This window comes from Miniopterus natalensis, chromosome 11 (assembly GCF_054644295.1).
Source record: "Miniopterus natalensis isolate mMinNat1 chromosome 11, mMinNat1.hap1, whole genome shotgun sequence".
NCBI classification, from domain to species: Eukaryota; Metazoa; Chordata; class Mammalia; order Chiroptera; family Miniopteridae; genus Miniopterus; species Miniopterus natalensis.
Genome location: NC_142091.1, coordinates 58,532,141 through 58,820,498, shown reverse-complemented (window position 1 = coordinate 58,820,498; position 288,358 = coordinate 58,532,141). Strand labels below are relative to the sequence as shown.

Below are 288,358 nucleotides of genomic sequence, written 5' to 3'. Positions count from 1 at the left end.
CTGATGTGCAAAATGGGCTTATACTACATGCCTGGCAAGGAGTGTTAAGGGAGCTCATGCAAGAGAAGAGCCAGGATTATATTAAGACTTCACTTGTTGGAGAACACACTGGTCCCCAGGTCTGAGGCACCCAGCTAGGGGGCCTGCCAGAGTCCACCAGGGCACCAAGCACCCATACATGTCTGAATAGTCTTCAAATGTATACACATGCTGTTGTAATAAATGGAATACAAATTATCCCCCCAAAAAAGAAAAAAAAAAAAACTACTAAGCATTGTTGGACAATGGACAATTGAAGACAATGTAATTAGAATGCTTTGGAGTTTTGCAGGGGTGGGGGGCACAACACTGTGAAAGAAACATGAGAACACTAATAAAGAGCTTTCCCTCCAAAAGTTTTGTAGTGGCAAATGTTTTACAGAAAATCTTAGTATGAAAAGTTCCTTTGATAGTGTATATTTTTTGCTTCATTAGTAGCATAAGTGTTATGCTCTCAAAGAATTTAAAATTTGGTAACATACACGTCACACAGTATACAATGCAACATTTGGCCACTGTATGACTCTAAGTAGAGCCCAAATTGATAAAAAAAAAAACTAAAAAAACTAGTACATTTATATATTTTTATGTTTACATGAATTAGTTATAGAATATGTACTTTAATTTCACATTTGGATAAGTTCCTTCATTATACCATTTAAAGCCATACATAGGACAACTTCAAATGTTCTTCAAACTAAAAGACTAACATAAACTGAAATATATATATATGAAGATTAACAGCCATAAAAGATCAGAGCAAAAAGGTTTTCTTTGGGACAAGATTAGGCTAAATGTTTAATTGTACAGTTTGTGCTACATATAAAACATATATCCACCACGGACTTTTTAATCCATTCTGAACATTTAAATTACACTTTCCTACTACTTACTTCCCTACTTTCCCTTACATGCAAAAATAAACATTTAACTGCCAAAGCACCATCCTGTGTATATTTAAGATGGTATATAAGCACATAACAGACTCCAGTGTCTAGTCTTAAGTGGGTACTATCGAAAGGTAGTTGCCTTTCTTTCCTTAACCCATTTCTTACAGGAAGGACTTAAATTTATCTAAACTTTCCTGGGTCTACGTTCATGTCTGCTCAAATTAGGAATTTATACGAAGCTTCGAGGCTTTATGTAAAGGAATACTTAGAGACTTAAAGATACTTTGTGAATGTTAGTCACAGTGGGATATTAACAGATCAAGGATACCTAGCTCAGGGGTCTGGCCCAGAGAGGTACTCAGTGAGAGCTACCTTTACCACTCTGGTTATTATTTTCTTATTGGAACAAATCACTGAAAATATATTGTTGCTTTATAACAGATGATTACTGTAGCAGTAAACGACTATGCTAAGGAGGTAATTTTCTGTTAGAATGACACAAGCTACTGTTTCTGATAATTCAGAAAATGCCACTCAAATTTAAAAAATCTCATGTACATTAAAATTCTAATGTTTAGGAATTTCAACATTACTTAAAACAACACAAAATAGGGACATTTCAATGACTTTTATCATCCAAATTAATATCCCACCAGGACTTCTCTTACAAAAATGCAATTTTGTTTTTTCTCTCTATTATGTAAATTGACTAGACTCAAATTAGGTTTGGCTCTAGTAAAGGTTGGTCATTTTGAAGGTTGGTCATGGGGAATACGATGAATCTACCTTATTAATTACTTTTAAATCAAATTTTTATTCTAAGCATGTGAGGTAAAATGATTTAACACATACATATATACCCACATAGCAGTAAAGTTTCTCTAGTCTTCCAAATTTGATTTTAGTGTGACAAGACCTCATATTTCCCCTAAGGTATTGTGATATACCTCACTTGATATGCTGACGTTACTAGAGTAAGTTTGTAGTCATGTTCCTACCAAAAATTTAACACCTTAAACAACCAATTGCAACAGGATATTCTGACAATATATTCAACCAAAGCTAGCTTTTAATATATCTTTAAAATCAGAGACCCCTAAAATGTTTGATAGGTAAGTATGATGTAAGTAAGCAAGCATATTATTTTTATGATTAGATGTACAATGAAGTAAAATGGTTTTTACCACCTCCTCTCCTCTTTAATCGTATCTTACAGAAATCAAGACACTCTCCATGTCTCTAAGTAAATAAACACCTGGTTTTACGTCTAGACCCTCTTAAGATGTATATTTATCTCCAGCTTACTAAAAATACAGGCAGTAAAATATTATGCCCCATGTAAGATTACATGAGTTTAAAAGCTTGAAGATTTGCAAGTTTGATATTCTAAAGTATTAACTTCATCACAATTTTACATTTAAAAATGACACAGCATTGTGTCCGAAAACTAGAAAAAAAATCTAATGCTTTAGAAAACACTATGAGAAAATGTAAGATCTTGTGATTAAGTGCCAATATCTTCCTATTTCATGACTTTTAAAATATGAGGAAAAGTCTTTTTAAAAAATCTGTGTGAAGTTAGAAAATTATATAAATATTATTTTAAAGGAAGAATATTCAATTCCCACACTTCCCAAAAACAAATCTCTAATTAAGCTATAAATTTTGGGTAAATAAGGTCAAAAAGTCTATTTTTTCTCCTCTCTGTAGGAGTATAAAATATAAAACATCCTGACAACTCTTGATTATAACAATTATTGGCTGGGCAAATATATAAGAATCAAAACAGAAAAACCTATGAACAGTGACAATGGTTATGTAGATTAAATCACATGAAACAATTTTACATAATACAAAGGAAAAAGTTGCTAAAATATCATAACCAGGATTATTTTATTGAGTCCAAGCTCAATGCACATCTCCCACACTCTAGATTAAGATATAGTGGAGCAAAGGAAATAAGCCCACCAATATTTATTTTTTGACATCAGTGTTGAAAATGGTAGCTACATCAAACTTCTTTGGAACTCTTCCTGGACTATTATTTAACCCAAATCCCTATCTGCCATACACTTGACAATCAAAATTTAATAAGTTCTGAACAGCAAAGAAGTTAACCCAGTCAAGCCTGAAGTCACCTTTCCTTCAGATATCTTTTTGAAGGATGAGGCTGGGGAATAATTCCCACAGGTTAGACAATATGGTCCTAAAGTAGACTATACCTTATATGCTAGGATAAAAGAAATCCTGCTAGAATCTTTTACCCACTATAATCTCTCTTTAGAAAAACTTGTAAAAGAAAAATGGAATATTTATGTATAGTGTCATCAAATAACAACATACATCTCCTGGAAGGGCAGGGTTGAGAACCCGGATTAGGAAATCTCAGAATCTAAAAATTTTAAATGTAGCCTACTTGGGAAATGTTTATCAATATATAACAATAAAATTAAGTTGCTAGGACAGAGATATTTAATATGATTAGATCATGTCTAAAAGATGCAGATATAGGGAATTCTCAAATTTATAAAACACTTTGCTTTTGGAGTAAGCAATGGAAATATGAAAATAACATTAAATGACTAACATTTGATTAGCCTGTATGATGTCTTTTAAGTGTACTTTGCACCTATGTTTAAAATTACAATGATGTCACAGTGGCAGGTGTAAAATGTCACTGCACTGCATGGCAGTAACAACACAGTATTTGTTACACAGTAATCACTGAATATATTTAGGCATCAATCACAATGTCACAGTATAGTTTCATCATCCTGATATCATAACATCCCTATCAATACGTCATATTAAGCTTGTCACAATCCCAGTCCAATAACATTTGAGTAACAACATAATCTGAATTGCTTATACCTATATATATACATACACATGAGCAGTCAAATGTTTCACTTTCAAATAATGTTTTAATGCAAAACAAATGTAAAGGGTTTGCTCCAAAGGGCCATACAAAATAGAACATCAAAATACAAAAATGCCATTAAGAGGTTAACAACTAAAATACTTCTGCACATATTTATTATTCCAAATGTAGTAGCTCCTATTATAACTTCCACTTCTTTGCACTTTAAGAATTAACTATATACAAGTAAAAATATTTCAAAATACCCAAAAACTGATGTTTATTTCAATCACCTTAATGAACACTAATATTTAGCAGAAGCTTGTTACAGTCAAATACTAGAGTCCTCACCCCCAAGCAAACCTGGAAATTTTTGAAATTACAGTTCAAGTTTATATCACTGTAGAAACACATGAGGAAGTTGCTTTGGGTTACCTTTTGATGGGTGCTTCAAGGGACTACAGTTAAATCATTAGTTTCAGGTCCAATAAATGGTTAAAACCACTTGAAAACAGTTCTCAAAAACTTGAAATAGCTGTAGCATTTGCAGAGCACTAAATCTGGAGCCCCAAAGATCAGCCCAGGCTGTCACTGGTTTTGTCACTCTGTTCATGTCACTTATTCTCTGAGTCACTTAGAGCTTCGGCCTAGATGTTTAATAAATTCTTCGTCCAGGCATTTTTTTCCTACATTATTATTTTTTCAACCAAGAACTTACTGAGAATCTACTAAGTGACAGGCATTGTGCTAGGCACCTTTTATTTTTCTAATGAGGAACTGAAGGTGTAAGTCAGAAATGTGACCTTTTTGTTTGGAGCGTTTCAGGATCAAGCGAGTGAAATTACATATTCTCATTGAATTAATATATATTCTCTATAATCACATAAATATAACCACATATATATATTATATATATAATCACACTTGGGTGTGATCCTATATTTGAACTTAAATTTGAGCACAGCTTCCAAGTTTTAAGTTCAAATATAGGATCACACCCAAGGTTGCAAGGGTAAAAAAAAAAAAAAAAGGTGAGAAATATTTGCTAACTAGATATTCCGAATCATTTTTGTTGATAGTACCATGCAATTTAGGAAGGCAACAGACCTGAAACAATTAAGTAAAAATACTTAGATTTATGTAGAAATAACCAGGATCCAGTTAAGGACATGAAATAACAGGGGGAAGAAACCATCTTCTTTCTCACAGGTTGCTTGCTTTGTCACCTTCCTTTGCACTAAACCTTGCAGGGTGGGCTTGGGGCAGTGGGGGGTGGGGTTGGAGGAATTACAGAGAGAAAATGTCAAGAGAAATATAAGAACAAGCAACGGCATTTCTAATATTTCATGAAAGTGTACAAGATTTAACTGACACATATCACATACTATTAAAAAGTTATGAAATACAAACAGACCATTTTTAATGAAGCAGCATTCAGATAGGAATTCGCTAGTTTACAATCTTTATTAACAGTGCAACTCCTACCAATCTAATCCGGTCAATCCTTTCAATGTGACGGTTATAAAACAAGCACATTCAGAGCAGGCTTGTCGTGAAAGATTCCAGACACTACATAGGAAAGCTTAAGAACCGCACTTGTTTTTCTCCTTAAAATGTGAACTACCCTGGAACATACCGTTTGGAACATAAATACGGGAAGCAAAGTATACAGAAAAAAAAATCTAACAAAAACATATATAAGTGTATTTAAGGCCGATCCGAGTATGACTGTCAATGTCAACGACAGGCTGTAACTACTTGGGATCCACATAAACCTTTAATCCATCCCCTTAAAGCCAGTGTGTTTTGTTTAAAAATTCAGAACCCGGAGATAAGCAGCCTGGCGTGAAAGACGGAAAGCTACTTTTTCCAGCAATTTCTAACGAAGCCCATGTCTCACAATGATGCAAACTTTTGCAGGTTAATCCAAACCATGAGCTACCTGGAGTAAGCAGAGACCTGGAGGGGACTCTAGAGAGATGAAGGCCAAACCGTCTCCACACATTAATAATTCCCCTTGAACAAGGTAAAAGCACGCAGGGATCCCGCCGTAACCTAGAAAAACGCTGGTGGGCAGGAACCAGAGTAAAAGGGGGGGCGGAGGGGGCACCAGACCAGGTCTAGTGAAGTCTCCCTGCAACCACGCCTCCCCTCCATCTCTGTCAGACCAGGCTATCCTCTCCACGTCCGAAGGCGGAGGGGCCACCGAAAGATGTGGGGTCAGGGTGGCTCCCCCGGCAAGTCCCCTCCCTACGTCTTCCCTCTGCTGAGCCTACATCTCAGTTCTGAAACCGACCTAAGAGCTGGTCCAGGGCTGGGAGCCCGGTTGATACCAGCAGCTGTCCGTTCCGCACCGATGGTCGTGTGCCTGCGATGGACACCAGTCGAGAGCCGCCGCTGTCGGTACCGCCGGCTCTGGGACCCCTCCTCTGGAAACTCGTGACGTTGTTCTTGCTGGCCGCCGCCGCCGCCATAGACCCAGCACTCCCGCGGCCGGTACCACCGGCCCCCACTGCCGCCATCTTGGCGTTTCCCGCGTAGACCCAATAGGAACTCTGGGAACTCAAGCAGCGGGCCAATCAGAACCAGCCCCAAACTCCCGCCTCCTTGCAGCTCTTGTAACCAATAGGACTGAGATTTCCGTCTCGAGTCAACCAATCGCAAGGGGTATTGCTGAATAGTGCGCTCTAGGAGCGGATGGGGAACTTCTGCGGGACCCAGGTGAGAAAGGGCCACCCGAGTGCTGGGTGAGAGCCTTCCGGGGTTCTTTGGGGCTAGAGGTGGGTAATATTCAACAGCGCTCTCTTTTGGATTGTCTTCATTCACGTTGAGTTAAAGAAACGGTTGGTGGAGCGATATATCCAGCAGCTACCAATGGGACGTTGCACCCAGGCTTGTCTGTGAAGATGAAAGATGCATTTCCCCGCCCCTTTCTCTTCTGATATCTGATTGAATATTCATTCTGTCTTCCACATGAAGTCTTTTTTGTGTTTTTTTTTGGAATGGTTGTGTTACATTGAAGGAATCGGCACCCACCTTAATGAGTTGCTTGCTGAGCATCTGAGCCCAGTTTGTCAGTGGCAGGTGGGTTGAATTTAGCCCTTCGAGTGAAACTCTTGAGCTTTGGGGAGATTTGGTTTTCCTCTGATTCAAAGAGCAAATGACAAAATGTACTTCTCTGACAAGTCCCCGTGAGAAGCTTTCTTTAACTTTAATTAGTGCTTCTGTAAGACTTGGAAACCCTTTCCATAAGTGGTGTGAATGAGTAGTGTTACTCTGACAACCTTGTTCACACATTTAATTGTCGTTTGCTGTTAAGGCACCTTCAAATAACAAAATACTTGAGGTTTCTTTCCAAAACCCCCCTGAATTCTGAAATGAGAGCTTTCTTATTAGAATAGAAATTTTATGTGTGGGGGAAAAAATGTAATTTAGAGCTGCGTCTTTGGATTTAAAATTTTTCTTAAAACAGCGGGCGCGCGCGCGTGTGTGGTGGATAAGTGATTTTTTGAAAGCATTAATGATTGACAAGTTTAAAGTAAAAAAGACTCCCAAATCATGCCTGTACTACAAAGTTATGACTGGTTTTGACAGTGATGTATGATACTTTTAAAATACATCCAAACCTCATTGCAATTCTTGCCATTGAATGGTTTTAAATCTCGGTGACCCATTAAAACTCTTTGGCAGATTCTGTTTGATAAATCAAAGTTAGTATTGCTAAATAGTGACTGGAGTTTTTCATTTGGGGAGGTCTTTTGTTTTTATGGATATTTTATTTGTTTTGTTAAAAAATGTTCAGCAAAAAACAAAACAAAAACAAACTCATGCTGTTTGTATCAACTGGAAAGCTTGATGAGGTTTAGATATTTTCATTTTGAATCTTTTGCCAGCATAAATCTAAATCATGCAGTAAATAGCTGTTGAGTGCTTACTGTCTGTTTAGACCTACTCTTGTTATTTTAGACCTACAGAAGTAAAAATTTCTAATTTGGGGAGATAAAATTAACATATTAGAAAACAATAGCACTTAAACACATTGAACAATATGTACTAATTTTATCTTGTAGTGAGTAAGTACTAAAAAGAGCGAAACAAAAACTGACAAAGCAGTTCGATATCAAATAGAAACATCTTGGGTATTTTTGTTGCTGTTAAGCACTGAATTTGTATAGGTTGTTTTTACTTTGTATTTCCTTGTCTCCTATTGTATTTACTTTACCCTTTAGTTTTCTAAAGGTCATGGTGTGTTGCTTTGTTTGCCTTATTAATAGAACTGAAGAATTGTTTTTCAACTTCATCTTTAATTTGGGAAGCATGACATATATGCATACCAAGGAATTCCTGAAATTAAGGTATATCTTTGGTATGGTATAACATTATCAAAGAATAAATTAATTTAATCTATCTTAATTTTGTTTTGTTTTTTACAAAGACAAAACCTTTGCTCTCAAAGCAAGTAATCCCAAATACTTGAATTTACCAGTATGTAGAGTTAAATATAAGGCAATGGAATAAATGAAGTATTTTTAGAAAGGAAGAGTTAAAAAGGTGTATGTTTAGGTGTGGCGTTAATGATTAATAACAATTAGTTAATCCTCAGGGGATGTGCTAAGTGCTCAGGTTATAGGAGAAAGAATACTTAGTCTGCCTTCCTTGCGTGCACAGTTGGGGAGATAGGTGGGTAAGCAGAATAATCAAGTACACCATATAAGTACTGTGGAGGACAAATGTAGGATACCTAACTTGGACTGGGGGGAGCCTTGGAAAGTTTCCCCTGAGGAGGAAGCTTAACCTGAGTTCCAAGGATGTGCAGGTGATAGAAGCATTACAGAGAATGGAAACCATTACAGAGGATGGGAAGACTGCTCCTTCAGGAAACCTGCTCTCATTGCTTCTGTGCAAGTAGTTCTCATGATTTATACATAGTCCTAAGAGAAGGGGAGACTAGAGAAGGTCTAATTGACTTTCTTAAGGTTGTGGATTTTTTTCCTTTAGGGATAATAGGAAATGGGAAATCACTGAAACATTTTTAGTAAAGGAATTACAATGATCGTATTTAATCATTATGTTTTGGCTAACCATATGCTGGAAGAAAATGGATTGTCTAAAAGTGTGGCTGGGATAAAGAGAATGAAATGAATTCAGAGGTTTTACTATACGGGGTAGAATTATATGATCAAGGAAGGTTGACAGGAGGAATCAAAGATGATGAACAGGTTTCTGCCTTGAACAGCTTTATGGGTGGCAGACGATAAAAGAATAAAGGAAGAAGAGCAGGATTTTGTAGTTATGTTGGTTGTTTAGGGAAAGGGCGATCATAAAATGAGTATTTTAAATGTGTGTAATTGAAGGAACCCATGGAGGTCTAAGTGGAAATATCCAGTACACAGTGGGCTATGTGAAAGAGGGATCTCTGGAGTAAACATAGATTTGAAATTAATTAGCCTGTGGTGAAGTTTGCCCCAGGGAATGGGTAAACTCACCAAGGAAATGTATACTTTAGAATGAGAAGAAAAAAGAACTGAGAATAAACTTTGGGGAACATAAACATTTAAAAACTGGGGAGAGGAACAGAAAATAAAATAAGAATTGCAAAGTGATTCTTTGATTTAGTAATAATGGTTTATTTTGGCTTTATTAAACTGAAAAGTCAAATTATTGTATTTAGAATTGAATAGCAAGTGAAGTTGAATATTCCATAAAAGTAGACCATTTAAAAATTTAGAAAACTTTGCTGTGGAGTTGGAGGGGGGGCAGGGTAGGATAGCTGGAGATGACAAAAATTCAAGGGAAAAGTTTGGTTGTATGAGACAGACAGAAAATAAAGGTGCTGTAAAACAACTCTAGACAATTGATTAAAGGACCTGAATGAGGTCAAAGGAATGGAATCTGGAGCACAGGAGAGGGATTAGTATTTGAAAGGAGGAACAATTCAATGGCTAGAGGGTGTAAAAGAAAGTAAGGCTCTTGCTTTCTGTCATTAAGTCTTGGAGTCCTTAAGAACATTTTCTCTTTTTGCCATGTTCTTACCTTCATCCACTCCGAGGACCTCAGTTACAATTTATATACCATTGTCTAACATTTATAGTCCAGATTGCTTCCCTGACCTCCAGAATTACACATTTAGATACTTAACCTGTTTCTTAAAAGTCTTAGTGGAACCTTAAACTGACAGTGCCCCAGGCTGAGCTTCCTCTAGTGTTTTGTATCTCATTAAATGATAGGACGATTTGTAGAGTTAGTTGCTTAAGCTGTGGGACTTAACTGCACTCAATTCCTTTTTCAAGCTGCACTTTGCAATATCTGGAGTTTACCTCTTAATAACTCTCTGATCCATTTTAGGGCATTTAGCCCTCATTTTTGATTCTCTTGTAGTACATTCTCCATTCAAGAGCTATCTTGATCTTTTCAAAATAGAAGTATGATAATATAATATAAAAACAAAACTTCTTAAGGACCTGAATGTAGTTCCCTCTACCTACTACTGTAGGCACATCACTATAAATTCCCTTACTCTCTGCACTCTGGTACTCACTCACTCTCCTGTACTCACCATGTCCCATTCTTCCAAAAGGCTACTAGTTAACTTCTACATAACATTCAGATCTCATTTCAGCCTACATATCACAGTAAAGCCGTCTCACCATCCTATCAAAATGAAATCAGCTCCAATATACCAGCAATGAACAAGTGGAATTGGAAATTTTAAAAAATACGATTTACATTAGTATCTAAAAAAACTGAAATGCTTAGGCATAAATCTAAAAAAAGGACAACGTCTACGTGAGGAAAACTACAAAACTCTGATGAACAAAATCAAAGAAGAACTAAGTAAATGGGAAACATTCCATTTTCATGGATAGGAGATTCAATATTGTCAGAATATCAATTCTTTCCAACATAATCTATAGATTCAGTGCAGTCCCAATCAAATTCCAGCAAGTTACTTTATAGATATCTTTATAAGCTGATCCTAAAGTTTATATGGAGAGGCAGAATACCCAGAATAGCTAACAATATTGAAGAAGAACAAGGTTGAAGGACTAATGCTACCAAACTCTGAGACGTGCTATAAAGCTACAGCAATCAAAACAATGTGGTATGGGCAAGAGTACAAACAGATTGGTGGAACACAATGGAGAACCCAGAAATACACTCATCTATAGTCTACTGACCTTTGACAAATGAGTGAAGGCAGGACAGTGGACCAAAGATAGCATTTTCAACAAATCGTGCTGGAACACCTAGACATACACGTGCAGAAAAATAAACAAAAAAGAACTAGTCACAGATTTTACTACACCTTTCACCAAAATGAACTCAAAGTGGATCGCATATTTAAATGTAAAACGCAAAACTATAAAACTCCTGGAAGATTACATAAGAGAAAACTTAGCGAAACGTCAGCAATAGTAATGCTTTTTAAAAATACACCACCAAAGACATGATCTGTAGAAGAAAGAATTAAAAACTTCTCTGTGAAAGACTATGTCAAGAGAATGAGAAGAAATGCCATAGACTGGGAGAAAATATTTGCAAAAGATACATCTGATAAAGCTCTGTTATCCAAAATATACAAAGAACTCTTAATACTTAGTAAACGACCTGATTTTAAAAGGGACCAAAAACCTTAACAGTTACCTGATCAAAGAGGATACAGGTGGCAAATAAGCATATGAAAAGATGCTCCACATCATATGTCATCAGGGAAATGCAAATTAAAACAACATTGAGATACCAGTGCACACCTATTGTAATGGCCAAAATCCAGAACACTGACAAGTCAAATGCTGGCTAGGATATGGAGTAACAGAAACTCTTATGCATTGTTGAGGGGAATGCAAAACGGTATAGGCATTTTGGAAGACGGCTTGGAGATTTCTTATAAAACTAAACATACTCTTAGCATGTGATCCAACAATTGTGCTCCTTGGTGTTTACCCAAAAGAGTAGAAAACATATCCACATAAAAACGTACACATGGATGTTTATAGCAGCTTTATTTGTAATTGCCCAAACTTGGTAGCAACCAGGATGTCCTTCAGTAGGTGAATGGATAAGTGAAGTGTGTTACATCCAGAGAATGGAATATTATTCAGTGCTAAAAGCAAATGAGCTATTGGAACCAGGTCTTTGAGCTACCTGTGACTCTGGGCATGGCACCTTCTTAATAAGTCCTTCCTTTCTTGGCTGCAAGAAACCAAAAACAAAAAGCACAAATGAGCTCTCAAGCCATGAAAAGACATGGAGGACCCATAAATGCAAATTACTAAGTGTAAGAAGCCAATCTGTAAAAGCTACATACTGATTCCAACTATATGGTGTTCTGGAAAAGGCAAACTATGGAGACAATAAAAAGAAGATTGCTGGTTGCCAGAGGTAGTTGTGGGGAGAGATGAAAAGGCAGAGCACAGAAGGTTTTTAGAGCAGCGAAAATATTTTGTATGCTGTTACAATGATGGATATATGTAATTTACTTTGTTCCAAACCCATTGAATGTACAGCATCAACAGTGAACCCTACAGTAAACTACGAACTTTGGGTGATTATGTTGTGTCTGTCAGTGTCAGTTCATCCTTGGTAAAAAATGTACCATTCTGGTGAGTGATGTTGATAATGGGGGAAGCTATGTATGTGTAGGGTCAGGAGTATATATGGGAAATTTCTGTACCTTACTCTCAATTTTTTGTAACCCTAAAATTCTAAAATAATAAAGGCTCTAAAAAAATAAACATGTTCCCCCCAAAATAAAATCAGCTATATAAAATCTCAGTCTTAGGGTTCCATAAGCAACATGTATATTGCCCTTGTGACCACACAGTTATAGTGGGACCATTTTTCTTCAGGGATACCAATGATTTGATATCCTGAGGGGTCTTCAGGGGCAATAGGAAGACTGTAGTGACCTGTTTAAGGTACACCAGGAAGTAATGGTCATGGTGAGCAACTAGTACCCCATGGCAGAAATTGGTACTTCTTGGTTGACCCAGTTCAGTGGCTTTTCTGAGATGTAGGGTTCATATTCCCATTGTGTCATTGTAGGTAAAGCATGTAACAGATACTGTTGAGGCTTACACAGGTTTCTCATGGTATTTTGGCAGCAGGATTGAATGAATGAGTGCCAAGGTCGTGCCTGCACAGAGGGAATTCTTGGACACCACATAATCCCCTTTTGCTTCCTATCAGTATACTCACAAAGGGAAACCTCAGTCCTGACTTCCAGCATCATATATTTGTTTTACCTGTTTTCATACTTTATATAAATGAAGCCATATACTATTTACTCTTGTATTTGACTTCTTTTGCTCAACATTGTATTTGTGAAATGATTGTTATTAATGTGTACAATTCCGGATTATTTATTACTGTATGGTATTGTGTAAATATGTCACAGTTCATTATCCATTCTAATGGTTGAAAAAGTTTTGGCTAGTTTGCCACTTGTGGCCAACATTTTTCTTTGGGATCAACATTACAAACTACTTCTCTGCTGCCTTTTCATGCTTAAAATTAACTTTAGATATTCATGCTGACATGTAGAAATGAAATTGATATATAACAACTGTATGTGGTTGGTGTATCAACTTCTTTAAGTCCTTGAACACAGTTCTCTCTAGGTTGATTGATACATTATGTCACCCCCTTATTTTCTTATTCTACTTTAAATTACCTCACAGATAAAGACATGGAGGACCCATAAATGCAAATTACTAAGTACAAGAAGCCATGTGTTTTTGTAAATCATGTTATCCAACGTGTCACTGAATATCTGAATTCAAAATCTCATTGACCTGCTAAAGAGGAAGATGCATCTTACCAACTGAGAGACATTTAGTCATATTATATATTAATTCAACTCAACATGGCTGAGAGGAATCTTCACCTAATATAATTTTGATTTTCTGCTTTAGGACTCCTGAAACCATGGATCACCCATATATGCTTTGAAACATATGTTAGGTGCTTATTTTCTGGAAGCCCTGCAACTACCCTAAAAACTGAATGTATTGTAGAACAGACCTATGGTAAGTGGGCTTTTTTCCTCCTTTTTCTTCTGTCTGGTTCAGGTTCAAGTTAAGTCTTAGGAATGACCTAATGCTGCTCCCTGCTGGACACTGTAATTTTTGAAAGTTGGCACTTAATAGATGGGCAAATAACCGGTTAGCTGGACCCGCTAAGGAGGGGAATCCTTGGCTGCATTCACAAAGTATATGACAGAAGCAACTCTGTTATCATGATGAGTGATACCTTTGTATTGATATCTGGAGCATGATGAAAGTGTTGATAGTCTTGCTTCTAACTTTCATTGTCTGCTTCCTGTTTAGTGGCATCTAAAAGTTATAGCAAACATACATTGAAGGATGCTTGTAGGCAGTGGACCTTTTAGGATTTCCTAAATTGTATATGTGTCTCTGTATATGTTTGTAATTTAAATTAGTTGCTATCTCTTTTGTAATAAATTGAACTCCCTGTATTATTGTTTTTCCAAAGGAAGTGTTTATAACAGCTCCAGTATAATTTAAATTAGGCATTGTTGGGTCTATTTTGAATGAGTCACCCTACGTTGAGTTTAGGTGTAACTTGTTTTGTATATCCACTCTATAATCCAGCAATCATGTTTTCTGGTACATGCAGTGAACCATATTTACACAGAATGACATTGGGTTGGACCTCAGGTGTTGTGTCTGTCCATCATATCATGAACCCTCACATTGTATGCATACACAGGTGCTCTCCAAATTGTTTTAAAATGTGTGTGAGTTACAAGTGTTTTTTCCCTACTTTTGAGCTTAAGTATTATATATTTTTTGGAGTGCCAACTGAATTAAAATTATTGGCTGAATGTAATGAAGATTTTTTTGAAAGTAATCATACATTTCTTTGAAAAGAAGGAAAAGTGACAGAAACAACATTGAACTAAGCAAAGATTTAACAGGATAAGTGATCTTTAACAGACTGGTACTTTTTTGACAGCCATTGGGGAAAAAGCCTGTGAAATCTACTTTTAATTAGGATTGTGGAGAATTAGGTATACTGATTTTTTTCTTTATTATTAAAATATTGCAATAACATTTTGAAATTTAGATCAAGAAAATAGAATTGTTAGCAAAAAAGAAAACCCCTTCTCTGTAAGATTATTTCAGAAAATATATCATTTAAAACTTTTTTATTGTAAAATATAACATCATATGGAAACACAAATATATAGTAAAATGAATAAGTATAAAGCAGACACCCATGTTGCCATAAATCATTATTGGCACCTCAGACACCCTTGATATAATCTTCCTTTTCTTTAGAAGTAACCAGTGCCACTGCTCAGCCCAGTCCATTGCATGATGAAGGGTGGAGGAAATTCCCAGTGATATATGGCCCAGGCCATGCAGCAGCCTGAAGGTCCAACTGAAGGAGCTCCTTGAGTACTTTTTTGGTTCCAAGTCCTTAAAAATCACAACTCCTGAGTACAGCCGTAGAATGTGGCTTTAATATTCAGGCTGCCAAAGAAGTCTGGAGGGTTTTGTTCATATGTATGATGAGGGAGGTGTAATGAGGGAGATGTCTTTGCTGTGCTTGGGCTTCTCTCAGCCCAGGCCATATGACAACACCCACTCTCACTAGCTGTGCCCCAACTCCAGCACCATCAGGCATGTGTCACCTTCCAACAGCTGTAAGAAAGGAAGTCCTTGTTCTCCATGGAGGTCCCATCCCCTTTAGCACCAGTGGTTAGCATTCCACTTAGCAACAGGGCTCTCTTGCTTTATCAAGCAGTTCCTGGGGAGTGGCAGCTGCTCTCACACAGAAAGGTGGCTGGGGTGGTGGAGTTGAGGTCCAGATCCTAAGGCTAAACTCATAGAACATGTTGGGTACTGACCTGAGCCTGGAGACTGTGACTGACCTTCATGCTTCCTTCGGGCTGGTGCTACCCATGATGCTGCCGCAGCTCTAGGGTGCTGGCTGGGGTGTCAGGTGGCATGGGATATGGGTGGGCTGGCTGCTAAGCACCATTGTGTGGAATCATATGTATTCTTTCTTCTTTTAATCAGCATTATGTTTCGAAGACCATTTATGTAGTTACATGTAGTTGTTTTTTTTAAAAAATATATCTTTATTGATTTCAGAGAGAGGAAGGGAGAGGGAGAGGGAGAGATAGAAACATCAATGACGAGAGAGTCATTGATCGCCTGCAGCCCACAACCTGGGAATGTGCCCTGACCGGGAATCGAACCCTGATCGCCTGGATCCTAGGTCGACGCTCAACCGCTGAGCCACGCCCGGCCGGGCACATGTAGTTTTACTTCATTTATTTTCATTCTTAGTATATTATTCCTTTGGAATGAATATGACAATTCATTTATTCTATTGTAGGTGGATGTTTGGGTTATTTCTACTGTTTGTCTATTATAAATGACATTGTCGTGAGTGCTGTTTTATATTTCATGTGTTGTTTTTATATGTGTCATGAGGAAAAAGTCATATTTTCAGGTTAAAGAGAATTGATTATAGTGTTATTTTAAGTTAATTTAAGTGAGTACATGAGAAATTTGTTATATCATGAGAGTAATGCATTAAATATTGGGAAAGATTCTGAAGGGATAATTTATTTTACTGTAGGCCTTAAATATATGGTAACGTGGCCTGTAGTTTGTGATAGTTTAAACAAATAGTATACATATAGATATATAGGTATGATATAGACATAGATATAGGTGCTAATGTAATTTTTGTTTTACTTTATTAGCACATTTGTTGTTTACTGTCACGTCATTTTTTAATTCCACTTATTGGGGTGACATTGATTAATAAAATTATACAGGTTTCAGGTGTACAGTTCTACAACACGTCATCTGTACGTTGTATTGTGTGTTCACCACTCCAATTCAAGTCTCTTTCCATCACCATTTATTCCCCCTGTACCTTCTGTTACCTCCCCACCCCACCCCCTTTCCTTTGTATCATGTCTTGTTTTCTGTAACAGCTTTACTGATAAAGAAACTGAGAAAGGCTAGAGAAATTGAGTCACTCGAACAAGGTCATTTAGCAAGTTGGAGCTATCAACCAGACCAACCTATCTACTTGGCAGTTGCAACTTAAAGAAAACAAAATGAAAAGTGAAGTCAGGATATTTTCTTGAGTGTGTCCAACCATTTAAGTGGAAAATTTTGCCCTCACCAGTTTTCAGATATTATCAGATATTCTTTTGACTAATAACCAAGAACTGGCTTAGCATAGGGAATGATATACTTAAAGCCCCCAAAATGCTATTGCACTTTATCACAGTTCCTCTTTCAAATGGCAGCCTAGTACATTCAAACTTTGAGTAATCCCCATCCTCTGGGCTGTTGTTAATGCATGGCATATTCCTCATCTGTTAATTTTGTGGGTGAGTGAATCTTACCCTTTAATATGCCAAAATTTATTGAGTAAGAATATTTTTCTAAAATGCTTCTAAAATCTAAAATTTACCTTTCTGTTTTCCTAAATAAGACAAACTGAGTATAATTTTAAGTTTTTGTTTTGTTCTATTTTGGTGGCTCAAAGTTGACATTGTGAACATCAGTCATTTCACAGAATTTGTATGATTTCCTTAGAGACCGTCATGCCGTGTGTAGTACAATGAGAACCATGTAGTTCTCAGTGTGCTAGACTAATGAGCTTTTGTGTTTGGGGCTAATTGTGATTGTTTGTTTTTTGTTTTGTTTTGTTTTACCTTTGTTAGCTAATTCTAATTTTTTGCTGTCAATGCATTATATTGGCTCTCAAAATCAGCATTTGTCTAATATACATTTGATTGCTAGGTGAGAGCTTAAATATGGTTCTTCCCCATTTACTGACTAAAGACATAGAATGGGTAGCAGCTTTTTCACACTTACTTTGGGGTCAGCAACTAGGCTAGCCAGTTTGTTTCAGAGGACAGCTTACGTTACAACTGATATCTGAATGATTGCAATGAAACATAGATTTCACATACTGATATATTCTTATTTGGGGAATAAAAGTTATCATGTACATGTTTTCTTACAAAACAATGATACTGAAACTGGATTTATTTAAGGATTCCTTCACATAGGAAGTCCAGTGGTCTTAAGTGGTGGTTTTCTAATGATAAAATATTTGATAGGATGAGTAGTGAAATATAAACAGTGTATTAGGTGACACTACCTATTGAAAATGGCAGTCATGAAGATTAAACCACCTTTGAAATGATAGCTTAAGTGCAGGAATAATACAGATTTGGTTTCATGAAAACATTTAAATGCTTCAGGTAAATATTCATTTAAAAGTGAAATGCATTTGACTGCTCACCCAATTCTATTGTGTCAACTTTTTGTCTTGAGATTTGTCTACATTGTTGTATGTAGTCATACTTTGTTCAGTTTCATTGATGCACTTCATTATATGACTGTATCACAACTATATGTTATTCATTCTTTTAATGGACATTTGGGTGGTTTCCATATAATGCTACTATAAACACTCTAACACCCATCTCTTGATTAATATATTTACATGTTTCTTTTGAGGATATATCTAGGAGCAAAATTTTTGGATCATAAGTATATATATGTCCAACTTTAATCAATGTTGCCGAACAGTTTTCTAAAATGGTTGTACTAGTTTACATTCATATGAGAGTTCTAGTTGCTCCATGTCTTTGCCAACACTCAATTCGTCTCTCCACCTCCTTTATTTTTCAGATTCTGGTATGTACAAATAGTAACCCATTATTGTTTTACTTTCTGGTTCCCTCATGATTAATGAAGTTGAGCACCTTTTCATAGGTATATTGCCTTTTTCATTATTCTCTTTTGTGAAGTATCTGCTCATTTCTTTAGCCCACTTTTCTGCTGGGCTGTCTTTTTCTTTGATTTGTAGATGTTCTTTGTATATTTGGAATATGAGTCCTTCATTGAATACAGTTACTGCAAACATTTCTCCTACTCTGAGGTTTGCCCTTTTAATCTATTAATAGTGCGTTTGATGAACAGGTGATTATGACTTTAAAGTTGTCTAGTTTGTCATTTATATTTAGTGCTTTCTGCATCTTGTTTAAGAAATATCTGCCTATTCCAAGGATGTTCTGTGTTCTGTGTGTTTCTCTAAAAGCGTTATAGTTTTACCTTTTAGATCTTTAATTTCAGACTGTATTTTCATGTTAAGCAATTTTGCCCTGCTTTTTAGACTCAAGAATTTATATCTTTAGACGGAAAAGGAAGGTGGATTTAGGTTAATGACCATAATTATGTGCTTTTTACAAAATGCCCCCTTAAGAAAACAGTGTATTTATCTATGTTTGCCTCAACTTTAGCTTTAAGGTACTGCTGTTTATGTTGTTTGCCTTTAAGAAGAGTCTACTAGATTATTCAGGAAAGAATTTCTGGGGTGGGAAAATAAATGTTACTATTTTTAATATTTTTAATAATGCTAGTGTTCATAAAATTTTTTATCCATGGAATATAAAATTTGATGACTTAAAGACACAACCCCAGTTACCTCATTTAGGTATAGTTCACTCTGTTAAAGATTAGAATATTTAATTGAAGGAAAAATTAGGTTTTAGTTTTTGTCACCAAAGGAATATAAAATGCTGGCTATAATATTTAAGAATTATTTTATAAGCTGCTTTGTATTTTTATTTTAAGTAGGTTTTCTTGTGAGCATTCATTTGTGTACAAGTTATGAACATTCATAAGACAGTCAGTGATACTTTTTATTATTCAGAAATATTTGAGACATGTTATGGTTATGTGCTATTATTTGTATCAGAAAAGTGTTTTTATATACTTTGGTATTTTAGTTTTAGTCTTGTCAATAATGTATATTATTAACTTATTATATTACTTAATTTTACATTTATATTTCTTAATGAGAGTAGTTGCCTATTTAAAAATGTATTTTGTCTCTGATCACAGTGCTGAAATTACAGAAAGGTGATAGTTCTTGACTCTTAACTAAGCACTTAGATATCTTTCACTTGTCATCTATATTTCTTAGTTTAAAAGCATCACATTAAATAATATTTTATCTTGGCTTTTATTTTAATTCATGCATTTAAAAACTGAAATTCAGATAAAAGATAGTTTCAAAATAAGTTCAGTATATTATTTATGAGTGGAGCAACACATTAGCATTGGGTTCACAATAGATCATATCGCTTTTATTCCATCTTACAAGCTTAGCAGCACAAACAGAATAATCAACATATTATTTGGCTGTCATCTGCTGAACAGAAACCAGAGATCACAAGGAGGTTTTCCCTAGCTGTGGTGATGGCCTTTTTGTTCCAAGCCCCCATCTGGGAGGGCCATGGTGTGTTATCATATGGAACGCGGGGTTTTCTGTAATCTGCTTAGCTGCACTGCAGTTTGAATCTTCATTCCATGTTTGTGTAATTTATAATTTTAATGAGACCATGGCTCTTGTGGGCTTTGAAATATATTAAAAGCTCTTTTGTGCATATGCTTTTGTTCTTGCTTAATAGGCTCAGTGTATTTAAAACTGATGAATTTTTATTCATGAATTTGGATGTCTGGGGATTAACTTGGACTGAATATCATTGCTCTCATATAGCAATGGTTAGAAAGTTTTTTTATTATTTTGTTTTAATGTGTGTCTGGGTCTGTGTGTATATGTGATACTTGTAACCAGAAAAGGAAAGAAATACATAATTTTAAAAGGGTAGGAAAAAGTGGCATGGCTAGGCTATAAAGCACTAATTTAGATATTATCCATCTTATTTATTGATACTCATACTTCATCTTGTCTTAGTATTTTAGATGAATATTATAAAGGAAAGATTATGAAAAAGCAAATTTTAAATGAGTTAATACTTTACGTGCTGTTGTTTATATTGAAATACTCCAATGTGTCAAAAATAGACTTTGTATTTTAATTGTATAATATCAATTTTCTGTGGTTATACTAAATCTACCATTAACTTTCTTGAATTAAATTAGGTGTATATTTTATATTTTAACTATTTGTAGCTTTCCTTGTTTCTGTAAAACTCCTTTTGTTAATGAATTTTTTTAAACCTACACTGATAGATAATGAGATTAATGGAAAAGCAGCTTTCTAATAATTTATCAAATTGACCTTTTGCATTTTGCTCAAGTTCTGGAATATACTAAATGCTTCAAAGCTCTGTAGTTATTAGTTATGATGTATTTTTAAAATTTGATATAATTAATTATATAGCATGTTAGAAAAAAGTCATGGCCCTTGCTAGATCCAGACATGTTTTTTGAAGTTGCTGTCTATTGGACTTAATGAAAAGTAAGTAGACCTTGTAGTATTTTGTGAAGTTGCCAAAGATGTACATTTTCTAAAAGTCTATGCTTACTGGACTAAAGCATTTTTGTAACTACAAAACATTATTCTTTTTTGGTACATAATGGTCAGTAATTTGGCTAGTACCTTCTTCATCCTTACCCTGCAGCTGGAAGTATGAATGAAACAGACTCTAAAATGACTGCATCCCGTCCTTTCTTTACTAAGCTTATTTCTCAGATTTGACATTGGAATGTTTGTTCTTCTATAATAACCCTCTGCTTTAGTATTTTATTAGTTGTACAATTTCAGTTAGTTTAAGAATATATTATTGAAAATGTGTAATCTGCTAAAGTAGTAAATACTGTCCAATAGAAATATGAGTCATATATGTATTTTATTTAACCCACTATATCTAAATTGTTATCTTTTCAACATGTAATCAATATAAAATATTTTACTTTTTTTTTTTTGTACCAAGTCTTCGAAGTCCAATTTATATTTTATTCTTATAATACCTCTCAGTTTGGACTAGTCACATTTCAAGTGCTCAATAGCCATATGTAGCTAGTAGCTACTTTATTGAACAGTACGGCTCTAAAGTATTACATGTAAATAGAACAAATGTGTATTTTTTTGCATTCCTTATTATTTTTCTAGTAATATCCTAATCAAGGAAATCAAAGAGTACTCATGCTCTATGTAGTTGAAGTTACACACAGTGTTTTCTGTAGGTCTACCACCTATACTATTGGTATATACCTGCTTAATGTGCAAAATCAGAATTATGTCAGCTGACTACTGAGTACTTAACAGATATTATATAGATATGCTTAAAGATACTAGAATGAAGAGAAAGTGGCCAATATAAGGGATGTGGTATGTTTCTCAGCAACTGTCAAATAAGCCGTATTTCAAGTATACCAATGAGCTTAGTTTTACAAGAATCCCATGACGAATCTTAATACTTTTTTTAAAATATAAAGTTGAGAATTCCTCTTCACACTCTTAGAATTTTTCTGTAAAGGTGTTTGTATGAATGATATGAACCTTTCTTTTTATATGTTTACTCAGAGCTGATATAGCTTTCAACTTCTTAGAAGAAAAAAGCTGAACTTAAAATATTGTTTTCTAACTATCTCTAAGATTCTATACATTTTAAATGCTCTGTATATGTTCCAGTATATGAAGTTATTTCACTAAATACTTTAAAAACATATAGTTAAGAATTCTAAAACCTTGAATTATAACTGATTTGAATGGACTCAGGTATCGTAAAGTGTAAAATGATCAAGGTGCTTTGTATAAAATACTGCTTCTGTACTTTATAAAAATAGAGAACTTCTTATGTGTAATTGATCTTCTTGCTCAAGTATGGGTTAGGAGAAAATGTTATGTTCATGAGATCTCTGAATTTTTCATATTTTCTGAATTTTGAGGGAATTGAGCTAATTCATATGTAATCTAGTTTATATACATATTGGCTGATGCACGTTGTATCCTTTTACTCACTTAAATTTTTATTGACTTCTTTCTGTGACTTCTACATTTAAAGTCTTGGCACAAAATGTTAAGCTATTCTTTAAACAATACCTCTAGTTTCTTGGAGCTGATAAATCCATCCATTGATTTCCTAATTTTATTATGTACACAGTGAATTGTAATCCAAGATTACAGCAAACAAGATGTTAATTTTGAGCCATAATCTATGTACATTTCAATTACAGAGCATGATTGTTATAGAAGCACAGAATAAAAAGGAATAACATTTGTGCTATCCTCACAGGAGCTGTCAATAAAAGATGTAATAGGGGATTTAGGAATCTGGAAATGGCCAACTAATTTATGTGAATCTATTTTATTTCAGCTAGAAAGACCAAGCTCTTTTTCGTCTGTACTGCATATTGCAGAGCACAGGCTGTCTATAGAAAACCAGGCGGCTGCATATGGATAGTCCCTTGATATCATTCACTTGCTGTGTAATCTTATTATGCAAAGTTCTAATCTTCACCTAGAATGAATGCCTCTGGGTCAGAATATAGTCATATCAGGGTTTTTGAGGTCGTGTTTTGTGATCCTTAGCTTATTCTTCTAAGTAGGGCTGGGATTTAAAGGGTATTCCCCAGACGCTGGCAAAGATAGACAGCAGAACCTGCTGCCTTTTTGGAAGACGAGACCAACATGAGGTCCCTGGTAGGATTAAACTTGATTTGTAGCTGTAGGATTTTTTAACAGATGTATTATTGGACAGGGAATAGGGGGCCACCAGCACAGCAAAATTGAATCACGACTGGCATTCTCAGGGAGTTTGCTGCCTGCTAAAACAGCAGCTGCATGTGGATTTGACTTCTTTCAGGTGAAGCGACTTCCAGTCATTTGGAAAGGATGGGATGAAAAGGAACCTTGGTGATAATTTTGATGTCTGCAAGATTTAGTACCAGTGTAATGGGATTATCGGTAACACCTTCACTGCAGAAAAAGCCACCTGGCGCTATAACTGGCAGCAACTGAGAACTAATCCTTTCCCATCTCTTGGATGTCATTCATGAAGCTGAAAGCGATTTCTATCCTGCTAACTGTGATTAATTTTTATAAACAACAACAAAAAATCAGGTGATCAAGGCAAAGAATATGCTTTTTATTTAATGCTTTAAAATATGGAGCCTTAGCTATTTGACTTATAAATTATGCAAGACATATATAAACTATAAACTATGCATGACTTAAAATTTAAATGTTCAAGTAGAAATGATGATTAATAATGTCTTTTATACTTTTTCCAGTTGAGTGATGTATATTTGCTATTGGTGAAGATTAATATTTGAGATTAAGTATTAATTTAAATACGTTAGTGTTCTTTATCTATTGATAAAGCCGTTATCAATAAATTAAGTAAAACATCTATAGGTGTAAGGAATTGGAATAATTTGTTTTGTCATACATTTTACCTGTTTATGACTGCTTCAGTTCCTGTTGATTAAATGTTTTTAGTGAATAACACATTTAATGATATAAAAATATATAGACATGTTTTTTGATAATTACGGTAATGCTAGTTTATACTGCTGATGAGAAGCGCTGTTTGTGAAAGTGTATGGTCTTAATGTGTAAAAGTCCTAAAATAGTTAATATTAATACTGAATAGTCTTATTTTTCTAAAATCAGAAATTCTTAGTCAAAGTTTTCTTTTAGCAGATGGGGATTTAGTTATTTGCTCTTGAATAATGTCTTGAGGTTTATTTTTTTAAGCATTTTATTTCAGCAAAAAACTTTATCAAGTACTTTGTTTAGAGGTGTTAATTATTTTAATATTCTTCTCTTACACGGTCCAGAATAAACTGAGAGAAAATGAAGTGAAATTATCCCATCAGTCACCCAAACAGTATGCAACATAACTGCCAAGACTAGAAAAGATAATTAGTGTTGTCAGTGTTATGATCCTAGAGTACTTACTTTTAAAATATTCATAGAACTTGATTTTTATCTTACTGTGTTTTTGATTTAGTAGCTTTGTCTTTCAAAAAACAGATTAGAAAACCTTAATCATGTTTTAAAATTTTAAAATCTTAACTAAATGTGACTAAAATATTTTTTGAAATGATAATAACTAAAATATAATCATCCATTATGAACGATATATTGATTTACCTATAGCCTCTGTTTACATATAGTACATTTTATTTAATGCAGTGTAATAAATTTATATTGAGATCTTTGGTCAAACCTTCCTAGCAAATTGTCATTCTTCATGGATTTTGTTTTAACTGGATCCAAGCAACTGTATTGCAAAATGCGTTTCTTCATTTGTTGTCACACTTAACGTGAATGAATGAGAAAGCTTAATATTTTTAATGAACTGCATTGTGTCAGTTTATAAAGGACTTTTTTAGTATTCTCTTTGTGTTTTTACTGTTGGAAAAGCTGTTTATTTAAAATTCTATCTTAATGAAAAGATTTATGTATGAAATAAGTGATCTCAAATCTTTCTCTTATTCTTATAATTTTATTTTAAATATAAAATATTTGATTTATATGTAATTTCACATTATTTTGCTAGGTAGTATATTTTCTCAGGATAATGTTCTAGGGTATTTAATAGTAGTATATAATAATTTTTTTAAGTAGCTTTCCTTTCAAAACAAAATTTGTCTCAAAGCTTTTGTTAACATGGTCGCTGTTTACCTTTCTGCGTTTTATTTACTTGGTTACTAAGTGGCTCTTGAGAGTTACTGTTTTTTCTTTCTCCATCCTGGGCATTATTCTTATTTGATTAGAGATGGTCATTTCATTTGGAAAGTCCCAAATAAACTCATCTTCATTAAATTCACTATAAACATATAAGGTCTTCTCAATGATATGCATTCTTTTCAGATGGATATAGGTTACTTGAATTTAATACCTTATTGGTAACTTATAAGAAATTTGACTTATCTTTAAAAGCTACTAATATTAATTTATTCCGTGACTCAATGGTATCAGTAGGAGTTAAGGGGGGTATTTTTGAAGATAAGAGAAAGAGATACAGAGTGAGAGAAATTGGAAGAAACATTTTTTTTAAAAAGGAATGTCAGGTGTAACAAAAGAGCAGGATGTGACTCATAGGAATTCTTGGTTATTTAAGAGATGACAAACTCTTTTTTTCTCTTTTGGTAATTTATCAGATCCAAGGGGCATACATGAACTGTAGTCAGTGATAATGCTGAATGATAATTCTTCCATTTGAATGCATATCCTTCAACTATTGCTTGTACAACTTGTATCTTGTCCTGAGATACATGAATTATATAGCTTTGGGAGATTATTAGTGTATGAATGAGATGGTTTGGAAGCTGGTACTTGATTATATTAAAAGTGTCAATTGTTTATGCTTTATAAATGTAAAATGAGTTTTGATTTTGGATATATATATAAAGTGAACTGTAGAAAATAACATTGAATTTTTAAAATCACTGAAATATTAGCATTATAAAGTTTGATGAAAATTTATAGAATTATGTCAACGTTAATGTTCAGTTTGATATAATGGTTAAATTGTGTCCAGTTTCTGAAGTGTTTACTATGTCTCAGTGGCCTCAAATGCCAGCACAAAGCCCTTTACTGGCTTTCATTTCTGGGAGCTTATTAAAACTACAGATCCTGCAGCCTTGTTCCCACAGATTGTCATTTTTTAGCCTATTATGGGAACCTGGGAATTTGGATTTTGAATTTGGTTCTCAGGTTATTTTGATGCTGCAGTGAGATTTAAAACAGTATTTACTGCTTTAAACCTTAAAGGAATGGCAATTATTTCCTCTGGCAATGAATCAAAATAAATAGGTTTAAGTAAAATCTTCATAGATTACGGGGATCAGAGGTCCTTGAATTTGCAGTTCTAGAAAATCAAAAAATACTCTCTGCACAAGCCTTACAGTAGATTTAACATTATAGATTTGAACAGTTCATGAGCAACCCTGAAGGTGATTTTGAAATGGCAGCAATTTGAATTACTTTGGTAGAAGCTGCTGTGTGAGTGAATTATTTAGCTATTGAGCAGAGCACATCACTCAGCATCCATGTCTTAATGAGTCTTTGTTCTCTCCTACTCACAATAACTTCCATTCGAGATCTGAAATGGACATATATCTTTCAGTTACTTTATATATGTCGTCATATGGGAAAGTGTGCTTTGTGTAGTTATTCGTGAATTTGAGAACTCCACAGAAGTCTCAGAAGTGTCATAAGTCTGCTGTTATTTTCTTGTCCTGATGAAGGTATATGTAGCAAAACTATCATGTTGGGGTTTGTCTTCTGCTGCACATCCACTTCTTCTCCTCACCTTTTCTTAATGTGAACATTTCTTTAAATGTTAATATATTCACTAACTGTTCCTCTTACTAAAACAAAAAATATATTAATCACTTTGGCTCCTTATAATTTAAGATGAATACATTTCTGTAAACTGGTTTTCTCAATTAACATTGGCACTTTGCTTCCCCCTCCCCTATTTCTGAAACAAAATGCTTTCTCTTCTTTTAAAAGGAATTCAGACATGAACAGTCAGGTGGATGTTTTCTTTGTGGCTTAGTATATTTTGCAGTCGCTTCACCAATACTAGAAAATGGATAGATCTAAATCAACGTCTAGGCTTATACCCTGTTCTAGAAACGTCTAGGAAGGGAGGAATGCCTCGTTTCTTTTCAGCTTCTAGAGTTCACTCTGCTCCATCTTTTTAGCTAGTTTTAACATCTGTCCAACCTCTCTTTTTCCCATGCCTATTTTCTAGTTTCCAACTGTGTGATTTTGAACAGCTCGCTAACCTCTTTGTCCCTCATTTTCTTTATCTGTAAACGAGATACTTAAGTTATCATAGGGTTATGGTTATTATAAGAATTAAATAAGTTAATGTAATTAGAGCAGTGTCTGACACATAGCAAGAACTACTAACTAAGTAATTGCTGTATTGTTGCTGTTATTTTGTTTGGTATTTGATGTTTTTTTTATGTCTGTTGAAAGAAGCAGTTATTACCTACATCTCAAATAGTGTTTTCTAACTTCATGTAAGAGGAGGAAATCTTTTTACTTATAATGTTAATAACCTTTGAAAATAGGTATCAGTCTTGTTCCCTTGTGCCAGCATTAAATAGAGTTTCCCTATATTTCAAAGAGCCTCTTAAAAGTTTCTGTGAGGATTACTGCCACTTCTTTTCCTATGTTATGTGACAGTCACGATTTTTAAGTTTCTTTTCATTCCCCTTCCCAGCTTTTCTATTAATCATATGCTGGAGTACACAGGCTTGCCTTTATGGGATTAGTTCTCTACATTGATGGCTCAGTGTTAAACTGTGTGATAGGGGATAAAAAGCAGCAAATTCTGTTTGCCCGGTAGAGTAAGGATTCATTGGCATTGGGTGGTTTACAGTTTTGGCATATTATGAAGATAGCTGCTATGAACATTCTTAAATCTTTTGGGAGCGTAAACATTTGTTTCTGTGGCATATGCACTGGAGTAGTTGCTGAATGATAGGGTATTGTGTGAGCTTAGCAGATACCGCCAAACATTCTTTAAAAGTGGTTGTGGAAATTTATCCTTTCACCAGTAATGAATGAGAGTTCCAGTGGCTCCACATCTTTCTAATTTTAGTCACTGGTGGCTTTGCCCTAGTATCTCTTTGAGGTTTTAATTTGCAATTCCATGACGACAAATGAGGATGAGCTTTTCTAGTCCCATCAGCCATTTGGATATCCTCCTTGGTGAAATCTTCAAGGCGTTTTGCTTAATTTTTGTTAGATTGTCTTTCCTTAATGACTTGATAGAATTCTCTATCTATTCTGGATGTCTCCATTAGTCTTTGAGCATGCACTTGATTTCTGGCCTAAGATTGTTCTGCCCTATGCTGTTGCTCCTAGCGGGGAATGATACTTGGAGACCAAACATCTGCCTGCTAAGTGTGCCCTTTCCATGGTCTTTTCAGTGGACAGAGCTAGGCTGGTATAGGCAGGCAGACAGACACACACATATGTTTTTATTTAAATTTGTTTTGATACCTCCAACTCATCCCTAACCTCTCATTCTATATTTGTAGCTTCTTTCTCTGACATTGAGAATCCTGATACTTAGTCATTTGTATGCTCTGAAATATACAACCAACAATAAACCTACCGAAAACTGTCCAGGATCCTGAAATGAGACTTAAGTAATCCGTGCTTGATATAAAAGAGAGCTGTTGAGATTATGGGCACAGGGGAGTAATATGGGAGTCAGTGTAACAGTGATTAAGTTCTTGACTCCATTTTCCAGTTTTGTGATGTTGAGCATGTAAGTTTACTACTCTTAGGCTCATTTTTCTGTCTATAAAATAAGGATGTAATAATGTCTACCTTACAGAGGTTAATTTGTAAAGCTAACATATAGCAAGAAATGCTAATTATTATCATTATTATATTATTATTATTGTTTTAGTAACTTTAATCTGAGAACAGTGCATAGTAGCCCAGGCATAAACCTTGGGCCATTATTTGAGAAATACCTGAAACATAGTTGTAACAGGTAAATAGAAAGGAGAGGACAGATACTAGGAATATTTTAGATAAATATTATTATTTTTATTTTATATAGCTTTTAAAATATTTGATATGGTTCTTCTTGCTGTTTCATAGTATTCATGTGTTCATTATTATATCAGTAGTTAAGGTGACAGCTGAATGTAACTTTATAATTTAGAAAGCACTTTCACATTGTTACCGAGTTTGATTCTCAGATCCATTCTGTGAGGTATTTTCATTTTATGAAGGCCCAGAGAGGTTAAGTAATTCATTGACAATCACACAAGTTAATAAAAAAAACCAATTTAATGCTAGAGTTTCCATATACCTATTCTAGTGCTTTCTTTGGTATATCATATTATGACAAGAACTGATGTAGGACAGCAGGGAACAGTGTGAAAAACTATTATTAATACTTTGAAAGAGTTAATATCTTTCCATAGGGGTCTGCCTTAAGACCAAGAAATAACCAGGGCGTGAAAGGGGACAGACAAGGTCAGAGTACAGTAGTTAATTCATATATAAACCCAGTGATATTTGAATATAATCTCTGTTCAGTAGGTCAAAATACTAAGTATCTATAATTTGTCATTTAAAATATCTTTAGCAGAAATGAAAATAAGGTGTTGCTTTTCTGTATCAAATTACAGTTAGTACATTCTGGGCAATTATAAAATATTTTATAATAGAGCTATTTCTTAAAAGTTTTAAAATAGTATTGTTCATGGAACTTTTTGAAATTTACCATCAGGCCAGTGGTGACAGAGCCTACATAGAACTATGCTTCGTGGTGTCCTGGGAAAAACTTTTCGACTTGTTGGCTATACTATTCAGTATGGATGTATAGCTCATTGTGCTTTTGAATACGTTGGTGGTGTTGTCATGGTAAGTTTTTACATTCAAGAAAATAATCATTTTAAATATATACTTTTTTAAATGGAAGGAAAATGTGTTTTTCCCTCTATTACAATTGAAGTTATTAATTTAATGAGTAAAGTTTGACTTAAAATCTTTCTAAATTTTGGGATATAAGAGAATGTGTCTGTATTGGCACTGATAGAGAATGTAAGAACTATTATTTTAAATGTGGTTCTGTATTCTGTTTCTGACAGGGCACAAAAGGCCCTATTAATCCTCTAAGAATAATAGGTGTTGTTTTTTTTTACCGTTTATTGAATGCTAAAATGTTCCAGGATGTGTTTGATGTTTTACATTTATTAACACATTTAATCTTTACACTCTGTGAGATGCTTATTAGAAATTCACTGTACATATGATGAAACTGAGGCTCAGAAACCTTAAGTAACTTGCTCCAGGTCCACAGTTAATAAGTAGACTTGGAATTTCAACACAGACTTTACAGTTTCTAAAACTCCTACTCTTAATCATTGTGTTTAACTGTCATTAAAACAAATGATTATTCTGCCTTATGTTAATATTAAAATGTTAAGGACGCCCCCCCACCAATGATATTTTTAAATATTGCATTATGAATCTATCAACCATGACTGTACTAACCTTTTGTCATACAAATGAAATAATTGATTGAATGGGTTTTGTTGTTGGTGTTGCTGTTTTTATCAGGTTTACCCAAACACATGCAAATAAATATATTTAACTGAAACTCTCCTCTTGGATTTTTTCAATTTCCAATGGGCTACCAAGGTAGCAAACATAAACTTTCATTGTGTTATTATTTTCTGCCTGGGTAGGAAGATTCGAGTAAAAATTATTTACAAATAAGTGGAGTAATGGGAACTGTTTCATTTTGACTTTTTAGGTAGCAATGATCACTTATTACAATTTTGAGATATATATGAAGATTATTGTTTTAAGACATACTAATATGAAGTCTTAAAGTGCATCTTATTATGTCAGTATTTTTCAGTATAAAATGTAAGTTGCAGCCCCATCAATGAGTAAGTTATTCTCTTGGAAGAGAAGGCATTCAACTCATTGAGAATTATATGATACCATTTAATAAATCACTATCATGGGCACTGGATATTTGACAATAATAAGAAAATAAATCATTCACTTATTCATTCAACATGTTTTTTGAGGAGCAGCTTTATGCCAAGCACTGGCAACACAAGAGACAAGGTCCTTGGCCTCAAGGAGCTTTCTAGAGGATGGCCGAAATTTGGAAACACAGTGTTATTTTATTCATGTATTATAGTGTGATATCAATAAACCATTTTTAATACATTTTCTTGTGTTTCCAGACTTGGTGGCCTCTCTGTAGAGTTGAACTTATCCGGGAGCTGCCAGCTTATTATGAGTCATCCTCTAAGCTTGAAGAACATTTGCTTGATTTCTTTCTTTTAAGCCTGCTCAGATGATTTATGTTATATTTAAAAAGCTTTTCAACTCAAATTACAAAATTATCTCTTTTCAGTGTTCTGGACCATCAATGGAGCCTACAATTCAAAATTCAGATATTGTCTTTGCAGAAAATCTTAGTCGACATCTTTATGGTATCCAAAGGTATATTTGTCATAGATATATTAAACTTATGGTGAAAACACACACACATTGTGTCTTTTGTGCAGTTTCTTTGTCTTTAAAAACAGGTAGATAAAGTTTTGAGTCAAGTATTTTCTGTCAGTTTGAGAAATTTTCATAGTTTCTCTAACATGCATAGTTTCTTGGGCCATGTATTGTCCAAAATAGATAGCAGGCACTTCTATTATGTACAGTCAAGCCTACCTTACTCTTTTTTTGGGGGGGTGGGGTGGCTAGAATGATTTGAGTCAAGAATTAGGAACTTAGGAACTACATTACATACATGTACAGACCATTGATTTGGTTTTTAAATGTTTAAAATGATCCTATTTCTATTGATAACTGTGTTATTCCATATATAGCCTGTGGTGAGCACTTGATGATTTTTAGACTATAGAACTGTATATAGCTGGGAGTGAGGAATCTTATTTATTATGAGTCTCCTGATTAAGTTGAAAAACTCACTGGCAATATTTGCTTGCCACTAAATTGTTTAAAATCCTATTTTAAATGGTGTTTCCAATCCTCTGATACTGTTTTTTCTAGTTAACTACGTATTATTCCTTCTGAATGCATGTCAAGTATTTAGTAATTTAATATATTTCCTAAAGGGCACCTGAGTCCCTAAAATTTTAGGTCCATTAGTTTTTCAGAATTCTGAAAAAATAAATTTATACCAGCTTTCATCTCCATTAACTACAAATTTGACTCCCTTGAGCTGACATTTAGCTTACGGCATAAGTAGGTTTAAGCACCCCTCTTTCATTACTGATCTTCTCTAGTCATTTTCACATTACTGAAAAATCGAGAATGGGGTGAAACTGTTCTTTGCATTTACTGATCTTACCATCCTAGATTCTATAGATAGATACTATCTCTTGGTAAAGCCCTTTGGTCTAACATGGTTCCTAGGTAATTCTTCTTAGATCTTTTACCCATAATAACTTCAATGTATCTACTTAATAGATATGGGGGTTATAAAATAAAACTTATATAATAGGCTGTGTTCTAGCTTCTTTTCTTTTTAACTTATATATCAAAATAACATAATACAGTGTTGAGATTAATTGGAAATCTAGTCTCATGGTAGCAGGAAGACAAGCTTCTGCTTTCCATGCTAATAACCTGATTTTACTCTCATAGTTCTTGAACATCCTCAACAAGGAGCTGAGTTTGTTGGCTATGTAGTTTTTGAATGAATAGCTCAATATTGTCTCCTTTTTTTATTAGATACTCTTTGCATTCAGATGGGTAATACAAATAACTACATTCAGTAAATTAAGATTCTTTGAAGGTTTCATTTCGTATTCTATTCATTCAGAGGCCCATTAGGTTGAAAGACAGCTCCAGCTCTGACGTTTTCATGAGACATACCAAAGTAACTTTTAAAACCAAGGTAGTCAGTTGGTAGCTTCTACTTTTAAAGTATTACTATCCTGAGTATTCCTTTTCTTTTATCTGTAGCTCAGATTTCAGATACTCTTGCTGCCTATTTCTAAAGCTAGAATAGCCATCTATTTTTGGCAAAACGAAAATCTGCATATTTGGCATCTAAAGCACATGGATCTCTTTTCAGTCCAATGCACAGAACACTTACACTTGAGACAGTGACAGTCTCACTACTACTTACTCTCTCAACAAATAATTATTGAGCACCTAATTTACAAAGTGTGCTGTACATTAGAGAGAATGTTAAATGAAGAAGATATTGACCCTTTCGGGAAAAGGCTTATAGTAACATCAAATTATTTCACGAACTAGATACAGATAATAAGTAAAAATATTAAATCCTTTCAAATATGTGTGTTACTCAACAGAATTCACTTATTGTTCATTTTAGCAGAAAGAGCATTTTGTTCTGGTTGAAGCATTAACTACATTCTTGCCTCCTTTTCATTTTTAAAGATGTTTCTTATTTTTCTAATACATGTAGATTGTTGCTTCTTTCATGAATATCACGCCAACTTATTTTTTATAGTATGTTTGGGCAGCTTTTAGCATGTTATTTGGCTGTGTTTTCTAATATTTTTCCTAAAATATAAGTCTTTTTTACTATACCCTGAATTATCTGGATTATATAATTTATATGCTGTAATTCCTTGATACTTTGAGCTCTAGGGAAGCATAGGTGATGTTTCTATCTTTTTATGTGCTCTAAAGTCCATCAATACTCCTGGCTGAGAGTAAAATGTACTTAGTTAATGTGGTGGTATTTGCATGAAATTGTTTTCCCATAGTTTTGTTTCTGAAAATTTGGACACAGAAGTATCAGTGGATGCAGTGAAAGAAGATAACTCTTATGGAATTCTTAGAAATTTTAGAATCTGCTAATAGTTTTCCAGCACCCTCCCTGTTGGGTTCTAACACGTAAGTCAGCCAAAAGGTTCTCAGAGTTGGTAAGTGTGCGGGAGGGTCAGACAGGATGAAGGCTGCGGCTGTTTGAGCTGCTACAGCAGTGCTATGCATGTGTGCTTAATAAGTAACGCTGTGTCTCTGACTTTTTCCCTCAGAGGTGACATTGTGATTGCAAAAAGCCCAAGTGATCCAAAGTCGAATATTTGTAAAAGAGTAGTTGGTTTGGAAGGAGACAAAATGCTCACCGATAGTCCATCAAGTTTCTTTAAAAGCCATAGTTATGTAAGTAACAATTTCAATTACGTTATTCATTGGTTTAATATTTTATTAACATTAGTTGAAAACATAAAAGAAAATGACATCTATTTTGAATATAAGTTAAAATGCTGCAGTCAGTGGAATTTAAGTATGTTTGTATCAACAACCATTTGGCCATTAGACTTTGTTTCAGTTCCTTTTAAAATCCTTTATCAACATCTCAGTAATAACTGTTGCAGGCAAGATTCACCAATAGATGTCAAAAAGTTGGGCAAAGGTTCAAGGGAAAATAGTATATTTGCTTAGTCTCAAAGTATCTCTCCCAAGATATTTATTACAAAGGAAAAACTAGTAACTTCATAGAGGAGAAACCTGGCAGTCACCTTTTCTGAGTGATCAAGGTTAACTTCACCAATTACAAGACAAATCAACATAGTGCAGCCCTGAATTGAAGAACTGAGAAGGGCACATCACTTTTGTGATCTTTTGCAAAAGAGGATATGACCTCAGTCTAATCATGAGAAAACATCAGACAAACCCTAATCGAGGGTCATTCTGCAACATAACTCACAAATACTCTTCAAAAATGTCATGGTCATGAAAAACAGGGAAAGACAGGAATTGTGATAGATTGGAGAAGACAAAGGAGACCTGACAACTACATGCAGTTTGGGTTCCTGGCTCAGAAAATTTTACAAGTAACTTATTAAAGGAAAATCAGGTAAAATCAAATAAAGCCTGTAGTTTAGTTTTTAAAAATCCTATTTAAATTTTTAGAATAGTTTTGGCCGGTGTGGCTCAGCTGTTAGAGCGTCAGTCCACTCACCAAAGGGTTGTGGGTTCGATTCCCTGTCAAGGGCACATACCTGGGTTGCAGGTTCAATCTCTGGCTCCAGTCCGGTCATGTGGGAGGCAACCAGTTGATGTGTCTCTCACTCATAGATGTTTCTTTCCCTCTCCCTCCCTCCTTTCCACTCTCTGAAAAGCAATGGAAAAAATATCCTCGGGTGAGGATTAGCCAAAAAAAATTTAGAATAGGCACTGTATATACTTTTGGTGTGGTCAGTTTACTTCTCCAGTTAGGGAGAGAGCATGGGCAGTAGAATGGAAGAATGGGGAGCAGATGGAATGTGTCACCTCTTTCACCAGTCACACGGCTGCGCTGACAGTGTATGGCAGAGGAGGGTGGCCTTACTTTACTCAGCATATAATTTTACCTGAACAACTATAACTTAATTTTCTACTTTAGTTAAAGTTTCTGTGTCACTATCAAATAACTATTATAGCTGTTACATCTATTAACAACTTTATACCTCTATCTTCATCCCCAGTGTAAACATAAAAATAAGAGTTAAATTGTCTTCATTGTAAATTTGTTTTGAACTATAATAGCCTCTGATTGCTCTATGAGTAAGTTTGATCAATTGACTATTACATAATCAGTGAATTTATTTACCATCCATAATAGACTATGGTTCAGCTGTTCAAATGTTTTTGATGTTCATTGCTATGTTAAACATACTCGTGGTTGTTAGCTGACGATGATAGTCATGTTGAAGATGACAGTATAGGATAAGGTAACCTGTTTTTCTTTGGACTTCATCAGGGACACTGGACACAGTAGCCTTTTATTCTTCAAAAATGTCAGATTTTTACATAATGGTTGCACCTTCATATGACTGTTATCATTTCATGAGGGATTCTAGTCACTTTTGAATAGCTTTAGCAACATTTTCTTGAAACCAGAAGTAGTTTACAGACAGAACAATAACACATATAAATGACAGCATCCAGGATCTGGGTACTTAAACACCTCCTCGTTGTTGTTTTCTTTTTGAGTTATCAGAGGAGGGATATCAGGACAAAAGGATTTAGGTAAAATCTCTGGTAAGTAATCAGAAAAGACAAGCAGAGGACTGCAAGATGTAGATTATTTTTGAATATTCTATTTAAAGAAAACTTCATCGAATTTTTATGTTTGATGAATGGATAAATTAGAGAACACTGACATTTAGTTCCTGGTGTATTCCATTCACTTTGCTTTGTATGTTTATAAGTGTATAAACATGGCTGTAATACTATTGGCCAACACTTATGTATTTAATCTGTACCAGACATTATTGAAACTCTTTACAAGGGTTAATTTATTTAATCATCAAAACAGCAATCCAATCAGGTAGTAGTAGTATTTGACAGATGAAAGAACTAAAAAACACGGAGGTTAAATTGCCCAGTTTTAAAGATAGTGAAACAGTTGGAATTCAAACACAAGTAGCCTGGCTCTACCCAGAATCTGTACGCCTTCCGTGCCACAACTTCTCCTCCCCAATATCCTCTACTAGATTTATTTCTACTCCCATCTCATCAAATTGTACTTTCCTTAAAATGTATTTGTCTTTATTATTTTTAAAAAGAAAGGAAACTGTTTCTGATCAGGCAGTATTTGTTCTGAAAGAAGCCAGTAATTTTTTTAAAGGTTTTCTCACCCCCCACCACTTTTTCTAGGCTGTATTTTTGAAGCTGTAATAATTGTGTAGCTATTACAGAACCACTTTAGCAAATGTGTTCCATTAATCAAGGTGATTTATAACAAAAAATCATCCAGGTCTGGAACACTCTAAAGAGATATCCAAACTGTTTGCAGGGTCTGCCCCTTTAGAGTGTTCCCTTTTTTAGCTATCTCCAAAGCACACTGGTGCTGTATTGTGTGAAATGGGTTTCTTCCCCTTACCTACGCATCCTCTTAGAAAAATTACTGTTTATTAGATGAAGACATTACTATTCAGATCTTGATTGGACTGCATAGTAAAGATGATGAATATTAAATGTGTTTTGAATTCCAGGCAAAAAACATTTATTCTCTAAGTATATGCTTCAGAGAGCAAAACACCAAAACTGTTATTTGGAACCTAGAACATAGAGTTTAGCATATGAAAGAAACAGCATTGTCCCTAAGTTGGCGTAAAAGAATATAAACAGATCATTGGTTACGTGAAGTGGAGCCATTGTGTTCACCCCAGAGTTCTAAAAGTCCATGTGGCAAGCAACATGCAGGAGCTATGATTTATTTTTTACATTAAGCATTTGGAAACTAAGCAGTCCCTATCAAGGGTCTATTGCAGTAGGCTTTGCTTATTTTATTTCGATGGCATTGAGGCCAGTAATTCTTTCCTTGAATTATGGGCTGAGCATTGGCTAGTAGGACATAAGCTTAATTTGTGACTCTCAAAAGAAACAAATTGTACTCAGCTGCAACATCTAGAATAGTGCCTTCCTGTCCTATAGCAATTCCTCAGCTTACTGCCAGAGCCTCTAGTTTGCCAAAAAGAATTAGTTGGAAGTAGAAACATTAAGCAAATAGGAAATACATAAAATGAACTGGCATTCTCCTATCGATCTGCACAGTAGGCAAAGAAAGAGCCTATTGAATGTAGGGGATTTGGGCCAGAACTCAGAAAATGTAGTAAAATTTTGTTATAAAGCTAATGAAGAGACAAAGAAAAACACTTTATTGTCTTTCTGAGGATAACACTGAACTCATTACAGTTAGGCTTTGTTTCCCACCACTTCATTGAAACAGTTCTTGTCAAGGTTCTCCAGTGATTTCTCTGTTGTCAATCCAGTGGTCAACTTTGAGTCCTCATTTTACTTAACCAATCGTTAATATTTGAAAGAGCTGTTCTCAAAACCTGCTTCCCCTAGTTTGGGGGGGGCACCACTCTAGGTTCTTCACATCTTTTTGCTTCTTCTAAGTTTGTTGGTTCTTCCAACAAAGGTTCATATTTTAAAATTCTTCCCTTGTTTATATACACTCACAGTTTAGTGACCTCATCCTGTCTCATGGTTTAAATACTAACTTAACTCCCAAATTTATGTCAACAACTTCTTTGCTGAACTCCAGAATCCTGTATCTAAAATCTGCCTAATATATCCACTTTCATATATAAAGGTCACCTCAAACTTAGCATTTCCAAAACTAGACTCCAGATTTTCCTTCCCAATCTGGCTCCTCCCACAGTTTCTCATCACAGTAAAGGCAAGTCCTTCTTTTGCTTGCTCAGGTCATAAACCTTAGAGTCATCCATCACTCTTCTTTCACCCCACATCCAGTTCATTAGCAAATCATGACAACTCTACCTTCTAAATGTAATCAGAATTTGACACTTCTTGCCACTATCACTGCGACCATCCTGGCGCAAGACAGATTCATCTCATCTTGCATTAACTTAACTGCTCTCTCTGCTTATACCTTTCCCATCTTCTTGCCTCCCTACTCCTCCACTGACTACTCTACATAGTAGCTGAAACGATCCTGGAGTATCATTCTTCTGCTCTAAGACCCCAGTGGCTCCCATCTCAGTCCTAATAGAAGCCACAGGCCTTAGGATGGCCTACAAGACCCTACATGACCATCCTTCATGCTGCCTGTTCTTGTAATTTTATTGGAACACAAGCATGCTCATTCATTTCCATATTGTCTGTTCACTACTTTCGCTAAAACAGAGTTGAATAGTTGTAACAGAGACTATATGGCTTGCAATTTTAGGCTATTTACTATCTGGACCTTCACAGAAAAAGTTAGCCTACCCATGCTCTAAAATAGAAGGTTCTTGACGGCAGGGACTTGTTTTGATCACAGCTGATTCTTCAGCACCTAAACTTTGATTTGGCATCCAGTAGGTACTTAAAAAGTACGTGAAGGGTAATAAATGTATATATGAATAGAGTCTGACCATGACTTCTTCTAGTTTCTATTCCACTTCTACTAAGTTTCTTCTACTAGTTCCTACTGCAAACTTGCTCCCAAGTTAAGTACATGATGTTACTATTTCTCAGTAAGATAGGTGTTCCTGTAGCTCACCACACTGTAGGCTCATGCTGAATTGGCCAATCTGTGGTTATTCTCGTCTTAAACTAAGCTAGTTCCATGGTAGGGGCTACCTGACCACCTTCCATAATCGCAGGTAAAAGTTGCAGAAAATATTGGAATGTCCCTGTTACTTTTTACTGGGACAGCAGAGTGCTGACTAATGTTTCTTTTCCCAAATGACTTCTGTTTGAAGTGAATATTTTTCAGCCCTTTTTATTAAGCAGACAAAAATTCACCTGGCTTTGAACTGACCTACCAGTTTAGAATACTCAGAACTAAATCTTTTAAAGGGACAGTAGAGGTGAGGAACCCTGGACCTACCTTGCTCTTATTTTAAGGGAAGGTTTGGTTCTCCATAAATGCTATGGTGGCTTTGTTACGATCATGGCTAAGTTGCCCTTTCAACACGCAGTGCCTACTAAATACATTGCGAGGTAATTAGAGTTTTCTACATTTCAGCAGAAATGCATGTGCCTTTTGGACATTTACTATACAAGTATTTGTTCTTCTGATCCTTTATTAGTTGGCAGATTAACAATGGGTAAAGTTGTTCCTTGTAGTTGGTAAACTGCTTCTTTAAGTGTTAATGTCTTCTTTCCAGTGGTCGTTCATTGCAAAATGAATAATCAATTTTTAAATCTTCCATAATTAAAATTTTATTGAATTTCAGTTTCTCAACCATAGCAGCCACTCTGTATTGAAAATGGACATATTAATAGAAATATGATTATGAAGATTTCATTATGTTCCTCTAGTTAGATCATAGCAGTCTTTTGCGATTATAAAAGGAAACATATTTATAGTTATTAGAGTATATATTTTTACTTTTATTATTCCACCTATCAAAATATCAGGCTATTTAAAGCCTTTTAGTTCTTGATACCATAGATTCCAGTGTAATACAAAAAGGTGAAATATTATTTACAAAGTGATCGTCTGTTACCACAGACTGATGGTACATTAATAAGGAATGTAGTATTTCTTACTTTTTTTTTGTATTATAGAGTGTGTTAATAACTTCATTGTTGTTATTGGTAGAAATGTAAGAAATAGAGACAGTTTTACATTTCAGGAAGAACTGATTAAATGTTCCCAGGATGCACAGGTAGTATAGTGTTCTGAAAAGGAGAACTTGGAAATGGGACAATATGCCAGTAATAAAGCTGTTTGATAGTGTATTAGAAAATATTTAAATAAAACTGATTAACAAACTGAAAAACAATCTAACTAATTTGACAGCATTAGAAAATGATCACTGAGGAGATACATGGTAATGGAAGGAGACTTGACTCGGGGTGGTGAACACACAATACAGTGTACAAATGATGTGTCATACAATTGTGCACCTGAAACCTATATAATTGCATTAACCAATGTCACCCAGTAAATTCAATTAAAAAAAGAACAAGAAAAGAAAAAGGTCACTTGATCCAGTTAACACTGATAGCCCCTTCATGTGCACTGCATATTCAGGTTATAGTTCAAAGCCTGGAGTATCCTAATGCTGTTTTTCTGTTTGTTTAAATGTCATTTACTTCTGCTAAAAGTCACAACCATATGGTCTTCTATTACCACTTGAATTATAAACAGAAAAAGTACTTCTTTGTAGGAAGAGGAATCATGAAATTGAAAGAGTTTGTTTATTATAAGCTGCTGATACACTAAATCCTTATGTCGTTTAAATAGAAGAACTACCTAATAATGTCACTTATTACAACAAGGATATCTAAACAAGGGACTTGTTTTTTGCAGACTATAGTGATAAAAACCTGTGCTGCACATCCATTTCTCAGCAACGGCGCCCGGGTTAATCAATCATGGCATACTGCTAATGTCTTGATTGCAGCTGATGTGGAGGAAATATGTTTACTCTTTTGCTAAAGTGAAGTTCACTGCGGAGATGACGTGACTTTTTCATCCTATAGTTAACACAATTCGGAAGATAAATTTGACTTCTTGTTTACAATTCTGAGGTGTTTTTCTTCTGATGTTAACACTAAAGTATATTCTCTGCAGCCCCTACAACTTAAGCATTTTCTGATGTGTTCTCTGAACATTTCCAGAATGATCTGATATTAAATATGCAGTTTATAGTTTTATAGAAATTTTATATGTTTGAGTATATATGTATGTGTATGTATATATGAAGATCAATGTTTCTACTGAAAGATTGCAAGTCTTCCTGAAACTAATGTGTTTTGCTTATCTAAAAATATTTTAACCACTCAAAGTTGGTTTGAGTTTCCAGTTCAGAGTTGGAAAGTCACTGCCACTGGTGTGAGTCTAGGGAGGCAGCTGAGCAATTCAGTAAAATGCAAACATTATATGTACTTTTATCTGTAGGGTATAAGAAACCTCTGTATTTTAAGGTTCCCTATAAAAGTAACTGGGAGACTGAAGTTGTAACGTTGCTGTTCAATGTTAGCATCTGAAGCCGACTCCAACTCTCATAGCAGTAAAGAGAATATATTCCAAGTGTTGTGGCTTCCTGATGCGATACAGTGGTCTGCTGGGGAGCTGCTGCTGAGTAGGTGTAATAGGTTCCAGTGTCTTGAAATAAGCAACTAAATGAAGTTCTGTTACGACTTTGGGTAATTAAAGTTCTACAGGTTTCTGTGACCCATTTAATCTCCATCCACAAAGGCATTCTCATTCTACTAAACTATTCTCTACCTAAAGTAAGAATAGGGGGGAGGAATAGCACATACAAGCAGGTGTGCATGTTACAAAGCAGCAAGAAAACACCGGCATTATAAGCCACGGTGCTGCTAACCTAGATATGTGAGACTTTCCACTGGTATGAGAATTTTCACAACTTTTAATTTTTGATAAATTTTAAGGAATCATTTAGTTTGGTAGAGCTCGTGCTTCTGTGCCCACTAAACACACAAGCAGAGCCAACAGGAAAGAAGACAAAGTACTTAAAACTATAGGCTGAGTAATTGAACATTCTTAGGTCAACTGAAGATTCTGATCTGCTTGCTCCTGCTGCTTACCTGAAGGATGGTAACATAAAAACGATTATTTGGGTATTATTGTTAGATTAAAATGACATGTTGTGAATGTATTCATTATATGGACTTTTTTCCTGGGCAGGGAAATTATCCTGTTTGTCTTTGCCAAAAAGAAACAGGGTTTCTGATAGCTTTCGTAAAATGTGTGCGCCTTTCCTTTTCCTGTGTAATTGAGGAAAAGGAAAATGTCATGTCCAAAAAAAAAAAATATGCCCCTCTCCATGCCTTTATTTTTCTTTAATGACTATTAAAGTCATTTTGTTTGTTTCTTTAAAAAAAAACTGTTGCCCTGCCTGGTGTGGCTCAGCAGTTGAGCATCAAGCTAGGATTCAGGAGATCGCAGTTCAATTTGCAGTCAGGGCACATACCCGGGTTGTGGGCTTGATCCCCAGTCGAGGGCATGCAGAAGGCAGCTGATCAAGGACTCTCTCATCATTGATGTTTCCCTCTCTCCCCCTCTCCTTTCCTCTCTCTGAAATCAATAGATACATTTAAAAAATAAACTGTTGTTTCCCTTTCACTCAGCCATTTTAGAAGAACCATTAAAGAGGCATAAGCAATAGTAGGGCCAGTGCCCACCCTTACCTTTGCTGGTTGTAAATTATAAAACATCTGGCAAACAAAGGGTTAATTAAAAATCAAATCTGTTATTAGGCTTTTCTGTTTTTTGAAAGGTCAGAAATACAAATGTCTTACTCTGCAGTCAGAAATTTTACTTAATTAGATATTCTTTGCTTAATCAAATAAATGAGTTTGATTATAGTTTAGTAAATGTGTTATTTGATATTGTGGACTCTTTCATCAGATTTCACTTGAATCAAGAAAGGTAACACCTGTGGGTTGGTTCACAAAAGCCTCTTTTGTTAAATGGACACCCGCAGGCCATGAGGCAATTACATTTGTTGCCTGTACTGAAAGAGGCACTTAACTAGGCCTCCATAAGTATAGCTGAGAACTGGAGGCTTGATTCTTTTGTCCAGCCCTGAGATTAGGGTTTATCACAACTAAGGAAGTAAACCTCTGACGTAGAAAGGAAAAACAAGAATGATTTAAGGGTTCTTTTAATGCTTTAAAATTTAGCCTGAAAGTTACCTATATCTAAGACCCTGGAAAAATGCAGATTTGAGCAAAAGTAAAATGTTCTATGTGGCATTCATTGTAAAAATATATCTACATATTCTTACTCAGGCTCATACATTCATTCAAGTTATCATGGCAGATTTACAAAAGTATAAAAAGGAAAAGCATCTAACTACTAAAATTTTTGGTTTTAAGAAGTAATGAACAAAACATGGAGCTGGGGATTTCCATTTTTGGCCATTTGCAAAATATTTATTACAAATGCATTTATTGAAGTCCTGTTCTACTTTAGTTGAAAAGTTGTAATAGCTTTTAAAAAATACATTTTAAAATATATTTTAATCTACTTTTTTATCTGTTGCTATTTTGTTATAATAATATTGCTCCAGTATTTGTTTTATCTGGCTTGAATTTTCAATTTAGTGATAGCAACTTGGTTAATCTAACAAAGTTAGGATATTTGTGTTGTGTTCCTTGCCTCACTCCATACCAGAAAGGCCAAGTTTTAAGTTTCAGACCCCTACCCAAATTGTGTTGTACTCTGCTTGTTTAAATAAATGAGTTCTTAGCTAAACTAATATTTTAGTTACCTAGTGATCTGGTGACAATACTGCTAATTGCAGTCACTTATTGTACTATACAAAAAAGCTTAGCCTGCTATCTGGATTGGAACTTAGGCCCCTCTCTTTCCATACTACCAAAGACAAAAAAATATTTTTAATTCCACAAACCTCTTCCTAACAATGTTCCCTTTATAAAAAGTACAAGACGTGTGTGTGTGTGTGTGTGTGTGTGTGTGTGTGATTGTCTAATATATACTGGTTACAAAAATGTAAATTTTGAAACAAAGTTTTGACGGTGTTCTTTGAACATTTATGCACATTACCCTGTAAACTTACTTTTTTCAAAGACTATATTCATGTAAATCTGTTAGTTTTTTTTTAAACCAGCTATTATAGAAATAAACTATTTTATTTAACCTCTGCCTACTGAGGAATATTTACATCGTTGCCAGTTTTGAGACACAGGTAACAGCACGGTGAACTTCCTCGTTTCTGCGTAACCGCAGGCAGGCCGAGTCTGGCAAACCTTTCCCGAAGATTCTGATGGGAAAGGGTGAGACGGAGTCACCTAGGGGATGGCCCTGAAGGGGGCAAGGTGGATATGCCAAAGGCACACCTTACTTCCATCAAAACTTTCAGCTTTCACCAGAAAGGGTTCTCTTCATGTTAGTATGCTGAAAGTAATTAAAGATTTTACAATTAGGTCATTTAAACCTTTCTGGCAGCGGCCCTTCGCAGGAAGAACGAGTAGAGGCCGCCGTGTGCGAAGCCGCGGCTGACAGCCCGGCCGGCGGCCCAGGCCCTCAGGGGCGGCCTCTGCCCCAAGGCAGCTTCCCCGAGCCGGGGAGACTTCAGGCAGCACGGGGGCTTGCTCAGCCGGCAGCCGAGGCGGGGGAGAGGGGGGTTTATGCGGGTGGAACTTACGGACCACCCGTCAGCGAGAGCGGAGATACAGAACCATGTCTAGACACCTGCCCGAGACATTGTCTTGGCTTTGGGGCTGAGTGCTTACTAGATTGTGCCTTTATGGTGACTAGGTGACACGTTGACCATGGTAAAGAACAGCTAGTGGGCAGCCGAGCAGCTCACCCGGCTGAGGGTCTGAACTCTGACAGCCAGAGCATAGGGGAGAACCCAGAACATCAAGCCTTCGTGGCGGGTACCTGAGTGCCAGCTCTGCTTTAGAGCTTCTGAAGTTCTTAGTGTTGCCTATTAGCCTGTAGAAGTTTTTCTTTTGCTTTTACTGGTGTCCCCAACTTTATGATTTTATTTAACTATTCATATATATTACCCATTTTTAAAACTTAGGAACACATATTAAGGAGAAACTATGGAAATCTGAAAGCAAAAGATGTTCACAATGGGGCTTCTCCTAAGGCAGTACTTCAGAACGTTAATGACACGTGGCTTTTCAGATACTCTGTTCTTCATTTATGAACTGATATGTACCCATTTGTCCACCTGAGCAATCTTATGCTTCACTGCACATGAATGCACTTACATAGGGAGGAACTAGCCTCACTCTTGGCCTTAGAACCTACAACTAGTAATGCTAATAAAAGAGTGATCTTATAGTATCTTATAGTATCTCATATTATTTTAAGAAACTTAAGTCCTTTCTCTACAAATAGAGAAATTTAAGTATATCTAAATGAAAATAATTAACTTGATTCATTTTTTTGGCAGATATTTCTGCATGTTATATCATTCCAACATCAGGTAATCTCTGATGTAAAGTGAAGTTAAAGTTGTACATACTTGTATAAATTTATTTTTCCAAAAGGTAATGGCAAGGGGAGAAATAAATAGCTCCCGGACGATTTTTAGGGCAGTGAAAACACTCTGTATGATACCATGATGATGGATACATGTCATACATTTGCCCAAACCCATAGAAAGTACAAGACCCGGAGTGAACGCTAATGTAAAAAGTTTGGACTTTGCTGATTAGTGTAGGTTCACCAAGTACAACAAATACACCACTGTGGTGGGGAACATCAATAACGGGAGGCTATGTATGGCGGGGAGCAGGGGGTAGATGGGAAACCTCTGTACCTTCCTCTTAATTGTGCTGTGAACCTAAAACTGCTCTAAAAAATGAAGTCTTAGAAAAGTAATTTGTGACATTTAAAAAAAATCACAGTCATTTCTTATTAAACCCAACAGGAATACTTTTATTTACATAAGGGTCTCAAGTAATAGCCAGTCAAAAGAACAGTGAAAATAAATTCCTTCCCAGCAGATCATTTTGGACTGGTCAATAATTCAACTTTCTTGGGTAACAAAAACTCTAAAAGATTGTTGCTGAAGAGTAATTTTTTTTAAAATTTGTGTTGAACAATATATTAATGGGCAAATGTCTCATATCAAAGGGCTTTTTTTTAAAAAAAGCATGTTCTGTTCGAAATATACTTATTGTCATTGAGTAAAAATGTAAACTTACATTATTTACCTGTTAATAAACAAGACATATAGGAACTAGGATCTTTTCATTTAGTAGAAGGTCACCGTCATTAATTTTACAACTGATGGTTTCGTAATAGGTCCTCCTAGTTCTTGATGGTCATTATTGAAGTATAATGCATTGAAGATATGGCCTGTACAATGGCAGAACAGGGATCTTAATTAGAATTCTGACAAGCCCACTCCAATAAAATGATGAGATTATTTGTAATTGATGTCACAATCAATTACCATTTAGTTCTTCATGAGCATTCTAATAGGTCTGGCCTTGCTATTGGCCCCAGGACGTTGCTGAATGAGTGGCTACCCTGCTTATGCTGTTATTGAGACAGGAGGGCACATTTTTAGTCAGCATCCTAACGGCCTCTTTTGAAGTCTATAAAATTAATGACCCTGTCACACTGTTTTGATCTCTCATAACCTCAGTTTGGGGTTTGTGTCACAAATTAATTTTGGGGAACCATGTGGCAAGCATGTATTTTAAAGAAGGTAGTATTTTAAAAAATTGAAACCTTAATGTTACTTACCAATATTTAGTAAGTTATTTTATTGTGCATAAATAAAAGCAAAAATGAAATCATAGGGTTTGTATGTATTTTATAAAAGAGAACTTTGGGATGTTTTCCCTACTTGCACAAGGCGTATTTTTTATTTATAGTACCCAAATTTGTTTTTTCTTTTTTAAAGGGGCTGCTTTCTTCTCTAATTCCAGGTGCCAATGGGACATGTTTGGTTAGAAGGTGATAATCTACAAAACTCTACAGATTCCAGATACTATGGACCTATTCCATATGGACTAATAAGAGGACGTATCTTCTTTAAGGTACTGCTTTCTACTTAAAATGTAGGCTTTCTTCTCTGAGCTGGGGGAAAAGACAAAAAAAAGTTTCTTTCAAAATGAACTTTGAACTCTCCAGGCTGTTAGTGGGCTTACCTGTTGTAATAACAGTTATGAAATGTTGGCCTTCATAGCTATGAACATCACCCCTTCCTCCCATTGAAACAGGTAATTGAAAATATTTTTTGTTTGAATAATAAAGTTCTAAGTACCTTAGTTGTAGCGTAACACACCTTTAATTTGAATCTCCAAAAATTTCTCTCTCATACAACTTTTAGAACTGTTCATATCCTTGGAATATATTAATATGCATTTGTGGAAGAGCAGTCTAGAGTCAAACTATCTGCAATGCAGGGATATCCCAGTTAAGTATAGTGAGGAGTGGATTTATGGTTGTAAATTTATGATTCTTAGGAAAGATTATTGTTTTCACTGGCTCCTTTTTGTCATATCAGTAAGGAGAAAAACAGACATGAACACTTGAGGATAATTTGCAGGATTCTTTACACTTAAGCATATATTCGAGTACTTAGGTTTACATTTAACTTTGAGGGTAGTAAGAGAAAACACACACACACACGCTCTCACATATATACAGTTGACCCTTAAACAACACAGGGGTAGAGGCACTGACCCCCCCCATGCAGTTGTAAGTCTACATATAAATTTTAACTCCCGCAAACTTATCTATAGTATCCAGTATTTTTGTTCCAGGAACCCCCGCCCCCCACCCAGATACCAAAATCTGTGGATGCTCAAGTCCCTTAAACCCCACAGAACAATGCATAGAGTTGGCGCTCTGCTTCCACAGGTTCCCAAACATGGAGAGAAAATACTAAATCTGTGGATGTGAAACCAGGGCATATGGAGGGCCAACTGTACATTTATTGAAAAAAACCTGTATATAAGTAGACCCATGCAGTTGAAACCCATGTTAGGGTTTAAATACATAGTCACATGTAAATTCACTTTCTAGTCATCTTGTAGGAAGTCTGTTCTTGAACGAAGAGTAAGGAGAAAGTGGTTAGTTGTACAGCACAGAGAAAGGGGTGACAGAAGTAAAAGGTGTGTGGTGAGGGTATGATGTCACTTTCATTAATTGTCTTCAATCAATGTTGATTTTACAGATTTGGCCTCTGAGTGACTTTGGATTTCTCCGTGATAGCCCTAATGGCCACAGATTTTCTGATGATTAGCCAGCATTTATTCTTTTGATTTGATTACTGTCTCCTGTTCAACTAAAGTTATTGCCACTGAAACCATGCACTTACTAATAAACTATTTGCTATTCAGTTTGTTATTTTTAATTGTTAAGTTAAAGAATAAGTAACACAACTTGCAAACTTCATTAAGTCAGAATATATGGATAAAAGTAATGCAAAATAATATAAATTTTATGAAAAATTTTATTTTTTACTTATATTATGCAAAATAATATAAATTTTGTGAAAAATATTTTAAGGGGAAAACCTGGATGAGAACCTCACTTTTGAATTTTTAGTTTTACAGGTATAATGAAAAAAATCTCACAAATATGTTCATACTTTAGCTGCATTTACAAAGTCAGAGTAGAAACTAGTGTTGTAAGTCCAAACCAAGAAGAAATACAGAGTTCAACCTAAGAGAAAGCTGCTAAGTCACAAGCGTGGCTCACTCATTTGAAGTTAAGAAAGTTTCAGTGATCCAATCCATAAAGGATTCCTTTTCAAATCAATTTTTTAAATGATTTCTGACATACTATATATAGAATATTAAATATATAGAAAAAGAAAATCTTTACAATCTACTATAATCAATAATCATACATTGTTATAAAAGTCCATTTCACCACACCAGCAGTACAATGGTTCCTTACTCCTAAGTACAGACATTAATGCTGTATCTCAGTAGTCTGAGATAAAAAGGAAAGTAAGGCCCCTGTTTCAAACCATGTGTTTCTAGAGCTACCATTTCCTAAGTTATACTTCAAGTTGAAGATGGCCACGTTCAAGGAACTTGCAAGCTTTGATACAACCACGTGAAGGGCTGGAATACAGCGCCAGGACTGAAGGCCAGCGTGACGGCTCCGGCTCCAAAGCTATCCTTCCTACACTCTCCTGACTCTCAGCTAACCATGAATCTCCATATTCGGCCTTCATGATGAGAGAGCTGGGCTCTCATCTAGTCACAAAGATCCTAATTTAACTCCAGTGACCTGAGATTTTGAGACAGTTTTACAATAGGCCTGTATCTTTGACAGCTCGAAATATCATCTATTACCTCAGAAACTTAGGAACTGTAAAGAAATATGATATTGTGACATACTAAAAGATGCTTATTTGAAGAAACAAATCAATTAAAGTTCTCAAATAGGAATTTGCTAAATATAAGTCATAATTGAAGTCCCTTTTTATGGCAATCTAAGTTATAAACATGTATAAAGAGCTAAATTAATTTTCTATTAATCCAGGATAGACTTTTCTTGACAAGCTTGTATTTTCTTTGCAAATAGTAGAGCTGACAAAAAAAAGAATCCTACCTCTTTTTTAAATTTTTTTTATCAGCTTTATACAGTTGCTTGAATTGACAAAGTTGGAATGGACTCTCTTCAATATGTCTACAGTTAACGGATCCCACTTAGTGAACAATTTCAGCTGCAGTGAAGGAGTTCTATAATTAGTGAGCATGTGTCACAAGAAATCAGGGTAACTTCTTTTGCTTCATCCTCAGAAACACTGTATTTCCCACCACAACGGCAACTCAGAGAGAAAGAGTGATCATCTGCAGAGAAAACAAAAAAAATGCTTCAGACGCTTACAAGTAACTACACTGATAATACCACACATACACACAATGCAGTTTATTCAACAGAAATTGCAAAACAAAAGCGCCTCAGTAAATAAAAAATGTTCTAAATGAGAACTTGAAAATATTTCTTATATAGGGGCAGCGTTTCTAAAAATTATCAAAGAATCTTTATCTGTAGAGGAGATGGACAAGCTATAAATCAATCCAAAGATCTTGGGTGGACAGCAGATGGTCAGAAGCAACCCAGGAAATTTATTTGAAGTCTTCTGTTTTCTTAAGATTCACATAAATTTCACATTCTTCTCAGTGTGTTTGTCCAAACTATTTCTGTAAAGGAAGAAAACAACCCTCCCTTTCTTGAATCTCTTCTGGTATCACTATTTCAAGAATCCTGACTCAGGTATATAAACACATTTGGTGCTTTTTCCTGTGTGTCTGCCTGTTTGGTGTTTACAAATGATCTGTGAACCAAAGGGCAGTCACTGAAGTGAGATGCCCAAAGGAGCCAACATACATATGTAATGGAGCATGCTTTCATGTGACGTTTAGCCTAATGGTGGAAATCTTATCAAGCCTGTCATTTTCCTGAGAAGTTGAAATGCTTGTGTCCTTGTACTAAAAGAATTCCTAATTTACTGGTCATTCAATTTTACTGTCCCTAAGAAGTGACTGTCAAACATAATTATTGATCACATTGTTTTACTATTGTCATAATTTGTTATATAGATAAATGAACTAAGCCTCAAGATACGATTTTTTACAATCAGGTATCTTCATTCAGTTCTCAAATTTCATTCTTTAGCAGTTAGATAAAGAAAAGGAAAGAAAAATCTAGCTGCCTTGTTTTTGTTCTCTAATCAAGTTTGGCCTTAGAAAACTAGCAATCAAATGAACCAATTTTATGTATTTATTTTATCATTAAGGAAAACATGGCTTCATTCACCCAATCCTGCTTTTTATTTTTTACCACAATGCCTTATTCCTCCATAAGGAAATTATAATTTAATCTTGAATTGAAAAATGCGAACATCTCCCCTGTCTGAGCCAACATACATATGTAATGGAGCATGCTTTCATAGTGAATTGTTTTATTACTAAATTGTGTAAAAATGTACATATTCTAGCCATTGGTTTTCTTAAGCTACATTTCCTTCTTGTTTTTTTACCACCTCAGTGAACAATGAGAAACAATTTGAGGTGACATGTGCTCAGTAAATCATGTGAAGGCCACCATGGGCTACTGTGGGGTTTTGTCATAGATGATTCCAAATGTTAATGCTCACAAAAAACTCACATCTTGTCAGATTTCTTCTTATACTATTCTTTTATCACTTAACAAAGTGATATCGCCACAGAGACCATCATTTTAAATATAACAAATGAAGACAAAATGACAAGTTGTATATGAGATTAACCAGGAGGGGAAAGGTTAACATGTTAGTCTCTCAGTTCTTCAGGTGTGCCTGCTGAGCATGATAAATAAAGTGCCTCATTTCAGACTCCTTGGATCAAGCGGCTCATTTGGCATGTATATCATGCAGTGTTTCATCCACTCTTCTGTGTTAAATCTTCACCTTCCAAGGCTATTCTGAAAGTGACTATGACAAAATCTTCACTTTTTTACTTGCCCAGTTGATCCCCAATTTACTTAACTTCATCTGCCAAGAATGCTTTTTTCAACTGCAAAAAACCCCTCAAAATTGCAAAACTCACATGGCTAGTTTTTAAATATTCCTGCAAAAATAAAGGCTTCATGCAGCTGTTGCTGTTATTTTCTCTCCCAAAGGGTAAGAACTATTTCAATCTTTGCAATTATTTAAAAACCCTTCATTTAAATAAGCACCTAAGGACATCCTATAGTTTTCAGATTAATGGTAGTGGCTTATGGCCGATTCGGTGGCTGTGGCTGGGACTCCTCTGTATCTTCACTGTCAGGTTTACTTTAGGAAGTCTCAAGGATAGTAACACATTTCCGGTCCCGCTTGATGATTTCACATTGTACACTTCCTTCCATTTCTTAGCATTTTCACTTGTATCAGAAAGCTCATGTATTTTTTGACTAAGATGCTTGAATACCCAATCCATAGTCTTAATTTTAAAAAATCTTAATTATTAATTACATATTTTAAATGTTACTGAAGAAGGAAAAACTACAAAACCCAGTTTTCACTATTTTCACATTATCAGGAACTGTAAACAAAATACACTAATCACATCAAGTACAGCAAGAACTAATTTGTCTAATAGGAGATTAAACACACATACATACACACACACACTGATGGATAAGGTAGCAATACTATATTTTCAAGAGATTCATTTAGCTGGCCAGGTCTCCCTGATCAGTGGCATGCTCCGGTCTGCCCCTCATGATCTCGCAGTGCAAACCTAGGTCACTAGTGTATTCTGTTTTCACACCAGTAGCTCTCCCAGTTTATGTGATGAAACTATGTCAACCCTGGGAGCCCCAGTAACACAAAACCTCATCTTCCAATCATTCACTGCAAATAAGAATTTCTACTCCAGGATTTTACTTGGCACTTTAGGAAAAGAGTGGCCCATAGGCAGAAAATGATCCCCCGTCTAAGTCAACATAGCTTGTGACCCAATTTCCTAAGTGCACTAAGTGAAGAATTTGCTGTTAAAAAATATTTCATTAAACTTGGTTTCTGGAAGGATGGGCTGTTGATCTATGTATTCACACTCACTAGTAAATTTTTATAAAGTCCTAGGGAATCTGTACCCCAGGCTGAACAATAAAGTAATAGGGTTAAAAGTATATAAAAATTCTAGAAATAGTAAGATTTTATTCATTTGACCAGAGAAACATGGAAGTGTGGTATTCAAGGCTTCCATTTAGAAAAGGAACTTAGCACATCTCACCCGAGCAATTCACACAACTATTAAGAGTGGAGAAATTAGATTTAGGTGTTAAAATTCTAGTAATAGGAAAGTTGAAAAGACATGACTTCATGGTGAGTAAAAGGGAGTGACAGATTTTTATTTTTCACCTAAGACACAATCTAGAAGTGAGTGTAAAACTAGCTCCAAGTAGGAGAATATAGCATTGAAAGGACTGCCCTAACAGTTTATGCTTCCACATAAACAAACATCCTAATGGGAATTCATCTTGAATGTCAATATAGGAAGGATGGGAAAAATTATCTTTAAATTTATTTTCCCTATTACTCAGATGGAGAGTAAACCAAAAACCAAAGTAGTTTAAAAAAAGAAAACCTTATGAAATCCTATGTACCTAACATCTAATTAAAACAAAAAAATAATCAGAAATGAGTCATATAGTGGGACATCCATAATTGAAGTTTAGAATGGAATAAAAATATTCCAGACAAAAACACCCACATATATATCAAAAGCCAAGCTATTGTTTCTTTTTAAGATTCCAAATATCCTAGGATAGTTTTTTTTTCTTACAGAAAATCCCTAATCTTTTCCTTTGTTGTCAAGAGAAAAAAAAAAATCCAACCTTTGTTCCAAGACATTTCTTCAAGATATACTTGAGCATCTACTGGTCCCATATTTCTTAGATCATCTTCTGTAAAATATAAAATGAGACAATTAATTTTGATACTTTAATCATAACCATGAAGAGTGCTGAAAAGACAACTCCAGCCAGGTTGGTATAATTCTTACTAACTTACCATTTTAAAACTTAGCTTACTACTTTTGATAGCAGTTTTAAAGCTATCTGACTTCAGATGACTAAAAATTCCAAAGTCTACCTCTTACAAACCAAAATCCATCCCACTTTTTACAAATATGCAACATGCAAAAACCATGAAGATGATTTTGATGATTCCTTGTAGTCAATTAGTGACTTCTGTTTTGTGAGAGATGGGGTAATTTTTGTGTGTCAGATAAACCATAGGAACTAAGGAAGGCAGCGTGCAGCTGAGTAAAAAGTACTGTATTTGATTCTTAGTTCTAGTATTTTAGTAGCTTTCTACCTTGGGTATATCGAGTTATCTCTATCCTATCTACTTCAGAAGTTGGGTTCCTATGGACTGAATTATGACAACCCCCCAAATTCATATGCTGAAGCCCTAACCCCAATGTGACTATAGAGATAAGGATTTTAGGAGTTGAATAAGGTAGCCTTATAGGAGGAAGAGAGGTTTCTCTCCATGTGCATGCACAGAAGAAAGTATCATAGGACACAGCTAGCAGTAGGCTGGCTGCAAGCCAGGACAAGACCTGATCAGGGATCCTGTCAACTCGCACCTTGATCTTGGACTTCCTAGCCTCCAGAGCTGTGAGAAACAAATTTCTGTTGCTTAAGCCATCTACTCAATGGAATTTAGTTATGGAACATGGGACAGACTAACACAAGGGTGTTTTACCAATAAAATCAGATCCAACTAAAAGCACTTTAAAGAATAAAGCTCTACCAGCATCTAAGGGGCTATTAGTCACCTGATTTTTATTTGTTTGCAACAGAGTAATTAACAGGCAATTTATAGGGAGGATTTCTTTAAAGTATTTCAATAACCATAAAACACAACTGTATTGTGTTGAAGTTCTATTGCCGTTTCCTGGGCCAAAGTTTTCCCTATAGGTGGAAGAACCCTGGAATTCCAACTAAATTTAGTAAGAGTATGGTCAGGTAGTAAAAGCATGTACTCTTGCTTACAGTAAGTATATTTTTGGGCAAAGAAAGCAACTAAAGATGAGAAGCACTTGTCTTTGTTTTTAAAAGCATGTCATATAGTTCCTGTATGCTAGTATCATCCTAAAAGTAAATGCTTAAAATAAATGACTAAAATCCACCCCCACCCCAATGAAATTTTCTTTAGCTGTCTCCCTAGTCTCTTGTTCACTTGCTGAAAATGCTTCCCTTTGTTCTGTTGTGTGAATGCCTGCGATTTAATTATATTTAATAACTGCCTGTTCAAAATTTATTGGTGAGTTATACAATTTAAAAATGGATAAAAAGATTATACAATATTTTGAACTCACTGTGGTTTTCTATTAGGTTTGTCAAATATTGTATCACTTTGTATTTATTAGGTACCAACACTATTAAACTATCCCTAAAAGACATAGACTTTGCCTAGTGGTCAGGGGTACTTCCTCCATCTCTGTGTGCCCACTGAATAGCTTATGCAGAGTGTATCAATATGCTAAGTAACTTCTGAACAAAAGCTGGCCACTCAGCCTGTTTGTTCTGGAGTCCCTTGGGAGGGACACTGGTCCAGGCCAAGGTCAGATGCTGCCTGTGACTAGCCCTGGGCAACCTGTTTGGAACTACAAAGCAATCCATAGCTTGGACCTGCTGGTGTTTGCACGAAGAACCAAGCTGAGCACCAAGACCAGCTTTTACCAGCACCGGGCCTGGGGACAGCTCAGCTAAAGTCCCAAGGCACCCCGAAATCCGCCTCCGCCTGCCTCTGCCTGCTGCAGGCTGCCTGTTAGGCTCTGTCACTGAAGGAGCCTTTGGTGGTACTTGAGTTGCATGAAGTAGGTTTCTCAGTGAGTGACCAGGTAGCGGAGAGTGGTGTTTACCAGACTGATACAGGCTCAACCTCGTTGCCAGTAATGAGTCTGAGGCGACTCAGCAAATGTCACAAGGTATGCCCAGTCTAGCTGCCACCCGCTGGGTGCTCACACACCTCTGTGGTGAGGCGGGGACTCAGGGAGTCATCAGGGTGAAGCCAGCAGTTTATCAGGCCCAAACAGACCAAGATTTGGCTGAATGAAGAAGGTAGGGCTCTGTACTGGTCAGGTGTGCAAGAGAAAAATGGCCCTCATCCTAGAGCCACATAACTCAGACTCAAATTCTACCAGGAGCCCAATTCCAGCTGGACAGGGCCGCGAGGAGTTGGAAGAATGGGGCTAGTGGATCTCCAGTGAGGGGGAGATGCCAGTCAGGCTTGGGGGAAGGTGGAGGTATTGGCCCTTTCCCCAGAGCCACAAAATTGAGTCCATACTGAATTCTGCCCAGACCTAGGCAGGGCAGAGCCACCAGAAGTTGGGAGGGTGGGGCCACAGGAAGCCTGGAGAGTGGGGTTGACGGATCTCCTGTGAGGGGGAGGCACTAGTGAGGGGGAGGCATCAGTCAGGTTAGGGGGAAAGAAGAAGGAATGGCCCCCACCCCAAAGCCACACCACTCAGTCATAGACAACCCCCTAGTCTGCCCAGACCTCTACACCCCAGCCCAGGCAGCTGATTCCTCAGCAGGGCACAAGCTCCACAGGGTGGGGTGACAGGGAGTCAAGCAGGTGGGGCTATGCATTCCCCTAGTCTGATGCCATATGGAGCGTGCTACACCCAGGAAAGATGGCATCTGCAGTGTGAGAAAAGAACTCAGCTCAGGGATCCTGGCGGCTGTCCCTTCTACTCCCTCCCCAGGGCCACAAACCCCTCTCTCCTCATGCAACTCTAGTCCACTCCACCCTCTCTCCGAGGAGCCCAGGGTGAGTGGTTGCAAATGAGATTTTGCGTGTTGGCCCTCCAAGAGAGCGCCTGTGTTTCTAGCAGACTCCTGTCTCTCCCTGGTAGACAGAATCCTCACCAATTTTCAAAGCCAAGTATTACATGGGTGTCTCTTCTCCACTCTGGTGCTCTGAGCTGGGGAGCCTGGCTTGGAGTTGAGACCCCAGTCTCCTCAGGGGGAGCATTTGCAGCTAAGACATCCCTCTGGAATCTCAGCTGCCACCCCTGGGAGCGGGGCCAGTCCTTTTGCTCAACCTTCCTATCAGTCTCAATGTGGCTTCTTCTGTAAATCTTTGGTTATAAGATTTCTGTTTAGTCTTCAGTTGGTTATTCAGGTTGATTGCGCGCTCTCTCTCTCTCTCTCTCTCTCTCTGTCTATATATATATTTTAAATATATCTTTATTGATTTCAGAGAGAGGAAAGGGGAGGGAGAGAGAGAGATGGAAACATCAACGATGAGAGAGTCATCGATCAAGCCCGCAACCCAGGCATGTGCCCTGACCGGGAATCGAACCCCGATCGCCTGGATCCTAGGTTGACGCTCAACCGCTGAGCCACGCCCGGCCCGGCATTGCTCTATATTTTAATTGTAATTCCTGTTTAGTCCTGGGAGGAAGTGAGTGTAGCTTCTACTTACTCTGCTGCCATCTTGGATACCCATTTTTTTTTTTCCTTTTTAAACAATGATCTCTGCTTGTCCACCACTGGAGTTATAATTAGAAAATTTAACTTATCCTTAGCCCTTAACTCACAGAAACCCTGTAATTAGCTTTGATAACTCTGTCATGCAAAGCATCTGCAATACAGATAAATTTGTTTTCTTTTGACTGTTACATATTATAAAAATTTTTCCTTGTTACAATGAAATATTTTAAATCTGAAAATATAAATCCTATCTCAAAGTTCTCCTGTTAACATGACACTACTAAAAATGTTAAGAAAACATAAACTGACTTAGAAAGTGACTTAAAGGAACAGAGGTTAGATTTAAATCTGGAATCTTAGCTACAGAGTGGTAATAAAACACACACACACACACACACACCACAAAACAAAAAACACACACCAGCCATTGAAAAGAAAATGCACTGTCTGGCATTTGGCATACTCTATCTTGAGACCAACGACATCATATGATTCCTAATTCTTCTGAAGTGAACAGATTCAGCTTTTTCTAAGGTATCTAGGAACATTAAAGGTCTGTTCACACCCTGTGCAATGCTGACATGCTTAACCAAACATGGGGGGGAAATTTCCAAATTTATTTACATATAGGAAGCAATGCACTATAGTTAAAGAGAGATTCCTGAGAAATATGATGATTAAAATCAAATAATGTATGTGGTTACTTGAGAAAGAATCTTTAAACCTTCAGAAGTATAGGCCCTTCTGACCCTGCGTTCTATTGGATTTGTCTAACAACAAGAGGTGAAAGAATTCTGTGGCTCCATTGTCTCTACAGTGGGATCTAAGAAAACACTGGCAGGACTCATCAGAGAGGTTTATGAGCCTGCAATTCAAAGAGATTAAAAGGAAAATCTACGGAGATTCTTTCACACTGAAGAATAACATTAAATAACTATTAGCAGCTTGGTTCAGTAAAGCTTACTAGAGCTCTCGCTGGGTCATTCACAACTTTCTAAAAGAGGAAAGGCTTTTTTTCAGCTCCATTTGGGAATCAATAAATATTTCTTACTTCTTACGAGACAATGGGATTCCAGTCTTTTTAAACTTCCTCCTAATGATACTAAAATTTCTAAAACAACTCTTTGTTTGCTGCCTAAATAATTACACTTCCTAATCCCAGGAAACTTTTTCTAACTGTAGCTACGATTACTTTAAGTAAATACGTATATAAATAAATAGCAGTAACAAAAAGCTACAAAGGAGAGGAATTTAACTCATTCATTATGGCTGACGTATCTAAAAGTCTCAATCAACCCAATATTGGCCAAAAGATGGAGTCCATCTGCAGCTCTGTCCCAACTATTCATGTGTAGCAATGTTGTGTTACTCAAGTGAGCAAGTCCCCAGAATGCTCTCAATTAGCAAGTAGTCCACTGTATTTATCTCTATGCAATTTAAAATATTTAAAGTTCATTTGAAGCTTAAAGACATCATCTAGGTATGTTAAAAGCAAATAGCAATGTTTTCCTTTAGGTGTTAGTAGCTTGCTGTTTTAAAACATGCAATTTAATTCTAAACAATCACTTTATTCTTAAAAGTCATTTCACTATAAAGTTTTCATATAGGAAATGACTTGAAGGAAAACAGTTTCCTTGTCCTTAACAGTCTCTGTTCTTGGAATAGCCTCTACCTTGACAAGAGATTCAGAATCAGCCAATGTTTAACTTGAAACCTGCTCATTAAATTACAAAGCTCTACAGTCCTTTCCCAGATGGAATTAAAGAATCACAATTGCAAGTCTTCCTATATCAAAGAAATATTACAAATTTGGAGTTTAATTATGGACTTAAAGAACTGCAGAGCTTAGTCTTAAACTAAGACTAAAGCCAGTGCTCGGAAAGGTACCAAATAAAATCCAGAAACTGAATTTCAAGTTTCACTACAGAACAGGTAGGACAGCAGCAGACATAGGCTTGGCCTCTTGTTCTGACCCTCAAATATGCCTCATTCTTGACTATTTGGAACAAAAAATAGTAGGTGGTACACACCTATTCAAAACTTGGCAGCCCAGCACAATGATTAAGAGTCACAGAATGGCTCCGAATTCCTCCTTTATCGATTACTAGCTATGTTGTAACCTTAGTCAAATTAGTTCCTCTGAGCCTGACTCCCTGGAAAATTCTGTTTCTTCCTTACAAGGCTGTTAAACAATGATTAAATAACAATTACCATAGTTCTAGTGCTTAGTAAATGGCAGCTATTTTAACTCCTATTATTTCATAATGTTTGTGTTGACCTGTCTATACCAGACCATAACAAAATGACGAAACACCCACCATTATTAGGGAGGCTGGGGGGAGCCTTGGTGTGGGAAGGCAGCAGCTGTTGACTTTGGATTTGTGCTGTTAAGAAGTTCGCTGTACTTTGCTACTGTTGGTGCCATTAAATCTGACCCACTAATATCAATGCCATACCCTGTGACTGTTTAGTCCTTCTGAAATATCAAACAGAATTGACACGCGGGAAACCGAAAAAAATCAGTAATTATTCTGTGGACTGAATTCAGAGGTTAGAAGTGATGGTGGATTAGAATGTCAGAGAAGCTATTTTTGGTGGGGTGGGGAGGGAGACAGGAGGACCTGAGTTGGAACCTGAATAAAGAACAATGAAGAATCAGAATGGGAGGGTGCTCTGAGTAACGAGGAACAGCAAAGCAGATGTGTGGGAGCCTCTAAGTGGCCCAGGGGAGAAGACTTGCATTGGGTTTGTGATTGGTGATAAGGTTAATGTAATCAGGGACAAATTCAAAATCTTCTGTCCCATTTAAATTGCAGGTGAATGGGTAAATGATTTGTTGGGGATTGGGTGGTTATAAAAGTTCTTGGAAGAGTAAGAATAAAGAAAGCTAGGCCAATCAAAACGTAAAGCACTGTGGGAGGAGGCCACTTAGCAGCTTCGGAAATAATCTGGATGCGCGTTATAACCTGGGTATGGACGACTGTGGGAGCTGTGAGAGTAAGATTACATAGAAGACAACTAAAACTCGCATTTCTAATGCACTGGCTGTGTAGTGAGTAAAGTAGAAGTAATCAGAGTGTAATGAGCCAGTTTCAAGTCTGGGGAGAAAACAGGCAATGAGAAATGACCTAGTCTTGGTTTTGGACCCACTGACTTCACCTGGGTCAAGTAGCCAAGTAGAAATCGGGAGGGAGGTTAAAGCTGGAGACAACCTTCCTAAAATCCTTTTTTTTCAATTATTAAATCAGAACCCCCAATTATGTCCAAGTATACCAGAATTATGACTATAATTTTGCCCATAGGTTTCTAGAGCATTATTTGACACTAGCCAAATTTTACTCAAAATACATTTTCATTGCAAAAAGTTATTTGCATTTAAGTAAAAAATAATGTAAGTAGTCACCTTCTTGTGACACACAAAATGGAGCTGGAGGACCCTCATAGAAAGTTTTATCTGTACTCTCTTCTCTCTCTGAAGAAAATGCCAATCCCTAACTGTCTGGATGGATTTTCTGCATCATTTCACATACTTACTTTTCCCAGAAACAGTCCCACACACAACAGACCATGTCCCTTGATGCTTATCTTCAAGTTTTACCTCAAGCACATTTTTATACTCAGTTTTCAAATTCCTAAAATCGAATGGAAATACTAAAATGACTATAAATGGAAACCCTAATCTAACTACGAGTATTCTGAAGGGTCAGTTTTAGCATATCATTTACACAAAAATCATTCCTAACAGTTAACCCAAATTCGTATTATCTACAATTACAAGTAGTATTTTCCTTCTTACAGAGTTAATCAGTCTTTAGCATTAACTTGCTTTTCAGGAAGGATTCTTATTTTGAACTTAAGAAATCAGATATTGATTCAGTTATCTGACATAAATGTTGCTGAGGTTTTAAGATATGTTCCTTATTTGACCCATTCTCAAATATGTAACTTATTGCAGATATGGCGTGAATTGTACAATACAACACCAGAAATGACTTTTTATATATCTAGCTAGGGGGAGCAGCTGGTTAGCTCTGAGTAAAAGACACACTAACTTTACAACGTGTAGACCAATCTTCTGAGCCAGGCTATTTTGGGCATCCAAGTACTTGGCCAATTGTGTAGCGTGAAGGCTCCACATTACCAAAATAATTCACTAACAGAAAACCAAGATACATCTTAACACAGAACAATATAACACCAAGGATTCCAAACACAGTTCCCTTAGTTTTTCAAAACATTATTTAATTTGATTGACTTCATGCGAAGGTTTGTTCCTCTTCAGGTCACACAGAAGTAACCTAACTCGTAAGCTGTGTCACTCTACTGAGCCACTGAGATGACAGAGATCTGTGTGACTGTCACATTACAAAGCTATTGAATTACGATCCCTATTATTTTCCCATGATATACTTCTGATGTGTTTTAACGTGCTTAATATATGAGAAAACTCCCCATAAGATTTATAAAGGCACCAAAATCTATTCAACAGTTATTATTCATGTGAACATTTTATAAATCTTGAGAGGTTTTCCAAAAGTGTTCATCTGGTTGTCTAAAATGCAAAGCCCAATCTTGAATAACTACATGCCTTTCAAGGGCACACGGAAAGCAGCCTTTGGAAGCCTCCTTAGAAACAATAAGGTAAATATGCCAACTGGAACTAATTGATTAAATTCACTAGTTAACATTGCTTTCGAAATGTATACTGTCTGGGAACTGAGTATTACTCATCCTTTTTTGGATTTGCTACTCTTCAGCCTGGCCAACACTGCCCTGAAATGTCAAGTAAGAACACAGAAGTGGAAATGAGGGAGAAAAAAATGTATGTACTCTAGTTCAGGTTACCTACCCTGGACTTTTCTTTATTAGAACTCATTTGATAATTTCTTTTGTGAAGCAAAGAAATATGAATGTCAAGGGGTCCTTTACATGATCTTGTAGAGAAATAAATGATTGTGGGCAATATTGATGAGGCTTTCATTCCAACAGAGCACCATGAGCTGTGAAATATGAGAATGCATTCAACATCAGCCAATAAAACATCCCCTGCCTCCTTCCCAAGTATTACTGAGCTCAAATTTATTTTATACTCCCAGTTAATGAGGGCAGGAAACAAACATATTTAAAGCACCCCCTAAGAAAAGAAAGTTCTACAAAGAACTATCACCACATGCAAAAAGAGTTCTGTATAACAAAGCTATTTCCAAGTCCCCAGGGGGTGACCCAGAAAAAAAAAGGAGTGCTTTGACCTGGTTATAACAAATTCTCTCTCTCTCTGTAACCTATCCTGGTCCTTAACAAATTATCACTCTCAAAGGTTTTCCTTCTATCGAATCTAAATCCTCACTGTTAGAAGTTCAAGTTCATTTCCTTGAGGAGCCATTTATTGAAAGTGGTTCAGGAAGGAAAAATTAATGTTAAAAGAAATGACAATGCAAAACTAGGTTTATTATGAGATTTTAAAAAATAGCTCTAATATGAAACTTAAAAACAGCACGTTATATTTGGGGACTTCCATTTCATATCAAAACAGCACACCAATCTCAATTAAAAACTGAAACAAAGCATTCTCACTACTTGGAGCCTCTAGCAACAAAGAAAATATTTAGTACTTAAATCTGAGGTATTTCTACTATTCTTCTAGAACAGCTCAATTCAACCTGCCTCAAAAACTTGCAAAGCAAACTGACACAATATAAATTCCAAGCCCAAGAGCTGACTATTTATCGGATTCATGAATCATGCCCAACTCTCACTGTATTTGATTTGTGTAAACTTCATTGTGACATTATTGATGACCTTGTCCCCTATGATACAGCTGGCCACAGTTGCTCCCATTCAAAACTTTAAACCAAGGACTCAAAGCTCAAAAGAAATCCACATTTGCAAGGACTTCTCAAAGTCAATGAGAAAGGCTTGAAGATGCTGATTTATTCTTCCAACATCTCTTTAAACCTTCCTTCATGCAATTCTATTACCCACTTTAAACTGTTCCCGATTTCTCTCCATTTCTTGTCTATCTCACCCTATATCATAGCAAGAGAGAGTATTTTTTGATTTTCCATCTCTCCCTACCTCTTTTCTCCTAAGAGAGCAAGCGTTTGTTTCACTCATAGGTTCTTAATAGAACACAGGCTGTGGAGAGGTAAAAATGCAGAGCAACTGTGCCAGTACACACCCTACACTCCTTAAGGGACAGTTTTGTGAAATACCCTCCTCTTAAGCAAATCAGCACCCCACAGAGTAAAGACTACTAAAGATGTGCCAAAGCACCACGAGAGAACACTCACCTCCAGACAGCCTGGTCCCGGTAGGAACATGGGTACCTTCTCACATACAACACATTTATGACTTAAGACTTAGCTTTAAGACTTTCATAGAGATTGTGTCATGTGAACCAAGGTTACGAAGATACATGTGTGGATAGAATTCATCCTCAAATGGAAGCACCTCTGCATTCTTTTGCCAGAAGGGTTACCAGTATTGCGGTTCTTGGGTTTCTAGCGGCCCGATATTTTCTATTCCCAGGCCCAAGCCCTTGTGCTGTCTCAGCAGTACAAACACATTTACAAAAGAAATATAGCCTTTGAAAGCTGCTCATATATGCACCAAATAGAAGCAGGACAACATATCCAAGCCATATTTGAAAATTAATCCTAATTCATTGCAAAGATACACTCATCAATTTCTTAACATTAAAAAAAAAAAGCTGATTAGTCTTAAAAAAAAGTAGAAGGGCCTTAGAGCTGATTAGTGTTATGAAAGTCCCTATTAAAAGCAAACACTCCAGTACATAAATAGCTCATGGAGACTTTACACACAAAGGTCTCACACACTGTAAGAAATACTTAATTTACTGGTACAGCTCCCTCTGAAAATATCCATATTTATTTTATACTGGTTTTATTCTATAATGGTGTTTTAGAAATAAAGTCTTCATTTTCGGATCAAATTTCCAAAACCACAGTTGTATAAAAAATCATCGTGTTAGGTCTAATGGTGTGCCAGTGTAGGGCACAGAAGGGGTTCAATAATCAACTACAGAGACAGGGAGCTTTTATCAACACATACGAGTCAATGCTGAGCCTGGTGCGCAACTGCAGAGTGCAATTGAGTGTTTTCCCACAGGCTGTAACTGATTATTGACTCCCCCCCATTAACATGTAGGGTGCATATTGAAGGTTCAAACAGAAGGCTGAGGGACTCCTGTCCCAAGGCCAGTGCTGAAAGACAGCCTATCACTTTGTGTAACCACAGTCCATGTGTGACAAACCTGACCTACATTTCCCCCTTTCTTTCTCACAAGAGCCTGTCACTGTTTTAAGAAGCTATTTTCTAAAATGCATCAAAGAAATGACTTTTAAAACTGCTTGGGAAATGTTCATTCCTAAAATATCATTTATAGCAATCTTATAAGGAATAGTTTATCCCAGAGATAACTATGAAACCCAGCCTAAAACCAGCTCAGAGCAGGCAGGGTGCTTGATGTTACCCCATATAGTATCTTCCTTTAGATTGTCTTTTACACAGTATATGGTCTAAAAGTACTATAATGAAAACTTTCATCAGTACAGAATTAAATTTAATAAAAATAAGTTTTTAAATATATAAAACATTAATTAGGAATGTGAAATTAAACATTTGCATTAGTTATAAAAAGTAGCTTTCACAGAGTCACAAGAAGCCACATCTTAGTTTTGTTAACTTCTTAATGGATGCACAACAGTCACTACTAAGAATGGGCATAATTACAAACAGTGATGGGGCAGAAAAGAAGGCAATGACAAAGGGTTAATGGGGGAAAATGGGGACATCTGTAATATTTTCAACAATAAAGATAAATTAAAAAAAAAGCATGAGGTAAAAAAAGAAGGCAATGATAACTCGGTGCACGTGCTGGAAAACGCTCCCAGGAATGGCTGCAGCCTGTGTTTCAGAGAGGCGCCAGTGTGCCACGGCTCCTCACCGCCAGTACCTACCATGCCGCTGCAGGTCATACTCTTTCTTTGTTTCTTCATTCCCTAGAATTTTCCACGCCTGATCAATTTCGATGAACTTCTGTATGCATTCCTCCACAGTTCCTGCTGGCACATCTGCACTTTGTTTATCCGGATGATACTGCCAATCAAAAATAAGGAGGGTGGTGAACAGAGAGGGTTAAGTAGGGGTAAGTTTAAAAAAATTGTAAATCCAAGCTTTAGTTAAGGTAATGAGAAGGCAAAACTAAGATGCCAAGGCAACGAGACAACAGTGTTGGTTGGGCACAGGAGACAACTTGCCAGGGTAATTAGACCACTGGAGTAGCTATAAATCCATCAGTGACATGATCTGTCACAACGTGCACACAGCATTTTCTGGATAATTTGCTGATGGATGGAATCACTGGTCTCATGGACAATTTACCTAGAGAGGATGACTAACACAAACAGAAATAGGTACCGGCGGACGAGCAGGACAACAAGGGAGGGACACAGACTACGTGGAGAATGAAGCCTCCTGTATAATGTGCAGGGCTATGGACACCACTACAATGGCGGATCAGCTTTTCCTCATGAAATCAGATTATACATCCATACTGTAAAGTAAAACACTTTCCATCTTCTAGCTCAGCTCTGAAGAATTCAGTTGTAAACACCTACATGTCAATTTTTATTGAAAAATGGTTATTCTAGGGCAGATTTCTAAGAAAAGAACTTTGAAGAAGTCAATGAAACATTTCAATACGAATTAATTCATTAGTAAGACTCACATATGTTTTCTAAAAAAGTTTTAAGAATGTTTTCAATATGCAGTAATTTCTTTATTTGGTCAGAAACAGAAAGTTCTGTGTCAATTCCATTCTCAAATGATACTGCAGATGTGGCTTTACTGTGCCTCACTACATTGTCCCCCTTTCCCTTTTTTCTATGTCCTCTGTGGTTACTCCTTCTCTTTATCTCTCAGTTCTTCTGAAAGAATAAATATGTCATGTGCTTTTCAGTAGTCTCTCGACAAACAGGGAAGGAAACATTATCTAAATTTAGAGACATTTCACTTAAATAATCTGGGAGTAACAGTAGCAGACATTGAGATAAGTAATTTTTCACTCTCAAGTAAATAAGGAACTACTTGATAGTATTTGTTCAGAATTTTCAACCAGCAATTATTCTAAATGTTTTATCAAATATATTACAGAACAAATTTTAATTTTAAAAATTATCTTAGGAATTTCCTTTGAACTAGCAGAAGTTTTTTCCCTTTAACTCTTACTCTTTCTTAAATGTTTTTATAATAAAACAGGCAAATGGACATATTCACATTTCATGACACTAATTTGGTTAGTTCATGTACTCATCAATTAATGATACAATCAATTAAATTCTTTCATTGACTGCTTTACAGACATTCGAAGAACATGAAAAACTTACAAGTATCATGTAAGTACCATTTATTATCCACGTTGCTAAAGCTAAAACCACTCAGTGAGCTGTGGCGAGTAGCATGAAGTCAAACGACTTCAACTCTCAATGAAGAATTCTGAAGGTATGGAAGTTTTTAATCATAATGTCAACTACTGGCTTTGACGATAAATTTGTCTTCATGCTGATTCTTCCCAATGCTGATATCCTCAACTAGCAGAGCAAAAGCAACTGTGATATTTGGTTGCACAGAACAACTAATAACATCATGCATGCTGGGAGAAAGATTACAGGACAAAGAGAATTAGGCTTACATTTTCCCTTTGGCAAATTATTTCTCTTCCTATGCCAAATCTATCAGTTATCAACATTTAAATATTTAAGCTAATTAATATAATGACTGAAGAAAAGGAAACTACAGCTTTATTGTTTAATCCCTTTTTGGCCATGATGTATCAAATAACGTTCATAAAAGTTACTCCCATACTGAGGTTTAGGCAGGCCCTAGAGCTAGGATATTCAAGTAATATTCCAAAAACAAAGTAGAGTTGGCTACATTAAAGTTCTCTACCTGACCCATTCCTTTAACACTATGTGAAGATATGTGTAGCATGCTTGATATAATTCAATATTATTACGTGCAACTTCTCAAATATGCCACTAATACACATTAAGATACGCTGACATGTGAAAACTCAAACTCGATATGTAAGAAGCATTAATTACAGCCCCAGAGGAACCACTCTAAACTAGTAGCTATACAGTAAAAGTACAGACTAAAAGATAGGCAATTTCTAATAGGCCACTGCAGAAGGTCTACTTGATATGATGAAAGAACAGATTGAACCTGATCAGGCACCAACCTGACCAAGCAAGCCCTACAAAAACCAAGGCTGCCCCAAACTAAAAGCTATCATTAAATTTTATTCAGTCATATATAAGTTCCATGAGAGTCAAAGTACAATGCAATCCATCTCTTCCACCAATTTCGTATTTTCCTACTATTTTAATTAAGTAACTCACCATCTTAGGCTTTTAGGTTTATTCTGTTGTGCTATTTGAATGCAATACATTTTATTCCATGATACACGGTTCAATTAAAAAATGGTAGTTATAGCAAGAAAATAAGTATGTCATTTGGGGTGATAAAAGCCTCAGTCCAATCTGTTCCTACAGCAAGTTCCAGAACAAAATGAAGGTCTAAAAAACAAACAAACAAATACATTCTGTGGTAGGCTGATAATGGCCCCTCAAAATATTAGGTTCTAATTCCTGGTTCCTGTATTTGACAAAAAAGGTCTCTGTGGATATGATTAAGTTAAATATCTTGAAATAGGAAAATTATCCAGGTGGGATAAATGCAAAGTATTCTTATTCGAAAGAGGCAGAGGGAGACTTGGCACACAGAGAAGAAGGTGGTGTGAAGACTGTGCAGAGAGAGATTGGAAATACTGGCTTTGAAGACTTGAGTGATCAGGCCACAAGCCAAGGAACACTGGCAGCTACCAGAAGCTGGAAGAGACAAAAAATGGACTCTCTCCCTAGAGCTTGAGAGGAAGTGTGGCAGGGCCAACACCTTGATTTCAGCCCAGTTATACTCATTTTGAACTTCTAGCCTCCAGAATTGTGAAAGAATAATTTTCTGTTGCTTTAAGCCACTCAGTTAGTGGTAATTTATTTCAGCAGCCACAAGAAATAATACACAGTCTAGAGATGTCTATAGTTTAAAACTGCAATCAATACAAGGGACACCACATTTTTTAAAGATGTTTCATTTACAAGGTTTATTAATAAAATGATATCAGTATTATACATATTCTTAACTTTAAAATCTGTGGTGATTCTTTATTGGACATGAGAAAATAAACCCCTAATACTAGGTTTCAAGATTTTCTAATTCCAAAGTGAATGTTAATTTCGTTCCTGCTGTTTCCATATCGGAGCTCTCCAATGGGAAGCAGGCTCAAGCATTCACTATTACTCTCAGAGACCAAAGTCACTTTCCTCTGATGTCAAGGCTTACTTTATTCTTTGCCTTTCTTTTTCTCTGACCCCCACTAACCAAACCTTCCCACCACTGAGAGCTCAAAGCCATTCCTACTTCATTCATTCCTGGATCAAATGAAAGATAAAATCTAACATATCCTGTGTTCTAGAAACAGCCACAAGATAGCATGGACTTCCTTATATTAGGAAAATGCTGGCAAAATCATACAAACAACAGAGAGTTCTGAGAAAATCACTCACCAATCAAACAGAGAAAATACTGAAAGTCTTAACAGAATAGGTATGTACTAAAATCACTGTTGCAAAGTTCATTTATTTTAACTAACTTCTGTTTGTTTTCAGTACTAAATTGGAATGAATTTGCCTAGAATTGAAAGAATTTAGTCATCTGGAAGCAAAGAACTCAAAATTAAGAAATCAGCAAATCTAGCAACAAATAATTGAAAAATTAAAGTTCAAGAATTTACCAATGACAATAGCCTTAAGAAAAAAAAAATACTTTGAAATAAGCCAAATGGTGGTATAGTATCTATTTATCTATTTTCCACTGACTAATTATCTAATTGATAACTAATGTTTTAAATATGGACTCTTAATTCTGAGATTTTTATGGCAATGGGTTGTCCAATACTTTTAATTTCATTTTGATTTTAGATTTTCTCCATATAATAAATCCAAGTGTTTTCTAAATTACTAATTCTGGAGTGACTATCACAATGTGTAAGTCCAGTGCAACTCAAAATATGGTCCTCAGATATGTAGAATCAGCATTATCTGAGAGCTCATTAAAAGTTGGCCCCATCCCTTCAGAGGCAAACCCCAGAATCTGTGTTTCACCAAACTTTCCAGGCAATTTTCATGCCTGCTGAAATCTGAGAAGCATACTGTTAGCCTCTAATGCTTAAAACATGGAATTAGCCGCAAATCAGAAAATTAGTTCTTCATAAAAATTTCCCTTTGATAGATGCATTCCTCCATTTATCAAAAAAACAAAACAAAACAAAAAACCTCACCAAAATGCTGAGTTACAAGCCTCCATTTTTAACCTACGACACCACAATGAAAATTCCATTTAGGGTTCCAGGTCAGAAATTTTTTGATATCTGATACCTTTTGTTCCCTAATCATAAATGCCAATTTCTTTATTTCATTGTTTGCACAACTGCCAACTTAATTCAGTAATAAAAAAGCTAATGAAATCTTAACAATATGCCAGTGGTATTTTAACCTGTTAATTTTTTTAAGAGGAGGGGTTATAATTTGTATCAGGTGTCTGCTGAACACTATGATAGTTTCCATCAATAGGTTTAACAGAGAAAAGTGTTTTTCCACTAGAAGAGAGGGGGAAAAAATAAAGTATGTGTAAGTTGTGAAAAGAGCATAATATATAATATACTGTAAAAATTCTAAAAGTTTTTAGTGAAAATTTATACATTCATTAGTTCTAAATGACCCTTTGTATTGGCTCAGCAACATATAAAATTGAAATGAAATGGTATTTCCTTAAAGTAAATGCATGAGACAGTTTTATGGTAAACTGCCTTTTTTACCTGCCTTTTTAATAAGGAAATATTGTTTTATTTACTAGTAGCTTGCTACTTAAATCTTAAATAGAATAAAAAACTAGGAAGGTCACACATTCATCCTTTCCTACACATCTATGATTATGCTATTCTGACTTATAAAATATTGACTGCAGCCCGGCCGGGCGTGGCTCAGCGGTTGAGAGTCGACCTAAGATCCAGGCGATAGGGGTTTGATTCCCAGTCAGGGCACATGCCCGGGTTGCGGGCTCGATCAATGACTTTCTCATCGTTGATGTTTCTGTCTCTCTCTCTCTCCCTCTCCTTTCCTCTCTCTGAAATCAATAATGATATATTAAAAAAATAAAAATAAAAAAAAAATTGACTGCAAATAGGAAGTAATAATCAACTATGAAAAGGACTTTGGGCAAATTTGATTAAATAAAAATTCCTAAATTGTTATGCTGATATTATTTTATACACCAGTGTGGCTCCTGAGGATATACAGCACTTCCGTTACGTATTAATAGATGAGTTTAGTACCATGAATAGGACACTAGCTATCTCTAGCATCAAACTTTCCTGAATTCTAAAATTGAATTCAAAATACCTTCTAAAAGCTATCCCATCAGCGCAAGTTCAACATGCCCCAAATCAATTTATCATCCAGACTCTAAAATTAGTTCTTCCTCGCGTTGAATTCCTTGTTCTGTGAAAATCACCACCTTGCTCAGTAAATGCTGAATGAATGAGAGAAAAAGAAACACATTTTTAATAATCCAGGCTACAATATCAGGGTAACCTCCCTTTCGCATTCCACCCATCACCAAATTCTGTAGATTCTACTACAGCATATCCTTTCTATTCCCAGTGCCACGCCTAGTTCCAACCTAACGGAGCTGTTACCGAGCCTCCGCATTCCCAGGCCTTCCACCTGCTCCCAAATTCGCCTGGTTTAACTTACAACTCCCGCTCAAACAATTTAATTGGCAACCTAATGCATAATAATTGGCAGCCATATTCCAAGGAGAAGGGGTAAAAGAGGAGAAGGGAAAGAAAGAAGAGGAAGGAGGAAAAGGGAAATGGAAGGCTGGGGAAGACAGAGCCAAGGGGCGCAGGGGTCATAGAGAAAACGGAGCCAGGAGAATGAAGAGAAACGGGAGGAGCAGGAAGAATAAAGGGCACAGAAAAGTGAGGGGAGAGGCTAAGAACACCAAAGGCAGCAAAGCCGTGCAACATTGACGGTAGGGATTGATCTCGTTCAAATAAATAAGAGTATATTTTAGACTGGACTCACAGAAATGAAGACGTGAAAGAAGTAAAATGGTATGTGGCTGAGTAACCCAATCCAGGGCAAAACCTTTTCAAAACCAAGGCCGACCTCTGTAATACACTTTGAAGTGTGAGATTTACTAACTCTAAAATATAATCTTGCACCAATTCCTTTTGCTAGTCACATGCCTTTTCTTTGTGGTTGACTATATGCAGGTGTAACACAACCTCTGCTTCTTTGATTGTACATAAAATATGAAAAAATGAAACCTTAAGCAATGGGTTACCTTTTATCCAATTTAAAGGTGTTTAGACTCCTCCTCCATCCCCAAATCATATCAAACAAGTCCCTGAAGACACACCCACACGAATTACACGGAGAATTCCAAGACTGACATTCTGCCTCCGCTATCCACCGAGGATAATCAGCGGCAGTGCACTGGCCAGCTTCTCATCCTCTCTGGGTCTGGGGAAGACATGGTTTTGTATAATTAAAGACTTAAGACACTGGTGGCAAACTGAAGCTATCCCTGCTGAACAAGGGTGGTGATGTACATCTACAAATCCTGCAGGGCTGCTCTCCTGCAGCAACTCTGAGCTCTGCTCTTGGCCATCAAGGCCGTCAGGTACTAATTAGGCAGTGTGTTCTGTCAACGCCTTCATGCTCTTCCTTTATTAACTGATCATTCTGCCACGTTAATGATACTAGTACGCTGGCTTTGAATTCCCTCAAGTGCTTTATACCTGAGATAGAAAGGGAGAAAAATACGAGAAAGAGAATGTCCCAGATGTACTTTACCTATCTTGTATTTGAATCAACGATAAGACTGCTTCATCTAAAAGTTATTTCTTTTACTTGCAGAAATGACCCTGGGATCTAAAATGTACACATATTCCTTAAATAAAATGTATCTACTGTCGAATTAACTGTATAGGCTATAGAAAACTACAATGGGAATGAAATCTATACTAAGAGCATTGGAATTTTCATATATAAGTGTTCAAAGATTAATGGTGGGATTAAATGCATAAGGCTGGAGAGGTGGTGGCAATTTTTCTTAATTCCAACTAACTAATGATGAGGGAAACTCACCTACAATGAAACTCAATAAACCAGAGAAGCGACCCAAGTACTGACAGAAACTGAGTGAAATATAAAGCATTTAATAACTGTAGTTAAAATCAATGAACTTAGTATACTATTTTTGAGATAAAGGCCTAATAAGCTTCTTCGGATGCTATGAAAACACATATCCTCTGCGGTAATTTTTGGTTTTCCTTATTTCAAATCACTGTGGTTATGAAGCAGCCATTAAACAGTTGTGAGGAGGTGCTGTGAAGATGGTGCAGTAGTCATTCTCTAATGACTCTGAACACAACTTAGGTAGACAAGGGAGGGATCCACAGTGACTGACATGGCTGTTTTGTTGTTTCATTTTCTGTAAAATGCCTACTAGCTTAAACAACATCATGTTACAAAAAGTTAGGTGTAAAAGACTAGAACTGTGTCCTTTACACTTTGATACCACATTAAGATTATGAAAGCTGAAAAAAAAAATTACAAAGGTAAAGTCAAGTACAACACACTACTGCCACCTAATGCTTAGGAAAATATTGCCTAACGTAGAAGTCAACAACCCATGTATCGTTTTATGCAACAGCTAACAGATGAAACATGACTTAAAAAATATGTTTGAACATTTTTAAGGTTTTCTAATTCATACAGTGATTTGGTGACAAGTGAAGAAAGACAAAGATAAATCTCTGAAGGACAGTAACATTTATATCAGAAAAGATGCTAGAAAAGAAAATAGGGCAGTGAGCAACAAGATAATCAGGAAACGGGATCCACAGACGATGGCCAAGGAAGAAAGGGTTTCAAGGCAGAAGGATCTGTGACAGTAGCAAATGTCACATTAAATACACTGAATGTGGCAAGTAGGAGACATTGGCCACTTTGGTAGGCACTATTTAGAAGAATGGCAGTGCGAACAAGAGTGGGCTGAGAAGCAAATGGATGGTAAGCAAGTGATGTTTGCCAAGGAAAAAGAGAGGAGTTACAGCCGCCATACCCAAGGCCAAAGGAAAATGATTCTGAAAGACATTTTACTGGGTGAGGGGGGTAAGCTAATGGAAACGGAAAATTCAAGATGGAAGAGAGAACTGGAGCAGCTAGACTGACCATAAAATATGAAAAAATTCCTTTTTTATTCTGGCTTGGTTATGATTAGTTATGTGACCCTAGAAAAGTTATTAAACTGTACAACATTTCCTCACCTGAAACACAGAAAAAATGATAGCTAAACTGCAAATTACTCATGAAAGTAAGGACCTTTATCTATCAGATTGTTACTAACTACATCCGAAGCACTAGCATAATGCTGGCACATACAAGACAGTGCATTCTTAATTAATGGACACATCATCTGTCTATAAAGCTCAGTGTTTTATAAAAATCAAAGGATATAATATGAATAAGCATATTTTGATACAATTTAAATTTTTTTTAAATGGAGTGTGGTAGGAAAGGCGGGCCATAGCAAGCACTCTAATATAAATATGGTATAAATACAATAATTCTCTTTATTCACATATTTTTTATTTGAAAATTCACCTGCTTGCTAAAGTTTATTTGCAACGTCGAGTCAACACTTGTGATACCATTGCAGTCATTCACAGACATTCACAGAGTGGTAAAAAACTGAGTCACTCCACATGTATGTTCCCAGATGAGGTCAAAGGTGGCCTTCATGCTTTAGCTTTCTACTGTGTAAGTGTCCTTTTCGCAGTCTATTTAATGTCATGTTTTCCTCATTTTGTGCTTTTGTTGTATTTTGCTGTTTGAAAAGTTCCCCACACATAGTGCACTGAATGCAGTATAAGTGTTCCTAAGCAAGCTTCTTCCTTCAGGCATGAGTTACAGTGCTACTGACCCCGAGTTCAATATTAATAAACCAAAAATACATATTGAAGTGCCATTTTTAAAAAAAATCCTCACTCGAGGTATTTTTTCCATTGATTTTTTTTTGAGAGAGTAGAAGGGATGGAGATAGTAGAGAGAGAGAGAGAGAAACATCAACGTGAGAGACACACATGGATTGCCTCCTGCATGAGCCCCAATCACAGCCGGGGATCAAACCTGCAACCCAGGTAGGTGTCCTTGACTGGGAATTGAACCTGGAAACCTATCGAACTTGCAAACCTTAGGTCCACAGGCCAGTGTTCTAACCACTAAGCCAAACCAGCCAGGGCATATAGTAAAGTGCCTTTAAACAGAACATAAAAAACAAGGTTATGTGCTGATCACTTAATGAAAATGTTGTGACCAGAGGCTCATAGGAACCTAACCCTCTATTTCCTGCAGGATCAATGGTTCAGAATTTGCTAATTCAATGTTTGTGGCAAGTTTATAGGAGATAACTATGGCAAATAGTAAGAATCGACTGTATGTTCGCACACTTACTGGCCCTTGTCCTTTATAGCAACCTGGGAGGGGATTTCTCTTCCACAAACTACAAGCAAAATTTGCTGTGCAACCTAGCCCTTCCATTCCTGCAATCCAGTAATAGCAGTAATTTCCCAATATAACACTAGTATCCCTAGGTGAACACTTACAGAGGAGGATGAGTTTTCCTAGATGTCAAGGTCCAAAGGCAATGTGAAAATGCCATTGAATGAAAACTACTCTTGAAAATCATTGTTTTATTAAGTACAGTACTTGAAGTTTCACGAATACAACTCTATACATTAATATGTATATGTGTATAACATATACAGCAACGAATACCTGATACATCTACAATATAATTTTACCATTTTTAACTTTTTTTTTTGCTCAACTTATAATTTTGCATATCATTATGTACATTTTTATATGGCCCTTGGCCCTGCACAGTTCTAACTGCATCTTATGCATAACTTCTATTGATGGTAATAAATTGTAATAAGGCACCACAAGCAAGACACTGGCTAAATTCTTTACAATCATTATTTCATTTAATCTTTATGAAAAAAGAATTAAAAACATCTTTAAGGAAACAGAGGCACAAAGAGGTTAAGTCGCTCTTGTTGGGTCACAGAGATCATAAATGACGCAGGTGAGATTCAAAACAAGGGCAAAGTGATACAAAGTCAGGACTGTCAGTCACTATGCTATACATAAGCTTCCCTATGACACCACATTTTACAATTTATTTGATGTATGCACTAGCATTTATTACACTAGATACTAGAATTTAAACATCTGTGTCTTCCTCCTAACAATAAACTGTTATATCCATAGAATCTAGAATAGTGTCCAGAAATATAGTAGGTACTAACCCTAACAGATAGATGTTGAGTGAATGGATGAATGGATAACTGAAGACAAACTCATATTGTTTTCTCATAAACAGATCTGAATCCATACATTTGACTAATTTAAAGAGTATAATTCTCAAACAGAACGTTTTGGATTACCTTCAGCGACGGTAAGAATTGCATTTTATATTTTTAAATGTTTTGAGATAGCTAAAAGGTAATGGCTAATTTAAGTTGCTTCAGGAAAAGAGACATGTCTTTTCCGAGCTATCTCATCCCACACACTACACCAGGGATAATGCTCATCTTACAGTCAGTATTACAAAAAGTCTAACAGAATGAGAAGGGGTTTTATTTTTCATTACTGAGTGTAAGAATCGATTTGATCTTTAATTAGTAGATAACATGGGCACAACAGCATTAATTTTATTTGTGACACAGAAAGTAATTCAAGGATACATACCTGTAATATAAAGTATTCCAATTAAGAATAAATTAACTTGAAAATAAAGAAAAAATAAGTCAAAACACAAATAACCTTAACAAGTAAAATGTAATTAACGAGCAAAAATCTATGACTTACTTGAAGGCAAATTTTAAAGTTGCTTTATATTTCAGATGGCACAGTTATATGAATACTTTGCAAGCTGACAGTATTTTTAAGTCATGTAAAACTATGCAATTCATTTATAACATACCCAAAATGTGCTAACTAGACATTTTATATAACATTTATGTTGAAAGCATATTAGGTAATATGCTATACAAGGTTTACTCTTCAGGAATAGATAACGGGATAAACTCATCTCTCTTTAAAAATCATAACTAATTCATTAAAAACCACATAAAACATCAAGAAATTTTTAGAGCTTAAAACAATGACTAAAGAAATTCACAGTGACAGCGAAAGCAGATCCACGGTTGCCTAGGGAAGAAGGCAGGGCCTGTGTCTTGAAATGGTGGTGATTACACAGGTATATTCAATCAAAACTTGTCAAAATGACTAAAATTAGTGCATTTTATTGTATATAAATTAAATATCAATACGGTTAACTTTAAAAAAATACCTCGAAGAGATATATCCTAAGAAACATAATAAAGTTCTAGCTATTTTATATGGATTAAAAAAAAAAGTGGAACAATACTCTAGTGAATTCCAACACTTTAACAAAAGTGTGACATTAATTCCTTTGGGAAGCACTGGGCAAAATGTCTTTTTTGTTGTTTTTTTTGTATCTTGCTTGGCATACTGAAAATAATGTACACTAAATCATAAGAAAATTCTAAATGTAAATGTATCTTAAAATAAAATATTCATTTTCCCATTTCAATTATTGTTTAGCATTATTATTTTACACAAGATTTTTTGTTTTAAAAAATTTTATTTTTTTAATTTAATTTACTGGGGTGACATTGGCTAATAAGATTATATAGGTTTCAAGTGTACATTTCTGTGACACATGATCTGTATATTGCATTGTGTGCACACCACTCAAAGTCAAATCATCTTCCGTCACCACAGACAAGTTTTAAAAATTATTTCTTGTCTATAACTTCATTATATTATTTGATTTTGAATATTTAGTGTGTATCTTTGTTCCACTTGTCTGTGTTCAATAATTTCACTATCTCATCTAACAGTCTTCTGCAATAAAGGTCCTTTATGTTCTGCCATTCTATAATTCTTTTAGTTGGAGGCTCTGAAATTCTGATTCTTTTAAGCCAGACTATGAGATAAATGTAACAATGCCCTAGATCACCCCTTTATAGATTTTCTATCAGTTTAGACAAGTCAAATCATAATTAGAAATCCATTTTGAGATTTATTTATTTCACATCCTGCAAAAGCAAACTGTGAAGCATTTATATCCAGATGAAACTGTAAAAGAATAGAATTTTAGGCAAACCTGTGAAGGAAATGTTTTTCATCTTAAAAGTGGCAAACTGCAGAGAGATTGCCATAGCAATCTCAATTAACGCTATTTGCTCTGTCTACAGTGCATGCACTGAGTCAACCAAATAATCTTGGATCACCAAAAGAAAGTTACTTCTAGTATATAGTAAACTAGAAAAAAAATTTCAGACTAGGGGAGTCAACTAGATGATATTTGAAGACATAAATAAGAGGGGAAAAATAGAAGAAACAAATTCTACACCTGGCTTTAGAAAGTAACACAGTATAAGCATCTGATTTTTACAGATGAAACTCAGGCCTATGGAGTTTATGTGACTTAAGACATATCACAGTTGGCCCAGCAAAACTTTAGTAGAAATGAGGAGGGTAAGAGATGAACATCTTTTTCTCACAGTTTTACTGAGATATAAATGACATATGACATTGCATACATTTAAGGTGTACATGATTTATGTATATATTGTGAAATGATTACCACAATATGAATAGTTAACACTTCCATCACTTCACATAGTTACCTTTTTTGTGTGTATATGGTAAGAACTGTTATGATCTACTCTGTTAGGGATCTTCAAGTGTACAACACACTGTTGTTAACTATCACCATGCATTACATCCCTAGAACTTACTCGTCTTAGAACTGTGTTTGTACCCTCTGACAACTTCACCAGTTTCACAACCCCTCCCCTCACCTCTGGCAACCACCAATCTACTGTTTCTATGACTACGAGTTTTGTTTTTTCGGTATGCTTTTTTAGATTCCACAACAAACTTCTTAAATATCTTATATTTACATTACTTGAGAACTGGGTAAGTATATGTCATTTATTAATAATAAGGCAGGGTAAGAACCCTCATTTCCACAATGCCACAGTGCCATCTTTTACACCTTCCACCAAGTTTCTGTTGTAATTTTCACTCACTTCTACTACTCATATTACTCAGTCAGATTATTTATTCTTCTAAATAATGGAGTTAATTCACCCAATTTTCAGTTTTTAAGACATTTAGCCAAGGCTGTTAATCAAATCAGATTCCAAGGGCTATAGGCTTTCCATCCAATTTCTGTGTTGCTTAGCTCTCCAGGGTTGCAAATGTTTTCATTTACTGAATCCAATGGCCTCTGTTTTAGTCAGCAGCCTTTGTGCTCCCTTTAATAATATGTGCAATTGCTGGCCACACCGTCTCCTTCCCTTGACTTCAGTGACACCCCAGTCTCCTGGTTAGACTCCTATTATCGCTGGCCATTTCAGTTTCTTAGTGAAGAGCCATTCTCCAAGGTTCTGTCCTACCTCCCCACTTCCTCGGCCCCAGGAATCTTATGGAGGCAATGCCTAATGTATGGCTTTTAGCCCCGACCTCTCGAGCTCCAGCTGCACTCCCATCTGCCAACTGGAACTCTTCACATGGCTCTTCCATACACACATCACACTCAACCTGCTCTTTAATGAACCAAACATCATTCCCAGAAAATTTCCTACTTCTCTGTTCCTCATCTTAGTTAAGAACATAACCTGCCTCCTGTACCTTAAGCTCAAGATCATAATTCATTTTCAACTCCCCACTTCCTGGAGACGTATTCAGTCCATCATTGTATCCACCTCCTTATTATCTTTCATTCCCCTCTTCCAGTTTACTCCCAGTACTAATGCAATAGTTCAAGTCCTCAATAATAGGACAAGTAAGGAGATACTCAGCATAGGAACATAAACCTTACAAACCTCATCAGTCCACAGTGAAGGAATGACAAGAGTGTGAAACCGTGATGCATTTAGTCAACAATCTAAGCAAGCTAACTGCCCCTTGAGATTAGTTTCCCCCCAATTTAGAATAATGGGTTTTCCAAATGGAGCCCTATTACATGATGGGTAACAATATCTCCAGAGATGAAAACTAATTCTCTGTGCTAAATTTTTTATTTCACTTGTTCAAATAATTTTTTCCTGAAATATGACACAGACCCATCTTCTTAAAGAAAATATATACATAACACAATTATATCCATTCACGACAAACCAGTGCAGTACTCAGTACTACTCCCACACTGTGTGAGATGTATCATTAGACCTGTGACAGAGGCCTTGTTACCATCTACAAATGGAGGAAAGTTTAAAACTGTGCTAACCTCAAAGCACAAATATGGATGTGTCCTGAGAGCAGACCTGTGTCTCAGTTTTCTTAGTATTTTTCAGTTAAAGAACAAAAATGTTAGGCATTGCTCTGCCTGAATGTGACTCCTAATATAGAGTAAGGATTCCCAAACTTCAATTGTCCTACATCTTTAAGATTTATACTATATTCTCATAGTATTAATACTCTTATTTTTTTTTTGGTAACTGGATATTAAATTACCTCATTTTATTACTTAGCCTCATCCTAAAACCAAGTATCTCTTGTGAATATATGTATGTATATATTACTTTATAGACATATAACTGTTTATGTAAAAATTGTTCACCTGTTTACTAATATTATTTTTGCATTGTTTTAAATGCTTTATAAGCATAACTCATTTAAGTCCTTAAAATGACCCTATGAAATAGATATTTAGTTACTAAATGCCTAGAGTAGGGCTGGCACATAGTAGGTATTCAATAAATATTTGCTATGAATAAATGATGATTCACATCTGTTTTGCAGATAAGGAAAAAGGCCTCAAGTTACAGAGCTGGCTCAGGGTCTTAGAACTAACACATGGCAGAGTCAGAAATCAAACCCAGGAAACAACTCCAGAAACCCACATTTTTAATCCTTCACTCTTCACCTTTAACATAAATGCTTCCTTTCTTCTAAAGGTATAATCTATTATTGCTGTGTGTATGCAGCGGGGAAGAAAAAAGACAACTACTGAAAAGGCAACTCCTCTTTTTTATTTACCCAGTTTTCAAAATATATGTAGAGTGTATCATAATTTCTTGCCACTAACCAGAGTGTTACTTAATTTCTGAGCCTCAGTTTCCTCCTCTATATGTTAGGGATCATAATCACATCTCACCTCACAGGGCTAAATGAGTAAATACACAGTGGTTAAAACAGTGCCTGATACACAGTGCTATGTTGTTAGCTTAAATTATTACCTCAATGTTCGCTTACAGTATCTTACTCCTGCCACTTCTATGATGGAAAATAACAGTTTATAATAATGTCTCCATGAAACACCTAAGTAATTTATTGTTAAATATCTTGCATCCTATATGACACCTAGATGACAGCTAAACTTTACCATACCAACAAAAATTATACTGTTCATTACAGGACAAGTTATATCCTTCTGGTTTTTACTTATAATGCTCCCAGATTTTTTTACAGAGTTCCCAATGCCTAAATTTCTTTCCTATAATCAAGATCACTTTGCTTTGTAATGCAGTCAAAAGACCTGTTTAAAGAATTGCTTTAGCTCCCTTTTCTCATGTGGTAATTTTCCTCCAGCTATAGCACAGGTATCCTTTCTACTTTCTTTTTCAAGATTCTAAAATATATTACATAACTGGCTTAATCCTAATCTATATATAACCATTTGTAATCAAAACAGAACCTCTGAATACCTACATAAGTATTAAGTGGCATTTTATACCTCAAATCACATGGATTTTAAGATTATGGAACATATTGTAACAGCAGCATATAATTTTCCAACACAACAATTCTTTTCCAGTTGAAAGGTATCCTGTAATATTATCAGCACCAACAGGAAAAGACCCCCAATTTTCAACTTAACAAAGCTTTTGGGGGGAAGCTTTATTCTCAGTAAATAGCAATTTTTATATGCATAACTGCAGAAAACATGGGAATAATTAACTAGTCATTCTTGACCTTAGGCCATTTCAAAGCAATGGATTATTATTCAACTTATGTTAGTAGAAAACTAGAGAAATATTTTAAAAGTTGATTTGTAAGGAGAAAAGAGCAATGTATTTTTATTAATAAGTAAAGTCCCTATTAATAAAATGCTGCTAGGAAATGCTGAGTCAATTATTTTATTTTTATATAGAAAATTATCAGGCAACAGACAATGGTATGTGAAATGTCTTTCAGGCTAATTCTGCACTTTACATTTATATGTATCTCTAAGCAATTCTAAAATACCTCAGTCAATAAAAAGTTTTTCAGAATCGGGACCTTGAATAAGCACTACATTTACAAAAACTGAAATAAGGAAATAGTATTTACTAAATCAACATGTATCATAAACTTAGCAGCCTACGATTTAGGAATATTTTATCTCAACAACTAATTATGTAGGAGGTGTTAAATTCAAAGTCTTCTGAACTTGGAAAAGTACACAAAATAAATGTGGCTTTTTATAAAATTAGATAAAGAATGGTATCTGTCAAATGTAATTTTATTCTCCAACTGTTTTGAGACATTGTTGAAAATCAGACAGAAAATATGGTAATTCAAATTGGAAAGCAAGAATATAAACTAAAAGTCTGTTTTTGAAAAAGAACCTAATAAACAAAATAAGCAGTATGGTTTTTCCCTTATAATTTTCTGCTTCATAACTCTATTAGAAACTCTAAACTTATACAAAAAAAAAAGAAAATAAGTTTCACTCCATAATCTAGATTCCTTCCAAATTAAAATAGAGGGTAGTAATTATGCCTGACCTTCTATAATACTTCATTAACTGTACGTGAATGAGGTGTTCCACAGAAATCCAGAAAACTGAAAATTATGCCTTTAAACAACTGTAAACCCTTTTGGATGGCAATTATAAAAAGTCTGATATAATGGGAGAGAGTCTAGGGGCACAGAATATGTGATAAAGCCTAGATTTTACCCCTTAGTAATTATGTATTTTAGACAAAGCAGTTAATTGTAACTAAGCCTTTGTTTTCTCAATTGTGAACATGGGAATAATATTACCTGCCTTACAGGACTGCTGAGATTATAAAACTAGATAAGAAGTGAAAGCATTTGTAAACTGTAAAGAACTGTAAAGTATAATACACATGCTACTAATTATATACTTACTACTGCGTCCTTCCTTAGCTTCTTAAACAGAATAAGCTGAATATAATTTATCCCTTGGCCGTAATTACGAATGTAAGTTCTTTTGCTAAGCTGTAATACAGGGACCAAAGACACTGCACCCCAGGCAAAAAGAGGCCAAGGTGTTAAGCTGGTTGTTGTGGTGGCCCTTTATAGCTCTGGTTGCCTTCTGTACAATTAGTTCTTAGCTGAGACTTCTTGCTGCTATAAGTATACATATCTGCCTATAGGAAGTCTTTACAGAATAATGCTCGTTAAAATTCTCTCTCCTATCATTTGTTGTTCTACTCCCTCTCCCCTCTTCTCTCAACAGATAACTCTGTCTTCTTTTTCACGGGGGAAAAAAAGCCACCAAATGAGAGCTCATCAACTTCCTGCCACCAAAATGACAAATGAACCAGCTCTTGCATCCATCCTTTCTTCCTTCTCTCCCGTAAAAACAGAGACAGGTCCCTTCTTTCTCTTTCTGTCCTGCCTATGCTTCAGATCCCATCCCCTTCTGCCTTCTGTCACTGAGTCTCTCTCCTCTATAACTTCAATCCCATACTTTCTCTTAGCTACTTCTCATAAAACTTAAGCATGCTCAAGTCCCTATCTTCTAAAAGGAAAAGCACAAAAAACCTTTTAGCACACTCCAGCTACCCTCATTCTCCTTACCTGCCAGCTACACCTCTCCTGTCCTAGAGAAATAAAACTAAATGCACTTCTACTGGGGGAGGGTACCCATCAGGAAGGGGGACACGGCAGGGATCAGGGGAGGCAGAGGTTATAACTAAGATAATTTTGAAACAATCAGTAAGAGTTAATCAGGTGAGGTAGGGGAATGGGGCACAGTGCATCAGGCAGAGATAGCAAATGCAAAGGTCTATGGTTAAGGAAGGGTATCTGGCTGCTAAAGGGAAATGAGAATAGTTTAGGGCTTCTATTAAGTAGCAAATTCATATGCACAATTATTCCTGTTCCCTCCCAAAACTCCACTAAAATAGCAAAAGAATAATAATTTTTAAAGGCAAAGGCATAAATGCATAAGAACAAATTTAACAGGAGATTGAAAAAGCAGATGAGAGACACCAAAATCTGAGAAGATAGAAAATGGATCGATAAATGATAACCAATTCAGTCTACCTGAGAAAACTGAAACCTAAGCCTGAAACAACAAACAAGAGGTGAGCTCATTCATGCAGAGGCCAGAAAAACCGAGGAACAGAGGCATTAAGTATCTTTGAAGGTTTGGTTGAGGGGCATGACTGAACAGCAGAAGAGTGGTTTAGACTTTAGAAGAAATAATTAGATCTCCAGCTCTCCTCATCATAAAGCCAAACATCTACTCTCTCCTGCCGTAGCAGAAAAGCAGAAGTTTATTGTGTGAAGAGATGGACCAGAGAAGATTCTGAATCAGGGAACATCAGGTTGAGGGGTAGGATGCAATTTTGCACTGAAAACCAAAGGAAAAAGTTGACACAGGAAGTAGTACAAGTCCAAGTTCCCATCTTCTCAGGTGGACAATTTGAGAATTCCCCTTTTGGATATGGATTCAGGTGCTGCACATGTGGGGTCATCCTACAAAATGATTGACTCTGTCTAATGAAAGCCCCTAGTTATGCATAGAAACCTCCAAATAAGCTTGTAACATTTCATTCTTAAATACATAACCTACAGTAATCAAGAAAGAGGTATTTGGAAAAGGACAAATAGATCAACTAGATTCGAGTCCAGAAATAGACCCACAGTGCCAAGACAATCCAATAAAGAGAGTAAAATCTTTTCATGCACTTTTTATTTATTTATTTTAGAGAAAGGATGGGAGAGCTAGGGAGAGAAACATCAATGTGAGAAATGTCAAATGTTGGGGAGATGTAGAGCAACTAAAACCCTTTGATACAATGCTATGAGGTATTCAAAATGGTTCATTCAAAGACATAGAAAATAGTGTGGAGAAGGCCTGGGAGTGGGGTGGATGTGGGGTAGAGGGGATCAGTGGGGGGAAAAAGGGAAACACCTGTAACACTTTCAACAACACAGCTAAACAACAACAACAACAAAAACCAAAGTGGTTCATTCACTTTAGTGTTTAATAGATGTTATCCTATTAAGTGCAAATGGTTTCTCATGGCCAAATTAAAAGCCAATATGGTCTGCAAAGCCCTCCATGACCTAGACCCAGTCTACTCTGGCCTCATCTCCCACTTAACTGAGGTACAAGGATGATTTGGTATTAATAAATTTTTCAGTTAAGTCTACCTAATGTTACTCTCAGATATATTAAAAATTCTGAGACACACACAAAAAAATCCTTAACATAATTTAGTTTTACTTATTACCTAAACAAGGGATAGTAATACATTCCTGACAGTGAAATACTTACTGTTTCTCACAATAAATACTAATAGTTATAGCAAAATCCCATAGATCTTTTTGATAAAAACTAGAGAAACAAGTGATGCTATGTAAGTAACGGTTGTTTACCTTTTTTTAAACTGAGTTAAACAGAGACCATTACAGAGTTACTCACACTGGCTAAAGAAACAATTAGATGAAAAGAAATTAATATAACAGTTCAGAAAGATACTATATATTTATAAATACCATACATAACTCATTTCACAAAAGAATTGAGTCAGGTGAAAAATAGTGTATAAATAGCCTAAATCAACACTATACAATAGAAATAATAATGCAAACCATAAATGCAAGCCACATACACAATGTTAAAAAAGTTAAAAGAGGAAATCAATTTTGATAATATTCTTCCTTATATATGCAAATATATTCACACATATTGTGTATAGAATATGCAAAACAGACAATATATCCAAAATATCATTTCAATATGTGATCAACAAAAAAAGTTTAGATTGTTTTGTATTATTTTTTTGTACTAAGTCTTTGAAATCCAATTTGTATTTTATATTTAATTCAGCATATCTGAACTTGGACTAAGCTACCTTTTAAGTGCTCAAAAGACATATGTAGCCAGTGGCTGCTGGATGCTAATGCTGCTTACTACATGACACACTTCTAAACATTTTACATGGATTAATTCATTGTATCTCACAGAGACACATACAGGGGAAAGTAACTTGTCCAACTTCTCAGTTAGTGATAGAATCAGGATTGTAACTCAATCAGCATGACTCAAATCTGCTCCAAACCACAGTGCTATCCACCTCAAATCAACATTTTTTTTTTGTACAATATGATTGAAACTTTCAAGTAACTAAATTAATACCATGATTCCTGATTGAATATCATATATTTACTTTATGGAAACAAATTTCTGGTCACATAAACAAACTGATTTTTTCCCCATGACTTAAAATCTGAAAAAGAACAGACTTACTTACCATTAATATGAGTTTTTGATACTTTTGTTTTAGGTCTGCCATACTTTCAGAGGGGCTGGCCCCCAGAATGCTGTACCAATCCTTTTTTGGTATCCGCTCAAACGCCATCATCCATTGAACAAGTGGGCCTTCTCAGATCAGCTGAATAAAAATATTAATGACAAATTCATTACAGTTTATGTATGTAAGAAACAAGCAAGTACCGCTTTTCTAAGTTGAACATTTAGATATTTAGTTGAGTAAATCATGATTATAATGCAAATCTGATGAAGCATATATTTTTGTTTAAAACACCCCTAGAGCCCTGGCCTAGTGGCTCAGTTGGTTAGACCCTCGTCAGATAAGCCAAGGTTGTGGGTTCAATACCCAGTCAGGGCACATCCAAGTCCATGAATGCACACATAAGTGGAGCAACAAAGTGACATCCGTCTCTCTCTCCCCTTTCTCTCTTTCTAACATCAATTAAAAAATTTTAAAAACACCCCAAGAATTTCATGTATATGAGCATCTAGACAAGTATGGAAAACTTGCTAGCTATGTCGTCTTATATGCTTAGGTCTTAAATTACAACAGCATTTAAAAAGATGAATTCCATAACGAGCAGAGGGATGTATGACCCTCTAAGAAGGTATTTCTGCTGGTCTTACCGCAAACACAGTAAGTAGTCACTAAATAGACTAACGGAGCTTAATAACTGTTTTCAAAACGAATGATTTTTTTTTTTTTAAGCAAAGCAAAAGACCAAAGAATTAAGATGAATTTGGGAGCATTCCCTCTTAAGTGTCCCAGTTCGCTTTTCTTCCAAATTGCCTTTTAAGAATAATGTGAGAAACAGCCAGTCACTCACACTCGAGGTAGCAAGAATCCCTCCGCGACTGGAGAGGCCCCCAGACTTCGCAAAAAGCCCCCCAACTGTGCACCCGAGGGTGCTGTCTGCAGTCTCCAGGCTACAGAAGCGCCCACACCAGGAGCCCCCGGAGGCAGGCGCGCTCCGCCCACAGCTGTGAACTAACCGAGGCAGCCAGGACCCTCAAAACTAGGACCTGGGGACCCGCCGGGTTCACAGGCGGCCCCATGTCACCGCAGGCGAGTACCCGCCCCTGGCTTCACTCGATCGCACTCACCAAACTTCACAGAGGCGCGGGAAGGCACTCTAGCGGCCGGGCGGCCGCCCCTCGGAACCGGCGGCTTCTTCCGCCGGAAGTGACTGCTCCGACGTCACCACGTTCCTGGTGGAGGCGTGGTGGCCGAGACACCAGTCGGAAGCGTCGCTCCGCCCTCCGGGAGGCGGTCGCTATGGTAACCAGTCGACGCTTCCAAGGAGGTGACTAGCAGCAGTTAAGTGCTCGAGCGGCGTGTGGAAAAGGCGCCCTTCCCTCCCGCTAAACGCGCCCTAGTCCCCGCTCGGTCTACGGCGCTTCTCCCCTGCGCCTCAGCAAGCGCCCCGCCCCCGCCCCGGCTGCCCCGGCTCCCCCAAACCTTCCTCTGCTGGCCCTTCGCAGCGCTGCCCCCCGTTTTGTGGTTGGTGAATGCACCCAGAGGTACTGCGTGTGTGTTTGGGGGGGAGGGGGTTGAAGAATGAGAACTGATTCCTCTCTGGTCCCTATGCTTCCCTTAGATTAGAATGTTCTCATTCGAAAACTAAGAGACCTGAAACCTATGCCGAATGGTCTGTGTGGTGTTTTTTTTCTTCAGTTAAAATTTTTTTTTTTTCTGGGAAAGGTGTTCAACCAAATTGTTTCTTTTAGATCTTAGCAACCGGCTTAAAAGATAAAAAAAAAAAAAATTCCAAGTCCTTTCACATTTACTGTCTCGCTTCACTTTCACTTCAACCCAGTGAAGCAAGTCAGGCAGATGTTGTTTTTTTACTTTGTAGTTGAGGAAACAAACCAAGGATCAAGTCCAAATAGCTAATTATGAGGGCAGCAGAACAGGGCTCTTAGCAAGTCTGCAGATCCCCAGGGCAGCCATTCTATCTTTGAAGCTTACAGAAAAAGCAGAATAAACTGCTCCACTTCGAGGTAGTTAGTTGCTGGGCACTCCAAATGGACATGGTTAACTTTTTGGTTAGTTTTTTCCCTCTTCCCTCTCCCCTTTTTCCCTTCTGCTTTTCCTTTTATCTTCTCTGTGCTGCTTACCTTATATTGACCTTTCTTCCTTGCATTGTACCCAGAGGTACTGCATCTTACCCAGAAAACTGCATCTTATTTCTTGGCAGCGTGATTTAATTTCACTTGGAGATGTTAAGGTTGTTACTGCTTAGATTTGCTTGCCTTCTTTTTTATCTTTCTTCTACCAAATCTCACTTTGAGGAGCAGAGGGGATAAACCTAAGCACATTCAATAAAATATTTTAACATGGACAATTAATGATGGTATGAACTATAAAGAATAACTGAGTGACACAGGAAAGTAAAAAATCTCAAGCTATAAGGATAGATTAGGTTCTCCATAGGAGACGCAAAAAAGCATAATGCTGAGTCAAAGGATCTTTCTTAATCCTGGTTCCAACATGCCTTCTGTGTGACCCTAAGGAAATGAATTTTAATATATTTAATTTAACCCAATATATCCACAGTATGGTCAGTTCAAAATGTAATCAATATAAAAAATATTGAGATATGATACATTCTTTTTTCATACTAAGTCTTCAAAGTTGGTATGTATTTTAACTGTACAGTGCATCTCAATTTGGACTAGCCACATTCAAGCACTCAATAGTCACATCTAACTAGTGACTACTGTATTGAACAGGGCAGGTAATCAAGAGGGTAAAGTCCTAACTCCTTAACCTGGCATTCAGTTACTTCCCCAATATGGTCCTTAGTTTTCCAGCCTCATCACTTATTACCTACACCTATACATACATGAAACATATAAACAATTGGATATTTTCTTGGTACTTCATCCATAATTTTGTTCAGATGGTTTCCTTTGCTTATAATACCCTAGGTCCTTTTTTCCTCCTATGAGTTTCATCCCTTCTTTACGACTTCTCTCTTTTATCGAACCTTTTATGATGGCCCAGTCCTTGGAAATTACTTTCTTCCTCTCAACTTTCCTAGCAAGCCCGGTGTGTACTGTTCACTTACACTCACCCTATCCCACAGGGTATTGTTATATATTTCAAATGTATGTTCTGATTCTCTAATTGGATTGTAAGATCTCTGTGGGTAGGAACACCTCTCAGAGAAACTAAGCCCCAGCTATTTTGCCACATTTTCTAGTGTTCTAATGATGGGTATCTATAATAGGTTTGCTTCTTACTATTTTATTTCAAGAAAGTAATTTATCCATTTTATGTAAAATCAATATTGCAGAAATATAAACTGTTAGCATAGTGGTTAAGAGCATAAACTCTGGAATCATACTGAATAGGTTTGAATCTAGACTCTTCCTCTTACTGGTTTTGTGAACAGTTTGAATTAATATCTGTGCCTTGGTTCCTTCCTCTGTTTTCAAGTTTTTCAAGTATATACCCAGGAGAGGGATTGCTGGGTCATATGGTAACTCTATTCTTAATTTTTTGAGGAATCACCAGACTGTTTACAATAGTGACTGTACCAGTCTACATTCCCACCAGCAGTGAATGAAGGTTCCTTTTTCTCTACAACCTAACACTTGTTATTGTCTTGTTGATAATAGCCAGTCTAACAGGTGCGAAGTGGTATCTCATTGTAATTTTGATTTGCGTTTCCCTAATTGCTAGTGAGGTTGAACATCTTTTCATATATCTATTGACCATTTGTATGTTTTCTTGGGCGAGGTGTCTGTTCATGCCCTCTACCCATTTTTTAATTGGGTTGTTTGTTTATTTCACTAACTCTTTTTTAATTTCCTTCTTATTTATCTCTGAATTTTTAGGATTTTCATATTAGTGACCTAAGCTATATTTAAGTACCACAGAATATTATGGTTATGTTCTAAGATTAAATTATTGCCCCTAGAACAATATAGAATCTACTGGGAAGATGGAAAAACCACCAAGAATTAGCTAATGATGAGATAAACCCCCCCCCCACACACACACACAATGATATAGTACATGTATAGCTTTCATTCACTTATACATTAAATCAACAAATATTTATTGGGTGTTTACTATGTGCCCCACACTCTGTTACAAAAGACATAAGAGAGTTGGCTGTACCCCTCTCAAAATCTTAGAGTTTATCTGGCTAGACAACTAAATAAGCAACTGAACTATCTGTGAGAGGTACTGTGCCTGAAGAAATAACAGGGATTGTGACAGTTAATAACTTACAGGAATAGAATAAAGCAGATTGATTGAATGATTGAAATCCTTGAATAAAATCAGGCTAACCCAGGAAGATATGTGGAAGTGTTAAGTTTAAATAACGCTTTGACTGAAGGGAGAGGTGAGTGGCTAGAATAAGAGAAACTTTTTTTTTTCTTGTTTTTTGGCAGATTATCATAAAACTTTAGACAGTATTGAGAACCAGCTGTAATGAACATTCCTGCCTCATCTTTTAGAAATGATTTTTCACCCTAGCCAGTTTGGCTCAGCGCTTAGAACACCAGCCTGCAGACTGAAGTGTCCCTGATTTGATTCCCACCAAGGGCATGTACCTGAGTTGCAAATTCCAGCCCTGGCCCTGGCCCTGGCCCTGGCCCTGGCCCTGGCCCTGGCGGGGGCGCTGGAGGCAACCAATTGATGTCTCTCTCACATTGATGTTTCTCTCTCTCTCTCTCTCTCATTCTCTCCTACTCTCTGAAAAGCAATGGAAAAAATACCCTCGGGTGAGGATTAAAAAAATGATAATAAAATAAAAATAGAAATGGTTTTTCATTTTTGCCTTTTTGCCCCTTGCTGGTTGTCTTCCTTTGACCTGGTCTCTCGTTTGCCTTCCTAGCCGTAATCATCACTGAACATTATTGAGTTTGAGTAAGGCCATGCACTAAGCAAGAGAGTCAAAGAGGTGACTAGGTTTCGCTGTCACAACTGTTGCCATGTCTCTCTTGTTTGTTTGGCTTCGGTTGTGCCTGTGTTCTTTCGAGCTTGTTTCTGACTTCTCTTCTCTGAGAGGATTTTATTCCCATTTTCCTAACTTCTTCACGTCTGATGTTTTAATCTTTCCATGAAACTGTTAAAGATACTGTATAAAATCCATTTTCTGTTTCTTTTTAATAATACCAACTTATTATTTATAAATACCAACTTATTATTTCCCCTTTACAGTTTTTTACCCTTTTTACTTTGTTCTTATAACCACTGTGGCTTTTCTGTGAGCTTTCGGGTTACCTCGAAATTTGAAACCTTGCAATGGTTTCTTCCAGCCATGTGGTGATATGCATTTATATGCTGTATATATATTTTAAAAAGTATTCTCCCTTCTCCATTTCAGTTTTTAAACCTGAATATTTTTTAAAGGTTTATTTTATTTTTTGTCATGTAGTTGACTCACAGAAGAAAGGTTAATCTGAATGTTCAAAGGGTGTTAATTTGTGGGTTAGAATGTGTTAAATAGTTGATATGAAGTCTGTTTAAGTCAATTAGAGAGCATAATGAATGTGCTTCCAGAGTGTTATGGAACCTTTTGAAGTTAGCTTGGAATTCACTGGTGTATATCATGGCACCAGGCTAAACATGCCATTGCATTTCCGTTTATAAATTTGTGTGTATTCCAATAGATATGAATAGGTCTACACGTTTAAAAGAAGTCTGACTTTATTACTGAGATTATTATGTTTTGTTATAGGAAATAAATACATGATTTAATTCATCATTAGCAAAATGAAAAACGTACACTGTTATCATTGTTACTGTCATAATTTTTCTAAAATAAAATGCAACTAGACTGTATAACAAAACATTTCTGGATTAATTGTTTGTTTATATGCCTGTTTGTTTTTAAAACTAGATTAGTGTCATCATAGATTTTTTAAAACACAGTACTAAGTACCTCATGTAGAACAGTAGCATTGATAAGAGATAAAATTTGGTGTAGATATTTACAGAAATAATTTGTCTTCCTCTTTTAAATTGTTTGAAGTAATATTATGAAACATTTTAATGTTGGTTAATACCTGCGAAAATTTCAAAATAGTTAATGTTATTATGCAGAGTTGAATGTTATGCTCAATTTCAGTAGTTGAATGTAATATTTGTATAGTGATAGCATTATTTAAGATGAATGAAGCATTGCAACTTCAACAGTTCAAAAGCACAGAGATATGAGGGTAAATTTAAAAACATATTCTTCATTTAGCATCAGTGTTACTATAGCACTATTTTTTATTACTTGAGTCAGTTTACTGGTAATAAACACATTTAGCATTTCAGCTTCTCCTTGCAACCTTTCGATTTAATTATTTAGAGACTGATGAAAAACAAGTCTTATATGCTAAAGGGATTTTTGCAATGATGGATTAGATGCCAAAATAATGAGAACACACAGCTTAAAAAATATACTGAGGAATAGATCTTCTCTGATGAATTTCCACAAAAATATTATTTTAAAAATATTTTAAGCAATTCATAGTATTACTTTTTAATCTACTCTAGAAGCACCATGAGTATAGTCTTTCATAGCTCATTAGCAATTTCTTTAATGAGTTTTTTGTGTGTGATAGATAGTTAAAGTAACAGACAAATGACAGATTGTTTGCCTTTAATGATTTCCCTGTTTCAAGCCCATTACAAAGCAATTAGAAATCTGACAGCATTTTCACTCTGCATTACTGATCATCTAAAGTGATGAGGAATGAGAGGTGATGAATATTAATTGTATATTTTCATATGATTATCATAAATTATTACCTTGTCTGATGTGCTGCAGGTGAAGCAGGAGCATTAGAGAAAGACAGTAAGATATATTAATTTGAAAGACTACATGATTTTTTATTTTTGTAGTATAAATCCTATTCTGCAATGCTAGTCTCTATGAATATTAAATTAATGTTATTTAGTTCCTACCTTTGTCTGAGGTAACTTTAATACATTTTCTTATTTCAGTACAAGAAAATGACAAATTATTCCATAGTACAATGTAAATATATGTATTTAAGTTCAGAATTTTAAAAATTATTTAGAAAATGAGATGGTGAATTTATTTATATATATGTATATTACTCAGATATATGAATATAGAGAAAGATATAAATAGATCTCACATCTTAGGTTAAAGTAAGGTAATCCTGCAAAAGAAGTAAGACAAGAAAGTTTAACCAGATGTAAAAGGAGATCTTTCTGGGTCCTTTGTAACAGTTCTTTTGGTCTTAGTCCACAGTATACCTGTTTCCCAGTTTCTTTCTTTAGGTAGATGAGGCTAAGCCTGTTGTCATCAGGGCTCAAGTTCTATTCTTACTTGGTTCCTAGCCTTGGAATTAGAGCGAACGTTGGTCCAGAAACTTGGCAATAGTTTTCAGTACAGGGAGAATTGGCAAACTTAAAGAATTTGAAAAGATTGGAAACATAGTTGGTAAATTAACTTATATTTTGATATTTCTCAGTTATAGGTGTTAGTTAGAGATCAATACATAATGAATTGAATTGAATTTCATTGCACTAATGAGACTGTGTCTTGCTTCAGGCCCGTCTATTGGACCTTTTTGCTATGGTTTGCTCTGTGGTACACCCTCTCCTACAGAGGCATGCCATCCTGCATCCAACTATATTTTTGAAGGTCATAATCTATATGATAGTTTGGTTATAAATCAATAAAAATGGATTGTTTGCATGCATCTTAGAATAATTTTCCTTATTTTATATTCAGCTATATACAGGGTGTCCCCCCAAAATGTATACACACTTTAACAGCTGATAGCTCAAATTTGAAAATGAAATGTATTTTAATAAACACTGCATTTATAATTATTCAAAGTGTCTGCGTACATTTTTTTGGGACATCCTATATATTAAAAGTAAAATTGGCAGGTCTTCAAGACAAGTGACCTTTTTGTGTTCTGGAAAGCCGAGGAGAGCCATCTAAAATTCTTCACATACTTAGGGCAAACTCAGATATCATAATGATAAAAGCAAATTATCAGTAAAAAGGGTCAAGACCCTAGCAATTAGTAGTCCAATTTAATTATATTTTAACGGCTAAGCTTTCTGAATATATTATTATTCTTTATGTCTCATGACTAACTAAGATTTTGTTTCACAGGGACTTCATCTATAGAACAGTTTCAACTCACACGCCTTACAGAACCAGAATGGTGAGTCCCCATGCTCTCAACTCCTTTCCTGCCCTTTCTCCTTCTTTTTCCACTTTTAACATACCACCAACTAACATAGCTACTTGACTTTTGGACAAAGTCCCCACTTGTTCCTTGAGAGAGATTGATTTAAAAATCTTACATATTTTTCCTATGTCTGAGAATTGCTACCCATTCCTGAGTTCATGGGAACCTGGGCTGTCTGACCATAGCAGTGTTAAAAAGCAGTCCTTGTTTCTCTCTCAAAATTTCTACCTAAAATGGGTTTACATCTTGTCCCAGCATAGCACCACTTAATTGAAGCAGCAAGTCCTTTAAGATCCCTAGGGGAAAGAAAGGTCAACAAGTTGGACAGAAAACTAAGGAAATAGTTTTTTTTAATTTCAGAGATCTCAGGGATATGATGTGATGGAGCTAAAATATAAAGGAGGCCAAGTTTCCCGACTAGTTATCAGTAAAGATATTGACTCAGTTCTGAAACAGGTCCTCAAGAGAGAGATGTGTCAACAAACATTGGTTAGCGTTGTAAAGCCAATTTCTAAATACTTTTCTTCCCAAACCATTTTTTTTTTTTTTTTTCTATCCTGGATTGGGGAATAGAATAAAAATGTTAACAACACTGAAATAGTTTATATTGTTCACTTTTTACTTGATAATGTAACCTGTCATTCTATCAGAAAAAGATACTCAATTCACCTGACATATTTGGCTTTTCAAATACTATGTTGGTTGTTTTCCAGTATTTTGTGAGCTTCTCGGTGTTACTAATTGATTGTTTAATTTGTTATTGTATGTTCCCAGGTTAAACTAAGCTGTCTAATTACCAAAATCATTCCCCCCTTGTTTTAAAGATGGGTATGTTTTTTCCCTTTTGCAGTCTTTAGGGACATTGTTCCATTACTTTAAGGTGGTGAAAGCAGAAGGAAATAGTTCAAAGGTTTGGGAGGGACCAGGAATAAAGATACTTTTTTTCTTTTGTAGTAGTCACATCATTCATGTGACTTATTCTGTTCTATTTTGATGCTCATTAATATTTGACTAATACTTTAGTTCATTTTTTGGAGTTCTTATGATTTAAATTTACTATCTCCCCCAGGGGGGAAAAATCACCTGATTTCTCTTCAGTGAAAGCATAGGATCGTGCACATGCTTGATGAGGCCGTTCCCACTGCAGGCTAGTTCAGTCAGTCATTAGCCATTACAGTGCATGGTTTCTTAATCAAGGTGTGAACCCAAGGTGAGCTCTAGAGCACAGTTTTGTCACCTCATATTTGGCACCCTGCCTAGATGGTGATTTTTTAATTTTTTTAAATTTTTTTATTGATTTGAGAGAGAGAAACATCCATATGCTATTCCATTTATTCATGCATTCATTGGTTGATTCTTGTATGTGCCCTGACCGGGGATAGAACCCGCAACCTTGGTGTATTGGCATGATGCTCCAGCCAGCTGAGCTACCCAGCCAGGGCTAGATGGTGGTCTTTTTAAAGTTTTAAACTCTCATTCCAGGAGAACAGTACCAAATTGTTGTTACTGAAACAAATTGGAAGTCCGAATTTATCTAATCAGATTGGAAGGTTTTGTTTCCCAGTAATAGTTGAGCCACTTTCCTGTTTTGGTTGGGTTATCAATACCTTTCAGTAGATTTCAAACTTCACACCATGGCTTATAGCACTGCCTCCCTCTCCAGCCGCATAAAATATGTGCTAAGCCCTCCTAAACTGTACGGATGGAATTCAGATCGCTTGGTCAGTGTACATCCCGTGCCTTCTAGGGTACCTGGGAACAGGGAGGTTGTGTTTTAATGAAGGGAGGGGAGAAAGGAAAGAGCTCTCGGCGCTCCACATTTAGCACGTTGGTATAATGACTTTTTGAATCATTTATTCAAGTAGTAGCTCATGGGTAGCATTAAATTTCTTAGGCTTCTTTGTGATCAAAAGGGCTTTCAGCTTTCCAAGGCCAAGCGCTGCATTCAATGCATGTGAAGAATAAACTTATGCAAAATAAAAGGGAAGTTAGTGCTTGGAGGTGGGGGGAGTTTATGCATTTTTACCCTTACTAAAGAACTTACCAGTAAAGTAATATAGAATGAAAGCTTTCTTTTTTTCCTGTCTTCATTTTGGAAAATTGACGTAAAAATCTTAAGAGCTTTCATAGAGCATTTGAAAACTCTTTTGAGCCGGCTCCATTTCTATGTGATAATTGTTTCCTTTTTCCTAATCCTCACCTGAAGATATGTTTTTATTGTTTTTAGAGAGAGGGGAAGGGAGAAGGAGAGTGAAAGAGAAACATCTATCAGTTGCCTCCCGAACATGCCCTGACTGGAATCGAACCCACAACCTGGGTATGTGCCCTGACTGGGAATCAAACCCGTCACTCTTGCATGGGATGACACTCCAGCCAGCACTGGCCAGGTGATAATATTTAATTTCTAAAGAATTAGGTGTTTTTCTCCCTCTAAAAGGGGAGCTAAAGCAAGGCTTGCTATATTTTACCTATAAAATATGCATATTTATGAAGAAAATGTATACACTTGAAAAATTACATGTATTTTTATGCTATTTACCTGTTTCTATGGCAACCACCACACTGCCTAGTATTTATGTTGTCTAAGATTCAGAACACCTTTTCAAAAAAATAAATATACCAGAACTATGTATTACATATACTTTGGTGTTTAGAAAAATATTTATTCTAATGCATATTTTTGAAGAAAAATAGCAATAAATAATGTAAACTTCAGCTTGGCTTAAATGGTATCTTTTCCTGTAGTATGTTTTTAAAATCAAAATAATTACATAATTACATTTTTTCTTTGTTTTAAAAATCAGAATAAAGCCTAGAAATAATGAATTTTTAAAACATGAGTCAGTCTTGAGAGGTATCTCTTGATTTTTCTTATTTTAATGACAATATTTTGATTCTTAACAAATTTCTGAAAATATAAAACAAACTTAGGCAAAATACTTAGTGCTAGCTACGTAAATCAGAAAAATGTAAATAGTTTGCATTTGTTTACAGATGATTCTTTAATGTCTATGAACAAAAGACTTATATTCACATTTAAAATGAAAGGCATGGTCACTATTATTTTTCTTACTTTAATTATTTAAATTGTTTTCTGACGTGTGATACATAAATATAATTTCTTAATGTTAAACATTAGAATGGAGATCATGAAGCATAAAATCAGACATGTTTCATGTCACGTATTACCTGTTAAGAGAAACTGCAATGCAACATTTAAATACAGCAGAATAGTGAGCATATTGTCTCTGATACTTGTAAACAAGATAGATCTACAGTTTCACAGTTTATGTTGACAGTATCTTTGTGGGAAATGTAATTATCAAATAAATTATAACATGTCCTAGTATTAAGATTATTAATAGTAATTTTAATTGCCTTTTTCAAGATAATTGGATATCTTTTCATAAGTATATGGGAAAGGTGGCATTGGGCTAATTAGATATTTTGAACTCGATTATGTTTAAAATCTCTAGAAGTTCAACATATGTATTCTATATTGTAGGAATTTCTTTTTTTGATTAAATGATTTTATGTTAAATTAAAATAACTTATAGTCCATAAAAATCTCACCAATTATCCCTTGATATTTCTCCTTGAGTACTGATATGATGAAAAAGTTAAATAATGGTAATTTGAAAAATTAAATTTTTACTACCAGTTAGAAAATTATTCTAAAATTAGTAAGGTTAAGAATAATATTTTATTTTAGTAATGGGTACTGTTAGATGAGATTTCATATACTGTTTCTGGTAGTTTTAGAAATAAGTACATTTCTAAAAACTATTTAATTTTGGAATACACATCAGCCTTAAAATCAAAGTATTCATATACTTTGATCTAAGAATTGAACTCCTACAACTTTTTTAAGAGCTATTCAATGGTTTGTCAAAGTTGTGTACAAGAACTGCTACTGGTGGAATTATAGCCCTTTCACGGAGTCGCAAAAAAGCATTGTGGAGACTCATGCATGGGAGGGTGAGTGTCTTAGTAAGATTTAATGGAGCTGGAGCAAACACAGTGGACTGTCTGCAGGTTCCTGGTGTGTCATTCAGACCTGGTGGCTTAGCTCCATCTGCTGTGGAATAAGTCCTGGCCTGGTGAGCGTGAACACCCATCAGGAGAGTCAGGATCCAGAACTGTAAGAGCTCTGGTAGTTCAGCAGAGTCTCTGCTGCCGGCCATACCCAGGCCTGAGGTGTCCCACTTGGACCCGCAAGGCTGCCAGGCCCTCAGAGCTGCTACGGAGAGAAAGTGGGAACTAACTGGCAACCTAGGGGGTGAACTAACAATTGCACAGACAGGCCTTTGTTAAGCGTTGACTATATTACCTCTGGCTTGGGAAGGAGTAAACTTTCTTTCAAACTAACCAATCTCTTGGTTCTTGGTGGGCTTGTCCTGAGCCCTCCTCCTGTCCAGTCCAACCCTTTTCCCAGTTTGGATTCCTCTCCTTTATGGTCACCTGCTATGCAAGTGCTTAGCAAAGGAATTTCCCTTATCCCTCCTAATGGATGGTTGTCTCCCAGGAGATTGGAAAGCTGATCATCTGGAGATTAAGTCCCCTTTGGTAGGGGATGTAGCTTTCCTTTAGGGTGTCTGAAAGCTGTAACTTCCAGACTCAGCCAGTCTAGCTCCCTTCCCTTTTGTTAACTCCTAGCTGCTTTGCTGCACTTACAGTAGCCCGGCTTTATTTACATTTGGAAGCATTTGGAACACCTAGCTAGGATATTAAAAACAAATAAAAAATATGTTCTCAACAAATATTTAATAACATAAGAATATTATCATTAAGTGAACACTACTGTATATTAACTGAATATTTAATATGGTCACACTTTTATTTAAAGAAATAGCTCTATCAGTTCATAGATGGAAGTCTGAAACAAATGTTCAGAAATTATAATAGTGGCTACCTCCAAAGATAGGAGATTATAAGCATTTTTTATACTTTTTCCCCCCTAATCTTAATATGGGCATTTCTATAATAACTCCAGTTATTATCATTCAAATTGTTTTTAATAAGACAAATTAATTAAACTTGTTTTTACATTGATTATATTGAAAATTCAACTAGTGGAGGAACCATATTGGCTTGTTCAACATTGACTCCATTGTCTTTTTTAAAGCCTGGAAATCAGTGTTAATAAATATTTGATGAATGGATGGATGATAGGATCAGGATTAGCAAAGCACTTTTAGGGATAACAAATTTGGAGGGCCACAAAGGAGGGCCTTGTTTATGTGTAAGTAAACCTGATTTATTTATCTCAACAGTGGGTGACAGGATCACAAAGTGATAAGGATCCTTAGGCACTGCTCTGCTAGCCATAGCTCTGGTAGCACAGAATAAGGCAAAGGGTAGATCGCTGGATTTATCCTGGTACATTTAGTTTGTATAGTTGTATAATTGTAACTATTAAAACAAAATAAGCAAAAATCTTTATCATTGAAATTTCAACAGGGAAAAAGCCACATTAGCAAGTTCTTCAATATTTGGAAATTTCACTTTTTCTTATATTTCTACTTCATTTCTTCCATTGAAATTGTTTTTTTTTTTGTTTTTTTTTTGCTTGAAAGTCTTTGGTAGGCCATTCTATCATACAGTAACTGCAAATTTTTAAATGTCCTGTGACCATAAGGTGGTTAAGTATTGAAAAATTTCTCCAGGGTTGAATTTTTATTATTATTTTAGTACATGGTTATTCAAAGCAGCATGAATATATTATCATTTTCCTATATTTATTAAATATGTACAGAGTAAAATTTGTTGGAAATGTATATATTAATGGTATAGATTGATGGGGACACTTACAATTTCTTAATTAAAGGAAGAGTGGAGTTGTCCCTTGGTTTGAGACCCTGGAATGGGCATAAAAGGAACACCTCTCTGTAACTGAATGACAGAACAGAGACTTTCCAAGGTCAAACTCTAACTGGGACAGGCAGCTTCTTGGACGGAGGCATTTTAGGAGAGCATATACATATGGAAGGCAAGGATCTGAAAATTGACTTGCTTAAAACTGTCCACATTTGCATGCCCCTTGGAAAGTCTCCAGGTACAAGTTGTTATTGGTATTTAGTGCCCCAACTTGAAGACTCAAGCCTCTCCTCTTCAGTAGCCGACACATGGTACCTACTGTGTGTGTGCTTAGCATGTTAACTTTATGGAGGAGCTACTATTCTTAACCTATGGAGGGGCCACTGTTATACAGATGAAGAAACTAAAGCACAAAGAGAGTATGTGACTGGTCCAAGTGTTACAGCTAGGAAGTGGGCAGTGGGGATATAAACCCAGGCACGGTGGCTCCAGAGTCCAGGCTCCTAACTGCTATGTACTTGAAAGTCTTTTTTAAAAAAGGGTGAAAAAGCAGATCTAGGCATGGGCATGAGTGGAGAGCTTATATTCATGTAAAATTAAGAGATGCGAAGTAAAGAAAAAATGTGCTTTTCCAATGTGGTAGTGAATAGACTCTGCATGAGTTAATAAAATGTAAGGCAGTGCCTTTTTCTGCACTCTACTAGAGTATCATAGTATTTAGTGTCAGTCAAGTTAAAATTAACACTTTTTATTTCTTTAATTTATATTTAACAATAGTTCTCATTTAATTAGTAATGTGCAGGAATATTATCTTAAAACCTATTGTATTCTGCATATTCTGCTTAACCTGTTAATATGTTCTACTTTTAGTGAGGACGACACTGGTTTTATAATAACATTATAGAAGAAATATTGCATTTAATTATGGTAATGATTTCACACTTACGTAGCTTGTTCCACCTAAAAGCATCCTGAAACTATTTTACATGGCAAAAAACAAAACTATACCCATCACTAAAATGATAACCTCCTTCAGTGAAGATTAGGATTGCAATCATGCATAAGTAAAAATTAAAACTGTTGCTATATATCAAGAGCTATTTTCGAATAGTTCGGAGCAGATTTTAGTTTTGGATTTTAAATAATTGGATTATACAATAAACTCACCAGGACAATCAAGGGATTTTGTTCTTCAAGGTGATTTACTCTCTAATCATATCATTTTGCCTGGCTATACACAGCTGGATTTTTCACTTATAAGCATTCCCCAATTAGGAAGGACTTGACCTATGAAAGAATTGAACAGGCAGTGGTTGTTATGGAAGCCTGAGAAGAGAACCTCAGACCTCCTGTTGTGAGAAGCTTGGAGGGGGAGGGAGAGTGTGAAGGCCAACAGCCCTTTGGTCTCCAGTTGGAATACCAGAGGAGTGCTGGGCAGGAAAAAGTGCTTTCTCTTGTTAAACTGTGTAGAGAGAAATACCTTTTCTTGTTTTGATGTAGATTCAGATTCATCTAACATTTTTTGAATACCTACCATGTGCCGAGCACTGTGCCAAATGCTGTCACGTTCACCATTTTATTTAATCCCCATGACCATGTGGATAACCCAGTTTTGTAAATGAAAGAACGGAAGTTCATAAAGATTGTAATACCCAAGGTTAAATAGCGAGTAAGTGGCAGCGAATAATTTTTTCCCCCATATGTGTTCTGGGTGTATATTTCTCCATTATACTTGTGAGTATAAATTATAGTTCTTTAGCAACAAGCCTAGCATCATACTCTTCGAGCTTCCCGTGTCTTGTAGATTATCCAGGAACCTTCGGAGTTAATCACAGTTCAGAAGGGAAACCCTCCCAGGTGAGGAAGAGCCCTGGCAGTGGTCGGTTCATCTGTTGGTGCTGCTGGTGTTAGTGTTGCTGGAGTTGCTATGGCTTCTTGCTGACCCACATCACCACTGATGATCCCATTGCATCCAACATCTGACTGGCTCTACTGGTCCGTGCTTAAGGAAAGTCTTTCTGGCTCAGGTTCTTAAGTGCGCCTTGCAGGCTGACATGATCTTTGTAAGAGGATTATTGGGGTTCTACAGAGAAACAGAACCAGCAGAATATAACAGAACACACACACACACACAGACTGATTCACTTTAAGGGACTGGCTCGTGATCGTGGAAGCTTGGTGAGTCCAAAAGGCCCAAAGCACAGTTAAATTTATATTCCTAGCCAACCTAGTGTTCATCCCATTTCGTTGCTCTAATCCAATAGCATATATTTTAGATTCTTTAGAGCAACTCAGTTCAATTTAGGAGTTTCCGGATTAGTTTTGACTGCACACGACAAGGAACCAAATTAACGTTATTTTTGAACAAGCCACACGTTTATTTCTCATGTAAAAGCCTGAAGGCAGGTAGCCCGGGGTTCATGTGGTGCTCTGTGTTGTCAGAGATTCAGACTCCTCCTGTCCTCCTTGGGGCATGGCTCTCATTCCTAGCATCAAATCAAAGTTAAAGGTGACCCATCTCATGCCAGCCTGCATGTCTTCATTCTAGGTAGCAGAACGGAGGAAAAAGAAAAGCAAATTCATTTGCATGGGTCCTGTCTGCTAATATTTCATTGGCCAGACTAGTTTATATGGCCCTACCTAGCTGTAAGGAAGAACAGTAAATAGTCTTTATTTCAGACAGCCATATGCCTCAGTTAAAAATCAGGGATTCCAGGATCATAGTAGAAGGAAGGAATGGATATTGGCAGACAGTTAGCAGTCTCTACCACAAAGAATTTATACAAGTATTAGAAGATATTAATATGTGGACAAATCAGGGCATTTAAATGTAGTTATTTTGAAGTGTTTGATGTATACTTAAGAAGCAGCCAAAATTACCGTTTAAAAAAATGTATACTACTCCTCTGCTCCAAACCCTCATGGGCTCTCTAATTCACTGAAAGCCCCCATAGCATCCTGCAAGGCCTGGTATTATGTCTACCCGCTCCGTTGCCTTTCTTTCCTCATCCCAACGACATTCCCTGCTGCTCATCTATTCACCTGGTCTTGCTCTTCTCACACCTGCAGGGGATACCCCACCCTAGGACCTTCTCGCTCCTGGATATTGTATGGCTGGCTCCCTTGCCTCTTCTATGTCTTTGCACAGATATTACCACCTCAATGAGGCCTATGCTGACAAACATATTTAAAATTGTAGTTCTCTTCATCTGCATACTCCTAGTCCACCCTCCTTGATCAATTTTTTCCATAGCATTTATCACCTAATATCTTAACAATGTACTTGTTTCTTTATTATTTATCATATGCCCAACCCCCTAGAATATAAATTCCAAAAGGGCATAATTTTTTTTTGTGTGTGCTCTGTTCACTAAAAAATTGTAAGTGCATGAACAATGCCAAATACATTGTAGGTGCTCAATAAATTATCTGGGTGAATGAATGCTTTTATTTCAGAATAGCGGTAAAAAGGTAGAAGTATTTTTATTTTTTTTACTACCTTACAAGTTTTATCCTTCCCTTAGTAGTGATATGTCATGTTACCTTGGGACTCCAGAGATGAGACTTTGTAGCCATTTTTTATCAGCATTGTGAGTAGGTGATTATACCCTGAAAAGGAACCTATAACATTCTTTAGTAGTATTTCTTGTGGGCATATTGTTTTGGTCTTAAGAAATTTTTGGTTGTCTGTGATGTGTGTTACTCAAGATTTCTAGGTTGTGCCCTGCCAGGCGTGGCTGAGCGGTTGAGCATGGACCTAGGATCCAGGCGATCGGGATTCCATTCCCGGTCAGGGCACATGCCCGGGTTGCGGGCTCCGTCCCGTCGGGCGCTTGCAGGAGGCAGCCGATCAATGACTCTCTTATCATTGATGTTTCTCTCTCTCTCACTCTCTCCTTTACTCTCTCTGAAATCAATAAAGATATATTAAAAAATTTTTTTTCTAGGTTGCAAATAAGAGAATCCCAGCCTGTAGCTTAAGCGGGAAAAAAAAAAAAGGACTGTTGGCTCACCTACCCAGTAAACTCCAGAGATGTGGTTGTTTTTAATAGCTGGTTTCAGGGATTCAAATGTTGTCATCAGGAATCTCTCTCATTTTTTAATGTCTCTCTATCTCTCACTTTGCCTTTCATCTGTTTTGGTTTCATAAATTGTTCTTAAAATTAGCAATCCCAGAGAACCGAGCGCTACTTTGTTTTCTTCATGGGGACCCTGATGTAGCAACTGCTGTGTCTGGGGAAGGAAGGCACTTTGGCTAGCCTTGGACACGCTTCTCCGCTTGGGAAACAAGGCCACATACTTTACAGCCCCATTAGAATCAGGAGGAAGGGAGCTTCCAAAAAGGAAAGGGTGAAGGCAGACCGAATAAAAAAGCATTGTGCTGCGCTTTTCAATAACAAATTCCTCATGCCAAGTTTGTTTGCATAATTGACTTTCTAGCGAGCAACAAAAATTAAAATACTTGGCAACCAATTATCTTTTTTTTTTCTTAAGTAGGATTATACCAATGACTTAGATCTAGAATTTTGTCTTCCTTTGGGCTCTCCTCTCTGTTCATTTCTAATGAGATTTCACATGTAGCAACTGCTGCACAGTCTAGAACGTGATGAGAAGGAAATTGTGATGAACACCCAGCCTCAGTGTGTAACCCCGGAGGGTTTTACATTTTAAATTGAGTAACATCCTTACTCCTAGCTGAAGGCGGCAAAAACGGGAACAGGTCGCAGAGCAGCACTTTCGCAGCCTTCACCCTCGACTAAGGCCGCGAAGGCATCACAGCAAAGCAGCTCCGAAGGCACCTTCAGTGGGGACACCATTCACTCAATTTACAAATGTATTTCAAATGATTTACCAAGGTAAGAATGTTATTTCTGCAGCTTAACCTGAATTCTGAAGGGGAGAAAAGTGCTTCCAGAAACTTGTCTTTGTAAATGCTCAAGATCTGGTGGAGATTATGATGTCAGTAATAACTTAGAGACGTGATGGGCTATGAAGGTTGATGCCTGGGTTAGAGTCCTTCAATTTTTTTTTCTTTTTTACAGGAAGTAAAAGACAGATGATGCAGTTAACATAAATTATCGCTGGAGAGTGACTTGGACAGGTAGCAAAATGATAATAACAATAATGGCAGGGAAGATACAATTTATGTGCTAGTTCACCTGAATTATACCTATTTAGTTTTCAAAACAACACTGGGCGGAATATAAGACAGGTAATATTCTAAACATCTCCATTTTACCTGTGAGGAAACAAAGACCTAGAGAAGTTAATTAACTTAAGAAAGATGACACAGCTGGGAAGATCACACGGTAGGGTGGTTTGGATCCATGTAGATCTAAATGCACAGCCAGAACTCTTAACTATTATATTCTACCACACTTCTGGGAAATATAAAGCGGAGGAGACAAAAGTGTTTTTCCTTTGCTTTTTTTCTATTAGAAAGTGAAAGAATGAAAAAGTGTCTGTCAGGTATTGATAAGCCATTGTTTGGCTAACTGTGATGAAATAGCCTTTATGATAAATAGAAAATGTGAACTATAAGAGCACTGAAGAGAATATTCTTAAATTAGGATTATGTTGATCTCTTTATGGAAATCCTAGGTCACATTTATATCTCAGAACAGCTTGTTTCTGTGTTTGTCACTAAGTTTAGATGAAAATGAAATCTTGAATTTCAGCTAATCTTTGTTTTGCCTTATTTCTCTGAGCTATGAGGAATGTTTGCTGTGTATGGGATCATTTACACAGTGTACAGCTGTATAGTGAGATAATCTCTTAGCAAATTTTTATCCAGTAGTTATAGAGACATAAGTTACTCATGATAGTGTCTTTATCCAATAAGACAATGGAAAAAAAATTTAAATAGGATTTTTAAATATTCCTTTATACAACTGCCAATGCTAAGAAAATGTGTATTTGTACATTTGTTATTGCCTTTAGAATTTATTTTCCTTTTCAATGTTGTACTACATTCACTTTTTATTCCAACTGTCATTTGTGCATTTCTAGAATCTTTATTCTTTTTCTGTTAGCACTAACTGTAATTTCATTTATTCTGTTTTTTTTCTCCCCCTCCCCATTTTCTTTCTTTGATTCTGAGTCTCTTTAACTGGCTTTTAAAATCTTTTTTTTATATGTCAGTCTTTCTTTCATGTGACACTTTCCTACCACCTGTTTTTTATAGTTTGTTTCAATGTGCTTCTATTTCTTTGTCTGAATCCAAACTTCTTTTCTGTCACTATTGCCTGTTACCATCAACCTTGATTATATGATGCACCTAGAAAGTGAAGTAACCCTCTTCTGAGCAATCAAATAGAGAGTCAAAGACAATGCCCAGAGGTCTTTTGTGAAAAAGAAAATGATGAATTTCAACCTGAAAAGGGTCAAGTTCATAAAGGCTAATGGTAATCTAAGATCCGTTTGTACTAAAACAATTATTAGAGAGAGTCAATTTTCTCTATGAATAAAGACATTTCCCTCTTGATTAAGGTTAAAACAGTTCTTGTCTCATCTTGTTTTTCTTGCCACCTTTCTTCCACCATCTTTGTGATCTTTTTATCAGAAACAATTATTAAAATACAGCCAATTTGTTGTTCCTTTACTTATATCACAGAGGTTGTGCTTTCCTTCACTAATTAACACATTGTACATTTAATAAAATATGCCCACATATATTAAATCCATTCATTGCAACCATACAGTGATCAGTCACTTTATTTTCATGTGATTGTCTGATGCTATTAATTCACTCTTTATTATATTTACCTCATCCGCTCTTCTCTTTCTTGTATTCTTTCAACGTGTTTCCTCTATCACTCTCTGCTGCATTTATTTGTAACAGAGTAGAAACTGCTGTGCCAGGATCCTTCCCCTAAGAAAATAATCACCAACAGAATAAATGAGTTCAACATATTGTGCCAGAGGTCCGATCCCCACATTTCCTGACTTGCCACGAAGAGGTCAGAAGACTGGAAAAGTCTAGCCTCATTCCTGTGGCAGCTTCCAGGAAAGTGGCACAATAGGAAGCTTTTCCTATCCAGCTGTAGTCTACTGTATCCCGGGTGACATAGATGGAAAAACCGATTATTTATTGGTCACAGGTCTCTAGGGGCAGTTCTGCCATATTTATAGGAGGTGTCTCCAAATGCTGAGTGGAAGATTTTCAAATAAAATTGCATTTTAAAATTAAGAGAACACTGTAGAAAATATCGCTTTCTATCTCACATATAAAATATTTTGTTTTAATGATTTTTTTTAGCTGATGATCATCTAAGGAGTAATTTCATGGATTTTTACCCTTTAATCTTGCTTTCAAGGAGACTAATGTGCCTAACCCATTCACTCACTTTTTTATGTCATTTTAGTTATTTTGGCTGTTTTAAATTGGAATGAGCCTTAGAGTCTTTTTTGAAATACGAGCACTTACATTGCCTGATTTCAGTATCCCAAAGGTGAGCTGTCAGTGTCCACCATGAATGGGTAGCAGAGGGAGTGAGGGGGAGGCAGCAACAGTGAATGAAGCAAGGCAATGCCTTCCCTGTTTTCAAGCCCCGTTGAAATGACACTTTCCCTAGTTCATATTTTTTTCAAATTTTTTCTTTAAGCTAAAAACAACAACAGCACTCCACAGATCTAAACATCCACACATTATTTCCTTTAGAAATGTCGAAAAACTAATTGTTTCTTTTTAAAAATTTAAATTTCCTCTGGAAAAGTTATATATAATATCTATAACCTCCCCCAGTTTTGGATTTCAGATATACCTTCTTTTTATTCCATTACACTTTCGCACAAACAGAAGTAGTCTTTTTTTCCCGTGGGTGGGATGATTTATGTACTGATCTACCAATTGGGAAACCCTTACCAACATTTCTAGGCCAAACTAGAATTACAGTTTCTTCTGGTGTTGAAAATAAAATACGGGTGAATTATTCGCTTTTATTATTAACTTTCTCTGATGTTTAAATTACATTTTATCTAACAACTGTAGAAAGTTATTTATATCTTTAGAGCTCACTGATGTCATCAAATTGGGGGAAGGGTAGGATGAAGTTTAATAAAATCTTTGTACTTTGTGTACTCCAGAGATTTTATGCAAGTTTACATTCATCAAACATATGTGGGGTTATTTCTCTGATTGGTTGTACTCCAGTATTTTAAGGTGATGATTTATTATTGAGTGTACTTAGGGTCATTTTTCTGTATGTTTACATTTTCTTATTTGTATCGATTCCAATTAGAGAGTTTAATTACCATTAAAGTGGTAATAGGATAAAGATAAGTTTTACAAATGACAATATTAAAAAAAAATGACATAACTCTTCAGGAAGGTTTAAATGCCATAAGAATATAAAGCGAGAAATATATGCTTGTCAAATATACAGTATAAATAAATAATTTAGACGAAAATGGATGACTACATTTAACAAAGAGACTACCAGATAATGACGGGCTAAAGAGTGGTTGTTAGATTTGATGTACTTCATTGTATATTGTAAGTAATTGCTATCCATAAAAATTCTATGGCTTCTGTATAAGAGAAAGAGACACTTTGACAGGCAACACTGGTATGAAGCGACAGCAAGTACAAATCCTTGGCAACTGTCATTGTCCTGCTGTTGCATTCACATCCAAACTGTGTGATAACTTAGACCTGCGTGGTTGTTACTGAGCCATGTTCTGTCAGAGTAGCCACACATTCTACTGATGAACAGAATTATTAGCCACCTGCAGACTATTGTCATAGAAATCTAAACTCACCAAAGATGCTTTGTGTTTCAAAAAGGAAGAAAATTTAAAAATTCTGTGTCATTTTATGCTTATGCTGACATTTTCAGTGAAAGATTTCTTATTAAGTAGGGCAGAATTTTTAGAAAGAAAATACCCTATTAGTTTATATTTTAACTCATTATAAAATTATTTAAAATCTGTAGATTTTGAATGCAACTAAAAGTAAAGCAAACATGATTAGAAAGTTGATTGTGTAAGTTAGGCTACTATGGGAAAGTAACAGAAAACTCAAAGAGTGGAAGTGACTTTAAAAATGAGGAATAGTCACTCTCTCACATAACAAGAACTTCAGAGTCAGGGCAATCCCAGGGTTAAATTCACTGGTTCAGCAGTGTTTTTAAAGAGCATGACTCTTCGTATCTTTCATTGTTGGAACACTGGCTAGATCCTTGGGTTTGACTCGTCCTGCTCACAAGATGGCTCATCACAGGTTCACTCAGTAATGTCCAATACAGAAGATGAGTGTTTGATCACTTACATCTCTTTTTTATTATGGCAAAACAACAACAAACATTCACCAAAATACTTCTCCTCATGTCACATTGGCCAAATATGGAATCACAAGCTGATTACTTAGCCTGCAAGAGGTAAGGGAAATGGAATTACCATCATTGGTGTTAGACCACTGAGGATTCCTTCCCTGGAGCCGATCAGGGGATACCTTCCATGGGCATATAAAGAACTCGAATTCTCAAATGTAATGGACTGTTTTAGCTAAGGGAAAATCAGGGGGATGACTTAGATAAAATGAACATTACCTGACATAACTCTTGGCTTGAGCTTTATTATATTTTATTTCTTACATTGTGCTTGTTTCTTTGTCAGTAGCATTTTTGTAACATTTTTTGCACAGTGTCATAATTATCAAGGAATACTTCCTGCACATCAATCTGGTTGAGTTCCTGTGGAAATGTAAAATGTGTAAAACAGGGATCTTACCCTTGCAGAATGGGAAATGAAATCATCTGAAATCACAAAGCAAACATATCAATATGCAAAACAGTATATCAGTTCATACACAGGACCTGGAGGGGGAATGATTTAGAATAAGGATTGACTAGGATCTGGTGGGGTTAATGCCTCTTATGTGTCTTGTCAGCTTGAACAGTTTTGTTGAGGCCTTCCCTATACCCCTGACCCCTGAATTTCTCCCTTATAGTAACCAGGACTTTTCCTTCATAATAATTGTAAGTTTATATATGTAACTATTTGTTTAACATTTATCTCTTCTACTAGACAATTATTGTTATTATGGAAGAGGTTTCTAGAAAACATAAGCACTGAGTTCAGATTTACGTTTATTAAATATTTACTTACCGAAAGATGTACAGTATACTGGGTATAGATCTGTTAAGTGAATGCCACTGGCAATAAGGCATACAGATAAGAGCTACGGAAGGAAGGAGGTGCCATTGTAGCTGAGGGACATTACAGGGGGCAGTGAGCAGCATCACTTGGTATGACTATGAGATCAACAAGTATGGCTTTCATTTGGAGTTTTCCTCCAATTGCTATAAAAAGCCATTAAGATTCACTAATGCTATTAAAGCAAAGGAAATGAGAAGAAAAATTGCTCTTATCAAAATTAGAGTCATACCCTCAAATCTAATCATGGTCTATTTATCTGCTTTTTCTATATTCCTTTCTGAGTATATTTTCTTACACTTTTAGACCTCACATATCCACTTGGTTATTGCTTTGTGAAGCAAAAATTGTAAATTAGATTAAGTGAAAATCAAAGAGAGTAAAGCATAATTGAACACTAGCCTGGGTTATCAAGGGGCTTGTAAATTCCACAGTGTATAAGATCTGCCCCTGATGACCTGCTTGGTTAGAGTGGGAAGACAACATGTAGATGAGGTATAGTACTGTTTGAGCAAAGGGTAAATGCTTAGTTAATTTATTAATATGCCTTTGTAATTCTGTGATTTACCATATCCATTGTATCATATGTAGAAGTTGTCTAAATGATTTATTAACCTAAAGTTTGATAATTTTTAATTAACTGATAGTTTTTATTCATACTGCTGCAAGGTTAAATTTTGACATTTTAATTCATCTTCCCTTAAGCACACATAAAATTCTTAAATATTTATATAGTTTATATGCATATAAACACACATAACCACATTTGTTCTTTAATCTTTTTTATGACCTCGTTTTAATAAATTATTCAAATTGCTAAAAGAAATAGTATTTTTTCAATAACCGACTCTAAATTAACTCAGCAATAATGTAGCTGTTGTTTTTACAAAAAAACCCATACCAGAACATTTACATCCAAGTGAATACCTTCCCCACCCCAACCCTCCACCTTAAAATAATGCATTATAATCTCAAAGCATTTTTTAAAATTCTGCTTTGGATTTTTCCCATAATCATCTGTGGTACATTCTTTTAAATATTTTGAATGATGTCAAAACTTAATCTTAAGTAATTACATTAGAATCTTCCAGAAAATAAAATATCTGGATCTAAATTTTATTACCCAATATTTTAAAAAGTGGATAATAAAACCTGGGTAATTGTATAGCTAGTATGGTAGGCAGAAATTTAATATAACCAGCTATATATATGCAGCTGATCAGTGTTTTGCTCACATCAATCTCACTCTCTTCCTCTCCCTTCTTCTCTCTCTAAAGATCAATAATAATAATAATAATAATAATAAAAAAAAGAAGAAGGACAATCCTACCTTGCAACCCACATCCCTTTGGGCCAACACTGACAACAAACTATTGGGCCAGATGGTTCAGGAGTGGGCTTACAGTTGTAATATTACATTCTTCTGTTTATGGTTAGAAGTTACTAATATTAAAATAATCAGAAGAATCAGAATAGCCTTTGAGTAGTTATTCAATTTGAAAACATTTGGTAGTTTAATTGCGTGATCTGTTTTAGTGAGTCATGTATCTCAATGTGCTAGACAGGCCACGCAAGTCCCCGCCAGCTATGTTTCCCCCTTGGGGAGGCATCTAGAGCCCATCTCACTCTGACTCCTCTGTTCCTTATCCTGCAGTTCTGTCCATAAGGCGACTTTTTTGGGCGATTGATGGTTAATTTCTTATTCACAGTCTTGCCAGTGGTTTCGGAGGCCACCTCGCTTGAGAGTTCCACTCAACCGGAGTATCTTTTACTGGCTCTTGATGAAATTAAACTTTGGGGGGAACTGAATGTGAGTCGTGCCGAGAGGGTCTGCTGTGGTGTGGAAATGGGGGGACGCATGGAGGAAGGGAGCAGAATCCATGGGGGGGGGAGGCGGGTCGAGGCAGTTTAGGCAATAACGATGCAGGAGGAGGAAGCAGGTGGACACAGGAGGGACGGGGTTGCCGAGTCCAAGGAAGCGGCAGTCTGCTAGGGAGGCTCCTGTGTGGCTAGTGTAGCTTGGAGAGCAGTGAATGGTTTCCTAACTCTTTTTTTTATAATCCTCACCTGAGAATGTTTTTTCCCATTGCTTTTCAGAGAGAGAGTGGAAGGGAGAGAGAGAGAGAGACATTGATGAGAGAGAGCCGCATCGATTGGTTGCCTCCCGCACTGTGGGCCGGGACTGAGCCTGGAGTCGAGGCACGTGCCCTTGGCAGGAACGGAGCCTGGGGCCTTTCAGTCCACAGGCTGACGCTCTAACCTCTGAGCCACACCGGCTAGGGCTGGTTTTCCGGTTCTCTTTGTGCCTTCCTGGAGTGGATTTACTTTCCTAACTTTCTGTGTGTTCTGGTAATAAGCTGTATCACTTGAAATCCTCAGGATGTGTGACTTTCAGTGCCAAAGCCAGGACAGTCCTGAACAAACCAGGATGAGCTAGTCACCCTAATCTCCAGTCTGCTGGGAAGCCTTTACCAGCTTTATTCCAGCCTACAAAAGTTTGCCTTCAAGGAATTCTGTTTTGCACCTAAAATTAATACACACCCATAGTTCTAAGCAGTTTATTTACAGTATATTCTCTCTTTATTAGGGGTTAGTTTGCAAGTTTCTCAAGGGTAGGAACCACATCTCTTTAACTTTTGTATTTCCTAATACTTGGCAGAGTGCTAGTGTTTAATAAACCAATCAATAATTTAAAAAATTTACTTACATTGTTTCAAGGGTTACACAGCTTTCTTCTTTAAGTAAGTAATTAAGTTTAATGATTATGAATGTGGGTTTTATCTTAGGACAAGCTTGAGTTCAATTTCTTCCTGCCAACTAACTGATTATTTGAGCTCGGGCAAGTTAATTAGCCTCTCAGCCACAATTTCTTAAATCTGGAAAATGGGGATCGAAATAGTACCCACTTCCCAGGGATATTGTAAGGATTAAATGAAATAATGGCTAAGTGTGCAGTATTTGTCTAGCACAAAACTAGTTGTTATGTGGTAGTTGTTAATAAGTGATTGCAAATCAATTCACTGTATTCTTCCACGCATTGTTTCTCCCAGGGAGTTTATGTCATCCCAGGCAAAAGCAGTTATTAAAACTACTGAAGATTATTTGCAGCCTCAGTTTGGCCCCAACAGACGGTTGCTTTCAGCAGCAATATCAGAAGGGTCAGGACTTCAAGATTGCTCCACACATCAAACAGCATCAGATCATAGCCATGAAATATCAGACCCAGATAGCTACAAATCAAACAGTGAAAACAATCCCTGTTTTATATCAGCATCCAAGAGAAACAGACCTGTCAGTGCTCCAGCAGGTCAACTGAGGTAATCAAAGCTGTCCTCTTGTTTTTTTCAACCAACTGTTGAAGGTTTGTCCTTTGAGCAGAATTTATAATGATTCAGTTGACTACTGCAGACATTAAAATGTAACACGTCTCTGTCCCTAGGGTTTTGTTTCTGTTTTTGTTTTGTTTTATTTTTTTCCTTTGAAAGCACCGGAGTAGAATGTTGTTAATTACATTTATGGAGAACATGAAGTACATACACTTCAACCTGGAGAATGTGAAACTCTGAAAAAAATATTTGAAGCAGAATTAGTGTGGGATCATGAAATATCTTTGCTTACCAGATATTTGTTTAAAAATTGAAATGCATACTTTTGGTATTTAACCAGTATTTCAAAATAAAATTAAATCGCAGTGAACTTACTGTAAAACTATTGTGTGCATTTTCACATCAAGGCTGTTATAAACTTTTAACCTAAGAGCTTGTGGATAGAATAAAATGTTCATAAAACAAAAATCAATTCAAGAAACTGATGCTCCTATTATTTTCATATATTTGAATAGGTGGATATATTTTGATATTAATTTCCCTAAAGTTTTAGGGAAATGTTTACTTTGCCTTCTGTAGCATTAAGAATTAACAGGGTTAGTTAGAGATCTCTGAAGTAAAAATTTGACACATTAATCACTTACGTGTACTTCTGCCGAGGAAATAAGGATCGACACTGGTTTTAACTAAAGACAAAACTTAGAAATCTTCTCTTACTGCCTTCAAACAACTTGAAATATAAGCAATTACAATTAATTTTAAGATAAAAAAATTTAGTTATAATCTATTTGAAACTTGAAATCTTTTTGAAAAAGCAAAGAACTTTGATAAACATGAAAACAAGGAAAATGTTCGCCATTCACTATTTTATGATGTTAAGACCCCATTGCTATTTTTTTTGCTTTTTATCAGAACATAATTAATATAGCAATATAATTTTAAAAAATGAGTATGATGTTTTATAAGTAAAATGATAAAAAGGATTTATTCTGAGATATGTGCTTGACATGAACAGTTTTGGCAAACTTATCTCGTATTAAGTGTTTTGAAATATTTAAGTAGTTATATGCAATTATATCCTATAAAAGTTTTTTGAAGAATACTTATGAACAATCATTAGGGCCTATCTCTGTAAAAAAATACCCAAGATGATATCTTTTTGAATGTCGTCACTATTTTTACTCTGTTTTTCCCTCCTCAGAGCTGCGGCGCTCTCATCTCCAGAATTTCAGTCGGCCCAGAACTGGCACAGAATCTCTCACAGGGGTAAACTTCAGCCCAGAGTGATTAGAGTAACAGCTTACAGAAATGGATCTCACACAGCCTTTGCCAAAGTTACTGTACCAACCATCACCTTGGTAACTAGTGTGCAAGTTTTCCGTGCTTCAGTTCTTCCCTTATTCTCTTTATAATATAAAAGATGAGAAAAATGACATTTATTATGTTAAAGATTTCTTTTTAGTGATAGGAGTCTGTGAATTGCTTATGCATATGTAGGACGCACAGACATTTCTTTCCTTTCCTTTCCTTTATATATACTAATATATAAATAGTATATTAAGCAGATAAAGTGGCTTATATTTCTTATAGAGTTATAAGAACATTTAACTGACAGGACATTTAAGGACTAAAATTAGACAACCGTTAGATATTCTTAGTGCTGCGATTTACCTTTTATTTGTATATTTTCAACTGCTAGAAAATTACTATATTGGTGAAGTTACTCAAGGAAAGTCTGGCAATGGGCTGAAGTTTCTGTTTTGATTGCTGGCACCTTTTGTTTCACGGAAACATGTTCCTTTCCTTTGGTGAATCACTTTCTCTTACCTCTCGCTTTCTTCCAGTTGCTGGAGGAGTGCACGGAAAAGCTGAATCTGAACACAGCCGCACGACGAGTGTTCTTGGCAGATGGCACTGAAGCCCTCGAACCTGAAGATATACCCCACGAAGCCGATGTTTATGTTTCAATGGGAGAGCCCTTTTTAGATCCATTCAAAAAAATTAAAGGTAAAAAAGGAAAAAAAATCCTACCCCCACATACAGTAAATTGCTTGAGGGATGCAATTAAAAAATGATTTCCATCCTGTCGTCTTTGCACGGTTTAACAAAACTAATGTTTACGCGTTTACAGCTCAGTAAGAGGATAATGTGGTTAATGAAAGAAAAATCCACTGACAGCCACGTTTATTGCCCTTCATTAGCATTGGTGCTTAATTTAATATAGATCTGAATAGACATTAGGGAGCCTGCAGGAGGTTAAATGGTGAAAATATAATAAATTAAATCAGAGATTATTGAATTTGCTGTTTAGTTTCTGTGACACCCAACAGACATAATTCATTAGACTTATTCTCTTAGAAAATAGTTCAAAGATTCAAGTATCATTTATTCATTTAAACTCTTGGTCTTTTTTCCGATGGCATTAACACAATTATGAAAATAATTGTGGCCAGTAATGAACACATAATTCTTATATACATGTCATTTTCCTAATAAAATTTTTCATACAGTAAATACTACACCTTAACTTTTTTTTAACCTTTAAATGTATATATATAAATAAATATATATAATAGAAATTATAATAATAGAAATTATATATGAGATATAAATGTAAATATATATATATTTTAGAGATATTTGCAGGTAAGATCTTTTTTTAAAAAGTGCATTTAGATTTTCTAAAAATAGAAAACATTTCTCTTTCTTTAGTATAAGAATACATTTTAAGAGATACATGAAAGTACCGCAATCTAAGAATATTCTTCCGAGCATGTCATATCCAGAGTCTGTTATCAAGTCCTATATATGGTAATTACATTTAAATGACACAACTTTGCCATACAAATTCAGTGTACCTAACTGCTGTGCTCCCTTATGCTTTTTATACCTTATTAGAAGAATTTTTTTTCCTGCAACTGCTATAAAGCTGGTGAACCAAAGGCAAGTCTAGGCAGTAATTGCATAAATACAAGAAAAGTAATTCTGGAGTTCATTACAGATGAGGCGATGAAAATTCTTTCTCTACTAATGCTATTATATAAAGTAATGCTCAGGTTTCTGTCTCTTTCATAATGCTTGATCATCAGGAAATAATTTATTGAATTCAATAGGAAGTTCAAGGTAATTTGGTCCTTGTAAAGAAACTTGTTGCTACAATACTCAGTAAAAATTACCTATACGATAGTGTAGATCCATAGAATTTTCTAATTTTGCTTTAATCTTAAATATGGCTGCCTTTATTTTATATTCATTAATAATCTGCTTGTATATAAGCATGAGTCTTTGTGGGTAAATGTTTCTGAGGATTTTTTTATATTCAGATATTTATATAATTAGTGCTTTCTTAAGATCCTTGATTATTTTGATAAATAATAAATACTTGCCTTTGATATGATAATGGTATTGGGGAAGAGAGATATAAAAATTATTTACAGCTAAGCTTAGAAAATCTCCCCGACATGTATGCGTAAAATACCAACGTTACACACATGACTGAGCCCGGTGGATGATTTTTAAATGTGCAAACTAGTTTCCTCTTACTTTTTGTTTTCTTTCTTATCCTTTTTAAAGCCAAGTCCAGAACAAAAACTTCTCTGCTTTGTCTGCACATCTTTGGCTGTGTTTCACTGTGACATGCACTGCTGTTCTTTTAGCACCAAAATGTTGGCACACACTCCTGAAAATTTCACACCATCTCTTGCTGGATCAGCAAGCTTAACCCACCAAAATCTGGTGTTGTGCAATGGTTTTTGACTGATAATCAATCTTTATGCTGCTCGACAGTTGTTGCTGGGACACGGAGTAGAGCAGGTGGCAGATGTGCCTTGTCTTTTGAGAAAAGAAATTGTAGGTGAGCTTGGACACAGACTAGCATATCACATGTCCATTAAAAAGACTTAGGATAAGTATAATGGGGAAAAAGCCACTCATCTAAGTTAAGCTCATAGATAAGCCTGAAGACTAGTATTTGATTTCTTTCAGAACACTAAGTATATAAATATAAATAAATATTATACATATGTGTGTATATATGTATGGTAATATAGATGTAAAACTTGATTTAGATCATTTGAGAGGGGTATGGGAGATTTCATATATATATGTATGTCATACATATATATACACATATTTCATATAGATGTCACATACTTTCTAAAATCAAATTAAAATTACTTTTCTTGCATATGTCTTATAGATAAATCAATAATTTGCCAACTTGTTGTCCTGAATGTACCATAAAAGTAAAACATGTATGAACAGCTTTGAAGGTGGTAGATAAATTTAGGGTAGGAGGGCATTCTCAGAAGTTGGAAAATCAAACATTGAAAGGTAAATAGGAATAAAACAACTGACAGAATTGGGTGTTACTGTTTTATCTTTCTAAATGACCATGAATATTTTATATGCATTTAACCAACAGGCATTAGAAGCAACTGGTCATTATTTCAATATATTGATTTTCATTCATTCAGCCATCATTCACTGAGAGCATACTATGTGCTGAGTACTAGGATAGATTAGAGACAGGTGGAAAAAAGGGCTCATAGTCTGATTTCTTTTTTATCATTATTCTTTCATCTCTGATTTTAAATTCAATTTAATTCAATTTAATCTAAATTTAAGCCAATAAATATTTATTAAATTCTACTGTATGTGTAGTCCTGGCATAGGGATAGAAGCCCTGGTCTTTAAGGACCATAAACTGGGCAAATAAGTTGTAAATTCTTAAAACCGAGAACACTATTCAACAAAGTAAATCAAATGGGTCCTCCAAAGGAAAATTTACTTCATTTATGGCACAGGAAGGCCAAATCAGCCTAGGTATATTTTGGCAATTATAATTCCATACTTCATCGTTTTCCTATTATTTGGAAAAGCAGTATAGATAGTGAAAATTACCTTATTTATAACTACTTCCAGATTTGCTAAGGTAGAAACATATGTATAGAACATCTCTGATTTTTTCTTTTTGCCTAGATGTAATACTTATTTAATCCAGAGAACATCTCTGATTTTTTAACTACTTTATTACCCCTTTTGAGCATCATTGTTGACAACCAGTGGCACTGGATTTAAAGCCAGAGAGCTATTCATCACATACCTTGAAACACAAAGCTTTTATATAGAGGTCAGGCCAAGGTCAAAACTGACATGAGGCATTCTCTGTTGAAATGCAGTATCCCCGAATAATTCTTGCATTTTGAAGTTCAACGCTTAAGCAGAAAGATTAATTGCGTATGGGGGAAAATAGAAACATTTTTATGAAGATTGCTGGTGATAATCAACTGTCCTATTAGGTCTTATAATTCTGGCATTTGGAGATTCTAAAATTAATGATTCTGCTAGAATTATGAAGAGGTAGTTACTGCATTGTTTGAAAAGGCATTTAAAAGTTTTCAGATTTATGGGCAGGCAAGCAGTGTAGGTCTTCAGTTTCCTGAATCTCCTGCTTAGTGGCGCCTAGTGAAAATTCATGCATCGGCTTCATGGGGTTTATGAGTCCAGTTCCTTGATGACGTCCAGGCCATGCAAACCTAGCATAAGGAAGGGTTCACGCCCTGAAGGTGCTTAAATGTCTAAAGAAGATGAGAGAGAAAACCTCATTTGGACCTAATTCATTGGGCCTCCCTTCCCATGTACGGAGCACTGGTGGTTTTGAATTTTTTTTAGTTTTATACTTTGATTCTTTCCTATCTGTCCTAGCCTACCATTTGGCTTTTAGAGTTATCATTTACAGCGATTTGCTTAAGTCCTGAGTTTTGTTAACCAGAAGAGTAACTGAGTATTATGAATAAGATTTTACATCTTTTACAAGCTGGATTGTGAAGATGTAGTCACTGGAAAAAAACACACCAAAACCCGTGAAAAGAGTTCTTGATATTACACCTCAGATCTAAATTTAAACCTGGAGATTTTCTGCTGTCATGTGATCTGAAAATGAAATAATTTGCTGTGACAGCTCGTGATTGACAAGAATATGTGCGAGCACATTTAAAATATGCCATCTTTTCATGTAGAAGTGAATGTCAGTGAAATGATGGATTCTCATCATTTTAATTATTGATGATTTGGAAATATTTCAATTCCGTGACACGCAAGACACATCATGAATAGCAGCATAACACTTTCTCGCGTATCTGCATCAAGAATGAAATGTTCTGTCATATTTTGTTTTTCAAAAAAAATGCATTAATTTAATGAACCTGGATTCATGCATCATATTCTCTTCATTATATGTCTCCTGAGTTTGCTGATTTTTACATGTTATGTTAAGAGCACATGTTTCAAGAGGCGCCCACTATCCACATCACACTGCGCCTGGCCATTTCTGCTGCTGGTCTCAGGACAACGCCATAGGGCTGCCGACACCAGTGGTGGCTTTTGTCCTGTTAAAGCTGACACTGGGCTTCCTGATGCTCTCCTGTAAGGTCACTACTACTTAATTTGAGCAGATACAGCAGGAGTTAGAGTGGGCTTTCCCGAATTCTCTGTTATATTGTTTGAATAGCATATGAATCAGGTGGGATTATTTGTCAGTCCATATTATCTCCCACTGAGCTGCATATACTCAAAAGCAGGAAAATGGCATTAGATGGAGAAAACACTCACTTTCTTCTGAGATAGCATGTGCTTCTATTGTTTCTACAAATGAGGCTAAAACTATATTTTGGAGGTGTATATTTTTGTGTTTCCTGATTCCAAAAGTTTTAGACCTGTAAATAGTGTGTAGTGTATCCTTACTATAATAGACGTAGATATAAAGATAATTGCAAAAGACCTCCCTCCAAAAAAATGTCCTTAGCTAATAGAAAACTCTAGAACACACATGTGTCAGCACCCCCTTATATTGTCAAAATATCAAATCATTAAGAAACATCTAAATTGTTGACATATTTATGTGTTGGACTATGGGCTGCTACCCTGGACCTTGCTGGGAGTATTACATAATGTATGATATATGCACCATATGAACTTTTTTAAAATCCAGAAATTTCTATTCATAGAATTGCATCTGATCTAAGGATTTTGGATAAGGTCTTCTGTCACAGCTGTAAAGAAATCTGATAAATTTTAATTCTCGCTAGGATATTAACTGAGGAGGGTTATAAATGTTTTCTCTACTACCGTGAACTGTTTGCTGCATGGGTAAGAGTGGACAGAGAGAATATCTCTGATTAGAGCTGAAAGAGTGTGTAGGAGATTAAAAATTATGCTTCCATGTCCAAGGAGGCAGAAGCATGGTTAAATAGAGATCATTTATTTATTCAATCATTTTCTTGATGAATGTTTATTGAGTTCCTACAATGTGCCAGACATTGCACCAAGCCTTAGGGATATGGCACAAACCAGCAAAGGTCTCTTGGAGCTTAGCTTCTAGTGAGGTGGAAGGAGCAGTTGACAGTGAGTGTATAAAGAACTAAGTAAGGTATTTACTGACAGTGGTAAGTGTTATGAAGGAAATAAAAAGGTTGCTATCATAAGAACAAATAATGTCATGGAAACAAAGAGGCAATTTTGTTCAAAAATGAAGCTGACATTTGCAGTAACCTTTAAATCAAATCTTTTACGCCATTGTCTGTCTACCTTGCTTGTCCCTTTACCTGGGAATACATTTATATATTTTACAGTTAGTGTTGCAGATGGTTTTGCCTTTCAAACTATTTGCTTTTAAAGCTTTCAGGCATCTGTTTGGAGAGACATGAGAGATGCATTATAATTTAGTGGAAAGAACACTAGCCTTGAAGTCAGATGATCTTGCGAGATTCTAGTGTCTGTTATATGACCTTGAACAGATTGGTCTGTGCTTTAATGTCCTTACCTGTAAAATAGAGGCAATTAAAGGATTATTGCATATGCTCTTGTTTTTCTAAAAAATAAAAATTATTTGAAGATTAAATGCCTATAAATCCCTAGTCTAAAGAGAATACCGACAATAGCATTTTATAAACATAACTAAGATCCCACATGCTATTAAGACCCCAAGGCTATTAATCAGAAGTTTGTGTTCACTCCTACCTTCCCAGAATAGCTGGCGGGGTTCAGGGAAACAGCAACAATGAAAGCATTTGTCTCTCCTTTTTTCACCACTGCCACGGAAGTGAACTGCAGTGCGAAGCCAGGCAATTCACTTGACCTATCTAAGCCTCAGTTTCCTTACCCACAGATTGAGCCTAATACACTACACCTCATTGTGTTAGTATGAGGAGTAAATAAGATGATGTATGTAAAAACCTACTGGATATAATAGGTGTCTACAACATTGTATTTCCACCAGCTTTTCATACTGGTTGTTGCAAGTACCTGTTTTTACTACCAAAGGTATGTGCTATGTCTGAGATTTAAAAAATACATACAACCCAATTAAAATGCCTGCCAAGCACTTGTATCTAAAGAATGGTATGAAAATCTGAATCAGCCTTTGAACACTCACTGTATTGTGTTTTTTGCCTTGAGAATTTTTCCTGGGATGTAAGTCAAAATCAAGTCCTTTTATAAAAGGACCCCCAAACAGCCTTGCTCTGCTCCATTCCAAGGGTCATATTTAAAAATGTTTTTAAATTCTCACCCAAGGATATGTTTATTGATTTGAGAGAGACAGGAACAGGGGGAGAGAAACATTGATGTGAGAGAGAAACATCCATCAGTTGTCTCCTGTATATGCCCTGACCAGGGATTGAACCTGCAACCTTTTTGGTATATGGGATGACTGTCCAATTAACCGAGCCACCCAAGAGTTATATGTTGAAATGTGTTTATGACCCAAGGCTAGCCTTAACTTTAAGCTGCCATAACTTATTTCAAGAAAGTTCATAGAAAAGTTCAGGGGAAGAGTAACAACATTTTGATTGACACAATAGATGGAACGTTTGTAATTTTAATCAAATTTAAATTGAAGACATACTTCAAATGATATGTCAGACTGGTGTTACTGAGTTAAAATCTAATGACAACCACTGTCATTATTAGTTAAATATAGCCATCATGCCTATAGCAATAAATGATGACACTTAAGAACATGCAGAAACAAAGAACACAAGTATTTAGAAAAAAGGGAGCGTGACTAGAAACTCAGTTGAACACAGGAATGTGACCTGGATTTAATCTATTTACCAAACATAGAAGCAATTGTATTTGGAGCAGATGATATAATTGAATATAGCAGTATGTTTTCTTACTGTCAGAGCATTTATATCTTATAAGTTCATCTTGCACCCATGAAATGATGTGCTAGTTCATATTTAATGCCATTATACCTACTTGACAGTCAGCATTAATGTGTCTTCAAGTGTATTACCCAACTACAAGAGAATGCATTTTTAAAAATAAGAGTTTTAATAATCTTGTAGATTTGGACTTGCAAGTTTGCTGCTTTTATTCTGGTGACAGAAGGAGGCAATATTCTTTTTGCCTGATACATGCAAAATAAAAAATTACAGATCAAGGAGCACCCAGGTTTATTTAATTTTATAAGAGGCATAGGTGTTTTTGAAGTAGACTAAGGAAATGTAATGATATTTTAATAGACCTAACACAGAAGCAAGATAGAAAGTGCTTTATCTTTTCCATGATTTGGTTATAAACACAATCATGAAAATAAAACGGGATGTGGATTTTTCAAAATAAAATATAAACTGGGGTTGGAGCATGATATTCTGAGTGCTGCAGGAGTGTAAGTACATATGAACAGACAAGGGGACTTGGCCATCCCCAAGCAGCTGGGATATGACCATGTGGGGAAATATTTTCTGAGATTTTGTTAAATCCTATTAGAACTTCACTAGATTGTAGCCCCCAATCCCACTCTCACTCAGTGGGCTTTTAACTTTCTAGAGGGAAATGCCTGAGAGAGGAAAGCTGGGATAGATCTGGTCCTTACTGCTTTGGAGCCCACTAGGCATGGCCAGCAAATTTAAAGGGGGGGGTCAGGTGATAAGGTGAGACAAGGACCCCTTCTTTGGCCATTGGGTGTGTAAGAACAGAGACTTTGCTTAGAGTACTGTCAACAAGGTGGAGATTCAAGAGTTCTCAGTCCTGGTCAGGGCACATGCCCAGGTTGCTGGCTCCATCCCCAGTCAGGGGCATGCAGGAGGCAGCCAATCAATGGCGACTCTCTTATCATTGATGTTTCTCTCTCCCTCCCTCTTCCTTCCTCTATCTGAAATCAGTAAAAGATATATTTTTAAAAAAGAATTCTGTAGAGGGGAACTCCAAGGCTCCTGTTGTTGAGATTCGTGCACAGGTAGGCATTGTATTTGGTCCTGCTGTCTGGGGAAGCTCCCAATAGTAAGGATAAGCATCTATTGCATTCTCAGTGTCCCTTTTTGTAATCAGATTTGTAATTGCTGGTGAAATAAATGTCTCTTGTTTCCTCTAGACTGAGTTTGCTTAGGAAAGGAACCATAGCTGCCTTATTGACGATCATTTTCCAGCACAGGGCCTGGCAGTTAGTAGACACTTAACAAATGTTGTTGAATGGATGAATGAAGAACCAAATGAAATAGGTACCATGGTGAACCATCCATATCCCAAGGAGTTGGTGGTGAGAAGGGAAGGGATAGACCTCATTAGAGCAGCCTGCTGGCCTGCAAACACTGAGTGGACTTTTAGGAGTATATTAAAAATCCCCTACCCCAAATTCATATGTAGATTTGTGAATGTTTCCCTTTGGCAGGGGGCCAGAGTAAGCCAGCCCAAGAATAATTACATTGCAGAGAGGCTAATGGTTATGCTAATGCTTGTCTGAGACCAGACAATGGCCAGAAGTGGAGTGCTGGTATAAATGATTCTCCCAGGAACCTATAGATCTGAGATTTTTAGCCTTCCCACATCCTCCCAGGAATGCCCTTTCTTGCCCATTCCCTCACCCCCTTCCCTCAGTCTTTGTATTTCTTATAGTACTTTGCATATAGTAGGTGCTTATTAACTGTTGTTGAAAACAAGGAAGGAAGGAAGGAGATCCTGTGACCTTTGGGAAGGCTCAGGGCACTGCTAACTGTGTGCACAGTCCAGGGACTGTGGAGCTAATTCCACCATGGGGTGGCAGGAACGCTGTTTTCTAATTCTTGCCAAGGTACCAGATAGTTTCAGCCCTGGGAGGGATGCCAGGGTTTTGAGATTTCAAAGTTAATGAGATACAGAAGGTGTACAAAACACTTGTTAGCTATGGCTACTATGTTTTCCTAGAAGTTCAGAATGGGTTTAGATGTCACTAAGTTTCTTTTTTAATACTTGGCCTGCTTCCCTGCCCCACATACCCTACAATCCCCACAACTTGATTACTCTACACTCCAACCTCTCCCAGCCTCTGAGATTATTCGTCGTCTTCACCAGGGCTCAAACCTACTCAGGTCTTTGCCGAGCATACTCAGATTCTCTCTCAGTGTTGCATGGAAGTATCAGATTCTGTTTTTCTTCTCACCTCTGGATGTAATCATGCTTACCCTTGTTGTCTGCCCTCAACCACACTTCTTCATATGAAGGCATATGTCCCCAGAGCTGCGATATACACAGAAGTCACCTGCTGTCCCTGGTTCTCCAGCAGGTTCTCATATAGGAGACTCTGAGACATGCTGCTGTAGCAGACCTGCCCTTTTCCTCACTTACGGAGTTATCGGTGGAAGTGGAGCTCTTGGGGTGCCACGAAGAAAAGAATTTCCTGAGGCCCCCAGGGGAGGATGGGGTTTCATGGAAAGCTTTATTGATGATGTAAAATTAAGGGGGTTCTCCTCCAAGGTCCCATCTCTTTTTATCCTTCCATGAAAAAAAAGTCCAATCTTGTCTTCAGCAGGGCCAGAATTAAGGCCACTGCCCATAGTTTCTGCTCCATATTAAAGTCCAGTCCAGTCCAACATCCTGCATGTGGAGTCCAAGTCTGCACGGCCTTGGGCCGTGGGGCTGCTTAAGGCCACATGGCTCTGGAGAGAGAACAGGTGGGTGCACGGGCAAGTGTGGGTGACAGAGCAAGAGAGAGAAAAGGGCCACCAGAGAGAGGGAACTCTTTGTTTGGAGATTTCAATTTTCCAAGATTTTGTGCGCTCTGATGGGGTCTACCCCGTGGCCAACCCATTGTTCCCTAGGCTAGACTGACAGACAAGCAACTTCCCTTCATCACCCTGACTTCACTGTGCATGCACCATCTCCCCCTTTGTTTGACCCCTTCCCCCAGTGATCTGCAGGAAACGGACCAGTGGTTCCCTGGGGAGCATGAAGCTGTAGCTTCCTGGTGAAGCTACTCAGATGACCGTACTTATAATGTCTGGCCTCCTCTTTGCTCTCTTCCTTTTTATTAATATTAACTAGCTAATTACAACAATAACAATACCAATAGCTACGTTTCATAGGGAAATGGATTTTGCCAAATGTAGGAAAGATTTTTTTCAATAGCCTCACCTGTCCAAAAGATACAATGGCCTGCTTTGGGAGATGTGGGACTTCTCAGTGTTTTGCATAAGGCTGTAATCTGGCTGCTTTCCACCAGCCTTGCTCCATCTCTGGCCATTGTGGGGAAGGGGAAACATTTCCCTTTCCCTCCTCTGGTTCTTTTTGGATGGCTGAATAATTAAATCAACAGAAGGCAAAAGGACAAGAGAAAATAAAATTTAATATTGTACATACCCAACAGTGCAAAGTTAAGATTCAAATCCAGAGAGGTTGGCTTTAGAGCCCATGCTCTTAACCACTAGGCTATGCTGCCTATCTAGAACGTAATTCATTTTAGTCGTCATTAGTATTATTTTATTAGGCTGCTTTACATGTTGGTTTAAAATCTTTATATAAAAAGTTTTATATATTTTCAATAGTCTTTCCATGTGTACCAATATCAACAAAGATCTGGAAAGTAGGAGTACCTTTAAAAAAAACTATATGTAATTTATAAACATTTTCAAGTTTGTTTTAAAATTTATTATGTGGTTTTACTAGATCTACTTAGAGTTTTTTCAGAAAACCTATATTTTGGAACTTCAGAAATTGATTTTAGTTTAGACTGCATGTTTTTTAAGTGAGTTAAGTGTCTTTAGATATTATCAGATAATGGAATTATGAATATATTCCTTTTATTGGAGTAAAGTTTTATTGCTATAAAGGTAGCATTATTCATTAACTCACCCAGCACTAATTGAGCACCTCCGCCATGCACCAGGTAAGCATTGCATGTTTAGCCAGGTATACACACAGTGATAGTACAGTGGGATAGGTTGAGTGGTAGATGTCTTCACAAAGAGCAGAAAGGAGGGTGTCCAAGCTGGAAAAAGTTTCCTGGGAGAGATGACCTCCAAACAAAGTCGGAATATATAAGAATTTACCTTAAATATACTTTGAGTTTATTCTAGACCTTCATTTGCCAAGAATTTCTTCTTGGCAAGTTCTCTTCTTTTCCTAAAGAAATTCTATGCCTTGTGGTCACCAATGAGCATCAAGGTGATAGAGCAATCACATTTAAGTTTATACTGGAGAGAGGGAGGGAATAAAGATGGTAGGTACATACACAAGCAATAACGTTTATTTTGCACAATTGGTATGTTATGAAAACTGAAATAAAATTAAATTGCTATCAATTCGACATTTAAATGTGCAGGAAGAGTTAACATCTAATAATTATATTATGCATAGTGAACTTGTTTATACCCTGGAGCAAAGTAATAAGAAATAGAGGTTCGATTCCTACCTTCTAAAGGTTTAAGTATGGAAGCAGAAATAGGATATATTCTTATACAACATTTACATAAAATTCTAGCACCTAGCACAGCGCCTGGCATGTGGGAGATTCTCAAACATTATTGAGTAAATGAACGTATTAATGGGTGGTACAGGCTGCAAGTGCTCTAAGGATCCAGAGAGATGACAGGTCACTGTGGGCTGGAACAATAAAGAAAGAAAAATTGGGTAAGATAAAATCAGGAAGTTTGGGTGGTGTCAGATGGTTGGCACACTCTTCTGCTAGACATAAGTTCAAGGAAAGGGACTGTATATTTTTCATATTCCTTGCACAGGGTCTGGCACATAGGATGGGATCAAATAAGTATTTGTTGACTACCTTACAGATACAGAGAGACAGGCTGGCTGATTGGTGGAAAGCTTCAAAAGCTAGCTCCAGTACCCTTCTCTTCAGGCAATGACAAAATCGATGTTTTAGGCAAATCCAGCTGTAACTGGAGTACAGAATGTCAGATATAATGGAAGAGGCACAAGTACAGTTTGGAAGTTCTTACAGGTAACAGGAGGCTGGGAGAGAAGTGGGCCAATGAGAGCAGCTGGGAATGGGAGGAAGTGATGCTTTTAATAGTACTGTGAAGAACGAATAGCTGAGAGTTGGGTTTCCCCTCTTTCAGGGTCCCTAGAAGCAGAGCCTGAGATGGGGAGTGCTGTGCAGGGGGCTTAGTGAGGGAATACTCTTAGGTGAAGCCTGGAAGGGAGTGGGGGAAGCAGCAGACAGTAGAGGAAGAAGCTTGGCCAAGCCTTGTTTTGAGCTGAGGTTAGCCCCAGTCTGGAGCGGGAAACACACTGCAGAGTTGGGAACACACCACCAAGAGTTGCCCCTCCTTGAGGCAAGGGACTGGCTGTTGTGTCCCCCAGTCAGTCAGTCCCTGGCGGTGGACTGCACCTCTAGGCAGCGGGGAAGAAAGAGGTCATCACCTCCTAGGTGGTTCCCGGCTCGGTGGCTGGAGAAGGGTGCAGCTGTGAGGTGTCAGTGGCTGGGACTCATAGCAGGTGGAGTTGGGTATACTAGCCCAAGGTGAAAGGAATATGACGGGTGAAGGGTACCACCAGCGTCATCTACACTCTGCTATAGTCTGTTCTTCATACAGGGCCCTGCTGAGAGCCGTCGGATTGCTTCCCCTCACTTCCAGAATAAAATCCAAACCCTGTATCCTGGCCGCCACAATCTGGCCCCTTTCTGCATACAAATTTACTTTATTTTTCTTTCTCAAACACGCCAAGCTCATTCTCACCCCAGAGACTTTGTGCTTGATTTCACTCTGCCTGGAATGAGCTTCCCCCAGATTTTCATGACTAACTTCTGATCCTAGAGGTCTTTCTACCCAGATGTCACCTCTTTAGAGAGGCTTTTCATGGTCTGTCTCACCCCGAGAGGCTGTGATCTGCACGAGCTATTCTGTCCTGCTTATAGTTGTCACCCTGGTACTTTGACGAGTGGACACCCAACAAATATCATTGACTGACTAAGCACCTAGCTGAAGAGACATGAATGGGAGGTAAGGGTCCAAGACTCTCTGAGACAGTGGATAACATCGATAGAGTTAAGAAATGTGAAGTGTGCTTGCATTTGTGTGGAAAGATGTGAGATTTTGTTTTAGATATATTGAATTTGAGATAATGGCAGAAAATATATGGTAGAGATGGAATAGTGTAGTGACTAGGGGCACAGTTTCTGGAACTAAATTCACAGTCCGGTGCTGCCACGTACCAGCTGCAAGATCTTGGGCAAGTTGTTTAACTTCTCTTTGCCTCGATTTCCTCACTTATAAATGAGGATAATGATGTTATCTACCTCGTAAAACTGCCGAGAGGACTATGAGAGTCAGTACCTATACATCTTATAAGAGAGCATCTTGCTAATCGTAAGCATTATTTTAATGGAATTTGAGGAGTTTCGCATATAAAAGAGCCTAGTGGAAGCCAGGGCTGCGCCGAGGGTGGGCGAGTGGAGCACCTACGGGATGGAACTTGAGACGCTCGCCGGGAGGGTTGCGTCCTAGCACCACCTCAGTGTGCACCCTTAAACGTTGCATTTTTGGCCCTTCACTTGCCTCACTCTAATTCTGGCCCTTTTCTAGGTATTCAGGGGGGAAAAATGGTTATGGGTAAGATTCTCTACGTCTCAGCACCTGGATCACCTGCTCCCTCTGGCCTCTGTTTCTCGCTGTTGCTAATCTGGGGGTTGCCTCTCAGTCGACCGATTGCTTCTTGGTCTTTTCCATCACTTACATAACCAATTCTCTGCGGTCAGTCCCCTCCACTCAAATGCTCTGAGTAGGTTCTGTTTTTCTGTTTGGACCTTGACTGATTCAATGGTTAATATACTCTAATGCTCCCTAATAAGCATAGGATTTCAGGGACCTGTGGGAAGAAGCCAACGTTTACAGAGTAACTCCTATGTGCTAGGTACTTTAACATATAAAATATTTAAGCCTTATCTGGTGGCAGAATGGTACTCACTAGATACTTTGTAGAGGAGAAATTAGAGATGCTGGGTGGGATAACTCATTTAGGGTAACGAACTAACATAGCTGAGATTCAAACCTGGTTTTCAGGTTTATAACCTTTCCACTGTTCAGAGCATCCGTGGAACATTCAGATTATGGGTAAACTCCTATGAAATGACAAGAATTTATTAACTTTTATTTCCTAGTGAGAGCTTTTTAAATTTTATTTTCAGAGATACTGTTAGTTTTCTGTAAAAATATGCTTTCTCTTCTTAAAGCTTAAGCATGTCTATAATTTGGTTTGCTTTATTCTGCAAGTTTTGCTCATATTTCTGCCTACTGGATATGTTTGTATGCTTGTGTGTGTGTGTGTGTGTGTGTGTGTGTGAGAGAGAGAGAGAGAGAGAGAGAGAGAGAGAGAGAAAGAGATTGAGAGAGAAACCAAGAAAGAGGTATAGAAAGACAAGTGTTTTTGTTTTTTGAATATTTAATGTAGCCATTCTGGGACTTGAAAATTATTTACAATGACTTGCTCATATTTCACATCAATACTAGTAGATTCTATTGTAAAGTACTACTACTAGCTCAAAGAGGCCATGCTGCTTTCAAGGTAAGTGCTAATAGAGATGTGTTATTTTGAAATTTGGGTAAACAAATACAGCTATTTTCAGTTATATGCAAATAAATTTTATTTCTCTCGTTAGGACACATAAAGAGCAGATGAGAGAAGCCTCACTGCATTTTTGTATTTCTGTGAAAATAAAATATAATCTAAAATAAATTGAACGTACAAATAAAATAAATAACTCAGGTGCAAATTATTTATTTATGAAATGAAGCCTTTTGAAAAGAAAGGAATGCTGACAGCAGTTTAGTATGCAATATTCCACCCTTCTGTTCTTACCCTTACATTTTCAAAGTCATACATAGTAATTTAGTTGCACTCCCATTAATATTAGTGGGAGTTTTGAAACTTAAATTTCTGCATGCATCTTTGAAGACGTATAGGTCAAAGTAAACTGTTAATGCAGAACTGGTTTTCATTTTTAGTGGAATAGTTTGAATCTCTCTTCAAAAATGTCCTAAAAGGCACCTTCATGCTAATCACAAGGGAAGGATTATGTATAAGGTTACTACTTGGAGGTCATCATCTTTAGAGCAACATGGCTAATAAATCATATTAAAGAGAAAAAAGTGTTTTCTCAGCCCTGAAGAACACAGAAGTTCAGGACCTGTGTTGTTGAATAGTAAGCTAAGGACCTTGGACTCTTTCAGTGGACCCTTTCAGCCCAGTGCATGTGCTCAGTGATAGAGGCATGCTAAGGTGAATTTTAATTAGGACTAAATTGTGGTATTACTCTTTCATACCCTGAACATCTGTTCCCTTCAGAAATGATGATTTATGCAGGCTATCAGAGCAGACAGCTTGCTACAGCTTATGTCACGGTTAGTGGGAAGCTGGTGGTAGCATTTCAGAAAACCAGCATCTAAATGGAGACTGGCCAGTGTATATGATATAGGGAACAGGGGGAGGGGAAGCATGAATGTGTCCATTTTTAATTTTGAAGCCAAATATTGACTTGACTTAAAAAAAATTCTCTTCTAGACCATCTGTCGTTAATGAAGAAAGTAACTTGGACAATGAATGGGCTGATGTTTCCTACTGAAGTCAAGAAACGGAAAACCAAGCCTGTTCTTTCTGTTAGAATGAAGAAACTTACTGGGAAGACCTCAGTCCGAATTCTGTTCTTTAAGAACGGCATGGGGCAAGATGGGCATGAGATTACAGTGGGAAAGGAAACAATGAAAGAGGTAATTTTGTATCAAATACTGAAGTATAAATTAAATTTCAAAGTTTTTATGGCTTTTTAAAATGTGCTTTTTTCCTTCTAAATAGCAATGTCAACTAATGAAATATTAAGAGGATATTATATAGAACTCAAAAATCCAGCTTCTTAGAAGTATGCTTATTATACTAACAACATAAATTACCTTGGGTATTGCAACAATATTTCAGGAAATTATTTGGCTAACAGAGCTGGTCATTTACCTAGTAAAAGTTATGTTTACATTTGGTGAAACATTCTAGTTGGTTACAGTATTTCATAGACTATTTAGATGGAAGCTAATCTAACTTAGCTTCAAAAGTCAGACCTACACCTTTTCATTTAGTTAGAAATAAGACCTAGAAGCACCCCTGATCCTCGAAAGAATAAGTAAAGTCTTAAATAACTAGGATTCAGTTAAAGGAACCATATGCATTTTTAAAAGCAAATCTTATGGGCCTAAATCATGTAACAATCAAACTTTAAAAAACAAATTTTAAAGTAGCACTTGTTACATATATGCATGTTTTTTAGAAAGTGCTTATACCTTCCAGATCATCTTTTATATTAAAAAGTATGGAAGAACTAATGGGAATTTGAAAAAACTTTTTTTTTTTTTTACAGATAAGGACCTTTCGACCTAATAATAAAAAAAAATAATATTTATTAAGTATATATTAGAGATTAAAATATAACGAAACTGTCTTGGTTTTAATCTTGTCTTCATCATTCACTGTCTCTGAGTCCTTGGACAACTTAACTTCTCTGAGTCTCTATTTCTTCATCTAAAAAATGGGCTAACAGTAATGCCAAACTCATAGAATTGATATGAGGATTCAATGTGACATTATTCATGGACTACAATGCCTGGCACCCAGAGAGTTCCCAATAAATATTCGCCATTCTTATCTTTAGGACTCATAAATAGTTAGAAATCTAACAGTTAGAAAGTATTTTTCTTACTAATGGGAAATATTTATTATGAAATCAAGACAGGTGTAAATCATTTTGTTATACCAGGTTATTTTTTATTTATTTTATTTTATTAAGATGTTATATAGTTCAATGTTTATTTTTTAAATGTGCCTTTTAAAATTTGAGGTTATATAGTTCCTCTATATTCTTTTTTAATTTTATTTATCTTTATTATTGAAAATATTACAATTGTCCCCTTTTTTCCTCTCCATTGATCCCCTCCACCCAGCACCCCCTCGCCCCCCCAGGCCTTCCCCACACCGTTGTCTGTGTCCATAGGTCATGCATATATGCATCTAAGTTCTTTGATTCATCTCCCCCCCCCCCCACTCCCCACCCCCGCCTTCCCTCTGAAATTCATCCGACTGCTCCATGCTTCTATATCTCTGGATCTGTTTTGTCCATCAGCTAATTTTGTTCATTAGATTCCACATATGAGTGAGATCATGTGATACTTGTTTTTCTCTGACTGACTGATTTCAACTGCTTGAAACAGATGAAGAGCTGACTAGATATTGGAGATTTTCGTTATCAATGTCTTTTTTCCTCACCTGCTTATCTTTGTGGTTGTGTTATAACCACAGCTGGGTAAGAGCATCTCCTGAGAAGCTGGGGAAGTAGGTGTTGTGTCCTTCTTATCTGCAGATTGGGGTTATGAGTAAAACAAGGGATATTACACACCAGAGCAGATTGCTAAGGCAAGTTGTAACATCTTCCCTGGGGATTTTGGAAAATAGAGAAGATGGACGTATCCCTTGGGCTGTTAAAATGCAGTCGCTCCTGGAGATAGACGCTAGATTAGATAACCTCTCGAGTCCCCTTCAGTCCAGTCTCTGTAATTCTATGCCTTGGTGGTAAAATTGGGGTAATGGTCACAGATTACATGTTCTTAGATGAAAGGTTGAGTGTAAATAAAAATGTTACTGCTGTTTTGCTTTTTGGCTGTAGAGAGCAATTTACTTAAAACTGGATGATCAAGACATTCTTTAGTTTATTTAGTTTTTCTTTTTACAATTTGTAGAATTTAAAGAATTTTTACAAATTATAAAACTCAGGGAATGATTCAATAATAACTATATTTGTAAATATCTATCTAATTTTAAAAATGAGGTAAAGGAGAGGAGGCAACAGGATGTTGGCCTTGGGTGTCAATAGAACGTTTTGGAGGGAAAAAATAAGGCTAAGCTAATTATTTGGTAAATAACAATTTAAATTTTGAAAGTTTTGTTGATAATCACAGGATAATGCGCTATTTATAGACTTAATACCAAATCCGTAATAGGAACAACAAGTTGGCATACTCATAGGAGAAGCACAAATTATTTTCTCTTTTATAATAACACAATAGGAATGTTGGGACTAATAGCTATTTTTAGATTACTAAAATTTTTAAACAGTAATTTAGATTATTTAGAAATTTTATATCACTAAGTACTATAAAAATGAAGTAGAATGTAAACCTAATATGGGGAAGGTTATTACAGTGGGATAAGGAGAGAATCACTGAAGATTGTTGGTAAAATAAGGTAGTTAAAGCATAAAGTCTCCTCTGAGCTCAGAATGGAGCCAAGGGGAAAAGACTGTATTTCAATCCTAAGTACAAAATCAAAAAGATTTGCACACCCCACTTTGGAAAACATAGTTTCAAGCTACTTGAATGGGAACAGAATACTCCCTTTTCTCACCCGAAGGCAACACAGACTTATTGCAGGCAAAGATCTGCAGCGTTTCTTAAAAGTATGGTCGACAGATCACCTGCATCAGAACCATCTCGGCTCCGTGCTAAACATTCAGGCTGCTGGGTCCCACTCCAAGCCTATTGAATTAAGAATCTCTTGAGTTTGGGGCCTGAGAATTTGAATTTCAGCAGATGTCTCCGGATGATTTCTAGCCTGACTAAAGTTTGAGAGCTCTTGTTCTAGTGTTCTAAATATCAAACTTACTAATTTATGGAAATCTTCATCTATTTCTTTGTTTGTTCTCTTATACCACTGACTGCTAGACTAGAACTAGGGCAGGGAGCTCAGAAACCAGGGAGAGGAACATGTCTACAGTTAGCAGGAAGGGAGTGGCCTATGTGTAGCACGTGTGACTTAGAAAACATAAATATTCCCTCAATATTTGTATATGAGCATACTTTGTTATAATGACTTTTTTCTGTTATTACTGAAAAACCACATAAATAGAGAGGAAACTATTCATGTATGACTGTCATGGTATAAATAAATAATAGACTTTTTCAGCTGCCTTTAAAGTAGAAGAAAATCTGGACATAGAAATTGAGAAGCACATAAAAAGGTATTCTATTATTAATCATCTTAGAATGCAAATTAAATCCACACTGAATTACCATTATACACATTAGCATGGCTAAAATTTAAAAAAGGCTGACAATACTAAATATTGTAAATCTAGATATTATAAATATTGTAAATAGTGAAAATTGGGAGCTACTGAAAGTCTCAGGTATAGCTAATGAGGAAGTCTAGCTAATTGCAAACCAGTCTGGCAATTTCTTATAAACATACTCCTACCATACATTCTAGCAACCCTTTTCTAGGTACAGTAAGTTGTCAATGTCATTGATAGCTCCTGGGACTTGAAGAGAAACAACATGAAATTTAAACCGATTTTACCAAAGGCTAATTGATAGGAACAAGAGTTAAGTTTTTAGGGCATCTCATCAAGTTATAATGTTGAACAAAATTATGTTATTTGAGGACCTGTTGAATTTACCCATGAGAAATAATATATGTCAATACAAAGACTTCTAGGTAAATGTTCAGAGTAGCTTTATTTATGATAATCCAAAACTAGAAACAACCCAAGAACATCCATCAATAAAGTGAATGGATAAACACATTGTAATATATGTTCATACCAATGATTGCTCTTCAGCAATAAAAAGGAACAAACGTTGTGATAAATAAAAGCAGCCAGATATGAAACCTGGCACGCTGTATGATTCCATTTATATGAAACTGTAGGGCAGACATAACAGTGGGTACCTGGGCCAGGAGTGCTGAATTGTGTTTGGGAAAGAGCATGAGGAATTTTGGAGAGTGGTGGATATATTCTTTATCTTGATTGTGGTGGTGGCTACACCAATGCCTTTTTCTACCTGCATTGAATGGTGCACTTAAAATAGATACAGTTTATTTCATGTAAATTATACATCAAAATAGTAGATTAAAAAGCAAACAAAAACAAGGTTAGAATTACAGAAATGAAAAAGTAATCTGGGCTATTTAATTATTCTTAAGAAGAGATCAGTTAAGTATAAAATATCCAAGGAGAATGTATTAATAGATTATTTAGAAAATCTCCTCTGGTTATCTACTTCTCATTCACATTTTAATAATAAAATGCCAGAACACCTACATTTCAAATTCACAAGAAATAATTGCTTTTACAAATCATAGTCATGTTCATTACTAGTAAGAGCAAGTAACTAGGTTTGGTGTGCATTCTATCATTTACTCTTATGAGAATAAGATAAGTAACAGCCAGTAAATTTATCTCCAGGATTTATTCAGAAAAGTACCTTTATGCTACTTAATAAGATGGGTATAAATTCAACCCCATCTCCTGGCATCTTCAGGTTAAAATAACAATCATAATTTTTATTGTTAGTCATTTTAAAATGTTGGTCTTAGCAGAGAGTTATGCCAAGTACATTTTATTACATTTTAATTCTTTTAAAATTCATAATGTATTTGACAATCTTTCAGTTAGCAAAATAAAAGTTTATAAAAACAGATTAACTTTCTCAAAATATTCATGGTAAACTGTAGTTAGCTTTTACTGGACAAGTATAATTAATTGCCAATGGTGGAATATTTTTAGTAATCCAGTGAGTTAGCTTCATAATTATCCATTCATTTTCACAGTTTTCAGCTTGCTAAATTTCTTCTAATATTCTTTTGTAGGTACTTAATTAAATGGTTTGCTTCTTGGGTTTATATACTGAATACTGTTATATTTTCTGTACAAATACTCATTAAGTTAGCCGAAGCAATTTTTCTCACTTGAGGAACCTGGGCCAAATTTTTTTTCCTTCTGTCAGTTAAGATGACTTTATCTGCAAATAACAGAAAAATCCTGATTTAAATAGACTTAAGTAAAAAGAAAGCAAGAAATCCAAAGATAGGGCAGTTCCATGCATAATCCGATGAGATTCAATAATGTTTTGGATTTTGTGCTCTCTTATACATTGGTTACAGGATGTCTACTACACAGCCAGGCACAACTTTGTCCAGAGGTAGAAAAGAATAATTTCTTCCATGTGATTGAAGAGGACTTTCCTAGAATCCCCTTCTCAAGTCTCATTGGCCAGAACTACACTAAAATGTGTCCACCCTCAAACTGACAAGGGACATGGGACCACCATAATTAACTTAGATCAATAAAGAAAATCATAGCCTTCCTTGAGTCAAAAGGGGCCAGGGGGAACCCCCAAACAAAATCAGAAGAGCAAGGATGAGGTAGAGAATGGGTAGTGGGGAGGCAACAGAGAGAAGTGGTATAAATATGAAGAGGTTTTAAATTTTATTTCCTAAGGACAATACAAGGTCAGTGCTCCAGTACTAAAATGAATTAGTTTTACTTGAAATTTTTTTTCTAGAATTACACATACTTTAGTTATAGCATAATTTTATAAAATCAAAATTTTATTTGCTAGATTTATTAGAAATTTTATTTGCTGTGTTTATCAGAATTTTTTTTGCTAGATTTAACCGACTATTTATTTATTTATTTATTTTTGTTCAAAATATTACAGATGTCCCTTTTTCTCCCCAATGACCCATTCCACCCCATCCCTTCCCCCTCCCCAGTCCCTCTCCACATCATTGTCCGTGTCCTTGGGTTGTGCATATACGCATATAAATTCTTTGGTTACTCTCTCCCCCTCCACCCACCTGCCCTCTTCTATCCCTCTGACATTCATCAGTCTGATCCCTGCTTCCATGTCATTGAATCATTTCTATTCCTCAGTTTATTAAGTTCTTTAGGTTCCACAGATAAGCGAGATCATGTGATGTTTGTGTTTCTCTGCCTGGCTTATTTCGCTTAGCATAATTTCCTCCAGGCCCTTCCATACTGTCCCAAAGGGTACGAGCTCCTTCTTCTTTACAGCTATGTAGTATTCCATGGTGTAAATGTCCCACACCGACTCTTAACAATATAAAATTTATGATGAAATGAATGTAAATTAGACATAATATGTATTAACTTTCACTCAGTCATTAATTCATAATATTTTCATGACTGCTTATGTCTGCCAAGGCCCTGGATAGAGTAGTGCATGAAATCAGCCATGGTCCTCCACGTTCTCACGGAGCAGTTAGTCTAGAGGTGGAAAAAGACATTTGTAAAATAGCCACATTATTAAATGTGGAGTAGGTGGCACAAGAAAGTCTTTTGAGAAGAGTTAAGCAGGATTTATCTGGGTACATATGGAAGCCATTGAGGATGGTAACCTTTTCAAGCAGAGAGCTGAGGATATGAAAATGCTCAATGACAGAGTGAGCAGGATAAAGTCCGTGAATTGAAAGGTGAGTGTATGAGAGAGAGTGGCCTTGCAGGACAGGTGAGAGATTTTTACCACCCCCCCAAAGGCAGTAAGAAGTGTAAGGGTTTTAGTTAGGAGTAGAAGGAGAGGGTGACTCCCAGAACTGTCACTGAATAGATTAAACTAAAGAGAGTTTGTGGCAGGGTGGAGGAGATCAATGGGGGAAAAAGTGGGGGACATGTGTAATACTTTCAACAATAAAGATAAATTTTTTAAAAAAGCAAGAGAGTTTGTGGAATATCTCTTCCCAGGTGCTTGTCAAGAGGAGCCTGGTTTTACAGCGTGATGATTTTAAATTTCAGTATCAGAAGGGTTCTCTACAATCTAAACCGTAAGACATGAACGGAATGTGAATTTGTAAAAGTAATATTTTAACAAGTTTAACAGTTACAGAGTAGTGGAAATGGTATTTTAATTAACCTTAATATTACAGCAAGATGGCATCATTAAATATTTTTCAATTGTTAAATGTAAGAATGGCCATGCAAGTAGAGGCTTCATTCCGGGGCTTTTGACAGAAATTTATGTTGCTACCGATTCAGACCGCTGGTAACTTCCTGTGAGAAAGTGACTGCTGGCGGTTGGCCTTGCTGAACGCTGCGAGGACCTTACGTGCTGAGAGAATGACAGTGTGGCTGATGTGGCATTAATCTCTGCTATCTGATTTTCTAATGCCACTTTTCAAACTCCTTTAACTCTTAAAAGTTGGCTTGCACATTTTTAGTGGTGTTTTAGCACAATGAAAAGTGGGGTTTTTGAGTTAGAAAGCCACGTGATTTTTACTTGACTGATTTTTTGACTCAGAAGCAGCAATAATTGAAGTATTTTTTAAATTATTGAGATTTTAATTGAAGTAAATGGGACAATCTTTAAGTAGCTCATATTTTACTTAGTTTAGTTGGTAAATTATAACTTTGGAGAACATTTTGATATTTGAACCTTCACTAGTAACTAGGGAGTATGATTTGTACAAAAGGGCTTTGTTGTACTTTTAAATAATAGATTTGTAAAAGTAAGAGATTGAGAACTAAACACAAAGGATGGCAAGATCGAGGATGTGGGGAACCTAGGAAGAGGCTGCATCCATTTAGGGTCTGTGGGACCAACTGTAAGTCCTTAACAGCCTTGAGGGATGATCGGCTAGGAAAGAATGTGAACTGAGTTATCTCCCTGAAGCATTGCTGTCGGCGAGGGTGGTGGTGGTGGGACAATCCTTGGGCACAACGTCACAGGAAAGAAGGTGACCAACAGGAGAGTTTTGCTAGTCAGAGGCCAACTGTGTTAATCACTTAAAGTATTAAAAAAAACATATGCCAGTGCCAGTCAATAAGTTCCACTCTCCTTTCTGTCTCAAGCCACAGACAAAACTCCAGCTCATTCTCCTGATACCTTCTCGTGTGTTTTGCATACTCTTTTCGAGCATCTTTAGTAAATGCTTTAGTCCATGGGATAGGAGCCCTAGGTGAACTCACGTGTTGCAGTCACTAAAGAAATTGACCCAGGTGAGTGGGAAAGTAGGAAGATGAACGTTTAATGTTTAGAGTCACCAGTGTTAATAACTTAATTGATTGGGTAGCAAGGGCCAATCCCAGCCATGGGTAAGGGGTATAAAGAGTGGTAGGGTCAGCGATATCAGAAAGGCTGTTCCAAGTTAGGGAGCATCATATCTGACTTGTGAGGACACGTGGCATTGGTCAGGAAGTGAACTCCTGCACTGACATGCTCTGAGCAGACAGATTAGAGGTCCCAGAAGAATTGCCCAGAGCTCTGGATTGCGGCTAAAGTGCAAGAAACACACAATCCAGTGAATGCCCGTGGAGTATGTGGCACGTGGGAACATTATTGGTCATGTGTAGGGTTAGAATAAAGGTTGAGAACATCTGATAGAATCCAGTAAAGGGCAATTTGTCAAATTAAATCCATCAGTTAAGTATTTGCCATTTAGATGCAACACAGCGCTTGGGCAGCAACTGATAAACCAGTTCAATAACAATCTTTGAAAGTTGTTCTCCAAACTGCAAAGAAAGCACAACTTGCCTCAATATACACATTAAACTGTTTAAATATGTCCATGGTCACAAATAAAATGAGTTGGTTTGGCTAGGACCGGGATTACAGGCTTCCATCTTAAAGTAGGGATTAAAGCTCTTGGTTATGCAAAACCACTAGTATATTGTAGCAGTGAGTAGTACAAGTTTAAGACACAGTACTTTCGATTTGGATTTGGAATGTATTATGTGCTTTTAAATGAATAGGGGGAGTTTCATGTTCTGGGGGTCACTTCCAAAATCCTAATGAAACCTGTCCCAGGTTACTTGATATTTTCCACTCTCCCTGCTACTTTAATTTTTCTAACCTTGTAAGTAAAACTTTCTCTCCAGCTGGTGCTTGTTTAAGTCTTCCCTGATGTTGGAAAGGTGATTGTTACACCTTCACAAGGGCTACATCAAGAACAGATGGAGACATTCAAATATTAAGAAAAGAGCTTGAGCATATTAGAAACTATTGAAAGTGAAGTTCTTGAGACTCAGGCTCATGGAAAAACCTTGAAATGTGTTTTTTTTTGGTACCTGAACAACGTAAGTTATCAAGGTGATCAGACTGTTTTTATAATTTATTTTAGGACACTTGGAAAGAATTTAAGCTAAAGAGAGTACCTTAAAACCTAATTTAAAAAGTAATATCCTCTTATTGTAAAATGAATGGAAAATATAGAAAATAGCAAGAATAATATAAAAATCCCCCAGACATTTACCATTTATTAAATGGTAGGTAACCACTTTTTAATGCTTGTTGCATCTCCTTTCTCTTTTTTATTAATATTTGCATATGTTTTTTAAATTTTTAAAAAGGTTTTACAATTTACTTACAAAGTAAATTTTTACTAAACAGCTCAGTATATAACGAGTCATTTTGAAACTGACCAAATCTGTGAGCTTTAACATACTCTTCCAGCCAAATCAGGACTTAATTTTTAGTCATTTATCCTACAAAAACCTTATAGGATCGCTGCTTTTTGCCAGGTGCTATGCTTCGCGCTGGCGGACCAAGGATAAAGGACTCTGCCCTTGGCCCTGTTTCTTCATAGTGTCCGCTGCGGTCAGGCCTTGACGGAGGTGGTCACGTTAATGAGCTCCACCTGCAGCCCCTCCTTTGCCCCTTAGTTTCCACAGCTGGTCCCCTTCTCTGGCGCAGCACCGGGCCAGAGCCTGGAAGAACTCTGTCCTGTGGACAGCTTCAGTGTGTATGTTTTCAAACTACAACTGGCGTTTAACAGGTTTAACTGCCTTTTTATTTCATATGTTAGAAACATTTTATAAGTCATTAAATTTAATTTTATAATATAATTGTTAATTGCCGTGTAGTATGGAAAGGACTCTAAATGTGTATTTTATGTAGCCAGAGCTCACTGTGATAAATTACAGGTTTTTCTTTTTTCTTTTCTTTGTAGGTTTTAGATACTTGCACAATGAGAATGAATCTAAATTCACCAGCCAGATATCTTCTTGATTTATATGGCAGAAAAATTAAAGATATTTCAAAAGGTAAGTGGCAAAGATTTTGTAAACTAGATGATAATATTATGAAAGGCATTTTTTAAATTTATCCCCACCCCCACCCCTCATCCACCCCACTCCCAGGCCCTCGTTATGCTAATGTCTGTGTCCATGGGTTATGCTTATAAACATACAAGTTCATTGATTAATCTCTCCCCACCCACACCCCCTCCCCACCTTCCCTCTGAGGTCCCTCAGTCTGTTCCATGCTTTTGTGTCTCTGGATCCACTTTGTTCATCAGTTTATTTTGTGTGGTACTTGTCTTTCTCTGACTGGCTTATTTCACTTAGCATAATACTTCCTAGTTCCCTCCATGCTGTGCCAAAGGATAAAAGATCCTTCCTCTTCACAGCCGCATAGTATTCCATGGAGTAAATGTCCCACAGTTCTTTTATCCACTCATCTACTGATGGGCACTTGGGCTGTTTCCAGATCTTAGCTGTTGTAAATTGCGCTGCTATGAACATAGGGGTGCATATATTCTTTCTGATTGGTGTTTCAGGTTCCTTAGGATATATTCCTAGAAGTGGGATCACTGGGTCCTATGGAAGCTCCATTTTTAATCTTTTGAGGAAACTCCATACTGCTTCCCACAGTGGCTGCACCAGTCTGCATTCCCACTAGCAGTATACTGGGGTTCCCCTTTTCTCCACACCCTCTCCAGCACTTGTTTTTCGTTGATTTGGTGATGGAGCCATTCTGACAGGTGTGAAATGATACCTCATTGTGGTTTTAATTTGCATCTCTCTGATGATTAGTGTCGTTGAGCATTTTTCCATATGTCTCTTAGCCATTTGTATGTCCTCTTTGGAGAAGTGTCTGTTTAGGTCCTTTGTATGAAAGGCATTTATATAATTTTGTTTTTACTTTATACGTTTTAAAGGAAAGCAGATATAGTAAAACAGTTTAATTATAACATGAATAATATATTTTTCTTATACAAAGGGAAATCATGAAAGGGCATTAAGATTTTGGGAATCTTTTATTTCAGCATGTTTTAGTCCACTTGGGGTACTATAATAAAAATATCATAGGCTGGGTGGCTTAAACAACAAACATTTATTTCTTACCGTTACATAGGCTGGTACCAAGCATGATCAAGGTATCAGTAGATTCAGTGTCTGTTGAGGCCTGTTTCCTGATTCTTCTCACTGTGTCTTTATGTGTTAGAAGGGGCAAGGGTAATTTCTGGGGTCCCTGGTATAAGGATACTAATTCCATTCAGGAGGGCTCCACCCTCATGACCTAATCACCTCCAAATACCATCTCATTGGAGATTAGGTTTTAACATATGAATTTGTTAAACACACATATAACACACATATATAATCCTTAGCCAAAAAAAAGTAAGAGTTTTAAAAAATAAGTATCAAAATGTGAGTTATCACTCAATAGTATTGATTAAGGATGATAAAGCCAGGAAAGTTTGCTTTTATAGAGTACAAGGAAGGATACTAGAAACACAGGGGAGTATCCAGTATAGCCATTTTATCACTTACTGTTGCCTGGTGGGTAGAGTATCCCACTTTATATTTTGGCCCTCTTCTGGCACATGGAATTAAGGTTTAGATGAAATGATAGGCCTATAACAATAGCACATTTAATAGTGCTAATAGTAGCACCATTAAAATAATAGTAATTACTAATGAAGTTATAAAAACTAAATTTTTTAAAAGTAAAGTAATAGTAATTACTACTAATGGTAATTTAATTGTAACACAAATGTGGAACTCATAGTATTTTTGCTTTCAGAGACTAGCAAATCAGTGCCTTTAGAAATAAGGATAGAGGTCTTATATTTTGACAAAAGCATGCAATAAAATTGCTTTAAAGCACATATCATAACTTCTGAAAAACTTCTAGAAGTTAACCCAAACATTTAAAAACCCTCTGCACATACAGTAGCACCATTTCTCATTTTTCTCTTCTGAAAGCTTATACCAAAGAAATTATTAAATTATGAAAATTTATCAATTTCTTGTTTATTAGGTTATGGTTTACTAAGGTTAAAATACTAATCAGTGTTTAAAAAAATCTAAACTTGCTCTGTGCTACAGAATGTTTGTGTGTGTCTCACCCCAAATTCATGTTAAAACCTAATCTCCATTGAGATGGTATTTAGAAAATACATATATTTTTTCTTGGTCATTTAAAATATTTGTATTAGATGTAATGATTATTTTTAATTAGGAGTTTTCATCTGAAGATTTCAAAGCACTTGCAAACACCCATTATCTAGAAGCATTAGATAGTTATTTTCCTGTAAGACACATGTAACACAGGGAATCCTTGCCTTATGGATTTTTTTTTTTTTTTGAAGGGTGGGGAAAGTATCATTGTTAAAGTTGATTTCTTGTTTTTTGCATTTTTCCCCTCTCCATCATGCTGGCTAAAATTTTCTTTCTGCTCAACCATATTATATAATCACTTTTAAACTTTTATTAATAAAAATAAATAGCTTATTTTGTTAAGATCCTATCTAGCTTTGAATTATTTCCAGCTCACCTAAAATTTTAGATTTGAGTTAATTGCTAGAATTGAAACTATAAGGAACCCTGGCTAAGATAAAAGATTTATGTTTAGAAGGTTGATTTTTCCCCCCCCCCTCCCAAATATGGTATAACAAATTGCTTATCAAAACAAAATCTCTGACTCTGAGATGTGATACTTCATGGATGCCACAGGCATTCGGATTCATGCCTCGTGCTCACGTGTCCCAGAAGTGTGCTATTATCACATTTTAATGCATGCCTTGCCCTGTGTTTTTGCATACTTATAAAAGCTCATGCCAGCTGAAATTAGCCTATGCAACTACTAACATGTGGAAGCATAACAAATTCACAGGATTTAAAATACTTAAAGAATCTAATCCTGTTGGAGGAACTTCCAGTCTGTAGCACCCTAGTCACTTAACATTAGGTATGTGCATTTCTTTCTTCTTTGTTTGTTAGTATGATTTTGTGCATCATATGATTGAGTTGCCTAAACTTTTATGTTTGATGGTCTTTTGAACTTCAACTTGGGAAAGGTCAAGTGTTATGTGAAAGTTATCTCTTAATTTCAATAAATAAATGCTAATACTCCAATTTGATGTATAACTTTTTTTTTCTTTCTTGCTCTGTTTTGGATAAGAAAAAGTCATTTAATAATGGTAATGTTAAGATCATAGCAATTACTTTTTATTTATAGGCATAGATTAGAAGCATAATTGTACTAAGGACTAAAAGTAATGGATACACATAAAAAAATCTATCTGTTGATTCTTTTTTGGAATTAAATATACTTTCAAATTTTCCTCATATGCTGAGAAATGAGCACATTTGACATGACATTAAACTACTTTTGGTAAAACCTTTAACAACCCATAGGATATGAAAATTGCTTGTGTTTTTAGATTTCTAAACAGAAGAGTTTAACAAAGAAATTTTTTTTTTACATGTGGCAAAGTCCTTTGGTTGTGGCTCCTGTATAAATCTATTCTTTCTATACTAGAAGATAACTACCATTGTGCAAAGATGCCATACTCCTGTATATGGTCAACGTGCTAGTACAGCATTTCTGCTGGGACATAATATATGCATGAAAAATGCAATCTGTAAAATCACTCCCGCCAAAATAATAGGGTTATGGAAAAATGGAGTTGAGGAAAACCATTCAAAATCTGTGCACCTTTAAAACCAGAATACTAACTAAAAATAATAATTATTAACTTAGGGGATAGTGTAACAGCCTGGGTAGGCAGCTCAGAGAGCTGCTTCAGGGGATGCAAAAGCTGCACAGAAGCAATGCTCGGGCGTGAGACCATGCAGATGGAAATCTCCTTGGAGGTTTGAGCCCTGGAGCTTCCTCTAAGGAAGTCACAGAAGGAGGACAAATCCCACAGAGGCATGCAAGGCCGGGAGTGCTCCTTTCTGGGAAGGGAATCCCAGGACAGCAGCCAAAGCCAGGTGTCTTTTTCTTTCCTGCTAAAGTGTGGAATCCTACTCCTACTCGCTCGGCCTCCTTTGCCAAGGAAAAGCGTATACTCAGCACGCAAACTTCCCCATGGTATGGACGTCATTCCCCTATTTGCTGGTTGTATGTGAGCTGTTTGGCTATTGCAGCACACTGGCTGTGGTAGGACACATGCAGGTAGTGTCAGGTCCCGACGGACCTGTGTGATAACACTCATTACCCCCGACCGCCCCACTTTTTGTAACTTGTTTGGCTTGATTATTACATATGGTGAACCAGAGGCCTCCCTCTCCCACTTGGAGGAGGAAGATCTTCAGTGTCTTAGGAACTTTTGGAGGCTGCTCTGCTCCTTTGTGGATTCTTTTAGATTATGGTGGGTAATATGAAATTGACCCTAGAAGATACTTAAAGTAGCACATTAACCTAATTGGCTCCACTTAACAATCATTTCTTATCCCATTTCCCACCCCGAATCGTGCCCAGCCAGTTTTCAAAATAGCTATATATTCTCTGACAAGTTCTTCAGATTCTGCAATGAGATCAAATGGCAGGATTAACGTATTTCAATCAGAAACTTTCAATATCATAGAGATACCCTGAATCTGAATGCTAACTCTTGCCCATTATCAATTTTTGTGTGAAATTAAATTCAAATTAAAAAATCCCCAAGAAATTAAAATACCAATTTAAAAAGTCTACACAGAAGTGAATTCCAAAATCAAATAATCTTACCTTTGTAAGTTAAAATCCAATATAAGTTCAAACTCCTCAAGTTAAAATCCAAAGAAATTAAGGTCCTGTCTCATTTTTATTCTGCCCAGTGTCAGCCAGATGGCTTCTGGATGCCTGGTTTGAGCTGGAATTTCTCCAGTAGCGACTGTCTGGGCTCCTGCTGTGGGTGTCATCCCTTGGGACCTCAGAAGTTGAGTTGAGTCTACACCAACTTTATCATGTGCTCTACTTCCAACTGAACCAAAAGATAATCACAACATCAGACCCACGCCTAGCACATTCAGAGCAGCAGCCAATCCCCAGTTTCTAATGTGGCCATTCCCAGCAAAATGATGTGTCGAAGACCCTGTGTTTGGCATGATCCAGACCCATGGGACTGTTGACAAAGAGCACAGCAGAGTCTAAGGGGAGGAAGGCAAAGGAGAGAAAACATTCTTTATGTCAGTCTTTTCAAGAAGCTAGTTGATTTATGCCATTGAGCAGGGCCTCTGACCTGTGACATAACTCACTGGGAAGCAACCTTCCATCAAGGCATTGATTATATAGACTTATGCATTTATAATATCTTGAGGGGAAAATTAACCAGTGCACACTTTCCCCTCTCTCTAAGAGGCTGCCTAGAGTGTTGGTTAAGTGCTCTGATTTTGGAGCCAGAGTTCACATTTTAGTCATATCACTTATTGTCTGACCTTGGACAGATTACTTAGTTTCTCTGAGAGTCCGTTTTCTCATCTGTAAATTAGAGATGATAGTACTTATCTTAATTGGTTGTTGTAAGGACTAAATGAATTATATGTGAAGTCCTTAGAACAAGTGCTTGACACTTGGTAAGCATTATAACATCTTTATTATTGCTGCTAATATTATCATCATCATTATTCTCAAAGAGCACTGGGAGCGCTGCATTCTTGCAACTGTGGAAACTTATATTGGTGGCAGACCCAGTCATAAAGGCTGTTTGAGGTACTGGTGTTTCCCTTTGGAAAGTATTCTAAACATCTTAATGTTCTTTTCCCTCTGAGTTCCATATTTTTGGACTCCAAGCTGAACTGAGGGTGGGCCCTGTCTTGCGGCATAGCAACCACCTTGTCTTGGCTGCACTGTTTTCATTCCTGGGTCACAGTGGCTGCTGTAACAGCCTGTGGTTAGAGAATTATTTAAGCCTAAGAACCATACTTCATGGGATTAGCTTTCCCCTCACTTCCACGTTGGCTTCAATTGGCGAATAGCTTTTGGTGGGTTTCTGAATTGAATTAGCTGTTCATGTTGTTAAGGCTCCTTAGGTGCCCAGTGAGGACCAATACTACTGCTGTTTCCTCCTGAAGACATGGTTTTCCTTAGTTTTTGAATGCCCCTGACCTTGAGTCGATGTTTCTGATCCCTTTTTCTGCAGATTGTAGGATTTGCCTCTGGGGTTCGCCTCTACTGCACTGTTCCTTTTAGACAAGTCCCCTGCCTTCTCTGACAGGCTTGGGCTGCGTTGTTTGCTGCAGCAGAGTTCTTTCTTATTTTTTTCCTTTTACTTTCCCTTTGCTTCCTGGTCCACACTTGTGTTTTTCTAACATCTTCCTCTAGATATTTTTCTTGCAGGGTCTCTCATAGTGAGAGATAGAAAGTCGATAAGTCCCAAGCTTGTCAATAGCACCCTTTGTTCAGACCAGCCCTGTCCATTTTCACCCCCCTGAGTTAAATAATCATACTCAGGATGTATTTTCCCACCAGCCAGCATCTAATTTAGATCTGACTCTTTGATCTGTTACTGTTCTGCCTGGATCCCTGTTAAGAGAATTCATCTTGCCGTTGTCTTTTCTTAATCTTACGCCCATACATTTTTGGAGTTCACTAAATACTTTTTTTTTTAGTGTTTTATGCTAATCTTCCTAGTATCCCTTCTCCAATCTGTCCTGATTTTATGTGCACTCTGTATAATCATCCCATCCTCAGCAGAGATTCTCCAATTGCTCTTATTTAATTTACCTGTAACGTAGATCCCACCTCTGACAGCATTTGGGATTCTGGCTCCTCTGGGGGATTGTTCTGAGTTTGTTTTCCAAGGTCATATTTTTATTCCTGTTAGGTTTCACTGGGCCCCAGTTACCATTTCTGGTTTTGTAAGAACTAAAATATTTTCTCTTTTTGTAATAACCTCTTTAAGAGTTGTTAGATTTGGATGTGTCTCCTGCACCCTCATTCCTGGTCTTCAGGACCTCAGTTTCTCTTTTTCGTTCCTGTCAGGGGTGTGTGCTAAGATCAGATGTTGTCTTTATTCTAAGGCAACCTCTTTCGTCCCCCAGCTAAGTAAGCCTGTCTTTCAATTGTTTTCATGCACACACTGCTGTATGCTCATCATAAGATTGAAGCATATTTATTTTAATTTTTAAACATTTAAAAAATTATAGTTGACATGCAATGTTATGTGAGTCTTAGGTGTCCAACAGTTACTCAACATTTATATACCTAACGAAGGGGTCACTGCGATAAAGCTGGTAATCACCATCGCCATACTAAGTTATCACAGTGCTATTGGGACTTTCCCTACACTGTATGTTATCCCCGTGGATTATGAATTTTATGACTGGAAGTTTGTGCCTCTTCTTCCCCCTCATCTTTTCCCCCCATGTCCCCTCTCGCACCATCAGTTTGCTCTCTGTATCTGTGTGTCTGTCAGATGGAAGCATCTTTTTAAACCACTTTACTTTCTTCTTGATTCCTTTAGCAGGTCTTATTCCCAGATTTGTAATACTTTCATCGAGTTATTCTCTAGCTTAACCAAAGAAGACAGAGAGCTCTCTTTATAATAAGTCCCCACCTTTTTGTGGGTGAAGCTGAAGTTTGGGTTTCTGAAATTTAGAACCATGGTCAAAATTTATGTGATAAATGAATGTAGAGCCAACTTGGGTTGGTAGAGTTACTTTAAAAGCTTGTGAAGAGGCTTTATGAAGCTAAGGTTGGCTCATCCACAGTTGCTTTCTGGCCCAAAATGCAGTTTTCAATAATATAGTGAAGACCAGAATTTGAGACAGGGGACCTAGTGCTGCCTGTCTGGCCTGGTACTCACAATTTAAAGACAGAACCTCACTGCAGCACCTGCAGAACTCAGCTGCCATTGTACTTTAAAGTCTTGGCCTGCAGGTTGGCCTTCAAAACACAGAAAAGCAGCAAATGTTCCAACTTCCAATGCTGAAAATGACCGAATCGCAGTCTCATACTTACCTACAGTAACAGGCGAAGCTCACGGCGTGGCCTAAGAGTAAGCTGCAGCAGCCTTCACAGCAAGGCGAGCGTGCCTGGCTAGGGGTGCTAGGGCTTCCGCAGTTTTCCTTGGTACACTAAAGTCATCCACTCCTCCCTGCCTGGCATTTTCTGAAGGCCTAGGCTATTGGAAAACAATCCCAGCTGCGTTGAACTGCTATGACCCATCATGCTTAAAATTCTACATAGCCCTTGCCTAGTATAAAATTTCTGGCCAACCTTCCTATTTTCCATGTACAAGTCCTTTGGTAAAATTACAATTATGAAACTGTACATTTATCTGCATGACCCAATATAAGCTGCCAGACAGCGGCAAGGTTAAACAGCAAACAAACAGAAAACTCACACAATCCTTGCATATTAAAGCACCATCAAAGCATAAAGCCAAGGCCTGGTCAAGGCCCCTCTAGAAGTCTCAATCTTTTTGTGTCATTTGCTCCCCAGAATTACTTGCATATTGCTTGTGGAAATGTAAAGTGGTGCAGCCACTGTGGAAAACAATTTGGTGGTGCTTCCAAAAGAGAAACACAGATAAACATCAATAATGATCAATAGAGGGCCCTGTAATTCCACCCCTGGGTGTGTACCCCCAAATAATTGAAAACATGAGAAAGCAAGCACAGGTACATACATATTATAATGGCATTGTGGGTAATAGTCAAAAGGGAGAAGCCAACTCGCTGTGAAAGGATGAAAGTAGAAATACATGTGGTATATACCTACAATGGGATATTATTCAGCCGTGAAAAGGAATGAAGTACTGATAATGCTTTAATGAACCTTGAAATCAACCTTGAAAACATTATGCTATGCCCGGCCAGGCGTGGCTCAGCAGTTGAGCATCGACCTAGGATCCAGGAGATCGTGGTTCGATTCCTAGTCAGGGCACATGCCCGGGTTGTGGGCTTGATCCCCAGTCGGGGCCGTGCAGGAGGCAGCTTATCAATGACTCTCTCATCATTGATGTTTCTATCTCTCTCTCTCGCTCTCCCTTCCTCTCTCTGAAATCAATAAAGATATATTTAAAAAACAACAACAAAAAACCCACATCATGCTAAGTGGAAGAAGCCAGACATAAAAAGTGACATATAGCTCCATTTATGGGAAATAGCTAAAACATATTCGATACAGACAAAATGTAGATTGGTGTTTGCCAGGGCTGGGTAGAAAGGGGAACGGAGAGAAACTGCTTAATGTGTAAGGGATTTTACTTTGGAATGATGAACATATTTTGGAACTCAATAGAGGCAGTGGTTGTTCATTTTGAATGCTGCTGGGTTGTTCACTTTGAAATGGTTGGTTTTGTGTTAGGCGAATTGCACCTCAATAAATGATCTTTTAAAAAGAAGTGGAGCTGAACCAGTTCACCCCAGTTATTCCAGCCAAGGTCATCCTAGATCAGCTGACAGCCAGCTAATTCCAGGACATGTGAGCAAGCCCTGCCAAGACCAGCAGAACCACCCAGCTAATCTGCAGACTCTTGAACTAAATAAATGCTTATTGTTTTATCCCACTGAGCTTTGAGCTTGTTTGTTTTTACAGCAGCATTGTGGCAACAGATACCAAATACAGTTAGCTGTTTATATTAATAAATATTATTACATTATCTTTATTCACTAGTTAGACAGCTAAATTATATTCCTATATGTTAATCCTTTATGTTGCCAAAAGGCAATTTTCCTAATATACTCTGTATTTTTTATTTTATTGTTTGCTCAAAACTTTACATATCAAGACAATCTATGCATTCTGTCTCCTGACATTCAAGCACCTTCATTATGTGGCCTGGCCCTACTCATTCAACCTAACCACCCACATCTCATAACTTCCCAGCACACACCTTGTTTCAGCTGGGCCGGCCAGGCCCCTTCAATGTCTCAGTGCAATGACTCGTGCAGTGCCCAGCTTCCTGACCTTTGCTAACATTATTTTATGTCCACTCAATAATTTTTCTATTCTTCTCTATTCAAAGTTCAGCAACTTGCATCAGTTAGCATATGTATTATTTTATGGTATCAAATGACACTAAAACTCTCAATGGCTCATACAGAGGTCTATTTTCACTGATTCTACATGTTGCTGTGGGTTGACTGCACCTGCTCTAGTTTATGTCAAAGCAAGTCAAATGTCATCTTCTTATAAGGGGACATATAATCCTTCCCCAAGGAAGGGCATTTCAAGCCACATGGCTAAGGCAGACATGAATAATGGGGGAAGTATAATTTTCCTTCAGGGAAGGGCAGGAAATATTTTGAATAATAATGGAATATATTACACTACCTGCTATCCAAAATCTGTATTTGTTATCAATTGCTGTGCAAAAAATGACCCCCAAACTTAGCAACTTCAGGCAACACATGTATTACTTCAGAACTTCCATGGGTCAGGAAATCAGGCATGGCTTAGCTGGGTCTCGCACAAAGCTTCAAACAGGTGTCTGCATGAGCGTCTTAAATATTTCTCAAATCCCACTTTATTTATTTTGTTTACTTATACTTCCTTTTCATAACTTTTTTGATACCACCTGTCTTTACCACATGTCGTACGTTTGTTTATATAGCACCTCTGTTTTGTGTATAAGGCTTATCTCTTTAACTAAAGGGAGATTTTGTTTTTATACTTAATGCCCTCCAGAAATGTCCTAATATCTACTATGGGACTGGGCATATAATGGACCCTCAAAAAATAATATTCAAAAAACAGTTGTTAAGCATAATCTTTGTTGAGTATCTGAAATGTAGTAAGTAATGAAAAATACTTTTTAAAAGAATGAATTAAAACTCAAAAAAATTCTTTGTTGAATTAAATTTGCAATGAATTACCCATTATTAACTACTTCTTGTTGCCATTCTCACTGATGTCCCTTAATGATTCTCCAGCTACTTGGAGGTGTTTGGGTTGTTTTTGGTATTTCTCTTTGTGGGACCTCACATTGTACATAATTTTCCAAGTCAATCAATGACAAGTAAAGCAGTCCACATCCTCTTTTTTTTAGGCCATCATATAATCTACAATTGCATTATTATTTCTATTAGATGCATCATATTGTTCACCTATATTGAACTTAAAGTCAACCAAAGTTCCCCAATTTTTCCTCATAATTTGCTTTTAAGCTGCTACTTCTTCCTTACCCTATTTTATACATCAATTCCTACTAAATTTCTAATTACAAGGTTTTTATTTAGTAGTTTAGCCTGCCAAGATCTTTCAGATACTTAGTCTGTCATCCAGAGCTTAACAGTATCTAAATAAATAGGGTAGATATTATAAAATAGTACAAAAGTTGGGGATGCCGCCCTTCTCTTAGATTCCTTTTGATGTTAAGTGGAAAATTCAGAACACTGAGAAAGACTTTAATTAAAATGCTTCCCTCTCCTTTTAAGCCCTAAAAGTGCCTAATACTATTCTTGTATTTCTGTGGGCTCCTGTTCTGCTGTATGTGGAATCTGTAATGGTCCAGATAGGTTGGGCCCGGGAAATGGCATTTCTTTCTTAGCTCAGGGTGGGTAATTCAGAAGCATGTATAGCCTATGATCCACAGTTTAGCCCCATGGTGTGTGTGTGTGTGTGTGTGTGTGTGTGTGTGTGTACTCATTCTGATTCCTTTTATTACTTTCTCCAGGGCAGCATCCAGTCATAACTTTCTTTTGCCTTGTTTTGGCTATTAAGTAACATATTTCTCTATCATTTCTAAATTGAGACATTTAAAAACAAGCAATCATAAATTCTAAGGGACTTAACCAGGAGGTTTGCAGCCCCTAGATGTTCTCTTACCTTGTTGCAGATGCACCCATTTACCTGGGAAGAGGCCTATAGATTTAGCCACAGTCTGTTGAGACCTGCGTCTCACTGGAAGAAATAATAGTTATATGCTGGTGTTGGAGATCTCCAGACCCACGTAGGGAACTTTCCCAAGAGTTTCTCTCCATGCTCATTAAATATTCCTTTAATATGTAAATTACCCCATGTTGGGTCCCAGTGATTACTGTTTATTTTCCTAAGGGTTCAGAAACCATTCATTTTATAATCTGTTCTAGAACTTTTCAGGCAATAAGATCAAACTTATGGATGTGTCGTCTTTAAAATTAAATATATCTGCCTCCCTTCAGTTCTTGGGTCCCTTCCCCGTATACCTTTATTACTCAAATTTTACGAAACGTAAAAACATATGGTTCTTGCTGGAGAAGGGTTCCAAGTGCTTGTGCTTATTAATCAGCCCTTAAAGCTCTCTAGGACAAATTGGTATATACAAAGGCAGCTAGTTAAGAGCACTTTTCTGTAGCAAAGCTGCTGATCAGAAATCTTCAGATCCTCCCTGTGACCTTGCCTTGGTCTCAGGCTTCCCTAGACATGGACCTCAGTGCCTCTTAGTGATTTCCAGGCTTCAGACTTGAGGTGGCCTTGTGGCTTGGGCAGAAACAGAAAGGGCTAAGTAATCACTCATTTGTATTTCTACTATTTGATCTATAGAGAATATTAAGACTTTTGTTAAGGCTTGATTTAGAAAGGTTTTTTAGAGAATTCACTATAATTAGATCAGTATCATCTTTTATTAAGCATGTAATGCAGAATCGTGATATGAACATTCACAAAACAGTGTAATCTGCTCATAGGCTCTTTAATATCTGTTAGAGATTCCCCCTTTGAAGTCTTTAAAACATAGAATCTCTTTTATATTCATGAAGATATATATGATCATCACTCCTAGGTTTTGTTGGGTTAAACTTACTTCAGGATTTATGTAATTTTTAAAACAACCGAATTGTTGGGGTTTTTTTCCCTTGTCTCCTTGGGTTTGTCTTTCTACCTTCTGGTTTTTATATCTCTTATTTCTCAGTCTTTGAACTCTGAAAATTTTACTCTGATTCTGACTTCTCTCTAGTCCTAGAAGTTCATGTGTAAAAAACATTAAAAAAGCCAGTGAAAGCAAATAACCTAATTGTTACTACCTGTTAACAATTTTTTCTCTCTCAAAGTTCTCCATGTAAAAGAAGATGATTCAGCAGAGATTGGTTTTTTCCTTCCTAAGAGTTTTTAGAAGAAAGATGGAATCATAGACAAAAATATGTAAAATGTTAATTATAGAAGATTCTACTTTTGTGAAACTAACATGGAGAAATAAATGTCAAAAGGGAACCCTATATTGTAATTGCTGGAACTATTACAACTTTTTAGTTTATTACATTTAAAATATAATTTTTATGACATACATTTTATATCATAGATGAAATGTTTAAATGTAAGTAAATTGCTTCCTTAACATTTGCATTCAAGGAGACAAAACAGCTCTACCCACATCCTCTGACTCCTAGGTCTCTCTCATCTGCCAGGTATTAACATTATTAATATTATTAATAACATTAGCATTATTCCAGCTTTTGAGACCAAAAAAAATAATAATAATAAAAAGGAAAGAAAAAAGGGAAATAAAAGGATCTAGCTATAAACTTTATTTTTTAGATTTGTATTCATTGTGACTTTACAACATAGCAGTAGAATTTTGAGACAGTTTACAATTAGCTTGCTTTTGAATGTTGCTTACATGTGTAAGTGCTGTGTATATTTGATTTTGTTCCTGTTTTACTATGTTTTCTATTACATCATTTCCAACTAGGTCAAAAGTTAATTGGTGCCTGAGTTAACACAATTTGGGTTAAGATTTAAAGACTAGTAATAAAAATAAAAAATAATAATGTAAGAAAGTATCATTTATTATAGCAAGCAATTATCTAATGACATTTCTAAAGGCCTTTACTTGTAATTTTTGCTGTTTTTATTTAAGTTTCATGCATTGTACTTTCCAAAACTAACTCTAAGATAATACTTTACATTTTAAGAGCTTTAAATTTTCCAAAAGCCAGTCATATATATTCAGTTATTATGTGTTGGTATAGACCATAGACACATAAAAACAGATTAGATGTAGTTAATTCTCAGCATTCCTTTAAGCAACCTTAAGGTTGTCCATATACCAATTCAATTAAGTTATTTTACATTATTACTACATTTCAGATATTTTAAGTGCCCTAGAAATTGGTTTCACAAAATACTTGTATTTTCAAAGGCACACACACACTATTTTTGTTGAGGGGAAAGGCAAGGCTTAGACAATAGAATCCTAGCTCATTTCTACTTGTATAAATCAAGTTATTTAAATAAATGAATTGTGTATGCTGACCTGTTCCACCAGTGTGCTACTGGGGGTGCATGAAAAAGAGATGTGCATGGTGGTGGAAGTAGAAAGAGGCATAAAGCGTATTGGAAAACTACCAAATGTCCCCTGCAAATGGGCCCTATTCAGAATCAGTAAGCGTATGATGAGTGAAGTGGTTTTGAATATCGCCTTTAGATTCCATGCTGTTACAAGGCCAGCCCTGAACATGGCAACTCTTATTTCCACACACAGTACCTCTTCACTCTCAATTTAACCCCAAAATCTGATGAACCCATTACTCCATACTTGATTTCATGGAACAAGGAGTAGATATAGTTACAAATGATCAATCACAAGCCGTGAACCAAAGCAGCAAGGCATTAACAATTCACACCATTTCGGTCCACTTGCTCAAGCAGAAGATGTGCCAGCATATTTAATGCACAGCTACTTCGTTCAGGCTAAGAAAAGACACGACTCAGGCTGCATTTTCCAAACAGAGAAGACATTTCTAAGACTTCATACCTCCTAAGCCCCAATGTCAACGTTCACCCCACGTATCAGCAATTAAAATAACCAGGTGTTCTGTAAAGGTCACCATGTCTAAATTAAATTTTACTCAGGTAAAAAAAACACAGTGTGACCTACGAAATTCTCCTCCCCAATGCATCGTTGTTCTGTTTGATCCTGTCCTACAGATCAATGTCTCTTACAGCAGCATTATAACACGTTAGACCCCACAGGCAATATGCCGTCAGTTTAATAGGATCACTGGGAAACTAAAGCAGCTGTGAAAGATTGCTCTAAGTATAGCAATCGTGGGCTTGTCATTTTGTTCAGTAGAGGAAAAACCCAAATTTGGGTAGGCATTGGTATTTAAGAAAACGACTGCTAAATCTTTTCTCATAAGTACCTCAGGGACAATAAGATTTGACGTACAGCATGTAAACAAAAAGTACACAGCAGCTGTTAGTTTAGTTGTGTTTGGATGAAAATATATTGATATAAATCAAGCAACATAGGAGACAGGATGCTCTCCACACTTCATTCTTCCCAGCAGACCATGCTTTTGAGTGCTGTCTGTTGGTTGCTCTGGGACCTGGAGTTTTCCAGCTATTACCCGAAGCTGGGTAAGAGCATTAAAACACACACCTACCTTGACACTAGCTCAGATTCCCTCTAGGCATACTTTCCAGATGGGAAGCACTCAAATCTTAGTATCTTTTAAAAACTCGCTTTGTTTCATTTTAAAAAAAGGCATTTTGGATAAACTTCATTTAAAAAATAAATTCCAGTCGAATTGGTGGGAAATTTCCAAATGACATCCTACTAATAATAGCCATGTATTTTTGAGATTGAGATCTAAAACTTGCTGTCAAAGAGCATATAGCAGTTTCTTTGCAGATAATTATGCTCTGGGCAGTGCTGTTTTATTTTTCCCCCATAGTCTCATGCATCTGACTGAAATGTGAAAATTACAATATTATGTAAATTATGATTCTGGATATTTAATTGGCATGAATTTTAATTTATAATTGGAAGCAAGTTATTAAAGCCTTTGACAATTTCCAGTGCTTTTTGAAACTATATTAATAAAAATTATCTTTTTAGCTTTCCATAGTAGATTCACATGCAATATATAAAGTATCTATTTTAAAGTGAGATGTTGGAGAGAGCTATATGTTCCCTAGGTATAGACCTTCATAGATGATACCAGTCTTTATCTATTTGGTAAGTTCCATTAGCTTTGTGGATTCTCTTTAGAGGGATTTTTTGGCTCCTTGTCAAAAATCCTTGTTCTGTTCCCATTATAAATCCAAATAAATTCAAGCTTCTTATCAGTGATGAAGTGGTTTTAATATAAGGCCCTCTTGAAGGCTGAACAGTTTATTTTCTTATGAATAGCATTTGAACTCATTGTGTTTGGAATTCTTAGAGGGAATTACACCTTTATTATTTAAAATAGCTATTTTGACCTTAATCTAATATGAATTCTATGTTATTTAAGTTTCATTGTGTGTGTTTCCCATAGCAGCATGATTTATGACAGGGTAGGATAAAGCACATAAGGATTTCCCAAGCACTTTCTAAATACCCACCTCTGGCCTTCTCCTGTCCAGTTAAAGCTTCTGCTACCAAATCGTATTGTTTTCTTCTTATATTTATTTTCCTTCTAACCTTCAAAGTAATTCTGTATGGAAAAATAAAACAATTGTACATACCCTAAATATGCTCCAAAATTCTAGTATATTTACATTTATTTATCAAATTTTGATCAAATTTTCATCAGGTCTTAGAAAGTTACAGATTTGAAGTGATCATGTGCAGTTGGTTTTATAGTCCTAAAACTTTCCTAAAAGACTGTCCACAGTATATCTAAAGTATATTTATTCATCCAGTAGTCATTTATTGAGCACTGCTTTTACCAAGCTGAAAAAGATCTTCGCCTCAAACCCCAAAGGGTTTATGATTTACTGGAGGTTGGAAGTGGAAGGGGAGCAGTAAGGACTCATACAGATCAATGAGGGGAGAATTAAAGTATACACAAAACTCTGGGGAACAGAGGAGGTAGCACTTAATTGTGCCTAAACCACTTGGGACATTTTGCTAGACAACATAATGTTTGACACGAACCTTGAGGGACAAGAATACATTAACAGGTAGAAAAGAGGAAGAACCACAAAGGCAACGGAGCAGCATGAGTGAGAAAAGTATCAGTTGATGGCTATGAGGTTGATGCGGCTGCTCCTTCGAATCGAATGACCTGTTTACCCAGTGTGCTCAGTACCCCAGTGTGCTCAGTACGGCCCCTGTCTAGTGAAGTTACTCTTTTTGGTCACATGATTTATTTACCCAGCATCCTCAATCTTAACTCCAAACTCATTGGGGCTTTTGGGTTAATTTCAATTTGCCCCATAGTCAAAATGGATAAAAAGTGATCATCCATATAGCTTTTCACCTTTCCAGTGATGGAAACGATCTCGACGGAGTGATCACACTTGACTGATCTACGCATGTTGATAAATTTAAGGAATGACTAATCTCCAAACCATTTGTCTAACAAAAATGTAGAGGACTTGCTTAATGAAAATATTGAAATTATAGAGAAGGAAAGGTCTTGTCACAATCTTGTAAATAGAAAATATGTAGGACACCCATAAGAAAGACCCCAGACATAAGGGGAAATGCTGTGCGTAGCTATGCACACAAATATTAAAGGAGCACAGGATAGAAGGAGCCAGCTAACCTTCTTGAATGAAGCATTATTTCTGAGTAGCCACTTGAAGGTGAAGCTCATGGTTTGAAAGGACACACAAAATAATATCCTGGAGTTCATTCTCTGGGAAAGGCATTTTTTTTATTTTTTATTATGTGTATATTGTGGGTTTTGCTAACTCATAGAAACATCTAGGTTTATGCTATTTCCAGGGTTGAAAAGTATCTTATCCTTTCTAAATCATTGCCCTTATTTCTTGCAAATCTTTATGCAGCCGTCTTCTTTAACAGAATGACATTTTTGCTTTAGAAACAGAGAGGAGAACTCTACATGAAAGAGAGAAAACCAATGCTTAAGAACACTTATGAGTCTTCTTTGTTATAGAATATTATGAATATCCATTAAAATGCTTAAAAAATAATTCATACCTTAAAATCTATAGTTGGGGTTGAAAAGTCAAGTAAATTTTTTAAAATCAATTTTTCTTTTATGTTTCATCACTATCATGCTCTGCCAGTGCTTTTTTTATGGAGAGTTCTTTAACTGATTAATAAATTTTCTTTTTTCCGTTTTTCCAGTGTGTTAAGATGAGTTATACTTCCTTTCTAAGTATTTAGGCGTATCATTTTCTTATGTTTTCTGTACCTTCCTAGTTAGTGGAAACATTGTTTGTTCTTGGAGTGTGCTTTGTCTTCCTTTTCAAGAAGATCATCAAAGTTACTAGTTTGCAGCTTCCCAAAAGAAAGAGCCTTCTAATCCCTAGTTCAGAGGCTAACCTTTATTAGTGCGCTCGTGGTTATAATGAGGACCCTGCTTCCAGCAGGGAGATTCTGGAATACTGAACAGATTATTCAGCAAGTTCAGAGCGGATTCTGAAGCCCCTTATGAAACCTGCTTGTGAACACTGCTTTCTTTCCTTTCTGTTTCTGGTTTCCATAGTATTCCCAATTATATAAATCATGTGGAGCATGGGAGCTATTTCCCATCCAGTATCAATTCTGACACAGCTTGCATTTTGATATCATTTGTGGTGGATTTTTTTCGAAGCTGTATTTTTTTTCTTAAATTCTTATGGCGGGTACAAACTCTGAAAAAAGTAGTTTTATGTTAGAAGATCTATGAAATTTTTTTTTGGAATCCCTTGGACTGACAAAGAATTTGAAATTTATTCTGTGACAAGCGTAGATGAATAAATCTAGAACACCTGATAAAATTTTCTCTGGTTTAAATTCAAGATTAAGTCTAGGATGTAAATCACTCAAGTTTATTATCTATTTCTTAATTTGTTTAACTTAGTTTCAATTTAACAGCAATTTATGTATGTCTTTCCATATTCAAAACTGTGCTAGATTCAGTGAGTGTACCAATTAAAAGTGTACAAATTAAAATCTAATAATACATAGTAATATATAAATGTGTAGCAGTTAACTAAAAGCACGGATAAGTCTGAGACTAAGTTTCTTTAGGAAAAATTATAAGCAAGATTGATTTTTATTATACATTTTTTGAAAGATTAAAGAGTTACAGTCCTGAAAATAAGTTTCTCTTTTACTTTTTATTTCTTTTATAATATGTGTGATCTTATATTTTTTAAAGAAGTTTGAGGCATTTGTTTTGATAAAATTTATAGAGAAATGCAGTTACTCTAAGAGTATAAAAGTGGTTTCAATATGTGAATTTTAGGGATTTACTTTTAGCCTGGGTGAGTGAATTTCATGCTCATATCTGAAGATGTCTGAAGAATCATTGGGTCATAATTTCCTTTTAACTTTATTTGTAGTAGTTTTAGAAAATCTTAAACTCTATTTCCAATGTTCCCCTTAGTGTTGAACATATGAGAAGGAATTTAAATTGTGCTTTGGTAGGAGAGTTGCAGAACTTAGTGCCATAAAATGCAGAACTTTTTTTACTAAGAGCAAAATTCAGCAGAATACCAGTAGCAAAGGCCATTTGCATAACTCAGTTGCTCAGCAGCTCAGCTGAACCTAATTGTAATTCAATTTCCAGATTGCTACGCTAGGCCTCTCTGCATAAAATATGCAACATATAACATAACCAATGGCACGGACCTGTCTTCTTTGCTGATGACCTATTTAATTTCTTTTTCAGTAAAAATATGTATCAGCATAAGTAAGCCAAGCCGTATAGTTATTTTATATGTTTACGTTGTATCACATGTATACACCTCAGTAAAGATCAAGTTAAAAAAATATATATATCCTTTCATTTCTCTGGGTTCCCAAGTGTGCTTAAAATCTTTTTTATTTCTTTATTTCTGGTTTTCCAGAGGGAAATTAAATCTTGAAAAATGTGAGCTGGCTGCCATGTTATTTGACTATTTTACACTAGAAAGACTTCATAAGCTAATCATGTGAAAAAGTGTATAAACATGTCTGTCATGTCCATATGGAGGTTGCAATACAGGCCCACAAGTAAATATCTTCTGTTTACAAAGCCCGTACTGGAGTAGCATTCCTAAATCTTTGACTATCTTAAATCCCACAGACTTAAAAACCAAAAGGTATGATAAAATGCCTGCTTAAGATTTTCCCTTTAACTTTAAACAGCCTCGCCACCCTGTTTGGGGGGTTATTTAAGCAACAGCAATGACGAGTTGAGTGGGATGGCTTATAAAGGTGTGCATTATATTTTATGAATAATTTCCAGATGTGGTGCTTTAGATATATAGACTCCTCTACGGGAAGCTATACACAGAAGCAACATGGATGTTACAATTTTCTCAGGACAATGCAAGTAGATTTCAGCAAGGTTGGTTCCAACTCATCTGTGATAAATGAGAAGATAAGGCAATCAGTGCACACCACGGCACTCTGTGCAGCTAGTTAGGCACACTTCAGAACTATTCAGGTGTGCTCACAAGGCTTATGAGTGCTGCATGGGGGTGTCTCAATATAAATACATCCTTCATGGTGGCCACTAGTAATGCAGGAATTGCCTCTCTAAGGCTTAACCTAGGTCAGATATAAATAATAGATGTTAAGAGTTAGCTCTGGTACTGGGGCTGTGTTCCAGGCAGTGTATTTCAGTTGGGTCAAAAGAATTTATTTTCCCTTATTTCCTTGCATAGTTCCTCTGCTTGAAAAATGCCTGCAAAATTCCATCACACCTTTGCGGGGACCAGTCTGGGTCTCTAAGGGAGAAGGTTTCAGCCCCTCAGGAGCTAAGATGTACATCCAAGGAGTTCTTTTGGCCTTGTACCAACGTTTAAAGTCTGCAAAGAAATATTATAAACAGGTGAGTCACCCCTTTTTATAAACGGCTTTATTCTGTGTTTTAAAATGTACTTGGTTGTATAGAAGCAGTGATTGGCATCGTGTCATAAAAGAACTGTGACATGTATTTTGTGAGCTCAGTGCCCGTTAGGGAGCCAAAATGCTTCTTCTGTAATCTCAAAGGCAACAATAATGGGGCTAATTGTATCTGTCTTTTGGTATGGGATGTCATATGTCTCATCTTTTCTTGCTACATACTGTGCAAAGCAAAGGCAACTTCTTATGTGGAAATTCCATAGACAGTTACTTTAAATGAGAAAATTAATAGCTCCTAAGTCATTTGAAAATTTAAATGTTCAGCCTCTTTTTCCCCCCTCCCCGTGGCATGCAATCAGGATTGCTGTTGTAGAAGTTGGGCTAAAATATAACTAATTGTATTCTGGGAAATAAAATTGCAAATTAACTTCATGTCAAGAATAACAACTCGTCTATGCTTATTTAATTTATATGTTTATGAACCTGAAAGTATAGACATAGAATGAATGTATTTGAATTAGGCTAAAGTAAAGGTTGTCCTTTAACTTCCAAGTATTCATTCCATGACTGTGAGTGTGTGTGAAGACTTTGATATTTTCATAACTACCTATAGGGACTTGGACTTATTGTAAAGTAGAATTCACGTGGCAAAGGAGAATGACTGATTCCATTTAAAAAGTAAAAATGGAGTTGTCACATTTGTAGAATCCTCTTTGTATTTGGTCTTAAGCATGTATTTTACCATGTTAAATAAGAGCTGGGTTTTACATTTCTAACTGGGAGGTTTCAGTTTAGAACTGGACTCATTATCTCAGGTCACAGGCTGCTGGAAAATGAATATTTTGAAAGGATTGCGCTGTTCTCCGCGTGCAGGGGGAGGGGAGGTGGGAAAGGAATCCAGTGTCAGTGTTCACACAGCACCTCCTGCTGTCTAGACTGGAAAAGAACAACTTGTACTGACAAGGAAATTCTTGAACTAAGGTATGGAGAACTAGCAAGAAACAGCTTCCTGTGAGAAACTTTTATTCTCAAAATTCAGTTGGTTTGCCTAGTTAATAAATTTCAATGAATCCATAAACGGGATGAATAATTATTATAGATAAGACTACTTATAATAATAAATATGAAAAAATAAAAATCCAATCTTATTTTTAATACTTTGTTAAAAAACTAGTGTAAAATATATTTTATTGTATTTAGATTAAATTACTTTAACTAAAATATTATTTAACCTTTATGATACAATGATATTATAAAATGGATTGTGACCAATTTGATTACAATCATTTGTTTGTTATTAAATGGTTTGAGTCCATTAATTAGTCAGTTTAAAATTATTGAATGTTAAAGAAAACATGAGACCATTCTCCAAAGCAAGAAAAGCAGTTTACATCAAATCTAAAAAATAAAAATAAAAAACTTAAACATTTTCTAAATTTTATTAAAAGTGAAAGTGTTAGAGATAGAAATAAGCCAAAACAACTCAGAAAGTAGTTATGTTTTTTCTTCCATTGAACTAAACATTTAAAATTTAAACAGAGATAAACATTTGTATGAGATTGAAAAGTGTTCTGGGTACTGTGAGAAAAGAAAATGCTTTAAGAATTGCTGTTTTGAATGTAAAGGTTTCTTTATGACTCAACATTGATGAAAAATATATTTATTAAAATAAATATACATGTAAATATGAGCAAAATTAACATTTTTAGCATCTCTGAAATTGTCTATATCATCACATCATGCCAAATTTAGAATATTTAAAAACCTAGGTTCTTTGCCATTCCTAAATAGGTTCCTTTTTTCTTTTGCTAAGTTGTTATAACTAAAAGCTTTGTACGCAATAGTTTTAAAATACTTGTTTAACTTTTATTTTAAAATATAAAAGTGGAGAGAAAGAAAAAGATATTTGCATAGTATGCATTTCAAATAGTTGCAAATTTCGATTTCTTTTAGATATTCTCAATTACAGATATTCTTGAGTCTCTTTTTTTTTTGTCTTCTTATATTATGACTTAATTTAACATTTTGCAATAGTTAGAAAAGTCACCATAGTGGTGCCATTTTCAGGCCATCAGTGGTAAGGGTTGGGCCAGGCCACAGATTTATTCTTCAGTGGGGCTTCTTAGCAGATATTCCTCTCAGCATTAATGAACTTTATTTGAACTGCATTTACTTCATCTGACCTTAAGGATGGCCTTTTCTATTTAGCTTTATAGAAGATTGTGTTAAGGAATCATTACATAGGAAAAATGGAGATGGATGATGGCTTCTATTTCCATAATGAATCTAAGCTCTTAAGTTATAGGACTATGTGAACTCTTAATATCATTTCCGTGTATTCCACTTCTGAGATCATCTATAAAAACAATAATATTGTTTTTCTGGGATTCTCTCCAAAGGTTATAGACTATAAGTTGCTGTTTGGGAATCAGGAAATTTCTGTTAAGTAAACTGTCATAATATAGCTTTAAAAGAAAAGTCAGAACTACTGGATTTATGCTTATGAACTTATTCATTTTTTAAAATTTTTTAACTTTAACGTGGCTATTATAGCACGCAACTGAATTCAGCCCACTGCATTTGTGTGGTATTAAATATATACTGATTTGTGTCTATAAAATGTGATATATTTAGGACAACATAAAGTCGCTTAGTCTTACATTTTCACATTTATTTTCTTAAAAGTTGAAACATCTTAGAAACTGCTCAGAGCTAAGCAGAATCTATTTAATTGGTCATTTTTGAAGTAACATAACTGAGTTCATATAAAATGTAGTTAACACTTTCCTGTTCCATCTCATTAGCATTCTTGTTATGTAGTGGTGCTGTTGGTGGGGGTGTTGAAGTAGGAATGCCATTGTGTCGAGTTCCAGTGTTTGGGGACAAACACTGCTGTGGAGGGAACGTGTGAAAAGGCCACAGTCCTGTCAGTGAATGAGGAAGGCTGTGCTTTCTGTGTGCTTCAAGCAGGGAGGCTGTCATTCATAGGCCTAACACAGCTAAACAGAGGCCAAAACACAAGGCTGCACTACCTTTTAAAATGATATTAGTGATTTTTAAACATGATCTTCTTTATTTATGATCCTACATAAAGCTTTTAGTTGCTGTCAGTAAACAAAATATATGTCAGTCTGTGCGGAAACACTGTAGAGATGCATAAAAGTCCGTGGATCTGTGCCAGGAGCCTACATAAATAATGATTTGGAATGGCTGATCTTTATTTAGTACAAACGTGATTTGGGGGAAACATTCATTTCTGGAAATGTCTTCCCAATTTTGATAGTGCTTTGATTTTTTTACCTTGCAACCAACAAAATTCTTGGAGATGTTTACGTAATGAATGCATGGCTCTCTTCCCTTAAAACACCAGTTTTTACAAGAGTTCATAAACATACAATTTTAATCATTTAAAGTGTTTACAGGATAGCCTAACAGTTGTTATAGATTGCATAGTAATTTCTAAAATTCAGAGAGAAGCAAAGAATGTCTAATTCTAGTATCATTACAATCATAATCCTAATTACAAAAAAAAACCAAACACAAACCATAGTCCCTTTCCTAGCTAAGACATGAAAAAAACTTGAAGGAATTTTTAATTCTACTCCTAATTTTCAGCTCTTTGGAAAGAAAGGATCAACTTTGAAATTCGATTTTAGCGTATTTGATTACTTAAAAAACAAATAAACCATAAAATACCCTCAAATATTTCTTACAGTCTTGGAGCATTTTCTAACTTTGGCATTGTATAGAAAAAAACCTGACAATTTTTATTTATATCCGAAGCTTCTGTTTAATTTTTATAATTTTAATTTGGAAATATGTACCTGGGTTATTTCTAAAAGATCATTAATTAATGAAGTTTGTTAAAAAGTATAATTTTCTGCCTAAGTGATTTAAGTTTTTGTGGCATGTGGTCCTTTTTGTTTATTAATTTAAGCAAGGTACTTTTTTGAATGCTGTTATGTGCTATTTCTAAATTCTCCATATTGGATGCTTTGAGTTTAAAAATATCAGACAGTAAAATCTATTTCAAAATTAGGTTTCATTTTTTAAACTGCAACTGTACTGTAACTTTACAATTAGATGTAGAAATGGCTATCCAACTTCAGGATATATTGGTTTTGCAGTTAAAAACTGAAATGTACTTTATTATTACATAAAACTAACCTCTACCAAACACCATAGATTTTGTTAAAAAATTTTATTAGTGTTGGTTCACTTTATCTACACATCCAGTAAATTTGATACTTAGATATTAAATCAATAATAAAATATAAACCTACTTACAATAGAATTACTATGCAGAATATGCTTGAATTACATTTAGTGCTAACAGAATTTGTTCATTGCAAAATGTATTTTAAAAGGAATCTTAGTGTTTTAATTTTGAATAAAAAAGTGTTGAAAGTTTCTTTTTAGATCGTCTTTTCAGTTCATCTTGTGTCTTAGATCAATCAAAATCATTTATTGGTCTTTTTACATTACTAAAAGAATAACTATTTCTATTTCATTTTTTTATATGTACTCTTTTTTTAGTAGTCCAGCTACTTTTTTTCCAGCTTTATTGAGATATAATTGACATATATTGGTGTGTAAGTTCAAGGTGTACAATGTAATGACCTGATACACATATATTGCACAATGATTACCATAGTAGGGTTAGTTAACACCTCCATTACATCACAGAATTACTATTTATTTTTTGTGGTGAGAGCATTCGAGATACACTCTTTTAGCAACTTTCAAGTACATAACACAGTATTTTGCTCTGCATTAGATCACCATTTATATGTACATTAAAAATTGGGCTGTTTTCTTGATTTACTCTTCCTGGGGCAGTACCCCAGATATTTCAGTTTTGAACTTCTTGATGCCCTTTGAAACCTTGGGGGAAAAATTGGTGATATATAAATATAACATACTATTAAAAACATTAAAGTAGTGTTTCAAATGTTTCAAAGTGAAAACTACTTCTACAGGTTCTGAGAGGTAATGTTTAGAATATCAGGTTGTTTGTGGATGTGAGTGATGCATTTTCCCCTGAAACCAAGCTGCACTCTAGTTACCTGAAGTATTTTAAGAACCTTAAACTTGTGTCTTTTTCTAAGTGTCATGCTTTGAGCAGGCCTAACATCAGTTAAATGAAGTGAAAATTGCATTCTTGTCTTGATAGAGATGAAAATGGATTTCTGGTCATGAAATAGATGTAGTTGTCACTTTTTAAAAAAGGTGTCAGCAGTTTGCTTCAGCAAGTAAGGTGCCAATTCAGTATGGCAGTAAACTTGTGATCTGAGCAATCAATAAAATGCTTCAATAACTTCTGCTTCATTACACTTATAATAAGAGGCTATAGATCTGTGGCACATAAAATGTTGATAAAGAGGCTATGTGGGGACCGACTGTGACAATTTTCTTGAAAGGACAGTAAGTGCAATATTGCCATCTAGAGTTTGTGCATAGGTAATTATTATAAAGGGGGACAAACGACAGTGAGCTAAGACAAGAAATGAGGTTGAAATACTGTTTATTCTCCATTATTTACCCATGACACATTTATTGTCATGGGACATTTCATTTGACTTGTCCTAAAGATGTTTAGGTCATGAGAAAAATTTTCAAATTTGTATTTTTCTTGAATTCTTTTAGAATTATACTATCAAATGTCAAATATGTATCACTGGCTCAGAATTGAACTTTCTACCATGAAAACTATTTGTAAAAAAGATTGGACTTCAAAGATTTTCCTTTTTTTACATTGTAATTAAGTTATATAAAGCAGGGAGCTTTACTCATATCTCAGTTGGGTAACTTTCAATTCAAAATATTATATTTATTAATATTAAACCTCTTTCAAAAATAAGATCCAACTTTTAAAATGTTATTTTAAAATAACTATATAGGAAGATACACTGTCATATTGTGATTATGAACATTTTAATGAGTAAGTTCCATTAAGGGATTATTTAAGAATACGTCTTCATCTTTAAATCAACCCTTTTAATTAAAAAATTATTTAATTTTATAATATTTTAAATGAACTAGTATGGAAAATACATTTTTATTTACTTATTTTAAAATTTTTTATTGGTTGATTGATATAGGAGGAAGGGAGAAGAGGGGCAGACAGAGAGAAGGAAACATCTATTGTTGAGAGAGAGAGAGAAAGAGAGAGAGAGAAACATCTATTTATTGTTCTACTTATCTACGAATTCATTGATTGCTTCTTGTATGTGCCCTGACTGGGGACCAAACTTGTAACATTGGCTTGTGGGGACGAATCTCTAACCGACTAAGCTACTCAGCCAGGGTGGAAAATACATTTTTTAACTAAGTATTATTGAGCTCTTTCTCCCTCTGAACTTGTGACTGTAAATGCCAATTGTATAATAGAAAAACATTTAAAAAAACCCTACATTTAAGTGTTTTATGATACTTATATAGAGTAAACTTAATATGGATACAGATGACTTAGTAAGAAAAGTTAACTAATCTGTAAAGGTTATTACTTTTATTCTTCCAAAATTTTCAATTTGAATAGATGGACCCTATAAGTTATAGACCTCAGCCTTCAGATTTCCTTGAGTACAATAATGTTGCATTAATATATTGGTAATGTATTTTCCCCTAATATTATACTATTTAGGTATTTTCTGTTCTCATATGTCTATGAGTGAATGGCTTCTATAATTGTGAAAAATGGAATCGATTAAACATTTATTTCCTTTTCGGATTAAAGTTTTGTCCTCAAACATCCTAATAGCATATTATGTCTATTTATGTTTAAGACAACTCTTTAACTAGATGAAGCCCTCTTATTTTGAAAGTTTTAATCACACTGAGTAGAAAATGTTGCATTTTAAAACCTCCAAATAAATATAGAATTGTTCTGGTAAAGTGAGTGAAAGTAGACCCGACAAATTGTCTTTAAATTAGTCGCTTACGGGCATTATTGCCTATGACTCTTTTGAAATGAGAATAAACTTTATGGAGTTACAGCAGCAAAGTGAAAGAGCGTGTTTGATAGATTCCCTGAACAGTTTCAACACCCACAGGTATTATTTGTAGGAAAACAGTCATGCGAGGCCTCGGCTGGTTAGAGAGGGCGCGGCAGCCTCTCTTCACCTGCCTCCGCTCTGCCCCGAGCGTCCCGGGCGCCCGCCGCCGCCTCCCAAAACACTGCCGCTCACCGAGAGCTCACCGTGAATGGACGGGAATATGAATGTTTGTTCCTTTCCTTGAAGAACAGAAACAGCACTGAAGCCATATGCGCAGGGGAGGAAAACCAACTGTTTTGAGGATTGACTCATATTTTCTAATTTTCTATTCAAATTGATCAATGTTGTCAGTGACTGTTAGTTAAAATCTTTGATTATTAAGGCTGACTACTAATTGATGAAAGGGAGACTCTTAAGTGGCTTCCTCTCGTCTATCGTTAATAGCCCTGGTTCGAATACATTATTTTATAGTATGTGTAACAAAAGATGGAAATTACATTAATTTATTACTCCCTTCAGTCAAATTTTCTCCTGTAGCAATATCAGAAAATCAGTTGTACATGATTGCCTGAAAAATAATCAGCATCCTGTTACATTTTTAAAAGATTTCAAGTTCTTCCTAAACAAAGCCAATAATTCATGGAAAACGGATATGGCAAGAGTCTGTTTATTAACACTTAATATATGTCAGTGGGAAGTAAAGGCTGAAAGTTTCAGAGAAGAGAATGGTAGCAGAAATAAGAAGTGCTGGAAAGATCCTAGTCTTCAGCCTTAGCAAGCCACAGTTGAGTTATATCTTCTAGAGTTATACTGCCCAACACACTATTCCCATGTGGCTTTAAATTTTAAGTTCATCATAATTAAATAAAATAAAAAATTTAGTTTCTCTGTTCCTATTCACATTTCAAATATTCAATAGCCACATCATCATTGAAAATTCCATTGGACAGTGGTGTTCTAGAAGGGAGAAATTCAATCTAGATACCATAATTATACTTCTGGCATTGGATTCCATATTCTACTGCTAACAAAATAGCAAAGGTTCTTTTAACATGATCTGGGTTTAATTCAGTGTTGGGTAGATAAGGGACTCTAATCTCCACAAAACAAAACAAAACAAAACAAAAATAGTGGAGGAGAAAAACTTAAACCCACATAGGTCACAATCTGTTGGCCATCTAACTACCAGGTAAACTGAATTGACCTCATATTGTTTCTTGAGAAAAGATCCACCTCCCCTCAACCCCCCAAATTAGAGAACCAAAGAAGACCAACTGAAATGATAGCATGTTGAGTACTCCTTATGTGCTCAGTCTGTGTGTTAACCAGAATTGCGGATTAGGAGAACTATCCAAGACCTTGCCCTTAGGAAGCTTACATTCTTTTTTTGGAGATAAAAACTACACACATGAAACTATTGGGAAATATACTTTGCAGTATGTAATTAAGAGCTAAAAATATATGGTACAGAGTCAGTTTGTGCTGTATGGGAACTTAAATAAAGGAAAGATTAAAAATAGAGTGAAAAATAGAATGAAAGCATTTTAAGATTGAAAGGAACTTTAAAGGCCATCTAATCCAGGCAGCTCATTTTACAGACAATAATATGTGTAACAACAACAATAATAATACCTCATTGGGTTGTTGTGAGGATTTAATAGTTAACATATATAAAACTTTTACACAGTACCTGGGACACAGTACCTATTGTAGTAAGTAGTAGGCATTAGTTATCATCATTTTCATCTTTACAATTATTTTTCAGCTTTATTGAGGTATAAGTGACAAATAAAATTATAAGATATTTAAAGTATGCATCGTGGTGATTTGATATACATATACATTGTGAAACAATTCCAACCATCTAGTTAATCAACATACATCATCATGTATATATATTTGTGAGAACATTAAAGTTTTACTCTTTTAGCAAATTTCAATTATATGATAGAACTTCATAGTAAGAAATATAGTTCAGATCATAATCCACAGTAAAACATACATTTTACATTGCATTATATATGTGCCCTTTCACATATGTATATAGAACAAGAGTTTTTCCAAACAAGATTTAACCTAATCACATATGAAGAAGCACTGTTAAAATGCTGGCTTGGACCTACTAAATTGATTTTATAGCTCACCAACATATTGTATCAGGGCTATACTATCCTGTACAACTTAACATGGCTTTTTAATTCAGATATTTCCCTAAAATATTCTATTATTAATTTTTTTAATATACAGAAATGTTGAAGAATTTTTTAGTGAACACCCATATGCCTACCACCTAGAATCTAGTATTAACATTTTACTATAGTTAATTTATCTAATGGCTATTAACCTATTCATCTCTCTATTTATCAAATAATTTTTAATGCATTTCAAAGTAAGTTTCAGACATATGTAATTTTTCCTCCCTTCCTCTCTCCTTTTCCCTGCCTCCCTCCCTCCCTGCCTCCCTCCCTCCCTCCTCCTTTCTACCAGTCCAAGCTGTTATATGGGATGATTGTTTTGTGTCTGGGATGTACTAGATTGTTAAATATCTTGAATAGTACTATGAACTAAAGGTAGAATAGAAACAAAGCTGTGAGCAGAACTAAAGCCCAGGCCTGCTGGGCTCCTGGTTGGAAGCAATCTGTCAGGTCTAGTGAAGGAAAACAGGGACTTAAAAGGCTCCATGTAAGGTAGGGCTCTGCGATCTGGTTCACTCTGTGAAGGCAGGGACTGGGTTGCCAATCTTCTCAACCCCAATCTTAGTCTAGCTCAGGAAAACAGGGTGAAGAAATGTGTATTCCTATTGATAGGACCAGTGGATTTGTACAGACTTCCGGGCTTATTTAGTGAAAGGGGAGCACAAAGATATGATGTGGTTCTTCAGAACAGAGCCAGCCACCTCCTGCTTCTGTGATTGGATGTATACTGTCCATAAGCACATCAGAGAGTAGGAGAAGCAAGCAGATTTTTAGAACTGGAGTCAGTGAGCTAGGTGGAAACAATTGAAGCATTCCTGGAGAGGTAGGGAGGAATATTCAAGAAGGATACTCAACAAAGGTTAAACTTCAGTAAGAACAAAAGTGAACTCAGAAGGAAGGTAACAAATTCAAGAAACAGTGGTGACCATATAAATTGATAAAATAGAAGTTTATCAATTTTGTTATTTTTCTAAGAAACGGCTTTTTATTTAATTGATTTTCTATTTTGGGGTTGCTTTTCATGTCATTGATTTTATTTTTAATTTTTTTCTTCAGCTTAAGTAGGGTTTAATTGATTCTCCTTTTTCATGTTTCTTAAAGTAGAAGCTTAGATTGTTGTTTTCAGACCTTTCAACTTTTCTAATATAAGCATTTAATGCTAAATTTCCCTCAAAACACTGCTTTATCTATCAAATTTCAATATGTTGTCTTTTCATTTTTATTCAGTTCAAAAGATTTAAAATTTTCCTTGTGATATTCTCACCTGTTATTTAGAAGTGTGTTTAAAAATTGCCAATTATTTGGAAATATCTATATAACTTTCTGTTATTGATTTCCAGTTTCTTCCTATTGTGGCCAGAGAACATACTCTGTATAATTTTCTTTGAAAAATCTTGAGATTTGTTTTATAAGTCAGAATGTGGTCTAAACAAATGTTCCGTGTATGTTCTGCTTTGTTGGTTGGGAGTGTTCTATAAATGTCAATTTGCTCAAACTGCTTAATAGTGTTGTCTAAATTTTTTATTATCCTTGCTGTAATTGTGGATTTGTTTATTTCTTCTTTCAGTTCTATAAGCATTGTCTACTTTGAACTTCTGTTAGTGGAGGCGTATATATTTAGGATTGTTATATTTTTTTGATGAATTGATTTTTTTTAGATCATTATGAAATGTTCTTCTTGATTCCTGGTAATATTTTTTGTTCCAAAGTCTACTTTGTTTTATATTAATATAGCTACTCCACCTTTTCTTTTACTAGGTTTATCATGTGACATTTTTTTCCATCCTCTTACTTTTAACCTATCTGTGGTTTTATTTTCCCCTCCAATCTGACAATCTCTTGCTTTTAATTGGAGTGTTTATACCATTTATATTTAATGTAATTATTGATATGATTGAATTTTATCTTGTCATTTGAGTTCTGTTTGTCTTATCTGTTCTTTTTTCCTTTTACCTTTTTTCTCTTACCTTTGTTAAAGTAAATATTCTTTAATTTCATTTTAAACCTATCATGGGCTTATTAGGTATATATTTTCATTTTGTTTTATGTGTATGAGTGATGTGTAGTTGCTATAGGATTTACAACGTACGTATTTAACTTTTCATAGTCTATCTTTGAATAACATTTGTTACTTTATTATAATCTAAGAAACTTATACCGATATATATTTCCATTTATTCCTCCTCTTCTTTGTGCTACTACTGTCACATAATTGTCTTGAATATTTCATTGTTTTAAAAAAAGGAGAAATAAGAAAGACATTTCTATTCCATATAGGATAATGGGAAACACAGAGTTAGAAAAGAGTATAGTATGATTATTGGAAAGTGGTGAGAGGACTTAAGAAGAGATTCTAGTATTAAGGAATGTAAATTAGTGTAGTGCTATGGAAAACAGTATGAAGATTCTTCAAAAAATTAAAAACAGAACTACCATATGATCCAGCAATTCCACTTCTGGGTATTTATCCAAAGAAAATCAAAACACTAATTTAGAAAGATGCATGAACCACCATGTTTATTACAGCATTTACAATAACCAAGGCATGGACATAACCTAAGTGTCCATAGATAGATGAATGGATAAAGAAATTGTGGTATGAATATAATAATATAATATAATATACATACAATCGAATAATATTCAGCCATAAAGAGGATAAGAACTTGCTATTTGTGACAACGTGGATGGACCTTGAGAGTATAATGCTAAAAGAAATAAATCAGACAAAGACAAATATCATGTAATCTCTCTGTATGTGGAATCTAAAAACACAAAACAAGCTCATGCATGTGAGAACAAGTAAGTGGTTGCAAGAGGTGGGGAGCAGAGGGTGGGGAAAATGGGTGAACTGGTTTTATTTTTAAGTTTAAATAAATTAAATAAAAATTAAAAAAATTTTTTGCAAAATAAAATGTCATTTTTTTTCAAATTTGGGAAGAAACTTAGTGTTAATATAAAAAATAGTTTCATCAAGAACAACTATGAAGCTAATAACTTACATTAGGAACTAATTTCTAGATAAATATTACCCATTATATGTTTCAGAGCATCTTCCAAATGTTTAAGCAATTATACATAAGAATCTTTATTGAGGGTTTTATCTGTGGTATTAATTTTGTGTGAACAGTGTCATTTATTATACAGAAATAAAATGATTTTCACTTTTGATTTTGACATGAATTTTTTAGTGTGTAGGAAGAAATATTGGTATCAAACCTTTACCCTTTCTGTTCACTTAAATGTCACAGCATATGTTCAGAGCCATTTTTCATTCTTTGGCCAAGTCTGTATTCAATACTGCTTAAGAGCATGGGTGCTGGTGTCAGATTGTTTGGATTCAAGTCCACGCTATACAGTTTAGCCAGCTCTGGGGCCTTGGGCAAATTAGTTAACCCGTTTTTCAGTTTTCTCGTCTGTAAAATGGGGATAAAAATAGGGTTGTTGTAAGATAATACTTGTAAACACTTAAACATGAGATAATACCTAAAAATGATATTCTCTATGTGCTTAGAACAGTGCCTGGCCCATAGGAAACACTGAAACGTTAGTTTCTATCACTATCCTATCACCTCTTTTCTCAGATTCTCTATTGAGCCATAGTACCTTGCTCTTAGCTGGCACTCAACATACAGTTGTTGATAAACTAGTAAAAAGGTTAAAACTAGTGTTCAAAGTTTCTTTTAGAATAAGTCTGATTCTTTGACTCAATTTAACTCTTTAGCCACCTTTCTTTCAGTGATCTATTTAGATGCACTCAATATACCTTCAACCCTCTCTTGGGTGGTCTCCAAGCTTGACAGCATCAGAATCACATAGGTTTCACCTCTGCTCCATTCATATTTATCCCATCTGGGCCAGGACTTGGAGTCTAGCTTATTAAAAATGCTCTAGAGACTGTTCTGACACTCAGCTAGTTTAAAGTATCATGAGAGTCTTCTCTATTTTCTTGAAACCTTTTTGAGGTTAGTTTAAACAAATCTTTTAAACACAACTAGTTGAGTTTAACAGGTTATGTATTATTTTTCAGATTTAATCTCACGTACAAATAATTTTTTAATCTAAATTAATTCTAAAATGTTTTTTCTGTATTTTTTTTTTTTTACTCTAATTCGTTTCTAATGTGGGCTGCATATGTGTATGTGTGTGTGTGTGTGTGTGGGTTTCTTTAGCACCATCTCAGCCATGGGGGCTGGCCACCTTTGGAGCACAGTGGCTCCAGGTTAAAAAGCTTGTTTAGACTTGCCCCTGTTATGCTCACTCCTTCCCTGCTTCTTCAAGACATCGGCCTTATTACTTTAAAGTGGCAACTCACATGCTCAGAAAATCTGCTATTCAATTTCAGCACAATTATCTATTTACCCACCAAATTCTACCGAAAATCAGGACCCTGCCATAGAGTTGGGATGCTTGTCCAGGTTTGGTACATAACCCATAAATCAAATGATGGGAGTGGAGGCGAGGGGGTGAAGTAGAAAACTTTTAAGTTAAAAGTCAGGTTAAAAGTCTGAAGTACTTGTGAAAATATTATTCAAAGTTATACTCTGCATTTTTAATCCTTTCCAACTTATCATCTGTTACATCTTGTTGTGACCCTTTTATCTTTTTATAAAAGTATGTTTATTGCTGCTATCATAAAAGATAGAATTTAGTTCTTGAAGCCCTCTGCAAATATCCATGGACACTGGACAGCAAATGTAGCCCAAATAACCTGATGTCAGAAAATATAAAAATCAAGGCAGCATTCTAATGACAAAGCTTTTACAAAAGTGTTATCTGTTCAAGGAAAACAGTCTTTTGTTATATTTAGGTAGTGACTGGAAATTAGAAACACTGAGAAATGGACTTGAAAAGGAAGTCATTGCTTTAAGCTTTTTCCTTTAAACATTTATTTTTATAAGAGAAAAACTTTTTGGGAAAGGAATAACAATAGTGATGATCATTATATTATCTTGTATTTTTGTACCAATTTGTGTATCAATTGCATTAGAGATGCTTTCTCTTATTTCTCTTCCTATGTGCTCATTAATGAAAAGCTCTCTCTCTATAATCACACCTGTATATTTTCTGCCTTGGCACTATTTATATCATGACTGATTTTTTTCTAAGTAAAATACTAGGAGACGAACATGCTGTATGAGGACTTTCTCCATTTAGTGGGAACATATGTTAGAGAGGAATTATTTCTTCATCTTGTGATGCTTATATTTCTTCAAAATATATAACATAGATTTTCAAATAATGGCCAATTGATAGATGCAGGTTGAACACACACAATCTTTGTTAGAAGACATGGACAGAGATATAGAATACCCATTATAAAAAGAACTATTTGTTGAATTCTACTTATATATGATTTCTCTAATTGGTTTTTACAAAAGTGAAATGGCATTACTTTAGCGACTTTTATATTTTAAAGGTAAAAAGAAACCCATATAGCATATATATGCTGGATCATTTAGAACAGTATGTGTTTTATGACTTCTTGTTTTCGAAGTACTCTGTTTTAGAGTAGTTAATTTCCCTTTCAGTCGAACAATTATTCTTCAACAATATCGTTTCAGTGCACACTCATTGGAGTGACACATGTTGAAGTGAATTATTTTTCTATGTAAGACATTGTTTCTAGTGACAGCAGGTGGATCTTACAGAGTTACTTCTGGTTTCCATCATATGTCTGCTCAGCAGATGGATCATATGGAATACTTTGTGCCCTTCCTTCGTATGCATATCTGCTTTTCCCATTTGTTATTTATTCCCTAGGACAAGTTTTCAAAATCCACTTGAGTTGCTTATGGCCCTCCAGATCAGAAAATCTAAAAATATAGTTTTTCATAGTTTGACTGAAAATCATTTTGAAGCTCAGATATTTCAGCTTGCATTTACAAGTAGACCTACCCATTTTCAAATGTACAGATCTGCACAGATGAGAAGTAAAGGCATCTCACCTACTTCTTGCCACAGTTTCTTTATCTTTGTGGACCTGAGAGCTGCTTGCTTTGGGAGCTCCTGTGAAATGTTAACCTTTGAGTGTGCTGCCCCACCTCCCTTTTCCATGCTTTCCCTGCCTGTCGCAGACTCAGTGTGGTGGAGGGGGAGTGACGGTCCCAGCAGGGAGGATTTTTCCTTATTGCCCCTCTCACCCCATTTATAGTGTTGTTTCAGAGGGAAATGTATTTTGAATCTTAGGCTAATTAATAAACACATTAATTGAAACACAATTTACTTGTAGTGTTAATTTAAAAAAAAAGATTTAGATCCAAAGACTAAGAGATGAGTGGAATTATTTTACTGCTGGCATGACACAATGTGATTTATGCTTTGGAAGGACCACTGTGGTTGCTCTGAGAGTGGAGGCAGGGAACCCAGTCAGCCCTGGCTTGGGCATGAGGTTCAGGGGAGGGAAAATGAGACAGGTCTTTTAAAACCAAAGGCCACACACCATCTCTGTCCCCTTGGGACAGCTATGTCTTTAGTGGCTAGAACTCTCTGGGCCTGATTATAAATGCTGGATGGCTGCAGGTGGTTTTTATTGCATATGGCCCCCTTAGTTGATCTGGCAGGAGCAATCTGGTTTTTTGACATAGACTTATGATTTTTCAGCAGAAGTGAGGTGTGCAAGGGCTAAGTGGCCATGTTGGGGTTCTTAAGTAGTTTGACTCTGAGGTATAGACCTGCCCCTTCTGCAAACAGATACTGTCCACAGCTGCAGCAAAGTAAGAGTTCTTCTCGAGAGTACAGAGTAGGGTCACAACTCATCCACGGACTATGAAATCTGAGTTCCAGTGTTACAGACTTCTATAGCATGAATTCACCTCAACTCTTTTGTATGTATGCATTGTAAGTTAATAATTGATTTCAAGCTTTTATAAGCATTCATAAGCATTCAGAAATTTATCTGTGGGTCTAATCCTCCACCAGTCACTTATCTATTTGTTTCTATCTTCTATTTTCCCCTGCCACAAAGGGAAAATAATATTCATATTAATAGCTACAGTTTCTTTCTGCCCAGATTAGTAGGAATTACAGGTTTTCCTCTGGAATTCTCCCCTTTTGGAGTTGCTTGGTGTTCTTTCCTATTGTAGCACAGCTCAGTGGGGACCATCTCATTGCATTAGTGAAGTTGTACAACTGCTCTAATACCTCTAGGGAAAAGGGCAGGGACTCTATCATGTTCTGTCCTAGATGGTCTTTGACTCTGCAGAGAAGTATGGGACAGGCAGCTTTGTTAAGCCACAGGTCAGATTGTGTGACAACTTTCTCCGAGAACAGTTGCTGCCTCTTTGCCTTAGGTTTCTGAAACTAGCAAGGGCCTCGACAGAGTTTCTTTCCTGAATGAAAAAGACCTGCTCTAAGGAGATTTACTGCCTTAATTTTTAGGCAGAGAAGTGGCTGACAAGCTTAAAATGGCAGCTTAAAAAAGATCAAAACAGTTTGGCTAACGGGATTTTGTGATTACATATATACAACACACATATATGTATTATGCATGTGTATTATATCTACACACACAAAAAACACATCATGGTCTCTAGATTACTAGTATTGAACAAAAATTTATATTTTAGTTGTTTGGACATGCTTGAATCTGCTTTAGACAAGTTTAATTTTTTAAATGTGGGACTTTTAATCCTATTTGGATGTGGATTTGATGAAAGAATATTCACCCATATTCATGCATATACATCAGTTAAGTATATAACTATTAAAATATGTTGCTTAATTTTTATTTATGCTACTTATGAATATTTAAAAATATTAAATATATATTAATTTGCATCTTTATATTTAATTGAATGTGTTTACAGTAATTTATTTCTTATATTACTAAAGGTAAGAAACAAATTACCCTAAATTACCATATCTCTTAAGTTCAACTGCATTATATAGCAAATGATACCCCATTCCTGCATAAGGAAATTTATATTAGTGAACTAAAATGATAAAAACATGTTTCTGTTATCTTATTTGTAACCTGTAATTTCTGAAGAGCAGTTTAAGGTATATTGTCTCTTTAAATGACATTAAATTAGACCTTGGTCGTCTGTTTCCTGTCACTTCCTATTATTTTGTACTTGTTCATCAATCCTTGGGGAAAATCAGAGCCTGTGTGGCTCTCTCTGATTTGCATAATGCTCAGTGAGGGCGTGGTCAGGAGGCCCCTCCCCCCCTCCCCACTGACTGCTGCTCTCCTGCTCCCCCTTAATCCCATGGTCCTGGCCCTAGGAAGCATAATGAATGAGACTCTTAAAAAGTAACTTAAAAATAAACTCGACTGTTTTAAATGTTTAAATGTACTTTTACATTAAACATGTCAAAGTTTAATCTTTTGTTTACTATTTTGTCTCATCACCAAAATTTCTTACAGTTAAATATTGACCATTGGCCCAGGGTTTTCACCTTGGAAAATCCACGGGCAAATGACCTTATTTTGTAATAGAATGGGAGATTATATATGCACACACTTCTAATTATGGGGACACATTGTTTGTAACTGTAAAACAGAATCACGGCTCATGTGGCAGCCAGTTCACCCTGTTTTCACGAAAACAGCTTTTCTTTTTCACAGTGAATTAATATGTTTTATTTATTTTTTAAATGTAGGAGTCACCCCAAAAGTGAATAAATGATCTATAAAATTACAGAAATTTATAAAGCATAAAATGAAAGCCTCCCAACCCAAACCAACCCCTTTAATAACATTTTCTAGATATATTTATATATATATATATATAAAAATATATACATCTACATCTACATACATACAAAAATAGAAATTCTATGTACTTTTCTTTTTAACAAATACTATTCTGTAACTTGTTTTACTCTTCACTATGCTGTGGACCTCTTTCCACATCACTACAGAGTGAGAGACCACTATGTATCCCACTGTATTAGGCTTTGGGGATCTAATAACTCTTTTTGATGTTGAGAAATAGATAAATAGATACTTTGATAAATATAATTAGAATTATTGGAAGAAATAATATCCACATTTAGTTTTTTGCAGATGTTGCCTAATAGCTCCACAAGGAGTTTAAGCCTGTTTACATTGCATTCAAAGATGAATTATTGCTCCATTTCCCTGCATCTCATTGTATTTTTTCTCACAGACCATTCACCTGTGTTCTTCTTTAAAAAGAATCTCTGCCCCTCCTTTCTCCACACCAAGTATGTTTCCTTGGAGAGGACAGTCTTCTCAGCACCTACCTTTATGCTGAGGACAGCAAATTTCGTATTTCTACAGTCACTACCTACTTAAATTCAAGTTCTGGATTTTTGAGTATCTACTGAACATGATGTTCTCCTAACCCTTTAAATTCCACGCTCAATAGCACATATTTACTTGAGTGCCAAGCGCTCTAGAAATGGTGGAATTTAGAGGTACACAAGACTGCGTTCTTGCCCTAAAGAGCTTAGAGAAGCGGTAGAAAATACATAAGTAGGTGAATAAACAAGATAGTTCCAGGTACTGTTAAATGATATCAAGGACATGCAGTAGGATATCGGTTCAGAGTATAGCTAAGGGGTTGACTTTCGTTGATAAAGCAACCCTCAAAGAGAAGTGATATTTGGGTAGTGCCCTGAATGCTGAGAAAGACCCAGCCACGTGAACATGTGGGGAAAGAGCTTTCTAAAAAGAAGCAAAAGCAACCACGAAGGTCTTGAGGTGAGGAAGAGTGGTACGTTTGAGAGATAGAAGAAATAAGGCCATCGTGGCTAGAGTGTGATGATTGACGGGGGAGATCAGGAATTGTTCTGTGCAGCCTGGTAAGGAGTTTGCATTTTACTCTTGGAAGATATTGGGGAATTTTAAACATGGAAGTGAAAGACAATGCTAACTCCTGTGTGGAGGAGGAACTGCAGGAGAGTAAGCAGAGAAACTGCGTGAGAAGCTGCTGAAGTATCCCGGCAGAAATTGACTTGCATGGACTATGTCCTGGAGTTGGAACAGTGGAAATTATGAGAAATTGTAAGATTCAGGGTATATTTTGGAAATGGGTCTGCAAAAATATACTGTTGGATTGGACTTTGGGTGTGAGGGGAAAACAAGAATGGGAGATGTGTCCTAGTTGGTCTGAGTCTAAATTGTTGGTCCCATTTACTGAAATGGGGAGTATGGAGGTGAGGGAAGGGGTGTGCACCATTAGATCATTAAGTGGGGATGCTGAGTGGGCAATTGGATATATAAGAGAAGAGGTCCGGGTGAGAAATACAAGTTTGATACAAGCATGTAGCTAGTATTTGAAACTATGGTAATGGTGGAGATCACCAAGGACCAGAAGTTAGATAGAAACAAGACATAGAACTTGAGATTCTCCAGTGTCCAGAGGCCTGGTAAAGGAAGGACCAACTAAGGGACTGGGAAGGAGGCGACTGTTAAGCACGGAGCTCAGAGAAGAAACTATTTAAGGAAGAGGGAATGATGAACATGCCAAATGCTGCTGAGGGTTAAAATGGAAGACAATAGGGTTTTCTTATTTAAAAAAAAATAGAGGTGAATGGCCAGTAGGAGAGGACTGCAGTGCCCTCCAGGCTGTACTTGTGGCTGGAGTGGAGATTTATAGGCTGCGTACCTGCATAATCCTCAGAGAGAGAGAGAGAGAGAGAGAGTGTGTGTGTGTGTGTCTCTGTCTGTCTGTCTCATGGTCAAACCACTTTTGAGATTTTTGACACTGTCATACACTGTGGAGGCAGATTAAAATATACACACTATATTTCCTTGCTTATATCAAATTGAAGCTAACTGGAAATCTCAAGATGATTTATTTAAAACCATATACCATTTTATGCCTTTAAGGTGCACAAGAAAAAAAGTGAGGCATACAAAGATTTGCTAGCTCTGACACATCCTGCCTCATGATGGTGAGCTGCAGTCTTTTAAGGGTTTAAAATTAATGGCTTGTCTGATTTGTTCTCTTCATTTTCACTTCTTTTCTCCCAACTGTCTTATTTTTACCTCGCTTGTCATGTATCATACTTTTAAACCCCTGCCTTCCTTTTGCAAATTTCAGCCTTATTTTTCTTAATTTGCCCAAACCCTTTCTGATGTAATACTTCATCTTGCATTTCATGCCTTTTTTCTTCTCCTTCTCATCTTGCTTTTTAGTTTGGATACTACTTCTTAATATATTTTTATTTAATGATTATCTTAGGCAAGGTAGGTGGGTAAAGGGGTACTGAGTGAAGGTGACACGTCACTAGACTTTAAGAAACTATTCTGGGTGCATGTGGTAATTGTGACACTTTCTAATCTAAATATCACATTTTCTAGGCTTGATATCTCTTAAAATACACACCACTTTTTATTTATTATTTATTTATTTAATTGAATATATTGGGGTGACAGTAGTTAACAAAACCATACAGATTTCAAGTGTACAACTCAACAAAACGTCATCTGCACGTTGCATCATGTGCCCATTGCCCAAAGCAAAGTCTCTTTCCATCCCCACTTATTCCCCCTTTGTCTTCTTCCACCTCCCCTCACCCCTTTTTCCCTCTGGCTATCACCACACTGGTGTCTCTTTGTCCATGTGTAATATATATACATATATATACACATATATATTTATTTTAATTTTTAATTTTTAATTTTTTGCTTAATCCCTTCAAGTACTTTCTTAAAATAATCAGGTTATTGGTGGGTAATCAAAGTGTCCTTCAAAGATCATAAAAGTATTATTACAAAAAAATTATCGGTGGGTAATTAATATGACAGAGGTTCAACTTTTATAAAAAAACCATATAGAAAAATCATATAGCTAATATATATTTATTAATAATAATAATATATTGTTTAAGAACACGTGAATTTTAACTTAATATTCAATATATTATATGTTTTACATACTTATTCAAAATATATTTGAGTCAGCATACCATAAAATACAGCTACAAAGAAACTATTGAAATAAGAAATAAACTAGTAGGAGTCACTTTCATTCATTTATTCATTGGACATTTATCAAGTCCAGGTATATAAAATAAAGATGATAAGCCTGAGCTTATAATGTAATGAAGCTAACTGACAATCAGATTTTGTGAAGTGTGGAAAGTGCTCCAATAGGGGATGTGTGAGGAGAGCCTGATTGGAGTAGATTCGAGGGCCAGAGTGTCTGTCTGTGAAGGGCAAGCAATGCTCAATTTGGTAGTAATTCTATAATTTCTGGAGTCTTTGGAACTTGACATGTCATGAAACGTAATACGTGAAATTTTAAATAATTAAATGTTGTTATAAGATAATAACAGAAACCAACCAATTTAAGCTGGCTACTAGTAGCCAATGATGGCATGTCAATCATTTTTCTTCTTTAATGAGTTTGTCACCTTATTTCTGGAAATAACAGATGAGGTATAAAAAGTTGTAAAGCAATCTATCTAAACAAAATCAGAAATTCATGACTTAAAAAAAAAAATGATGCTCTTTTTAATATGAAAATTAGATATTTGCTTGAATAGATAAAAAGTATCTAAACTTACTAATTTTTACATTAATTATAGTGCTAACAAGCAAGTTGACTTTTGCTATTTTTTTTTAATTTGTAGGATTTCTGATCATTATGACATAAAGCAGAATTTTCTCCTTACTGAAAAAATTATATTGTTGCCACTATGGTACTTTTCCCTGGTTTTTCAAAATTTCTTTTACTTTTTCATTTAAAATTACTAAATATGTTCTGTAGTGCTTGTCACACATTAATGCCAATGACTCTAAGCTATGTTTAAGTTATCCACTAGCATCTAGTAATTATCCAGAGCCATGAAATACAAGGCAGCATCTTCTGATGTGTAAAATTTCAATCCTGAAGAGAATTCCTTAATTTAAAACATATCTCTAGAGAGTTTTAATTTCAACTTCTTTTACATTTAAAAATGACATACTTTCCTTAATTAAAGTTCTCCTTTTGATCGATAGTTTACTAGGGTCTTATGTATGCAAACATATTATAAATTATTAGAGAGATGGCATAAGTATTAGCATTGTCATTTCATATCATTTTTTAAAGCTCTTAGATTTTCTAAGCAAAATTTTCCATTGTGTAAAGACACCAGATTCCTTATAATAGGTGGCCAACTGTATATGTTAAAAGTAGACATTCAGAGCTACTTTTATCTCATTACGGAATTTGTTTTAGTAATATGCAAAAACATGTATTCCTCCTACATATTGAAAGAACCTTGAAGTAACTGTTTTGTCATGAGAACTTTTAAGCTAAATTTTATTTTCTGTTTTGAACTAACATTAGAAAAACCCAAACACCCAAACCTGATAATTGTGTTGGTACCAGAGTATGTGAAGTCTGATACCTTTTCATCACTTGTACACTAGGAATCCTATTTTTTAAATGATATCCTGCCAGCTTTTTCACAATCCATTAATTCCTGGATCAACATCAGAAGGAATGTCAGAGCAGAGTGAAATCCTTGTAAGACACAGATGTCAGGATCAAAAGTCAGAGACATTCTTGGAGCAGCAGGGAAGCGAGCTTGTTAGACTTTAATCGGAACAATTAGTATCTGCCATGTGACAGTCTCGGTGCCCTGCCTTATATTTCTGTTAAGTTTCAGGCATGCTGAAAGACAAAGTCCTCTTCCAAGTTTGGTGGAAAATTTCGTGAGCTTTTGGTTTGATTATTTTTGTCCAGGATTCTTAAGTTTTGTTAATCCTCTCCAAATTTCCTTAAATGGTGAATTATTGATACACTTAGACAAACTGGGGTCCAGCTTATTATAGAGACACATTTTCATCTCCTCTCAGTGCATGTAATACAAAGTGACTTGCTTTATGGATGTTTGTGATCACTGGTACTCAGGAGGCTTTTGCAGCTACTTTATAATATCTCACAGAGTGAGAGCTTTCAGTCTGATCCCAGACTGCTCTAGTGGATGCTCAATAAATGTGAATCATTGATGAAGGAAAAAAGTAATTAAAATTGGATGTTGAGATTTTAGTTTCATAATTTCTTTGAAATTAGCTATTGTATTTTGCTTGTGTCTTCATTAAACCAGAATAACTTTCAGCCAATTAACTGTTTCATTATATGTTTTCAATAAATTAATATGATTTGTTTATTTCTCAGTAATAAGTTACTTTGATTTTTGCAGTCATCTCTTGCCAAAAAAATTTATAACAACAATTTATGTATTCAGGGATCACCTTTTGGGACAACCTCAAACATCAGGAACTGTAAGTTAAGACATGTCTGGCAATGAAAACTGGTTTTTTAAGGTGTGAGCATTAAAAGATAGTTGAGAAGACCCAGATACCAAAATTATCCTTTTGATAGAATTGATCGATTCACTATTGGTAGAATAGGTCTGCTCTAATAGGCTAATGATAGCTGTAAAAACATTTTCCAAAGTGGTTGAACCAATTCATACTCCTGCCAGTGGCGAATGGGGTTCCTGGTCATTCTATGTCTTCATCAGCACTTGGTATTGTCGGTCTTTTTAATTTTAGTCATTTTGATGAGTGTGTACTGGTATCTCATTGTGGTTTTCTGGTCATTTTAATAGCTCCATATCAATGTGCCACAGCTTCTTGGAATTACCTTATTGTTGGGCTTTGGATTCAATTCCTTTAACAAATCTTTACTATGTGCCAGGGGCTATTAGAGTTGCAGATACCCCAGTAAGTAAAACCATTATACTTAATAAGAATGTCTTTGCACACTATTATGTCTTTAGTATATCCCAAAGAATAAAGCTTAATGGATCTTTTTATACATTGACAGCTTTTTAAAAAACGTTTTGAACAAGCTTGGAAATCGACAGGAAACAGCAGAAAACGGGACTGGTATCTGCTACTGGTCACTCTTTGAACCTGGGCATGTCTCTGCTTTCAGGCTCAGTTTTTTAGATCTTTAAATAAGGAGACAGAACAGGATTAGCTGGGGCCTTTTTCAACCAAGAATTTGCCTCACAGATTTGTCAAAATTCAACGATGTGGGGTTGCACCTCTGCAGTCACTCTTGGGGTCATAGACTCTTATAAGCTCTGCGCCAAGAATTATTCTCTAGGGAAGCTCTTCGATCTCACCCAGGTTTGTAGTATTCTGTCATTATGGAAGACAGTGCCATGTAATTCTTATTTTTGGTAAGTTGGCCAGGAATGTTAAAACATCTATGTTAAAAGAGTGCATTGAAAGGATTTAGTGCACACAACGAGAAGTGCAGCCATTGTTAACAAAATCTTGTAGACGAGTCCCCACCCTCAGGGGGTTATGGCCAATTTTTACTTATCACAGGCCTAGAAACCCTATCATTCTGGTCCTGCAACCCAAAATTTGAATAGCACTTTATAAGCATCACTTTCAAAATATATGGAGTCATGTTGTACCACTTGTGACCCAAACACTTAGCTGTAGCATGACCTCACCTTGTTTAGTACTTGGATTCTACTCTGTGGGGCCCATGACCCCGAGATGTATTGAGTGGCTAGAAAATTTCACGCCCCTTAACTTTGTCTATGGAATACTCAAAATAGCTTTCTGTTGTTCATGTTTTCCAGTCATCATAATTTCCCACAAACACTTCTGTCTCTGGCAGGGCTTCAAAATTACCCTTGCAAGCTCAGATATAGTATTTTATTGTCTAGGTTGAGGTGCTCGCTGGGGTGGAAATGAGTATGCCAGAATATGACAGTTTGGGTGCAAGCAGGACTGTTTTCTTTTAATTCTCTTTCTTGTTGCTGTAACTGGCCATGGAAACTAAGAAACAGGCATGTAACAGGAGAGGTTCACTTTCAGAATTCTATCACCTTATAGTAGAAAGGTAGTGGAAAAGTGAGCAGGTCAATCAACTGACAAATATTCACACATTCTTTTAGTCAATAAACATTTACTGATACCTGAGTGTGTACCAGGTAGTCAAAGTGTTAGGAAAGTTTTGGGAGGGAGCTGGCCTGAGATGCTCATGGTTTAGTTGGGAAGTCCTGTAAATAAGTACATTCAATGTGATGGAAGGATTGCTATAATATAGATCCTGACCAAGGTGCTATGGTAGTACAAAGTACAGAGTAATGAATTTTCTGTGGGTGTGCGTGCACGTACATGAGTATCAGGGAAGGCTTACTAGAAGATATGGTGTCTTAAGCCAAATTGTGAAATGTGACTAGGACTTAGGAAAGATGGGAGGAAATTCCTGCCAGAGGAATAGCTTATGCTAAGGAATAGTGCCTTAGGGGAGCAGTGGAGCATATGGAGACCTCTAAGTATAGAATCAAGATAGTTGGATATATAGTTAGGTATGTAGTTGGGGCATAATTCAGTGGAGAAAGATGGTAGGTGGGACACACATCTAGGAAACAAGCAGACACTGGACTATTAAGTCCTTGTGTGTCATGCTAAGGAGTTTTGCTGTAAAGGGTTTTAATTAGGAAGTGAAAGAGTTAGAATTGCATTTTTAGGAAAAAATATGTCAGTAGAAAGGGGATAAATCAGAGTGGGTTAATTTTGGAAGCAGAAAGAGTAGTTAGAAGGCTACTGCAATAATCCAGGTGAGACTTGATGAAGATCTGAGTTAAGAATGCACAAGTGAAGAGAGACAAAGAAGGATTTGAAGGATGTGGGTAAATCAGAGTTGGTGAACCTTTGAGATTGGCTGAATAAAGAAAAGGAAGGGCTCGTCCCTGGTTTCTCATTTGTGTGATTGGACTGTAGCTTTTACTTGTGTAGAAAGGCCTGTCTACTTATAGAGGAGCTACATGTGCTGAACATGCCAGGAGATAATGATGAAGTTTAAAATATAGCCCTTGCTTATGTACAATATATGCTCCTTTACAATCGTATCTATTAGACAGGTGGGATGGAGTAAAGGGGGCATATTAAACGAAGGAAAATGTATGGTCAAGCAAAGGCATATAGACGGGAATGAATATGGTGAATTCTCAGTACCCGAGAAGATCTGCTGGACTGGGGAAAGCCTTCACCCTCCCCATCCTTCATTTCTTCACTTCCTTGCTGCAATTTAAACCTAACCCTTCACAGACAGTACTCTCTCTCTTATGGCCTCTGTTTGAGTTTTCTCTTTTATCTACCTCCACACGATCATGCTCACTATGGGAAAAGGCTGACTAATAACCATAGAGTCCACCCTTCGATCTTGATCTTATACCACTGTCAGTCAACAGCATTTCCTGTTTAGACTTCACAGTATTCATCTATACCACCCTTTTCATACCTTTTGACATTGTTTATGGACCTCTGGAACACTCTTTTATCTCCTTTGATAATATCTGCTTGAGATAAAAACTTAATAAAATTAATCCTTAAGTAGAGGGAAAAATGAAAGACAAATGATAGACTAGAGAAAAATTGGCAACACACTGACAAAGGCCTAATTTCTGACTATGAAGTGTCCTTTCAAGTCAATAAGAAATAGATGAATAATAGAAAAAGGGACCAAGCATGTAAATAGCACATTTACAGAAAAAAGAAACACAAATGGCCATGAAAACATTGTACACTGTTTATTGAACTTACGGATAACTTAAAAAATGAAAATCAAAACATGATGTAAGTTTTCACCTAACAGTGTGATGATGATTTAAAAATTTGCCCACATCTAGAGCTGGTGAGGATGTATTTTATAGATATTTGAATACATTCTTAGTGGGAGTATAAATCAGGGCAAATTTTTTTTTCCTCCTTTATACGTCTCTTTGAATTCTGGTGTACTTAATTTATTTTTTATTATTTTTTATTTTTTATTTATCCTTATTGTTGAGAGTATTACAGGTGTCCCATATTTCCGCCCCCAATTGACCCCCACCACCTTGCTCCCACCCCCTTCCCAGGCCTTCACTCCATTATTGACTGTGTCCATGGGTTATGCATACATGCATATAACTTCTTTGGTTAATCTCTTCCACCCTCCACCCCCTTCCCTCTTTCCTCTGAAATATGATCGTCTCTTGCATGCGTCAATGACTCTGGATCTATTTAGTTCATCAGATTCTTTTGTTTGTTAGCTTCTTCTTAAAGAAGACCCTTCAACTTTTCCTGTAGTGCTGGTCCGGTGGTAATGAACTCCTTTAGCTTTTTCTTATCTGTGACGCTCTTTATCTGACCTTCAATTCTAAATGATAGCTTTGCTGGGTAGAGCAATCTTGGTTGTAGTTCCATGTTTTTCATCACTTTGAATATTTCTTGCCACTCCCTTCTGGCCTGCAAGGTTTCTGTTGAGAAATCAGCTGACAGTCATATGGGTGCTCCCTTGTAGGTAACTAATTGCTTTTCTCTTGCTACTTTTAAGATTCTCTCTTTGTCTTTAACCTTTGGCATTTTAATAATGATGTTTCTTGCTGAGGGCCTCTTTGGGTTCCTCTTGTTTGAGACCCTCTGTGCTTCCTGGACTTGTAAGTCTATTTCTTTCCCCAGGTAGGGGAAGTTTTCTGTCATTATTTTTTCAAATAGATTTTCAACTTCTTGGTCTCTTTCTTCCCCTTATGTTACCCCAGTAATACAAATGTTGGGCCTCTTGAAGTTGTCCCAGAGGCTCCTTATACTATCTTCATATTTCTGGAATTTTTCTTTTCTTTTTGCTCTTCTGGTTGGGTGCTTTTTGTTTCCTCATGTTCCAAATTGCTGATTTGATCCTCAGCATCCTCTACTCTGCTGTTGATTCCCTGTAAATTATTCTTCATTTCAGTTCATGTAGCCTTCATTTGAAATTGGTACTTTATTATGTTATCGATTTTCTCAGTTATTTCCCTAATAATCTGCTGAAACATCCTTATAAACAAAATTCTGAACTCAGTGTCTGTTAGGTTGCTTGGATCTATTTCATTTAGTCCCTCTTCTAGAGATTTCTCCTGTTCTTTCCTTTGTGACATGTTTCTTTGCTTCTGCATTTTGGCTGCTTCCAGGTGTTTGTTTCTATGTATTAAGTAGAGCTGCTGTGTCTCCTGGAATTTGTAGAGTGGCTTTGTGTAGTAGGTGTCCTGTAGGGTCCAGTGGCTCAGCCTCCTCAGTCACCTGAGCTGGGCCTTCTAGGTGCTCCCCTGTGTGGGCTGTGTGCACTGTCCTGTTGTAGTTGAGCCTTGGTTGCTGTTGGCGTCCCTGGGAGGAATTGACCCCCAGGCCAGTCGACTGTGAGAACCACTGCAACTACAGCCAAAGAGCTGTTGTGCTGGAGACACCCCTATGGAGCAGGATTTACTTCAGTGGGGCTTTGGTGTTCACCAAGTGTGCCCCTTGAGTGTGTCGCTCGTGGCTGTGGTAGGGTTGTAATCCAGCGTGGTCGAGTCTAACCACCAGGTGCACTGTCTCTGGGGCCTCCCAGGAGGTGCAAAGTCAGCCTGTGCCAGTGCCTAACCCAGGGCCACCCAGCATGAGCTACTCAGCAAACCGTAGTTGGCTGCTACTTGTGCTGGGCTTGGAGGTGTCCAGGAGAGGCCAAGCTATGAGCCAGTGCAGGCTGCCACTAGTGCCAGGCCTGGGGCCGCTTATTATGCCGTATGGGGCCCGCTGCTGCTTGTTTGTGAGATTTTAGGAAAGTTCTAAGCCTGAGGCTTGAGAGGCCACTTGCACAGAAAAGCCCCTGGAAACGGCCTGGAGGAGCTGCAGGTGGGGAGGGGCGGGGCCTCCGGGAATCACGGGGCGGGGCCAAAGGTGTGAGTCAGGTGCTGGCGACTCAAACATGGCGCTTGCCTGTCGGCTGTGTGCGGGGAGGACTCGGCACAGGAGCAACGGCCTCTGCCAGCCCTTCTGCCTGGGAGGAAGCCGCCCCTCCACCTCTCTCCCCACTTCAGGCAGGTCAGTTCCCCCCCCCCCCCCCGAGTGTCCCAGGTCCTTTCCGGCTGCTGCCCGGTGCTGGGCTCAGAGGGAGCGCATCTGAGTGAGTCCGTGCCGGGCCCTTTAGAGGAGCTGCTGGGGCTCCCGCAGCCTCCGCGACCCTCAGGGACAGTCCCCGCTGGTTTCACAGCCCGAAGCTGTGGGGACTTCCCTTCCTGGCCTGGAGCCCTGGGCTGGGGGCCTGCTGTGGGGCTGGGACCCCTCCCTCCTCTGGGAAACTCCCACCACCGAGATTCCCTCCTGGGTTTACCCCACGGCACCGGGTGTGGGCCCGAGGCTGTTGTCTCCGCAATTCAGCCCCAATCCAGCCCCAATCCGCCCCCGTCTCCGCCCCTCCTACGGGTCTCGGTGCTGATTCTTTTCAGCCAGATTTCGGGAGGCTCTGAGTGATGGTGGTTCTGTATTTAGTTGTAATTTTGATGTGGTTGCGGGAGGTCGCGGGCGCAGCTGTTACCTGCGCCGCCATCTTGATATGTCTCCAGGGCAAATTTTTGGAGGGTGACTTGGTACTATGTATCAAAATGGGATTTATATTAATAAGTATTTGAAGCTAAATGTTCAGTGTCATTCATTATATAGTAGTGTTTACAGTTACAATTTGGAAACAACCTAAATGTCCATTAATAGGGAACTGCTTCAATTATGTTAAACAAATTGAATTAAATATTATACTGCACATTGATAATGAGCTGCATGCATGCAGTGATTAGCATGATCTTGAATAATTATTGCTACCACTTTGCTTTTACTATCAGTTTTTATAGATTGCAAACATTCCATATTTTGTTCCTGATTGTAGTGTTTGCTTGAAACATGGAATGATGCTAAAAATCTGACAGATAAGAATGAGACAATACACTTTTGTTTGGTGCCTTCACAGCTCCTATCATTTTCTCATGGGGTAAAGGTCCCCAGAATCTCTTTTCTTCCCAGGATTTCCCACAAGCCCATACACTTGATGAAATCAAATTTCTTTGTCCACAAACAGAACATACAACTTATAATGTAATTTGGGACGCAATACCAAATTGACCACAGGTTTGCAGCAAATATAGTTGGGCGATTGTCTTGCAGGATATTTCCAGAAAGGCGGCTTGAAGTTTCTGCCTTTCAGAGCATCCTACAGAAGGGTGGGGAAGTAAGCCTTGGTGATTGATCAGCTGCTTCCTTGCCATCTCTAGTCTCTGCTAACTCTCCAGATTGCCCTGCAAATTCCGCCAGGTGGCCTCTGGCAAAGCCAGACTCAGAGTCTGGGCCAGCCGGTAGGCAGGCGTAGTGGTCTTTCCTCGTTAGTCAGCACTGTCCGTGGGGCTTTTTGGCTTCTGAAGACTACAGTGGTGGCAGTGGTCAGGGCTTTATGACTAGAGAAACTGTTGGCCACTAGGGCTTCTGGCAGGGAAGCAAGGCAAGTAGCTGAAGAGCCAAGGTGGCAAGGGGCAGAGAGGTGGGCCTCATGGGCCTGTGGTGGGGCACAAACTGAACCCAGTATAGTTAAGTTATACAGTGGTGACTGGGTGGCCGGTCCAAAAAGGGCCTCTCTGAAGAGGTGGCATTCAAGCCAAGACTTGAAGGACAAGGGTAATTGAGCCACACTACAGAAATAAGGAACCACAGTGGAACAGACCCCAGGCAGAATGAACGTGGCGTGTCTGGGGAGAAACAAGAAGGAAATTTAGTAAGGGAGAGTGGAGGGGGCTGAGCTCTGAGAGCAGGCAGGGACCAGGCTGTGGGAGGCTGGTGAGTCTGGTAAGGCAGGTGGAGGAGCTGTGACTTTATGGTAAGTATGCTGTAACTTGCTGGGAACACCTTAACCAGGGGAGTTAAATGAACTGATTTCTATTTCAAGATGATTGCGCTGGCTTCCCTGGGGAGAATGGATTCGGGTGTAGGAGCAGGGAGGCCAGTGAGGAGGTATTTGAGAGCATTACCCAGATGAAAAAATACTTGGGATTTTATCGCCAATTTTCTATATTCATAGTTGTTGTTTGGCTTAGAATGTGTGATATAATTATTGAAAAGGGCAATAATGATGTTTGTCCCTTGAAATTTTAGGTTCAGTGTATTAATGACTTCCGATTACCTGCTAAACATCCCAAATTCCCCCAAGGTGATCTTGGTTTTGGAGCAGCTGGTCAGGGTGTGTGTGTATGTGTGTGTGTGGCAATTCTAGTCTTCATTTTATAAATCCAGCCAAGCTCCTTTCGCTTTGACAACCAGCAAAACTTGGTGTGGAGCATAACTTTGTGATTGGCATCCAAATCTTAAAGCGAGGCAGCTAACCAGGTTTTGACATATTGTTATTTTATTTTCCACACAATTGACTGCCTTGACAATGAGTCTAAAATCTTCTTGCAGATTGCTGAGCAGAGTTTTGGAAGCTAGTGCTTGGTGGTGAATGTTGCAGAACACTTAAAACCTGGGAATACCTCCCCTAATTCACTATATATCTTGAATGTGAAATCAGCCCCTGCTTGTTTATTTGCTTTATAGAGATTGAATTAGTCAGGGTTCTTGATGATAATGCACAAAACCCAACTGGCTACCTAATCAAAACCAAACCAAACCAAACCAAACCAAACCAAACCAAACCAAACCAAACCAAAAAACAGTATTGGAATGATAGAGAATTAACAAAAAATGGGGGAAGAGGCTTGGCAAATGGGAAGAAACCTGGGGCAGCAGAGGCTTTCTGTGTCCTTGGGTGACTCACGCTGGATAGGAAGTCCAGGTAGGGGCACCTGAGGGGCTGAATCTCACTTATGTGTCTGCACCCTGTGCACCTAGGAAGGGTCTTCCCCGTGGTTTCCAAAGGGGAGACAGACAACTACCTTCCACCAATACTTTGTTCAGTGGGGAATTTGTCCTAAATTACCCCTGAATTGAAAAGAAAATTGGATATTGGGTAATTTTTTTATTTTTAAAAAGAAATTATAAAAAAACGAAAAAGAAAAAAATGTTGGTAGGTGGGCAATCATTTGGATATAAAATCTTATTTTCAACTTAATCTCATTACTTTAGCAGTAAATGGCAATTCCAGGAAATGTCTATAGTTCTTTTATAGTTCTTTTAAAAGTTAATATATAACTCCTAGTGTCTATCATTACAACTAAAATAATCTTAGAATTCTTAAACTGAAGCTAATAATTACTTTTTTCAAAAGATATAAGGAAAGAAAAAATCTGGTTGATAGATATTAGAAGGTATCACCTTGGATCTGAAGTTTAGATAATGGGAAAATATATAATTAAAAAAGTTATTAAGAAGCATGATAAGATCTATAATTACATATATGTGTATCTAAGCTGTTTTGCACATTTTACGTGATGGAAATCTGTCACTCTGACCATCGGCTTTTTCATTCAATCACTTATTTTCTCTTTTATCAATTATTCTTTCTTAATGTGTTATATAAAGTGAAATATGCCAAATGAATTTCTCACAGAAGAATAACTCTTTTGAGAGATCACGAGTCTTTCAACTATATCTATTTAGAATGATTATTAGATCAATTGAAATGTCTATTAGCTTACCTTGATGGGCTACAATTTGTCAGTGCTATACACACGAAACTTGTTTGAGCGAAAGGAAACTTTTCGTAAAACAATATTTGATTTAAAGTAGGTTCTGACAGTACAAATGCTCTGTACCAAACATTTCAGAGTCTCTGCTTTCCAGACAGCGTATGATTGTACTCAGAAGCCTCTGGTGATTGGGTGAATCATGTGACCTGTTCTGGCCAGTAAGTTGTAAATGGAAGTGATTGTCACTTCTGGATGGGCCATTTATTTCCTGTTGGAGACCCTTCAGATCTTTTTTCCTCACCGCCACTGTGACTGGTGGGGATAGAAGCAGCTCTATCACTTTGGGTCATGGAGTGAAGAGATATGAGATATCCAGCCAATCTGCAATAGACACATAGGTTGAAAGAGAAATAAATATTAGTGATTATAAACCAAGGATTAGCAAACCATAGCCCATAGGACAAATCTGGCCTGCAACCTGCTTCTGTAAATAAAATTTTATAGAAGCACAGCTGTGTCCATTTGTTTAGACGGCTTTGGTGCCACAACACCAGAATTGAGTTGTTGCAACTGAAACAATATGGTTAGCAAAGTGGGAAACATTTGTCATCCAGCCCCGTGGAGAAAAGGTTTACCTACTCCTGTTTCAGTGATGAATCCAGTGGTCTTTTCTCATGGGTCAGTTGGCACTGTAGAGATTCAGGTGTAGAACTGTCACATTAGGATGCTGGTTTTTCCTACCCTTATTGAAACCCAACTATTGAAGCTTTGATCCCAATAGCCTCTTGTGCCCCAACAAAGAAGAGGTATAAAGTAGGCCATAGAGATCGTTGATTGTGAAGTTTTTTGCTTTTAGAGAATGTGGTGCTGCTCTGTGGTTTAGGTGGCTAGTGAAACATCAGATTACAGGATATTAAAATGTAAGTTTGTTGCTGTCTTCAAGTGACTAGAATTTAAGATGTTTTATTTGAGGAATATTATTAGTCTTTTAAAGTAAGATATAGGTTTTGCCAAAAGGGTTGGGAAACGGAAGGTCCAGATGTCCCAACTCAGCCTGGAAGCAATGATGACTTTGGCCGTTATTGCCTGCTCCCTACCCTCACCCCCACCCCTACCCATGTGTCCCACAGTTTCCTTCTTTGGGCTTTAGCTTGGGCTGCTCCCACCAAGGGAAGGCAAAAACGCTCCTTAACCCAAATCTTTGTCTCTCTGAGGCCCACTTTGGTTGCAACCCCTTCCCTGAAGTCCTCCCTTATTTCTTTCTCCTGTAAACTTCTGCAATGATTGTGTGTGTATCTTATGTCAAGTATAGCTTTTTGCTTTGTGTTTTCTGCTTTGTTTATATGCTATCTCCATACCTATACCACACACTCATGAAAGCAAAACTCATTTTTTATAATTCAGCACCTAGTACAGTATCTTGCAAATATTAGTAAATATTTGGTGAATGAATGAATGAATGAGTAATTCAACTGTCCTTTTTAGTGTAATGACAAAGAGGAAGCGGACACAGGAATGTGTGAATTATTCTCTGGCTGGTTCTCTGTCTGCCTTATTGGCCACAGAGCCTGAGTAAGGGCCTTGCTCTGAGTAGGGGCTTAATTTTATTTGAACTGCAGCTTCATATTAATTCACTTATTAAATTTGTCTGAATCTATATATCCAGTCTTGCCACAGTCATCATATGCTTATTTTATTATTTTAATCCTCAGTCTTAAATATTTTATTGCCTTTATCCAATCAATAATAGATATTTATTAAATATTTATTACATGCTGTACTGTGTTGTGTATGTGTGTGTGTATTTTCATTTAATCCTTACCACAACCTTATGAGTGGGTACTATTATTAATTCCTTTTCACAAATGAGAAAACTGAGACTTAGGATGTCAAATAATTTCCTTAAGAAACAATACTACATATCTGGTAAGTGTAGGAGCTGGGTGAATAACCCAGTTAGTTTGTCTTCGAAGCCCACTCTCCTAATACGTAGAAAACTGCTTCCTCAAAGGATTTGCCTTCACTCATTTCTTTTTTATTTTTATATGGCAGCAAGCTTGGTTTAACATATTCAGTATACTTTTGAGGTAGGAATCTACCATAGATCTATAAAACCATTCCTTTAAGTGACCTATGCTTTAGTTGACAACAGAAAAAATATACAAATATTAAATGATTAGCAGGAAAAAACCATCTATAAGAAATACTAAATCAGCCAGTACAGACAAATCATAAATTCATAGATTGTTAGAGTCAAAGGAAGTGACTTTTGAGGTCAACTAGGCCACTGTGCTTGTTTCACAGATGAGCAGCTTGACAGCATACAGTGAGGTGCTAATTGTGTGTTACAGAAAAAATAACAACCAAAGGAGCTTAAAGAGGTTGGGGGTGGGTACATCACATGGAATTAGAGGACAGCTAGATCAGTGTTGATAGTTGTCATCGAAGAATGATCCACAAAGGAAGTATAAACTCAAAGGATGGGTAAATTACATTTGGGGAGGTTGTAGGTGTGTGTGCATGCCTGTATGTATGAGTACACATATACCCAGGGCATCATTTGAATAAAGGCACGAAGTGACTTTTGTATAAGATTTATTGTCTGCTTGCTCACTACTGTATCTCCAAGGCTGATTTGATTGGTGGTGGTGGGTAGGTATTTTAAAAGATATAGGTGCCTGAGCCTCACCCAGATTAATTGAATCAGAATCTTTAGAGGTTGGCCTGGGGCATTGGTATTTTTTTAAAAGGTCTCCAGATCGTTCTAATGTGAAGACTGGATTGAGAACTGTGGAAAAGTATGGGCATAGTGTCCTCTCATGATGTTACCATTTAGTAGAAAGCTAAAACATATAAGAGCATAAAGTGTGCAGTTAAGAGTCTATGGTCAGTGCTGTATAAGCAGAAAATGACATAATGAAATGGAAGGATCTGAGATGAGATGAGATAGATGGATAAGAAAGGGTGGTTGGGAAGACGATTTAGAAAGCAATTATAGTAATTATGGATTAGAAGACTGAAGCCTAGCCTAGGGTGGTTTTTCTGGATATAGAAAGGAAGGTTGTAATCTGAGAATTCTCACAAATGCTTGCTCAGGATGAGAAAAAAAGAAGAGTCTAAGTAATTAAGTGTCAAATCCATGACAAATGAAAGGCTGCCTTATGAAACTTGTGAGGGTGATGTCTGAGTATTAAGACATAATGTTTACTGAAGAACTAATTTTTAGCTCTCAACAAGTCAACATTTAAACGAATGATTTTTTGGTGATTTTGAAATCTGATATTGACTTGTGGTAAGAGTTATTTTCTGTTGATACGTTTGCTTGGACATCCAATGATTTTTCCTAGATTTATGCTTCAACAAATTTATGTCTCTTTTTCCATCCCCCTTCTCACCCCTAGTGGAGTGAAATATAGTTGCATAATAGTTCCACTTACAGAAATTCGTGCCATGGGTTTCATAGACTGTATTAATTAATTAGTGTTAGATTTGACTGCAGTATCACAGACAACCTACTTAACTGTGGCTTAAATCATTCGATGAGAAGTCTGGTGGGAGACAGTTGCTGGCATTAGTTCAGAAGCCCCAGGATATCAGATTGAAGACACTGAGATTCTCTGGCTTTCCTCTCACGGTCCAAGGACAACTCTTGGGCCTCTAGTCATCATGTGTATTCCAAGAATCGAGGAGGAGAAAGTATGGTGGGGCACAAGGACTTTTCTTGGAAGTCCCACAGTTTGTATTTACATATCATTGGCCATGCCTGTTTGCCAAGGAGGCTGGGTAATTCATGGTAATGCGCAGGGCTCTGTTATTGAAAAGTCACAGAGGCTAACCATAATTCTGTGCCTTTCTTCCTGTCTCTCTCTCTCTCTCTCTCTCTCTCTCTCATATTCTCATGATCAAGGATGTTTGATTATTTGAAGTCTTGGGTTATGTTTTGTATGCCTAAAAGTGTCCCCTTGAGAATTTCTAAACATATTTCTTACAAAAAATAGCATCTTCCCTTAAAACAAATCAGATGAACAAATATGCTTAAAACATGTTCATTTGTACCTTTCATTTAAATGTGGGTCTTATACATTTTACTATTTCAAGCTCTCTTTTAGCTTATTTTAATGTTCTAAGAGATTTGTGAGCAAATCTAACATATTTTGTAATAGGTACATAACTCTACAGAAGCTCATTAAACATCTGTGAATATTATTTAAACTATGCAAATTATACCAGAGAAGTGCACAAACTCTTTTGGAGTTACTGTTACAGTGGAATCAAAGGTTAGCACCTTTGATTAATGAATAGGAATAAAAACAAGCAAAATCGAGAATTCAAATTTTTTAAAAAATATATCTTTATTGATTTCAGAGAGAGGAAGGGAGAGGGAGAGAGAGAGAATCATCAGTGATGAGAGAGTCATTGATGGGCTGCCTGCTGCTGGGGACTGACCCCACAACCCGGGCATGTGCCCTGACCAGGAATCAAACCTCGATCTCCTGGGTCCTAGGTCGGTGCTCAACCATTGAGCCACGCCGGCTGGGCCAAAACTATTTGTTTTTATATAAGACATTCCATTTTCTGTGTTCATAAACTCCCGTCCACACACACACATTGATTGGTACTATAATAAGTGATTGTTCTATCTTGGAACTCATAAAATAAGAAATATTGCCTTTGTTCTATGTATTGAGATTACAAGTAAAATATTGTTTAAAAAAATGAATGGTTTAAGTTTGGTTCCTAAACTGTGAACCCAGACACCTCAGTGGGCTGCTGCAAATGCTCAGGGCTCCATGGAATATTTTGAACTTTTGTTCACCAAGGTTCTGTTAATGGAACAAGTTTGGGAACCTCTGGTTTTTAAGTCAAAATATGGAAAAATCAGATGGTGAAAAGTGTCTGGACCTGAGGGCTGACAGTAGCTTTAGCAAACTGTGATCAGGTGTCAAAGGCTATGATGTAGAGCTTGTTAGAAAAGTAATAGAGGTAGCTGGATTTCTCCATGTCTCCGTTTTCACAGCTGTGCTAATTTTTATATGCCGCGTAATTTTTATGATTGCCCTTAAGCATGTATAGGTGAATGAAATCCACTTCTCAGATAAAGTATAGAATTTACTTGTAATCTTACAGTGTTAGTGTTATGCCACATTGTTTTGTAGAACCATAGTCTTGGGAAGAAAATTGCAAAAATAATTTTAGGTAAAATTTTTGGGAAATTCATTGCTGGTTTTGATTTATCTAAATTCTGTAATTATCTTTAAATAAGCCCCCATACACAAACTATTGACTATGTCATTGCTATGCCTTCTCATGCAGTTAATGCTTTAGCTGGGAGGATATTTTAACTAAATATGATATATTTGAATCATATGAGACCTAGAGAGTTTGAAATTTTTAGGAAATTTAGTAAGTAATTGATGGTGACATCTTTTCCCAATGAAATGTTAATTATTTGAGCTATAGGTGTCTGAAATATAAACTGAACTGAGCTGTCTTCTTAGCTTTAGTTATGACAGCAGCTTTGAATGGTTATTATGCTTCCCTGGCTGCCAAGTCTTTATATTATATTGTAAGAGTTGATAAAACTCCAAGCAAATCACCATAACTTTTTTCTTAGGTATAATTACCAACACAGCTAATTTTAAAGGTTAGAATTTAAAGGAATTTGAATGCATATTTATTTTTCTTTTAATGCAAATAGAATGACAGTTTTCCTTTACTTGAAATAACAACATGTATTAAAAAATATTTTCTCTCTATAACACCACTCCGTCTTTTTACTTACTAAAGATCCATGAATCCCAACTCAACTTTTGCCTGTTATATGTATTAAAACATGAGGTTAACAACTATTATTTTTTAGAAGACACGTATTCTTTGTTAAAATGATTTGATTAATTTTTGAGTATTAAACTGTCCCATTTAGATTAATTTATGCTTTCCAATGTATTTGAGCATTTTTTTCTGATGAAGTATAATATCCAATGACCCCTTTTGTTAATAATAAGAGCTGAAGCTTTTCTGGATGGATCAGCCACACTGATACTCCATTATGATGCTAACTAAAAGTAGTGATTTAAAAAAACAACAACACACCACCACCAGCACCACTCCTGGTACTAAAGATGTTTGCCAACATAGAATTTGTTCACTCACACAGTGCATTAGGGCAAAGTCCTTTGAAGTCAGAGGCCGCTGATTGTACATGACTTCTTAAAAAAAAAGACCGCTTTTTAGTCAAAGAAGCAATCCAGTGTGGCGTATTGATTCGGCAACATCACAGCTGCTTCTAATAAGTGGGATGGAAGGGCCGTTTCTGTGGGGCTGGAATTGCTTTTCGATTGCCGAGGCCACAGTGTTGGTGCTATTTTGCTGTGCCACCTTTTCTGATCAATACCGCATCACCCAGCAGATAGTAATTAGGTTTCAGAGATCCGTTCAACAAAGATCTGTGTTGACTGCGATAGACAGAGCCAAGGAAAAGGTCACACAGAATCAGCAGCCAACTAAAAGGTGATGGGTAAAGAAAAGACCCCTTGCCTGAGAAGTACTTAGCTCTTTTTTAATTACTGTAATTTTCAACAAAAGTCAGAGAGTGAGATGATGAAGTGAAGCACTTTCCTCCCTGCTGTTCCTGATGAGGCTTGATAGGCCTCGAAATTACGCATTGACTCCCCGTTTGATTTCTCCCAGTGTTTAGTGCTAATAACCTGTAGGGCCTCTTTTTTTTTCTTCTTTGTACCTCTCAGTCCTAGTGTCACTGCAGTAATTACACTGTGTGAAATCTGTACTGCAATCACAGCTGCCAACTTCCAGCTTCACAGGCAGGGTCAGGCTGAGTATGGCACAAAAAAAAAAAAAAAAAAAAGCTAATAGCTAAGAGAGGGAAGGATTTAAAAAAAAAATCCTGCAATGTTATAATGAATTTTAATAGAATCTCATCATTTCTAACCTGTGTACAAACATAAGGAATTCCTAGGAACCGTAAGGGTCGGGTGGTGGTTGTACTCTTTACTCATAATCAAACTTCCACAGAAATAAAAATGCAGCCAGTACTGGAAGTAAATGTAGATAAATTTTAGCATTTCCGATCCTTTGTTAATTCGGAGTATAAGGAAATGGATCCAGGACTGGCATTCTTCTAAACAGTGTTGAATTCTATAATAAAAAATAAATACATAAAAGATTTTACCGTAATGCTTGTTTCTGTTCAACAGTTGCCCTACACTTGTTCCTCTGGCATCCTGGGATGAACCTGGGTTTTAAGTAGCACCTACTGGTGGGATCAGGTACTGACATTTTTGGGGGCATTGCTCTCTTGGGGAGTTCAGAACTCAGACTCAGAAACAACAGCTGTAGCAGCAGGAACAGTCCTCTAGAAAATCAGGGGTAGTCTTTTAAAACCTGTTATTTTTGTAAGGCAAAGGGGGGAAATTCTCAATTATAATTCAGGTTATTATTCTAGCATTATTAACACATCTGTGACCCTCCATAGAAGTATCATACCATGTCAGTTGTTAAAGCATGTCACATTTATGTAGTATAAATGTTTATATTAAAATGCTAAGATAAAGGCTTATTAGAAGCACAGATGTAACAAACCAATTAATATCATGAATTGGGAAGCTCTGAGGTATGAATTCTCAATCTCATATGTAATGGATATTCAAGTCAAAACAATTATTAAAAATATGTTGTTTGTGTCTTGTGTTGATTAGATTGTTTCAACATAGCTGACAAGATTAAGTACATATATTTAAAAATATGTGATTAGTCTTAGGCACTTTATTCATGAGACCTTTGTATTTACTTATTTAATGTAGTGAAGGTAAATCTTACATAAATGTTAAGTGCTTATAATTACCTATTAAGGTTTTACATCATGAAAACTAAATTTTATTGAAACTAAAGTGACAGTAAAATTAATTGCTGAAGCATTGCTGCATTAAAGTAATCAGAAATTAATAAATTAATGGAAATAAAATTTTATTATTATAACTGTCAACTAAAGAATTGCTTGGGGTTATTGCCAAGACACATGGTAGAAATGAGCTAAAGGTGTATCATGTCGAACGATAGGAAACACGGGATACCTGCTGTTCACACAGGGTCACACCACCTACCTAGTTAATGCATTGATCTTTCTGGTGGAAGAGGTATTGTGAATACTTTGTATTTTAGAACCAAGACAAATTTCCCCTCCCCCATAATTCATCCCTCAAGTTGCTTGATACTTCTATTAAAAGAGAAGAGGAAATTCCTTCCTGACCTTGCAAATGACCATTTTCTTTCCCGAAGCATGAGATTTGATTGCCCTTGCAGTCTGGGCTCACACTTACCGCCTGCATTGCGAATAGCAGTTCCTTTCTCAGTCATAGTGTTCGACTCCATGACCTCCCTCAGAAATGAGTTCCAGACACAGACGGTGCATGGAGATGGGAGTTCTCTGATACTGGTTGGTAGAAGCACTGAGCTAGGAGCATCCTGAGCTGGGAGCATCCTGCTCTGAATTCTCTATAAATGCAAATCTGGCTGGGTCAGGGAGAAGAGATCCAAAGAGTTTCAGGAAGCATTTGCCCTGTGAAATTGTACTTAAAAATCCCAGACTGGACCCTGGCTGGTAGCACAGTTGGTTAGAACGTTGTCCTGATACACCAAGGTTGTGGGTTCGATCCCAGTTAGGGCACACACAAGAATCAACCAGTGAATAAATAAGTGAAATGACAAATCGATGTCTCTCTCTCTCTCTCATTTATATATATGAATGGATAAACAAAATGTGGTATATAGACATTTTGTTGACACACATTTGGGTCACTTCTATCTTTTGGCTATTGTGATTATGGCTACATTTAATTGAAGAATTTTATTATTTAAAATAAGTATTGAGATTGAATAATCTCAGTGGGTAAACTTATTTTTTATAAGATGCTTAAAAATGTTGATATAATTCCATAATTAGTTTTATTTCATTCATTATCATTTCTTTGACATGCTCTAAGCATTTTATTTGTAAGTACTTATTGTCTTAATTTGAAAGTCATAACTTTTGAGCCCTAATGTGCACTTTAGTCTAAATACCAAAATGACAGACATGGACAGAGGGCATGGATATGGAGGAGCTCATGGCCAGATTTAGTATTCAGATTTGAATTATCTGACCTGTAGAGTATGTATAAATTTTTGAAAAAATTATTTACCAACATCCAAAAATCAACTTTTTCATTAAATTCTAGGTTTTTTGTTTCTCAGAGAATCTGGAATATCTGGCAGTACATTGGACCACTTTCCACATGACAAAATTCTGCCACCTTTTGACGAAATTTTTGAAATTTGTAGATTCGCCAGTGGAATATAGATTCTATATGTTCTACTTCTCTTGTTTATACATTTCTAGCCCCTGACTCACACTTGACCCCTAGAGCTGTGCTGTACTTGACATATGACTAGTCCAAATCGAGACATGCTGTAAGTGTGAAATTCACACTGGATATCAAAGATTTAGTATGAAAGATGATGTAATATCTAATTAATAATTTTGTGCTGATTTATGTTTAAATGGTAATATTTTGGTTAAATAAATTACTAAAATAAATTTAGCCTGTTTTTCACCTTTTTTAAATGTGGCTGCTTGACAATTTAAGATTACATATGTGCCTCACATTACATTTCTGTTGGAAAGTGTTGCTCTCAATGTTTATGGCCTAATATAGGGGTTGCTAAGCTATAGCCCATGGCCCAAACCTTACTGTTTACCTGTTTTCGGATGATACACAAGTTAAGAATGGTTTTCACAGATCTATATTTGCAAGTTGTTTGATTATAGGGAACATTAGCTTTGAACCCCAATTCAGTGAGATGTTGTTCACCCCCCCCCAAAGAATTTCATTTTTTCTCATTAGTAGAAATGTTTCACAAAATATTGTACTCAATCATTATTATTACATTTTAATTTCATCAAAATTTATGAAATTTGTTTTTACCCAGCTCCCAACCCTCTCCCCTCTGGCAATCATTAGTCTGTTTTCAGCATCTATGCGTCTGTTTCTATTTTGTTTGTTCATTTATTTTATTCTTTAGATTCCATATATAAGTCAAATCATATGGTATTTGTTTTTCTCTGTCTCACTTATTTCACAGAATAATTCTAGACATGAAGTGAAAGTTAGGTAAGGAATTATTACCCAAGTGGCATTGTTTCATTAATAATTGCTGACAGTCAGTGGATCTTAACACACTTTCTGTTTTGTACCAAATTCAAACTAAATTCCACTAGACTAAAGTCTCTAAATGCAATTTATTTTCATTAACATCATCAACAAATCAATTTGTATTAATAGAATTCTGATTTTTCACTCTGGACTTTCAGAATCATATGTTTCAATATGAAGGAAAAATTTGCCAATTTGTTATTGTCTAGCTGTTTTCTCCATTTATTAATCATATCTTCTGATGTACCCAAGACATAATTAAAAATCATGGGTGCTGGAGTCAGACCTGTCAGGATTTGAATCCCAGTCCTTCAGTTTTCTTTGCTTTGTGCTCAAGAGCAAGTTATTTAACCTCTTTGAGCATCATTTACTCAACTTCCTGAAGCCCTTTTGAGGACTGAATGCTATGATGCCTCAGCAGTGCTCCAAACAGTGTGACAGAGTAGACAATGAGAGTCCCACCCTCAGCTCTACCCAGCTTTGCACTCTCTCATCTCAGTTCACTGTTAAGAAGCATTAGATATAGCTTAATGTAGTTATTAAATAAGAATGCATAAGCTTCCATTGCTCTCCTACCCATTCCCTCAGAGAAGTTTAGTAGGCTGTTAGCAATTTTACAAGTCAGGTGACAATAATATTTTATCTTTTTTTGTCTCTTTTTGTAATTTTTTTGTTGTCTTTTCAACTATATTTTATCTTTTAAAGATTGAGATACAATGAGAGAAAAGGCAATTATGTTGGGGCAAATGTGGATGGAGATTTTAAAAATGAGTAGTAAGACACATATTGGTGGGTAAGAAGAAAAGAAGCAATGCTAATCAGAGTCTGTCCTTTTTAAATTACAAGTTTCATGCATATATATGTATTAATATTGTAGAATATTTAGTTATAGAAATATTAGTTTCATTATTTCTTTTTCCCCCCAAATTTTTGGTCATTATTTTTTAGAGGTATTATAGAATAAATGCCTTTTTCAAGGCCCAAACAAATTATATGATATAATTGTGTATTAATTTGAGGAAAGCCAGCAGGTAGGGTTGAGCTGTGTTGATGGATAGACAGTTGTGCACCCTGGGTGTGGGTACCAAGCACTCTGGTGCTCACTCTTGAATATACTCTTAGAGGCCCATCCTCGACTCAGTTGGAGAATCATTGGTCACTTGACAACAGTTCTAGAAGTATATCTGGCTGGACTCTCCTGAGGGCTCTCAGGGTCAGTAACCATGTGTTTTAGCATATTAGAGGCCCTTAGCAGCGATGTCATGTCCATTGAGAAACCCATATGTCATGGTTTAACCTACTGTTTAAGAAAATTGTTTGACCAGAGAATCCCCATCACCTACGACCCAGCACATGGTTTGGGAAACAGTTGTCTAATGAAAAATAAAATCACTTAGAATGTGAAGATTTTCATCTATTACTACTAATCCCCCGCAGGTACTTATTGAATGTCTGCTGCCTGCCAGTTATGGTTGGATTCATTGGATATAAGAGAATGACAAGATATGGCTCTTTACCTCAGGGACAAACACAGGAAAACAATTAGGGAAATGCTGACTGCTGACCTGCAGTTCTCAATGGACTGCTGGCTCTCTGAAGGTCCAAAGGCATCTAATTGATTATATATATAATTTGCTTCATGCATTGTTCCTATCAGCACTGGCATTTAGTAAAAATACTAGATAAAAGGAGGGATGAAGGGAGGGGCACTATTTGTAGTATATGGCAGTATATTTTGGCTCATCTATGCCTGTGGGGAGAGGGCAAAGCCAGAGTAGGCTTCACAGATGAGGTTGGACCAAAGCTAGGCCACAAAGGCTTGATGAGGACAGTGTTCCCATCATTGCAGGAAATAATAGTTGGAAACAGACTTATTGAAGATGTAAGGTGCATCACACCTAGCCTAACCCATATTCAGGTACCGTTCTGTGAGGATAGTGGCCTATCTGGCCTCTCCTATTTGTACTTAGAAAAAGGTCTAGTCCAGTCGTTGCCTGTGGAAGCCTGTTATACTACTTACTGCTATGGTTTTCTGAATTGTGAGGGGAAATGAGATCAGCTGGATTCAGTTCTGCGTTCCCAACTCTCTTCTTCTCTACAGCTCCAACTTTATCTAATTAAGAGCTAGGCGTTTGTTTCAAGATTTCAGACAGCACCCCCTCCACTAGAACCATTTATTAAAGATACCTACATGTATTTTTTATTTGCCCAACCTAATTATAAACCTTGAATCTTGGTCTGGTGTTTCTCCATAGTCCCTAGTTTGATTCTAAATAAATAGTAGGTTTCAATAAATTTTAAGATGAAATAAGTAAGACTATGATAATATTTACATCTTATGAATTGTAGGTTCAGTTCAATTTTAAAGGATATTTAAATTATTTTTTAAATCAAAAATAGTTCATATTTCTTTAACTTATCACAAATGTCGAACACATGACATCCTTCCTTAAACAAATTCACACACAGACACACACACTTTGAAAACTCCGTTTGAAAGTCCTAAGAATCACCCTTAGTATTTCTGGCAGGAACAGATAGCATTTATTTGACATGTTGACCTAGTCACTAGTTTGATTTTGTACATTTGAACTTTCCTAACCATTGCCTATATTTTGGTTTCATCTTCATTGACATGTAGGAAACCAAAAATATCAGCCTCATCCAATTCTAAATGATACAGACTCATTTTTATTTAACTCCTTTACGGAATATATTTTTGTGTGGTCATTCTTTTTCGATTCCATTAACGCATTTCCAGACATAAACTATTTAGGTTGACAAAATTCAGAGTTTTTCCTGGACATCTATGATACCAAACAGTGGCTTCCCCCACTCTCCTAGCAGCCACCTCCTGTTCCCATACGTAAATGGCAGCCAGCAATGGCTGGAAACAAAGGACTCTCTCCCAGCCTCTGAATACAGTGACATTCATTCTGAGAGAAGCAGGGCCAGCTTTTTGAAAGCCGACTTCTTCAGCCCGACAATAACACACAATGAGTTATTGACTTGTTTATATACGGAGCTCTTTTCAGTAACTAACTCTGACTCCCACAGTCTGGACAAATGATTGATTTCGTGGTTAGAAAAAGAGAAAGCTCTTGCGCTAAACTCTGTAGTGCAAACTACTTCTTCCCCATTTGTTCCCTAACTGAATAGGACCTTATTAAAATGCACTTTCCAAAAAAATACCTGCAGCTGGCCTTTATAACCATGTTTTGTATATATAAATAAGTAATTTGTCCCAGTCTTTTGTACATTAACAGACCATTGGGAAACTTGTCAATATATATGAAGGCTGATTGTCCTCTTGTTTATGCTAAACTGTATTGCCTGTATTGATCTACATGTAAAGTATGGATCAAATAATTTATTAATAAATCAATATCTACTGATCAAAACCTTGGATTTTTGATATAAAGATAGATTTAATTTTCTTGTTGGGTTATGTTGCTTTATTAAGGACTTTATACACAGCACATGTCACATGCTTCACAGTTGAGTCATTAGCTGTTCTGAATATAGAGAACACTACGCGCAGAACTACAGTCCGCTGAGAGTTTGGTTGGACTAATAGGCTCTCCCTCTTCAGTTACTACTTAAATGGGATGTCAATATAAATTAGGTAGAACACACCAGCTTATTTGATTACTGTATCTTTTCTAAAGACACTAATGATTTCACTCTAAAGTTTTACTTTAGAGGTATTTTCTCCTATAAAATAGATTTTATTTGACCTTACTATATTTTAACCTGTTTATACAGTTAGCCTTTGAACAGTATTTGTTTTCTCTGCCTGACTTGTTTCACTTAGGGTAATGCCCTCAGAGGTCATCCTTTTTGTTTGTTTTTTAATTTGAAGTTAATTTGAAGTTTCTATTCTGAGGCCAGAACATCGTGGACATGACTCATCCATAGGGTCACCAGGAACCAGAGCCGACTCTACAGCACGTGGCACATATACTCTGTACACAAAAATTAACCTCAGAAATTTCCAACCTGTTGATAAAAAAATATTTCATATATTTTAGTTAAGAACAGCAAATCAAAAGCATCTAGTTTTATTTTAATGAAGAAACAGGGTGCTCTCCTCCAAAGTGACAGGAGAGAAGAATCCTACTCTTGTTGTCACGTCCTGGGACTTGAGGGAGAGATGCTGTTAGCACTGCTTATTATTACTACCTTAGGGTAAAAGTGCACTCTCTGAATTTGAGATTTTACTTTCAGTAATTTTCTCTAAGTGCTTGTATTAAATATCTCATTTCCGGAATGTCTGGTCTGTTTCCAGAGAAGGCCCCGTATGTGTATCCTTATAGTTTGTTGACCATTTAATTTCCAGTGTCTTGCTGGATTCTCTATTTGGTACTATGCATATGGTGCTTTTCAGTAACACTGATACACTTTTCCCTCAAGCTTATGTAGATTAGTACAGTATTTCGTTGAACGTTGAGTATTGGAATGAGGTGATTTTTCCAGCCATACCTCTTTCAAAGGAAAGAATTTCCACCTTTTAAAGACTTCCCTGGAAGCAAATGTAAATGTCATGGTCCTGAGAGACTGCATTAGAATCTGACTTACTACTGTGGCATCAAAGAATTTTTGTACTTACGTTTTTGTTTTGTTTTGCTTCGCTTAAAAAATATCTGCTCTGAATGTTTTTGCACTTGGAAATTAATTTTGTAAAGAATGGATGAGCTTGGTGAGTATTTCCCCAGTCACACTCCAACACACTTATCTCCCCATGAGATGAGAATCCCCCAATAGAGAAATAACTATGGAGACCTGACACCATATGTTGTGCCTCAGCTTACAGATAGATTTCCATGAATGGAAGTTCAATGTGATGTTTGGCTTTTTATAATATTATGTTTTTCATATTACTGCAGCACAGGAAAAAATATTGCTTGGGGAGAATGGGTCTAAGGATAGTCTCACATGATATTTTCCCCATTTTATTGAGATGTAATTGACATACAGCACTGTGTAAGTCTAAAGTGTATAGCATAATGACTCTCATGTATCATGAAATGATAACCACAGTAAGTTCAGTTAACAGCCGTTATCTTATATAGATACAAAAAAACAACAGCAATGTTTTTTACCTTGCGATGAGAACTCTTAAGACCTACTCTCTTGAAACTTTCAAATATACCATACAGCACTGTTAACTATAGTCATCATGTGGTACATTACATGATTGTTTCAGTAGTTCTTAATCTAGGACAGGGATCAGCCAGCCACTTGTTTGTTTTTTGTTTTATTGAGGCCTAGCTACACTCATTCATGTATAAATTGTCTGTTTCATGCTATAAGGTCTTAGTTGAGTAATTGCAGCAGAGACTATATGAGCCCCCTCCCCCAAGCCTAAAATATTTACTGTCTGGCCCTTTACAGAAATGTTTGTCAACTACTTATCTAAGTTGGTCATCAGATTCACCTAAAGATCCCTGGCCTTTCCCTCCACTAAAACAAAATCTCTGATATACTGAGCTGTATCATATGTCATTGGATGAAGAGTTCACAGGTTTGATACTATTCATATATCATGTGTGCACAGTTAGATTGAGGAGGCCATATCGTTGGCCCCACCTCCACTCTATCCCAAGTTTAAGAGTGGGATAGGGTATGGGTGAAAGATTCATGTTAACTCAAACATAATTTGTCAGGTATACAATTGAGGAAGCCTATTTAAAACAACAGCAACAACATTAACAGAACAAACAAAACAAAGTAAAAAAATGGTCATTATTCATTTTTAATCCTTAATAAGGAAATACAACATGGTAAGTCCATTGCTTAAGAAGATCTGTTCAAGGTTCCAATTCAGAGGATTCTGTATCAGGCTATTTTCTTTATTTCTGCTAATGCCAATCTGTTGAGTGAATACTATTGTAAGAGTTTAGCTTTTTCTGTTTGTTGAAAGTAGTATTTTGTTTCCATGGGGACTGTTTATAAAAAAATATAGAATGGGCTACATTCACCTTTTTATAACAAGAGTTAGCGTCTGTAGCAGACCTTTATCTGGCCTTGTGAACAGAGCAGATCAGAGGTTCAGGTATTTCAGATACATTATCCTTTGTCGTGAAATATTATAAACCATCTTGTACCATTCTAGAGTGTTTGAATTGACATTCACTTTTGGTTTATGTCCTTGAATTCTTATCCTGATGTATCAGCAACCAGTTTATTCCCTACTGGCAATAAAAGACTGAAATAGGAAATATCAGCCTAATTTTTAAAAGCTGCTATGCTCATTTTGATAAAATGCCTTTAAATAGTACTCATCACTGTCAATGTCTCCATGAGGGACTCCCTCCCAAGTCATATCTCAGGAGATTTAAAAGCAACAAAAGTGGAAGTGAAAAATTCACTGTTACATGTTTTAAATATAAAAATAAACTTTTGTCTTATTTAATCTCAATGGAGTTAGTCTATTTTCACAAAAGTATGTGCCAAATTAATTTGAAATTACCTTCCACGATTATGCTAAATCAGTCGTTTGAGTAAAGGTTGCCATTAGGAGTAAATAGGTATTTATTTATTTATTTATTTATTTTCTAGTTGAACGTGGCCGTGGATGAACAGAAAGAGAAAGTTACTGAAAAAGTCATTCTCTCAACGACAGCAAAGGAACTCCACAAGGCACAGGAAGACGTAAGGAACTTTCTTTTTAAACTATGTTATAACATCGCAATGAGCACTAATTTTAAAATTAAGACAAATTTTACTTGGGTCTGTTGGCAAACCAACTATAGTTACCTGGTAACAATATAATGAAAAAAAATTGGGCAAAACTGGGAATCATTTCATTGATATAGGCAGCTTAAAAAATAATTATATGCTTGAAAGAATAGCTCATATTATAAATTTCTGAAAAATACTCAGGGATACTTTCTCATAAATTTTTTAACTTGGGAAATCATCACATGCTTCTTGAATCTGAAAATTATAAAATGCTCTAATAGGAAAACCATTAAAATTTTGTTGGCCTTTAAATGAACACTAAATCTTATTTTTGTTTTCTGGCTTTCTAGGAATAGAACTGTTGTTATGAATTTTAGAAATGCTAACCATGTTATCCATTATCAAGGAATAGCTGTAGTTTACAAATGCCAAGCCTAGGAGAGCTGATGGCAAGATTCTGTTGTCAACATTGTCATGAAGAACTATTAAAGCAAGGCTTCCTCTCCCCAAGGCTCACGCTGTGAAGCTGACAGCATCGCCCATAAATGAAATTTTAATACAAAATTGGTGTTAGACAAAAGGGGAAAATGATTTTTATGTAGTTTCCTGGAATACAAAGCATTTACTCTTTCTGAAGAAAGCTCATGGGTTGGTTCATTTCCATGTACCACTGTCAGTAAATGAAATCTACAAGCAACTTGAAGAGTAAGACTGTGAATATTTAAAAATTAAACTTGCATGTCATTCTCTTCTGACATTTTAGCAAATAAATCTACCCAAGCTTCGGGGTTTTAATATTTTCTTATTTTGAATATATCTCCTTTGCTAACTACGGATTTTACAATAGATGAACAGGTACAATGCATCAGATTTTCCTGAGTGAATTCAAGTCTTACGTCAGAGACTACATTAATACTTAGGAGTTAAGTGTGTCCAGTATGAAAGACTATTGTAAACACTGATTGGTAATCTCAGTAGAAAATATTTCGTGAGAAAAATTCAACTTGAGTAATTTCTAAAATGTAACAAATAACAATTGTATAGATTTTCGATAGTCAGTTCTGACTCATTCCACTTAATAGTAACAAGTAAAAAGAGTAGGTTGCTAATTATAAATCTTAAAATTTTTTTCTTCTATTCATTTAAAAAAATTTTTTATCACAGCTGGAGAGTTTTATTACATTTTTACAGTAAGTTTAAAATGAATCTATCATGCATCTTGGTATGGTAAACTTTAGAAAATGCAAATAAACATCTCTAATTAGTATAATTAAAATTATAGCTATAACACAAATTATTATTATAGGTGAAATAGAAAATGAAAGAATGGGCAAATTAACTATTTTCTGCCTTTTAAATATTGTAATTGTTTCGCACTTTGATATTTTATGCAAAATTGCAGTTTCAATGGAACTGAAAGCTTGAAGTGGCCCAGGGAAATGATCATTATACTAAATATATCATCTTGAATGCTAACTTGGAAATGAAAATTATCTTTCCTGGAAAAATCCAACAGTATTATGCATATTTCATATTTCTTCTTTATTATCACCTTAATGCCTGTTTAGTACCTATATACCTCAGCACCCTTCCTGCCCAGTACTTTATTTGGTTATATATCTGCTTGATCAGCTGTAGCTCCAAATGCCTTTGGTTTGTTTCAGAAATCAAATGCACAGTAAAGGGAATATGTATTTTTGTGTGTGCGAACGCATGTGTGGGATAACCTCTAAATGTATTCTGTACACTATGAGAATAACTTCTACATCATTACTTTGAAAGTGATTATATTAATACTGATTTGTAATTTCTAGTATTTTGGTTAGAAAAAGCCAGTGACATCCAGTTTTGGCCCTACTTCGTATACAAAGATGCAAAGTTGTGACGCTGAAGAGACATACAGAATTGGGGAAGGGGGACTATTTTAATATTTATTTTGGCCCACAATTTACTTTTTTACAAAAATACTATATTATTAGATATTTCAAAACCTCAGCTAAACATCATGAAACCTGAGATTTAGATTTAGAATTCTGCTGCCTATAGTTTTATCTTAAAATCCAGTTTGATTTCATATCAGTTTTCTACATGAAACCTGGGAATAATAAGGTATTCAGCCTAAGACCACTTGGAGGTGATGACATATATTAAACTACATCAAGCTTTTTGGAAATGGTCTACTGGAAAGCTGCATGTAATTTATTATTGTTGGTTTAAAAGTGTGTTATTCCAGGTTGTCTGAAAAGTAAATACCTAGGTGGGAATAAATGTGAATGAATTTTATTAGAAGAAATGCCTATGAGAGAAAATGGGCAGAGCTGTAGATGAGGCTGGGAGACATGTCAGACTGAGATGCACACTGGACACGAGTGAAGGGAGGAGGAGAGGAAGACCGGTGGAAGCACCCTAGGCTGTTGTGCAATCTAAGGAGGGTTCAGCAAAGCTGGTGGTGTATCTATCCTTGAGCCAAAATTGTCTATCAGAGGAGTCCTATGACCACCTGGGATGGACTTGCCTTAGTCTTCTCAGCCAGTGGTACCAACTGGGTGGTGGATTTCAGAGCACAGTAGCAGGCACCCTTGGTCAATTATGCTCCTGTAGTTAGAGGTCAGTGAGACACGTTCTTACTGCTTCCTCCAAAGGTATAGTTCACATCGCCCTCGTTGCCGTCAGCATAGTCTATTGCCAGGTGGGTTATAAAAACATTGAAAATATTTCTATTTTTAATCACCTCTTTCCCCATGAGAGGATGGGGATTTTAGAGTCTTGAATAAGCCTAAAGGCAGCACATAAGGGACCTATGGCTGGAAACAAAATAAATCTCCTTCCAAAATATTTTCCATCTCAGCAGTGGTCTAGGAAACTATTAAAAGGTTGGGAGTAATCAAAGTGGTAGGAACAAGGGGTGGTACACACTTCAGGTTTCCTTGTAGTTATTCTGCAGCTTCCAAATCAAGAGATAATGAATTTTGCTCACAGTCCCCATATCTCCTAGTCTTCATTCATTCAGGTCGGGGTTATGCTTACTTCTTAACCTGAAAAACACTGTACTCTTGGGCCTAAGACAAATTAGAGATTTTAGGAAGTTTAAAATACCCATTTTCATCTCCATGCCCCTTCCTGGTTCTTCTTAATTGTGTTGTGAATTAGAAAGTTTCTTGATCTCCAGTTTAAGCCCTCACCTGGCTTTGAGCCCATCCTGTATGTTACATGCCAAGATGACATTCCTAACATCGAGGCTGCTGCCCTTTGTGCTGATTTCAAGTGACAGTCCAGTGCGAAGTGCTCTAGGGCCCTCCTTACTGACATAGATGGACTCAAGGCCATGCAGAATTCAGGCAGACAGCTGAACTTTGAACTCATCAATAGAAAACCCAGGAGCTTCTCCAAGAGTCACTCATTATAAGCAAAGTACAGTACTCGGAAGGTTTGGTTCAGAATGTACAACTTCAATACATATACATTTTAGAACGATTATAAACAAACTATTTTGTGCTAACTCTAAATCATCTTGAGAATTTAATTCGGTTCAAGGGTTGCATGAATGTATCACAAAACAGGACCAAGCTGCCCTACGTGTTATGCAGAAACCTACATGTATGTTTATAGACAGGTGTGCATTTGCATTCTTTCAGAAGTGGAGTTTGTTTCCTGCTCAGAATACTCAAATTTTTTTTTTGTTACCTTCTGCTCATTTGTCACTCTCTCAAATTCTGAACAAGTGTCACTTCCGTGCAGCACTTGCAGGGAGGGTGAGGAGTAGAATGTGTCGGCTCCGCTGCACAATGAGGTGGTGCGTTTTTCAGCATATGCATACGTAAGCCTTCTTTTGTGAATGGGACTGATAGGGTCAGATAATGTTTAAAGGGAAAGGCTTTATGTCTCTCAGGCCTCTATGTTTCCACATGGATGCTCCCACACACACATAGATTGAATTATGAACAGACCCATTAATGCTGGGATCACAAAAGGTCAAGTTTTGTCTTCTTTTACCTCTATTCACATTGCCTTTGTAGAAAGGGGGAAAAAAGGATTTGCAGAAAAAAAAAGATTCATGATGAAGAATTTTAAAGAACATTTTCCCCCCTTTTAGCAACATCTGTGATTTGAAAAAAAATGATATTATGTAAAGTAATTCAGAAGTATTGTATTACCTACCCTATTTTAGTACGTGGGTTAGTTCATGTGTAGGGTTACTTTTATGGTTAACAAGTTATAATAATAACTGAGGACAAATATAGCACTTTGAGGATAAAAGGCCTTATGAATATGTAAAGGTACAAAGTTTTAATAAAATTGGATGGAATTTTATCAAAATGTCAGTGGCACGATTATATATTTTCTAATATGTTTAAGATGTTAATTTTTTCTAGAACATCTTATTTGATTGTTTTAAGTTGTTAAAAAAACAGGTGATAATTGGTGAAATTAAATTTGACATACATTAACAAATAATCATGAGGGCAATGAAAACAGCAAAAATTATAGAGAAACTTTTTGGAGCAATGAAGAATTCATAGGAAATGAAACTTTTAAGGCTTTAACCAACAACAGTCCTTTAGAAGGCAAATTACATCATCAGTTGTATGGTTGGTTGATTTCTGATGTCACATGAAATTCCCTATTGGGGAAAGGCTATGGATTGTGACAGTAAAACCAGTCATGTATAAAAATACTCTCAAATCAAAGCCCAAAATTTCTCCCTCTCTCCCTCCCTCCCTCTCTCTCTCTCTTTTGGTGGCTTGCTATAGCACAAGCTGTAGTATGTAAAATTTAAAAGAACAGTATTACTGACCAGCAAAATACATCACATGATACTTAGTGTACTTTAAAGACTACATAAAATTACATCTTCCTGAATCATAGGACACTTGGGAATAGGTTCAAAGAGGATCAGTGCTTTCCAAAAATGGAGCCTTTCTACTTAAGGCCTTTGATTCTTGAATTTTAGTTTTGACAGAAAACTGTAAGAGTGAGTTAGCTGGCCTGTATTGGTCACTAGTTTTGGAATGATAAATACTATTATCCATAATTTTTGATGATAACACTGCTGGAAGATAGTATGGTGAAGATGAGGCTGAAAACATCGTCTAATATGGGATCATTTATCATTTCCCTATTTTAAATGATACAGCTTTCTTAAAGATCTAACAGTACTATGGAAATCACAGAAATTTGTTCCAGAAAGTAAGAAAGATCTTGAATCTTGAACACCAAGCTGAGGAACCTGGGGGAGCAACTGGAGGTTTCAGTATGCTATTGGAGGTAGATTAATTCAGTTGAGGTGGCAGGGTGGATTAGAAGGGCAGAGACCAGGGACAGCCAGACCGCTCAGTAGGTGTTTTGATAATCCAAATAAAGGGTGGTGATGAGGGGATGATGGCTTGGACCAGATATTACTTAAAAGAAACTAAATGAATGAGAGGCAATATATGTTAGAAGAAGGGTTGGCAAACTGCAGTCCTGGGGCCAAATCTAGCCCATTACTTGTTTTTCTTAAAATTTTATTGGAACTTATTGTTTACATACTGACTACCTGCTTTCAAACTACAACTACAGGGTTGGATAGTTTTGATAGAGATGATATGGCCCATAAGGTGAAGATATTTATTATCTGGCCCTTAAAGAGAAAAAAGTTTATCAATCTTTTATTTAGAAGGAAAGATTGTTTAAAGGAAGCAGATGGTTGATCTCATAGGTACGCATAAGAGAGATATGGATACCAAAGAAAAATAGGAAGCATTTAAGTAGCTTGTTTATAAGGCTTCTGAAGTTTTTGGGAAAAGTTAAATTTAGTTGAAGTAATATATAATAGAATATTATATATGTTCATGAGATGTATATAATCTCAGACTACCTAGACATTGAATGAGGTGGAGAATCTATGTAGCAAATAGTTTCAGATTTTTATCTGCTTCATGTGAAAGAGGGGTTGGGCTAGAAAGATAGTCCAAGAAAAACAGTTAAATTTAATATGTAGAAAACATTTAAACATGAAAATAATAATATAACATTTATATAAGGCATCTATTATAGGTTAGACATGTGCTATCCATTTTAAAAATCTCATTTAATTTTTAATATGGTAAGGCCAGTGTTGTTCTTTGCTCATGGATAAGACTTTTATTACCTCTTAAAAACCTCTCAGTCAGTAAATATGAGAGCCAGGATTTTAACCCAAGGTTTCAGAGTCCATGCTCTATTCGGAGTCATTCGTAATTCTAAATGGGTCTAATTTGAATACTTTGCAGAACCACGGATAAAATGAATTTCTACTTTTCATCTTTTTTGGTCACTACTAAATATTGACCAGTATTTATGTAGGAATCCAATCTACTAGAGAGAATATAAATTTGCAAAACACAATGAAAAGTCAAAGGATGGTAATGATTTTTAATTTGTAAACTAAATGGATTAAAACATTCAACAGTATTTCTGAATCCTTAGCATGTCTAATTAATAACGCATAGGTCAATCTCATATCTCTCTTAAATATGCTGATTATAAATCTTGAAATGTAAAGATAAAGGGTACATGTTTCTAAGCCTTTGCTGTTTCTGGAAAAGTTCCATGCGTTATTCAGAAATTGATACATATTCAAAACATTGTCTAGAATAGCCCTTTAAAGTAGTGCTATTTGGGAAAATTGTATTTCAGAAATTTGGAAAATTATATTTTTGGATATTTGGAAGGAAGATATCATATTGATCTATTTAAAAGGCCAACAAATGTTAATGAAGTTAATATTAAAAATTTATCACATATAGATGGTAAAATAAAATATTCTAAAAAGGAAGGTACATAAAATTAAATGTTGTTGGCACATATATTAGATTGTTTAAAGTCTTAAGGAGATTTTATTCCATTTAAGAGTCCTTGGCAAACTTGTCAGATGTATATATTTTTTATACATAGAGATATTTTTCATTCAGCAATTGTAAGTGACTACCTATGCCATACTATTGAAATGCAAAAGTTACAAATTTTTCTATCAGTAAAACTTGTTGATGAAGGAATGTACATCTCTTCTAGTCTCTTAACTTGAAGACATATCTATAATCAAATCCTTGTATTGAAGCTACCCTGTCCCCCCCCCCCCCAATCAAACTAGGCACTCAAAAATCTAATAGGTGTGACATCAACAATTACTTCTTGCTAACAACTCTTGTAATTTAACCCCTTCAGGTGAGCAGGCTGATTGATGAATTGCAGACAGCTATCAAAAGCAACAGAGGTCATCTCTCTAAACTTGGCCCCCAATTACAGGCTGAGCAGGAGCAATTCTCCTCTTATGTCTACCAACACATTAAAAGCCTTCCAGCAAACACTCTTATCCCGAGAGGCCTGCAGCTCAAGGTGGGTGTCATTCTGTGACTTGCATTGGGTTTAGCCAGAGACAAAGCATTCTGCTGCATTGAAGATCCCTGTAACAATGGCTCTCAGCTTGAATTTCTTTTTATGTTGTGTTCCTCAAACTGGAGTTTGGCTTACAAGTGCAAATATTACCATTCAGGGAATATATTTTAAAAGAAAATACCTAGAGACCTTTGAAATGTGGGTTTATAAACTTCAACTAGTTTTCAGTCCAGGAGAGTAATTTTAGTGAAGAGATTTCAACGTGAACATTTGCAAACTTTTCCAAGAAACATTTTTTTTTTTCACAGAAGTCACTATGTGTTTCAGTTTTTAAAAACAGCTTGTTTGGAGAAATGGGCAAGCTTTAATAATTGACAGAGAGTGGTGATAGGAATTAGAGGTGAAAGGCCAAGTGGCTGATTGATGTTCAAACTACATTTCCAAGGGAAAGAATCTGTATTGGATAAGTGTGACACATGTTTGAGTTCACTTGGTAAAATCAATACTGAAGAATATGCTGGGCGAAAAGGTGAATTGGCTGTTTGTCAGAACTAGATGGCTAAATGTCCTGGACTGCTATTTCCCATTACATCTTCAGAAGAGAAAAGAAAAAGTCATGCCTGACTAAGGTGGGTTAGGTGCTGAAAGCTTAGGGAGTTTACATACTTCTATCACAATAGAGTATCCATGTTAAATCTGTCAAGTGAATATCGTGTTATGATTTCACATCCCATATTTTAAGAGACTATAGCTATTAAAATGTGAATTACTCAAAGTATGACCCCTTTCCATTTAAGGAACCATTCCTACATCTCAACCGACTCATTTCCTTTGATTAAATTTATCTTTGAATACGATGACATTCGAAGTAATTATATTTTGATCAGCCTTTATCTCTACAATTCTTTCTTAACGTTCAATTTTATTCTGAAAATGACAGCATAAACATTATATTTTTGGGTCTAAAACTTGTTTCTTTTAATGGCATTCCTGTGTTTGTATTTTGAGTAAGAATACTGCCGCAGGAGAGTGGACCTTGCAGGAAATGTAATTCCATGACGAACATGGCAAATTACTTCTCAAAGTCTGTGTTAGTCAGCTGAAGGTTTAGGAGGAGATGCTCAAGGCATCAAGGTCAAGGGTTCCTATAGTCCAGTAGCATTGTTCTTTTCCAGGTTTTTGACTTAGTTACAAATCCACTCTGCCATTTTGCGAAGGACTCGCTATTGATTAAGAGAGAAACTAGGCGAGGGAGTGTGGTGCCTTAATGCCATTCATCCCCACTCATCTGTATCAGGAAATATCATGTGACCTTGAAGAAATAGAAGGGTTTTTTTCCTCACAAATTTGTTGTATATTTCTGGGTAATTTCTATCACATTTAGCACATGGGCTTGAAATATTTAGCACATCTAAATATTTTTTCTTAAAATATAGTTGACATACAATATTATGTAAGTTTCAGGGGACACATAGTGCTTCTGCATTTCTACACCTTATGATGTGATCATCATAGTGTCTAGAAGCCATTTGTCGCCATACAAAGTTATTACAATATTATTGACTATGTTCCCTATGCTGTACACTACATCCATGTCACTTATTTATTTTATAACTGGAAGTTTGAGCCTCTTATCCCCCTTCACCTTTTTTCAACCATCCTCCTCACCCCCATCTCAGGCCACCATCAGTCTGTTCTCTGTATTTATGAGTCTGTTTCTGAACTGTATTTAGCTCTGTTTTTAGTTCTATTTTTAAATTTTGCGGAACCACTATACTGTTTTTCATAGTGACTGCACCATTTACACTCCCACCAACAGTGGATAGCAAACATTTAACTTTAGAATCTGAGTTGTTCCCCTGATACATTACCCTTTTAATGTGCTTCAAAATCATCTCCATTCCAGCAAACAAAAGAGGAAATTTCTACATGCAAAGAAGCCATCTGATATTTGTTGTGCTCACTGTGCTGTACAATACAGTAGCCACTGGCCACATGTAGTTATTTAAGTTTAAATTCATAAAAATTAATTAAAGTTAAAAAAAATCCAGTGCCTCCAGTGGTATGCCCATGACTTTTCTGGTTGTAGCACCGAAAGTCCGACATCGAGGAAACCTCTCAGTTCCAGACAAACTGGGATGCTGGTCACCCTAGTGTGGCCTGGTTCTCTCTTCCTCCGCCAAGGCTTTCTCCTTGATGACTCTTTCCCGGGTAAGCATGTAGCCTCATTTGCTTCTCCCTCCTTTCTTTCTAGTTTTCCCCTTTTAAACATCTAATTTCTCTTAGAGATCAAATTCCTCCTCTTCCCATATCCCAAGAAACCTGGACATCAGCCCCATCCTCAGACCTTAGTGGGGTGGCATATTAGAATCATCTGGAGATGTTTTAAAAACATGAACACCTCTACCCATCTCCAGTGGTTTTTATTTAATTGACGTGTTATGCTGAAGCTGGCTTCTACTGATTTGAGAGTGCTGATTATGGAATTTCAGGAATTTTGTGAGCCAGTTGTTCAATACAGTAAAACTAAATTATATAAACTTGCAATTAAATATTTAACACAAACATAAGAAATACTTTTCACTTCCTAATCATTTTATTACATTTTACTATTATTTAAGCTCCTTGACATTATTTATCCTATCGTATCTGTTCAGTGGAAACACTATATATTAGTGTGCTATGTTCAGTGATGGCTTGTTGTAACTTGAAATTGGCCATAGTCAGAAATTGGCATGCATGGACTTGAGTTACTGTTTTGTTGAACTTCTAGGCCAGGTAGTTGGCACACTGGAGATGAACCAAATCTATATGTTTTTGTAAAGAAAGTTCTACTGTAACACAGCCATACCTGTTTGTTGACGTATTGCCTATGGCTGCTTTCACATAATAGCAGAGCTGAATAGTTGAGGCACAGACCACATGACTTGGAAAGCCTAAAATGTTTACTACTTGGCCCTTTACAGAAAAGTTTGCCAACCCCCTGGTCTCACTAAAGTGATGGAAAAAATATTTACAATTCAGATTAAATAGAAGGGTGTCCAATTTCTGTAGCTGTTGCATTTTGAAGAGCCCAAAAAGTTGTAGTGTTCTTTCAGTATATAAAAACTATGATCTGATTTAGGAAAAAAAAAAAAAAAATTGCGCGTCATTGAGTAACAAGAGCAGTCCTACATATATGGCTTCCTTGTGTCACTTTTGCCTTATTAACATGAATGAAAATAACAGTCACATTCAGGTTAGAACTGCATTGCAGAGGGAGGGTTGAGAACCCCAACAGGCTTATTAAAGCAACTTTTAGAAACATAACCAATAGCCTCTCACAAAAAAGTTCCCATTCCCGATTGCTAATCAGCCATAACTTTTCTCTATATTGTTACATCAGTAATGTGGGAAAGGCTAGCAGTAAAATCATTCATCCCAAGATTGTGGAAAGGGAGCAGTATCTATGAGATGAACAATTTTGTATAGTTTATTTAGTATTTTTTATGTTTTCTTTTCAACATATATTTTCAGAATGAAAAGTAGAGAGCAAAGAAACAGAAAGACGTCTGTGGCTGGAATGACCAGACTTGAGCAGCAATAATGAATGAAGTCATCCAGGTCTAATGTGCTTAGACCCACAGCCAGTCTAAATCCTTTCTGATGATCATGTAACTGCCTAGACCACACTGTGTAGGCTGACATCTGGGGGCTGATTTAAAATTGTTGCTAACTTCAAACATTTGAGGCAATAGACTCTGAAGGTAAAGTAGGCAGGAACTATATCCAAGAACATAATAGTAGTGCAAAGGAATGGATTTGTGAGGTAACTTCATCTGTGTTTAAATTTTAATTTCTTTAAATTTTCTAAACATAGTTCTGTTGAGTATTAAAAATTTTCACAACAGTCAATAATATGTTTTGTTTAAAGAAAAAAAGAGGAAGCTTTCTGTTATGACTAATTTTTTACTTTAGAAAATGGTCAAATAAAAGAAGCCTTAACGACTTGTCTGTACTCCTAGTGATTCAACATCACTCCCTAGTGGTGGCCACCTTAAATTGTAGTAATAGCCCCAGGGATATAAAGAGGTCCTTTGGCATTTTCAGAGATCCATTTCAAAGATTCCTGCAAACAGTATTACTTTCATTTCAGAGCCCCACTTTTCTTTTCTGCTTGTCAGAGCTGGGCCAGGCCTAGGGTAAAGGGAACTTGAATTTTATCTCTGCCCTCTCAAAGCTTTTCCTTTTCCCATCAGCTCTAATAATATTAACCGTACATTTACATGAAAACTCACTGATTACCTGCAACACAAACTTCTCCAACCAGCTCAAGTAAAAAGAGGATTTGTTGAAAACATATAAAGGAATTTTATGAAAATGAAAACTAGGAAGTTGACCAGAGTCCCACATGAAAGTCATTACTTTTCCATATTAATTTCTCTTAAAACCCCATAATCTCTCCTCTCTGCATCTTTCTGAGCCTTTCAGTTTGTTTTCTTTCTGCCTGTGGCTTTCTCTGTTTCCTCCTTTTTATGTGCATGGAGGAAAATTATGGGCCCTAACCCTAACCTTTCAGTTTAAATGGTAATTATCATCTGACTAGAGTCTTTGTGTCTCCTAGTTCAAATCTTTCAAGGAGAGAATCTGTTTGGGTCAGTCCACCCATGACTAGGTCCCTAACACTAATTCAACTCCTGTAGCCACTGAGTGGGAAAGGTCAGAGTCATGGGCTACAAAAGGCACAACGGGCTTTCTGGATTAGACTAAAAAGGGAAGTTGGTCATGGAAGGCCAAAGTGACTGACATGTTTCTCATATCAGATTAAATGAAATATTGTAAATAAATTATTGTGTATAATTTGTGGTAATGCATTCCCTCCTTTTCTCCAACTCCCACATTGTTGGGAGTGAGTATATGTTTGGACTAATGGGGAAAAAATCCACACTGAGATCTGTGGTTTTCTAAACCAGTTCTCAGATCTGAAATAGCCAGACCGTAGAGACAAAACTGGATTAGCAAAGTATACCCTAAATATTAAGAATTGCAAATATCTTACAATTGAGGAGATTTTCGGTGCTCCCTAGGTGGGTAGAACTTGCTAATTCCAACTGAAGAGATTTGAGCAAAGGCCATAGTGTTAATCACCCTTTGTTAATTCCTGAATCAGTTCATATCCATTCCCTGGGCAAAGTCTAAATTTTTGTAGGGTGTGAATGAGCTGTGCTTCCTTGGAACACCATCTCTATCCCAGTTAGCTCCACTGTGGGCAAGGCCATGTCTTTTCTGGTTGTGAGCAACTTTATCTCACCTTATAGCATGTGCTATGCGAAGTGTTGGGTTATTTATCAATAAACAAATATATTTCCCATTTGTAACTGTAAGGGATGGCTTAACAAAGCTTATTTTCCTCCTTCCCTTTTGATTTTGATCTGTGATCTGATAAAAATGAATTGTGACGATCATCTAATTTTTTCTATTTGATGATTTATATCACTCGATTGAATACATATGTGTAAGCCCATGGCTCAGCTTCAAGAACCAAAATAATCGACTGTAGCCACCATCATCTTCTAGAGCAGTGGTTCTCCGCTAGGGGTTGGATGCAGGGGGTGATTCAAATATCCTTGGGTGCCTTTCAAGTTGTCTATAGTTGCCTCCACTTCTTGTCTGACCTGCTCATTCTCATCAGATACTTCATTGCTAATTTAAAAATAGCAGCTTTTAGTTAGGTCTTAATATGAGAAGATCATCTCTTAGAAGGGCACACTCTTTCTGTGTTCCGCATTGCCTCAGTCCCATTTTTTAATCACATGGCATAATACGGTACCCAAGTTTACATGGACATGTAAGATAAAGGAGTGAGAACAGCCTAAGTTTGGATGTCCATCCCATACTTTGAACAATAAAGATATAAAGAGAGAGAGAGGGGGGGGGAATTCACCTAAAAAGAAAAACTTTAAAACACAACATGATAAGAATAGAGGAATTTTAGGAAAAATTATATTACCCATAATCACATTATTTGTTATATGACCATTCTCACCCTTGCATATCATTTCCATAGGCACTTATATGCCTTGTGTAGTCACAACCACACTGTGTACTTTTTTTTGTTTTCTGGTACATTCTCTTGCTATCCTATCATAGCATCTGTAAAGTTGATGAGATTCCTTATTGTTTTTACCTTTTGTGGTCACACTCTACATATACTATACTTTATGAAGCCCTTCAGGTAACAACTCTTTGGAGCAACTGCTTACTACTCCAAACCTTCTCTTACCCCATATTTTCTGTCACTGCCACCACCCCCAGCCACCATGAGAACATCTGCTGTAGCCATGGCTCAGTGACTCCTGCCTTCCCAGTCCTGTTCTTTCCCTGCAACTCCTCCTCCTCTTCATCCCCATGGAGATGCTGTCAGAAATGTTAGCGTTTCCCCGGGAGAGCAGGAAAGAAAGGATTGATAGGAAAGGGTATTAGCAAATCTGTAGGGGACAGTGGGTGGAAAAACTAGAAGGAAGGTGGGTGATCTGACACAGAATTGATGAGCAAGAGTGTGGGATGTGTGAGGAGGAGGGAGAAAGCACAGGGGAATGAGTGGAAGATGGGGACAGGGCTGTCCTTTCAACTGGAATTAGTGCTTTTCACACACAATTGGTCAGTGATGCTCTGTGGGTTGGCTTCCATTTGCTGCCAGTAGAGGCAGCTCCAGTTTCTGTGGCCTAAGCACTTATAAAATTTCAGGGGAGAAGAGTCTCTTTAAAATCAGGCCTAAACGTGGATATTTATTTGGATCAAGAAAGTAAATCACAGCAAATTAATGAAGGCTTGGATATTCAGATCTTTTCTTTCAAGATTTTTTAAGGAAGCTTATCAGAAATACTCACCGACAAATACTCCCTAGTTGCTATCTGGCTCCCCTTCCCCGTCTGTGATACTCTCCAGCTCTCAGCAACTTCCGGCCCCCTAGCAACTGGAGCAAAGAAGGGTCCCAAAGCTTGATCTTTGTTAACTTCACACGATCCACTCTGGCTGTGAGCAAGGGAAATATGGTGGAATTTAGTAACCTGGATAAAAACAAGATTCAGAGGGCATGACTTGGAGGTTTTATTAGCTTTTCTAGTTTTATACTGTTCTCTTACTGCACAAAAAGAGGTAATTCACAGATTTATTTTTTATACAATGTCCTTGTCTGTGGTGTAGTTCACCCTCTGAGATATTATGTGTCTATCAATATTTTTTCTTCCAATGACAGAAAAAAAGATTTTAAGTCAATAGTCTAGTAAATCCACACATTATCAAATACACATTGTCACCAGGTATTGTGATAGGCACTGTGGGAAGATGCCCAGAAGCCTGGGACATCATGTTGGCCTAAGCCCATGATATTTTTATAGAATTAGAACAATATGGTACCTTTTGAAGACAGTAAAACTAATGTATAGGTCTTCTCAGCTTTTTATACAATTTCATCATTTTTAGTTTATATTGAGAAAATGGGGTAATTTGGTTGCTGACAGGAAAAATGCTAATTTTTATCCATAATATTCTCCTGGCCTTTTCTATGCTTTGGACACTTGAATTAGCTCTATCAGCAACACAGGAGCACCATGAAACATTTAAGATCTGCATTCTATTTTGTGGTCATTTTTAAAAAGTTTAAACTTCTCTAACCATATGCATGAATAGCAAGTTTATTTAAACACTTAGGAATCCACAGAGCAATTAAGTGCATGCAAGGACATAACTGAGGTCAGCTATCCATAAAACTGTGGCGAGATTTTCTATATGCCCTTGTCACTGTTCTGCATACATACTATGTCCTTGTTTCTATTGTCCATTCCCTGATCCTTGTCTTTTTGTTTAACTACTTTTCCCATACATCTATTTACAGCCACTGAACTGCTGTTATTTTACCTACGTTATTTGAGTGGACAGTGGGAAAACAAATTTAGGATATGTTCAAAGTACAAAGAGTGATGCATGCCAACTTTTCATTCATTTTCAAAGGAATTGTGGCTAGAGTAGAAAAATTGGGATATTGTTGTGACTTTAAGAACATTCACTAAATGATGGACAATATGTGAAGGAGATAATTACTTTCATATGTAGATTTTTCCATAGTAGGCAAATGTTGGGCTGTTCATTTTAAAGGCAAAGAAACGTGAAATGCCTTCTAACACTTCGTAGGATAGCTATTAGCAGCAGGCACGGAAACCTCTCACCTGCCCTTCTTTCCAGAGCTCTCTTCCATCTTGCCTTCCTTTTTCTTTTTTCCCCCTCTGTGGACTCTGGGGGGAAATGCCAGTGTATTCGCGCAGCCTATTTCCTGACAGGCATCAGCAGCCGGGTGTGCAGGGAGATACAATCTTCCTTTCCTAGACCCTCTGAAGGGAAAACTGCGTCTGTATCAAAATCAGGGACGGGCAATTGGTCGGGGCATCCGCTCCCATGCAGAGCTGGTTGTAATGAAACAGGCTTTCCCCGTGCAGCCCTGACAGTCTAGAGGTGCCCAGAGAATTGCCAGGTGGGCAGTCAGCGGGGAAGGTCCACGGGCCAGAGCTGGATTACCGTCCCAGCAGTTGCCCAGACTAAACACAACCACTGAACCTTGCTGCTGCAGGCACATACTCTCTCTCTCGGGGAGATTGTCCTGCTCCATAGCAGTTAATTTGTTTTTACCTCTCAATTAGCTTTTTCACAGAGTGTTTGAGATGCTCAAGTCGCTGAGACTCTTCCTGCATATGCTCCCATCCCTGGGATCACACACTGACATCTATGTTAGCCCTAGTCACTGTGACTATTAGCGAGCATTGGTTCATCCGAACATAGAAATGAATGCAGATTTTCTAGTCAGTGCAAATGAAGGGATGCTTTTACACCTACTTAAGAGTCTAACTACAGTTTTGATGATGTTTTATGATAAAAATAGATTATTACTTAAAATAAAAATGTCTTGTCATAGACAGTAAGCTTCTGTATAGGTTTTGGTTACCCAGAGTACTCATTCATGTTAGGGGGGAAACTATGCTTACAGGTATATTTGATATATTTTAACAAGAAACTAAATAGCATTTAAAACACATACTCTACTTAACTATGACCTCCAAGTAAATCTCTAACTGGAATTTCAAGTATTGGTAAATTGGTGGGAGAGATATTTGGGGTCAGTCTTCTGGCCCACCCCAAAAATCCTACTTCATGGAGAAAATATAGAAAATGAGGATATTCTAAAAACTATCTTGAAAGTCTATAAAAATGAAAAGATAGCAACACATTTATTTGATTTAATGTGTATATAATGTTAATTCAGGTAGAGTTGATTTTCTATCTCCAAAGTTAACTTGGAATTCTGATTAGGTAAAGATTTTTTAAATTAGCCATAAATATGACTAATTAGCTTCTTACATAAAAATATTTATTTTAACTTTCATGTTCTTTGACTTAGGTAAAAACCTTATTGAAATAGGATAGAATGGTGAGTACCGGGGGCTAGTGGGTAGAGGAAATGGAGATGTTGGTTAGAGGGTACAAGCTTCCAGTTAGATGATGAGTAGGTCCTGGGATCTGATGCAAAGCACCGTGATAGTGTGTTATGTACTTGGAAGTTGATAAAAGAGAACTTTTTTCTTCTTTAAAAAATATGTTTTTGTTGATTTTTAGAGAGAGAGAGAAAGGGAGATGGAGAAACATCGATGTGAGAGAAACATTGATTGGTTGTGTCCCATGTGCACCCCCACTGCAGACTGAACCCGAGACCTAGCTCTGTCCCTGACCAGGAATCAAACCAGTGACCTTTTGGTGCATGGGACGATGCCCAACCAACTGAGCCACACTGGCCAGGGCGAAAGAGTAGATCTTAAATGTTCTTAAATGGTAATTAGGTGACATGATGGAGGTGTGAGCTAACACTAGTAATCCTTTTGCAATATATATGAATATAAAAATAACATGTTGTATACCTTAAACTTACACAACGTAATATGTCAATTGTATCTCAGTAAAGCTGGAAAAAAATCATAAGACTTGATTTTTAAAGATCTCCCTGCAGAATATATTTACCCAGAGCAAGTCACTTAACCTTCCTGGGACTCATCTGCAAAGCCTGGTTGCCTTGAGTATTAAGGGAGTGGATGTGCGTGACAGAGCACCCTCCACTCTGGACTACCGTGCGTGCATGTAGTGGATGCCATGCCACACTGTCGGGATTCCCTCTTCAGAACTGAGATACCCACCCTCCAGTTGCCACAGCTACATCCTTCTTAGACGATTGCACTCAGTGTGAAGGAGCTGCTTCTCCCACGATTAGGCCCTTATTCTGGCCGCAACCTGCGTCCAGCGTTCGGTTGGTTTGCTGTGCAAGGCTCCGTGGCTTCAATTCTGGAGAACTCTGAAGGGCCCTCCCTGCTCTAGAGCTCCCGCCAGAGCCTCTGCCCCAACTGCATAACAGTTCACCTCCCCGGCCCAGTCCTGCTTCCCTCGCTTCCTCACCGCTGTTGCTCCCAAGAACGCTCCCCAGCAAACTTCTGGCAAGTAAATCCTTGCCCCAGAGCCTGTTTCCTGGGGACCCTAATCTAAGACTAAGTGTAAATTAATCTTATTTCGGCATATTTAACTGCAGCTGGAATATGCCAAATAGTTTTGCATGGCAATTTTATATTCCTTTTGTTCATCAGACCTCTAGTAGTAAATCCTGTTACTGTTCAGCCTCCCAACTTTTGACAACACACTGCACTGTCATTTTCCTATTACTGCCTCTTGACAGCATTGCATCCTGCAGCATTCGGAAGCTTAGGTGTTTGGCCTTCCACTCACGCACAGAGAGCTTCCAGGGTGGTCTGCTCAGCAGTTATGGAGGGTTTGGGACCCTGCTGTTCCCCAAATGCTAGCTCTTAACCAGACTTATAACATTAAAGGCTGGGTAACGGCACTGAACTAGGCCAAATACAAGTCCTGAAATGGGTGTCATAAGTGATGCAGGCAGACTCGTCGAAGAGACGCATTAGCTCAAAACTCCTCACTTAGCTCATCTTTCCCCATATGAGTTAAGTTTTGGTCACTGTCTCTATGAAAGAAATTCTTTTAGTACTTCATTGACATTTTTATGCCGTCACAAATGCTGTGTATGAAAAGTTATTTAGTTTGTTTATTTACACCGATAGATGCATACATCCTGTTTCAGAAATATTAGACTAGCTACAAATTTGATTTCCTGATCCTGCTAATAAATAAGTTAAGCAAGTAAGATCACTCTGGAATGGACCATTTCTCACCATACCCATTGTTATACATAATATATAAATATAATTCTTTGGTTTGAGTCACTATCACCCACCTTTTGTATTACCTTTACTCCTTGTAGTCAACTCTCCGCCCAGCAGCCACAATGATCCTTTAAAAAATGTAAGTTAGATCCTGTTACTGCTCCGTTCCAAACCCTCCAAAGGCTCCCCATCTTGCTGCCAACCCCTTACGCCTCTGAGCTCATGTTATTCGCTGTCTCCAGCCCCCTGCTTCTGTCACACTAGTCTCCTTGAGATTCCTGGAACAGACTGGGGCACAGCCGTGTCTTGTTTCTTTGCTTTAGCAGCTCCTTCTGTCTGCATTGCTCTTCCACCAGCTGTCTGCTTAGCTTACTTTCTTACCGTTAAGTCTTCACTCAGATCTTTCCTCTCTTGAAGGCCTGTACTGATCACTTGCTTCATATGGTGGCTACCAGGCCCATCCCCTCCGTGACCCCAGACCCTATATACGCTGCCCTGCTGCATTTTTCTTCTTTACATAGCACTTACCACCTTCCAACCCCCTCAAAAGTGCATTTATCGCGAAGCTAATGAAACTTAAGCTTCAGGGCCCCTTCCTTGCATAGGTCCCCTCTACCACCCTGGGAGAGGTCCTAGCAATGTGTACACATGGCTGAATGTTTCAGTAAAATTTGCAGACGTAACATTTTCATTATAATTGGTTGAGACCATTGGCTGTTTCCATTCCAACTTCCCCTCTGTCAAGCTTTCCTTTGCACCAAGTGGCGTTGAAGTGGCTACAGGCATTTTCGAAGTCCGGCAAAGGGGAAATGGAACTGGGGATACATTTAGTTTGGGCGTAGGTGAATGTCATTAGCTGTCTGCAATCACTTCCCTGTGTAGCTCGGTCAGTGCTAGCCATCCTGGCATGGGGAGAGCTTCCAGGTAGATGGCTACTACCTGCCTGCTGGAGTGTTGCTTTCTGGCTGTTGGCGAGAGTGCCTGACACCAAAAGTATAGTGTTGGAGGAAAAACAGGGTATGAAGTTAACAAAGCCAGCTAACTTATAGGAAATTCTTCTACATTTTATAGCTCATACTTTAAAGAAACCTGATTAAGTTTTCCGCAAACTTGACATCAGTCCTAAATTTTTTTAATAAAATGACCAATTAAGTTATGAAGTTGAGAGAAGTTTTTCTAATCAGTAATAAAAATTTGGTTGATTAACCATTCAAGAGGGAAGATGGCATTATCTTTTGATTCTCTCCTTACAGAAAGTATTATAACGTTACCCCATAAATAGGTGATCAGAGACAAGTCAGCCAAAATATGTTCGTTGGATAGCTAATTAATGAAAATATTTTGGAACTTTTTCTGAATGTTGTGATGTTTTTTATTATGTGTGAGCTTTGAAATATGCGTAAATTGTTGTGGTATCTTTACTCATTTTAAATGAATATTTTTATCTAGTTTTTCATTTGTAATTTTGCATTCTTTTTATTGAGGAAGGTCCCCCAAATTGAATAAACTTTAGGCCTCACAAGACCTGGACGTGCCCTGACCATGCTATAGGATTTACTTACTTGGTCCATGCCTCGAGAGTGGAAATTCACTGGTATATCTTAAGCACCTGTGCAGTGCTTGGCACTTGCTATGAACTCAGTAAATATTTGATGAATGAATGAATCACTTAACAACATTAAAATGAAACATTTATGTTAATCCAATTTAGTCTTGCTCAGGAAATGTTAGTATCGACATGAATGAATGTAAAAAGACTATAGTTCATGGCAGACACTCCTTAAAACTCTGTACTTTGCATAACTAAGAGAGTAAAAGTAAATTCCTAATTGTAGGTATTTTCTTCAGTAGTCCTTAGCTACCATCGTTTTCAAGAGGATCTGGATCATTAAAAAAAATACTTTAGGCTCTATTACCTTCCTCCTCGGACCCAAGACTAGCCTCAGCTGGCTTTTTGCATCATCCCACTCCAAGAGTGAGAATTTAATTTTAGAGCCATAGGGAGGTGAGGCCATGCAGAGAGCCTCTGGGAAGCCAAGATAGCAGTCGGGTTTTCTTAAGTCGAGGGTCAGCAGCCGGGAAATAAGTTGTAGAACTACTTTTTACTTCCCTATATCTAGTCAGTCATAGTAACTCTGTTTAGAGAGCTATCTTTTTCAGGCATTGGACACTAGAAATAAAAGTATTTCTCATGTAAAGGAAGAAAAAAAATAAATACAGTTCTTAGATTTTTTTTAGAAATGGGCATACTAATAATATAGACCTTAAAAATCAGAGCTGGGCTTTAAGAAAAGCATAATCTCATAGGATTTCAGGTAGGGGAATTTTTATTTTTGTAGAAAATACAGAAAAATAACACCTTTTATATGAATGAATAGTGGAGGGCAGCTTTCTTTCACTCAAACATCTAAACTTTGAAAACTTAAGCATTAAAACACCTCTTTTTTTTGTTTTTTGAGAACACTTTTCTAGACATAGACAGGAGGACTTATTAGCAGTAGTGGAGAAAGCAGTGAGCTAGTGAGGCTGTTAGGTGCTGACCAAGTCCCATTTGCTTTCACAGTTTGGCAGTTGGCGCTCACACTCTCACTTTCTAGAATATAATTTGCTGCACTCTGATTTCCCGGCTAGCAAGTCTTGACAAAGGAACATCAACAAGTTCCTCCACCTGAGCTTTTGTCAGCACTAACCTTGCAGAATGCACGCGGCTAGAATTGTGACTGTCATTGCTAACTGGCCCTGCTGTCGAAGAGCTCTGTTCCAGATTCCGGCCCTGCTGGGACACTCAGATTTTCCTCCTACTCCCCTTCCCTTAGGTTTGCTGGCCACAGTTGGGTTTACAAAGTTCCTTGCAAAAGTAGAGAGGTTTCTTGCTTGGGATTGCATGTTCACTCAGAAAAGAAATTTAAAACAATCCCTGGAAGCAAAAGATGCTAGAGGGTGCAGGATATCCCCAAACCAAGGCCGACAGCTCAACCTTCGCCACTGGACTATCAGCAGGATGAAAAGCTCCAAGGAGGGAAAACCCACAGTTCTTGACCGCAGTTATTCCTTTTTTTTCTTTTTAATTCCCTCCCCCTCCTTTTTTTTGGTCTATAGCCTGAGAAGTGCTGTGGAAACCCAGTATTTCCCAAACCAGGTTAGGACTAATTAAACGACTCTCGAACTATCTCGAAAGTAAACCAGACCGTTTCCTTCCTTTATAATAAGATTCTGTCCCAAATTTTCTTCTCTGGAAATAGTGCTAGAAAGAAATAAAATGGCTACCTTGATGGGATGGGTATATCAGAAAGGGAAGATAAGAATTTTTAGGGGAAAAAAACAAAATAAAAAGCAAGGATTGAATTTATTCATCAGGCCTCCCGTGGCCTGCTTCATTTCTCGCCAGGTGAGTGGCTCGCCTGCATGGATCCCCCATGTGGTCAGAGGTTGGTGTTCCCTCTAGAGCCCTCCTTTGAAACTGGTTTATTTGGATACTTTCGACCAGACTGTTTGCTAGCATTTTTTTTTTTTTTTTAAGGGCCGTTGCGTAATGCAGTGTTCTGAATTTTATTTCTGTCCTCAACAACTTGTTGCATATGTGCACTTAACGTGAATGGCTTTTATCGTACTGTTATGCAATAAATCTGTCAGGTTGAATTTCCTGTTAGTGAGTCAAAAGGGAAACTGAACACTGATCTCTTTTAAATATAAATCAGACATCCCTCACGTATTCTGTGGCTTTATGTTTTTCAAGAAGAATGAAATGAGCTGACCTTTCTCTGACATTTGAAACACTTAAGCATCCAGCATATCCGTGATCCCTCCTTTAGTGTCCACATTTCCTTCTATTGTGAGATTGTAGGGAGAGCTAGTTAGTTAAAAGACACTGAAACCAAGAGGAGAAACGAGGGACTGTTCCAGCCCTGTTGATTTTCATTGCCAGGTGCTTGCACATGCTCATGCAGGAGGCTCGTGCTTTGCACGGTTCCCAGTGTGTGCTTTCCGGTCAACACCCACAGTGTGAAGCCAGGACTGTTTGTGTCTATATATGTATGTATGAATATATGTACGTATGTGTGTGTGCATGAATTTATTTTTATTTTTGAATGCATTTATTTTTCAGATATTTGAAAATGGTAAAGACACTGGAGAGATCTCTATTTGTATCAGCCAAAAAGATCTGGGGTCTAATAGCCCAAACCAAGCTGGCAATATGATGGAAAAAGTGAGTTTACTGATTATTTATTTATGACTCTAAGTGTCTTCCAAGTTACTTGTCCTTAATTTAGGTAATTACATCTTTAAAGTTATTTAGAAAAGATCAATCGTTTGCTGATCTGTAAAGATCGATAGTGTTAAGCTAGGCTTCTGAATTCCTTAGGCTCTCAGTTTTAGAATAGTATTAATTCCACACCTCTGAACAGCGTCTTAACCTTCGTTATGCTTGTATTTGGAAATCTGTCTACACTGGACTCTGGAATTGCCCTCTTGTTTACACTTTGAAAAGAAGTGACATGATATTCAGTAGAGGGTATGTTCAGGGTCTAGGGTGTTACCAAGCCCTAGACTCTGAGCGACTAACATTGCAACTTTGGTTTTCTCCTGTGCTCACTGTGAGCAAGTCTGGATGGTTTTCTTAGACACTCTTACCTTTGCCTATTTTCCAGACAATTGGGATGTTTCTCAGGCAGAATCAACATGTTCAGGGTCTTTATTTTGAGTCTTTGTCTTGCATAAAAAGACATTGAATACCCCTGTTGTTTACAAATTGGGGTTATGCGCCCCAGCGCACACCAGTGTTTTAGTCTCTGCTGCTTGGCTTTTGTTTAGAAACTTGCTCCCTTTCTCCCCCATGTTTAGTTCTGCACCCCCAGACTTACCTCTCCCTGGTGGTATCTATTACCTGGCCTTTATAGTCAGTCACACAAGTTGCATAGAATTAGGAGATTCTTATCTGATCATTAATTGGGCCCAGAAGAAATGGGAAATGCTGCCTTGATTCATTAGAGAGAGAAGGATCCAGAGCCTTCGTTGATTTCTTGTTACCATCACATCCCTGACTATACGAAACACCATGATGCAAAAGTCTTCCTAGAATTATCTACTTGCCTCCCCTCATTTTTACATTAGGATACTTTACTCTTTCGTTCAGATTAAAATTGAAGATGGCATTTATGTTATTTTATACAGGAAGACGTTGCTCTGTAGGAATTTTTGTGTTGGCTTATGGCATGGTGAAATTGACCGTTCTGGGGTGGGAGCTAGAATTAGGAGCATGATAAAGCTCTTTGTTTGGGAGATCCCTTGGGACACTCAAGGTTGTCTTTTCCCTTGGTGCACGCTCGTCTCAGTCAGTAGCTTAAAATGTTTCATACTCCTCTCAGGTCCCTGAACACATTCTTACCCTGTAAAGTCCTGGTGACCATAACTTTAAAGTTAAATGGGTGAAAATTATCACAACTTTTGGTCACCATATCCCAACTCTAACCAATGACCTAGAGATGAAAGGCACCAGGGCCCCAGCTCCTGGAGGCTGCCAAATGCTCATCTTTGAACACCTAAAATGCAGTCTATCACAACTTGAGAAAATAGAGATCGCGATGCCATCCTGTGAGGGTGAATTTGGTTAAGTGGTCAGGTGTTCACATTCCTCGTCTAGCACACACTCCTGTTGTTTGTGTACACACTTATCTCCTGGATTAGGTGTTCAATCTTTTATATCTTTCCCTTTTACAAAAAAGTGATGCCTATAAAACAAGATCACGGTGATGTTAACAATGATCAGCATTGCATGTTTTTCTAAAATAATAAAAAAGCAACAAAAAAATAAGCTCAATGGTTGAGACCACACAGTAATAAATGTAGGGTTTTGTGAATACAATATACAGATTTTTAAAACATGTTTGTAGGTCCAATTAAAAAATGCAGATTTTTACTATTCTAGCACCTTTGCCTATTGTACTCCTAAAGAAAAGAGTAGTTGCTTTATTATTATTTTTAATTCTCACCCAAGGATGTTTTTCCACCACTTTTTCAGAGGGAGTGGAAGGGAGAGAGAGAGAAACACGGATGAGAGGGAGACACATCAGTTGGTTGCCTTCCACACGAGGGGATTGAGCCTGCAACCAAGGTTCGGAATAGAATGAGGTTCTGGGGCCGGAATGGAACCCAGAATCCTCCAGTCCGAGGGCCAACGCTCTAACCACTGAGCCAAACTGGCTAGGGCAGTGGTTGTTATTTTTAATTCGAAGGACTTGGCTATGCTGTGTGAGAAGCATTAACTTTAATGAAATGAAAAACATGTTATCGTTTTCAGCCCTTCTAACGCTCAAGGCTGAGAAGCTGGTCAATATAGAGTTTTTGAAAACAATGTAGAGCTAAGAAAGTGGGAGATGCAATTATTTATCTTTAATTAGGACAAAGCCTAATTCTTAGGCATTTTACAAATATACTTGCTGGCGAAAGGAAATACTTCACTGGGTCAAGAGTTTGGAGCCAACAGGGGAGGAAACTGGCATATGTGACAAGATTGCATCTTTTCCTTCCTCTGAGCCTTGGCATTTACCACTTCTCAGAATACCTTCAATGGAAATTAATGGAAGGAGCAAAAGAGACACCCTAAACAGAGCTGGGCAAGGAAAAACCACAGCCGTATCCACTTCCCTGCCGACATTACGGAGCAAGAAATTGAGACACACAGAACTAACAAGGGAGAGGAGAAGAGGAAGCCTGGGGGGAGACAGAAGGCTGGGGGAGAAGAGAGTAATGGATAGCGTGGGGCGCAGAGCCGGAAAGAGGAGAGGTTTCAACACCCCAACAAAGGTGACCGAAAATGATGAAAAAGTCTTTTAAAATCCCATCTGCAACCCAGTTCAGTTGTATTTACTTTCATTTGAAATAGGCCTTAAGTTAGAACTATCTTGACAATTCAGAGACCCTAAAGGTAAGGTAGAAGCAAACAATGATAATGCTGGCATTTAAATTATTAAATGACAGCATTTCATACTTCACACTCTCAACTTTGTCAACTTGAAAATATCTCTTATAGAAGTGGCTCAGAAGCATTTGCAGGGCCCTTAATTAAGATTCAGCCAGGGAGAGGTCTAAGTGAACCGACCTGGGCTGAAAGTCCTATTTATTTTTGCAATCCTGTTAGCGGTGAATTGTTCTACCATTGGTTATCTCAGGTTAGTCGGGGACACGGGGAGGTTGCCGACTGGAAAACTCGAACATGCCCTGGAAGGGCCTAAGAGAATGTGTAGCTCCGACAAGAAAAGCATAACCCTTATCAAGGAGGACTGTTACCATGTGTAGAAGCTAAGCGCTCTTCCTGTAAGACTGTCACATCTGCTTTCAGTCCCCGCGCCAGAGGGTCAGAGCTCAATCACAAGCCTGTGGCACCCCCTGCTGGTTAAAAGCCCATGCTCACTTTGTTACTTTCCCCGAGCTGAACGGTGCCATCATTTCACACTTCTTTTAACATTCTATATGAATTTAATTATCATTTGTTTGGACTTCATTTGTTACAGAGCAGAGACAGTTTATTACAGATGTTCACATTTTATGTGTTTTTTTTCTTTTTCATTGTTTCCACTCACCACCAGTTACTTCTCAAGATTCATCAAAGGCTTCAAGGATCTTCCACCAACCTGCCAGGCCTCAATCTTTCTTCAGCACGGCTTTTCGATGAGCATGGTCAAGAAATTAAGAATCCACTTCTGCTAAAAAATGAGCAGAAAATTTGGGTCTCTTATGGTCAAGCATACAGGTAGGCGCGAGGCATTCACTCTGTCTGTCCTCTGTCTCTCCTGGGGCAAACTAATGTAAACGGAGAGTGGAGAAGCCAAGCAGCACCCTTTATGAAAATTTTTAAAGATCTTGAATCCCAATAAAATGTCAGGGTGTTTTTTTTGTGTGAGGGAGCATTGTTTGTGGAATATGACATCTTTCTCTCTCTCTCCCTCTCTCTGACTTTTCCGTCTTAATGCCTTGTCATAGTTCTTGAAGTCTGCCTGTCAGCACAGCGAGTGGGATTTGTTCATGTCTGAGTAGTCACCTTAATGATAGCAGATGGAAACGCCACGGGGGGCCCAAGCCCATCACACTGTCATTGTCGCACACTGCCCTGACCTGCTTCCACTCCTCTATTTTTTTGTCCCTTTTTAAAGGAGAAATGGATGGTAATTGAAAAGGATTTTAAGCAAGATTTATGAAGCTGTAGACAACAGGATTCCCACTATCTCTCTATGTTTTCACAAATAAAGCCTTAACCTTTTAAGCACCAACGACAGGACAGCTAAAGATAAATTGGTAAAGCTTGTAAGCTCTATCCTATCAGAGTTATATTTCTCAAAGGCACCTTGTATTACCCCACAATAATTACTGGTTATTGCGGAGCATTGTGTAAATTTTTGTAGATTGGTAAATTCCTGCATACAATTATTTGCATTTCTGAAAAAAGAAAAAGGCTGCAGTCGGCAGGCACTGATGAGCTGGGCTGTATGTGGAATATCTTGAAGATTAATGCATATTTTGACAGAACACATCCAAATGAACTCTGAAACCGCTTGTCAGGAAACTTAAACACACTTTTCTGCCTTCTCTTAATTTTTTTTTTAGCTCTTTATCTGTAGAACAGAATAGAGGACATAGAGGGGAATTATTGCTTCTAGAGTATAATTGATCATAACTATAATGAAAATAGCCTGGACAGAACTAGAGGCTGATTGGATTTGCCATATATTCTAATAGTAAAAATTTCAAGTATGGAACTAAGTCTACTCAGAAGTCCATGAAGGTTTTATAAGAAGTTGGTAGGATTAGTTTGGGTACCATATTACAAAATTCTATTTCACCTGACCCAGAAGAAAAAACTTAAAATACTTAATAATTCTAATACCGTGTAATTTATAGAATTAAAAATATATGTAAGGAATGCTGTTTTTTCCCCAAAGGCAGATTTCAAAATATATTTTAATTGCACTGTGAGAATTTTTTTTCATGGTAAAAATAGCAATGAATTTTATTACAAGGAGTGGCTTTTAGTAAAACGTGTGTCTAATAATTTCTTTTTAAATATCACTGTTAAAGTAGTGACTAATTTTGACGTTTTTAATAATGTTTGCTGTAATATTGCATTTTAATAATATCAAACACCTGTTTTTGGTTAATTGGATCATATTTGTGGAATAACTAATAGAACGCTAGGTATCTGAAATAGTCCAAAATCAACTGAAGATTGTAGCTGGAGGAGTCCATAATGTGTATATTTGCTTGTACATTATTGTTATTTTAACGGATAATGTATTCTTTTCTGGTTTGGAATCCAAAATGAGGCTCCATTATAGCATTTGCTACTATTGGAACTTCTAAAATTTGTGTCTAAAAAGTTATTTCATCTAGCTTAAAATATATTGAGAAAATGTGCAATATGTGCTAAATAACTGATACTCATTTTCAGGGAGTAATTCTAACTTGCCTAGCATATGCTGATATAGGGGCCAGGTTACTCATTTACAAAAGATTATATTGCCAATATCTGCTTCAACTTCGAGTCCTTTAACTATTTTTCTCCCAATTTTTATTTTGAAAAATATCCAATCTGCAGAAAACTTGGAAGAACTGTACAACGAATACCTATATGTCCTTCACCCAGGTTCAACAATCTAAAGAGTCTGCCACAGTTATTTTATCTCTCTGTTATCTTCCTTCTCTCTCTTTTGAATGGTTAGAAATTAATCTCAGACAATCATTCAAGTTTTACTCCTAAATGCTTCAGGTCACAAACCTGAAGAATAGGATATTCTTCTATATCACCACATTGTAATATCTAGCACAGTCAACAATAATGTGATGTCACCTAATACACAAGTTATAGTCAAGCTACCCAAAATGTGCGTTAGAGCTTTTTGTAACCTGGTATCCAAATTAGCTTCATGTATTGCATTTAGTTATTTTCTTTATTCTCCTATCTTTTGTTTTGTTTTTCATGACATTGATTTTTTTTTTTAAAGTTCAGCACTTTTCTTGTAGAATGTCCCATATTCCGGACTTGTCTGACTGTTTTCTCACGATTAGATTCAGTTTAAATATCTTTTATAATACGCAGGTGATGTGGTTGAGCCATAAAATTATAAAGTTAAATAGCAAGTGTTTGTCACCAATTTAGGAAAAAAATGGCTCATCTTGGACATAGTGGCCATTCTTATCTAAGATCTGTTTTCTTTTTTATTTAATTTACTTTATTTTCATCACCATTTATCCCCCCTATACCATCTGCCACCTCCGCCCGCCCCCTCCCCACCCAGTCACCATGGGTGTCCTTGTCCATGAGTTCTTTCTCTCTTTTTTCTTGTTTTGCTCGATCCCTCCACCTCTCCAAGTGGCCCCCCACCAGAACTGTCTGCCTGCTCTCTATCTATGAGTCTGTCTCTATTTAATTCTCAAATATGTAAATTAACCTAAAACAATGCACCTAACAGTATGTAATATAAAAAATTAAATTAGTATAACATTTAGTTAACCCACAAAAAAAAGGTGGTTTTTAGTCAAATCTTAAGGATTCATTTAACTATCAGATCCAAAGATTATTATTGGTGTATTGCATCGTAGTTATACATTGATGAACATCATTTAGTTATACATGATATAATTATTAAAAGATGAACATTATATGAAAAATTGGTTGTTTTTCTCCACTAAATACTTTGTTTTTTTAATTGAAATTATTTTTAAAATTATCATGTGTTGTAGCTATCCTTGGCATATTCTAAATCAGCCAAATAAAGTAAAATGCATTTTAGTATTTCTGAATTTTATTAGATACTGATATTTTATTCTTTATTATTTATTTGTACTCAAATTTCAATGTTTGCATAATTTTGCAGATAGCTTTGATTTTGATTTTATTTTTTTCAGATCTCCACTGAACCCTGTTTTGAGTTTGACCTTTGACCAGGTGACTGTATTTGCCAGAGGTGGCGTTACAATTGCATATAAAACCTTCTTGGATCTCAGTGCTGTTCTGCTACCTAGATGTGACAGGTAAATTAACATGTGCTTGGTTAAAGTAATCTGAATCACCTAAATTCAGATTTTCCAGAGTGAGAGACTGAAACACTAAAAGATGTTCTTTGAATCATCTTACATAAACAGTTATTTACTTTATTGACTTATTTCATGACATAATGAGCTAGTGCCTAAAAGACTTATCATTAACTTTCTTTGAGTTTTTTAAAAAACTATATAAGGCAATGAACAGATTATAGTTTCAGCTTTGCAGAGGTAATTTTATTTGAAATGTAGAAGCTGTTTTTAGTGGTTTCTAAATTAATAGTTTTGAATGGAGCCATTAAAATATTAAACAATGTTTATTTATATGAATGTTCATATTTAAGGATGTCATTTGATGACGATAAATTGAAGACAAAAACAATATGCTGGAGGCTTGGAGGGATAGTGAGAAGAGCAGGAGTTGGAGGGTCTGGGCATCTTGCCCCATATCTGCCTATGATTGTCCATGAGCAGATGGGTGTCAGTTTCTCATCTGTAAAAAAAATGAAAGCATTCACAGAGTGCTGACCATAGTCCAGGCACAATTCTAAATGAATTGGGTAAGACTCTATTTAATCCTCAAAACAATTATTTTAATCACATCATTACCTGTTATCCTATTATTACTCCATTTTATAGAGACAAATTTGAGGCACAGATAGGCAAAGGAATTTGCCCAGTCAGACAACTGGTACATGATAGAGCCAAAATTCTAACTCAGATGGTCTTTCTCAAGAACTGAGGGTTTAACCACTATTCTCAACTGTCTAATAGAACTTTCTGTGAGGATGAATGTTAACATACTTTGTGACTATTGAGAACTTGACTAATGTGACTGAGGAACTGAATTTTTAATTTTGTTGAAATTAAATAAATCTTAATTTAAATAGGAATATGTGGCTAATGGCTACCATATTGGACAATGAAGCAGAAAACTGATCCTATGTTGGGTTATGTGACCTGTCTATAAGGTCTTATCTAGCTTTAATATTTTTTAATTTAACAAATTACAATTTAAGATACAGGTGAAAAGACTGAAGTAGAGGGCAGATCCAGAAAACCAGTCTGATGAGGTCACTTAGTCTAGTGTCAACCTTCTGCTAAAATACGTCTACAGAGACAGACTTTTTGGTGTTCCTTGGTAGTTGTTTAAACACCTCTAGCCCCCAATGACTGCCTGTCACTTTTCAGGCAAGATTTGAAACTCTTTTGTCCTGTTCTCGTTTTCTTTATAGATAGAAAATAGCTCATCAGCATGCTTTTTTATAGGCATTTGCATTTATGAGATTTATTTCATGTGCAATAATCTTTCTCTGAGCTGTTAAATTTGCCTAGATCCTTTCCCTTCCATTTTTAGCTAGGAGTTTAATTTTAAATTCATGTATTCCTTCTTGCTTTTACTTCCCAGGTGCAATAAATATTGTTTTAGTGAGTGGATTCAAATTAGATCTAGCTCCTTAAAAATAACAATGTGAAACTGCCCTTATTGAACACAAACTAGTTTGAAGATAATTTACTTAGTATTTGAATTCTATTTGAATTTTCTTTCTATACTCTAAAGTGTAACATTTGATTTCTTAATAATTGTACTCCTATTTATATTTCTCAGAGCATTGAAAAATATACTATTACCAGCCCCAGAACTGTTTTCTGTTGAAGAGCAGCATGCTCTATACTCTGTCTTAACATACCAATATTGAGCCAAGTCATTTCCTTTAGGGTAGGGATTTGCTCACTTTTAAAACAAGTGATTTGGCTGAATTAAGATTGATGTTCAATACCTCCAGTTTGTGGTTTGTCCATGTGCCCTTTAGACTGTGCTGCCCTTAAGAAGTTCTTAAAAATACCAAACTATAACCCAACTATTATAAGTATAAAAACATGCTTTATTATTCATAGTCCACTGTATTTAGAATATAAATTTAACAGTGAAGATGGCCTCAACTATGAGTGATCCTGTAAGAATAAAAGTCATTTTTTGTGTGTTTTTTTGTACTATTAATAGTTAATAGTTAATAAGGTAAAAATTTAAAGCCTTCTCTTTCCCAACTATAGATACCAAAGCACTTTACAAATTTTTGTTTAAAAAGATTATGAACTGTACATTGCTTTTTCTCTCACTAGCAGAGTATAAAGTGCATAAATTATTATACTAGTAGATTAAAGAGTATTATAATTAAATACATTTTATTCTAGCAAAAATAATGAAATGTTTCACTTTGCTTAGTTGGGACGTTTGTGAGGGATTTCCAGCAAATTTTAATGCCAGCAGTCAGCAGATACCTGATCAATTTGAAAAAGTGGACTTGGAGAACCATTTCCTGCAGAACAAGGTCAGAATTATATGTCATAATTACTGTGGGTAGTTTCTGTGCTAGACTCTCAGTCAATACATGGTGACTGAGTGGATATTTGGGAAAGTTTTTGAAAACTATGAGTTATTTTACAAGTGTTGGGGCAAGTATTATTTTTTACTTCCTGTTATTAAGCACTTTAAAAATGGATCAATATATAGCATTTCTGCTTGAAAAAATTCTATCTGAATTCTGTCATTCAAGTGCTGTTTTTAGCATATTTTCTCTATACCTACTATACTAATAATAAGTTTGAGTTACTTAAGAACGCCTTTAAGATGGCTGTTCTCTCTCTGAACTTTAGGATCTGATCTATTTGCTCTATGGGTTGATATATCTAAGGAACATGAGTTCTTTAGAAAACCCAATTCATGACAAGCCATTCCAGAAGGTCTTCTTATTAATTTACACTTAGGTATCCTGCCAGTAAAGAATTTTGTTCTCCAACTGAGCTATGAAAGGCACTTTAAACATGTCTTCAAAAAAGGAATAACTTTTTTGTTTTTCTCAGTTGGGAAACTATATAGAGTTGTTCACTTCAGTTGTATAAGCTTTAGTTTTTGAACTCATGAAATCAAAACCAAAAGGCACACACAGAGATAGAGATGCCCAAAGAAAGCAGGGCTTCCTGTTAACTGGTTGGGACTTTATATTTCCAGGAGACGGTGTAAGAAGCACATTGTCCCAAACTATTAATTTTGAATTTCTCCATGCTGCCCATTCAGTCTATTAGGTCAAAATTTATACTGAAAATATTAGTTGTTTCAATGTGTATATAAATCTAAATAGTATAATTACAAAAATAGAATAAAGGCAAGAATTATTTCTAAGCCTGCCTGTTTTTGAGCAAATTTAGAAAATAAATGTAAGTTGAGGCACCAAGAATGAATGCCTTTTATGTATTATATTCATCTGACCTTTAGATTTATTTACCATAGTTCTGATCCTGCCGGCATGCCTTTTTAGGGTTTTGCTGTAACATTATTTTCCTGCTCAGAAAACTCGTCTGCCTGGCTGTTGCCTACGGGAGCTGCATAGCCTCGCCTGGCCCTCGCTCCCCATCCCCACGCTCTCCCTCAGTCTTGCCCACTCTGCCTGCCTTTCCCGCCTCCGTGCCCTTCACTACAGTCGGAGCTAATCAGTTGTGTCCCATGACCTGCTTCTCACTTTGGTATACTGTGCCGGGACGTGTGTTGTTCTTTGCCTAGGAAGTATCTCCCACCATGACTTGAGGTGTTTTTTTTTGCCTTAGGCTTTATCCAATGACCTCTTCTTCCATGAAGCCTTCTCGGATCCCCCAGAGACAATTAACCTCGAATTCCTTGCATTTGCAGAAGGCCTCTGAAAACTGTTCCTAGAGCCGGTGCTTCGGGACGGACTGTCACTTGCTCTTGGGTCTTTCTCCATTAAAGTGAGGATTCCCCAGATGCAGACGTTGCGTTACTGGCCCTTGCGTCCTGGAGCGCTGGCTCGGCGCTGAGTGTAGGGCAAGGGCACGATGTATTTGTGATGAAGGGTGTTAAAATTCAGCTGTAACCTGTCTTACGAGGCTCCCTGTTGTCTAATAGGGAGTTAGCCAAGCCAGATCGTTCGTTTGCTGGTTTCTGAAAGCACTCGCGATTTCCGTTACCATGTGCCCGTGGCCCCCGCTGCCTGGAATCAGCCCCCCTTTCTTGGCCGGCGCCCCAGCCTCCTCCCTCCCTGTGCCGCACCCCAGCCCCTGCGGGCCTACAGCCGCGGTCAGCAAGCGCTGGCGGAAACCCCGCGCCTCGTGCTGGCCTTGTCTGACTTGTGCCTGTTTCATAAGCTCTTTCTTTACCCCAGCTCACTCCCAAGCCGGATAGGATGTGGCCTCCGTAACCCCACTGCATCCATTCTGTGCCACTTACGAAGACGTGGAACTTGATGCCGTTCCTCTCACAACATTTTTTTTTTTTTTTTGGTACAATTTGAAGTCAATTAGTGCTCCAAGTTTAGGCCTATTTCAGGTCACATTGGGATAAAAAGGGAAGAATGGTAGATTCCACTGGATGCTGAGATCAGATTATGAAAGGTCTTAATTTAATGTTAGGGATTCTGGATGCTGTTCTGTAGAAAACAAGGAGCCATTGGAAACATCAAGCAGAGGCAAGATCTGATTTGATCCTTGTGTTAGGGAGACAACTCGGGAGGTCCTTGTCTTATCCTTGCTGCTGGGTTAGACATTCCTTCAGGGCAGAGGGCATCCTGGTCATCCGTATCTCTGCCTCAGTAACTAGATGCTTAGACTTCTCTAAATGCAATTGAATTCACTGGTTCATTCATTCATTCAACAGAAAGCAGCTCGAACCCGAAAGAAAGTTGAATGGTAAAGAGTTATTACAGGAAAAGATTTCAAAGGAGGCTCCTCTCTTTGATTTTAAGTTAAAGTAGGACTTCAAAAGAAATCTATATTTTTTAATGTTGAAAAATGATAGAATAACAATCCACAGTCATTGCATCATTATGAATTGATTCTAGTGATTCCGTGAGAGTGAGAAAACACTCATCTTAAATAAAGGTTTGTGCACTATTGTATTTTTGGAAGGAGAAATTGGTTTCAAATAAAATTTCAGTCCAACCAAAATAGTAGTATAAGAAAACAAAGGTTTGATCAACTGGCAAGTAAAGAGAAGCTTTCAAAGAAAAATAACCTTTTCTTAGTTCTGAAACCTTTAAAATCCTTTCACAACAATGTCTTCAATTATATACAGAGAGATGATTAGTGCACTGGAAATATTAATTTAATAACCTGAAAAAGAGCACTTTTAAAGAGAGATTCAGGCAGAGGTGATGGGTATCTACAGGGCATCTTATGGTAGACTCACGATGCTTGTTGCAGTAAAGATACTAAGAGGATTACCACAGGGGTAGAGAGGAAGGAAGCAAAAGCCAATATTCACGATGGGTACGTTTTGAAATTGGCTTGAGACAGAAATATCAGTGCCCAACCCCTCACTGTTCGTTGAAATCTCTTATTGACAAGTAAAACCTTCCCTGCAGAGAAAAATTGGGAACACATAATCCCTATTAGTGTGGGAGACAGATATAACCCTGACAATTACAACCTGTTGCTCTTTTATCCATTTAAAAAAAAAAAAAAAAGATTTGGAATCTACAGCAATGAAAAATTTGGCAAATACATCTTTCAACAGTTCTCTATTGTTCCTTAAATTGGTGACATTTTTAGATTGCTCCAGTTTAAGGGCAGTAAAATTATATGTTGCCACGAAATGGATGACATTTAAACTTCATGATAGTTAATATAAAAGAAAAAAATAATGAGAGGAATAGCTTGAGGAGAGCCTGGTTATGGAAAAGTGTAGTAGAAAAATGGATAGTTTAGTGTTTGGCAGGTCATATATTTTGCCAAAATGCAAAGGAAGCTTATTTTGATCCTAGTCTTTCAGCATGATCAGACATCATTAGAACATTAGTGACAACTCTCAGTATGGAAACAGCAAGAAAAATACCAAGTTGTAATTTTAGAGTTATGGCATACTTGTTACAAGTTAGCTTGTAAATTCAGCAGTCATGGATGCTAGCAGAATGTATTATTCTGTTTTGCACAAAGGAGGCTGGGAAAGGCAAACAAGTCTTCACGGAGAGCAAGTCATTGAGCAATAATATTTTCTACAAATAATTTATATTGTGGAAAATACTAAATTTTAACTTAAATTTTGAACTGATTGCCATTAGAATAGGATGCAGGACTTTAAAGAAAATCCCAAGTCCCTTCCATGTTTTTAGACCAATAGTTAGAAGCTTTTTAAGGACTGCTTACCTAGATCTTGAAGTTGTCTTATTTGCTCGCTGTTATTTTCTGCTTTCAAACTTTTTCAGTTTTTGCCCTTAGAGGGGGGTGGATTGATCAGCTATAGATCAGGGAATGGAAACAGTAAGAGGAATATCAGAGATAGGAGGAAAGAGATTTTAGAACATTTCTTATAGTTGTGGTTTAAATTTATATATCAAATTATTTAACTTGGCCCTAAATTGTCTATCAAAAGTATAAAATTTTATAAAATTTCTATGTAGCAAGCAACTTGTTTAGAATGAAGATTATGATTGATCTATGAGCTTTTCCTTTCAAGAAAAATTTTATTGTTTTGTATTTTGTTCCTCAGTAGACCTGTAAGAAAAGACAGGTGGTTCCCTTATTGTTTTGAATTTGCACAGGAATATTGAAGGCTGCTCCACTTTCATAAGTGATTTGGAAAAAGAAAATTAAACAAGAAGTTTTACTGGCCCAGCGCTTGTATGTATCATTTTTATCACTGGCAGCTTCTAGATCAGCACAGTTTATTCAGACCAGAAATGTCATAGTGGTCATTTAAAGGGAGCTATGTATATAGGTGTTCAAAAGCATAAAACAGAAATTCCTGTTTTGATTCTCAACAGGACTTAAAAAGATTTTCTAATGACATTATGATGGCATGTATTTAGAAGGCAGTCTCAACATAAATGCTTTTGCACACACCTGTTTTTGCACCAACACACACCTACACACACACACACACACACACACACAGGGCATATGATGTTGCAGATTGTCAGAGCACTTTTGTTTTTCAGAATTTCAATTTTCATAGGATTGGTTTTTTTGTTGTTGTTTTTTAATCTTTACCACCTTCATAAATGTTTGGTCTAATGCTAGGCTGTCAGATTAAATTAAAAAGAAAAAAGAAAGTAAAGTCACGGAGAGAAATTGAATGGCCATTGTCAGTTTTAAGTGTCCTCAGACTTGGCAGAATTTTTAATTTTTTTTTTCTATAACATGAAATGAAGCTGAGGTAGTGGCCCTGGCTGTGTCTGGTCTGTGTAGAATCACTTGGGAACTGTCCAGCAAAATCTCTCTCAAAGAACAGCATGGTGTTAATACTGGGTGCCAACCCACGACAGACACAAAGGACCCCTCCGCTCTCCACCAGTAAGCCAACTGTTAAAAGATTAAACCATGTTGTGGAGATAACAAGAATTTAGGCGCTGGCAGCAGGTGCTGTACAAAGAAGCAGTTGGCAGTGCGTTCCTTCTGTCTGACTAATTCCAGTCAAAACAATCTTCTTCCCAGTTGCAGGGGACAGTTTTGAGTGTGATGGCAACTTGGAGTTAGGAGGTGGAGTACGAGTGTTACTGTAAGTGCTGAGTCCTGTGGCGGGCGGATTAGTAGAATACGGTTTATCATTGTCCAGGAGCTGCGGGGGACTCCCCACCCCCAATCCAGCCACAACTGGCTGGCTGGGGAATGCGCAGTCGAAGAGCTGTGAGTCAAATCTACTTACGGGCTGGGGTTGCTGGATCTCTAAAATTTTATTTTCACATACAGGGGTCGTATGACATGTTCTTCTTTTGAGAAGTAATGATCTTCCATTATAGAATAATTGCCAAGTGTATTAGTTGTACCCTTTTGTTATTGCCTGGTCACGTTTGAAAAATATTTCCTTTTAAATTATTATTTAATTTTTGAATTAAAAACAATCATTTGCCACCCAACACATATCTAGTATTAGCACCGATTTTGAATGGACGTTTTAGTATTAGAAAATAATTTAGATTGTTATCGAAGCAACATCATGTATTGGGTTTAAAGCAGAACCAGTCACGTTCCCATAATCCTGTACCAGTAAATACTGGAACTTACAAAGTTAGCATGATTGCTCAGAGAAAGTGATCATGTAAGTTAGGAGATAAAGTATTATGTTTGAAAGAATAGAATTCCTACAGGTGATGTGAATGCCTGTTAATCTGATGACCAAGTCTAAGTGAGAAATGAGAGGGCACACAGTACCTTTGACATATGTAATCTGATAAACACAGGTGCAGTGTCTCCCCAGTCGGTCCCCTCCTGTCCATTTGCACAACCATCCCTAAAGGCTCAGCTCATATCCCTTTATTCGTAGGTTGTGTGGACTCCCAGTTGTTCTCCTTGCCTTTGATGTCTCCATTGTGCGACCCATTATGTCTACCCTTTGCCAGATGAACCTACTAGAGTTTGTTATAATCCGGTCCCTCCTGCTTGAAAGTGTTCACTGCTCCCTACCAACATCTAACTCCATAGCCTTACACTTGACACCTTCTACAGTTTGGCCAAATTTAGTTTTTGAGCCTATTGAAAATCCTGAGATACCTTGATTATACACCCTTGCCCTTACTTGGAATATCTTTGTATTCTTTATTATTCTTGTCAGTCTGTCTTTATTCAGATGTTACTTCCTTCAAGATATTCCACTTTTTGTTGCTACAGCTGATAGGAACCTACCACTCTTTGAATGCCTGGAGTACTGTTTAATCACCCATTTGGAGCTTACCATGAAAATGTGTGTGTGTGTGTGTCTCTCTTTGCCTCTACTGTTTATCTACGGCAGGAAAAATACAGGGTGGGGCAAAAGTACATTTATATTTGTCAGTACATGAAACACAGAGTTTAGTCATCTATTATTATTTATTAATTATTGTATTATTTTCCACATGAACCACTGTAAACCTACTTTTACCCTGCCCTGTATTTTATAATATCCTCACCAATGTAGTCTGGGGCCTTGCACATCAGAACCAGTGCTCAACAACTATTAGTTGGAGTGAATCAAATGGGACTGAGCCCTGTTTCCAGAGAGCCCTTCTCAATCGAAAGACAGCGTTCCAGGATAACTTATTTTGGATAAGTGTATTGAGGACCATTGACTTTCAGACTCTTCTTTAAAATGCACACTTGTTCTCATGGTACAGGTGGATCCCAATATTGTCCTTCACGCCTCGGTTTCCATTGGAAAGTGGGGCTCCTCAAGCAGTGAAGTGAGCAGCGGACGTCAGATGGTGCCGGCGACCCCGTGGCCTGCAGCCAGTGTGTGGCTGATCACGAAGGTGCTCAAGAGCGGCTGTCCCCCCTGAGTGACTCCCGAGCCCCTGGCGCACCGGCTCCAGTGCCCGGCCCTCCCCCCAGCGTGCAGGGGAAGGTGCCAGTGCTCCTGCCCTGCGCCTGGTTTGTCTAGGGCCGAGGAGGGCTGGAGCCCCCCTGAGCACCAATGCGCTTTCAGACGTGCTGGTTCGCTCGGACTCCCAGTGTGTCTAAACCCGGCACAGAGCTTGTGTACAGTCCACAGGCTCACCGTTTCCGGGGGGTTTGTCTGAATGTCATTTGTGTCCACTCTCAGCCTTCACGGTTGTGCTTCACGGAGCCCGGTGGACTGGCACCACATAATGACTGATGTGGTCTTTATAAGGGCAGTTTTAGAAGAAATCCCCGAGTATAGAATGTGACAGTGCCTAACACATGTATACCTGTGGGTTGGCACTGTTTGATCTTTTGCTTTATTATTTTACTTTTGGATATGATTTACCCTGAGAATGTATAATTGCCCTCCTCTTCCCTCTTACTATTGAAATATGTTTTGTAATTGTCACCAAGTATTTATGTCTGGAAAGAGATGGTACAGCTTTATTTACCCTTTATTTCCCTCAGTCCCCTCACTTTAGACTGTTTTTGCTTCTTCTTAGTACTTCCGTGGGTGTAGAGTCATTCAGGCAAGTTTGCTGCTACCTAGTTTGGGGTAGGGGAGAGGACTTCAAAACTATTTTATAAATAAAAGTTTAGGTTGCCCTTAATTATTATTTTTAGATTCCCTGAGAGTTCAAAACAAACATATAAAGTAACTAAGGCATAAGGTACTAAAATATTATTCATTTTAAATAACAAGGCAGAATGAGGTTAGATGAGTTATTTCTTAAACTTGCTTCTGACCTGGAGACTCTAACTACTAGCCCCTTTAAAGTTGTATTTTACTTCTGATTTAATAATAATATTTGCATTTTGTTAATCATCTGCTACATGTTAGGCATCATATACACATTTATCTCATTTAATCTTGTACAAACTGTGCAGGTTTTCATTATATAGCTGAAAAAAACTGAGTCTAAAAAGTGGCAGAAGAAGGATTCTTGGTCTCTCTGGTTCAAAATATATGGCTTTTCACTATAATATAGGACGCTGCTCTATATCTGGCCAATTTTTGAGCATGATGGAAGTATTTTACTTTTAGCACTGCCACTGAACACCTGTGTGACCTCAGTAAGTGACATACTGTATCTGGGCTTTGGTCTTCTCTCCTAAAGAGTTGGCCCCGTAGATATGGAAGGTTCTTTCCTAGGTCTCATATTCTGTAATTCTGTGGTATCTGTTTCTAGAATTTTATGATTTTAAAAAACCTGTACTTGTCTAAAAGTTCCTCAAAAATAACTGAACCGCTTACTGAAAAGGGTATGAGTTTTAGGGTTAGATAGGAATTAGAATCCCTTGTGTGACCTTGAGAGAGTTACTTAGCCACACTGAGCCACCATTTCCTTCTCTGTAAAATGCGGTTAGTCACACCTGTCTGGCACAGTTACTGCGGAGATTAAGTGAGAAAGCATGTCTGAAGTTCAAGCATAGTATCTGGTATACAGAAAGTGCTTAATAAGTGGTGATTCTTTTCCTCACCCTAAGCAGTTTCCTTTCTGTATAGAAAACATTATCAAATGAGGATTCCATTCAGTGCTTTTTAGAAGCAAATTTAAAAAAAATCATTTTCTTAAGTCATATATTTCCCACACAACAAAACACTGAGAAATAAATGTTACATACTAAAAAGAAACCAATTTTGAAAATATTTTTAGATTGAATATTCTCTCCCTTTTTAAAAAGTAAATCTTGTTACCTGTTAGAGAATTTTGCATGTCATCTGTGTAAATAAATTCCTCAGTTGTCGTTGCTTATTTAAAATGTATTGATTCACTAAGTAAGAAAATTGCGACGTGGCCATTCAAACAATATTCCTAATCAATTTCCTTATTAGAGATTTCTAGCATTTAAAACAAAAGCAGTTCACAAACCACCTTAAAATGTTTAACCCATGGTGTTTAGACCCAGAGTACCAAGGTTAAGGATTTGTTTCCACCTTCAGCTCGCTGCCCCTTTTTTTCCTGTGCATATTTCAAGAAAGCTCTGTCGTTATAACCATAACAAGTGACATGTGATGGACCCCTGTGAAATATGCACAGGGAAAGGGGACAGATGAAGGTAGCGAGGCCTGCTTTATTTTGCACTGAACTATAAAATGCTGCCCTTGTAGGACGGGAGGATCACTGGTTCTGAGCACGGCTCACTGACCGCTAAGTTGTGGGTAGTGTTTCACTTTCGGCAACTGTTAATATCCAGGGTTATCCAGGCATAATGACCTCACTATTTGTGACACATTGTTGAATCTTCTGGTTCCTTTAACTTATCCCGACCTTTCTGCCCTCTCTATTCATTGGCAGGCTGGAATGATCCTGAGCCGAGCGGTAACTCAGGGCTGCCTGGCTGTTGGTCATCCAATCAGAGTCAAGGCCGCCGAGGGAGCATCGCTGGAAGGATATCAATTAATCCTCCAGAAAAGGTGATACATATATGTTATTTGGCTCAAAGCAGCAAATGCTAATTTCAAGATTTCCGAGCTGTCAAATCATACTGTTTCCTGGCTTAGATGGAATATTCATTAGTTGTTTAAACTTGTGATCACAGTATGAGTATTAATTTTTCTAATCCAAAATAAGTTTGCAAACGTATCCCACTTTGTTAGGTAGTGATTCTTAAATATTTTAAAAAGCGAAATGTTGGCCTTCGACATGTACCTATGCTGCAGAAAAGCTGTGGCTTCATTTTGTAATTATTGGACTAATTTCTTTATATCTATTTTGATTTAAAAAATTTAAATCAAAAAAATTTAAATTAAAAAATTTAATGTTCTGTGTGTATTCCTAACCTCTTCTCCATCATCTAAATTTAAAATATTGAACTGTGAAAGAAAAGTCAAGGAGACGAAATATTGGTGGCTTATCAGGCACTGAGAGTGTCCTTTCTGTTTGTTTTTTCTGACTTGGGATTATAAAATTAAAATAAAAAATAAATTTTAAAAATTTAGGAAGATAATTGATGTATATTTAACAATTTAGAAATATTGTTTCCTAGATGCTTTTGTTTTTCTTGCTTGTTTGTCTTCTGATTTCACCTGTGTTGACCAGGACTTAGAAAGCTATTACCCAACTACTTCTGGATAGATAGGCAGTTGGTTTGTGCTTAAGGCTGAAACCAGAACTAGGGCACTTAAGCACCAGAGAAACTAGCCCAGATGCTAATACAGAAGGGAAATTTTCTCTAATATGTGAAAAGGATCATGCAACAGGTATTAGAATATCACAATAATTAGGAATGTGATCTGTAGAGTCAGATTTACAGGTCTAAATTCTGGCTATACCTCATACTCTAACAAAAATTAATTTCTGAGCTGACACTGTTCTAATTTATTTATATTATATTGTCACATTTAATCCTCACAACAACCTGATAAGGTATGTATTATTATTATCTTTACAACTGAGGAAATTGAGGCATAGAGAAGTCAATCATTTACTCGAGGTCATACATACTAAGTGGTTGGACAGGAATACAAACCTAAGCAGTCAGACTCAACAACTTACTCTTAGCCACAATACTATACTGCCTGTATGTCAAAGTCTAGTCAGAAAATTGCCAATGAGTGCCAAGTATAGTAGCAGACATCTCAATGGATTAGTAGGGTACATTAATCGAGAAACACAGGCAGAAAGGAAAGGGAGGCATTAGCTTGGCTGCATGCAAACTAGCCAGTGCTAGTCGCATCCCAAACACACAGTACCTAAGGATAGGTAAACAAACCCAAAGCAAGTCCCAGTTTGACGTGGTGCTGTATATGGAGTGGGTAACAAGATTTCTGGAGCAAAATCAGTGCTATAAACTGGAGATGTATCAAGAATCAACTTACGATGATAATGACAAGGCCAAACCATGGGACATGGAGCCACAGATGTTTCAGCTCATTTAGTCTGTAGTTATAACAAAGAGAAAAATCAATCACTTGTAACTGACCCAGAAATTACACAAATCATAGAATTAATAGACAGGATATTAGAACAGTTGTTATAACTGTATTCCATATATTTAGGAAGTTAGGGAAAAGATTAAATGTATTAAGTAGAGACATGGAAGATATAAAAGACTCCAATCAAATTTCTAGGGATGCAAATCGCAACGAACGAAAAGAAAAATACATGACTAGCGGCAGATTAGACACTGTGGAAGAAAATAGTAATGAATTTGAAGGGAAAACAATAGAAACTATTTCCAATGACAGCCAGAGAGAAAAAAATTGAAAAAACAATGAACAGAGCATCAGTGATATGTAAGAAACTTTCTATGGCCTGATCTCTGAGTAACTAGAGTCTCTGAAGGGAAGAAGCAAGGAACAGAAAATATGGGGGGGGGGGGGGGAATGCTATCTGAAAAGTTTCCAGATTTTTGTGAACTATAGCCTACAGATCCAAGAAGTTCAACAAACATGAAGCACAAGAAACATGAAGAAATGAAATCAAGGAATATCTTAATAAAATCACCTGAAATTTTGTGATAAAGAGAAAATCTTAAAAGCATACAAAGAGAAAAGACATTACATAGAGGAAGAACAAAGATTGACAGATTTTTTGTTGGCAATAATGCAAGTGAGAAGACCATGGAAGAACATCTTTAAACTCTTTTTAAAAACCTGACCTTTCCAATATTTCAAATGTTCACAAACTGAAAAAATGATACCAGTTGGAAATGAAGAGCACTGGGAATAGTAATTTCATAGATAGTATAAAGACCTTTTATTTCTTATTATTTCTCTTTAAAATATAATTTGTTGTTTAAAGCAAAAAATAATACATTATAGAAATAACATATAGAAGTAAAACCTATGAGGACAATAAAATTTCTAATTAGAGACAAATGGAAGACAGATTCATATATATTTGTCAAATGGTATGACATCAGTTGAAAGTAGACTGATAAGTTAAAGATGTATATGATAGACCCTAAAGCAACCACTAATATAACATACAAGAGTTATGGTAACAAATAAAAAATGTAGATAAAGTGAAATCATAAAAAATTTTTAATCCAAAAGAATACAGATAAAGAAGGGAAGGGAAACAAAGAACAGATAGGACAAAGAAGAAATAAATAAGATGGTAGGTTTCAACCCAACTGTATCAATAATCACATTAAATATAAATAATCTAAAACACCCCATTTCAAAGTCAGATGTCAGATCAGATAAAAAAACAAGATTCATTTATATGCTAACTTATAAACAATCCACTTTAAATAGGAACACACAAATAGGTTAAACATATATGCATAGGATGCATTTATACCATGGTAAAACCAATCCAAAGAAAGCTTGAATTGCTAAGTTATTATCAGACAAAGTAGGCTTTGGTATAAAGAATATTATCATCAGGGATAGAGAGGATCATTTCATAATGATTAGGGGTTAACTCACCAGGAAGACATACAATCCTATATATTTATTCACCTCATAATACAGCTTCAAAACACTTGAAGGGGCAGCTGATAGAACTGCAGGGAGAAAGAGAAAAACCTACAGTTGTAGTCAGCAGAAAGTATTGTTTCAATAATTGATAGAACAAGTGGAAACAAATCTAAGAGTAGAGAAGATTACAATGACCGAGTCAACCGACTAATTGATAGTTACCGAATGACTCCCCCAACAACAGCAGGAGACATGTTCATTTCAGGCACACAGCCTATTAGCCAAAACAGACTCTCTTCTGGTTATAAAACAAGTCTCAATATAATTAATAGAAATCAGGTGTTATCAAATATGTTTTCTGACTATAATGGAGTTAAATTAGATCAATAGAAGAAAGCCTTCTAGAAAGCCCCCAAATATTTGGACACAGAGTAACACATTTCTAACCCATGGATCAAGAACACATCAAAACAGAAATTAGCTAGTATTCTGAACTGAATGAAAGTGAAAACACAAGGTATTATTACAATTTGTGGAATGCAGCTAAAGAAGTTCTCAGAGGGAGATTTATGTAAATGCCTATATAAGAGAAGAAAAAAGATATCAAATCAGTGACCTCAGGTTCCATTTTAAGAAACTAGAGTAAGAAAAGCAAATCGAACTCAACATGAAGAGAGGAAAGGGAATAATAAAAGCTAGAAGGGAAATCAGTGAAATAGAAAATAGGAAAATAGAGAAAACCACTGAAACCTAAAGCTGGTTTCTTTGAAAAGGTTAAGAACAAACTGATAAGCCTCTAGCAACATCGTCCAGGAAGTAAAGACAAAGGACACAAATTACTAGCATCAGGGAGGAGAAAGGTGCTACTACACAGTTACTAAAGGGACAATAACTGAATATTCTGAACAACTGTGCACCAGTAAATTTGTCAACTTAGATGATAAGAACCAGTTCCTTAAAGGGCACAAACTACCAGTGACTACGGAGAAGAAATAGGTAAGCTGAGAAGTCCTGTATCTCTTAAAGAGGTAGCTTTTTCAGTGAAATATTTCCCACCAGGAAAACTCTAGGCCCAGATGCTCTTGCTAGCTTCGTGAGGAATTCTACCAAACATTTTAGGAAAAAATAATGCCAATTCTACATGACCTCATCCAGAAAATAGAAGAAATACTACCCAATCCTTTCTATGTTAACTCTGATAGCAAAAACCAAAGACATTACAAGAAACTAAAATAATAGACCAATATCGTGCATGAACATAAATGCAAATAATTCCTAACAAAATTTTAGCAAATTGAATACAACAATTATAAAAAAAGGTAATATTACATGAACAGGCAAGCAAAGTTAGTTTGATATTTGAAAATCTATCAATGTAAGTCACTGTATTGGCAGGCTAAAAAGGAAAAATTATATGAATATCCAAATAGATATAGAAAAAGCATTCAGCGAAAGTCAACACATCCATTCCAAATGAAACCTCTCAGAAAGTTGAGTAGAAGGGAACTGTGTCAATATGCCAAAGGACATCTGTGAGACCCCTACAGCTAACATACTTAATGGTGAAAGACTGAATACTACCCAGTCCTTTCTAAGATCAGGGAGAAGGCAAGGCTGTCCACTCTGACCATTCCGATTGAGCATTGCATGGAAACGTTTAGCCATCCTTAGAAGAAAAAGAACAGCAAAGGCATCTCAATAGGAATTGAAGAAGTAAAACTGTCTATTTTCAGACCACATGATTTTCTCTGTAGAAAATCCTATAAAATATACAAAAAGTTCTAGAACTAATAAATTAATTTAGCAAGTTTAAGAGCTTGAATCAATACACCTATATTAGTTACATTTCTATAGTCTAGCAACAAGCGATTGGAAATTGATATTTAAAAATAACATTTATAATAACATCAAACATATGACATACTTAAGGATAAATCAGTCACAATATGTTGTAAGCTTGTGTAATGAAAACTACAAAACATTGCTGAGTGAAATTTAAGAAGACCTAAATAAATGTGGGTATATAGTGTGTTCATGGATTGGAAGGCTGGATATTGTTATGATATCCAAATTAGCCTATAGATTTATTTGATTAATCTATTTGATTAATAAATTTATTTGATTATGTATTTGATTAATTTGATTCTCAAATCTATAGATTTAATGCCATCTCAATTAAAACCCCAGTAGGTTTCCTTCATAGAAATTATCAAGCTAATTTTAAATTTATGCAGAAAGTCATAGACCTAAAATAATGGAATTTAATTAAATCAATAGCAGAAAGCTTCCTGGAAAACTCCCAAATATTTGGACACAAAGAATCAAATTGATGGGTAAGGAGTGACTAAGTGGTTACCTTAGAGGTATATGGTAAGGGGTGACCACTCTCCGTGGGAGAGTTGATCAATGGTCTAGTTCAAAATGGCAGGTGTTGGGAAAGGTTTTACGTATCACTTGATGAACATGCTCGTCATGCCCAGGGCCCTCCCTGGGCTAACTAGATGCTAAAACTGGTGTTGATGGGGTCTTAGCCCACTGAAGTTTACATCCTACTCTGGCCAGGATTGTCATAGAATTGGGTGGGACTGAAGCCTCCAACTTGATGTCCTTGTTGCCTATAGAGAATAGAGCATGGGCAAGGAAAGAGATGATAATTTAAAAAATTAAAAGTGTAGTTTTACTTGAAAAATCTCTATTGATGAGAAAAGATGTGGTGTACTATAGAAAGGAAGGCAAGAAGAGAGGGAGAGAGGAAGAAATGGGCAGGAGAAAGGGAGGACCCCTATGCAAATAAGAATCTTTTGTCTTTGTATTAATGCAACTTGCCTTTTTCCGAGAAACAAAATCTGTAAGATGGAGGCAAAATAGCAGAAAATTTGGAAAACTAGGGATTCTTATTACCTGTGAAGCTACATTTTGTTTTTTAAAAAGCAACGAGGACCAAGACTTACCTCACCTCTGGGTATATATTTTCAAATGTGCTTATCCATTCCAGAGCATTTGAAGTACCTGCATGACTTTTTTTTTTCATCATAACCACATTTCATTGTAAACAACAATAAATATTCTCATGTGACAGCAACTGCTGGAGACAGATTTTCTTTCTCTTCTCTTAAGTAGTATAATGTAATTTTCACAAAAGCTGTGAATTGAGACATAGCCTTTTATATGCTAAAAATAATAGAACCAGCACTTAAAGTAGCAACCTGACAACTCACAAAGAGTATCGTAAACAGATCATGCCTCATTACTTCAGTTATGTCTCATTTGGTGTTGCTCATTTTATTCTGATTCAATACAGCCAGTGCTTGCACATATTTGTCTTTTTAGAATTTTTCCTGTGATGTGCATCTGACCATGGGTGGATGAAAGGCAGAACAACAATGCCGTTACCGAGTAGTCTGAAATTTAGAAAAATTTTTAAAAATATAAACTTCCAAGTCAAAGATACTTTTTCCTCCAAAAGATTTTTTTTTGTCACCTTATAGCCAAACCAAAGAACTGAAGTTCTTTAGGCCACCATTAATTTTACTAAATTTTTAAAGAATGTGGATATGTAGGATCTGGCCTTTAGTGTTAAGTTTATAAACTAATTAATCCAGCACACGCACACACACACACACACGCATCCATCTGCACACAGAGGTTAAATTAGACTAAATACTGGGGACCCATAGATTTTGTTCGGCACATTATGTTTTTTTAATTAGTTGTAAGCCTATAGATATAGGGAGATTTTACACAAAAATCCATATTACTGTTTTTCCTTGAAAAAATCAGAAGAATGGACTGCACTGGACTTTCATCCTTTCATGACACCAGTCCTGCAGGAGTGGATTCCCCATTTAGATGGAACGTATATCCTCCAGTTGGCTCTGTCCCCTACCATTCCCAATAGCCACCCTCACACTAGCTCTAGCTTGTTTTATTTGTTTCCATTACCTGTCTGGTAATCTTTACTGTTTTCCTTATTTCAGTGTTAGTCTTTCAGTTATGTTTTTTGGTCTACTTTTTTCCCCTACTTAGGTCTTACTGGAAATAGAGTGATAGTTGGCCAACATTAATCTAGACAAGGTTAAACATTTCTTTAAGGACACCATTGAACACAACGAACAAGTGTATCTCTGCAATGCTAGGTGCAGGGATAGAAAGACAGGTAAACAAACCGCATCACCAGGTAATCAGAGATTGAAAATCCATCTCCTTGGCCAAGACCTAAAGTTTAAGAGTTAGATTATTAAAGCAAAGTGACAGACTCTATCAAGTGCACAACGTAGAAAGGACTGTTTGCCATGCATTGGACTTTTGGGTAATATTCAAATATGTAGACAAGGCCATTAGAAATGTCAACATCAGGTAGAAAGTTGTCCATGTGTAATTGCACAGGATGTGTATTGATGGGTGAAACTTCTCTCTACTCTTACTATGTTAAGAATCGTGGAGTGGAAATCCCTTTCCCCCATTCTCTATGGACTCTACTTTTGGTCCAGGTAGCATAGGAAGACACCAGAGCCATCTGAAGCTGCCTGAGAACATAGATTTGTGATTGTGAAGCATGGTGATGGTCCGTACAGTCAACTGGGACATGCTGAGCGTTAGCCTGTGAAATTTCCCCAAAACCGAACAGTGGCCATGGGATGCCTTCTTGCTCCACCCTCTGATAAATGGAATATTTCAGAGAAATGTTTTCTTAGATAATAATAAATAATTATTTTTGTAACCATAAGTTTTATTTCTGGACCTTAAGAAACATTTTTAAAAAGTTTCTTTTTTCCTTTAATTACAAAATAAAAGGATCTCTAGAAAGATGATCCCCCCCCAGCACCTCTCACCCCACTCATTGCTGAAATTGTCAGCAATTACATTTGTCTAAAGCTTGAGCATGTGATTTTTAGCTTTGGTATCAGTTAAACCTTAAATGATACTACATAAAAACTTTTTTTTTTTTGAACCTAAGTACTAGAATTCTTCATGTTTTCTCACATCTCTGCTTCCCTCTCCTCCATTCTAATTTCACTTTCTTTTAATAGTGTCACGTTTCTCTTTTTTACCCAAATCTGCCACCTGAGAATTAACCTGATCTGTTCTCTCTAACCTCCATCCCATTTAGTCAATCGCCAAATAAATTCTTCTTTTATAAATATTTTGCTTGTAGCTCTTTCTTTCTCACTGACTCTCATCATTCTATTCAGTGTTTCCCAAAGTCTGGTCCGTAGTCTACACACGTCCACATTCCCCAGTTCTTGTAGTTGGAATCACTCAAAATACCTATAACTGTGGATTTCTGGGGGTCGAGACCTTCCCAGTCAGAATCTGAGCCATGCCCAAGAGTTCTTCACGCGTTCTTACAGAGACCGGGCGTGGGTGAGAGGCAGGCATGCACGGGGGCGTTGGGGACCGCTGCCTTCCGTGTGCCGCCCAGATCACAGAGCATCACCTGACACCTCCTCTTATCAACCACGGAGGCTTCTGTCAAAACTCAGAGGCAGGAGGAAAAGTCTTGTTTAACATCCCATTACACTTAATTTAATTCATTTGTCCTACTTCTGTAAGGTTTCTAAATATTAATGAATACCTGATTAGTTAATTTAGGCATGATTCACTTCATCCGGTTTTAGTTTTCCTTTCTTAGACTTAGCTCAGAAAATTGGATGTTTCTTAATGAAATTTTCTGGTCATTTCAGAAACAGGTGGCCGAGGTTTCGAGTTTTCCATGGTGTATTTTTCCATCCCATTCTCTTAACCCATATACTTAACTAAGCCCCTTTCCATCTCACAGAGGATCTTTTTTGGGGACAGAAATTTCTATAATATTCTTAATGATTCTATTTATTCTCTAAAATTCTTAATCACTGTTGCCATTGGTAATGTACACACATACTCTCCAGCCCCCCCCACACAGTCACACACACACACACTCCACAGCACTCTGGGTACGAAAGGCATTGGTTGTCTTAGGGACAGCTTTAGCGGCTGGGGTAGCAGTGATGGTGGTAGAAAGGTAGAATCCTGGGTAGAGTGTGGGCAGTCCTCCTGCCAGGCGATATGGAAAATGAGGCTTTTATTCGAAACCTTCAAGATGTTTTAGTGTGGAGAAAAGTTGTCAGTCTCTAAATTATATTTTCATTACAGACATAAAGAAGATGATTCTCAGAAGTGGGTGTTTGGAACTGACGGCTGCATTTATTCTAAGGTAAGGACTTCATAAGCCACCGCTTTCATTCCTAAGTTTTTCCCTTCCTCGCTTTGTATAAAATGTACTATCTATTGTCGAGAGCAAGAAATGCTTTTCGTGCACAAATGATTTTACTCTGTGCCCAGAAGTTTAGAATTTAACTTAACTCAATACTTTCCTTTGAAGTTTTGTTTGACTTTAAAACACTAGTTTTCCAAAGCTAAAAATAATTTTCTGCAATTTATTGCTATGCACCACCCAGCTTTTCAGGCCATCGGTTTTCTTTCTTTCATCTTAATATTTAATTTAATTTATTATTTTTTATTGAAATATAATTGACATATAACATTATATACATTTAAGGTGTATAATGTATTGATTTTTGCAAGTATATATTGCAACACCATAGCATTAGCTAACACCTCTATTACATCACATAGTTATCATTTCTCTTTGTGGTAAGATTAAGATCTATTCTCTTAACAACTTTGAAGTTTATAATACATTATTGTTGACTATAATCACTATGTTGTGCATTAGATCTCCAGAGCTTATCTATTTACTAGTTGTAAGTTTATACCCTTAAACATCACCCCAATTCCCCACCCTCCTGGTAACCACCAGTCTTCTCTCTCTTTCTATGAGTTTGGCTTTTTTTAGATTCCACATATAAGTGATATCATGCCGTATTTGTCTTTGTCTGTCTAAGTTATCTTGCTTAGCATAATGCCCTCAAAGTCCATCTCTGTTGTCAAAAATGACAGGCCTTTTCCCTAATGGCTGAATTTTGCATTATTTTGTGTTTTAAACATGTTATTTTAAAGAGAATTTTGACTCTAAAAATTTTAATGTCACATTCCCAAACACAATTGCTGATTTTTTTATTATAGTTATTCTACAGTCACAGAGCAAAACTATTTTTTATGAGGCATTTCATTCTTATAGAGGTTTAGAAATTTTAATTAGATCTAAATTTAGCCATATCCAAAACTATATCCATCTAGTTAAGGCTAAAATGGAGGATAATTTGATAATTATTTGCAGCTGGATCATAAATGGAGCTCATTCCATTCATTTAAAAAAAGACCGAATTACTGCTTCAGGATATTAATAACTAATCTTAGCTCTACCACTTATTAGCTGTGTGGCTTTAGGCAAGTCATTTAACCTTTCTGAGCTTCACATTCTTTGTCTGCAAAATAGAGATATTCATATCAACATTGTGAGTATTTGGCACAGATTGTGGCCTATCAATAGATTCTGGCACATTGATTCTAGCTGATCAATAATTTGTAGCTATTAATGATATTAATAAAAATGAACAAATTTAAATACAGTATTGCATTTTATTACTGTTTTTATTTGGGTAACATTTTTTCTTTAGTTTGTTTATTTTTAATGTTAACCATCCCTCTATTAATTTGCAAAAAGATAAAGTTAGATTTACTTCCTTATACAAACCACCAGTTTCAGCTAAATTAAAGATTTAAATTTAAACGTGGAACCATAAAATAAACAGAAAAAAACATGGATTAGAGTGTCTAACCCACACTAGCGGTGAGTGGGTATCTTTATGAGCATGCAAACAAAGATGGAATCCATAAAGAAAAAGACTAATGCTTTGAGTATATAACATTTTTAAAAACTTCTAAATCTAAAATAGCACAAGCAAAAGTAAGTAGGGAAATATGGCAAATCAAGAATATCTTTGCAATATAAATGTCAGAGAATGGAATAATATTTAGTGTATAATAAGTCTGTTATAACATCATTCTAGTTGGAAAGAGTACAAGGCTGGTACTACATTTTTCCCCCTTTCCTACAGGCTTATCCTCAGTTTGTTCTGACCTACCTAGAGGAGCTAAAGGCAGAAATGGATGTGACCCAGACAGAGTATCACATTCACCATGGCGCCTGGACCACAGCTCATCAGGGACCTGGCAGCAGCTTAGCAGGAGAGGTCAGTGTCGTGAGCCAGAGGCAGGACAGAACCAGAGCTCTCAAATGTATTTTGCAAAGAGAAACATACTCAAGTTGTTTTCAGGAGGCAAGCAAGAATTCCCATCTTAATGTTACAGATTGTTTAAAATCATGCACACAATATACATATTGATATACGTGTTAATATTTATATAAACATCTATGTATTTATATAAATGTTATTTTATTAAGCAGATGGTGACACACTACCTTTTTTTTTATGACTGCCTCCTTTTGTTCTGGCCACACACAAACGATTTACCTACAGGATGAAGACTGAAGAAGAACCACAAAAAGTATAACGTCACATTTTTGGCTTATATACTTTAGATGTTTCTGCTCAATGAAAATGAGCTATTTTATTCCTATGTTTTATTTATTAGGTTCTGCAAGAAAGTGCCAGCCTCCCTGGTTTGGAGCAACTGCCAGAGCCTTCAGACACCCATCTGATGCCAGAAGGTTCTGTCGGGGAGGCAGGGCAGCTGGCAGTGGCCCTGGTGAGGAGACTGGAAGAGAAACATCCTAAGGCTTCTGCTCAGAGGTAGGGCACTGACAATATGGAGCTTTATTGCTCAATGACAGTCCATGTTTTCCTTCGGTTTCATGTAAGATTGATTTCTTGATGATGATTGAAATATCTCAAAAGCCCTTTGGCTTTCAAGCACAGTAGTTTTGGGGTCACATTTGATCAAGAGAGGTGACATTTATGTGTGTTTCATTAAAGATCAATGTACGGTATTGTTTATAAGCATACTTAGGAAGGGTTGCCATCCTGGGATTTCATTAAAATACTCTGAAATAACATAATTAGGGTAAGACATAAGTGTATAAACAATTGTAAAACTACCAAGAGGTCCTTAAGAAGGTCATGCTCATAAAAATTCTTTTAATGTTGCATGAAAAGAATATTATATTTAGACCTGAGGATGAGTACACAATAGATGCCCTTAAGTCATGATAATTTAACTAATTGACATAATTTCTATTCCTAGAACAAAATTAACACCAGTGATTTTGCTAACCAATTGAAAATTATCCTTGGTTGGAAATGGAAACTGTTTCTCTGATCCTTTTTATTTGATTAGAAAACTCAAGTTTGTTATTGTTATTATTGTGTTGGGGCTTGGTGCTATAAATTGCAAAATGACTTTATAAACTTCAATTTTAATATTTAATTGTTTGAAATTGACTATTGATTGAAGTACTTACCATACTCATTAAAGTTTAAGAGAATTCCTAAGTTTAACTATTCTAACCATAGCTAGAAATGTCAATTGCATGAAAAAATGGCAACTTTAACGTTCTTTAAAAAAATTTTTTTCAGCCAGCTTTACTGAAATACAGTTGACATATAACATTGTGTAAATTTGTGTGCAGCATGACAACTTTTTTATTTCAGTTAAAAACTTTCTTATATTCTGAATTTACATACTCTTCAATTTATTGTCTCTTCAACTTGTTATTTAAACCTCAGATCCTTTGATATTGTTTTTAGTAAGATAAGGAATAGCTAAACAAAGTAACAAGCTTAGGACCTACTTATATCATAGTATGGGGGTTTCCTGGAACTGCACGAAAACTCAGGTTCCAGGTCTTCTTTCCTTGCTATTTGCTTTTTAATCCTATGTAAGGGTCTCAGCTCTCTGATGCTTCCCAACAGGACCACAAGGCTACAGCTAAGCAGCCAGGCCAACTCTCCATCCAGGTCGCTAGATATAAGTCTCATGGGAGCCATGTTAGAAGTTTTCATGTAAAACAGGAACTCAGGAAATACTGGGGCACTGGGGAACTCAAATCCTGTTTCCTGAGGCCACTGCTGACCTATCTTTCCAGACTCATTCGGCAGCCGCTACTTTTTGAGAGAATGCTGGAGCTTGTCATTGTCCTGCCTCTACTGAAGGAGCCACAGGTTCCTTCTCCTTTCAGATTTCTGAAACCTATCTGGTATTTTTGTGTCTGTTTCATGCTGGCCTTGGCCCTGGTGGGTCAGCACATGGGGACTCCAGTGACACCCCACCTACTTTTCTAGGACTCCCTCCTTCCCCAGCCTAGAAATATTTTCTTGGAGGGTTGAGAGCATTGGATAGTTTAGGAATTTGTCTCCTGTGTTTTCTTGTTGTATCTCCCTGAAGCAATATAGTCTGATGATAGAACATTGAAAGAAATGCTCATAGTATTAGGAAATAATGAATCCACCCCCCAAACAAAGCAGTTATGGTCAGTTTACACACCACAATACATGTTTGAGTGGTTAGAATGAAATGTGATGTCTTTAAATTTCCAGAAATGTAGTAGGCACACAGTAAAGGTTGTGAACATGTTCTGAAAACAAGTAGAGGTACAAAAGAGTTTTCAATAGAGATTGCATTTAGATTTATGACTTTTTAGTCAATGCGAAGTGACTGGTAACTATATTTGGGAATTTATAAGAAATTTCCCAGGGCCCTGGGAATCCCAGGGTTTGTGTCGGGCCTCTTTTTCTCTCTTTAAGCCCCAGGGATTTATATGCATTCTCCTCTCTGCCCAAACAGTTTACCATAATAGGTGTAATTTCAGTTTCTTTTTCTTTTTTTCTGTTCCTTAACAAGTTATTTTGAGTAAAGAGTAGTACTTATAGCAATTACTTTCTTCCCACTGTCGAAGGAATTGAGCAAAATTAGAACCTGGTACTGGATTTGGAGTATTGATGACTTTGAACCTTAGGTTGTCTTGTTAGCTTTACGTGCTTTCCAAACATAAGGAAATCAGTGCATTGGATTATTATAGCCTCAAGAGAGGGCTTCACATTTTCTTGCTTTTATCAATGATAATTAAAAAAAATAAACAATAAAATCACTGCCAAAAGTAAAGGAATGATGTGAAATGATCTGTGGAAATTTGAAAAAGAAATAGAATTTTAGAACATCAGGGAAAACATTAATGAGCAAATAATCTAAATAAAGAATATATAATTGAAAAGAATTAAAACATGGAGATATAAATGTATGTACTTGCTTCGAAATAGCCAAGGAAGGTGAGAACCACAATAGCCCAATTTGGGGAAAGACAGAGAGACTGGTAGGTAGCAGCAGGTAACGTGACAATGAAGGATAACATTCAATGATTAGTTAGCAAAAACTGACTCTCCTTGAGGGCTTTGTGTGCATTGTTTCCCAATAACCTACGAGGTATGTAAAACAAAGGCATTACTCCCTGTTTTACTGATAAGGAAATTCGGCACAGAGAGATTGTTAGTTGGCTAAGGCCTCCCAGCTGGTAATCTAAGGCAGGCCTCTCTGAGCCCCAAGTCTTATGCATTGCCTCTATTTTGTTCTGCTGACCACTCATGTTCTTCTCTTAGCAGTTGTCCAAATCTTCAGGTTTTCAAATAGGGCCTATTATTTTTGACTGGGTATCTTGGAGAGGGGCCTTTAAGTAATATGGAACAGTCTAGAAAGGGATTAATAAAAGGTACGTCAATATGTGCAGCTTTCAGCAAAGACAATAAAGAGAAAACATAAGGGAGACTGTGAACGCCTGATTTCTTGTTGAATCCAATAGTGTAGACTTACTGATTCACACAGGCTTGCACTTGAAGGCACTGGAGATTTTTTTTTAAACTTTTTTGCAATTTTCTTTTCTTTTTTTATTATTGAATTTACTGGGCTGACAGTGGTTCACAAAACCATACAGGTTTCAAGTGTACAACTCTACAAAACATCCTCTGCACACTGCATGGAGCGCCCATCGCCCAAAGCAGTCTCCTTGGTGTCCATTTATCCTCTTTTGCCCACCTCCGCCTGCCCCCACCCCCTTTCCCTCTGGCTATGACACACTGATGTCTGTGCCTATGTGTTCTATAACTTGTCACGATTAACCAAGGCATTTTACACCTCCAATGGTGGTTCAGGTCAGCTTTGTGTACACTAAATTTGGTGACAGCTAACTAATAGCTGTCATTTGTTGAATATTTATACCATGTGCCAACTGCTATGCTAAACAGTTACTTATGCTTATAACAACGTGATAGATTGATGTGCTTATTGTTATAATAATACGATGGTAGAGGTGCTCTGATAAGCCATGAAGACAAGCAGCTGAGGTTCAGAGTGGTTCTGTAACATTCTCACTTGTACAGCTGGTTAATGGGGAGGACGGGGTTTGAACCCACATCCATACTCTTACCAGTTTTAGTGCTCACTCCTCTCAGCTTTTATTCTATTGATTCCGTAACAGAATGTCATCATAATGAGCAGCCATATGAAGCCATTACTAAAATTTTGTGTATACATCATGAAAGACTTGATTAGACTATTGCCATTTTTATTTTATTTGTGTATTATTTTGAATTATATCCTTAAAAAAACTTCATCACCACAAACCAGACTCTCATCTAGTCAGAATCATTTCATTTAATTTACATTTCAAACACGGTGGAAAGCAATCTGATTGTGGATCTTTTTTTTTTTGTAAAGTGGAAAACTTTTTTCTACTGAAGTAAAAGGAAAATTTCTTATTGTGTAAGATCCTTAATGTAAAGTTCGTATTGGTTCATAATGGGTTGTATTTTTTTGTTTGCTTTTGCCACACTTAAGAGTGTTTTTGCTCCTCTATCAGTGAGCTACAGAAATGAGTCTCTTCTTGCTTGGATAAAGGTGTGTGTATATTTAATTCTAAGTTTGGTCCAAATTAAAATAAATGTCCTATGCTGGCATCTTTGAGTTTCTGGAATGTGTTTGTTTACATTAGCTTATCCAATGGAGCCCTTTACCCTTATTTAAATTGAATAGGGGGTGGGGCCAGCCGACAAAGCACACTGACCCAGCTTGTCACCCAGTGACCTGTGAGAAGGAAATAATGAACTGTGAGGAGCTGTCATCTTAACTGTTTCTGACAGTCTGCCTTTGGGCGCATCTGTGTTGGCTGCGTTGGAAAGGCCTTTGTTCTGGTCCCACGAGTGGCTTCGGGTGCACTGAGGGGATTGCCGGCGACTGTACTCGGGGCGGCCCCCCTTCCCGGGAAGCCAACAGCTGCCACGGGTCACGCTGACATTGCTCTTCATGACTCAACTTGGCATGGACTCCACTCTTTCAGAGGAGTACATATATTGACAAGATCTTTGCTTTATTTTCCATTTGAAATATAATTTAATGTCGCATGAGTTTTGATACTAATAAAAAAGCAAGTTATAAAATATGTTCCATATTATCCTAATTTTCTATAGATAAAAGTAAAGAGAAATAGATCACTAACCAGATGGGCAGGTGACTTGAAGGAAATATATCAAAATATTGACAGTTGTTACTGAGTTTTAAATGTTTATTTTCCAGATTTTAATAATTGAATATTATATTTGCAATAGAACAAAAATTAACATATGTTATGCAAAGCATTTTTATGTAGATGCTTGATATGTGCTTTATTAGTAGAAACATTTGGACTAAAATAGGTAAGAATATGCTATCTTTTGGTTCACATTTTCCATTGCTATTTTAAAAATAAATCTCTAATAAACTTTAAAATATTGCAATATTTACATTTGCAAGTTAATCTAGTCCATAAAATTATTATAATCATTAGGAGATGTCGTTTGATAAGAAACAGGTGTTTCTGTTCCCGGGTTTCCTGAAATATCACCACTATTTCAATCATAACAAAAGCACAACATTCCGAATAATGGATATCATACCATAAGAGAACCGTTTAAATTAAAAATCAAAGCTTCATTTATAGAATATAATTCCTGAATCCGTTTTAAAGCCTGATTTACATTTTTACAATTGCTATAAAATTAGTCTTTCTACTATAATTAAATGTGGCTGCCATTGGCATGGAGCAAACACTGAGCATTTGGTACTCACTTCATTATATTTACCCTTCCAAGAGAATATAAATCCAAACTATACTGCATTGGTCAATTTTCATAAGATCTTTTTTCCCCTGATAGAACAGAAGAAATGAAGCTTGAAAGAAGTGACATGCTTTTTTCTGCATTCAAGGTTTCTCTCTCTCAGTAACAGACTTGAGAGGCACTAGCTAGCAGAACTATTAGTCTCCTGTTTTCAAAGAAAGGTAAATTACTAGCAATGAGAAATCCTACTAGCAGACACATGATGTTCATGTCTCTATAATTATAAATTGTAAAAAAGCACATATTAAAAATGGAAAGAACCATGTTCTGATTTTCTTCAGAATTCAGTAGCATATGATTTATCACTCTACTAAATGGCTTGTGTATCTTTGCATATAGTTGACGGTAATTGGTAACCACCTTATTTGATTAGAACATTCTTCTCATTTTGGTCATCAAATATCAACACAGTTTTGCAGAGACAGTGAATGCACGGGTCCATTTTGATAACAGTCAGACCCTGTGTTTTTAAGGAAAGTGAACTGTCTAAATTGCCACCCTCAAATTCTTATTTCTAGAACTCTTACCAATAAAGTAAAATGTTACTATAATAATTGCTTTTGATACTCACTAAATTCAGTTACCCTTTCTAGGAATAAAATCTCATGTTAGATTACATTGCTGTCCCTGGCTATTGAAGTGTTCAGATAGAGGCATCAGCCTTTGGCTCTTTTATGCTGTATACCAGAGTGTGGTATTATATTTGAGAACATTAACTGTTGCGTGTTCCAGAAATGCAGAGATACATTTATAACTCCAGGATAAGGGCTAGTTTAGAGAGTTTCATTTATCTTCTAACTGTAGAATTTCTGTCATAGTCAACACTAGCACAGAAAGGAAATAATAGAAGATAGCATTTATAGAATATTTAAAAACATTTATGTGCCTAACAACCTAACATTTTAGGCCAAACAGCCACAATAATTAAATATTACATACAGTAATTGGAGTAGGACTTGGGTTGTGACAGGGGAGGAAAAACGCAAAATGTGTATGTGATGTGACGACAGTAACTGCACTGGGCCTTTCCGTTTTACTGACTGTCAAGAGTTTGAGAACTCAACGATGTAACGAATACCTCCTTGTATTGGTGTCTACTCTAAATTGTGGAAGATAAAATTCCCAGGGTTTTTACTTTTACTTTTTATACCATGATGAGTCTTCATAGACGTCACCTAGAGGCAATACGATGAGCTGTTCAAGAAGAAACCAGAGTCAGACTACCTGGGTAAAAACTCTACCCTGGCAAAGCCCCCTTTTCTCTTTGTGTTTAGTTGCCGATTCTGAGAGGTGAGATGTAATTCATCAGGTGGTGGTTATGAGAATTAAATGAGATAATACATGAAATCAAGCTGTAATATAGGACGAAACAGCGCAGACTTGGGAGCCAAATTCCCTGGGTCCAAATTCTTCCAAGCTGTGTGACCTTGGTCCAGTTACTTAACCTCTCTGCTTCTGTTTCTTTTCCTTTCTCATTTGTAAATTGAGAGTCACGTAACTCCTACCTTATAGGATCACTGAGGATTAAGAGAATCAATGTTCGTAATGCAGTTAGAGTAACAGGTGCATTTATATAGCGTAGGCTCCTGTACACCAGCGAGTAAGTGCTCACACCCTCCCCCCTTGTTTGACCCCTTCCTAGCACTTAGCTCTGTCTAAAGCCGTCTTATTTACTCATTGGTTATGCCTTATGGTCTGTCTTTCCCCTTGAAATTTTAAGCTGCATGAGGACAGGGACTGTTCATCTCCTCCACCCCTGTATACTCAGAGACTGCAGCATTGCTCTGCACAGACATGACAAACCCAAGAAAATGTTACTGACTGAATCAATGATTAAAACTAACCACCCAAGTGTACATCCCTCACAGTACCTTAAATGTCATACTGCCACAGGAGAATGTCTCTGAGTGAGAAGTCTTAATTATTTTGCAGTTCTTATCTGTATTTCTAAATGAAACCCTTACAGATTTCCTTGATTAGCTATGCTAATTTGGCATTAATGACATGCACCAGAACGTGTAACTTCCTTTAGGGCCTTTTACATATGGTAAATACCTTGAGCAAAGCATGATTGAGATCTTCCTCTCCTGTTCACATGAATGCATGCGATGCTTTGGAGTTTTACCACATTAACCCCAGAGGAGTTGCAATTTCTTGATGCCATTGACCTAGCTTTTCTAGCTCACAGCTGTTTCCTGGTATAGTGTCTGACCTCTGGGATAAAACAGGGTTAGGAGTGCTTTCTCATTTGCTCCATGCTTTTATTTTCTTTTTCTCCTGAAGTGTGGCTAACTGATAAAGTTAACTTTGAGATTATCTCGTATTTTAACACCAAGACCTCTCAGATCTAGGCCTTAAAGGGCTAAACCCTTAATTATTGATGATTTCACAAACAATAGCAATCTATTGGTACAGACTTCTTTTTGTCTTTCAGTAGAAAACATATGGATTTTTTATTGCTATCAGTTAAAGACATGTTTGAAATTAGCAGCACATATAAATTCAGCAAATTTATGAGTTTCTTCCTCGTGTCAGTTCAGTGCTAGGCACTTTCCACATGTTCTCTTATATAATCCTGTAAAAACTCTTCGAGGTAACTAACATTTCTACCATTTATTTATTTATTTTTCTTATGAGGAAAATGATGCCCAGAGAATTTACCTGATGTTCTAGGGACAGCCAGTAACTGGCAGAGCTGTGATTTGAACTGTAGGCTCCAGAAGCTAAATCTACCCTTATTCCCACTAGTCGTGTTTCCCAGGCCAGCAGCATCAGCATTTCCTGGGAACGTGCTGGAAATGAGTTCCCAGTTCCTGCCCCAGATTTGGGGTGGGTGTGGGGGCAGCCACCTGCGTGCATTTTTCAATAATACAAGCTAAAGCCTGAGAACCATGGCACAAACACACAAAGGTACACAATTTGGCCTAGGCAGGTAGATGACTGAGGGAAGTTAAGTGACTTTCATTTTGGGGAAATATGTAATCTTTATAAAATTTTCATTTTAGTTTCCCCCCCAAAACATAAGGCTCTATGGTATTTAATTTTAGAGTTCTTTATTTTAATTTTTTTTATCGAATTCGGTTTTGATTTTTTTTTTTTTTTTTTACATAACTGTATCTTCATCTTCAAATGACCAATGTTATTTTCAACTTGTTTCTGAAATTCATTATTGCTATGGCTTGACCTATCTTTACTCGATATATGATAATGTTAAATTTTTCTTTTTATTAGTTTATTAGTCTTCGTGCTTTAGGGTTTGGGTTTTAATGATTGTAGCCCTGTTTGAAATGAAACTAATTGTATTCTTTTTGCTACTCAGTAAACACAAATAAGTACATGAATTTGTTCTTTTTCCCTGGGTGTCATGGGACTAAATCACCCTATTTTATTAATTTAACAAATATTTATAAAACTGATCATAACCCAGGCACTGTTTTAAGCACTTGTTATTAAAACTGATTTCCTCGTTACTTCTTTAAAAGAGCAAATAGTCAGTGTCTATAAATAATTGATGGCATAATACCCATTTTCTTTGTGAATATCATATTATTTAAAATGCCCCATATTTTTTGTTGTTCAAATCATTTCTCCCTTCCTCCTGAAAATCAATACTAAGATTTATTAAGTGCTTACCCTATCTCAGGGCAGGACTCTATTTTGCATTTATTACCATATGGATTTAGTTATTTAGATCATCCCCAATTTACAAATCAGGTGACAGAGAGACTAGAACTAGTCATCCAAGGTCAAAGAGCTTTAAGGAGAGTCAGGATCTGAAACAGGTGGTCATTTAGAGCATCGCCACCCGCTTAAATATCATGACTCTTATTACATTTTAAAGCTCTTCTTAAATCATTCCTTTTCATTAAAATGTTTTTGATATTTTCCTTTGACTGTTTTTCTTTTTCATTTCAAATCCTAAACATAGAAAATGATCCTCTAATGTGTAAAGTTCTGTAGACCAGGGACTGTAACCTATAACCCTATACTGCAATTGCCTGCCATAGAGTAGGGGTTTAATGAGGGATGGATAAATTAAAATAATAATTTTAGATACAGCTTTTTATTTAGTGTTTTATCACATTCATATTAATTATCACATGACTAAATATCCACAGTAAGTACTTACTAGAATGTTGATTAGATGTCAACATTTTAGTTACTTTTTAAATTATAAAATTTGAAATTAAGAAAAAATTTGACATTATAACATATGAAAAATATTTCTTTTGTAAGTCCCAAATTTTCTACTTTTAGCTTCTAATCTTGCTCTTCCTTCCTTCCTAAAAAAAAAAAAAAAAAAAAAAAGAGACCTCTTTTTTGATATATCCAAAGGAAAGCACTTCCAACAATAGACTTGTTCCCCCAGGAGAACTGTCCTGTTGTTAGGACATAGGATTTGAGTCAAATTTAGTATTTGGGCCTTCAACCGTGCTCCATGCCTAGGGCGCTATTAACCACGAGACACTGATACCAAAGGTGGTGAGCCTTCCAAGAAGCCAAAAGTGAAACAGGTCAAAAAAAATAATTTTTGGATACTTTCCGCTTCCAAAAATCTGTTATGAAATCTAGGCTTGAGCTCTAGTGTATTTTATTTGTCAATTGACCAAGAGAATCAGGTCTTCATCTTTGTAACAATCTCAGCCCAGACAAATTATTAAAATCTCAGACTCTGCTCGAGTCTTATTCTGTTTTTCAAGGATTTGGCAGATATCAGCAAACATGGAAGCATGCACAAAACATTGAAATTACACCAAAGAATCATATATTTTCCAGTTAATTCTAAATATAGAGTAAGCAATCAGGAACATAAAATAAGTGTGGTGCTAAAAAGAAGGAAAAAAATTAACAAATATACTTCAGATATCCAAATTCTGGATGTGTTTAATTCTGATGTGTATATTTACGTTTATTAACTGAGTCAAATCTCTATTTTTGCTCTATTCTAAAACGAATAAACAACTAGTGCTTGCTTGAATCACCTTTAAAGTCAAGGTAAATGGTCTAAAAGGATTAGCATCTAGAAAGATAAAAATTAGAATGGAAGATAATCCTGATAAGGGCAGGAAATACTCAGACTGAAGCAATTGGGTTCACTACAAAGGTGTGGTAGTTTACTAAGGAAAACAAACCAATGGTAAGTTGATAATGAGCACATCTGGCAAGGAAAATCCTGGGGCATTGTAGAAATAAGCTTTCAGGAGGCTGTTGGAAACACCAAATTTTAGAAAGCAGGTTCACTCCTAACGAGCTTTCAGCATGCCCTACATGTGCACAATTATAGACCTACCAGGTTGTCTACCCATTGGCCTTGACGCTGGCTCCACCCAGAGCAGAAGCCAGCTCTGTACTCAGAGTCAAACCTGAGGACTAACAGGAATCGGCTTAGAACTCGGGTTTCTAAACTCTGTTTCTGAGAGCCTCTTTTTTCTGGGGCTAAGCAAGATTTTCCATTTCTCTACTTCAGCAAGAATAGCTCTGTTTTATGTACTGAGCTCCGTCCTGCAAAGGCAGTGCAGTGTAAAGATGAAGAATGCAGGTGCTGTGGTCAGTCTGTTTCAGTTCAAATTCTCACCCAACAATTACTAGTTATACGACCTTGAACAAGTAACTCACCTCTGTCATTTTCCCATATCTGTATAATAGTCATAATAGTAGTACCTAACCCTCATGGTTAGATTAGTGCATGACATATAACAAGCACCCAGTAAATAGCTATCTATTTCTGCTGAAATATAACAAAACAAAGCAAAAAGCAAACCTTCAGGCCATTGATTTTTAAGATAATTATAAAACTAAGCGTTAAGGAGTTCAAGAGCCCCTACCGTACTTCTGTTACTTCTTTATTAAACTATTTCACACCATGTCCTTTTAAATAATATGTATTGATTTTATTTTTTATTCCTTGTTTCACTAAATATTCATAAAACATACATATTGTATTTGTGTATTATATTTTGAATGCTTTAGGTCAGGTGGGGGTGACACTTGTGTAATTTACTTTTTATAGTATCTGTTAACTGAGACAGGTGGATTGAGGCGGACGATGGCTTTTTAAGGATGACAAGGATAATATTGATGATTGTCTTTAATATTGATGATGATCTCTCTAAGTAATGGTCAGAGGAACTGGAATTATTCTGTACGAAATGAGAAAAGAGAGCAGTGACTAAACAGTGAACATCTATTTAAGGACATACACAGAATATAGTGAAAAGCTTTTACTTTTCTCAAGTTCAGAGTAAATAAAAGAATAAACAAGCCTTCAGTTGAAGCACATTTAACAAATGTCTGTCGCTTGGCAGCTACTGCGCTAGGTGCGAGGAGGCACAAGAGCAGTCTCAAAGGAGTATGTAATCTGTCAGATGCAATATTCAGTTTCTGTAGAGTAGAGAAGCTTCAGAATGATTATTTAGAGTTGATTAGTGCAAGAAATTAGAGAGGCATGCTGAACGGGCACAGGAGCCAATCTGAAAAGGCTCTCTATGGCCAAAGCTGGAATAATTTGAGCAATATATATATATATATATGCCCCAAAATAAAATAAATATTCATGAGTTTATACTTATACAAATACCTACTGAATAAATAATTGAATGGGGAGGAGGAACAGCTCTTTGCAAGAGAGCTCCGGTTATAAATGTAGAAGGAATGAAGAAAATAGAAAACCATCGCTAGAGTAGCATAGCAGTAATTACTGCGGGCAAGATCCAAGAAGCTGGAATCAGTGGGTGACAGTTTAAGGTACAGCAGTATATTTACAAATATATTCCTCAAATATTTATTAGTTACAAGGGAAAATATAGCAGTTTTACAGTGGAGAAACTTGGCAGATAGCATCTCAACAGTGATCGAAGTTAATAAGACGTGTGTAACTAAATAAGGTAGAAGACATATGAATAAATAATAAGGCCTGCGTAACTGAACCAGGCAAGTGGGTTCCACGCCCACTGCTCACTGGACAGCCCCGAAGCCAAGGCAGCGTCTTTCACGGGGACGATAAGCTTTATTTCAGGGGAGCCCAGTAAGGAGAGAGCGGGGAATCTCAGATCTGTCTCCCTGAACGAAGGCTTGAAGCACATTTAGACAGCAAGGGGCTGTGCATCGTCATTAATTCTAACTCGGGAGGTCTGATTGGACAGCCTTGGAACTTGGCCATTTATGGTCGGGGCCTCAGCAGATCTTCCCGGACAATGGACTCTTGGCTTTAAGGGGCTCCAGTGTTCACGTTCTGGTCGTGTCCCAGTCCTTTGGTACTGTGAAGGGGGGCAAGGCTTTGGTTCCAGGTGCAGCTGCACGTCAGAGTTCTCTCCTCTGCTCATGCTTTGGCTGCATGACTTGCGGTTTTGGACTGTTATCTCTGAAAAGCAACTCAGTATCTTATTAGAAACAGGATAGGACCACTTTGAGCTGGCTGTGTGATGGCAAGTGGACATCCTGTACCGTCTGAAATGATCTGATGAGACGTGAACACCTCTATGGTATTCTTCACCCAGATCCATAATCTCAGTCTAATCATGAGAAAATGTCAAACCCAAATTGAGGAGTGTTCTATTGATTAGTTTTCTTCAGAAGCTTCAAGATCTTCAAAGGCAACACTGGTCAGCTGTCCTAGATGGAGGACACTAAGGAGATTGATGACTAAATGCAATGTGGTGTTCTGGATTGGATCCTAGAACATAAAAAGGACATTAGTATAAAACCCGATGAAATCCCAGTAAAGCCTACAGTTTAGTTAATAGTATTGCACCAATGTTAATTTCTTAGTTTTGATAATTATATATTGTTAACATAAAGGGGAACTGGTGAAAGATATATGGGAACTGTATTATTTTCATAACTCTTATAGAAGTCTAAAATTATTTCAAAATGAAGAGTTAAAACAAACTGATTCTTTTAAAATTCTGAGGTTTCTTATATATGTTTCTGTAACAGCAAAGGCAGAAAGTAGAGACCTACAAAAAGCAGTTCTATCCTTGAGATTTTGTATAATTTTCTGGGCACTTTTTTAGGCTCCTAAAATATCCTTCAAAATGTATTTTTCATATTTCTCCCTTTACTAATCAGTGCCACGCTGTTCTAAGTCAGTTATGTGTATTTAAACTGTGTATAGAATATATATACACACACACATACATGTATGTGTGTGTGTATACATATGTACATAATTATGAAAGCTGGAGGAGACTAATTTTTAGAGTATAGAGTTAAGTAATTCTTAACAAAATCTCCATTCAGAATATATTTCACAATGACAAGGCAAATTTCTGCCTTCACTTAACATATTAGATAGGCTACTGAAACCCTTGAAACCTTCAAATAGTAAGTGGCTAACCCTAATTGGGAAATATAATTCCCCAGAATTTGAATACGGAATAGACGTCAAGTGATATAAAAATAGAAATAAAAAGAAACACTTGTACAACACAGAGTTTACATACATATATTTCCTTCTCTAGTAAATTGTCCAGAATTTCTCTATGACGAGGTTTACGTTCTACCTCTCTACACTTGAAAGAGACCTCTGCAGGCCAGCTTTGTAGCACGGGCAATTTCTGTGCCTACAATTATCAGAGGAGACAGTGTTGAGCGTAAATCGTTGCTTCAGCAATTAGCTCATTGACCACCCGCGCCCTGGAGATGGAGGAAGCTGGTGGAATTGCTGGAAGGGCTCTCGTCCCTTTGAATAAACAGTCCCGCCTCCCGCCCCTGCCAGGTGTGTCTGCTTTCAAGGATTAGGGGAGCGCAGGGGCTGCTACCTGTGAAAATGGAAGAGCCACTAAATTGCTGGCATTGATTCTGCTGGATCTAAAAAGAGTAAGATAATTGTCTTGAGGTACTTGCAAACAGTTTGCGGTTAATTTTGTCCTATAATCTCTTTAAACTCCTCTTTGCTGAAATAACTAAAACAAGAGAAAGAAAACTGTCCCCACAACTTCAGACCAACTCTTCTTTCCACGAGAACAGGAAAGGCATCTCCAATTATAGCAAAGGAATTAGAAGCAAACCTGTTCAGTCATTTGTTGTTTGTGTACTTGTTTGTATGGTTGCCTCAACTACACCTTTGGTTTTTAGTTTTGTTTACACTGTCTAGCTAGTATTTTTTTTTCTCTCCTCTATTTTAGGCTTAATTGTGTTATAGCAGCCTGAAGTGTTACTTCTTTTTTCTCTCTATTATAAAATGTCTTCCTTTTGTAGCACACTAACTTTTTAAAGGGAATTGAATAAAAAAACATTAGGGAATACAGCATATAAAACATGAGCTGGTGAGTTAAAATGAAAATATACCATATCACATAATATTTGTACTTAAAATGTTAATGGAAACTAATTATTTATTTGTTATGACCTATATCCTTTTGAAATACATGATTCTGAGTCATTAATCCAAAGCAATATTTCTTGGGCGTTTATTCAGGTTCCTGCTCTATCTGAACTTTGTGGGCCTTTCATTTATTTGATGGACATATAAAATGCATGTGATGGATCCAGCAAACCAAATATCATATGGATTCCACCCACATGCCAGATTTCTGGAACAAAGGCGTTTGACTAAGGAAGTCTACTCCATCATAATCTTATTCACCACTAACTTTACACGCAGTTTGTCAGTTGATTTAACTAAATGCATCCTACTTAGAAAAATACCATTTACAGAATTTCAAACACATTAAAATGTCTCAATACACTTGGAGCATAAGATCCCATAATTTATTTTGTCCATAATGACCTAAAAGAAAAGTGTAACAGCTGTTTTAGAATTACAGGCTCTACAGTATACATTTCATTGTCTTTCTAGATTCAGTATATCTTAGCAGAGATTCAGGTTAAATGTTTATGTAAGAGAAACTTTTGTTTTTAGTTTTATAAATAATGCAATGATGAGTGAAATTACTGTCACAATATTTCTTCCTTTCTTTATAGTAATCAAATATGATATATGAATTTAACTATGGTATCTGGGGGTAATATTATTATTTAAGACATGGAGGTTTGTGCTCTAAAATTTCCCTTTCCAGAAAAAGTGGTAAAAATTACTTCTGCAGGACAAACTTCCAGAATTTCGCTTTTTAAATTTTTTTCTTGTAAAATTATGTGAATTTTAAAATTATAAATGCTTTAAAAAAATTGAAGCCACTACAATAAACATTTTTACACAAGTATAACAATATCCAGAATTAGAACGCACTAATCCTTAGTGAAATACACACACACACACATCTTTGATCTTGGGTATTTTAACATTACCAAGTTAGGAGATGTTTTTAAGACAGCATAATTATGTGGATTTGGGAAATCATTAATGAGAATAAAGTTATAAGTATTCATCCTTTTAAAAGAAAACATGTTTTTAGTATTTGCCAGTTCTTCTGAAGTCCAAAAATGACAACCTGTTAGTTCTTACCATTCTACTATACTTCTTTTAAACCTTTCATGTAATCCTTACGTGTTCACTATTCAAATTCTTTGATGAAGAACCATCCATATGTCTCCAGTATTCGTAAGATTGCTTAAAAGATAAACGGATCTGAAAGTAATTTATCAAAAGCTGTTTAATGCGTAATCCTAACATCTTTTTAAAAGGCACATAACTTTAACTCACACCCCGAGGGTCAATATGTTATAATTTTGTTTTACTTAAGCTTATAAGAACTCAGATAAAAATAACTGGCTTTATGTGTGGTTTCCTCTGTTTCCTAGTCTCAGAGGGGGGATTTTCTACATTAGTTTTTTTTCTTCTTCTGGAAAATATACAGCTCTCTATGTTATGGCCATTAATGTTCAGTAATAAGTTAGTCTTCAAATACCAATAAGGTGATGCGGGCTTGATGGAAGTTAAATGTCCCTAAATCCTATGAATTGATCTGCAGGAGCTGTTTTCCGCATGAGCGGTGGCTTCACCCAGGCAGACATCCGCAGAGCCTGGAGGTCAGGCGATGGAGGAGGAGTGGGCTTGGTGGCACATCTGCACTCTATTCCTGACAGTGTCTTGCTTCGGCAAAGGGAAGTGAAGCGCGTATACCATGCTCAGTGGCATTTCCAAATGCAGCTCAGCTGGGGGCCCGGGCTTATTGCATCAATGGCACATACTGGGCAAAAAAGGAAATACATAATTTTGTCAAAGTAGTAGATCACAATCTACCAGTCCTTCCCTCCCCCTTCAAAATCATCACCCCACACGCTAATAGCTCTAATAGATACAGACTTTATGCATATTTCAGTCACAGCAGTATTTCTAATGCATATGTGAAAGGGCCCTTAATTTATGTCTACCAACTGTGTGGTGCCCTTCTTTTGGGTAATGTCATCATCCTAATGGTGTTTCTATTATACTCAAAGGTAGCAAATGAGGCTTATTGCAAGAAGGTAATTGATTTTCACTGAGTGAAAATGTAAATAGCCACAAGAAATCCTATGAAAGATAAGCGAGCGGTTCAGAATTGCCGGGGGAAAAAAAAAAAGATTGTGTACATGACTTATTGGTCCAAGTGTATAAAACGTTTTTTTTTTTTTAAGTCGATACCACGATAACGGCATTTCACATCATTTTATTTCAAATTGAAGTAAAAATTGAAGAATTTTGATGATCTTGATCTTGCTTTTACCAGCCTGGCAGTGTATATTACGACAATTATCATCTTATATGGAAGGGGGCTTCCTTCTTTCAGCATGTCTTTGTAATAGAAACCATGCAAATAAGATGTGTATCACTATCATGGATATGTAAAGATTACTCTTCTTTTGACTTTCTATAGGGAGAAAAGTAAAAGTATAGCATCTGTGTCGAGAATGTATTCTTTAAAAATATACAAGCCAAAATCTCATTGCAAGTTAGCAAAAACATCAGCCCATATTCAAGAAAAAAGCAAAGCTCAAAGCTTTACTATTATGAGAATGGGCTAGGTAAAACCACAGATGCTTAAGGACACAATGTGGATACAGTTGTGATCAATATTTTCTCAGCAATAAAGATAATTCTCAAAGTTTGTATTAGCAAAAGAATTGAAGCAAAATAGTATATCTGAGACAAAAAATTTGTTTGCTAAAATAATGCCAATTTTTTATTGTACAGTCAAGAGCTCATAAAACTACTTTTGTTCCCTCCACAAGTGAAATATAGATATTTACATATTGCTATTATAACCAATACTGCTTGTATCACCACTACTGTTTTCTGAATCCAAAATTCCTTTCTCAAGCCACTTATCAGAAAAGCAACGTTTAATCACAGAAGCCTCCTCTATCCAGTTACATTTGTTGTGATGGTAAGTAAGAAATAGACTATGCATTTCACCCACCCTCCCAGCCCACCTTGCTTATGATTTGAGAAGGACTTTTATTTCAGGAATTATAAAATATGTAATGGGAATGCCCTTGCCTTAGAAGGTCACTTGGGTTAAAAAGAAAGATATCATTTGTGTTGGCCTTTGAGCTGACAGATGAAGAGATTTCATTATTTTTATTTCTGCAGGAGAATAGGAAATGGGACAGGAAAATAATCCAGATTCTTTCCTTGAGGGAAGTTTAGAGGAGCAGTTCTTTCCTTTCACTTTCAGCATCACCAGATGCAAAATCTTCGACATCTGTTTTCTTCTTTATACCGTATGTGACTAGAGGCAGAACTGACCTGGCAATCAGTTCAAACAGGGGGCAAACTGCAAGCATGTTGACTTATTGCACAGAGCCATGAACAAAATATACTCTTTAATATTAATTAGTCCCCAGTCAAGGCCTTCAGTTTGCTACGGTTTTAGATTTAGACAGATAGGACTCCCTAGCGATACAGGTATTTCACTAATCACTCTCAAAACCATGTACTACAAAAATTCCATTTAGTAGAAAACCCAAGCTCAAAATAAGAAATTCAATTTTATGGGGAAGGCAAAACCTTGTATGTTTATTTCATTAAGAAGAAATCATCAAATAGGTTGATCACAGCGTGACTTTGCAGTTTCTGCATTCCGAATTCTATTTCACTTAAAAACCCAAGCGTTATTATGTCTCTCTGAATTTAACCACCTCCGATTTTTCATGCTGTGAGTAAATAATAAAAGCAGGAATAGCTTAAAGGCCACTAAATAATTAGTACATTCAGATATGAAATTGTAGTAAAGGTGGACAGGGCATTTGTCACTCAGTTTGCTGTAGCTGACATGAAGTGTGTAATGAGGACAATCGTAAATGTACTGACAAATATGGGTCTGAACATTTCGAGAAGACATTGGTTCTGTTTCTGATGACCTTAATTCTTTTTGAGAACTATAGGACAAAAGTAAAATTGGATAAATAGAAAAAAATGTTGGGTAATATTAAAATGTATCTCTATTATCAAAGCAATGTAATCATTTTATGCATTTGTATTTTTAAAAGCTTATTTTGGGAAACTTTTAGGAGCTAAGTTATTTGAACGTTTTTATCTGTGTTGTAAAAGATAGCATTATTATATGTCATTTACAATGTCCAAATCTGAGATAATGAATATTCTATTTCATAGAATATATATTCATTTTATTGGTTTTTATACTAATCTCCTGCTTTCGATTATAAAAGAATATACAACAGTGTCTCCCAGATACACTGTTTCAAATATCAGGTGTAATCGTGGGTACAATTTTCTTTAAGATTTAAGATTTAAGATTTAAGAATGAGATGAGAATACTGTTGGCAGCAGTAACTATGGTTCAGTCCCGAATCCTGGACACTTTAATGCAGGTGCATTGTGGGCACATAAAATTTGAGTTCAAATGCTTTTATGAAGTCATGCCATTTTGTCGTTTGACACTAATTTTCAACCCAGCATGCTTTAGCAATGACTGAAATTAGTTCCAAGTGAATTACAGTTAAACTATTTTCTACCATCTATAAGACATTTTTTATGCCAACAGAGTCAAGAGAGATTTTTAAAAGTTTCTTTAGCACGTGTTATGGTATGGGACTCATCAGTGTAAACATTGAAGTGTCCTCATTGTACACACCATCGAGATGTCACTCAACTGCATTTTTGTGAATATTGTTCAACCCTAGTTATATATATATATATATATCTTTTTGTAAGAAGAACATCATTTGTAATTGTCTACTTTCTTTCCAAGTCATCAACAAGTGTTATTTCTGTAGAGTCCATGAACTGGATACTGACCCATTGGAAACTGTACTAAAACTAGCAACTCATTTCCCTCATGACAATACAATTAGATGTATCTTCTATCTCCTACATTAGAAAAAGTGTTCTATATGGGTGTGTATCATAATTCAACCTTTGCCCTTAACACAGCAGAGTTGAATTTTTGTGATAATTGGTGGCAGAGTATTTCTTCAACATGACTATGCAGAGATATCATTTGACCACAAGGAAAAGAAGTTTCTAGGCATTAAGTAAAATTGAATCTTAAACAAATAAATAGAAGCTTTATGGACTAATTTAATATTTTGAAATTTCAAGTAGTTTCTCTTAGCCTTTCAAACAGAAGGGATTCATGGTGAATAAAGATCAGATTTGACCTCTGCGTTTCATACAAATGACTTTGGTTTAGTTAGTATTCATGCAAAAGTCACAAAATGGTGATGGAAAATATAAGAAGTATTTAATCAAATATGAGGTATTAAATTCAAAATATAAGTATCAAAACAATAGTGCAATTTATGTATGGTACTAGTGTCGGAAAACTCAAGGGCAGTTTCATAGAGTTACTGTTCTTCCAGGATTAAACGTAACAAATTGTATCAAACAAATTAAGAAAGTTCCTCAAAATGACTTTTCCTTGAGTAATATTTTTTTTCATAATTTTGTGGGAAGTTCAGTTGATTAATATATGAAGACAGTCTTCCTTTAACATTTAAAACCTTCCATTGTGACAATTTACATGCTTTAAAACTATACCAGTAAAGGGGTTGAAGGAAATAAATAAGTAATAAAAAGCACATCAAAGTCATTATGATGAGACAGCCAGATGGCAGGGAATTGCAGTACTTGCTGTAATTTTATCAAAATTACTATTGTCATGGCATGATAGTTTTCATAAGAATTTGTACAGTCACTGATCTCATACAGACAAATTAATTTCAGGTTCTCTCATGTGTAGTCACATAACAGCTATACTTGAGCACGCACAAAAGAAAATTAAATAATCATAGTCACATAAACTTGAAAAGCAGCACAATATCCGAAGTTTACTACTCCATAACGTCTTGGGATCAGTGATCATTTCTGTTCTGTTAGATTGATCCGCAGTGGTACAGCTATTATGTAGTTTCTGCTGCGCGTAGTCTTCATTATACGAAGGCACCGTGTCACGTACTGTTCTATTAGTGAGTTGTCATTAAAGCGGGAATGTTGTAATCCCTACATTTATGGCCTTTCTTCAAGTTTCATTCTTTTCTCTCATGTCGAAAGGGATAGGTGCTTTTGATGCTTCCTTTTAAAGATAAATACAGATATGATTCCTTAGTGATTAATGAGTTTAAATGATATTTGAATTAAGAATGTTTATTACAGGTTTCAGATGTTCTCCTTCCTTTCTTCGTTACAGAATCATGAAAAGAGAACCTAATTTTTGTGCCTCTGATATCTCTGCTGTTCATATCTAACCAACACGTTTCAATTCTAAAGGCTTCTCCCTTAAAGTCGTTTATTTTTGTGGTCTCCTTGCATAGCCCGACTTCTTTCTACCCTGGCATGTACCCCTACGTATCAGATGTGGTGCATCGTTAATACATGCTGGGCCTCAGTTTCCCCACCTAGGACACGGATGTTTCCCCGCCGTAGTCACTTGTAGACATCGGAGGCTGCCATAACAAGTTAATGTTTATTAAAGTAAGTTTAGTTTTCATGACCTTAAAATTGAAAAAAAAATTTTCACTAGTGATTTCAATGATCTCAAACAACTTATTCAAACAAATGTATCACCTGGCAAAATGACAGCAGTCATAAATGTCTTAGAAGCAGTCTCATTCAATGTTTTAAGCCCTTATTCTTTTTCCACCAAAAAAGGTGCTATATTCAGCTTTAGACTTTTGTCCCTAAAGAGAGAGAGTTGTTTAATTCATTGAATTGTAGTTATCTGTGCTGAAGTGTTTTGTGGTCTTGCATGTATATGCAGCTCTTATTTCAGAACAGTGTTTTCATATTAATGGTATAAAATGTTTTAGGAATTTCCAATGTGTACGATAGGCCTTTTTTTAAATGCACAAGTTATACATTAGAGAAAAAAACCTTGTATGTTATATTTGAGGCAAATAATTTTTCCAGTATGTGGTTGTCCTTTAATTTTGCTATTTCAAAAAGACAAGAGTTTAACATTTTATATAACCTAACTGACTGATCTTTTCTCATGTGATTGCTTTACTGCTAAAAATAACAGCATTTTCTGATATAGCACGATGGCATATACTGTTAACCTTGTATGAATATGACCCATTTGTATGTAATTCATTATTATAAAGTACGTACTCATGTGTTCCTAGATCAGGTATTGGGACTAATTGCTTTCTTCTTTGGATTTTCCCTTTCTGTGTCTCTGCTCTTTCTTCCACCTCCCTTCCCTTCTGCTGTTACTTCTGCGCTCCCTGAGTGTCTTCCTCATTGTTCCTGCTCCACCATGAGCTTTGATTGCCCAGGAAGGAGTTGAGACAGCAGTTAGCCAATTACCATATTGCACTCCTGTTCATATCCTAATGTGACCTGTTGGCTTAAATGTTGGAAAAACATCAAGCTTTTGTTTTAATCAGAAGTCAACCTATATATTATACATATATGTATACATGTGAATATACGCAAGTATTTTATTTTGAGGAAAAACAACATAATTCTAATGATAACCTCTTTGTCCATAATTATAAACTAAGGCAGGGACTTGCCTTGATCTGGACAGCTGGACTTGGAGCTGAAGACTAGATTGCCTCCCTGTCATGCAATTACCTTCATTCCTGGGGCCAAGTCTATTGTTCATTGACCTTGATCCCTCCTTAAAGTGGAGCCTTTGCTGTGTGGTACTGTGGAGCTAATGCTTCTTTGGATTCTGACACTGAGTGATTCAAGGAGCCTCCTCTTAGCTAACTGAAAGGTTGAATGACTGATAAAATCTATAAAAGTCACAGTATCTGCCTTCATCCATTCATCCATCCAGTGCCTCGCCTAGTCATTTCTGAATCCCTATCATGGGTCTAGCACCAGGCCCAAAAAGTTAGGAGAAAACATATTTCCTGCCCTTGAGGTACTTACAATCTAGTTTTGGAGAATATATATATATTCAATTTAGTCAAACAATGGCCCCTTTAATATCTGAGAATTAATGAAAAATACATTCCTTTCATATCATCTGAAGGAAATATGACACTTTTTTTCTTACTCTGTTACTCTCCTTTCCACCACTGATTTGAGGCATTTAAAGGAGCCACCATTTCTTGAGCACTTTCTGTGTGCTACACACACATTGTCTCATTTCCTCGTATTTACCGCTCTTTAAGGGAGGTATTATTATTTCCATTTTATGACCAAAGAAACTGAGGCTCATAGAAACGAGATGATCAACACAAGCTCTTTCAACTAAAAAGTGGCAGAGATAACCCCTCTCTTTCCACTGTGCTTCAGTTTGTTCCTTTGGAAATATCAGTGTCAGATACCATTCACTCACAGTAATGGATGTTTAAGAACATAGAGGGGTTTTTAAAGTGAGCATATAATTTTGACTTTTATTGTGTAGTAGACATTTAATAACTTAGATGGTCTTGGTCAGTTAATATTCTCAGGATCTGTGTGGTCTTGCTTCTTAATTTTTACCACTAACGTCCCTACCAGGGCCCGTTACACAGTGGCGGACACCCAGTTGGTTTCATGCGCCTGGGAACCTACTTGTACACTAACTTTGGCTGCAGCATTGATTAAAACTTATTACAGATAACCATTTCTCCTGAGTACTGACTTCAGGACACATATTATTAAGGGTCTCTGCACCTTATATCCAAACTGCTTCACTCACATCCTTGAAATAACAACCCTTTTCCCCAAGGTTCTACACTTATCTCTTAAGCAGAGTTCAAGGGTCTAGAAATCATTGCAGAAGCTAACTATGGAAAGAAAGGCAAAGCCCATAAATATGGTAAGATAAATATGGCTCTTTCATGCGGTCGGATGCATTTGCTGCTGCTGCCAGGAAAAGATCGGAGAGATCAACATGAGAAAGGGAAAATTAAGTGACTACATAAGCAGCTGTAGAAAGGGGAACAGGAGAGCAGCCGATGACTAGGAGAGGAAAAATGAAGCATTTCAGTGAAAGCCCATTATTACTGGGAGGCGATTTTTAACATGGCTAAACATCTGTTTAAAAGGACTTAACTACAGTACATAAAACAAGGAGATTCTGGACTCCTAAATCTAGCCAATGTAGGATCAAGAAAGGGCGGATGTAAGATGCTTCTTAAATTTTGGGATGGTGAGTGACATTTAAATCAGAACTGAGTCTCGTCCAAAACATAGTTTTCATCTAGAATATTGCACTATTGGTGGGTAGAAAATGAACAAATGTTAAGATGTTATTCTTCCTTAAAAGTAGTGCTTGTATAAAACCAAATGCCACTGATTCAGCTCCCTGTGGTGGTGCCTCCACTGGAGGGAGCCTGTTTAAGGAAGGAAATACCCGGAGACAGGGAGCTGGGGCTGTCTCAAGGGCTGCCTGCCACAGGCACACTGGGTGGTG

General features: G+C 36.5%; 4 protein-coding genes and 1 pseudogene across 6 annotated transcripts in view; 2 read left to right on the top strand and 3 right to left on the bottom strand.

Annotated features, from left to right (window-relative positions):
* ELP4 (elongator acetyltransferase complex subunit 4) overlaps positions 1 to 6,311 on the bottom strand; it is a 149,235-nt gene extending 142,924 nt beyond the window's left edge. Inside the window, exon 1 of the mRNA XM_016206178.2 lies at positions 6,086 to 6,311. Within this exon, the coding sequence (XP_016061664.2) occupies positions 6,086 to 6,311 (226 nt within the window). The remainder of the gene's footprint in view (positions 1 to 6,085) is intronic.
* Positions 6,312 to 6,463: 152 nt separating this feature from the next.
* IMMP1L (inner mitochondrial membrane peptidase subunit 1) lies at positions 6,464 to 48,320 on the top strand. Of its 3 annotated transcripts, XM_016206174.2 has the most exons (8): positions 6,645 to 6,873; positions 13,704 to 13,817; positions 23,417 to 23,673; positions 29,834 to 29,967; positions 31,481 to 31,569; positions 34,098 to 34,224; positions 46,903 to 47,013; positions 48,156 to 48,320. In XM_016206174.2, the coding sequence occupies exons 4-8, from the start codon at positions 29,863 to 29,865 to the stop codon at positions 48,222 to 48,224; spliced, it is 501 nt and encodes a 166-aa protein (XP_016061660.1). In that variant the 5' UTR covers positions 6,645 to 6,873; positions 13,704 to 13,817; positions 23,417 to 23,673; positions 29,834 to 29,862; the 3' UTR covers positions 48,225 to 48,320. The 3 variants fall into 3 exon arrangements, with proteins under 3 accessions (XP_016061661.1, XP_016061660.1, XP_016061656.1); XM_016206170.2 differs by lacking the exon at positions 23,417 to 23,673 and having other exon boundaries at positions 6,648 to 6,873; XM_016206175.2 differs by lacking the exons at positions 6,645 to 6,873; positions 13,704 to 13,817; positions 23,417 to 23,673 and adding an exon at positions 6,464 to 6,510.
* Positions 11,884 to 19,289, bottom strand: LOC107531920 (lipid transferase CIDEB-like; annotated as a pseudogene).
* Positions 48,321 to 48,416: 96 nt separating the features above from the next.
* DNAJC24 (DnaJ heat shock protein family (Hsp40) member C24) lies at positions 48,417 to 86,818 on the bottom strand. The gene is made up of 5 exons (XM_016206177.2): positions 86,789 to 86,818; positions 85,665 to 85,805; positions 64,894 to 65,032; positions 53,303 to 53,371; positions 48,417 to 49,788 (listed from the first exon to the last, which is right to left on the bottom strand). The coding sequence occupies exons 2-5, from the start codon at positions 85,773 to 85,775 to the stop codon at positions 49,658 to 49,660; spliced, it is 450 nt and encodes a 149-aa protein (XP_016061663.1). The 5' UTR covers positions 85,776 to 85,805; positions 86,789 to 86,818; the 3' UTR covers positions 48,417 to 49,657.
* Positions 86,819 to 112,900: 26,082 nt separating this feature from the next.
* On the top strand, positions 112,901 to 264,318 carry DCDC1 (doublecortin domain containing 1). Its single transcript, XM_087822274.1, has 17 exons — positions 112,901 to 113,160; positions 114,371 to 114,527; positions 115,014 to 115,176; positions 130,945 to 131,150; positions 141,163 to 141,256; positions 161,667 to 161,833; positions 211,126 to 211,218; positions 218,434 to 218,604; positions 233,956 to 234,057; positions 237,437 to 237,600; positions 240,750 to 240,875; positions 243,112 to 243,217; positions 249,983 to 250,117; positions 252,548 to 252,666; positions 261,751 to 261,811; positions 263,619 to 263,753; positions 264,157 to 264,318. Exons 1-17 carry the CDS (start codon positions 112,901 to 112,903, stop codon positions 264,316 to 264,318), a joined length of 2,421 nt encoding a protein of 806 aa, XP_087678400.1.
* The last annotated feature ends 24,040 nt before the right edge of the window (positions 264,319 to 288,358 follow it).

What these genes read in the sequence shown, in the direction of transcription:
- IMMP1L (XM_016206175.2), top strand. Translation starts at nt 29,863, where the DNA reads ATGCTTCGTGGTGTCCTGGGAAAAACTTTTCGACTTGTTGGCTATACT. An exon ending in ACGTTGGTGGTGTTGTCATG is followed by an intron (nt 29,968 to 31,480) that starts GTAAGTTTTTAC and finishes ATCTCTTTTCAG; the next exon opens with TGTTCTGGACCATCAATGGA. An exon ending in TCTTTAAAAGCCATAGTTAT is followed by an intron (nt 34,225 to 46,902) that starts GTAAGTAACAAT and finishes CTCTAATTCCAG; the next exon opens with GTGCCAATGGGACATGTTTG.
- DNAJC24 (XM_016206177.2), bottom strand. Translation starts at nt 85,775, where the DNA reads ATGATGGCGTTTGAGCGGATACCAAAAAAGGATTGGTACAGCATTCTG. An exon ending in ATCAAAAACTCATATTAATG is followed by an intron (nt 65,033 to 85,664) that starts GTAAGTAAGTCT and finishes TTTGATTGGCAG; the next exon opens with TATCATCCGGATAAACAAAG. An exon ending in GTATGACCTGCAGCGGCATG is followed by an intron (nt 53,372 to 64,893) that starts GTAGGTACTGGC and finishes TATATTTTACAG; the next exon opens with AAGATGATCTAAGAAATATG.
- DCDC1 (XM_087822274.1), top strand. Translation starts at nt 112,901, where the DNA reads ATGTCATCCCAGGCAAAAGCAGTTATTAAAACTACTGAAGATTATTTG. An exon ending in GAAAGGAAACAATGAAAGAG is followed by an intron (nt 131,151 to 141,162) that starts GTAATTTTGTAT and finishes TTTTCTTTGTAG; the next exon opens with GTTTTAGATACTTGCACAAT. An exon ending in TCTTATGGTCAAGCATACAG is followed by an intron (nt 237,601 to 240,749) that starts GTAGGCGCGAGG and finishes TATTTTTTTCAG; the next exon opens with ATCTCCACTGAACCCTGTTT.